At 32.2% G+C, this 288,358-nt stretch overlaps 16 protein-coding genes and 1 long non-coding RNA gene across 23 annotated transcripts in view; 8 read left to right on the top strand and 9 right to left on the bottom strand.

Moving 5' to 3' along the window:
- The first annotated feature begins 367 nt into the window (after nucleotides 1-367).
- Nucleotides 368-17,751, top strand: LOC148625178 (stress-induced-phosphoprotein 1-like). The gene is made up of 13 exons (XM_088568549.1): nucleotides 368-451; nucleotides 3,580-3,789; nucleotides 4,327-4,468; nucleotides 4,829-4,979; nucleotides 5,215-5,407; nucleotides 6,816-6,942; nucleotides 7,935-8,037; nucleotides 8,512-8,632; nucleotides 9,841-9,937; nucleotides 11,304-11,465; nucleotides 12,077-12,180; nucleotides 15,439-15,602; nucleotides 16,571-17,751. Exons 1-13 carry the CDS (start codon nucleotides 428-430, stop codon nucleotides 16,641-16,643), a joined length of 1,671 nt encoding a protein of 556 aa, XP_088424675.1. The 5' UTR covers nucleotides 368-427; the 3' UTR covers nucleotides 16,644-17,751.
- Nucleotides 17,752-27,043: 9,292 nt separating this feature from the next.
- Nucleotides 27,044-33,843, bottom strand: LOC148625179 (salivary alpha-glucosidase-like). Its single transcript, XM_088568550.1, has 10 exons — nucleotides 33,341-33,843; nucleotides 31,902-32,090; nucleotides 31,310-31,461; nucleotides 30,898-31,023; nucleotides 30,585-30,677; nucleotides 30,096-30,184; nucleotides 28,923-29,112; nucleotides 28,456-28,638; nucleotides 28,108-28,230; nucleotides 27,044-27,801 (listed from the first exon to the last, which is right to left on the bottom strand). Exons 1-10 carry the CDS (start codon nucleotides 33,768-33,770, stop codon nucleotides 27,454-27,456), a joined length of 1,923 nt encoding a protein of 640 aa, XP_088424676.1. The 5' UTR covers nucleotides 33,771-33,843; the 3' UTR covers nucleotides 27,044-27,453.
- Nucleotides 33,844-39,192: 5,349 nt separating this feature from the next.
- On the bottom strand, nucleotides 39,193-45,537 carry LOC148625180 (nucleic acid dioxygenase ALKBH1-like). The gene is made up of 6 exons (XM_088568552.1): nucleotides 45,359-45,537; nucleotides 44,685-44,781; nucleotides 43,452-43,614; nucleotides 41,905-41,986; nucleotides 41,234-41,427; nucleotides 39,193-40,328 (listed from the first exon to the last, which is right to left on the bottom strand). The coding sequence occupies exons 1-6, from the start codon at nucleotides 45,458-45,460 to the stop codon at nucleotides 39,719-39,721; spliced, it is 1,248 nt and encodes a 415-aa protein (XP_088424678.1). The 5' UTR covers nucleotides 45,461-45,537; the 3' UTR covers nucleotides 39,193-39,718.
- A 90-nt stretch (nucleotides 45,538-45,627) lies between these two features.
- LOC148625181 (SRA stem-loop-interacting RNA-binding protein, mitochondrial-like) lies at nucleotides 45,628-51,200 on the top strand. Of its 2 annotated transcripts, none has more exons than XM_088568554.1 (4): nucleotides 45,628-45,817; nucleotides 47,586-47,644; nucleotides 48,930-49,046; nucleotides 49,550-49,726. In XM_088568554.1, the coding sequence occupies exons 1-4, from the start codon at nucleotides 45,739-45,741 to the stop codon at nucleotides 49,598-49,600; spliced, it is 306 nt and encodes a 101-aa protein (XP_088424680.1). In that variant the 5' UTR covers nucleotides 45,628-45,738; the 3' UTR covers nucleotides 49,601-49,726. The 2 variants fall into 2 exon arrangements, with proteins under 2 accessions (XP_088424680.1, XP_088424681.1); XM_088568555.1 differs by lacking the exon at nucleotides 49,550-49,726 and adding an exon at nucleotides 51,025-51,200 and having other exon boundaries at nucleotides 45,639-45,817.
- Nucleotides 51,201-53,538: 2,338 nt separating this feature from the next.
- LOC148625182 (mediator of RNA polymerase II transcription subunit 29-like) lies at nucleotides 53,539-57,680 on the bottom strand. The gene is made up of 4 exons (XM_088568553.1): nucleotides 57,503-57,680; nucleotides 55,619-55,677; nucleotides 55,132-55,216; nucleotides 53,539-54,801 (listed from the first exon to the last, which is right to left on the bottom strand). Exons 1-4 carry the CDS (start codon nucleotides 57,638-57,640, stop codon nucleotides 54,592-54,594), a joined length of 492 nt encoding a protein of 163 aa, XP_088424679.1. The 5' UTR covers nucleotides 57,641-57,680; the 3' UTR covers nucleotides 53,539-54,591.
- A 326-nt stretch (nucleotides 57,681-58,006) lies between these two features.
- On the top strand, nucleotides 58,007-71,372 carry LOC148625183 (RNA polymerase II-associated factor 1 homolog). Its single transcript, XM_088568551.1, has 13 exons — nucleotides 58,007-58,160; nucleotides 60,783-60,875; nucleotides 61,491-61,612; nucleotides 62,061-62,127; nucleotides 62,896-62,997; nucleotides 63,701-63,806; nucleotides 65,632-65,700; nucleotides 66,328-66,431; nucleotides 67,264-67,380; nucleotides 68,703-68,828; nucleotides 69,276-69,378; nucleotides 69,758-69,812; nucleotides 70,671-71,372. Exons 1-13 carry the CDS (start codon nucleotides 58,096-58,098, stop codon nucleotides 70,910-70,912), a joined length of 1,371 nt encoding a protein of 456 aa, XP_088424677.1. The 5' UTR covers nucleotides 58,007-58,095; the 3' UTR covers nucleotides 70,913-71,372.
- A 3,458-nt stretch (nucleotides 71,373-74,830) lies between these two features.
- On the bottom strand, nucleotides 74,831-85,847 carry LOC148625184 (uncharacterized). Its single transcript, XM_088568565.1, has 3 exons — nucleotides 85,793-85,847; nucleotides 78,715-78,854; nucleotides 74,831-75,263 (listed from the first exon to the last, which is right to left on the bottom strand). Exons 2-3 carry the CDS (start codon nucleotides 78,718-78,720, stop codon nucleotides 74,991-74,993), a joined length of 279 nt encoding a protein of 92 aa, XP_088424691.1. The 5' UTR covers nucleotides 78,721-78,854; nucleotides 85,793-85,847; the 3' UTR covers nucleotides 74,831-74,990.
- LOC148625185 (phosphatidate cytidylyltransferase, mitochondrial-like) lies at nucleotides 76,929-85,014 on the top strand. Of its 2 annotated transcripts, none has more exons than XM_088568561.1 (2): nucleotides 76,929-77,031; nucleotides 83,606-85,014. In XM_088568561.1, exon 2 carries the CDS (start codon nucleotides 83,902-83,904, stop codon nucleotides 84,940-84,942), a length of 1,041 nt encoding a protein of 346 aa, XP_088424687.1. In that variant the 5' UTR covers nucleotides 76,929-77,031; nucleotides 83,606-83,901; the 3' UTR covers nucleotides 84,943-85,014. The 2 variants fall into 2 exon arrangements, with proteins under 2 accessions (XP_088424687.1, XP_088424686.1); XM_088568560.1 differs by lacking the exon at nucleotides 76,929-77,031 and adding an exon at nucleotides 81,240-81,315.
- A 1,314-nt stretch (nucleotides 85,848-87,161) lies between the features above and the next one.
- LOC148625186 (uncharacterized) lies at nucleotides 87,162-93,869 on the top strand. 3 transcript variants are annotated; one of them, XM_088568556.1, is made up of 6 exons: nucleotides 87,162-87,262; nucleotides 89,698-89,734; nucleotides 90,223-90,321; nucleotides 90,880-91,036; nucleotides 91,590-92,018; nucleotides 92,327-93,869. In XM_088568556.1, exons 2-6 carry the CDS (start codon nucleotides 89,718-89,720, stop codon nucleotides 92,798-92,800), a joined length of 1,176 nt encoding a protein of 391 aa, XP_088424682.1. In that variant the 5' UTR covers nucleotides 87,162-87,262; nucleotides 89,698-89,717; the 3' UTR covers nucleotides 92,801-93,869. The 3 variants fall into 3 exon arrangements, with proteins under 3 accessions (XP_088424682.1, XP_088424683.1, XP_088424684.1); XM_088568557.1 differs by lacking the exon at nucleotides 90,223-90,321; XM_088568558.1 differs by lacking the exons at nucleotides 89,698-89,734; nucleotides 90,223-90,321.
- Nucleotides 87,559-88,014, top strand: LOC148625187 (actin-binding Rho-activating protein-like). The gene has a single exon (XM_088571044.1). It carries the CDS (start codon nucleotides 87,559-87,561, stop codon nucleotides 88,012-88,014), a length of 456 nt encoding a protein of 151 aa, XP_088427170.1.
- A 4,908-nt stretch (nucleotides 93,870-98,777) lies between the features above and the next one.
- LOC148625188 (cytochrome c oxidase assembly protein COX16 homolog, mitochondrial-like) lies at nucleotides 98,778-106,520 on the bottom strand. 2 transcript variants are annotated; one of them, XM_088568564.1, is made up of 4 exons: nucleotides 106,362-106,520; nucleotides 102,150-102,224; nucleotides 101,364-101,429; nucleotides 98,778-99,196 (listed from the first exon to the last, which is right to left on the bottom strand). In XM_088568564.1, exons 1-4 carry the CDS (start codon nucleotides 106,413-106,415, stop codon nucleotides 99,035-99,037), a joined length of 357 nt encoding a protein of 118 aa, XP_088424690.1. In that variant the 5' UTR covers nucleotides 106,416-106,520; the 3' UTR covers nucleotides 98,778-99,034. The 2 variants fall into 2 exon arrangements, with proteins under 2 accessions (XP_088424690.1, XP_088424689.1); XM_088568563.1 differs by lacking the exon at nucleotides 106,362-106,520 and adding an exon at nucleotides 103,239-103,518.
- Nucleotides 106,130-125,559, top strand: LOC148625189 (galectin-4-like). The gene is made up of 8 exons (XM_088568562.1): nucleotides 106,130-106,284; nucleotides 112,467-112,558; nucleotides 113,199-113,409; nucleotides 115,308-115,430; nucleotides 117,199-117,300; nucleotides 117,539-117,624; nucleotides 120,024-120,240; nucleotides 121,753-125,559. The coding sequence occupies exons 1-8, from the start codon at nucleotides 106,255-106,257 to the stop codon at nucleotides 121,867-121,869; spliced, it is 978 nt and encodes a 325-aa protein (XP_088424688.1). The 5' UTR covers nucleotides 106,130-106,254; the 3' UTR covers nucleotides 121,870-125,559.
- Nucleotides 125,560-128,428: 2,869 nt separating this feature from the next.
- Nucleotides 128,429-137,704, bottom strand: LOC148625190 (ataxin-3-like). Its single transcript, XM_088568568.1, has 7 exons — nucleotides 137,634-137,704; nucleotides 136,024-136,188; nucleotides 135,413-135,549; nucleotides 132,972-133,126; nucleotides 132,315-132,476; nucleotides 131,393-131,587; nucleotides 128,429-130,480 (listed from the first exon to the last, which is right to left on the bottom strand). Exons 1-7 carry the CDS (start codon nucleotides 137,655-137,657, stop codon nucleotides 130,419-130,421), a joined length of 900 nt encoding a protein of 299 aa, XP_088424694.1. The 5' UTR covers nucleotides 137,658-137,704; the 3' UTR covers nucleotides 128,429-130,418.
- Nucleotides 137,705-139,231: 1,527 nt separating this feature from the next.
- LOC148625191 (uncharacterized) lies at nucleotides 139,232-157,213 on the bottom strand. The gene is made up of 19 exons (XM_088568566.1): nucleotides 156,881-157,213; nucleotides 156,390-156,472; nucleotides 155,916-156,036; nucleotides 154,761-154,889; nucleotides 154,204-154,326; nucleotides 153,547-153,665; nucleotides 152,743-152,844; nucleotides 150,442-150,568; nucleotides 149,264-149,465; nucleotides 148,859-149,003; nucleotides 147,791-147,955; nucleotides 147,127-147,191; nucleotides 146,269-146,350; nucleotides 144,649-144,718; nucleotides 144,112-144,337; nucleotides 142,610-142,700; nucleotides 142,089-142,205; nucleotides 141,412-141,578; nucleotides 139,232-140,658 (listed from the first exon to the last, which is right to left on the bottom strand). Exons 1-19 carry the CDS (start codon nucleotides 157,070-157,072, stop codon nucleotides 140,525-140,527), a joined length of 2,460 nt encoding a protein of 819 aa, XP_088424692.1. The 5' UTR covers nucleotides 157,073-157,213; the 3' UTR covers nucleotides 139,232-140,524.
- Nucleotides 157,214-157,471: 258 nt separating this feature from the next.
- On the top strand, nucleotides 157,472-219,905 carry LOC148625192 (gephyrin-like). Of its 2 annotated transcripts, XM_088568570.1 has the most exons (18): nucleotides 157,472-157,546; nucleotides 163,682-163,763; nucleotides 163,977-164,034; nucleotides 165,078-165,170; nucleotides 166,053-166,147; nucleotides 167,335-167,401; nucleotides 167,885-168,004; nucleotides 178,895-178,988; nucleotides 179,830-179,961; nucleotides 188,896-188,988; nucleotides 194,751-194,806; nucleotides 202,687-202,865; nucleotides 204,624-204,777; nucleotides 207,259-207,380; nucleotides 207,693-207,780; nucleotides 210,497-210,570; nucleotides 217,726-217,894; nucleotides 219,403-219,905. In XM_088568570.1, the coding sequence occupies exons 1-18, from the start codon at nucleotides 157,522-157,524 to the stop codon at nucleotides 219,631-219,633; spliced, it is 1,932 nt and encodes a 643-aa protein (XP_088424696.1). In that variant the 5' UTR covers nucleotides 157,472-157,521; the 3' UTR covers nucleotides 219,634-219,905. The 2 variants fall into 2 exon arrangements, with proteins under 2 accessions (XP_088424696.1, XP_088424695.1); XM_088568569.1 differs by lacking the exons at nucleotides 178,895-178,988; nucleotides 179,830-179,961; nucleotides 188,896-188,988; ... (6 more) ...; nucleotides 217,726-217,894; nucleotides 219,403-219,905 and adding exons at nucleotides 169,593-170,991; nucleotides 171,724-172,922.
- A 9,862-nt stretch (nucleotides 219,906-229,767) lies between these two features.
- Nucleotides 229,768-250,667, bottom strand: LOC148625193 (uncharacterized). Its single transcript, XM_088568571.1, has 3 exons — nucleotides 250,027-250,667; nucleotides 237,938-238,007; nucleotides 229,768-233,357 (listed from the first exon to the last, which is right to left on the bottom strand). Exons 1-3 carry the CDS (start codon nucleotides 250,518-250,520, stop codon nucleotides 233,352-233,354), a joined length of 570 nt encoding a protein of 189 aa, XP_088424697.1. The 5' UTR covers nucleotides 250,521-250,667; the 3' UTR covers nucleotides 229,768-233,351.
- A 37,446-nt stretch (nucleotides 250,668-288,113) lies between these two features.
- Nucleotides 288,114-288,358, bottom strand: part of LOC148625194 (uncharacterized) — an 8,776-nt gene continuing 8,531 nt past the window's right edge. Inside the window, exon 3 of the long non-coding RNA XR_015919874.1 lies at nucleotides 288,114-288,358. This exon is cut by the window's right edge and continues 3,503 nt beyond it. This is a non-coding gene — a long non-coding RNA (uncharacterized LOC148625194).

The following is a 288,358-nucleotide window of genomic DNA, read 5'->3' on the forward strand; positions in this document are numbered from 1 at the left end:
ACAAGCTTAGTGCTGCTGCAGGCCTATTCTTTTAACACCCGGACCTGCACGGGGCCGAGCTATACTATGATAAAATACTTGAGTCTAAACATAAATCATGAGCCACTCATGAAAAAAGGCAAAATATCACTTCCTATATATACCAATAAAGAATGCAAAAAGTGATACCGCAATTGCATTTTGCACCGGTCAAATTTTGACCGCGATCCTATTGTGAAATTGAAAATTTGAACGATGTAATGAAAAGGAACGAGCCAACTGTGGAGCGACTTGACGACTTGAGATGTAAACATCAAAGGGAAACCGAATAGCATTAGATCCTACGTAAACGTCCAAGTGATGGTTTTTCCGAACGACGTTTTAAGTTAGTCTAGAAATTTCCTGAATACATTTCTTTAATACAAAATATTTCCTCAAGTTCTTTATTATGGCGTCTGATAACAAAGCAAAGGTATGGTAATCACATTATTGTATTGATGTCTTGCTCAATGTGCACCTATTCCTGTCGAATTCTAGTTTCAAACTGTTGAAGTTGCACGTGGGAGCCGGCGATTGTTTCAAAATACACACTTCTTTCTGTCAATGGGGGCCTATTTTGGGGATTCACTCATGCAATGACGTGAACCCCCTTCAACATAATTTGACATATACTAGTCCTGGATGTTTCAGTTACATTACATAGTTTCATATTTCTATGCTTGCTATTAGTATTTATACAGCTAGTATTACAGGGATTGTACTGGTCAAGGAGTGGTTCTCGTTGGCAAGTAATTCTCAGCAACCAGTTGTCCTTTATCTCTTGTGAAACAGGTTTGTGTCCAAAATTGAAGAAAACATATCTAACAGATTAATGATATTTTGTTCTTAAAAATGAATTGCAACAATTTTTATTGCGGAATAAAATTTTGTTGAGCAGATTGGAGAGAATTGCTTCTGTATTGAAAACGGCCAGTTCTACTCTCTGACCAGAGTATTATTATGAAATGTGAAACCCAAAACGCTCCAGAAAACGTTATAATTTTTATTTCCTTTTATGTGACTTGTTCTGTTTAAATCTTTGTCTCAAATGTCTGGCATTAATTAGGAATTATTGGTTAGGCTCTGATAATGGAATTTTCATAAACTAATGACATATTGGATGTGTCTTCGAAAATAGGAGAGTTTTTCGTGATGCCATCACATACCTGTGATTTGGTTTTGGTTGGCTAAAAATCCAAGGTAAGTGATGGCATCACGAAAAACTCTCCTATTTTCGAAGACAGACACATCCAATATGTCATTAGTTTATGAAAATTCAAAATAGTTTTCTTTTTTCTGTGGCAACATCCTTTCAGCACCTGCATATGGAGTTTTCATATCACAGCTCATAGGTCATGCCTGAGCTTGCCATAAATATGCAGACTTTTTGTATCATGCTAGACTTCTTACAATTAGGCTTCTGGAACAGGGTTATGTTGCTTCAAGATTGAAGTCATCACTACAGAAGTTTTATGGTCGTCATAATGATCTCATGGATTGTTATGTTGTATCCATCTGCACCATGAAAACTGATTTGTTCTATGTATCAAAGTATTATATGGTCTATCCTGGACTTTTTATAAACAACTTGTTTCTAGAAGAGCAGAAGACACTTACCCTGCTGGTGCATCTGGTCCATGGTCCCAGTTTTTAGTGGAGTCCCAAGTTGCTCATTTACTTTTGTTGTTTTGGTTGATTCATGTTCTTTATTGTGTTTGTCTGTTTTCCATGTCTGGTCTTTGTCAATGGATTACATTCTTTTGATTTTTGCTAGAGTCTTGGTTCCCTTGATTACTCTTTTACCAATTGGGAGATCCCAAACATTTTTCTTAAACATGTTAAGATAAAATTTTAACTCTTACAAACCCAAATTACAGTTACACGTGCATATCTTGACCAACAAAGTCAAATAATAACTGTAGACCTCTTGAAACTAGTACTGGTAGTTAGTTTCATGACAGGCATTTCAGTTTTTTGTTTGTTTCCAGTTGAATGATGTAAATGCTATTATACCATAAACCGGTTACACATCATGCTTTCCAAGATAGATTTTTCATCATCACAATTTTGTATGACTTACTTCTATTGATTTATTTATGTCATTAAATTTTATTTACGAACATTTATAAAGAGAATACTTTGGAAAAAGGAACATTGGTGCTCTGGATTCTTTTTTAGTAGCAAGATATTTACAGACGTCATCCTAATTAAAGGAAACAACCTTAGAAATCAAATAATCATGAATTAAAAAAGATATACATGTATTGGTGACAGCTCAACCTGTGTTCCATTAACTACAGAACCTTTTGAAACTAATGTATGCCCCCTAGGCGTAACAATTGATATTCATTACCATATTTTCAGCTACATGTAAATGCATGAATTGCTAATAAATTTGGACTTTCGTAATCACTGTCTTGTGTATTGTATATGTACAATGAAAAAGTGCAGTGCTTTCAAAGTAGGCATAATGCAACTATTTTCACCTGCTACATCTAAACATTTGCCACTTACTTTACCAAATTTTTCAGTGTAATATATTCATATTGCATTGGAGCCCCCTACTTCTGAATTTGTGGCCGGCTACTCTTGGAATATTTGAAAACCCTGCATGTGCATGTTTGGTATTTATAAAAGTCTTCACTGTTTCCATTATTTGAATGTTATTGCTGACCTTGTTTTATACATAATTTTTTATATGAATCAAGAAAATACAATTCTTTACATACATAAACAACTTTTAGATTGCTTGATGGATCAAACAACCGAACAGAATTTGTTATTCATATTTTTTCAGCTAGAATGTAAATGTGATTTTGAATGTATTTCATAATACATGTTTTTGTTTAGTGCTTGTTACATATAGTTGAAGTAGTTTTTATATATGTATATTTTGATTAATTTTCCTTTTTTTTTTAACTTACTGTAAACCAAATTATTATGATATCAATGTTATTTTGCTGCTTTTAATTCTACTGGTAATTATATGTTATCTTAAATCTATTCCATAACAAAGGGACTTACTGGCAGTGGTTAGTGTTATATTCTCCTTTTTTTTCTTCCTTACAGAATAGGCATATTAATTTACAAAGTTAAAGATAGGGTATGGGCTTTTTTGGCCTTAACCATTTAGAAATAATGGATAAAAAATAAACCATTAAGAAGCATTTCCTCAAATTGTTTATTTCTAGACCAATTGTAATTCTATTTATTTAAAGACTTTAATTACTGTAGTTCTTTGATTTGTTTACTCTCATGGTGTTGTGAATTTTTTTTGTAATTGTATTGTTAAATAATTTTTAGGTCTAGCCTAATTTCATACCACAGTTACAAAATGATTGAAAGGTTTGTTATTAGTGTATGGAATTGCTGTACATAATTAATATTGGTAATGTCATACAGTTTTGCTCAATTCATCATTTTCCTTTTGGACTTAATTCAGTCCATTTAAGGAAATTTTTACAATTGATGCAACCAGTCCTGTTCAGTGAGAAATTAGAAAAAAGATGTGTCTTAAACCCCAATTCTTACATGAACAGATACAAAACATAAACATTTTAGGTGAATGATCTTAAATCTGAGGGAAACAAAGCTCTAGAATCTGGTAACTTTGAGGAAGCTATTCGAAAGTACACAGAGGCTATCGCCATTGACCCTGAGAATCATGTCCTATACAGCAATAGATCGGCAGCTCTAACTAAGGCTGAACGTTATATGGAAGCTCTTGGAGATGCTGACAAAGTTATAGAAATCAAGCCTGATTGGCCAAAGGTATTTAAGTTCATTGTTGTATTCTAGTCAAAACAGTTTGCACTTTGTCCTAGTTTTGATTTCGTCAAAATATGACCAAGTATATGATAACTTGAATTGGTGAAATCAAACTCGGTATAAATATCTTCTGTAGCTGTCAAACATTCAAATACCATGTAAGTTGGTACTAGAAGTATTGAACAAAAGTTGACGCTATAATAAAACATGTTCAGTTAAGTTCCATAAAATCATGTTAAAAGCTGAACTTATGTTTTACTGACAGAATTCAATTACTGAAGTTAGAAATATTGATTTTTTATTTAGACTATTTTTCAAATTTTTTTTTTTATCCTTTCAAGATTCATTATCTTTGGGGCCATAATTTTTTTCAAAAACATTTTACATTGAGTTAATAGGGAAACAATCTAGACTTTAATAGCGCTTGAGCCAAAATGTCCGTAAAATGTTTAGGGTAGGTAGGGTAGCAGGAAACAGACATTATTTTTTGGGGGGTCTGGTCTTACTGACAAGGTCTTATTCAGATTTGTGTATTATCAGGGATTCTCTAGGAAGGGGACAGCACTTTGCTACCTTAACAGATATGACGAAGCATCTTCTGTGTTTATGGAGGGCCTGAAGATAGATCCAGAAAACCCACAGTTAAAGAGTGGACTTGAGGAGGCAAAAAGTCATTTAACAGGTAATCTTTGTTAGTGCTGATTTTAGAATTGGAGCTCACTGGGGGAATGGGAGTGTATTCCATCATAGGATTTTTAGAAAATATTCAGCTTTTGTTGTTGCTAGATATCAAGTCATTGAAGGGCTAAGTTGAAGGAAATAATATTAAATATTTACACAGGTTGTCTCTCTCTAATAGAATAGTAAAAATCTTAATTCTCAATATTCCTTTGAATGCGGCACAATAATCACCAGTCCTTTTTTTTTTTTAAAATTCCAAGTTAACTCCTTTTATTATGTATCAATAAGGCAATAGCAGACATTCATTACCATCTTCTCATACAAATATTACTCACATTTATATATTCTGATATTATTTTAGGACCCGGTGATAGTCAACCTATAGGTAATCCTTTTGCTTCACCGGATATATGGCAAAAACTAGAGGCCAATCCAAAGACTAGGGAATATCTAAAGCAACCAGATTACAAAATGATGATACAACTGTTACAACAGAACCCAAATAGTTTACAGTAAGGCTTTAAACTCTTATGAAAGCATTTATTAAAGCATTTCGAAAACATATTGTTATCTTTTAATAGTTAACCAAATGAATGATTAGATTATAAGTAAATGTGGTACACTTTAACCTAAACTTAGTCAAAAATCTTATTTTATATGGTTTACTGAAAGCAACAACACGAAGGAATGTATTTCTTGTACAAAATTTGTGTAACAATCTTGTCTGTTTTATTTTTTATTTTGCAGAAATCTTCAAGATCCCAGAATAATGCAGACCCTTGGTGTTTTATTAGGATTTGATTTGGAAGCAAAAATGGATGATGCTTCAACAGAAGATAATAAGGAATCTGCCCCAAAACAAAATGAAAAGCCTCCTCAAAGTTCTGATTCTAAATCAAAAAACGAAAATTCTGAACCTGAAAAACCGACTAATAAAGAGGTAGAAAACATTATCCAATCTGTTTCACACTGCATCTATGTTTAAACTATAGAATGATATGCTGTGTGAAAAAGATCCTATTCATCAATGTGTGTGAATCACGTGGTGAGAATAAAATGGTTGCATCATTTCAAGTGACTGCTTCTTATGTCTTTTTGGACATTTGAAAACCAGGCTTTGAGTTTATTTGCAAATTTTCAAAGAGACATAAGGGCTCAGTATTGTGAACTTTCTTCAATTACTGGTACTTCATATTCATATAGATATTGTAAATGACAGCATTGCACTTAAAATCTTTCTCCTTAAATCTGTTGTAATAATGTTTAAGTATGATTGTTTTAGGGTTTCTAATATGGATTTGGGTTATAGCACAGTGTTTTCACTAAGTTTTTCATTGATGGGAAGATAACCAAGACAATTTTTTCCACCTTTTATTGAAACTCCACTTATTTATGTCCAGATTTTGCTGTTGTGTTTCTTTTTTATTGTATGTTTACTTTGATTTTTACCAATTTTTTTTTTTTTGGCTCTATAATATCATGTCTGAAAACAGTAGTACGACTGTTAGTTTCTTTTTTCATTTAAGCTAGACAACCTGACAATTTTATTGAAATAGGTTGCTTTAAGTTTTCAGCCTTCTTCATAATTCTAGTAATGAAAACACTGATACATGTACATAATAATAATAAAATTATAGATCAAATCATACCCTTCAATACAAAAGCCTGTGCCTGACATAATATTTGGAAGATATAGTATTAATAACACACCTTATAGTTATAAAGATACTCTTTCACATTACGGGTATGTTGTTTATACATCATAGTAGATGCATGGCATGCACTTAATGTATTAATTGTGTTTTTATTGACATTTAAGTGTTGTCTCCCTTTGTTAAGATACACAACTGAAACCTTCATTATTTTGTACATAGGCAATAAAAAAGAAATACTGTAAGCCAAGACTCATGTTGCATATTCATATTGTTTTTGTTTTGTGTGAAATTTATTTCACAGAATTTTCAAAGAAAAATGTCATTTGAATGTTTGATTCACTGGAATTTCACATAAAGAAAAAATACCTGCATTTCTGTTAACATGCTCTAAAAGCTAGGATCAGTTAGTAGGCAAAAATTTGTATTTTACAAAAGTTTTTGTCCCTCACATTCAGACTTAAATTGTACTTGTCACAAAATTTCCAAAACATTTCAGGGTAGGCACAAAAATTAGTGTCAGCAGAAACGTGTAATTTTTTATAGGCCTTGAAATAGCTTGACCAAGGTCAAGATCATCTGGAAGTCATGTTAAGTTCATGTGAGGGTATCTTCCCAGATCAGGTCAGTATTGTATGAGGCAAATCATGATTTAATAGTACATTTAGTGTACATATATGGTTTTCTTTTTATTAGGCTTTGGCAGAAAAGACTCTCGGAAATGAAGCCTATAAAAAGAAAGATTTTGCCACAGCACATCAACACTATGACAAAGCTATAGAACTAGACCCTTCTGACATCACATTTAGAAACAATAAAGCAGGTATAGTATAATGACAAGATAATAAATCGGTTGAATAACTAAAATAGGAACATAAGTGCTGAAGTATGCCAGATTTAATGAGTGTCGGAAACTTGTGATGGGGGAGAAAATAAATCCCAAGACATCAGCTTGAGCGATTTTATTTTGATTTTTTTAAGATAATCCATTGATATCCAATTTATTGTATTGAGTTTTCATTAAAAAAAGGGAACATTCAATTATTCACTGCCAACTTTAAGTAAAAGCTGTTCCTTTTTTAAAGTCACCTGGCTTGAAGGCTAGGTGAGCTATTACCATCACTATGTGTGCGTCGTCGTCCATTAACGTTTTCAAACATCATCTTCCCTGAAACTACTTGATAGAATGTAACCAAACTTTTCATGAATCTTCCTTATGGTATTTTTAACAATCCTTGTGTGGGGATTTTTTTATCTGGCAAAAAAATGACGGCCATCACTAAAAATAAACAATAGGGTCAAATTGCAGAATTTTGGAAATAACTCAAAAACAGTTGGTTTAGCTGAAATCTGGCAGTGGGCAAAATTGTTGAGGATGATGAGTTGGACCTACACCAAAATTTTCAAAAAGATCTGTTGATGAATGAGTTGTGGGTCCTGAAATGGATTTTTTCCTGAATTTTACATTTCCAACTTTGAAAATGTTCTTCTCTGAAACTGAGTCCAGCTTTAGAAAGCCAAAAAGACTTTTTGACCTGGTGAGCAATTAAGCTCTTTAGAACCTCTAGTTTTGTGCATTATTACATTTGAGATAGCTGGTTTGATGTATACAAATTGAAAATGGATTAATTGATTATTACAAAAAAAAATGCATGTGGTTTCTGCCATTGTGATATATTTCTTAACATTCGTTGTCATTTTAAATTTGAATTATAGTTGCAAACATCAAACTGTAAACCACTATAAATCTAAACAAAAAAAGGTAAATAATGATGACATGCTGGATGGTTTCTATTTCTGTTTGTGTTGTTTCAGCTGTATATTTTGAAGAAAAGAATTATGACCAGTGTATAAAAGCATCAGAAGAAGCAGTTGATATAGGAAGAGAAAGCAGAGCTGATTATACACTTATAGCTAAGTAGGTTTAAAATTTATATTTTGTTTTTTTCTATTTTTTGTTTTTTTGTTTTTTGTTTTTTTTTGTCCCCACCTTACATTGATGGAGACGTAGAAATACCAATGTTTGTCTGTCCAGTCCCGTTTGTGGATGCAAATTCTAGGAAACCATTTGTTCAAATTTTGAAGGGTTGTTATTCATCATTAATCACCATTTGTAGGTGATCATATTGGGCTGCCATTATGATCCAAGGAATTTTACAAGAGTTATCATATAGGACTGTTGCACTTCTACTTTTTTTGTGGGACATATGGTTATGTGTTGCTTGTTACTTTTAGTTAAAGAATAATTTTCGTATTCTTCCTATGACAGAGTTGTTTGATGTTATATCTGATAGTTTGACAACTTTCTTCACAAGGATTTATTTTTCAGATTTACAAAACTTGCTGTCTTTGACTTGAAATGAAAAGAAACAAATACATTAATTTTTTTTAGAGCCCTCGCAAGAACTGGAAAGGCATACATGAAGAAAGATGATTTATACAATGCTATCCGGTATTTCAACAAATCTTTATCAGAACACAGGTCACCAGATATACAAAAGCTAGCTCATGAGGTATGAAGTTAAACTAAAATATTGTGCAATATTGTAAGATGGACTTTTTTTCAGTTGACTGTTAACACTCACGAAAAGAAATTGCAAAATAACAGTTCTAATAATATTTAGATTTAAAAATAAATGAGTACGGATTTGATAATATATTTTTTTATTTTTTTCTTTGGGTTTTTTTTTTTTGTTTTTTTGTTTCTTTAGTTCACCGAACTGTTTGCTCATGGCTATTAAGTGTCAGTCTTAAGAAGTCAGAATTCCGTTCCTCCATACCCAAACCTCTTACTTTTGTGCGCCATGTTACATACTGCTCGTTCTGACGTTCTTTGGAAAATTACAGATTTTAAAATTTGCAAAATGTACATATTGATTTAACTAATGAATTGCCTTTACCAACTTAAAGTTCGTTATGTCAAGAATATATTATATTCGTAATATTAGTTACCTAATTCAAAATGGCTGGTCACTTTGAAAACTGACTCCATTATAAATGTTTTCTAGGTATTTAACAAAAATTACTGACTTTATCGCTTGATTTCTGGTAGGTTAAATAAAGAACAAAATATTTTAAAACTTGTATAGCTTATTCACATTTACAGTTGCTTTCAATATGTCAGATGCTAGAGGTTAGGATGGCACCAAGTCAGAAAATAGCTTGCCAGACAACCTCTAGCACTGCTGGAGTTGTGTCAGTCCCTTTAAGAATCAGGCAGAATCAAACTTGGTATGAAAAAAACCATCATTCTGATAATGTAATTTTACAATTTGCACCATTAGAATCAAGGAAAACAGACAAGATTATCCTTATCATGTTTAACTACTGAGTTACAATTTTATTGAAATGTACTGAAAATGAGCATTTCAAGGGCAATTAACCCTGTCAAAACCTCATTTTTCTAAGATTCTATTTCAAAAATTTCTGAGCACAGCCAGTGATTCACAAATTAAATAATGGTCTTATCAAATAGAGAAAGTATCCTTGGGTGATATTAGATTGTCAGATCAGTGGGTGTTTCGACATGAATGTCTCTGATTTTTCTCATTTTGCCTGATTTTTAGGAACACTTACACTTTATTCTGTAGTGAAGTATGAATACTGTAATAGTGATGGATACATTGTTTATGTTGTTTTATTTCATTTTTTTAAGGAATCATATCAAGTGTTAATATTAAGAGGTACATTTGTAACATATTATGATGAAAAATGTTTTCAGGTGGAAAAACAGATAAAAGAAAGGGAAATGAAGCAATACATTGATCCAGAAAAATCATTAGAGGCTAAAAATCTTGGAAATGAATGTTTCAAGAATGGTTAGTAATAAGATTTACAAGTTTAGACCAAACTTATACACAATTTAAGAGAATACAATTTCTATATGTCTGTATTGTTTTTACTATTATACATCCACATATACATGTATAATATAATGTGAATAACATGTATAATAAAGCATGAATAACATGTATAAAATAGCATGAATAACATGTATAATAAAATGTGAATAACTACATGTTGTTAAAGTACGACAAAACTTTTAGTTACTACGCTTTATTTAACTCCTTAAGGCCGAATTTAACAAAAACAATTCAGTCCTTGATAATTTGATTTTACAGCAGTTATAGTGTTATTCTTCGGCTTAAATTACCTCCAAAATAAGGCTTTTTCCCAGATGAAAATTTCCCAATCTGTAAAAAAAATGACTAAAAAAACAATCCCATTTGGTAGTCAAAATGTAGGATATGGTGTTTCTGTTTAAAATTACACTGATTAATTGTTTATAACTTGTCTTTTTCTTAACACCATTTATAAAATTACCCATTTTATTAATGGTATGTGTGTTTTTAGAAAAAAACAGAGCATGCTTACCCTACAGGTGCACTTGGTCCATGCTCCCAGTTTGTAGTGGAATCTGAGTTGCTTATTTACTTTTGTTACTTTGTATGTATTCTATTGGTTATTTTATGTTCTTTGTTGTGTGTGTCTGTTTTCCATGTCCAATCTTTGTCCCTGGATTACCTTTTTTTTTATTTTGGCTAGAATCTTGGTTTTGTATGGTTATTCCAAATTTCCCGTTTATAAATGACACGTATTTTCCCAATTTACATAGTTTTTGAAAAAGTGCAACATTATCACTAGCTTAAGCTGTATAAAGTGAACCATTAAATTTAAAAAAAAAAACTTGTATTAAGCTGACACTTTTTTAAATCCCTAGATAACATTTTAAATGTATATTAACCTGAGTAAAATGAACACCTGTCCAAACCAAATAGATTTACCTTCAACAGATTTCACTGTGTTTCTCAAACGCTTAAATCATTAAGTTGAAGAATACATTATTAAATTCCAATCCTGGTTCCCTTGATTTCCCTTTCAAGTGAGAGAGGTCATCTATTTGATTTATACTGTGTCATAGGGAAGAATTTATAATATGTAGCTCTGCTTCTCTGTTAAGCATGCATCATGAAGGGGGAAAAGTACTGACTTGCATACAGTGGGTCAGTCAGATAAATGTATTCAAGTGTAGTCTGTGTCTTCCTATTGGCTTTTTGTTCTTGCACCCAAAATAATCTAAGGAAATGTTGGTCCTGTAGAAAGCCAAACATCTTTGAATATTCTTGTCATGAAATGGAGAAGTTAGGCTAAAAATCAATTTATAAATCTTTTATACAATTATAGGTGATTATCCAACAGCTAAGAAGCATTATGATGAAGCTATCAAGCGTAATCCTGATGATGCTAAAATATACAGCAACAGAGCAGCATGCTATACAAAACTATTAGAATTTAATCTGGCTTTGAAAGATGCTGACAAATGTATAGAATTAGACCCCAAATTCTGTGAGTTGTTAGACACTTAACGAAAGTTTTTTTTACAAGTATATAGAATAAGACTTAAAATTTTGTGATTATTTTAGATATTTTTGAATGTTTCTATGATTTTCTAGTCTAAAATTTCATTCTGGGTTGTTGAAAAAATGACTTTTTGGTTTGACGCTGTTTAAGAATTTTGGGGGAAAGCATGGAAATACCTTTTTAAATCACATTATTGGTAATAAAAAAATTACAATGAAAATTAAATGAAAAAAGATTAGTTATAAATGTCCACAATTACTCATATATACCACAGAAGTTTGAAAACAGTTATTTAGTTTGTATTTTTTTATTGTTTCCTTAGATGAAATACTTTTACAGAAAGTATTGATGCACAATTTCTAAAAAAAGATCTGTTTAAAACTTTTTTTTACTGTGAAAGTACAATTGTCCGTGGGTACCAATTTTCGTGGTTTTCGTGGGTAAGCCAAACCATGAAAATTGGTACAATGAAAAGGAGATTTCCATTGATATTTCTACTGAAAATTTCAAGGGATCCATGAACTTGTGTTTCTTCCCTAGTCTACGAAAATTGGTATTTCGGAGTTAAAGTACTGATGTGGCTTGTTTGATTTCAGTGAAAGGATACTTAAGAAAAGGAGGAATTTATCTAGCAATGAAAGAACCAACGAAAGCAGCATCTATCTACATGAAAGCTTTAGAAATTGATCCTAACTGTGAGGTAAGGGGCAAGTAACAATACTAACATATAGAGATAGATTTTATAAGCATTGAATACCTTGACAGTATTTGTGAATATTTCTAGAGCATCTTTGTTTTAACAGATATTTTACATTTTATTAGAATTTTATTAATTTGATACCAATGCTATATGTTAATGCAGTTCAGTTAAACCACCCACTGATAAAGGTACTTTTTTGGTATTTATGAATTTTATACAGTCGACTCCACTTAATCGCATATCGCTTTATTGCATATTTCGGTTATTAGCATAATTTTCTCCTGCACAAAACCATTATCTATTATTCTATTAGGGAAAAAATCGCTTATCTGCATAGGCCTTGGAGGTGCATTTCGGTTTATTGCATAGAGAATTTTGCCTCATCCAGGTAAAGACAGGTTTTCCCAAATTCTGTTTAAAGCCTTTGGGTCATAAATATGTCAATCATATTTATTGTTGTAAAAACTAGATTATCATCAATCAGGAGGTGTTAATAATGGATTAAAAACATAATGGACATAAAAGACAATATGAATGATTTCTAATTTCATGAAAATAAACAAGCACCTAAGTGAACAATGACTTCTGACGACATGCCAAACATCACCTTATGATGCGACTTGGGGTTCAGCTTGGGGGTATTTTTTGTCCCTATTTAAATTCTTCCGACTACCAATGATTATCAATGTAAATTTAATTTTATTTAATGAGCTGAACAGTTTTGAGTGAGCTTGGGTTACTAGGCATAAATATCATACGAAAATTAAAAGTCATTCATTCAGTACAATGTCTAATGAAATTCAACTACCATAAGGTGCCCCATACTATCCACACTTCATAGGAATATATCGAGGTCAATGACTTGATAATACACAACTATCAGTGTACAATGGTGATTGAACAGAGGAATAAAAACACACAGACCATTTCAAAAACCCACAAACTGCAAACATTGATGAATATTACACTGAATCCTGGCTGAAATATGAAATAAGGGATTTTTTTTCATAGAAAGGTCAGGAAATTACTTGACTATTTATAGATGAGAAACACGTGGTTTTACTTATAAATACACACAACGTAAAGAAGGTCAATAAAGAAGACAAACACAATATATATTATTATTTATTGATAAAGAACAATACAATGAGAAGGTCTATAACAATTAAATACCAGATCAGAAATGTTGAACAGTGATATCCCTGGTTGATCCACAGTATCGTCGTCTTACCTGAACTCACACTTCCGGTAAAATCGTAATTTCAGTTATAAGAATAGCCCGGTTATTTGCATAATTTTTACTGGCAAATAGGCTATGCAATTAAGCGGAATCCACTGTACTAACAAAAATAGTTCAGTGAATATATAGCTATTCTGTCATATCAACGGAAACAATGAGAGTTATAGAAGTCAATGCTGCATTACATGCAAAAGACACAAATTCATAAATATCATACTTTAAATAAATTCAAGGAGTTTGAATTTTTATAAGTGGAATTTTTACCTGCATCACCAATGGTGAAAGCAGGTCTAGCAGTTGCTCAACTTAGTCCGTCTGCCTGTCATGCTAATGGGCTACCTACATTTTGTAATATGTAATGTAAACTAGAGGCTCAAAAGAGCATGAATCACCATTATGGATCAATGGTTATCCATTTGCTTATTTGAAAAACTTGAGGAATGAGACAGGCTAAGTTAAAATTAACTGAATTGTCAAATGCATGAAATGCTTTTAAAAGCAGTTTTATGACCTGAACCAGAATTATGCTAAAGGCAGCAGTTTTTTTTAGTTATTTTCAAAAAACTGTCTTCTGACCCCTATTTTCTGTTTTTAGTATAGGCAGCCATATCTATTCACGAAATAAAAATAACAAGTCATTTCAAGCACAATACACTAAAAAACCAATATGATTATTTTCATTAAATGACACTTTGATAGGAACAAATATCTTAACTTTCATTGAATTCTGTAAAATAGTTTTTGAGAAGAGTTGAACATGCAAAAAAAAACTGTTTCATTGCCCGTAACTCCTACATCAGTCGAGGAATTGTTTTGAAAATTTCAGCTTTGGTTGTCTCATGATGCTGAATAACATTATTCTGCCAGAATTTTTCTAAAGGCAACAAATTTTGAGTTATAAGCAAAAAAACTGACACCTATGTTCTATTTTTAGTAAAAGGGGCTTTTTTTCATGGATCAAAAATCCCAATGGTTTTTTTTGTGTGGGATACCTCAAGGAACAAATATGCCAATTTTCATTCAGTTCTGTAAAATGGTTTTTGAGAATATTTTCAAAATTCTGCATTCAAAAAATACCAAAAGACCTGTTTCAGGGACCGTAACTTCTACATCAGTTGACAAATTCTTTTGAAAATTTTGGCTAGGTCCGTCTCTTGATGTTGAACAATATTACCTCTGCCAGAATTTTGCTATAGGCAATGGTTTTTGAGTTACTTGCTAAAAAATGCCTTCAGATCCCTTATGTTCTATTTTTAGTAACAGCTCCATGTTTTTTTTTTCATGGATCATAAATCCCGATGGTCATTTTGTGCACAATACTCTAAAGAACAATCCTGCCAACTTTATATCCTGTTGGTGTAGTAGTTTCAGAGGAGAAGATTTTTTAAAATTATCCACGACAATGACGAACGTCAAGTGATGGCATAAGCTCACTTGGCCTTTGGCCAGGTTAGCTAAAAAGGAATTTAGTAATATTTTTCAAAATTTGCACATTGTTTAAACACATTTCTAAGATATGGACCTCCTATTTTGGAGAAATTTGAATACTGTGAAAGTACATTTGTTTATGGGATTCCAATTTTGTGGTTTATGTGGGGAAGCCAATCCACAAAATTTGGTTCCCATTGAAAAGGAGATTTTCATCAATGTGTATACTGAAAATCTCAAAACTACGATTTCAAGAATCTACGAACATGTGTTTCTTCCCTAATCCACGAATATTAGTATCCACAACTTAAATAACTTTCACATTAATTCTTCACTATTTTGATTATCCCCCACTATCATTAGAACATTGCTTTAGGACTTTGGGAAGTATGTAAACCACACTGTAGTAGTTTAACTTGCTTAGTGTTTATTTATATATTGAAATCCTTATTATGACATGGACACAGGTCTAGACATGTAAGGGTCTTGTTTTATCCTGCAGTAAACCTTTTGTAAATGGCTAACACTTAGATGCTTCCTTGTTGATCTTTAACGTTGACATTTATCCCACTATTACTATTCATTAATAGGAAGCTAACCAAGGTTACCGGGATGCCAGACTGGCAGAAGGTAATGATCCCGAGGCTGTACGTAAGCGTGCCATGGCTGATCCAGAAGTCACATCTATATTGAAAGACCCTGCCATGCAGTTGATACTACAACAGATGGAGAAAGATCCAAAAGCTGTTAGAGAGTAAGTAATTATATATTCTAGTAAGCCTGAAAAGGTTACCTGTCTATCCATCCTCAGTGGTTTCCAGATGATTACTTAAGAAGATATTGAAGGATCTTTTTTCAACTTTTTATAGGTATTTAGTATCTTAAAATACAGATTGGATTATTTACACAAAAGTTATGGCTATTTTAAGTTGTTCTTACCACATAAAGTATTTTGCAATGTGGTTGGGGTGTTCACTTAGTGCCCCATTAGAAGCCCAATTTTTTTCATCTGAACTCTTTAACTTTCATAACTGAAGTAAGCAATAATTTTGAAATCTTTAAAATTATGAGCAATAAGGAAAATATGTACTGCAAAACCAATTTTAAATTTTAGAGAATGCCTATTTTCTGTATGTGCAAGTTTTAATTGCTTGTCATTTAAAAAAAAAAAAGAAGAAGAAGAAAATTCTACCAAAATGTGTATGTCCATCCATCTCAGTCTGCCTATCCCCTCAGAGTTTCTAGATAACAGATCAATGTTTGTTTTTTTAACTTAGCACAGTTGTTTAGTACCATAAATTAAAGATTTAGTACTATAAATTAAAGATTTAGTACCATAAATTAAAGGATAAGTACAACTTATAGTACATCAAAATTCAAAATGTTGTTTGGAAGTTAGGCCATTTTGAATATTTGGCCATCCCCTTTTTTAACCATTTCCTGACAGGGTCACTTAATGCTACATTAAAGTCTTATTTTTTTCAAAAACAATCATCAACCTTTAAGATACATTTTATGCCACAATTCAGTCGTACCATAATTCATCTGTAATATCCTTTTTATGTTGCTACCCAGTTTCAGCTGTAGGAATATTCTGTTATTGCTCATCACACTTTGATTCACATTTTGCATACTATTTATATGTAAAATAAGATATAAAACTAATTTTCATTTTTAAATTATGACTATTTACTTCAAATGCTCTTTTTGTTTATTATACAGTCATTTACAGAACCCAGAAGTTGCTGCAAAAATAGAAAAGTTAATGGAATGTGGAATTATTGCCCTCCGTTGATAAAAAAAAAGTTACTCAAATAACTGATGGATGAATATTGTGTTAATGATCAAACTACACAGGACTTGAAACAATCAGGACTGTTTAAAATCAGGACACATTAGTGCTATATACAGGGATCAAACTATATTTACCAGTATGATTGAATCTGTCATGTTTACTCTCACATGTTATGTTAGAAAGTACTATCCATTTTGCAGTACAACTGAATCTTAAGCATTTCATGTATTTTATTATTTTCCATGGCAATTGATTGATTGAGTAAATTGTTAGAACAACATGTAAGTCTTTTTATTCTCTATCTTACACTCCTTGTAAGTAACAGTACTATTCATGTTTGTAATTAGTTTTCTCTACTTCTATTTAGAAAAAAAACAGCTGTTTTCCACAAGCATTATTTCTTTCACTACTAAAGCTCTTCTTATATACATATAGTGAAAAATTGATTAAGATCATTTTTATGTAATGTATATAGTATACATTTGTCAGTTGTATTATTAAATTTTGAATAAGTTATGAAAAAGTCAACTTTCAATTGAGTATTTTCAAAAACTTGTATTTATATACTTTGTATTGCATTGCTCAAATCTTTGGTTTTTACAGTATTATCATCTTGGTTTTTATAGGCATTGAATATATTCTCGAAAAATCAGAAAATTTTAATGAACATAAATTTACTTGATAGCTTTTTTTTTTCAGACTTAGAAGCTGAAAATTGTGAAGATAATATTTCTGTATAAATATTTTATTTTTCATAACTTAAACACAAATGGTATGATATTGGTTTTAATTATAATATAAACCCTTCACATACTATGAGCATTTGTTCTAAGAATATATTCCACAGAGTAGATTTTCCTGCCCATGAATGTTTTTGCTTTCTGATAGTAATATATATTTACCAGACATGATCATTACATTATTTCCTCTATCTCAAACCATGTCTTAATATGATTAAATCGTCTGGTTGATTAGATGTTTATTGTAAATGTTTTGGGAGATTTCTGTGTTCAAATATGCATTTTATGATGTGTTATATTAAGCTTTTCATCGGAAATTGACATGTGAACTTATTTAGTGAAGATTAAATTAAAACTATGTTTGTCTATACATGTTGTTTTCCATTTTCTCTTTTAGCTTTTGTTTTTTATTTTTTAGGTTCTACTTCTTCAGAATTTTAAGATTTATAAATTGCTAAAATGTCGCATTTAAGGGAATTAAGTTCATAAAAATAATATAGTTGAGGTCAACCTGTTTATTAATTAAACCAGCAATTTCTCGAAGTTTCTTTTCTTGAGTCAGAGTTGTCTTTCTTATCATTCATTATTAGTTAATTGTACCCCATAGCCAAAGTTTAAAATAGATTTATCAAGATTCTGTATGGGATGGTTGGGCATTATATGTAGATATTCATAAAAGAATATTGTTTGATGCCTCCAAAGGGGAAAATTCTGTCCTAAGGATTTTACATGTAATGTGTCCAAAATTATTCAAAAGATCAGTAGCCTCCTTTTGTTTGAAAATTGTATTCATTTGTGCAAATTTTTGACAAAAAGTATCAAATTATAGCATTGAACCCTCTGGATCTGCTCCTGCACTATTTGTAGCAGGAGGATTTTCTATGGTAAACAATAACAACCCAGTGATATCTTGGTTACAGATTCTGGGCTTATTTAACAACGTAAACAGATTTGAGCATTCCACAAATCAAAATAAGGAAAATTACTTTTGCTAAAATGATTACCAGTTTCTCAAACTGTACTTTTTTAACAAAAGTAAGATGTGATAAACTTGTGTTAAAAGACTTATAAGATATTCTGTTTTAGTATTAATACAAATGACTTGGACTCAGACTAGTTGACTCTTTACCTAAACAATATTGGGCTAACATTTTCACCCCCATGGGGTTATTGTCTCTTTGACATACTATACCTATTCTCATTATAAACATATAAATGAGGTTAGCTTTGAGTCCACCTGTCATCATTGTTTTGTAATGAAGAGGACAGAAAAGGGGAATTCTTTATAAGTTCAGCTGTATGAAAGTCGGAAACAAATTACATGAGAAAAAAATGGTGAATGAATACACAATTTAAACCTTCTTTGATAACAACTGGTCCAAGTTGTCAATCAGGTCGCTTACAATGGTTGGTTTGTATCTAACAAAAACGCTACTGTAGTCGTGATGCGGTCAATACCTCTAAACGTAAGCTGCTGAACTGTAGCTATGTGAAACGTTAGGTGACATTACCTTTTAAAATTTACCTCATTAATTTATAATTGTTTGAAGCAGGGAGTGTAATATAAAAGCCCTGGTTGAACATAACACTCAAAATGTTTCATGAAGTACTAGAATGAATGTACTAGAATTTACAAGAGAATGTAACTTAAAACATTGATGGTTCTCATTGATAATGAATTTTTAAAAGAATTCTATATTACTGTTTCTTTAAAACGTGTGTATACACCCTATTCTTTTCACTTTCACAAGTCTGGCCCATTACTGTTTGAAGTGACTAAGCTTGCTGGGGGAACTTACGATATTCAAATTGACTATGATGAACTCAACTAACTACTTTGAAAAGTGCATTCATACGTAACGACCAGATTTCCAGACATCCAGAAAGGGATGTTTTTAAGTCTTATTTTGAACGTCTGTACAATACTGAAATCTTTAGCGTCACTTTTTGCATCTACCTTCCCCCACAGCTCAAAATTTGGCGCAGCTGCAAAGTTGAATAATGTATTTCGCTTTCTGATTTTTTTCCTTTTGTTTTTCAATGAACATTAGTGTTGGGGGGGGGGTGTATTTTAGTGACAGCAATAACTCATAGCTCAGATGTTCATTTGTTTATGAGCAAGATGAAGACAGTGTTATGTTGGAAGACTAAGTAGAAAGTAATTTATAAATATAACCCCCTGTTTCAACCTTCGTATTTAATTTAGATGTTGATATAAACTTCTTATGCTCGGATGATATCAAAACACAACTAATATCAAATGCCACGAACAATTTCATTGTGTATCGAGTACAATGCTATTCACTTATTTTTAATATTATTCTATATTACTTTGTTATCCCAGTGAACTAAGTACACTTCTTAGTGTTTTGCTTCTTAAATTAAATGGTAAGTAAATTGTATTGCATTTAATTACACAAACAAGATTAAGCCCTGTTCAAAATTTCACAGTTAGTAAGGCATTTAGGCTGTGTTCACGTCGATGGAATTAAATCTATTATACTTAAAATCAAATTTTAAATGTGACATGAATATAGTTTTAATCAGATTATGCCTTTGCAAAGTCTTGTTTTAGATTATAATATTGGTTGTGATTACCACTTGTGGTCGAAAAATTCACTACAAGCATTGAAACTAACAATTTTGGAAGTATGGAAAACGGAATTATCTGAATTTTATTATGTCTGTAACTCAGACTTCCAATGCCGGACATATTGATTTGCCCAGAGTTCAACTGAGTTACGAACCTCTCGAAATGGCTCTTACAAGTCGAAATCGTTATGTGGAGTTTGCTGGGATGCGCTCGTATACCACTATCACGAAGTCGGATAGAAGAGCACCGGCAAACTTCTATCGCAGGAGCGTCAGCAATACCCATGCAATGAAGTGTAAGGAATTTTCGTTCGACGAGATGTCGTCAAAACCCAAAACTCTTGGATTTAGAAAAGGAAAAGTAGTTGAAAATAAACAATTGCTCAGACAAGACACCGAGGACTCTTTTTTCGAAGAAAGTCTTTCACGAATTGATCATTTAAATAAGAAAACTGAAGATTTTTCTATAGCTGGACATAAAGTGGATCTGAAAGCTACCGATAATGCAGGACCTAAAGTCATGCCACCGCGCGAGTGGATTATAGAAAAATCACGGACACTACCGAATATAAACGAATGCACAAATGGAAATCCAATCAAATTATACCGACCGCTGCAACCAAACTTAAAACCAGAAAAATTAAACGTAAGTCTTGAAAGTCTGACATCAGTGGGTAAAGACGAAAGCAAGGAGGCTGTACCGGATGAGACAGAACACAAATCTTTTGACGAGAAACCACTATTTGAGCTAGAGGCCAAAAACGAGAAAAATATAGCATTACCAAAAATAGACGACCCACACACAGATACACCAACTACGGTAGGTTCAAAGGGAGTTACAGTTTCTTTACAGACTGACGACTATCTATTTCACGGGGAAGACAACGAACGACCTACTACTCGTCACAATAGCAGAAAAGTTCGATATCGGCCTATAAAAATTATAACACCAAGCATGCCAAAAGAGCTGCCTGACGTACAAGAAGGCCACCAAGGTCGATCCGTAACGCCTAAACGTGATACGCCGCGATTAGCTAGGAGGGCATTCCCGACACTACGAATGCCTCGCCAACCTGTTAGTAGCAGTAGTGCAACCGCTGCCTCGGCCAATAAACTTGGACATTTATCCGCTAGTCTGCCGTTACTGCCACAGTCAAAGAAGAAATAGTAGTGTGGAATTTGCATGTATATACAAAATCTCCAGTTTCCTCGACAAAGCTACGAGAAAACAGCATGATTTCTGTAACAACTGTATAGAGCCCGATGCACTGAATGCTTCTGTATGTGGTTAGAAACAGGTCTCATATAGTTGCGTTTCATTACATTTTCAAATATACTCATATTTTCATTTCACCATAACCCCTGCTAGCATTTAAAACGATTTCATTTGTTATGACAAGTGCTTTACTGTATACATTTTAATAAAGCAGATGATTGTTCTAATGAACACTCATTAATAGTTAGTAAAATGTACACCATGATTTTTTTTTTCGTTTTGATTTGCACTAAAGTAACTTAGTTGACGACAAAAGTTGAAGGATAGCAATAACTACATGTATGATTTCAAGACATTCAGTTGATGATAAGGACATGCTTTGTCCACATCTTCATCGATAGTGAAAATGCACCCACGTTGACACATTAGGGATGAAAGAGTAATCAAAGGCACCAAGATTCTAGCGGAAATCAAAAGTCTGTAATCCAGGGACCAGGACCAGACATGGCGAAACAGACACACGCAACAAAGAACATGAAATAACCAAAATCATACATACAAAGTAAAAAAAGTAAATGAGCAACTAGGATTCCACAAAAAAACTGGGAACATAGACCAGGAACACAGGTAGGATAAACGTCATCTGCTTTTCTAGAAACACTCGCCGATCTGCTCATAAAAAATCAAGTCCAGGGTAGACGAAAGAGAAAAGAAAAAATATGAAGGAATGGATCAGCAAGTATATGAGCATAATTTGTTTCCGTTGGAATGTCGACCGTTTGTTGAATATGTTTTTTTTAAACGTCTTCTTTCGGTATATTTGGAAAGTGCATTGGAATTTTTTTTTACAAAGAATGAGGAATAACTACCAAGAACATAATATTTGTATCTATGGTGTGTACCGTCTTTTTTAGAGTAACAACGATGTATAATATTTTTGAGTTAGAAATTTAACTGAGTATGGGGAATATAAGTATAAAGAGTTGAAAAATCATAGCTTTTTATGTCATTGTATTCTGATAATGTATATTGTTTGTATGGATTCTTGTGAAGTTCAGGAATCCAAACCACAGACGGTAGATCACAATCATCGTCTGGCAGAGAGACCAATAGAGGATAGCACTGATTTATGGTATTAAGAACCAGTGATAGTTATGTTGGTGGTTTGGAAAATGGGAACAATTTCAATGTTATGTAAAAAAGGGGACGAGAGAATCCAAGTAAATTCATTTTGATTATATTTCATTACTATACAACCTAAGATAATACTTTTTAATTCTCGTGCATTGGACATTTTATGTAAGAATATTTGCATTGTTGTTTGGTTTCCTTTCGACTTATGCTTTTGAAGTATTTCCACGATTCGTGTCGGAGCATGCATTACTGTTGCTAGACTATTACCGTATTAATTATACTCAATTACAATATAACGGGTGTCGCTGGCGGAGCAGGACATGTGTGCTTACGCTTCCGTGGAGCACCTGATTTCACTCCCTGTTTTGTTGCTTTTTTTTCACTTCGTATTGCTAGTGCTATAGGTTTTTTGTGACGTCTTGTTTTCCTTATCTTTAATTTTATGTGTAATCTATTTTATTCGGTTCGCTACATTGTCTATGTAGATCTTTGTTTCCTGTGTTCACGTTTTAGGCCATGTTTATTTGAACTACATTTGTTTCCCCATTGCTGAAGCCTCGGTTTTTTTGTCGATATCCTTATATGAACCTTTACTCAAGTACTCATGTCATGAAAATTGTAGGGAAAATTTCCGGTAATTTTATTGAATCAGTAAGCCAAGCGTTCAGCCCCATGTGGTGCACATAACCACTTGTCTATGTCCTTTATTTGGTTATAATACCATTCTTTGATAGTTATTCGTACCATCTCTTTCGTTCTTTAAGTCACCTTTTCCATTGTTGATGTTTAATATATTTTTTCATCCGACCGAGAAATTCATAAACCTAGTTAATGGACAAACAACATAAGTACTACGCAGATGAAACTAAGATAGCCGATTTTTTTTTTCACAGAACAATGCATAAGTTGTTTACAAAACAAAACCTTCAGACACACTACATTACTTGAGTCTGAAAATATAAGACGGAATGCAAATTCGTTTCCGATCCACTTTAAGATCTGGCGTAGCTGCACAAGTATACAAGTTCTGTAACAATAGGCAAAAAGCTACCAGACTTGTACCTACAACAATAATGTATGCTTCTAAACACCTCTTTAAAAAAAACAAAAAACAACCCTTTTTCTATGAAGTGCTTCTTGAATGCATGGTTAGCAAATGCGATGTGACCATTATATCTTCACTCCGCCATTTTTTAGACAGCGCAACCTCTTTCCGGAAATGTAGTAAATACATTGAGCATATTATCATTTAAAAAATATTTCCTGAATTTGTGGGAGTTATGCATCTTTGAAGCATCTTGTCAGTACAAATCTCAAACTGCTGAACAGAATTTCAGGATAATTGGTATATAGTAAGGGCATAATATGTAGCTGCGTATATTTTCAGTAATTTAATGATCACTAGATATTTTCTGTAGGATGTGTGTAAAATGAAGATACACTCTTAGGAGTATTAACTTGCCCTTAAAACCATCCTTGTGCAAAACAAATTATTTAAGCTCACTTGGACTATAAGTATAATCCCGTTTTCTGTAAAACAACAACTTTTCTGGACAGATGTGAAATAAATCCGAGTGTAAAATTAGTTTTCTACAAAAGACAAAAAAAAAAAAGAACAGATATTTGATACCTTTAAATGACCTTAGTTAGAGTTCATTGTAACCTACACAAAGGCAGAAAATAGAAAATAAACAAAATGCATTGTAGTTGAAAGTAGATTGTTTTCCTCAGCGAACATCTCTGACGGACTTCGAGCAAGCGAGTATTGAAAGGAGAAAGAAAAAACATGTTTTTGTTAAGACTTAAACCTGAAACGTACGTACAGAAGCGTATTGGAGACATGGTTTTTTCTTTTTTTTTAAATTTTTTATATCAAATTATTTATTTCTTATATCAAATTATTTATTTGTTATATCAAATTAATTATTTGTTATATCAAATTACTAACTTGTTATATCAAATTATTAATTTGTTATGTAAAGTTATTAACTATAAATTAAAAGCTGGTTGTTATCCAACTCCATGTTCTGAAGTTCACAGCCATGGGTAGACGCTATTTAAGTGAGTACTATTTTAGAATGCATCTCACATTTTCACAAATAGAAGAGATATTTTTGAGAAAAAAAAAAACATGATATCAAAGTGTCAAAAAGACATATTAAACGAATAACTGCATCATTAAAGTTGTATAGAAGAAAATATAAGTCAAATTTCCTTGATGTGGCAGACTTAATGACTAAAGAAATACTACGATCCGGAAAATATCATGGGTACAGATGGATGCATACTAAATGTGTGGGCAGTGGGTTATTTGTAGACCAAGAGACAGTGTGTTTGATAATAAACTGTTTAGTCCAGACCCCCGAAGGCGTAGAATGTAGAAGTCGTCGAAAATTGAAACGTAGAAATTATTATAATCAAGGTCCAAACTACCCATGGCACATGGATGGTTATGATAAACTCAAGCCATACGGAATTTGTATTCATGGTTGCATTGACGTCTTTTCAAGAACTTTGCTTTAGCTAGAAGCTTATTCAACAAATAACGATCGCTTTGTAATTGCTCGATATTTTGTTGATACAGTTTGCGAACTAGGCGGTTGTTCTCTGAAAAGGAACAGAAAACGGAATCGTTCAACAAATGCCAATATTCATCACAGGCCCTCGGGAACAGGATTTCTTTTTGGATCTAACAAATATCATAAAATCATTTTGTTTCCAGATTTGAGTTAGTATGTGTGTTCTCTGACATGTCCGCCTGTTATTTAATGCTGTTTATACTATGTCCAGTTTTCACTATGGTCTATATATATGTGTGATTCATTAATAGAAAACTTCCAGAAAGAATTGGAGTTGAATAACAACCAGCTTTTAATTTACGGTTAATAATTTGATATAACAAGTTAATAATTTGATAAAACAAGTTAATAATTTGATATAACAAATTAACAACGTGATATAACCAATAAATAATTTGATATAACAAATAAGTAATTAGATATAACAAATTAAAAAAAAAAATAAATACCATGTCCCCAATACGCTTCCGTACATACGTGATCAATTTCATCAGTGTTAGATTGTATTATTCATTTCTTGCCTTATTTAACTATTCATGCTATAAAACAAACTTCTAATCTCCCTTAGACGTATTCCAAGACAGAATGGGGAAACGCTCCCAGACCCATGTGGGGTCTGGGAGTAGGCCAGAGCATCTACACAACAGCTCAGCCTCTAGTAGGACATACTCTGAAAGAGTTCTTCGGTCAGGTGTCCTGAAGGCCGTGCTCCGCTACCAACAAACACCAGTTGGTTCTACTTACATACTAACATAGACCGTGAGAGACCTGTATGGGTATTCAAGGTCGAAAAAAAAAACAATCAACATCAACTTCCGTAATACTCGAGCTGTGGCAGCTCGAGTACCTCATCATTCGTTTACTTCTATTATTCCACCAACAATACAGGAAAAGTATTCTTTGTGTACAAGTGTAAGGAGTATGGTTCTTTAAAAAGGTGTATTAACATGCCTAGTCTATGGGTAATTAGAATAGTAACCTTCATCATAATGTACAGGCAGTGACATCAAACAATGAAATGCTTCGATGGCACAGATCGATTCGACCGCTGAGGACGAATCCAGAACACTTTAGAATTATTGATACAGCATTCAGGATCCAATAGCTCTATGTGATTTGGTGATTAGAGCTTAAGTTTTGGAATAGAATGAAAGTGGTTAAAGTATTTATGAACATTAAATATGCAAGTTACATGTGTATACAAAGAAAATACTTATTTTTGGGACCTCTTAATAAATCAAAATCTTCCTTTTGTGGTTTGGAATCTTGTACACCTGGTAGTTTCAGAGAAATCCATTACACTTTCAGTCGTAATTGACTTGAAACCATGAATTGTTTTGTTGTTGTTGCCCTTTCGTGTCTTAATTCTACATGATAAAAGTGATAAACATCAAAATTTATCCATCAGGTCTTTGTAGTATGGAAGCTTGTACAGTTTCATTGATATCTCTAACTTGTACTTAAGTTCTATAGCAATTTTTTTTCAGAAGTGCTTGTTTCTCCGTCTTTATATTTTGGTACCTCATTTCCTAAACATTTGATAACTCAAAAAATTAATCCGGACTTTCCTTTATAAATACAAAATATTGTGCTTTGATCTAATGAGGTCCATACACTTAAGTCAGAATATCAGAAAATGCCTGTTTTTGACTCCTTATTTCTTTCAAGTGGTATTTTAACATATTTTGAAAAAAAATTTATACAGATCCTCAAGCTAATATTACATTTACTGCACAAAAAAAAAAACAAGTGTCTACAGACTACAAAGAAAAAACACCATACCAGTGAAAGACCACAAAATATTTGCAGGAAAATACCAATTAGATTGTCCTTCTGCAATACAACAATAGCTCACCTAACAAAAAACTGTGTTCACATTAGAATTTTCATACATAATTCCATTTACTCCCAGTTTCTCACACCAAGTTGTTATGTATTTTTTGTACAAGGTTTAAGTTAAGGAGCATTTATCTCGACTCCCTGTTGTTGTTTTTTTTTTGGTATTAGGTCTTGCTGTCTAAAATTTGTCAAGCTCTTGTGTTAAGTTACAACGGTCCCCATGAAGCAATACCTGATTATTCTTATCAGGATTTCAAAACCATTAAATATACTGTTGCAAAAATAATAAAAACAAAGAACTTATTCTGAATGAATTTATTTTTGAACTTTTCAGGGAGAATTTTGTTACTGTTTAGGAATTTACTCCATCATCGAGAATAATGTGTTTGGTACTAACAGAATTGATATGAAATATTCAACAAGTACAAACAGTCACATGCCATCAATGAGAAAACTATTTAAATTTACTTGTAGATAAAATGTCATTTCTTAATTTTGTCATGATGCAAAATATTTCAAAGCTACTTCACTTTTTTTTTGGTTTCTTCACATTAATAATTTTTCAATAAATATACCAAACACATCTGCAAATATAATAAATGAATAATCATATAACAGTCTTATTTTAAATGACAAAAGTTCGAACTGCCAAGTTAGGAAATAGAATATTTAAATACAGCCAAAAATTTGAAGGTGTACCAAAAGAGTTCTTATTCATACTTGTACACATGAACATTATTTGGATCAATGCTAACAGCTCTATCACTCAGGTCCATGGTGCCCTCAATGGAGCTACCATGAGAATGGAAGACTTGTGTCACTTTATCAGGAATTTCAGCCTCTTTGAAGTTGCTGGCAAATGATGAAGACCCAAGATTGATAATAATTATATATCCTGGGAATCCCTCAGCTTTTCGTGTCATCCATAAGATGTCATCGTTGTTGCTCAATACATTGACTTTGGTTTTGCCAAATTGAATTGACTCTTTGGTGCCTAGTTTAACCAGAGCTTTGTATGCATCCATTATACTGTTTTTGTTGTGATAAGCCTTGGCACGCTACAAAATAAAATGTTTATATTTAAACCTCTATCTAATAGGTCAAGATACTTTTAATTTATATACAGAGCTAAAACACATTTTATTTTTTAAATTACTCTTTCCATCTTAAATATTTACCTGTAGGAGTTAGACTATAATGTCTATAAAATTTTTCATTTTTATTTTACATTCTGATCTTTGTATACCCTTTACAAAGAACTTCATTATAAAAATCATTGTCATGAAGACTACATGTATTTATGTGAAGTTATTGCAGCTAAAGGGACTGTGAAAACTATCTTTAATGGTGCACGAAACACTAACCTGTACATTGTTGGTTTTGTAGTTCGAAGCAATTGGTATCCATGGGTTGAATTTATTGTCTGTAAATCCAGCATTTGGTGATGAGTCCCACTGCATTGGTGTTCTAAATGGATCTCTGTTAACCTAGAATCACAAATGGAGGGCATATTATCAATGCAAATATGATCAATTGTAATAATTAGGCATTTTTTCCTGATCATTAATGTTAAAAATTTATATCATTGTGGCATAAAATAATACCACTTAGTAAATCTTAAATTTTCAACATGAGCTCATTAAATCAAAGTGATTAAAGGAGAAAAATATAACATTTCTTCAATACAACTTAAAGAATAGGGACAGGCTTACCTGTCCAGAGATTTTAGACAATGGGTCATTGTTGGAGCTTGTTGGGTTACCATTAACCATCCCAATTTCATCACCATAGTAAGTAGATGTGGTACCAGGAAGCATTGTCTGGATGGCTAACATTGGTATGACATACTCTTGACCAAGCTGAGAAGCTATTCTACTCGTTTCTTCATTATTCAACTGAAAAAATAAACAAATACAAGATGCCATAACAATTTTTTTTACCTCATTCTCGCAAAATCTTTATGCATAAAAATCATAATTTTGTAATTATGACATTTCATAATTGTCAATTCTCTATGTTAGCTCTTGTCCAAAATATAATGTATAATCCAGGTTGGTATTGTACCTTCCAACTCAACCTATTGCTACAATAGTTTAATCTTACACCTGCCTATTTGATGGTACCATCAAATTTTAATTTCATACAAATGTATTATAAAAAGAAACTAAATGTAACCTACACTCCACACTTTTCTGTTTGCATCATCTATGGCTGCTTCCTGAACTCTGTCTCGTAAATGTAAAGCAAGGTTTGAGGTGGAATAGTCTTTGATTGGTGAAGTTTGTATGAAGTTAGCTCCCTTTTGGCCATTTACACCATAGTACTTCAATGTGGTATTCATGTCGGTATCTACAGTTACAATCAATGCCCTGAAAAGACATTTCAAGATCAATATTTTAACAGGTAGTAAAGGACTAAAATATTGCATACAACATAAATATCTACAGCAGTACAAGTCTTAAACACTTATGAACACAATACATGTACAAAACTAATGACTACAATTAAGTAAATTGAAGGGGTGCATTATTTAAACATAGCACTGTCTGAATATGACTGAATACAAAAATGTACTGAACACTGATACTATCAACTTTCTATAAGATAGTACCCAAAGGAACCAAGATTTTAATGGAAATCAAAAGAATATAATACCGGAACAAAGACCAGACTGGGAAAACAGACACACACAACAAAGAATATTAGACAACTAAAATAATACATACAAAGCAATAAAAGCAAATGAGCATTTCATCAACTGAATTATCACATACCATGCAATAATGAAGAATAGCAATATCTGTTTGTTTGTGAGAATGATGTCATAAACACCTTTAGGGTAAAGTATATTCCCAGATATTTTAAATGCAACCCCTCCATTTTCAAAATGTATGGAATGCTAACTATTTGTAATGTTAGACTTATTACAAATTTGTACTTCGAAGACTAGAAAAGCTTAAATTGTAGTTTTTGCTATTTCATATTACTTTTGTTACAGTTGTGCTTAATTCTGTTCATTATTTTCCACATTGTATATTTTACATGTTTCATATTCAGTCTTTATCATATAAATTTCCAGCAACAAGCCAAAGCTCAAAAATTTTAATGAACTTCTATAATAATGACTACTATTGGCCTGCAGCCACATTCTGCAAGTCAACCAGCATTTTTTGAAGACTACATATTTATTTTTCTTGTAGCACTGAAATGCGCTTGAGATCTGCAATGAACTGTTCTCTCCTGTTCATAGGGTTCCAGTGATTTTTATGGGGGTTCTTTTTTTGTTTTGGTTACTTTAGGTTTGTTTTGTAAATGCAAACAATACACTCCTTACCTAATAACTTCAACTTACTTTTCTCTTCCTGGTTTATTTGCTTTAGCATCTATCACACTTCTCCATTCTGCTAACAGTTCCATATTTTCTGGTTGATGTCTTGTTCCCTAAAATATATTAATGGTAAACTAAAAGAACTGCATTCCAATCAAATTTAAGCATTTATTTGAGAAATATACCTAAGCCATATTACTCATTTATTTCTACCACATTGAACATATGGAGTATTATGTTTGTAACAATATCAGTAATTGTCTAGTCTGATCTAATTCTAAAACTCAATGGTATTTTTTTAAAATAAAAAGGTGGTCCTGTCTCCAATTACTCTAGTTCATTCCTAGACCTTTGAACCACACTGACTGTAATATTTAAAGCTTGGCAAATAACCAATGGAGATACATATGACAACTATTTTAATGTTGACAGACATAAACACACAATGTATAAAGACTTCTGTTTTCTATATTTAGACCAAACATGCTCATTTCTATTTTACTCTACACTTACAGCATCACCAAGTGTGATATTGTCTACCAGTCTGTCTGCATTTCTGACGTGGAAACCATCAAATCCTAGGTCCAACCAGAAACTGAGTACATCCTGCAAAGTACATGAATAGCATTCATAAACTATTGGGTAATAAATTCAATGGTAAACAACAAAACATTAGGCCAAGTTTCCACGAGAGTGGCCTCATGTTTAATACACATTACCTGCTCAAATGCAATGAAGTTTTAATTCTAAAGCACAAAAGCATGTAAATTGAGAAATACAAAGTGTATACATTTTTTTCTCTAGTAAATTAATTAGGATAATTTACCTTCATCTCTTTCCTGACATCATCATTCATTAGGTTCAGATCAGGCTCCTCCATAAGATAGGAGTGGTAGTAACATTCCTGTCTGATTTGATCAAATGTCCAGGCAGACTCTCCATACTCATTTTTCTGAAACAGAAGTTCATCTTTTTAAACCATAAAAATCTTTCAAGTATATTCTAAATATTGATTGAAACAGACCATTTATTTAATGGAATGTTTGATAAATATGACAATTGTGGAGGTATTTCCTTTGTTGGTAATTTTTTCTAAGATTTTATTTTATTTTTCAGCTGAGCTTCAGACTATACAACTTCATCACCCTTGGTATCCCAAGATTTATTATAAATAATTTAATTTTAATGGCAATTTAATCAATCACATTCTGATATAAGTACATGTACATTGTACCTACCATGTCACCGCCTGTGCTTGGCTTAGGATCAGTTTCAGAACATGGGGCCCAGATATAATAATTGGTGTAGGGATCTTCTTTCTGTTGACTTTTCATGAACCAAGTATGGTTTCTACTGGTGTGGTTTGGAATGAAGTCAATGACCAATCTCACTGAAAGTAAAGGACTACGGTCAGTAAACATATTTTTTTTTTATTAACAATGACTAGACAGAGATTCATGAATCATACCATAATAATGTGAATCTTTAATTACAATAAAATTCAAATATTTAATTGATGCACACGTTTCAATTCAAAACAGTGAACATTAGTACTTATGACTGCAATAACTCTTGTGATAAAACAAAGATTACTTTGAAATAAAATTATATAGCCCACTGTAAGGATTACATGCTGTTATGTGGAGTGTTATTAATGAGTAAAACATGTTTCCAATCATCCCATCAACATCACCAGCTGACAATATTGATTTATTGATTATTGATAACTTGGTATGTGGCTTAGTAAATGTTAATTTTATCTACAGATCACACACGTCACAGCATGGAGGCCAAGATTTCCCCTGACATGTAAATCAACTTCATACTTACTTATGTCTTTAGTCTTTTTCCTCAAGTCTCTAATTTCAGCCAAGGTTCCTAATGATGGTTCAACATCTCTGTAGTCAACAACATCCATGCCATTGTCAACACCACCACTCTTGTAGAAAGAATTGATGTAAAGAGTTTCAACACCAAGATCTTTGAAGTGACCATCATCTCCCAATTCAGATATTATTCCTGTGAAAATTATCAATTTCAATAAACTTTATTATAAGGATGATCCAATAAATAGCTGCTTATTTCAACTTCATTTGATTCATTTTGGGAAAAATGGTAAATGTTAAACACAGAAAAATATTTGCTGTTATACATTTGCAGTGTGGAAACCATTTTTTTCCAAACTTGCCATTCTGGCTAGTGGAATAATGACCTTGCTAGCCAAATATAAATTCAACTAGCCAAATTATTTCCATTCATTCAAAAAATGTCTATGCTCTTCACATTTTTGGGTTTTTTTCTGTACTATCATCTGTTTTCTCTTGGATTTGACAATCTTCTGCCTTTCCTTTTCTTTCTTCAACTATCTTTTCATTTGCTTTTAAATTTATCAAAAACTTTCCCATTTTCGAATATTCCCTACCATTGAAGTTTTTCATGTACTTTACAGTAACTGAATAAGTACTCATTTCTGAACTTATATTTTAAAAATAAAATTATATTTCAACAGTTTATCATTATGAAACAAGAAAATGTTTATCATATGCTTCTTTTTCATTTTTATTTTGGCAATAAACAACTAATTTGCAAGGTAACTTATCTTAAATTACCAAGATAATTTCATTTGAATATATAAGATCGGAACTGTTGCGTAGGTTTTGGCACATCCCGTTTACCAGAAATAAAAATGGCAAATCATAAATAATGCTTTACAAGCCAATAAAATTGTGCATATCATGCAAAATTTCACTGAACATATTCAAGCTTAACTTCTTAAAATGTAGGGAACATATTTTTAATGTAATGATGTTAACGGATGTTTTACTAAATAACCGGTTGGCTGGTTAACTTTCGTTGGAACTCGCCAATCAAATGACGGTTGCTAGATTGGCGAGTGTAAGCTAATGAGAACTTGCCAAATTACACATCTACTCATATTTGGTGAGCGGTGGTTTCCCATACAGAATTTGTGTGATAAAATGCACCAAAGGCAATTATTTTACAGTTGCAGAGGAAAAAAATAGATAATGACCAAAGCTGGCCCAGATTATAGTCCTATAGCACAAGACTTTGCAGTTGGTGATGTTTATTTATTTGGATGTTTATAAGCATACTCGTCTTGTGCATATGATATACATGCACAATTAAATTTTTCATAAACATCCAAGTAAAAAATATCAGGCAACTACAAAGTCTTATGTTATAGGACTAACCGGGATTACATCATCTTGCAAGTATCACCTTGTATTAAGTTATTCAATTAATCATACCATTGATGTCTCCCACTCCCTCTCCTGGCGCAGCTTTTCCTGGTTCGTTGGTGTCTTTGAAGGATTTGGGATAAACCTGGTACGAAGCCTGTTTGTCGTACCATTTCAAATCTGGTCTGTGAGGACATCGTGGAGCAAGGACGATGATAATGATAGCAGCAGCAAACATGGCAACCCATCCTACCCAAAATAGGATGAACAATATCATCCTAACCTTCTTCCAAAACGGATCATTGGCATACTGTAGAAGTTCCTCCTTCCCTAGACCAGTGAAAGATACTTCACCAGAACTTGACGTCTCCACCTCGACCTTGTGATCACCTCCATTTGGAATGAATTTGGCTTTGGAATCATTAAAATCTTCGTTAGTGGCTGGTTCATCCATAGCATCCGGTAACGCTGTCTTTTCAACTGTACCGTCGTCAGCCATTTCTCCTGTGTTTCAGTTAATTGTTCGAAGATAATTAAATATATGTTTCCCTATGTCCCACCTTCGTGTAACTACACAACACACACTACTTTGTGATCGGACTGATGCAATAACTTCAACGTCACTAATCCGGATAGATCCAGTTTGGTAGAGTCTATTATCAAATATTAGGGGATGATTTTTCGCTAATTAATTTCATGAAAAAAGTTACCTTGATATCTAACCAAATTACATTTCTTTTCTCTATTAATTGAATAATGCTTTTTCAATGACAAAAATCCAGAGAGTTCTGAAGATATTTCCCAGGAAAAAAACGTACAAACAATTTTCTGAACAAACCATTCCACGCGCCTGCTAAAGTGAAAATACCGGGAAGTTCAAACGGATCCGGTTTCCAATAGCTTATTTATCAATGGTCAAAAAATTCATTCGCTGGGATCACTTTCCGCAAGCCTCGAAAGAGTAGTAAAAAACTCTGTTATTTTCATTAAGATGTTTAGGTGGACCGAAGTCAAAGGATTTTAGGTCGAAAGTATACAACTTTTACAAGAGGCATCAATTATTCCAAAGACGTCATCTAATATGAGTATGAAAAAAATATATGCCGTGGCTATTTTGCCGGATCTGGCAAAATAGCCTCTGAGACTATTTAACTGACATTATACATAAGCTACATTGAGTACATTTCAATAAAAATTTGAATGAAAAGTATAATATAAAATTAAAACATAAATTAAAGTAAAATAGGAATTCTAGTCATTAGAATTTTAGACTTTCTGTAATACAAAATGGGTAAATGCGTTAAAATTTTGAATATTTTTTTTTTATTTTACACATAAATTAAAGAAAAATATAAATTCTAATATTTAAAAATTGACACAGATTTCTTTACATAAAAATATAAATGTTAAATACGTTAAAATTAGGAATAAAAATGGATAAAATTTGACACGAAAATTTAAGTAAAATAACATAATCAATACAGATATCTTTATATAAAAATAGGGCTGCAGTTAAAAACGTTATGAATAGATTATCTGCATCTTCAACACAAGTTTAATTTACATATTTATATAGGATGGTACGATTTCTGCTTAAAACTGTTATACTTATTCTAAATTCATAAAACTAAATTGAAATGTACTCAATGTAGCTTATGTATAATGTCAGTAAGAAGCCTATATATATATATTTTTAATTTATGATAACAGCATATTATCTGTAATCATTATAATCATTAATCAATATTTTAATTAGGTCCGGCAAAATAGTCTACCAGGCTGTTTTACCGGACACTGCAAAATAGTCACTGCCAAAAATAAAAGCAATAAAACAAGTTGCAAACACATTTAACAATTTTTCTCATAAATGTAGCAAGAGACATCGGAAACAATGATTCCATCGATGAAAATCATCCATGCTTCATGAAAATTCATGAAAATAAAAATTCAAAAAAAGATTTTGTAAACAAGCAAAAAGACATAAACATAAGAGATATGATAGTATATCTGGCAAATTAAAACTAGCAAAAATCTGTGATTGCAAAATCGAAATATTTATCAATATATCAAGAGAATGAAAGAAAAAAGTTTTGTTTTATATTGAGGCGGCCCAAGAAGTCCAAGAAGACTTAAGTTTCGCCACAGAAGACAGGAAGATGACAAGTGGGTAGGTAGAGGAAAGGGGTTTGGGGACCGCTGAAGTTCCCCAGCGGATCCAAGGCGGTGCCTTGGAGGGGTCCTGGGGAGCAAAGCCCCTAAGAAGAAAAACGGATTTCAAGGGGAGCGAAATCTCTTTTTTCCTAGTTTTTGTTGGAGCTCTCTATCCTCACCTAGATGCCATGATGGACTCGCCATTCATTGAAGAACCATGGGTCGATCGGTTTGGACTGCACGTTTATTTGGTCCTGGCTGGGTATACCCACACACCAATTAGGAAACTTTTTAATGACAATCTTCTACTTTCACACAATTTGTTGAATACTAGCTATTTCTCACAAGTTAACAAATATAAAGAAACAAATTTTGCAATCTTTTTAAGAGAGCTTAACAAATGACACAAGAAAGTGCGGAGATATATGCATAGACGACTTAATTTCTTATTGGACATAGACCGTTTAATTTTTTCTTTTGTGAAAATTATGTGAAGAACCAGGCTTTTGTTCTGCCGTTGATGTTACACCCCTGCATGCAAAAGGTTGGTAAGCATATATAGGATACGTTTAAGTACTAATCCATACAAAATTCAGAAACTACCACTGGTATGGAGGTTTTCGCCATTTGTTATCTAACGATTGTCCCTTCTGCAGTCTTCTGTATATAGATCTGTATTATTTTTAGAAAACCATATTCACCTCCCACTAAAATCAACCAAATTAAACCAAATCAGGAACATCAACTCTTGAATACACAATCTATAAAAGTGCAACCACCGAATGACTATTTAAGACTGGTTAGGTGGTCTGTACTGGTTATATGGTCTGTACTGGTTATTTGGTCTGTACTGGTAATGTGGTCTGTACTGGTAATGTGGTCTGTACTGGTAATGTGGTCTTTACTGGTAATGTGGTCTGTACTGGTAATGTGGTCTGTACCGGTAATGTGGTCTATACTGGTAATGTGGTCTGTACTGGTAATGTGGTTTGTACTGGTTATGTGGTCTGTACTGGTAATGTGGTCTGTACCGGTAATGTGGTCTATACCGGTAATGTGGTCTGTACTGGTTATGTGGTTTGTACTGCTTATGTGGTCTGTATGGGTAATGTGGTCTGTACTGGTTATGTGGTCTGTACCGGTAATGTGGTCTATACTGGTTATGTGGTTTGTACTGGTTATGTGGTCTGTACTGGTAATGTGGTTTGTACTGGTTATGTGGTCAGTACTGGTAATGTGGTTTGCACTGGTAATGTGGTCTGTACTGGTTATGTGGTTTGTACTGGTTATGTGGTCTGTACTGGTTATGTAGTTTGTACTGGTTATGTGGTCTGTACTGGTTATGTGGTCTGTAAATGTTTTTGAATTCACACTTTGTAAAAATAATTGTTCTTGATTCTGTTAATTTTAGTGGGAGATATATGTATGGTTTTCTAAAATATACAGATCCAAATGCAGAAAGAATCTTTTTAAGTGAAAATATACACAGACTGAAAAAAAACGTTGTTTGGTGGTTTTCCTATGACATAAAGCAGCCCTGCCATAGGCAGTATCTGAATTTTATATGGACTGGTACTTACAATAAATTCAACTTCTCAAAGGTAAACAAGCAAATTATTTTGAGCAGGTATATATAATTTACTGGAAGCTAAAATTTATCATAGTAAAGAAAGTTTATAAAGAATGTTTCTATATCTTCATTGGTTATATAAAAAAACTACAGAACTATCTTATCTCAGATGCTTCCAGATGACTTAAATTATCAAGTTCTTAGATAATCAAATTCATTACATACATTTACAAAAGGGGCTAAATAAATTAAAGAAATGTGATGATATATTGCTTTAAAGGTAAAGTATGTCCTTCTACCAACATTGGCAATGCTTTCAGCATGAAATTTACCATGAATGAGGGAATCACCCCTTCTCTGGACTGGGATTTTGGTCATTTTCAGAGTGTACTTCAGACTTAAGCACACAAGTCCATGGACTTAACATTTCAAACCAGCCATACTTTGTACTTCAAATTTCATGGAATTTGGACTTTACCAAAAAGTAAAATTGCGCTTGGGACTTCACCCAAAATGTGGAATGTACTTTGGACTTGAAGGGGGAGGGGTGATACCCCCATGAGTGCAACAAAATAATGTTAATGCTAAAAAAAAGGACTTTTATATTTTTGCTACACTAACTTGTCCTGAATCTCATACTGTGAATCATGAGCTGAGAAACGACCTTCTTTTTTAAGATTATCAATTAAATTGAAATAATTACATCATAATTACATTTACTGTGCATATCATTAAGATATGCTCATCTCTTTGGTGTTTCCGCTTTATATACTCATTTCATGACCACGCCCACAATAAATTGGACTACTTTTTTTAGCATGATACATGTTTAACCAACCTGTAATTAAATTATAGCTCTGATTTTACTGTTACTTTGAATTTATTGGTAAAGGTTATTTTGTCCAAAAGATGTTTCTGCAAGCATATAACTTTTTTAAAATTTAAAAGAATCCTTAAACTTTAATTTTTAATGTCTATTCCAAATTAAGATTTTATCCATAATCAAATCTGTATCTAGTATTGTAGACTGCCTACCAATCGATGTGAATGATGTCACATTGCCAAATTTGTTCATACAAAACAAACTATGTTGCTCAAAGAGAACCAAACGTTCAGAAGGCTCATGACAAATCAAATTAAATAATTGTCAGATGACTTCTAATTTGTGGCGAGTATTGACAAACCATTCAAGCTTGAAAAAGCTCTGAATTTTGATTCCGATATATCTGACACAGAATCAAAGTGGTCCCTTTTTGGCCCCTTTCAAATTATTTGTAAATGTCTCCAGTTGCAACCCCCAAAATCAATCCAAGATGCATTCACTTATAGTCCAGACGTAATGAAAATGTTTTGTTTTTGGCCCCTAATTTCTAAATGGTTCAAGTCAGAACCCCCAAAATCTATCCCATCCTTCCTTTTGTGGCATGGTACCGTGTGGTATCATTTCATAAAGATCCAATTTATTGTATGGACATCATGAGAATGCTTGTTTCTGGCTCCTCAAACATAAATGATTCAAGTTGCAACCTTCTAAATCAGCCCCAGCCTTTCTTTTGTGGTATACTTTCACGAAGATCCATACATTTATACTCAAGTTAATGACTGGACACCAAATTGTCTACAGAGGCTAGAGATGCTGATGACAACAGCATAATACCAATATAAAACTTGTAAGCGCAACCCCCCCCCCCCCTCCAAAAAAAAAAAAAAAAAAAAAACACCCAATGGACTCTGGTGCAATATTATAGGAAGAACCATGGAATATCTTGTAGATTATTGTTATTCTTGAGTCCTTCTCTGGGGGCCACCCATAAGCATAGTAATAAAAATTAGAGATTTTTTTTCCTGGATGTGAAGAGTGTAACATCATTCATATATAGAAATTATCATTGCTTTAGTATTTATTTAGATAATTTGTTTTGAAGATAAGAATATACCCATTGGATGGTAATAATTTATATGATCAATGGTCCAAATATTTGTCTTTGACACTGAATAGAGTTCACTTCCATAAATTAGGAATGTGGAAGTTAATGAAGATGAGACAAGATTCCAAATAGGATATAAATTTTAAAGTTGTTCAAAGAATTTGGAGAACTGAAAAAATATTAAGACAAGTCACACCATATGCTTAAAGGTACATGTATATTGCATACAAGAAGAAATGTAGCAATCTTATAATTAACAGATAACTTAAAACTAATAAGCAGAGAATTTATTGTAGTTGTACAATTAACAAAATAAGTTACCACTAGTGTTCTAACTAAAAAAATACCTTGTATATGACACTTCTATACCAAGAAACAATTAGAAAAAATAACTAATCATTTTAGTTGTGTTTCTCAGTATTTTCTGAATTTAATAAGGGATCATAACTTACGAGTAACTTTAGAAAAAATGTTTTATTGTTACTTCTACATGCCTATATTCGGACAATTGGATCCGGGTGGAATATTAAAGGCCAGAAAGGAAGAGTGAATAACGTTTTGTTCTCATGCATCGTGAAGAAGAGAAGGACAAAAATAAATTGATGATAACAATAAAATGATAAAATGTGTATGAATATTTAAACGAACATTCTGAAATTCCACCTTTTTTCAGTCTATTTTAAACTACTGGAATAACTTATGTTATTTATCACTTTATAGTATATAGTGAAAGATGACATTGAGACTACCCTAATATACCAATCAAAACAAATAGAAAACCACTGAAAGTATAATGGATCATTCCTGATCAAGTTTAATTTTTTTACAATCATTTTTTAAATCTTCCTGCATAGGAAAGTTTTCATTTGGTTTTAGAACTTGTCTTACATTGATATTTATTCTCGTGCATTTTAAATATTCACATAAGAATTTTTCATCACTCATAGTGTCACTTATTGCTTCAACCATATAATAAGTATCACAATTTTGAGCATGTTCTCTAGATTCTAAAGAATTAACACTTTTACATTTGACACAAATATTATCACATGATTGACTGCTCTGATCATCTGAGACAAAACTTTGTTTACACAATTTACATTCCTGATCATATGAATTAATGTTTGAATGTTGGTGACATGACTTGATTTCAGTTTGTACATCACATGACTTTTGACTGAAGGCATTATTATATTTATCACATTTTGAGATATTATTTACTACTGTAGATGAAAAGACACATCTGTGTATACGATCTGGCCCTGCTGACAGTACTTTTGGTACAGCATGATATACAAGTCGGGATTGTCCACTCATTATACAGATGTCACCACTGTGCAGCATGAGGGCTTCTGGTTTTGTTTCTTTTGTCAGACCACCAATCAGGAAAATAGCATCTTGGCCAAAACTGAAAAGGAAATATTCAAATAAGTTGCTTTGAATCTGACAGTGTAAGTAGAATTTTTGTAGCACATTTTGGGTTTAATAGAACATGAAATTTTAAGCATTCGTGCCAAATCTTTATTCTAAAGGACTATTGTTATTTCAACACAAATCTGTCAGCACTTTAATTTGTATATACAATGTATCAAGATCATTCTGAAAAGACACTATAAAGTGTTCTTCTTAAAAAATCTGCAATCATAAAAGTTTTTACTGGAATAGAAAAGATTGGGTGTTAGACACTAACATTTAGAAAATAATGTCTCTGACTGCTTAGTTTAATATGTCACATCACTTCCATTACTTCCAAACATAATTAAAAAAAAATAACAGCAGCTTTTCTTTAATTTTACTTCAGTTTTGGTGCTTTACATACTGCTTTAAAAATCTAAATGTAACGGGGGATCAAAATAGTTCCTTTTTCTATATTGGTCTTTGAATTGCTATTTTCGGTAGTTTTCAAATGCATTTGGCATATAAATTTTGGTTGAATATGCTGCAAATCATTGTCATTTTTTAGTGAATCTCTTTTTTCTCTTTCTTTTTGATTGAAAGTAATTATATTTGTACATTACAGATCGTGTAATCAATAAAATAAAAATACACCATAAATTATATCCCTGCAATAAATTATAAACCATTCAATTACAGTAACTGTTTTATTTTTCATGGTTGCTTATTTTTGAGGAATCTGTCAAGTGAACACACTTGCAAGTCTCAATTTTTGTGATTAAAAAGATGTGATAAGCATCATGTAACGTTAAAAATCTATTTCATGAGTACTACATGTACTTTTTCTTGCTTTTCTGTCCACTGTGAAAATATTAAAAATTGGACTGCCATGAAACTAATATGTTTACAGTACTTCACCTAATTGATATTAATGGAGCATCATGATCAAGTTCTGAATGGTCAGTATGTCCAGCCAAAGTTGAGTCCATGTGGTAGTAGTTAACTATGGCAGCTTCAGGTGAGAACTCAGGATAACCAACAACTGATGCAATATATTTACACAATTTGAACAGGTCTGATGGGAAATCATTTTGTCTATCTGGGTAATATTTCTGAAATGACAGGAGAATAATTTATTTTTTATACAAATGGAAAACCAGGATGATTGATTACCGGTAGTATTGAATAGTGTTCTTCTATATTTCATTTTCCAAGGGAAATCTATCACTACTGAAAACGTGTTATTGTTCGTGGGGTATAAATGTTTGAGATTTTCATGGGTTTGTAAACCTTGAAATAAGGTTGCCAATGAAAAAGAAATTTCCCATTCATTTTCACTGCTGTGGTTTTAGAAAACAAAAACAGAAAGTAAAAATGTTTGGGGCATCAAATCAATATTCTGACCTGAAGAATGGGAGAAAATTGCTTATTGTACGAAAAATATTTATTCTAAAACAGAATACTAAAGTATCTCAAAGATGTTTGATGATAAGGTTACAAAATTAAGATTTGGACAGATTCCAAAATTTTGTCCCATAAATGCTTAAAACATATCAGATATAATCTTGTTTTCACATGTAAACACAAACCTTTTCATTCCAGTCATAGTGATATCCAAGGGTCACCCATCTTAACTTCATCATTAAACTATGCTTGCTTGTTAAGTCACTGCTGTAAACAAAGTGAAAAGCCAAGTTGTAAAAAAACCTAATAGAGAAGGAAATGACCTGTGGTGGATCCAGGGGGTTGTCCCATGGCACACTGGACCAACCCCGTATCGAACCTCATTTTTTTCAATGTCATTTTTTTTCAAAGTACAGTGGTAATTATTTAGGTAACCTTTCATAGTAATACTTGATTGGATTGCAATATCCTGCGGTGTCAAAATGGCAGTATAGTGATCAATATGGTTTACCTGGTAATTAACTGTAAAAACAACCTCTAGACAACTACTTTAGGTCATCATGGTTCCAAAAGCAAGTTAGCGCAGGATGTCGAGTTAGTATTTTATCCGAAAAAGTCACAATTTTCCAAATTTAGAAGAAGTCAAAGACGCTCATCTGTTCAAAGTGTCACTTTTAAAAAAAATATATCAAACCATCGTAACAACCACTGCCAATTCCTGCTAAATATGGTGTTAGTACTTTTGCTTGCAAACAACAACTCAGTGATGAACAGAAATACCAACTTTTACCAGGGATTTCTATAATAGACTTTAAAAATCCTTGCATCTACAGGACTATTTCATTCCGAACCATAAATAAAATAGTTCCCTAGAGAACATCTCAGTATTTTTGGTCAGAAGGATATGTTGTCTACATTCTTGAAATTTACATTTTCTTATTTTGATCAGACAATCAATTACAGGTGTTTTGACATCAAAACAAATTTGGAAGAAAGAAGTCAAGGTGCTCAGTTGTCCTAGTGTGATGGAAACTATTCAAAATGACATCAGTTATCCCTTAAGCAAACACGAAAAATGCAAAAATTGAAAGAAAAGTAGTTTAACCCTGCCATTTGTTGTCAAATGTGTCGTTATATATATATATTGAAATCAAAAATTGCTTTCACAAGATTACATTATAGATGACTCATTAATACACCGTAAGTAGGATCTCAACTTTTACAATGACTTAGGGATGAAAAAAATTAAGCCAATGAAAAAATATCTGAAGCAGAGAGCTCAGTATACAGAATAAATAACACTTAAATCCTTAATTCAACAAATAGTTCTTAGATTGGATAAAACTGACAAACAATAATGATTGCTGGTACTTTCTATGGACCCCACATAGCCAAAAATGCCTCATATGATAAGCATGTGTTGCTCGATTCATTTGATGATCATTTGGTGCTTGATTCATTTATAATCATATGGCAGTTATCAGTATGATAATTTACATATGATAGTCATATGGGTAACATATGATTCTCATATGTTAATTTTGACTTGGCAACATATGTTAATCATACAATCATCTAATGTTGCAAACTATATGAAACTCATGTGTGGCACTTTTGGCTGAGTACAGGAGGAATTTGGAGTTAATAGACAGACAGACAGATAATTCTGTATCCCACTTGAGTTAGTCAGTATGAGGACATCAGCCATCAGAGAACTAATTATCCTTATTACCTATGACTATTTGTTGAATACTTCCAGACATTCTCACAACCATTTTCCTTCAGTGTGTCATCTATATTAGTAATATTGGGGGGTTTTGGATAGGTCTTGATACATTGCTCTACCCAATATCGCTGTGCACCATCTATAAATGGATTTGGAATCACTATGAAACCTAAAACATAAACACTAGAGTATGTTAAGATAATGTTTCATATAAAGTGTCATTTACTATTTTTTTAAAACAGTATTCCATAATTTTATTTTTATAATGCTAGTTTTGGACATTGAAAATTTTTTTAGTATACATGTACTGATAAACTGAACCAATGAATGTGTTTTTAGGTACAAACTGATTTTCTTAGTAAGTGTTTTCAAGGCAAGCCATATCATGAAGCATGTATATCATTATAAAAATTTCTACTGTGGTATCAGTGATAAACATAGAATCTACAATGATGGCAAGTTGATTATTGAAATTTCTCACATATCGAGATATTCATAATAATTGGAGCTCTGTTTCTTTTAATTTTTCAAAATGAAAACTTAGGCTTTATTTGGCACCTGTGTCATGCAGAAATTCTAATTATTGTCTATCTATGACATCAAAAGTTGTTCAGCCAATCAGCTCTTGTGAACTCATATCACTCGAAAGACAAGAAATACTTTTCTCACACTGATCAAGAAGTGTGAAAATCATTTAAAAATTAGACCAATTCATTCCTTTGATGCAGAGTCATTGATGTGCATTATATAAATTTGTCATAGTTAAGTGTTTTCTAAAATTAAAACAAAATATTTGTGGTGCTTGTGGCTGCTGATATGTCCCAGCTACATTGTAGGTAAGGACAGCTATAATACCTGTTCTATGGAATATTTACACTAACAGAAGGATGATAATCAGGGATACATGTATAGGGTTTGAAGAAAATCAGATAACTGCCACTGACTACTTGTCTATCTATTTACAAATAATTTTATTTGATTTGTAATACACTTTCTGATTGGTTTGTTCTCTTTGAGCAAACCAGGTTATTTGGTATAACCTGGCTTGGTAGTGATATAGGTTGTCATTAATGTCGATTGGTCCACACTCCCAAACTTAAATAATCCCAAACAATATAACATTTACGAATCAATTATTAATGTTTGGACAATCACCCATTTATGGGTGTAAACGGCCACAAACCAGTGTTATTTTGTATAACATGTTCAAAATTATTTTTAGTAATTCATTAAATGTACCTGGACAACTTTGCAATGAAAATGCTTTCCATTCTCTGACTGGTTTCAAGCCTTTAAACAGAGGGAAATTTGACCCTTCAATGGTATAAGGATTCACCTGAAAATCAAATTAAATTGATTGATTGATTGTTGGGGTTTAACGTCCGAGCAGCAATATTTCAGCTATATTCAGACGATGAACATGAAATGGATAATAAAATGAACATGAAATGATGATGAAATAAAAAAAGGGATGGGACACAAGGACAATAGGGTCGACAAATTTAGACTGATACTGGAAATAGGGATAGGTGGGTAGGGTCGGGCAATTTAGCCTCTTGTGGCGGAGCCCAATGATTCCTACTCCAGGAGAATACCACAGTCGGGTTCTTTAACGTGTGAGGAATGTGGCATCTTTCCCAGCACGGTGCACCACTATGGTTTGCGGTCAGGTTTTCCGTATTATAGCCTGACGACCCCAGCATGTAACACGCCTGGGATACCCCATTCCACCACCTGGGGCACAAAACCCAGTTGCTCTGTGGGCCGCGGACTAGGGTTCTGAGCACTATTTAGTCGTCTTTTACGACAAGCTTTGCGCTGCTGCAAGCCTATTCTTTTGACACCCGGACCTGCACGGGTCACTTGAGGATAGATAAACAAAATTCACGAAAAATGGCTTAACCAGTACACACCCTGTTAGGTGACTTCTCCACATCTATTACATCAGACAAGTCGGGTAAGGGATCACGTTGTTTATATTTCTTAAATTCAGCCTTGAAGTTGTCTTGCATCATGTATAATCTCTACACTAGACTACAGAACTTGTACTTGTGTCGCAGTGAAATCTATTGTAAAGTGCTGATTTACATACACACTTAAGATCAGTGTGCTAATTTTCAATCATGTCGAATGGATAATCAATAATTTCAAGGCTTGACTTTGATATAAAAATCTTTCTTGTAATACAAAATGTTTTTTCATTCTTTATAATGGTAATCATCGGAAAACTGTCAGCATAAACAGTCCTCTCCTATTTTCGAAAACGAAAGTACAAAGTGAAAGTACAGTCGGTATGCGATCTATGAGAAAGTTCAAAGACGTTAAGCAGTTTGAGATTTTTGTTAAGAATTTGCCTTGGACGGTATGCAAAGGTAAAAATAAAACACATATTTGTTTAACTGAAGTTCGTACAAAAGTTGGGCACGTCCTAAATAGAGGAGAACACCAATAATTGTTATTTTTTATTGTCCAGATAAGCATGGCGTTTGATGAGGTATTTTTTTTTAATCTTTGTCATTTTTGCCTAGCTTGGAGGGTACCAAGAAAAATTACTTCTACAATGTAAGAGGTTGGAATTCCATTCATCCATACCCCAATGTACCTTTGTGCCCACTGTGGACTGACAATACTCAATGTCAAAATCATTTAACTACCTATGTTTACTTTTTCTGTTGTTTTATATTATAAGTGAATGAGTCTTTTGGTCGACATAGAACCTGAAGAGGAATGCAATGATTCTAATGAATCATGTATATCCTTGAGCACCGCCCCGTGGTGTCCATTGTGAACCCTACAGATACAGAAACAAAATTTTTGAATCTATAGAAAGCGCTTTATTTATCCATCTCTTTGTCTGTTTGTGTTATCTTTTGAAAGTCTTATTGCTAGTATTTAAATTATTTGACCGTATTCATTCTTAGAAAACTATATTCTGTGTCATAGATGAAAATGAAAATTCAGAATTGTATTAAGCTTGAATTTTGTGTCCATATTTGCTCCATCTATTCAGGGTTCAACCCCTGCAGGCATATCTAGTTGTGTTCAATGAATCATTTTTTTTAGCAATTATCTTGAAAACTAAAATAGATTGCGAGAGACTTTCAGTTGATGAAATGATCCTTATGATAAGGCCCATAAATGTCTCCATTGTTTGAAGTTGTAGGATGAATCCATCTTGAGTATTGACATTGACAGGCAAAATATAAACCAGGGGAGGGATTCAGGCACCTCAGGGCGTCTGTTTGAATTAATGTTAAAAGTTAACTTTCTTCATCTACACGGTGTATAATGTCTAATTTTCCTATAAAGTGTTATTTGGGTTAAGAAGGAACTCTGCTCAATTTTTAATTATCTTGACCACTGTGAGAACTTCATTTCTACAGACTGGGTTAATTTTCTTTTTCTTTTTTTTTTTAAATCAGTAGTGAGCCTCATTCTATAAGTTTGAATATTTCATTTCCTCAAGTGTAGGAATGTTTTTATTGACACTGGATGTTTTGTAAGAATCTATATTGTTTATCAGATCTCAACATGAGGAAAAAACCCAAAGTAGGATAATTGGCCCATGCATTTTTTCGTGCTCTTCTAAACATGGATTCTGACCTCATTACGAAACTTCATCAAAGTTCATTTCACTATTTAGATGATGGTTCATCAACAGATTGAGATTAACTTCAGATAGATTGTTGGTCTAAAAGACAGGATGATTTCCTTGTACTTTGTTTGTTGAGGTTCTATGTATGATTGATTGATTGATTTTTGGGGTTTAATACCCAAGAGCAATATTTCAGTTATATTCATGCAAGACAGTTGCATGGATGAATCAGCTTGAAATAACATAATTATCCAAATTTTGAAAATTTTTGGGATAAAAAATGTGGACATTCAATTAAGCGAAAGTGAACTAATGTATATTTGATACTGTGAAAGCACTTTAATTCATGGATAACAATTTTCATGGATTAGGGAAGATACACAAGTTGGTGGATTCTTGAATTTGTGGTTTTGAGGTTTTCAGTGCACATAGTAATTGGAGTTTCCATTTCGTTGGGCACCAAATTGAGTGGTCTGGCTAACCCACGAAAATTGGTACCAGACAAATAATAGTACTTTCACAGTAATATTAATTATATTTTTCAGAAACCCTTGAACAACATTTTTCTAAGTATGGAAAAGTTAAAAATATAAGATATAAATTGGTAAGTAACCTATCCATCTTTATTTGCTAGATCCATTGATAAGGCAAAACAAAGATTCACCAGACCTAATCTCTGCCTCTCTTTAAGATGTACTGGAGTAATTCAACTTATTGTGTCACTGTTCAATGCCAAGTGTTTTGTTTTATTCAGTGATTATCTCCCTTGTTTGATCAGTGCAGGCTAGTATTGTAATCATTGTAATTGGTTTCCAGTCCCTTGTTAATATCTTCAATTTAACATGTGAGAGGAACTTGTTACCCACACAAATTAATGCATTTTTGGCACAAGTAATTGATCATTCTATTTATGATATAGATTCTCTCCATTATTGGTTGCTTTTTTCAACATTAATTTTTAATTATTGATATCTGCGTTGTGACGTTTTTGGCAAGAGAAAGCTGTAGAGTGGAATTACCAAATTTATTTCAGTGTGAATTACCAAAAATTTTATTCAAATGGAAAATTCAGTATATCACTAATACCTACAATGTATTTAAGGAATGAAGAATGAAGAATTTCCCTCATTCATGTGGTGTGCACTGAATAACCTGTGGAGAAGTTTATTTTCAAGTGTGCACTACGGGCATTGAGGTTATTTCGAATAGACCGAAAAAATATAACAGTCATTTCTTAGAATTCAATTTTAGTATCCAAATTGAACTAGAAAGTCATTCTTCAAGGTTAATAATGATGACGTCACAGTCACATTATAAAATTTGGTCACTTAAATGATGGACAAAATTGTTTATCCAATCAGAAAGCATGTTACTTCGGAAATTAAATTATACATTAACAGCCATATATATAAATTCTTATATTGCACAAATTAAAAAGCTTTGTTAGAGAAACTCTCAACTCATGCAAATACCAGGAAGTGGGTGGCAAATGACAAATTTTGTTTACAAAAATTTTTGATCTATTTCATATCACAAATGCATCCTTTCCCAAAGTTGAATGTTAGTTTATGATTAACTGCAATGTTTACGGAAAAATAAATAACATAGAAAGCATTGAAATTCTTTGGAAAGAGATATAATTTTTGTGCAAAATTTTGTTGCTTCCTTGGGGACCTTCAAAATCATTTTCTGAGTCATTCATTATCCATTTAAAAAAATCTTTGTACTATTGGACATACAAATGATATGAACATTACACTGAAACAAAAAATTGTTTGGGATAAAATTCGCCATGTGCCATCCAAATCATAGGAACTGCCAGGTTCTAAATGGAGTCTCTTAAATGTTAATATCAGTTACAGTTTTGATAATGGTATTTGCATTTTCAGGACCATAGAACTGGATTTTACAAGCAATATGCCTTTATAGACATGGAAGATAGAGAGGGATTCAACAAAGCTTTGGAAAGTGATGCTCATATCATTGATAATGCAAAATGCCCAGTAGTAAGTTATATACTGTATAGTGTCATTATTTTCCCTGAAATGCTATTTTCATCATTTAAATACGACCCCAAAACTTTTGCTGTCATATAATGGTATGATGCTGTCGTCATCGTCCATAGATGATTTGGTTTTCGTGTGATAATTTGAGTATTAATTGGTTGATCTTTTTAAAATTTAATAACAATGTTCTAAAACACCAAAAGAAGGATGGTATTGGTTTTGGCAGTTATGACCCAAACCGTTTTAGAATTAGGTGCCAAAAAAGGAGCCGTAAACAATCAATTCATAGAATTTAACTATATAACTCCATTAAAAGAATACAAATGTCTATAATATTGATCCACAATAATCTACATCACAATAGTCAGACTGGCATTGATTTTAGGGGTTAAGATTTGAACATTGCAGAAATTAGTGACCAAAACGGGGCTAGAAACAAGCATTTTCCAGATGTCAAGACAATAAATTGACTATTAATGAACTCCTTCACATTGTATTACAAGGTGCTATACAACCAAAGAAGACTAGGATTGATATTAGAGGTTGAGACTTAAACCTTTATGCAAATAGTGGTCAAAAATGGGCGGAAACAAGCATTTTCCATGTGTCCGGACAATGGACAAGGTATCAGAACCATATCCCCACCAAATGAAGTTTGGGATTGATGTGATGTTTTGACTGGAACCAATTAGGTATAAAGGTTGAAAAGTCTGGTCAAATTCCTATCCCATTTCAAACATCTTATCGTAAACAAAATTCAAAGCTGTACCAAGTTTAAATGGTGTGTCTATATTCGTCCCTACTGTTCAGGGTTTGATCTCTGCTGTTGTATTAAGCTGACCCTGCGAAGCATTGTATTCACTGTTTAATCTTCAATTCTGAACTAAATGTTCAATACTTCTAAAATCTAAGAAAGAACTAATTGAATTCACAAATTATCCAATAAAAGACACCTTTATGACATGTTTCAGTTATTGTTAACAATGAAAATTGACTTGATAAATGAGTTATGTCAGAGTAGTAAAAGAGAATTAAGGTCTATAGATGTGATTGGTAGAATCTAGCATGTTGTTTTAACATTAACATACAAATACATACCTTTCTTTTCTGTGGTACATTTCAAGATTGTATTTAACACTGATTTAATGGTCATTTAGATTTTAAAATGAGTCAAAGGCAAAGCTAGTATAAGGTTAGTTTCAAAAACATGTTCACCTCATTTTCTAAAATCAAAACAAAAGTTTCTATTTATACTTTTGTTTGTACTATCCTGTTACCAATTAAATGTAAGTGTTTGTAAGAATCAGGCAAAATGGGGAAAAAATCAGAAACATGCATGTCAAAAACCCACTGATCTGACAATAATAATTTCACTCAAGGATTCTTCCTCTCTTTGAAAAGACTATTATTTGATCTCTGCATCGCTGTATTAGCTTAGAATTTTGCAACAGAATGTTAGAAAAATGAAGTTTTTGACAGAATTATCTGCCCTTGAAATGTTCATTTTCAGTGCATATCAGTGAAATTAACTCAATTTACCTACATGATACGGAAAAATCTTGTCTTTTTTCCTTGATTCTGATGGTGCAATAGTCAAATTAAACTTTCAAAATGGTGGATTTTGTTATACCATGTTTCATCCACTGTCTGATTCTTATAGAGACTGACACTTAATTAGTTATCCAATTAAGGACCCTCTATGGGCTTGAACATGCATATATAAACAAGAAATGGTATTATTGATAATAATGATACTTAAGATTAACAGTGTCCCATCAAAACCATTAGCTACATGTAGTATATATTTTTTAAGGCTCTGTATTATTGTATTCACAAGTTGAAGAACTGGTATTCTGTTTCATGATATAAAATACAAGTCCACAGAGAGGACTTCCTCAACTCATACATAACTCCTGTAAATTATATATACACAGGTTTTACTGATTTGTAATATAAGATATATTATCTTTTTATACAGAAATCTAATAACAGATCAGATGATTGGTGGGAAATGTACGATAGTTGAAAAGAAAAGGATATCGATCATAGCAACATTCTGTGAACATCTGTATACTTGTATATATTTCATGATTATACAAGTATTGTATTTTCTACTGTACATGTCTCTGTAAATAAATCATGTGGTTCATTTAATTACTATATGTTAGAAATTTATGGATAATGAACAATTAAACTAATGAATGCATTTACTTTCCCCCAAAATGCCATCTTTTTCCTTTACTCATATGATGCCTTATCTTCCTGTTTAATAACATTAAAATCCATTGAGTTTTTTATTGGAATTGAGCTTAGTGTAACTTACATCTTTCACAGTTATCTTCTTTCATACACATCAAAATGTGATGACAAGTTAGACTATATCATCTTTTGAAGACATTTGCCAATAAATATCTGCATATGATGTCTAATTTAATACCTACAAATTTGCATTAAAATCCATAAAGTTATTAAGGAAAAGTTATAATTTATATGAAAAAAGGAACAGATGGACAGACAGACATTGATTCCACGTACCCATAGACTTTGTTTACAGAGGGGATGATTCAACATAGTTGAAGATACTACCGGTATTATCATTGATAAAACAGTTATACTTTATGAAATAATAGTACATGTACTATATTTTTCAAAGGGAGATAATTTGTGTTAGAATGAATTGTAAAAATTGTCATTTTGGCTATACATTTGACCTATTTAAAGGACTACCAGTAGTTTTTACCTGTCTTACCAGGTCTAGTACTTGCTCAACTCCTTCATGCCCAGAAGGTACCTGTTGTGTATAGTTATCTATAACTACAAAAGGTATAGAATCAATACATTCAATCTTTACACAGCATTTATATACATACTGAGGATGTGCACCACCTATTATGGAGAAATTTGATCATTTTTTTCTTGTATGTTTAGTGGAAATACAGGTCTCCTACCCCACAAAAAAAAAATCTCAACTATAACAAGAGTGGATATGGTGAATATGTCAAAGAGACAACCCCACGGTGATGAAAAATGTTGGCTCAAGGCCACCCATTGGTCTTCATTGAATGACGAGGAACTCTTACACTATGTCAGGCTGCAGTATGGCCTTGACCTTTTACCTACTAACTCCAAAAATCAACAAGATGTTGCACTCTATATCATGCTAAAAATATCACCACTAAAGCATCTATGGTAAATAGGAAAGCGACAAACCAGTAAAAGGGAAGGCATGGTACAAGTTATCATGCAGAAGAATACATTTTTTATACCAAATATCTAAGATTCTCAATAGAAGCAGAGAAATCTGTTACAATAATTTCAATTATGCATCACCTAAATAATTACGACGTCCTAATTTAAACTGAAGTTGATAAGCTATGAACTGGAAAAGAAGAGGCATGGTACAAGTCATTCCTTCCAATAGAATATGAGAAATTGGTTATGAAAATTTCCATAAAGCATCATCTGAATAATAAACAAGTCTAAACAATAAGTAGATAAGTAACAAACCTGGAAAGGGAAGACATGTTACAAAGCATAATGCAAAAGCAATATACCAAATGAACTTAAAAGGAGGAGGCAAGGTACCAGACATCATTCAAATGCAATATACCTAATATCTAAGCATTCCCTCCAACAGAAGCCGAGAAGTCTGTTACAGAAATGTATAACGGAAGGACAGACAAGGTGATTGCAATATAGCACCCACTCTGCTGAATACAATTAATGTCTCCCTAATTCTTTCACCTGTTTGAAGTTATATTGATATCCATGAATGCTTACTAAAGTTATGCAACAAAGTTATTTTCAACTGAGGAGTCTGACTTTCAATGAAAGCTTCTAATGTATAATTTTAATTGATATCCTGGAAGGCTAATAAACAGAAGTTATGCATCAGTAAGAAATGTTAAACTGAAAATGTGTGTGTGACCTTTACCTTGGATTGATTGATTGATTATGGATTAATATCAGACATTTCATCCATTTAAAGAAGGGAACCGTTGACTAAATAAACAGACCCTGCTTTGTTCTACTCTGACATCAGAAACAACAGCCTGCAGGTTGGCCCCATTCAGACACATTATTCTGACTCCCAGTGAAACAGTTGTCACGTAACACTTCAATACTGTATGCTTAGGAAAGAGGTATTTTAAAGTCTTTGGTGCAATTCAGCTGGGAATACAACCTATGACCTCTTAATCCTTGACTTAATGACCCAAAAATCAATAAATGTCTTCTGTTATGACCAGAGTTATTTATTCTAACATGAATTGGTGCCTGTTTGGAAAAATATTAAATAAGTAGAAGTATCCCAGTGAAATCTATTGGAAGAGACTTCAGATGATATGTGGTTTACACATGTTTATGATTAATTTAGGGATTTCACTGTTACACATTACTGCATACTTGCTTTTTTAAGAATTCTGAAACAGTTGAGAGGAGACTAAAAGGATAGAATGTTTGGCACATTTATGTAATAATACAACTGACCAAATTTAAATTTCGTGTCAAGATCTTTAATGGGTGCAAACATAACATCAAAACAAGACATGACACATGATTTATAGTTAACTCCATTTACATCTAACAATTTGTTTTTATTTTTCAAGACTGCTTTATAAAAGTAGTCTACAATATGTGACTTGCCATTTAGATGAACAGCATTACTTGAATGGTATGAGAAAAATATCTATTACAAACATATTTATATCCCACACCACCACATGAAGTGGTAATGTATTATGTAAAAAGTTTTGTGTCCATCCCACAACAGTTTCCAGGTGATAACTTGAGAAGATATCAAAGTACATATATCAAACTTTCTTAAGTTATTGCGTATCATAAATTACAGATTAAGTTCAAATTTAAGTTTGATCAGATAATTTACACTAAAGTTACAGCCATTTATATTGTATTCATCCCCACATTTTATTTATGAAATGGAGTTATGTTTAATTAAATATAAAAGAATTGTGATAGTAAGTTTTTTGGTATTATGGAGTCTACATACAGTTTTAATGTCATTTTCAGATCTCTTTTTCCTGTCAATTTTTTCTCTTCATGAATGAAGTTATCTTTCTTTGAATATGATTTTTTTTTCTCCATTAATCTCGGAATGCTGAAAATGGTGAAAATTACCTCTTTTGAGAAAACATTTGAATTTTAGTTTGGTCTTTGTTTCTGTGGTGATTTGTAATTCAGCATGAATATTAAATACAACCTAACATGGCAGGGTATCAATTAATGTCCCATTAGATCTAAGATGCCATATTTCTTCTTCACCAAGTTCTAGTACATGTAGTAAAATATAGAAAAGTTTAATCTGATAAAACAAATCCTGTAAAATAGAATACTAAATGTTTGTGAGATTTTCTCAGCTTAGTTCATAGAGTAGGACAAACTGTATTGTTACTATCGTGTGATTTCAAACAACAGTTAGTTTGAGTACTTTCATCAAAAACAATATTACTGGTATATGAATTGGCGAGAGATATTTCTAAAGAATCAATTACATTCATTTTCCATTGGTTATAATACAACGCTTCATTCATCTATCTGTGACTTTCTTGGAGAACTTAAGCAGTAAGTCGTGAACTTCTTTAGCACAATTGATTTGCTGTTTAGTTATTTGTAGAAACTGTGAATACTGTAAAGCTTGTCCTTCTGAAGGTTGGCTATTGTCTTTTGGAACATTTACTGATAATGGTAAAAATTTTGAGCTATCTGCATTCTGTTGAACACTTTCTAAATTCAGCCTCTGAAAAGTATAATGGAATTTATTACCAAAACAGTTTTTATTCTTGGCAATAGTCATGGATAATTGTCTTATTCAAGATTCTTTACAATTAGTTGGTTCTTTTTCATAATAAATCATAAATTTAATTTAGACGCAGCTATCATCATGCACATAGGGATAAGCATAAATATTGCCTATTTTTTAATGGATTTTAATTTGAAACAATTAAACTATGCAGTATTATAAGTATGACTTTTACATTCTTCATTCAGAAAGTAATGTGATTTCATAAAATACATAACCACAATTAACTTATTGTAGCAGCAGTCTTTATACACTAAGATACCTCACCAGATTAACCTCTAGTTGATCACATATGGAATAAAATTCCTCCAGACTTCTCTCTAATCGCTGTTGTTGACCCTCTATAGATTTCCTAAAAATGAACAAACAATTCATTGAAATATAACAGTAACCAAATAACAAAAAATTGTCATACAACAAAATACTTGTAAACATATGCTAAAATATTTTCAATACATGTAATATGCTAGTATCAGTAAATGCAAAAAATGTTTATAGTAATTATATAGACAATTAATGTAATATGCCAGTATCTCTGAATTCCTGCTGTAAGAACCTATTAAATTTTTTTTTTTAAATAAAATTATTTTATAGGAACAAAATGCAAAAAGTGTTGTTTATAGTAATTATATAGACAATCAAGATGACTTACTTCCTAGCATACAAGCAGCTGCATTCTAGTCAACAAGTTTTACTTATTTTAACAAATTTATGTAAATTAAAATACATGTAGCCGTCAAAATTAATAACTTACAAAGTATCATCTGATGTGGCATTTTGATGAAGTGACTGTCCAGCTATCTTCATTAAGTTCTAAATAAATGATAAATGCATACATGTACATGCATTAAGCAAATATTCTGTACAATTCATTAGTAACATCAGACTCATTAGACAGACTTTTTTAAATGGAAAGGCATAAAAAGTTAAATATGTTGCATTTTTTTGTTTCTGTTTGTCCTCTTGCATTATACTGTCCCTGCATGATAATTATGCAATCCTGGCAAGCTAATTTTTATTTTGCTCAACTGCATCTAGATGCTTGATTAAAAATGCCAAACAAACAGTTGCAAATTAAAAACTGAATAAACAATGGACAATTTCATGTTAATAATCCCAATTTTCAAAACTTTATAACTTTGTTATTTTATATCAAATTTTTGTTCTTTTAAAGATATTTTGTCTGTGAATTCATACACTGAATTCAATACCTGCTTACTTTTCAAATCCCCATGGATTTTTTTCAGTTAGGACAACACAGAACCGACAATTTCGTGACATACATGTCTTTGGGAAAGTATGTGTTTTAATGTATTCATGACATTACAGAGAAATTTTGTTGGGTATAACACCCCTCCTACATTCCCTTATTTAGTTTACCAAGTATTTTTATTATGGCCCATGCCACTTTAAGGGTTTTTTTTCCCACAAGTACCAAATTACAGGAAAATCATGACTACATGAAGAACTCTCTTATAGGAGAGTTCACAATCTCATTAGTGAAGTCATATTCAATAATTTGCATATCATTAAGTGTCAAATTGGTTGGCAAACAAACAACTAAATAAAAAATTAATAAATTTCATGATAACTATCCCATTTTCAAAACTTCATTACTTAGTTATTTATAATCCAATTTTGAGTCTGAAAATTTTTTCATATAGATAAAATGGTTCATGCATTTATATTGTAAATGAATTCATAACTCTTTTAATTGAAAAATGAATTTGTAGTGATTTTTATAAGCAAGCAAGCTCATTCTTAAATATATAGAAATTCGTCTATTTTTTTTCATATCAACTACTTGAGAAACTTTCGTCAAAGCAAGACAGTACATCTCTGCCTATTGAAGCTTTGAAATGTTGTCAAAACAACCGTTTAACAAGACCCACATGTTATTTGATCGGAATTCCTCAGGCATTATTAAAAAAAGAAACATACTTCAAGTTGTGGTAAAATGAGTCATTCTTCCCCGAAACCGTTTTAGTGATTTCAAATGTTTGGAATGTCTTTTGCCAGCTTATCTTTCACTAAATTTTGCACATATGGTAAATGACATGAATCCATAATTTTCGTCATCATGGACTCATGGATTGTTACGGTGTATCCATCTGCGCCATGAAAACTGATTTGCTCAATGTGTCCTAGTTTTCCTTTCCTCTTTTGTCTACCACAGACTTGACTTTTTGTATGAGCAACTCGGCAGGTGTTTTTAGAAAAGCAGAGGATGCTTACCCTACGGGTGCACCTGGTCCATGCTCCCAGTTTTTAGTGGAGTCTGAGTCGCTCATTTGCTTTTGTTACTTTGTATGTATGATTTTAATTACTTTATGTTTTTTGTTGTGTATATATCTGTGATCCATGTCTGGTCTTCGTCCCTGGATTACATTCTTTTGATTACTGCTATAACCTTGGTTCCCTTGATTACTCTTTTAAAAGGGAGCCTACTCTGTGCTTTGCTCGCACTTAAAGCCAAATACCTTCCACCATATTATGGAAACCTCTATTTTCATATAAACCTGTAAGTAATAACTCTGAAGTGAAATGGTCATACACTGATACAAAGTGATAGTGATACAGTCACAGATGTAAAACCAGTTGAAGTTGAGATTTAACGTTTATACTCGTGGTTACATACTGCTAATGATTCTTTTAACTGTGGAATAAGTTGTTTCGTATGAATCGTCTCAATATCAGTTGCCGGTGGTGGCTGTTGTTGCTGGTGTTGACTTATTTGTTGAGATTGTTGAAGTTGTTGTGGAACATTGGCAGCCATCTTCGAAATCAAAATATTTATCTGATAACCAAATAAGATCAATCGTCTACCAAAAAATTCCTTTCAAGAAATATAAGTATTAAGGATAAACCAGACAATGTTTTGAATATAAAGCAAAGTATTTTTTTACTTTAGATAATAGGTACGGAATATAGGAGTTTTTATCACTGGTCCTTCGTCTTTTATATATTGTGTATATTTCATTGGTTACTATTCAAACCTTTAAATTGATATTCAACAATCGAATTGTGCTTCTATTTAATTGGTAAACACTGATATGCAATAATTTGGCCGTACAATTAAATTCATCATAAAAATATTACGTGTAATTTCAAAAGAATAGTATTTAAAATTTCTGTTTAGAAAAATTTATCGCTGCACATCATTTTTTTCCCGGTTTCCGGCTGTTGAAGAAAACAAGCTCTCCAATGTGATCACCGTTTTGTTCGTTGAAAATGCCTCCTACGGTTCAATCAGGTGGGAGAGAGGATCGGGATCGAAAGAGAGGAGGAGAAAAAAGGTACGCATAACAGATCATGGTTGTGAAGCATAACATATTCGATCTGTGTATTAACCACAACCTGTCTCTATACTAGTATACTATATTTTAGTTCACAAGCATTTAGCCATTTTCTATCCGACTACTGACAACTGCGACAAGCCTGTGTATTTGAGGTAGTACAATACAGTTAGGTCATTTCTGAAAATTTGGTCTCATTTTGTTGAAATAAAGCTGTTTTGAGACAGTCCACACAGAAATTTCTAGTGTTTTGTCATAAAAAAGTGCATATTTTTGAAATCCTTGGTGTGTGGAGGTTCAAGTCATGAATAAATAATTTAGTGATTATTGTTATAAAATCCAGTAGCCATGATAATATACTGAAAAAAATATTACTGAGTTTTAGTACAACTCGGGGGTATCTTTCCAAAACGAACAGCCAATTACTATGTTTTATAAAATATCAGGCTCTTAGACACTACCACAGGATGAAAGCATGCATGGAATAGGTGGAACAAGGGTACAAATGATAAGACCCTTTCGATTCATTCTCTGACAATTTTAGTTCCAAAAGTTCCTGTGAAATAAGGTATTTTGAAAATCAGCCATCTGATACTTAGGGGAGAAGCTAATACGGTAGGGGACTGGAACGTTTCGGATACCATTCTTTGTTTAAATTACACCTGTTTACCTTTACATATATTACATCTGTCTATGTATAAATGCTTAACTACATTTAAACAATATATCCACCAAATTTCAACATTTAATTTTAAGCTTTACAAAATTTGACGGGGGTAACTTGGTGTGCGAAACAGTGCACCTTAATGTAACTGTATAGTGCACCCTGAGACAAAATGTAAAACATGACTGAATGGACATAATCAAAATAGAAAAAGCTAATTTGATGAAGGTGAAAGCTTTTAACACTCCCAAAGAAACATTAATTAAACACAACTTTGATAATTTTTGTCAGCTCTGATTTGATGTATTATACTTATAACCTTCAAATATGGTAAATTTTATAATATTATATGGTTTAATAAGCATAATGTCCATAAGCATTATACTAATTGTCATAGTCCTATATGTCTATTATCCATGTTCCCAGTTTTTAGTTGAGTCAAAGTTTCTCATTTACTTTTGTTATTTTGTACATGTACACATCATTTTGGTTATTTTATGTTCTTTGTTGTTTGTGTCTGGTCTTTGCCCCTGGATTATATTCTTTTGATTTCCAGTAAAATCTTGGTTCCCTTGATTTCTCTTACATGTACTTGCATGACATAATGAGTACTGATCACTTCTGTTTTGTCTTGAATTGTTAATTTGAGAGAAGGTGAAAATGGAAATGCTTTGGAAGAAACAGAAATGCATGCCACCTTTCATTTTGTAAGCCCAGTAATATTATTCTTATAATCTTCAATTATGGTTTAAATTGGGTTTATTTGTCCTTAAGAATACATGCTCTTTATTGTAATGGTTCAAAATGGCTTTGGTTTGTGTTGTCTAACATTCATAAAGCTAATGTAAATCATTTTCATTAACATTTCGATTGGTATTTAATCATCTTAGCTAACAAATGTTTTCTTAGACTGGGTTGGTTCTCAATGTATTTATAACAGTATATGAAAATGGAGCTGCCATGATGCTATTTTTATTCTCTTGAATGAAGGTGCAAACCGTTTTCTGGACATGTTCAATTTATAGTGGACCAAGTTGATAATACGACTGTTTAGCTCCCAAGTTTAGTATTTCTCTCATTAGGCCCAATAAAATTATACCTCTGATTCCTGTTACATGTCAGAAAAAATGATGGGTCAGTTGGTCAGGATTTTATTTTATTTCATTTACATATTTTTTCCTAAATTTCATAGGAAACTAGTTCTTAAACACCTTTATATTGTTAACCACCCAGACTTTGTGGAAACAGGAAATTGACTACATGTAATTTCTGTAAAGTGTTAAGTCATTTTGTGGTTCTTTTTGTTGTTTGTTAACTTTAAAATAAGTCAGTCTTGGGGTCAAGGCATGAGTCAGTCAGGTAACTGGAAACAGAAGTATAATTTTATTTTGCTGTAGGGATTCAAATTGCTTGATCAAGAAGTTGCTCTAGTGAAGCTAATTTATTAATGCTACCTGAAGTAGCTTAAATTTGCTCTGTCATTTTGCTTCTGAGCATCTTCAAATATTTAAGTAAGTGGTCAATATCCCCAAAAAATCATAAGGGTAAAATTAGTCGTACAATGTATGTGATGACGTCACAGTCTTGTGATTTATTATGATGTCATATCTTACGGCTAATTTTACACTACAGATTTTTTTGTGAAAAAGGACTGCAGCTTTTTAAACTAATAACTCCAGATATAATACAGAATGATATTTCTTACATGTAATTCCAACTTGTGTCGATTTATGGTCAATGGGTTATACTTGGTGATGAATGGAGAGATGATGTCATGATGCATGTTCTTCTTATAGAATAGACCTCTTGATCAACTTATATCCTGAGACAGAATATCTGATTGCCTTAGAAACTAAGACAGAGATTGAGAGGTTACCGTCTTTTCATATTTCAGAATAAATAGTACATCTCTAATAATTTTTCAAATGTCTTTTTTTACATTTTTTTTTATATTTCAGGTCTGATTTGGTTGCCAGAGTAAAATACAACAACACATTACCAGATATTCCATTTGACCCCAAGTTCATCACTTATCCATTTGAATCAAACAGGTATATTTATATGTATGCCAGAGTACGGTTGATTAATTGTGTGTCTAGTATAATAAAGATCAAGAAAATATTTATTTATTAACATTGAACATGTACATAATGTGCAGGTTACAATCCTATGAAAGAGTTACCTCAGTGTCAGATATTGTTTGCCTTAAAAAATGTCTGTAATAAGGCCGTTTCCCCAAATAAAAGTTTCCAAATTTGTGCAAAATGGTTAAAAATTATCCTAGATAAGAATTTTTTCTCAATTGGTAGTTAAAGTGCTGGGTATGGAGTATCTGTTTAAAATTACACTGATTACTTGTCTTCTTCTTGTAATCCTCCGTAAGATTAATGATTTTAAATGCTAATTTGAGGTTTTGTACTGTATATTAAAATATCCCAATTAAAAGAGCATTGAAGAAAAAAAAAACACAGTATCACTGGCCTTATGATATTGAGAATGTTTGTAAGTGCTAACTAGTGTATATTTAGATTTGCTTGCAGTGTAACAAATATGATCATTGGTTTTGAAAAACTTGACAAAAGTGACTTTAAGTCTAAAACCATCTAAAGGTTTTATGTACAAGTGCTTCATGCCTTTATTAGCAGTTAATTCTTCTCTTTTTATAGGTTTATTGACTACAAAGCCACATCATTAGAGAGAGCATACAAATATGAACTGCTTACAGAACATGACCTGGGTGTAAACATTGATTTAATCAATCCAGACACTTACCAGATTGATCCGAATGGTACGGTAATTTATTATTGCTTAGTTGCAATAAATAAATGGTGGTGAAACAAACTGACAGACAGCACATATTATTCTGCATAGTTTAAATTACATGTATTTGCAGAGCAAATCATATGCATCATATTTCAATGCATTGTTACAATATGCAGAAAAATAACAATAAAATGTCAGCTTCTATTTTATACAGAAATGGATTTAGAAAGTGTCTTTTTTAAAACAGAAAGGTTTCAAGTTTTTCTCTCGAATAACCTGGCTGGTGAAATTTTTTTTTTTTTAATCCAAAAATTGTTTTCACTTGTTTTCTAATGGTTATGCTTAAGAGATCCATCATCATATAATTTTAATGCCATCTATTTCATATCAGGTCCAATATAGAATTTGATTAGATCTTCAAATCATATGCAAATTTAACTCATTTCTATCTCTCCTTGTTATTTTTTTTTCAGCTTATCAAGAGCCAGAAGATGAAAGGTTATTGGAAGAAGATCACACTTCACATGCAGACTCCAAAAGGTTTTCAGACTAGTGATTTTATATCCGCTTTTAATGTTTATAATATTGGTCAAAGATGCTACAAGCAGTACATTATATGAGTTAGGCACAGCCTACATCCGAGCATCACAATAATATATATCTCCTACATTTGTAACATCATTGAAAAATGGGGCGATATTGGGTAGGTAAACAGTTGTTCGTTTTTTTTTACAAAATAATTCAGTGTACCACATCTAGATATTGTAAATTATTCTTTCTTTTTTGTTTTTGAATTGCACATTTTAATATATTAATATAATCTAAATGTTACTTTCACTTTAAATTGACTTCACTGACCCATTTCTGTGGGACTGTCTGATACCAATACCGGATTGACTGAACATCTATCTTTAGCTTTGCATGTGATGCTTGGTATAATTTCTGTGCAACAAACTGCACTTACAATTTATATGCTATTTCAGGTCAGTTGATATTTGAAAGTTGGAAATTAGTATTTTTTACTTTAAGTAATTAAGAAAAAGAAAGAAGGTTTACACGTTAATTTAACACACAATTGAATTATTTATTAATCATACATTGTATATCTGATGAAAAATAGTTGGAGTAAACAGTCTAAATAAAAAGAAACAGTAAAATCAGTTAATTTTACCAAATGTAACCATGGAAAAAAGCATCATTATTTACACTTTTATTAGATTTTTCCTATTAATCAAATTTGAAGATTTAATTGATTTTCATGGTCATATTGGAATGGTGTTTTCAAACTGGTATTGTGTCTTGTTTTAGGTCCAGACATCATAATATGAATGTGTCATGGCTGAGAAAAACAGAATATATTTCTACAGAGTATAATAGATTTACACAGAAAACTGGTGATTCTGAAAGAAGGTATAACAGCTGGCTCCACAATAAGATTTTGATTAACTAATTTCAGTGAAAACAAGATATAAGGGAGATAATTTATTTAAGGAATGACTGAATGCATAGCAGGTTACTTTCAAGTATGCACTATGGGCATTGAGGTTATTTCATATAGACCCCAAAAAAATAACAGCCATTCCTTATAATTCAATTTTTGATATCAAAATTCAAGGAGTAAATCATTAAAAAAAAGGTTAATGGTATCATAGTCATATTATAAAATTTGGTCTATTAGATGATGGACAAAATTTTCTACCCAATCAGAAACCTTGTTATATTATGAAGGGATCTAGTAACTATGTGCCTGTCTATATCACCCTTGTACACTCTAGAATCAACATTAAACTACAGATTTTAAATTAATTTGGCATTTTTGTATTAATTTTGAATATCTTTAACCTATTGATTTTCAAAAGTCACAAAGTTTAATTTGAACACCTGTGGTCTATTCTAAGGTACCTAAACCTAAAACTTAATTTGCTGATAAAGTGTTTGAAGTATTGTGAAACTTCTATTGAACTGAAGCTTTTGTTTGGTTTACTGAGGTTAAAAGTCCATTGAAACTGACATAAAGGAAAATCTGGTTCAGACAAAACTCAAGTTAATTCATGGTTCAATTTACACTGTTGCCACTGTAAATATGTAAAGCAATGGGTTTTGTCTCTTATAGAGTTGGATTTAAGATTAAGCAGATTATGAAAGATGAAGATGTCTACAAAGACAGAGAAAGTCAAATGGCAGCTATTGAAAAGACATTTGAAGGAGCTACTGAGCCAGTTAGTTAATTTCAACTTAGCATTGTTTACTCATTGGTGAATCAGTTGTTACGGCCATGTGAGCTATTGCCATCATTATGTGTCCGTCATCTGTTGTCGTCGTCTGTCGTTTTTGTCTGTTAACTTTTTCAAACATCTTCTCCTCTAAAGCTACTTAATAGAATGTAACAAGACTTTGTATGAATATTCTTTAGGGTAGTTTTAACAACCGTTATGTGGTGATTTTTTCATCTAGCAAAAATCATGTCCGCCTTTACTAAAAATAGACTATAGACTAATAGACTCAAATTGCAGAATTTTGGAAATAACTGAATACGATGATTTTAGCTAAAATCTGGCAGAGGGATAAAATTGTTCAGCATGATGGGATGGACCTACGCCAAGATTTTCAGGTATATCCATTGATGAATGAATGAGTTATGGGTCCTGAAATATATTTTTTTCCCAAACTTGGAAAATCTTCTCCGTCTGAACTACTTGATGGATTGAAAAAACTTAGCATGAATGTTTAGAACATTTTTAACAATCTTGGGATTTTTCATCTTGCAAAAAACATGGCTGCCATTACTAAAAAAAGACCATGGGGTCAAATTACAGAATTTTGCACATAACTCAAAAGGAGTAAGGTTTTCTAAAATCTGTCAGGAATGAAACTGTTCAGCATGATGAGATGAACCCATGCTGAAATTTTCAGAAAGTCTCATTGACAGATGAATGAGTTATGAGTCCTGAAATGGATTTTTTTACCAAATTTTACATTTCCAACTTTGAAAATCTTCTACTCTGAAACCACTGGACCAATTGAAACAAAACTTATATCAATGTTTTGTAGAACATCTTTAACAGTCTATGGCCTGGAGATTTTTTATCATTCGACAAACACAGCCACTCTTACTCCAAATTTACCGAAGTGGTCAAATAGCAGAGTTTTGCACATTACTCAAAAACAGTTGGGTTTAGCTAAAATTTGGCAGGATGTAAAATTGTTTGACATCAGTTGGACCTATTCCAAAATTTTCAGAAAGATCCATTGATGGATCAATTAATTATGGGTCCTGAAATGGATTTTTTTCCAGAATTTCTGTATTTCCAACTTAGAAAATCTTCTCCTAAACTGCTTGATGGAGTGTAACTAAACTTGTCATGAATGTTCCATATAATATCCATTACAATCTATGTGTTGGGATTTTTGATCTGGCAAAAACTTTGGCCAATGTTACTAAAAATAGACCATAAGGATGATTTTTGGAAATAACTCTTAAACAAATTCTGACAGGGTAAAATTGATCAGTATTGTGAGATCCACCTTCGCCAAAATTTTCATAAAGATCTGTTGACCTTGAAGAGTTTAAAAATGACAATAAGAGATTTATTTTATAATATGAAAACCGGGTAGATAAATAAGATGCTGTATTGATTAAGTGCTTCTTGTGACAATAGTACAGTAAAGTCAAGAGTCCAGCTTTAGAAAGCTAAAAAGACTATTTTTGACCAGGTGAGTGATCCAGTCTCTTTAGAGCCTCTACTTGAATTCCATACACCTGTGACTAAAACATTGTTAAATAATTTTATTCTATAGAAGATATTAACATTAAATCCTGGGTGAGTTTGTTAAGTAAAACAGGTAGATATTTGGCTATATTCAACTTTCTGAAGTTATAAAATCTTTTCTCTATGATTTCTTTTGAATGTTTGACTAATTGATATTCGGCATCTGTCATGGTGGAAATCTAGCGATCACCTGTCTATGATGTCATTTATTTGTAATTTAACAATTATGTTATGAATGACTATTTTTTCATGTTCTATATTTTTTATAATTTAGATTACAAAACACTACAGCAAACCAGGTGTGACACCATTAGAAGTACTTCCTATATTTCCTGATTTTGAGGTAAGTAAAAAAAACCTTCAACAACTAACAACCTCAGTGTTGTGTAATTGTAAGGTTATGGCATGGATTTACCAAGAGATATTATAAAGTCTACTATGTATTACTTTATAACTGGAATGAAATTCAAAGTTTCATACTTACTAAAAGCAGATGCTTGTAGCTTACATTTTTCATTTTGTCTAACAATTTTTATGCATATTAAATATTTTTGTCATTTTTGAAAGGAAAAATCACAGAATAGGAGAGTCAGACTTCATACTTGCTTAATCTCCAAAACTATGCTTAGTTGTAATCTAATTTGTTTTAAGGTAGTTAATTACTACAGGTATATGAAATTGTTCATTAAAACCCCATGTTCAAATAGATTAATTGGTCTTTGAACATGTTATACGTCAGTTTAGCATCCTGTTAGTATTATTTGATATTTACATATTGGTCGTTTTAAAAATTAGGCATTTCCTACCTTTAGTGTTGGTTTATAAGTAAACTTCAATTGCAGTTCAGCAGGACCAGATTCAGTCTACTTAGTTAATGTAATATTTGCTTTTGATAGATTAAATGATTTTGCATTGAATCAGATTGTCTCTGTTTTTTTGTATATCTTTTTTTATATTTTTCTTTTAACAGCTATGGAAACATCCATTTGCTCAAGTTATCTTTGATTCTGATCCTGCACCTAAGAGTAAAACAGGTTCAAGTGCCATGGAAGACATGAGCCAGGCAATGATCAGGTAATTATTGTATTCTGTCCGTCCAGCAGGAAAGAAAATAGTAGAGGTTTCAGTAATGACCATGACCAAATAATGAATTGTGATTATAACTACCTAGAGGGTACTTTACAGACTAAATCATACTGTATTAACAGTCTTTATTGATGCCATGTTATAGTACTGCAATTGAAAAATAATGCATTCAAAGAAGTATGCAATTCCTGAAATAATTAGATCAATAAAAAAGACTTGATAAAGTCAGTTTAATTCACCATGTTCTTGGTGAGAACATTGTAATGTATCTTATATCAGTTGCATGCATAGTATCCTAACACAGTGAGCTGGAGTGACACAATAAATATGGGGTTATTAGGGAAGACACAATAAACACAGTACTGTATAGGAAATGTTTATCTGAAAACAACAGACTGTTGAGTATGATATGCTTGTAGTCTGTTGTGTCTAGTTAAGAATAACTCTATAACTGTATGGAAGCTATGGGTTACTCGATGGCAATACTATATGAAGAGGTGGTTTCTATCAATGTTGCTGGAAGCTGTACAGTATATTTCCTGGACAATCTCAACAATAATACTGTGTTCATTTTTCTTCCTAAATACCTCTGTGTTTGTTGTGTAAGGATACCTGGCATGAATTGGTTCTTACACTAGTTTGAAAGCCACTGTTAGTAAGGAAAAAATAATAATACATTTTTAAAGGTGACTTGATATCTACTTTTGATATCCATGCTACAAGTATCTAAAACAAATACCTTTCAATTTGTAAATAAATTATAAATTGTGGATATGCTATTTCTAATCATATACTTTAATATTTTGTTCACATTTAACAGAGGAGCTGTAGATGAGAGTGGAGAACAATTTGTAGCCTACTTCCTACCTACAGATGAAACCTTACAGAAGAGAAAGAGAGATGCTGATGATGGAGTTGACTATGTTCCTGATGATGAGTAAGTTTACTTTCCTATGGAAAATGTAGCTGTAAATTAATGAATAAAAAATCAAGGAAACATATTAACAAAATTAATGACTTGAAATTTAATTTAAAGATATATGTATAACCGTTTTTAGCTCACCTGGCTGAAAGCCAAGTGAGCTGTTGCCATCACTTGGCGTCCGTCGTCGTCGTTAACAACTTTTCAAAACTCCTCTTTTCTGACACTACTTGACCAGTTTGAACTAAACTTGATATGATTGTTCCTTGGGATATCCTGCATAGAACTGATGTGGGTATTTTTGATCTGACGAAAAACATGGCCGCCATTACTAAAAATAGAACATAGGGGTCAGACAGTAGTTTTTTGCATATATCTCCAAAACCGTTAGGTTAAGCTAAATTCTGACTGGGTTAAAGTGTTCAGCATGATGAGATCTATCTGTGGTCGAATTTTCATTTTAATCCGTTTAGCCACGTTGGAGTTATTGCCCTTTTTCAACATTTTTTGCTTTTTTTAATGTCATTTCTTTCAAAAATCTACTCCTCTGACACTACACGACCAATTTGAACCAAACTTGGTATGAATGTTCCTTGGGGTATCCTGCATAGAATTGTTGTGGGGATTTTTGATCTGTTGAAAAACATGGCTGCCGTTACTAAAAATAGAACATAGGGGTCAGACAGTAGTTTTTCGGATATATATCTAAAACCGTTAGGTTTAGCCAAATTCTTTCAATAGCTGAAATGATCCATTTTAGTAGGACTTCAAAAGTCTTCTGGGATAAAAGTTGTCAGACGATTCCTTGTAAGAGTTATTGCCCTTGAAAAAGGAAAAATGACAGAGTTTTTTTTACAGTTTTCAGCTAATATCTTGAAAACTATGATAGAAATTCTTCTTAAATTTACTGCCCTTGAAAGACAAAATTCAACCAGGTGAGCAATTTAGGCTCCTGGGAGCCTCTTGTTTGACATTTTACTAAAAAACTGGTATAAACGTACCAAATGTTATGTTTCTGTTACCTGTAAACACCTAGCTCATTTATCATTAAGAGATTTATTTTCAGAAAAAAAAATTGTTCCTCAATAAGCATAATTTTTATTTTCTATGTTGCACCTTAGCATAACATGTAGTCCTTTAAAAACAAATCTTCTAAGGATGAATAAAATATAGGAAGTATTGAATGGTAGTTTTTAAAAAAAAAGTGAATAAAATAAGGTTATTGAATTAGACAAGAGTGCTTAAAAGAATTGGGATTTAATCCATTTTTCACATTACATTACACGGCACTAGATAACTTTAAGCTTAATATTCAAAATATTATCTTTCTTTTACAGATATCAGTATATGTTGGCTAGAGAATATAACTGGAACGTAAAGAATAAATTGTCCAGGGGTTATGAGGAAACTTACTTCTTTGTATTTAGAGAGGATGGTGTATACTACAATGAACTGGAAACAAGGTTTCATTTTCACAAAGCAATTATTTAGCTAACCATCAATAACATTGGCTGTGCATCATTTCTAAGTTATGACACAAACTAGTTTGGGAATACATTGTCTTGTTACAGTTAGTACTAATTACATAGCAAGACACTTGAAATCTTGTTAACAATAATTTGTAAATTTACCTTTGTATTTCTGATGAATCATAACCATTGATTCTAAGAGAAACGATGACCTATTCTGTTAAGTCTATTATAACAGAAATAGAAGGCTTATTGTTTTCATGTACCAGTTTTGTTATTTTCCTGTCGTGATCATACCACAAGTTCAAATGAAATTTTAAATTTCCATTGGAAACATGGATTGAATAAAATCTGAAAAATTCAAAATGTCATAACAAAAAATATTACAATCCTAGAAAATTTATATGAATGAATGAAAATAAAATTGCTGTAATCTTTCAGAGTACGATTGAGTAAGAGAAGAAAATTAGGAGGAACAGAAGTTCCAAAGAGTAGACTGGTTGTAAAACACAGAGACCTTAATACTAATGAAATACAGGCTCAGGTAAAATGCCACCTCAAGTACTCTAATCATTTTCACAAATTTCATTGGAAGGATGAATTCAAGGAACTATTTGAAAAATCATTTACATTGTGAATTATTTACTTCAAAATTAAATAAAAATTTAATGAAGTCATTGTTATTATGCATAAATTACTGGTGAAAAAAAATCAATGAGGATAATAACAATAAATACTCTCTACTTGTGATAACATGTAAAAAACGTCACTATTCTGTCCTCTTACCTAAATTTATTTTGAATTTATGTTAAGTTTACACACATTTCTTGCATAATGTGGTATAGTCTATAAAAATCCTAGTAGATATGGTTTTTAATTACTATGTGATAGGCCAATTACCTGAAACTTAATGTAATTTGTAGGATTCAAGACTGATGCAGCTGGAGCCTCCACAAGAGGAGGAAGAAGAAGAGCAATGTAAGAATAGTACCTATTTTCATTTTTTTTGTTGGTTGGTCAAAATATTAAATCAGATCAGAAATGATTGCTGTTTTGGTATCCAGTCATCGATTAAATAAAAACATATAGGGCACTGGTAACTTCCTGTTAATTTTGATATACAAAACCTAGGCACCAAGAATATCACCAACTGGTTATTTTTGTCGTCAGATCTATTAAAAAATCGCAAATTGCGACATTGGCGAAGACCAGCACGATCCCTGGAATTGCTGGACAAGTTCCTTGCATAGGAAAATTATGGAGTTACAGGTGACCTTTCACATTGATTTACTGACACCTGTCAAACTCAATCATGAAGGGGATGAAACAGAATTCAACCAAAACTCCCATATAGAGAATACACACAACATTCTAGTATTTTAAATAAGTAAATTACTGTCATACATTTTTTTGATTTTTCACTCCATGAATGTCAATTTTTTACCATATTCATAACCTTGATACACACAGACTATCATCACTATCTATCCTGTTTTCCTTCCATCAGTTTGTCAAAAACACCCTTATCAATAAAGTAGTAAAGTAATGAAATTAGATGTTTACTAATAAATGAAGTGCATTAACTGTCTTTGCCATATAAATTTCTGATAACAAACCTAAGCTAAAAAAATTTAATGAATTCATATAGAAAACATTGGCTTGTTAGCCACATTCTTGAAGCCCACCAGCATTTTTACCGGCCACGGCTGTGGGGCTGGGGGCAGATTTCAAAGACTGCATTTACATTTATTATGTAGAGATAAAAGTCCAATGTCAGGTATAAGGGATGTGTCATATTTTGAATAATGTTTGTTTATAATATATTTTTCTTTTCAGATGCAAGCGAAGCAGAAGGAAGTGTCAGGTCTGAGGGTAGTAGACGCAGTAGATCTCGTAGTCGTAGTCATAGTAGAAGTGGGTCATCAAGCAGGAGCAGAAGTAGATCTGGCAGTCGTAGCCCAAGTCGATCACCTTCTAGAAGTGGTAGCGAGAAGGGTAGTGAAAGTGAAGCTGAAAGTGAACACGCTAAGAAGGATGAGGAAGAAATTTTTGGTTCTGCCAGTTCAGACGAAGATTAGACTGTTATTTTATTTTGTTATTGACAGATATTGTCTAAATTTTTATGGGGAAGATAAATCAGTCTTTTTTTGCTGAATATGTTCATATAGGATTTGTTGAGGCATTTGATCTAGTTACCAAAATAATTTGTAACTAACTATCTATGATAACAGAAACTAACTGTTAAGAAAAAAAGTTCCTTAGTGTGTACACATCAGGTCACAAAAGAAAGAAAATAATATGGTGTTTCCAAAGCATGACAAAAATGGAATTTCTTCTGACAAAAAAAAAACCATAAGTAAGCAAAGAAAATTTGTACAAATGCATTATATAACAAGGCATTTGTACTAAATGTACAAGTCATTCATCTTCTTTTAATGCTACGATATTTTCATGTACATTCATAATTCATCATTATGACATTGGTCGTAGATTTGTCATTTTTCTTCATAAAACATTCAATAAAGATGGTAAAAATGATATATTTTTTGTTCTACATTCCAACTGTAGTGTACGCCATGCAAAATTATAAAAAGAAATTCAGAAAATCCTATGTGTAGAATTGTGAGACCTAGGTGCTGATCACAGACTCGTCTGTTGCCTTGGACATATTAACTCAATAATTAGTTAATACTTTTCTGTATAATTATATTTTTAAATGACTAGTGAAATACAACTGTTGTACATGTGATTGTAGGAAATATTTGAGCAGTTTTTAGAGCCCTGTGTTATGGTTTCCCATGCATACTGTTGGCTCTAGGTCTAAGTGCTCTTTGGTATCATTTTATTTATCATACTCATTTTAACTCTTCATTCTCTATTAATTCACCACATCTGATCTTATACTTGATGTCATGCTTGAAGGTGCTTTGTTGTAAATTTAAATGAAACGTGACAACTTTCTTGAATTTTGTTTTAAAAACAAGCAATAGTTTTAACTCAACTAGACCAATGCTCGTATGACTTAAAATGTCATCAGTGGACTTGTTTTTCAACAGGCCGTTTGCATCCTAATAGGGGTGTTGTCCTCGTCACAGTTGTCATCATCGGTGGACATTTAATTTTTGTGTGATAATTTGAGTATTAGTTTTATCTTATAAAATTTAATAACAAGGTTCCAAGCTACAAAAGGAGGGTTGGTATTAATTTTAGTTTGGGGGTTATGACCCCAACCTTTTCAGAATTAGGGGCAAAAAATATGCCTTAAACAAGCATTTCCTAGAATTTAACTATATAAATCCAGTATTCAGTACAACAATGATCAGACTTGGGATTTAGGAGTAAAAGACATGAACTTTACAGAAATTATGGACCAGAAACGTGTATTTTCCTGATGTCCAGACAATAACTTGAGTTTTAGTGAATAAATCTCTTTGAAGATGTATTACAAGGTGCCATGCACCAAAGGAAAACTAGGATTGACTTTGTGGGTTAAGACTTGAGCCTTGTAGGAATTATGGGCTTAAAGGGGATTGAAGCAAGCATTTTCCTTATGTCCATATAATAACTTGAGTAAAAGTGAATGGATCTCATGTAATTTTACTACAAGGTCCATACCACAAAGGATGAAAGTGATTGATTTTTGGGTTTGTGACTTGAGCCGAGTAAGAACAAGGAGTTGCACAGGGGTTTTCTAATTTCTTGATGGTAACTTGAGTGAATCGGAATGGATCGCTTTGAAATTGTACCATAAGGCGCCATATCCCCACAGTAGGTTTTGGATTAATTTGCAGGTTTTGAAGGGAACCATTAAGGAATAAAGATCAAAAAGTGACCACTCTCTCGTAGTCAAATTTGTATCCTGTGTCAAACGTCGTAATCGAAATTCAAACCTATAATATCGTGTTTGAATAGTGTGTCGATACTAACCCAATTGTTCAGGGTTCGAATTCTGCTGTCATATCAAGCTGCACCCTCCGAAGCATTTTGTTGTGCCATGCTAGACCTTGTGGAAAGTGTCATGTTGCTACAAGATTAAAGTCAACACTGCAAAAGTTTTACACTCGCCATCATGGATCGTTACTGTGTATACATCTGCACCATAAGAACCTTACTTGTTCGTCAGATCAATTCTCTTTTTCTCTTTCGTCTACCCCGGACATTTTATGAACAACTCGACGGGTGTTTCTGGAAAATCAGAGGACGCTTACCCTACTGGTGTACCTGGTCGGTGCTCCCAATTTGTAGTGTAGTCCGATTTGCTCATTTATTTTATTTTTTTTTTGTTTCTTTGTACGTGTAATTTTTATTATTTCATTTTGTTGTGTGTGTTTATTTTCCCTGTCTATCATTTGATTATTTTTTTTTATTACCGCTCGAATCATGGTCTCCTTGATTTCCCTTCATTTTTCTGTAGAAATTTTCTCCTCTAATATAGCTCAATGGATTGTTACGAAATTTGGTCACCAACATTCTTTTTTGTATCTTTTTCTATTAAAAAAATGTGTCCTTTTATGCTTTAATGTCAATTCCAAAGCACCACTGCTTATTTCAGACCCACAGAATAAAGTTGCATCCTGAGAGATCGGGAAAATAAATATAACCGTTTTTTAGCTCTAACAGACGGCACCTTAGGAACATTTGCCTCTGAATGTTGAAAACGATATTTAAGCAGTTCGTAACCTTTGATAGAGGGGTATGTTCGTTATAATAAGGCTTTTCTCCTTGTTAGTTTTATTGTCCTTCAAAGGCAAAAAATAATGTTCTTGTTTTTTACAAGACCGCAATCATTATTGCATTCATATAATAGTATCGGGCGTCGTCTGCAGACATACTTTTTTTCAGACAATAATTTGAGTTAAAGTGCATAAATTTTACCACAATAGACAAAAGAACAGAACAAATTGCCAACGTATAACCTACATACAAAGTAATAAATACTTTCAGAGATGCCTAAACGGTCAACAAAAAGTGTAAACACATCTTTAAATAAGCTCTGAAAACAACAACAAAGGTAATAAGAACGATGACACTTCTTCAACATACCGGTAAATTATTCAGTAAAATAACGATAAAAAGACACATTAATGACTAATATCTCCTGACTGTGTACAAGCCCATGTCTGCATTGTCAGGTCACAAAAAAGGTTGGGATTGTGCCTCGGAGCGTTAAGAAGTGAGGACCCAGAAACATTCATTTCTGTAGAGACCGGGTGAATTGAGTTAAAAGTTTTGGATAACTTCGAAATTTTCCCACGAGGTGCCATATCCCCAAAGAAAAGCTGGGATTGATTTTGGAGGTCGTGACTGGAAACGTTCAGTAATTAGGGACAAGAAATTAGCTTAGTACTGATATTCCGGATAAAAGTGTGCAGATCTCTTTGAAATTGTATCCCAATGTATCATACCCCAAAGGGAAGGCTTGGAATGGATATAAGAATGTTTTGTTTGGAACCACTTAGGAATTAGGAACCAAAATATGACAACTTTGATTATGCATGATCAAATTCGTGCCCTGTGTGAAATGTTTAATCGCAATAAAAAAAAACTCAAGAGCTGTATCAAGCTTCAATGGTATGCCCATACGTGCATTAACTGTACCGGGTTCTATCTCTGTGATCATTTCAAGCTGCGCCCTGTGAAGCATTTTGTCAACTTTTAAATAAAAGCATAATACACATTGACTTCCTGTATATATCAAATGAAATCGAAACCAGTATCATTACATGTACTAGTAAATACACTGTACATGTCACACTTATTTATAAAAAAAAATTCTTTATGTTCTTGAATCTTTACCGTGAAGACGTGTCACAATTTAATGGAATTTCGTGTACCTGTACGTCGTGTAAAGTGAATTATTTTACTCTTACCAATAGTTGTATTATTGAATTTTTGTAGCTTGCAAACAAACTCTGAGTTATATTTCAGCATTTTTTTAGAGTTTGGAGACACACTGACGTCATGGTCTAAACTAAAACCTATACTATATATATATTTATTCCGTTACATGATTTAGGGGAATAAGAATACATCCGAAAAGGAGAAGCGGACATGGAAATGTTTGTAAGTATCTGCAAGTGTTTTGATCAGGAATATTTTAATCATAAAAAGGGAATAAAACCAAATTGCAAACTCTGTATACATTTGCTCGAAATTTTATTTTCCATATCTGGACATCCATGTTTGCTTAATGTATTTGCTGGAACACTCTGCCGGTCCATTGTCAATTAAAATAGCATCAGTAATTTTACAGTCATAACAGCAGGCAGCGAGATTGTAAGCGTGTCCCCCGAAAGCCTCGAAACATCCCAGACATCCCATTAAACAGGACTTCCGTACATCTCTTGGGTCACATGCTAGACCATAGGGCGACATTCCATACCCAAACATAACACACTGTGTAAGCAGGTAAATGGTTAACCATACTGCCTACAATTATTATAACGACATGCTTAATATATATCATATATTTTGATTAAAATACAACTTTTTTTGTATATGCATTATACATCATGTAAGTGTTTGTTTAAACCTTATATTGTCTACCCTATATCGCACCTCTAGACCTATATCGCATACCCTATATCACATCCCTAGACCTATATCGCATATCTTATATCGCACCTCTTGACAGATCATACTAGAAGTATGGTTAAAATAAGATAAAATGAACATGACATGTTAAAATCTGCATCATATGCTGGTGGCCCTTAGGATGATGTAGGAGTCTCGGGTACCCGGAATTCAAAAAGTCGTCACTTCATTGTTTTGTTTCCGTATCTTTGATTCAATATGGACAGGGAACACTGTTTTATAGTTGTTTATTTTCCAAATAATGGTAAAATAATTTATCGTTAACTTTAACACAAAATAACTACCCCGAGAAACTATTAAAAAACTAGAGGGAACTTCCATTCGTGAAGAGAGCAATCCACAGCACTGTAGGACTGTCCTATTGTGGTCTTGTTATCTGAGATGCCTTGTCAAATTTACCACATAAAATTGTCAAACAAATATTTTCAGTAAAATTTCAACAAATATTGAACATCAAAAACACTTATTAATTTAAGTAGCACTCTAGCTAATAATCATGCAAATTCTGTAATATGTGATACACTTAAGAAAAAGGCTACATATTTTTATTTTTGTTCTTAAGTAGTTTCGTGGGTCTATATGATGATGTGTATCAACATCCACTCCAATTGGTGTCTGCTCTTAGGAGATAATCCACATGCATTGAAAATCCAACAGTTTCTATTGTATTTTAGTGTCATTTACAGAGTTATCTCCCTTAATTTTGAATTCTACTGTACATTCTGTATAATTCTTATCTCCTAAGAGCACGGGTTATATGAAAAGCTACATGTTAATTTCCGTTCACTATAACATTTTAAACAAAATATAAAAAATAAAAAAATATATGCATAGGCTTTCCAACCATGAATCACATATTGCATGATTCTTGGCTGGAGTGAGTACTACATAATAATTATACATGCTCATTTCTGACAAGGTTCGGGGCAAGTACACACAACTTAGTTGTTGGAACAGACCGGTATTGCAAACCTATGATACCAGCTAATATAACGAAGGATACTGTAAATTCTGTAAAAAACATACAGCGGGAGATAGGCATAATGTTTTACTAAACTGCTCCAAAAACACCCCAATACAAGATAAATTTTGAAGTCAATCGTATTCTCAATTCCTGAGTAACAAGTGCTTGTCTGTCATTAACTCGGGCGTTTCAGTCTTAAAATTATTTAATTTCAATTATTCTTGTAATGAAATTCATATTTTCGTATACTGAAAAATACAAGTGGGTAATGCATTGAATATTTACTTAACATTGTGACATAATGATAATGACCTGTATCAAGTGTCTTGTAGAAATACGTATGTCATTAATGCACTGAATAACGTTAATTTGTAGTATCGTATTTGACTATGTTAAAGAGAGTTGATCAGATGGCCTGACATTATTGAACTGGAATATCAGTTTGGTTAAGTGAACTCATTTTATTGAATTAGTAACAATGGAGCTTAATTTCAGTGGCCATTTTAATTTAATTCTTATTTTGATTTTCAAGATTCGATTTGATGAATCTGTACTTCCATAAATAGCTGAGGCAAAGGCCTATACACAATACAGTAAAACAACTTTCTGAAGAAAAAAAATACACCTTCAAGAAAAATGGTAAGTACAAAAAGTTAGTGAAATCAGGGTTGAAATTATAAAGGTTCCAGCAAAATATCTTAATGATTTATTACATATCCAGAAACTGCAAAATTGTCTTCCTTGTAAAACCCTTACTTCATATGGGCATCGCGCGTTCACTTTTTCATGGAAGTCAAATTGTCATTGAAAAAAAAAAAACTTTTGCATGTCCTCTTTTTCATATTTTGTAAATACAACTGTATGTTTAATATTACGATCATAAGCCAGTCAGTATATTATGGAAGCGAGTTATTTATTTTTTTTTCAGGGTTTTTAATACGTTGAAAATTTAAGATTTTTTTTTACTAAAATTGAAAACAGGGAAATAAACTATTTTATGAATTCCGAAATGTAAAATCATACCACGATTCCTAAAAAAATATTGAAGGAAAGCATCTGCCTTCAATATAAACAATTCTTCAATATATCATTACAAGTTCTAGGTTCTTTGAAATGGGGGGGGGGCAGCTAAGGTTCCTCAGAAAAAGGGGGATGTTAGGACTTTATTAGTCTTTCTTGGTCTATTCTACACTTGAAAATGACAATTTTTCCAATAAAAAGGCGAGCGGCAACCCCCCTGGACTCCCTCTCGATCCGCCACTGATAATTACCCGGCGCATTCTTAACTCTTTATCTTTTACATGACTGAATCAGATTATTTTTCAGTTTTCACGGAAAACTGCCTAGTATCGCGTGACAAGATTCTTTAAACTTAATATATAGGCATTGTATTAAGCTTACGTTTGTTACTGTGAGTCTGCATGCAAGCCCTAATATTTATAAATTATTGTAAAATTAACGAAAAACACCGAATGGTTTAAGAGTCTAACGTGATTGTACTCTCTTTTTATTTTCGAATAATAAAACGGATAACCCTAAGAAACTATTGAATTTTCTAAAAAAAATATATTTTAAATTTCAAGTAACTATCTCGGATTTTCACGAGAAAAGAAAACACTGTGGCCGTTATCCACGTCCGTACTATATACTAGGCTAATAATTACACGACCATGAAATGAACTTCATTAACAAAAACAACAAACAAACAGAAAAAAAAACATAAAAAAACATAAAGAAGCAGAACACAATGAAAAAATGCATGCATTACTAGTCATTCAGCAAAATTTATAGCTACATAGCATGTATTGAATTATAATTCGAGAAAATCTGTTTTTACATGACATTTGATCAACCTGAAATAACTGTTTTTCCAGATAGAACAGAAAATATCGCGAAATTTGAAATGTACCAATAAACGCATGTTTCAAAAATGAGTTAATCTCAATAAACATGTCGATTGAGCTGTGTATGATACTTTAAAAATATTTTCCATTACAAACTTCATATCGTATGAATGCCTATTTGTGTGAAGAACGTAAATTAACTTTTATTTAATTTAGATTTTGTGAACATGTAGTTAGAAAGAAACTACATTATATATTTATTTTTTTTTAATCTTTGATAGAGAACAGTATTTTTCTATTTATCAGTAAGAGCTATTACAAACCCTCTCCCCCATCAATATGAAAAGAAAAAAAAAGATTTGAATTTTATGATACATAAAACCGAACTAACGCTGTCAGATACCGCTTTCTAATTTTGATAATGTCCGCGACTTAACAAATTCAGAAATACAAAGAATACCCAAGTTCGATATCCTACCTTCATTGCTCCGGTGTTTACCCTGGTGTTTTTCCTCTTCTCAGCTCAATTGTACCTACCATTATGGGTTGGGAACTTTTATTCTTTGCACCACGTTAATTACACACCAATTGTTTCCGTAAGGGAAAGACATGCTGCCCCTTTTTGATACAATAAAAATCAAATCAATGAATGAATGGGAAAGACAATAAAAGGCTCATCGGAAGCTGTTATCTCTCCATGAAATAAAAATTCCTAATTAAATAATGAAAATTTCGATATTAATGTCGTCTTATTTTGTGATAATTATAAAGAGCATTTAATGGCAATTTTGGTCGAAAATAGTCGTTAAGTCGATGCTCCCATTCACTGTTTCAAGTGCTTCCATGTTTAGTTGAACAAGACGTCAGTCGGAATCTATTTGCCATAACTATCTTGAACTAGGGATAGTCTAAAGGAAATAGAAGCAAGAATATCTGAATGAAAACCACGTCAATACATATTCTGCTATTGTATGTTTGATATGGACAAAAGTTTGAGTAGTTCAATCAATTAGAAAATCTTGTAGATTCTGATACATGTAGGCAGGTGAAAAGACGTGCGTTGGGATGATTAAGATTGAAAGACCTTTATTGTTTTATTGTTCCATCTCGAAAGAAGAATATGTATCAATCTTTCATTTCAATACGAACAATTTATAAGAAAAATTGAAATGAGACTTGTTAGCATTTATAAGATCTCTATGCGATTTTTTTTAAAAACTGAGTCTGATTTGCAAACTCCTGTAATTTCAGGTTTTATCAAAACACATGTATGGTACTAGCTGGCCTACAAAGATCTAAGTCATTCAATGTTTTAACAAACGCTTGCACTTTTATATTATTTCTCATTCACGATAGGTGGGAAATAATGATAAAAGGACTTCAAGACCTAGCAAATGTCATTTATTGGATTTTAACCATCCATATAATTTTTCAGTAGTATTTTATGAAATGTAATTGCGTTTCTTATTTTCTAGGTTATGGCGAAATAATGAAAATTGTTATCCATAATGATTTTGCACCAGACGTTTGTGAAACCAAGAGGGATGTTTAAAGACAACTCGTATTATTGAGGGGGTGGACTAAAAGTATGCAGTTTATAGGATGATTTGTGCTTTTTTTAAATACATTTTTTCTTGTTGATCAAAATTTCTCCTTATGCAGTCTTCACTTGTGTGAGAAAGTTCATTTTCCATCATAAAACGATATCAACATCAATGCCTAATAGGCCAGACAGACATATATTGCTTATTTACACATATTACGCAAGAGATTGTGGAAAAGGTGTCCTGGCTGGTATTGGCATTTTTTTCTAAAATTGCATGAATTAACAAAATTTTCGAAAAAAAGCTAGGGGTTTCAACCGCCGATCTCCCCTCCGCTACCCCAGCATTGCTGTGTCTAGAGGTTTTATGGCCAGCTATTTTCTGACTTGGTGCCATCCTGTATGGAGGAACAGAATTGCAACCTCATATATACGTAATAGGAGTATCAACTAAAGTCGCCCTGCACAACACAGTTGGGCCAGATTCAACTCCGACAGCAAAGGAATCTTTTACCGAATTAGCAGTATAGCTTCCATGATTTTTTTTCAATCCATGTTAAACAAGACCGCCTCTATCGTCCAGTACTCTTTATATCTCTCGTACACTGCAATCAACTGATGTTAAGTTAATTCCTGAATCATAGATGACACAAAAAAGTTTTTTTGTAGCATTTTTTTCTTTGCAAGCAAATCATCGGAATTAATTGCTATCTCTGCCACTAGACAGGCCCTTTGGACCAGGATGGGGTTGGTCCTTAAAATATAATGTTTAACCAATTCGTTTCTTTGAACAGTTCTCTGACATGTTCGATGCTATGCCCAGGTATCACGTAGTGAATTTGAAGGAGCTAGACAAACAATCTGGAAAGAGCATCAAAAGCCTTAAGTACCATTCTGTCTACGAAATCAGGCAGTGAGTGACACATCATTTTTTCAATTAAACCATTTTTGCTTCAGATATATTTAGTATACATCTAGAAGATAACCCCGGCGGAAAAGATATTAAATTTTATCTTGAAGCATCTAGCTGCGACGTAGATATTTTTACTGCTTATATAAAGAAAAAATGCTGAGGAAAATTTCCCGCCATTTTATCATAGTGCATTTCAACGAAATTATATTGTTATTTCTGGGGTTTACGGGGTAAAAATACTTTGATAATGTAATCAAATCTCAGTGTTTTTTTCTTCATATGCCACACTTTATACACATTTTCCCTGATTTTTAGACAAGAAAAGTACTCAAAATAACAGGCGTACATGGCGGAGAGCCAATGACATACTAGTTCAAACGTAGTTCAATTGCGAACATGATTTACACCCTAAAAAATTCATGATGGTTTTAAACCAATCTAGTTACACAAGAGTGTAGCGGAAATGGCCAAGTAGAACCGATTGTGTTTTAAACGAAGTAATTTTTTCAATATTTTTACCGGATAAAAAACAGGTCATGCCCGTTATCGACTCTGTAATTTTATTGTCTCGCTTTAATTTTGACCTTTCCCTGTGGAAAAATGTTACATACGCGAACCCGCAGGTATTACTTTGCCATTTTAATGTCTTTGTAGTAATTTATTCTTGCATATTTTCCTTGCATATACGAGTTGTGTACGAGGTGCTGTAAACTCTTTGACCCACACCTCATTCTAGCCTAGGTCACTGACACAGTCACAGGCATTTATTTCTATCCATGCCCATGGCCATGGCCAGGTCGTGTGACACACGACACATGACCTGATTATGGATAGAAACAAATGCCTGTGCACTGACATCATGATAGATACCCGTTTCAGACAGCCTTACCTACTAAGTACTACTTTCAGTGTGTTAGGAAGTTGTTAGTACTTAAGTGTTAAGAGGCAAAGCTCTGTTAGAAATGGGTGTCTATGGTCACAGACACTTGTTTCATATCAAAACTATTACCCCTTCGAATATCCTTCCCTAGGATAATATTTTTGATATTAACCAAGTGCCTGTGGTTCACCTCCTCTCTTATGTAGTAGTCTCATTCTGTAATAAGTTCTTCATCGGTCCAAGGAGTGTAGTATAAAGCCCCTGATCAGTGCATATGTTGTAAACCAAGCAGCTGCCTTAACCAAACCAGTTTTAATGACCAAAAAGGGTTTGGTTAAGACAGGTACATTGTGTATACATGTAGTTTATAGAAAATTATGAAAGTAATCAATACTGAGGCGTGTAGCTGCTGTTAGGCAAAAGAGCTTTTGCCTGCATTTAATTTTGCCATTTTTTATTTTTTTTTTTTTTGAGATAAAATACATCCAGGAGAGGCATAAATGATGCTCTAAAATGCTATCTCCGCGGAGCTTCAGGAGGGGGCTTTGCCCTCTGGACCCCTACCAGGGCCCTGCCGTAATTTTGCCTACACTTCAGTTTGGCCTCAGCTATGCGCCTGCAAAATGTGAATAAAATTACTAGGGCATTTTTTGTTTTCAGCACTCAGTTCTCTCAAATAACACATAATTGACATGCATCTGATTACATGTACATGGTAAATCCATGGACTTTATATTACAGGGACTGGTCACTCCTAACAAAGTCTATATGTGTAAAAATGAATGTGCCTTCCCAATCTTTAAATCTTTAAACCTGAAATTTTTCAGGATTTTAGTAATACAAGTTGTAAAATTGACAAATTGATAATGTCAAGGTTATGATGAAAATACTGAGAAACAGTTTGTTCTCAAAACACTAAAATATAATAAAATGTCAATTTTTACAGTAAAAATCAGTAATTACTTATTATTTATCAGTAATTGCCACATGGAAAATTAATGAAATTGGTCAACTTTTAACTGTTAATTAAGTTTTCAATCTCATTACTATGTACATGTAATAAAAATTATGTCATTTTAAAGCAGTTTCTTTAATCTTTTTCTTGGTAGTAAATTCATATGTTTAAACAAACAGAAAGACACAATCATGAACAGCTTATTGGGGTATAGTTCAGGAAAATGAAAGTTTTGATATTACTTTCTCAAGACATAGATACTTTCATTTGGTCATCATTTTATTGTTTTTCAAAGCACTCTTATTAAAAATAGCCATTGCCACTCAGCATGATTTTCTTTCATTTGATATTAATTTCATTTCAATAAATGCAATATATTTTACAAACATTCAATGACAATCATACTTTATGAACCTTTAAAAAAGTTAATTTTTTGCTTATTTGTCTAAAAAGACATAATTTTGAAACAGTAAATATTGATATTCCATTCATTTTAAATAAATAAGAAATATATGTTGCCATTCTCTTATCTTTTATCATTAATTTGGAACATCACTCATCAAAATCCATCGAGTGGTTTTTAAAAACACCCTTAGCAAACTTACACTATTTTTAATAGAGAAATTTGAGAAAATTTTCTGTTCTATATAGATTATTACAAGTGACTTCTCCCTCTAATATACACTCCCAGGTAAATCCTAGAACTTCTATTGGAAATTCAAAGTTAAGATATCAGAAATTAGTCTGAGAAAGAAGTTGTTCAGAGGATATTACTCATTAACAGAAAATGTAAAATACACTGTACCAGTAATCAAACTTGACCTAAGTTTCGTGGTTAGAAGCATTGTGTTAAAAAACTTGAAAAGAAAAATATTGACTGATTTTTTTCATTCTTTAAATAACACTTGGATGCCATATATGTAATTGATTGACAGCTGAATAGACATGAGGATCAGTTTACATGGTATATATATCCCTAACTGATTGATCAAATGAAAAACAAAAAATTAAGCAATTGTTTGCATTTTTGAGTCAACTCTTTAATTTGAATATAGATAATGTTTATTTTCTTTTTCAGATGAGGAATATAAAGTATGGTCCGTCATAGTAAAATTCAGAAAGAAGTACTGTTTTTATACAAAGAATTTATAAAACTTGGTAAACAAAAACCTGGTATCAAAAGTTATGTTCGAGAAGAATTTAGAAAGAATGCAAGCATTCCAAGGACTGAAATATTGAGAGTAGAATATCTCATAAGACTTGGTAGAAAACAATTAGATACACTAAAAATGGATGATGTTCAGAGCATGGGAGTTTTTGTTGAAGATGGTGATAAGAAGAAGTAAATGTTAAAGGACACATACATATGAGAAAATGATGAGAATTACATTTTTTAACTTTGTTCGTCGGACATCAACTTTAGTAAAGAGACAAGATGTTCATGAAAAAATAATTTCAAGCTTTCCTCAAGATGGGATGCAGATGGCTTTTGCCTATGGGTCAGGCGTTTTTAAGCAAATAGGTCATGCTGATATGACAAAAAATATGCTCGATTATGTGTTTGTTGTTGATGATCCTCAGAGCTGGCATCAACAAAATATCAAAATATATCCAAAGCATTATTCATTTCTGCGCCATTTTGGTGCAAAATGTATTGCTAAATTACAGGACTCGTATGGAGCTGGCATTTACTTCAATACTCTAGTTCCTCATGAGGGGAGATTGATAAAATATGGTGTTATAAGTACAGATCGTCTTATAACTGACTTACTAGACTGGGACACTTTGTATGTGAGTGGCAGATTACACAAGCCTGTGAAACTTCTTGTCATTCCGACTAACAAACATTTATTATCAGCTATGCATATAAATTTACTAAGTGCTTTACATGCTGCATTACTTTTACTCCCAGAATCTTTTACAGAGGAGCAATTGTACACAAGAATAACAAGTCTTTCATATGCTGGGGATTTTAGAATGCAGTTTGGAGAAGACAGAAATAAAGTTTCTAACATAGTGACACCCAATTTGCCATACTTTAGACAACTCTATGAGAAAATAATAGATGCAGAACATCATGTGGTATGGCATAAAGGGGAAGGTTACTTAGAACAGTTTCCAACTCATTTGTCTCAGTCACATCACCTCAATCTTTTACCCAAAAATGTACAGGTCAATTTAGTTGGCCTACGTAAACGACATGGCCATCTCCCAGACTTAGAAGAAATCCTTCGTAATTTAGCCCACGAGAGTCACTGTGGTGATTATGTTACAAAAAGCATTGAAAAGATAGTGACTGGATCAAGCTGGAGTCAGAGTATCAAAACTATACTGACTGCTGGTTTTACTAAATCAGTCCGTTATAGCTGGAAAAAAGTACAAAAAATGATTAAAGGGAAGAACAAGGGCAGTTGATGAATAGTCATAATTAGATCATCTTTAATGCGTGAAGCTGTAATTTTTGCAATAAAAAATTCTTATACTTGATTAATTTTTGTACTGATTGATCGATCAAAAGGATGGAAGATCTATTGTTGATAAATTAACACAACTTAGGTTTGTGGCTTTTTGCCCCTACATTTCATGTTAGTAATTTAGAAACAAAAAGGAGGTCTCCTGCACAAATTTGTTAGTCTTTATCCTGATAGCAATTTTCGAGAAAATACTAAACATACAAGTTTGGTTGTTGTCCTTTGAGTTCAAAGGCATCCCAATGGGAACAGATGTCCCTTATATGCTGACCGTTGACACTGATAAGGTCAACATTAGATCTGGTTAAAAATAGAGAGGTCCTTTAATCCCCTTTTAACAATATTGATGGACAATCTACCCTTCATTAGTTATCCACAAGGGGTCTGTTGGCAATTGAGTATTTCATGAACTTATTAATAGATTAGTCTGTTCAATATCCATACATGTAATGTATTAAAATAAGCCAATAGTGTGAGAATACGTCATTAAAATCATCGAAAAGGGAAACTAAAAATTGAAGACTGGACTTAGACAAACGCGAGAACTGTTGGTCTCCGGTCATAATATATTTTCCTGCATCAACAACAGTGAAATCAAGTCTGGTAGCCGCACGACTCCGTCCGTCCGTCCGCCACGTTTGGTGCCTACTTAATGTTAAGTATTTAATATTATTCAAGCTTTGCACATCATTTATGTACATATTAAAATATGCACTTCGCATTTTCGAGGACTTTGACCAGTTGTTTCCTACATTTTTTACAATGTTGAACGTTACTTGTTAGACGGTACTTACATTAGATTGAGGACACTACATGTGAAGTCAGTCCCATATCTTGACCTACTCGTAGATGGGAAGGGAAACTATATATAATACGACAAACGCGACTTCTCAGTATGCAGTATGCAGCGTCAAATTTCCTTTCATCTGTGGCAACATGTCTTCTATTCCAAAACCCGGTAAAGAGAGAAGCAATCCGTGTATAGATGGTTTGTCAAGACGTCAAATTAAGGGAACTACCATATGATTTCTTGCGGACACCCTTGGATGTAAATATGAAGTCAGGATTGAATTTTTCCTGAAATGAAAGGACACGACAGACATCAAGAAGGAAAAAAAACTATCAAATCTCCATGATAAGAAGGGGGTAACGCTAGAAATACAGCTTACATGAATGTAAGAACGGTGGAGAACAACATTAGGGAAGCCCCCCCCCAAAAAAAAACAAAAAACAAAAAACAAAAAACAAAAACACAAACATTTAACAAAATGATTAAACAGAGGATCCGTTACTCCATAAGTCTCCCATAATTAATAATTTTGTATTGTTAGAGCTCCGTACGGGTATGGGTGTCAAAAATAGGCCCGCAACAGCACAAAGCTTGTCGAAAAGGGCGATTAAAGTGTTCAGAACCCTGTCCGGGGCTAGGGTGCTCTGCACACAGAGCAACAGGGTTGAGTGCCCCAGGTGGTGGAATGGGATACCTCTGGCATGTTACATGCTGGGGTCGACAGGCCATAATACGGAAAACCTGACTGCAAACCATAGTGGTGCAACGTGTTGGGAAAAATGCCACGTTCCTCGCACATCAAATACCCTTCTGTAGTTTTCTGTCGGAGAATTCGAAGGAACCATTGGGCTCTGCCACAGGAGGCTAAATTGTGCGACTCTACCCACATCTCCCTATTTCCAGTGGCAATCAAAATTTGTCGACGCCATTGTCTTTGTGTCCCATTCCTTTTTCATTTCATCGTCATTTCATGTTCATTTTATCATCCATTTCATGTTCATCTTCTGGATATAGTTGAAATATTGCTCCTCGGGCGTTAAACCCCAACAATTAATCAATCATGTATTGTTACTTAACCGTTAAAACGAATTCATACGTAAACTACTTGTTGCACTAAAATGAGCTAATGTACAATTGTAAATGGGACTTGCACCCTAATTTTAGGAGGAGGGGATAATTCGTTTTCTCGACATCTTTATTATAAATGCATGTAATGAAAATTTTAGTTTTTTTTTCCAGAAAGAATAACATAAGATGTTACGTTTTCGTTGTAAAAGAGTCTAAATAGCTTAAGTTTTTCTGTAATTATCTCATGGAAATCATCATTACTGCGTTGTATTACTACTACTGCACGGCAGATGCGCGTGCTATTTACAGAGAAGCATGCATCAACAAGTGGGCGGTCGATTCCTGTTATATCTTGTCTACAGCTTTCGGATGAATCTAGGTCTTGGATTGTTTTAATGATTTAATTGTAAGTATTTCACTGAAAACCGTTTAATCATTTTTAAATTATTGTTTAAACACGATTCAAAATGCTATATTTGTCACAACATGTGTTGGTATGATCAATAAGTTATTATTAAGGTAGACACCTAATGTTCAATCACTACACATGCACACAATAATATTATTCATACAGAAAAACGACTGATAGCTCACAAACATGAAGCTAAAAGGATTATTCTGACTTGTGTATAATTTTGACAAGAAGACTTGCACAGAATGGAGTGTTGAAAAACTTTTTTAGGGTATCTCCTGTGTTAAGCAATGGCCGAAGAGTCAGACGCTGCATTGACGGACCGCGTAAAACAATGGCAACAGTTTGCAGACGACCACCAGCAGAATCAACTAATAAATCCGTTCTCAAATTGGGAGGGTGCTTGTCACCGTCAAAAACTCTCAAAGGATGACGAAAATTACGGAAAGCCTGTCTCCGGATCAAAAACCGAATTTAGAGGAAAACAGGCTGACGAACATATTAGTCGAGAAGTCACCGAACTATGTTACGTGATCAGCGATCTTGGCAAACATGAAGATGAAGGAACTGTTGTTATAACTTTTGGGGAACTTTTCGAGGCCTACCTGACAATATCTAATAAACTTGTTGGAACCCTAATTCGTGCCAGAAAGAATAAGTTTGTTTACTTTCAAGGAGAAATGCTGTACCAAGGAAGGGATGAAAATGTTCCTATAACTTTACTACATCTACCTGAAAGAACCTGAAGTGCCTTTATCCATGTTTTCTCGATTTATTGTGTCTGGGATATTTAAGGTTCATGGAAGTACATTGTAGTGAATTTCATAATACATCGCGTAAAACCGATTTGATGTGGATAAGCTAATGATTTTATGTAAATCGACTTTTAGAATAATATCGAACTAGTTATGATTAGCAAAATAGTGTCATTTGTGGATTTCTTGTATTATCGGGAATCATGACAACTACCAACACCAATCATGAGCGGATCCGAGGAAACCCCCTTAAACGGAGATTTTTTATGCAATCTTGATAATTATTTTACTCTAATTTAATCCCTTAGATTTTCTTGACTTTGATGTCACATGTAATCCTGTATTCGTCCCTGACAACGTTAGACTAAGTGGAATGAAGTTGTGATAGTTACAATTTGTTTTGGAATTAGTAAGATCGAGTACAGCCACAAATAGTGCATTATCTGAAAATAAAGAAAAATGTTTGTTTCTTTTCGTTTCCCTCTTTTAATTGAAACATTTTTTACAAGTATATAATCAGTGTTATTGTTATAACACCTTCACGTTTTAATTGGCCTCAGTCTCGTGTTGCCAAAATTATGTGATTTTATCACATTTGTTCCTCTGATGTTATTAAGTACGAAGTGTGATTTGCTACAGATACAAGAAAAAAGCAGTAACTACTGGAAAAGTGACACCCGACTCTTCTGTATTCAGAAAAATTTGATCGAACTGAAGTCTGTTATACATTTCTTATAAAAGCGGAAAAAAACCCAAACAAACAAAGGCGTTTTACACGACTTTTCTGTGTGGCAAGTTGTTATGTCGTAATGGATCAAGGGAAGCAAGATTCTAGCGGAAATTGAAAGAATGTAATCCAGGGACAAAGACCAGTCATGGAAAAAAAACACACAAACACAACAAAGAACATAAAGTTACTAAAATGATACATACAAAGTAACAAAAGTAAATGAGCAACTCGGACTCCACTAAAAACTGGGAGCATGGACCAGGTACACCGGTAAGGTAAGCGTCCTCTGCTTTTCTAGAAACACCTGCCGAGTTGCTTATAAATAGTCAAGTTGACACGTTGAACATATCATGGTGCAGATGGTACACCGTTCATGATGACGACCATAAAACTTCTGTAGTGATCTTGTAGCAATATAACCCTGTAACCCTGTTCCAGAAACCTAAACAAGGAAATCCTTCTTTTCTTTAAAAAAAATAATGACAATCATTCAGTTAATCAATCAATCTTATGATTGTCATCACCGCACTTGCGTAGATTAGAATTCTCTTTGGTTGTCAGTCCTGTAATGTATAAGTGTTAAGCGATTATTGCATGTAACATAGTTACGCGTGTTGTTAAGAACGTGGAAAGATTCCAACTCCTAACACATTGTTTACAAAGGAAGGTAATGCTTTGACTAATTATAATATTATCTTCTCAGGAAATAATTTTACATATTGTATTAATAACCAAGATCATATTACAGTATCAAGTCTTGAAGGAAAACATATTTGCTGTCGATAGACAGAAATTATTGAGCTCAACAATCTAATTAACGATCACTCCCCATTTTCCGTTTCCCTTTTGTAGTTCCAAGCGCAAAGCAAAGAAGATGTTATAAAAGAGATATTCCTGAATTGTGAATTTATTTTTTGTAACCTCTTCCTCATGACAATTTTCAGGTTGATAGGACTTGCCCACCATGAAGACCGGTAAAAGGTAAGATTCATCTGATCTTCATAACAAACTATGGAAACGTAGAGACGGCGTATACATTGGTAAATTAATTACTCGTAGATAGGATAGTAAGATTCAAAACAGCGCACGAATAAAGCGTTCTAGAATAGCATTAGAATCGAAGAAATTTTGGAGTTGTTTTCGTTTTTCCCCTTCTTGTGAGCATTTCTCTTGAAATATCTAATCTGTTGATGTATCTCACAAATCATGGCCTGACTACAGAGTATGGGCATTTACCGATTTTTGTGCATTTAATTTTCCTTTGTTCTCCATGTTACTTTATAAACTTGTATCAACATTTTCTAGCTTCTTCAGAATTTTAATTCATCATGTCCGTATATGATCATATATTTTAAGAGCAAACAGAAAATGAATGGGTTTCTTGTGTTTGTCTTTTTTTTGCTTAAGAAGGACAACTATTTGCGTTGTCATGTTTACTGAGAATAACAATTTAAACACAACTTCCGTAGATTCCTTAAGAGACTCCGCCAAGGATGGGGCTCTCAGTCAGACAGCCAGAAGAACCAATTACTCCAAGCAGAAAACGAACAGGCCCAACAGCTAAATGCGTAAGATCGTGCCCGGATTGCCTGCTTTTTGGCATGTTCGCATGGACTGGTTTTGGGCAAAAATAAAATCGCATAAGCAGTGATTTCAACGTGAATTTCAAGCAGCTGCTTCAGTTTTTAATTTTTTGACAATTGTGCCTTTACAATTTCTGCTTTTTCTGATCCTTATTACACATACTATCAGCTATGCTGTGTGCACCGGGTCAATTCTTGATCTTTCTATCCTACTTTCTACTTTACATATGCTTTGTAAACACTGCGCAAGCTTCTGCAAGATTTTATCAGCTTGTTCAAGATACGAGTAATTGAAGGTTCAAAATGAAAATACTGAATAATGTCTTGTCCCGAAATTTGGCATTAATGATTTTACCAAACCAATTTTTTATATAAAATCATCAGATATCGGACGATTCTTTAACATTAAAGCCAGTATGGTCATAAATATCTGTAACAACGCATGGTATGCCAGAAGTTTGGGATTACTAAACATGGTCGGTACTATGGTTTCTGCACTTTATCACCTTTAACTATAAATGCTGTTCATACATTTGCTTTCAGTCAGGTAGACGCTATCCAAGAAAACCTAGAAAAAGATAAATCAAATAAACCAACATGGCTATTGAGAAGAAGAAACAAAAGTTCCATGCCAAGACCCAAAAGTACCGGTTACATGGGAGACTTTAACATTCTGTCCGCGGAAGATGACGTGGAGGATGTAAGTACATGTGTATCGACGAACCGTCTCCCTCTCTTATTTACCTTTTGATTGCAGAGGCGATACCAGGCCAAAACTAACCGTTATTAAAAAAAACATACTAGGTTATTGGAGTTATCAATAATCACTCTAAAAAGTCTGGTGAACTTAAATTTTTAGATCATTATTCATCACTACAAAACATTCTTTGCTCGCCTCGTTTACAAGTCGGTTGTAAGCTATTGGAGTCCTTTCCTTTTTCCATCAAATTTTTCAACCATCGGAGGCATAGCACGAATAATGCAATCGGCTGATGATTCTAGAAAAACAGCGATGCTTATACTATGCTAAAACAATCACTTATCAATGGAATATTTTGTTAATGTCGCGACAAGCACCAAATCACCCTAAATCTTCGTTTTTCAGTTGAGCTTCGTGTATAATTATGTTCTATTTGTCATTTTCTGTTGTGTATTACATTACCCGTCTAGCTGCTATCTCCTATATGAAATGTCCATGGAGTTCCTTTCATTTCCCACTTCGGTTTCCCAACATTTTATTTCAAATATTTCAGACGAAAGACGCGGCATACGACGACTATGAGGTATCACGACATGGAGCAGTGACAATGGACGCTGCTAAGAACCTACGAGGAAAAAACGGCTACGTCATTAATCTGGGCATGAGCAATGGACATCTGCAAACCAACGATGAAGATTTACAGACTGATATCAATTTTAGTCGTGTCCAATTAAATGATGACGAGCAGACGAAAGAGTTCCGAAGGAGACCATGTGGAAAGTTTGATCCGAGTGATGCTGTTTCTAAAAGGAATGGTTCCATAAGAGACGGCTTCGTCCTAACCAGAGACGTCAGTGGACGGGCAGCATATTGGCAGAAACGGGAGGACGACAGCAACAAACCAGAAGTATTTACCAATACATCATCTGGCGTTCTTAAAGACTGGAAAACTCCTAGTCAAATAAGACAGATGAAGGACAAAGTATGCTTTCTTATGCAATGTTGGTTCAGCGTGTTGGTAAAACAAAACAGTTGAATCAATGATTATATTGGTAGTAACGAAATTGGTTTGTCAACCATAAAAATGCGGTAATTGAGTTCCATGAATGTTTTTTTAAATATTCAATTAAAGTCAGTTTCTGTTTTGATCTGGGTTAAATAAAATGAGTAATAAAATATTCTGCTGGTAAAGAAAGAATATATATTTATTATATTTTCTCCTTTATAAAGAAATAATAAAATCATATTTTCTGCATGATTCTATACAAAATAAGCAATTTCTTTTTTCAGATAGAAGCCGATAAAATGAACCAATTCATTTACGATTCGGCAGTTTCTCAACGTGCTGCATTGTGGCAAAAACGAGAGGACGACCATTTTGCTCAAATGATAATTAATCCAGACAAAGAGTGGAAAGGACCGTCTGTCAGACAAGTACTAGATAAAAATCACCCCGAATATGGTCGCCCGCCAAAAGGATCAAAGACAGAAAAACGCGGGATCAAAGCTCATAAACATGTTGTCAAGGAGATTGGAGAACTGTGCCGTATCATTGCTGAAAGTGGTGATTTACAAGAGGACGGAACTGTCACGATTACTTTCAGGAAGCTGTTTCACACCTATATACCAATATCTAATAAAGTAGTGGGGATTTTGATCAGGGCACGAAAACGTGGTCTGTTGCATTTTAATGGCGAGATGTTGTACCAGAGACAAGACGAAGATGAAGTCATACGCTTGTTTTCGGTACCAGATGATGAATAAATTCATCACAACTATAAACAACTGCTTGAATTTGATGAATCTTTTTTGATATATGTCAAACGTAATTGAAGTTACAAAATATTACCGTATACCGTTGCAAAATATTTAGACATGCTGAAAAACATCATTTATTACTGATAACTCTTATTATTCAATACCCAGTGGCCCTTTTCACAATAAAAAAAGTCGTAAGAGTAAAATTAGTCGTATGTTGTGACGTCATAATACTTAACTCTATAATGACATCAGAACTTACGACTAATTTTAAACTTACGATTTTTTGTGAAAAGGACCGCTGTTTTGTTACTAGGTTGTATGGTTCCCCGTTTCTACACTTTTTTTTGTGTGTTAAAGTATGCTTTTTTATGATTTAGAGCCTGACCGTGTAGAATACTATATATATTGCAGTCTTTCATAGTAGAATAGATGACTTCCTCACATTCATGTAACACCTTTCATTCCATATACCTTCTCCCTTCCAAAGCATGTTAGTCCTTTCCCATTTTACATTCCTCAGTTTCAGTCAATCAAGAAACAGTATTTTGACGTTATAACTCGTAAAATTTTCTGTCTGCAATATTTTACAAGAAAACATTCATTCTACAAAATATCATGAAGATAAGTATTTAGTCAAGATTTCTTTTTTCAGCCTTTTTCCAACTATGACATAAAAGTACTTAAAACTTCAATCAAAAAGTATATTCATCCAAAACTAACTTTCGTAAAAAAAAGTCGTTTGAATTTTCTTACCTTTTTATAATAAAAGTTGAGTTTTTTCAAGATTCTGAACCATCCACCTTGAAAATATTTACCGTAGAAATAGTACCGGTATCTTGTACATTTATTTTCATAGAGGAATTCATTATATTCAAAGTATTTAAGCATCGATACTTATATTATGAAAAAAAGTTCAGGATATTTTTGTGGGCTTATCACAATATTTCTACCGAGTGATTATTTTTGTTAACTATTGATGGAGAAATATATTTTTCATAAAATATTTTGTTGTTGAATCTTCTGTCTCATTTGCTGTGTTCGTTCTTTGTTTAATAAATATTTTTCTACTTTAGATTGTTACTCCTTACCCTACCGGTGCACCTGGTCCATGCTCCCAGTTTTTAGTGGAGTCCGAGTTGCTCATTTACTTTTGTTACTTTGTATGTATGATTTTAGTTACTTTATGTTCTTTGTTGTGTATGTCTGTTTTCCATGTCTGGTCTTTGTCCCTGGATTACATTCTTTTGATTACCGCTATAACCTTGGTTCCCTTGATTACTCTTTGAACTGTATGTATACACTAACTATAGATTTTCAAAATGGAGAACACATCACCAAGCGAGTTATCGTATGATTCTCGACAACAGAAACAATGCTTCCTCCGCAGACCTAATAACCGCTTCTTGATATATACATATATATGTACTAGGTATCACTCCACTTTCTTTAAAGCTTAAAGCATGGAAATGAGGGTCTCTGGGCAGGGCATTTCATGTACCCTTCTAACACACAGGCAGTTAGGAATAGATTTTAAAATACCCTTTTTATTTGTTGTTAAATTTTATTCATTATTTCTCTGTTATATTTCATTGTTCACTGTCACAGACAACATGCATTGTATGATAATTTCGACCACAAAACATCACTTTTTAATATAATAATTCTTGTCTAAAGCGCTTTTTTTATCATGCGATTGGGAACAGTTTGAGCGCTTATTTGTGACCTTAAAACTGAAAAATTAAGCACCATGAATTTTGAGTTGATATGTTAGATACATTGATATCTATAAGAGTAGTGCCCGTAGTGTCTTTTTTACGGTGTTTATATGCAATAAATAAGCAATTTGGTTCATATTGAGGTGATTTTTTTCAGTTGTAGGGGGTGCAATTTTGTCCCAAAATGAAGTTTAAATATTTCAAATATTTATACCTTGGCTCATTTGAAAGGTAAGACGCCATATATAAAGTACTGTATCATATAAAAGCTTGTTTAAACTTCGTTGTTTCAATAAGTTGACAAAAACGGATGAAATAGTAGAAAATACTGAGTGCCTGAAACTGAGCCGATACGTAAGATACATATTTATCCTAAATATAAATGCCAAACATGACATTGTTAGTTTTACGGTGTTGTACCTAGTGAATGAGCATTTTATTTCATAATGAAAACCAGCTTTCTGGGGGTAAAGTAATACTTTTAATTCTTTCATGAAAATAAGCTTTTCTTGTTTTCATGGTGTAGAAAATTAAATTAGCTATCGAATGATATCACATTTGAGACGTTTTCGTCGTGCAATAACTTGTAGGGTCGAATTCATAGGACTTTTTATGGAAAAATAGAAAATCCCATTGTTAGCTATTTTTTTAAAAAATTCTGATTATGAAAATCGTCACAAGTCATCAAAAGTATAAACAGAAAATACCAAATAATCAGTTTTTACTGAAGCATCAATACTCTAGGAGTTTTGACTCATGTGGGAAATATTAAATTATAAATTCATTTTCTGTCCATAGTATAGCCGAGTTGACACATTTTTTATTTTTTTTTTGGGGGGGAGGGGGGGGGGGCTCAAATGTGCAATATTTTTTTTGCAAGATAATTGACTGGGAATTCTATATAAAATGTCTGGACGAACAGAGAATCAGCCTTGCCTATCTAAATAACCGACTCATATTTTAGGAGACAATAACACAAGAACAATAAAAATGTAGGTTAGTGAACTTGAAAAAAAATCATCGGTTGTAGCTTGTATATTAGTGAATTATTGTCATTAGTGAAATGCTTAGTAGGGTGCAGCTTCGTACAATCACAATTCAAGAATATGCAAAGGGTGTCTTCTAGCTATTTCAACATTTTAAAAATATATATTCTGGATATTCTAATTTTGTTGTTTTAGTAATTATTGCCTAATTAATTTTACAGGTAAATTTGGGATTCAACAATGGATTTAAACATTTTATTAGCAAAATTATAATGTGTTTTAGAGAAATGTGGAGCTATTTTTGCCAAATTTATAACTTTTTTATGGTAATAAACATATAACATATAGACTTAAAATATTGAAATATTTTAAAGAAGATAGAGACTGAAAATTAAATTCAGTTAATTAATAAACAAATGAAGAAGCCGTCCATGCCTGCACCTTGCTCCAGTACCAAGCCGATGGTAAACGTGTCCCAAGAAAACGCAAATACCGAGAGATCGACTCCAGACTGACAACACTAAAGATTCGTCTACAGAACCAGGAACTCACATCAGTCGTTTGCTTACGCTGCTTCTCATCTTTTGCATCTAGAGCTGACTTGTGAACTTTTGATTAGTGCTTGAGCTATTGTGCTTTGTATGTTTTATTTATGCTTTTATTGTATGATTCTTTTAAACAAATCATGTGTACTTTAACTTTATTTACTGCTTTTTCATTTATTTACAATGTTATCAGTGCTTGAATATTATGTACTTATAAAGTGTGTATTATCAATGACTTATTGTCATCATGAATATTGAATATTTAATAAAATGTGAAAAAAAAATCTTATTTTTTTATTTGTTAAAAAAGAAAACTTTAAATGACACCTAAACACTTGCAAGTCTAAAATTCATAAGAATTTTCACATGAAACCTTTAAAGATCCCAAATAAAATTTCATAAATACAGCAAAAATGTGACAGGTAACTCCAACACATTTAGAATTCCAATTAAAGTTTTGTTTTACAGTATACACAAACTTAATCCCTTGTTTATACAACCGTTCTGGCTATTCCTACATGGATTTTTACCTATAAATTTTAGAATGTTGGAATAGCCAGAATAAACTATGCAAAGAGCCATTTCCCTAATAGAAAACAATGGAAACTTTAACAATCCAAATGTCTTAAAATTTATTCTTTGTTAAATATCTATATGATCGTTTTAGGATTCATTTGACCAACAAATCACCTTATAAAGCAATCCCAGCCTTTTTTTTTTGTGCTTTGGCACCTTGTAGTACGATTTCATACAAGATTCCTATACTTTCACTAACAACACTCCAAAAAACACTCCCAGTCCTTCTTTTTGGTTTTGTCCCTTATGGTACAATATCATAGATATCACTGTATTCCTCTTTATATACTAGTCTGGCTGCATATTGGATAGTGGGAGCAAGCCCCTATGATGTACTTTTATTCAAGTTGTCTGGACATCAGATTAGTGTTTCTGGCCCCTTTTTCCTAAATGGTTCCAAGTCACAACCCCAGAATTAATCCTATTGTGTCTTTTTTTCTTCAATGGCACCTTGTGATGCTATTTCAAAGAAACCCATAGTTTTAGTCAAGTGATTGTAAGAACATCAGGAAAATTCATGTTTCTTATCCCTAATTTCTGAACGAAGTATAACACATTGTTCTTCAATATCAGAGAGATCTGATAAAACATACCATTGTCTAGACATCAGGAAAATACATGTTTCTGGCCCCTAATTCTAAAAATTTTCATAGTACAACCCCTGACAACTGACAACAATCCAAGCCTCTCCTTTGTGGTATGGCTAATTGTGGAATAATTCAAAGATTCATACACTTTTATTCAAATCACTAATCCAGACATCAAGAAAATGCTTGTTTCTGGCCCCTTTTAGCCTATGATTCAAGTCACCACACCTAAAATCTGGGATCTTAACTTTAACTGGTCACTGTTCATACATCAAGTAAAGCTTAGTTTTCAACAACAAGCTCTTAACACATCAGTATATATACAGATATATAAACAAAAAGATTAAGAATATTTTGAGAAATACTAATATTATTCACGAGATGATCTTTTCAAAATCTTTCCAAATATCACATAGTCATTGCATCACATGACCATAACCAAAAAGACAAACTGAATCACAAGATGGAGACTCACTCCAAGACAATAATATGGATATTGCATATTAAATAAACTACATATATTTCAGACAAAAAATATTCAAAGTAAAGAAATAATTTTCATTTTTTTTTAACCAACCAAAATTTGTAATTGTCAATAAAGAAAATAAACTTAAATATTATTAAAAGCAGCCATAATTTCAAATGCAAATGTATTTAAAAAAAGTAGAAAAATACTACAAAATAACCCCAAAACACGCCATGTTTTTTTTCCAGTTTTGAATCATGAAAGTATTAACAAAAGGTGAGCTTTACAATAATATGACCATTGCAAGTACATAGAGACATTAACAGTGCACTGACTTCACAAAAATCTGAATTATGGATGAGGCTTAGAACTGCAGGAAAACAGAGGCCAAACTCGTATATCAATTTTTGTTAAGTCAGAGCATTGTTATTGTCTTTATTCTGCAACAAAATTTAGAAGAAAAATAAAGTTTCAAGGATGAAGACAATGTTTTTAATTTGAAGCAGGTGGCATCCTGGCAACTTCAAAACAATGTATCGTTCATGATGTCACAACAGAAAGTTATATTCCGTCACTAGTTAATATATAGTCAATGCATTTTAACTGCTCAAATAAGATGGTTGCAGTATAAAAACATTTAAAATTTTTTTATGGCTTCTTTAAATGGATACAGTTTAATTGAAAAATTAAGTGTGAGTCTGTTTAAATAAGCAGGCAGGGGGTAATTCATTATATCTCAAGATGATCCAAGAAACTGTTCAAATACATTTGTTACATCCTTAAATAACTCTTGCTGTGTTAATTTCCTTTGAGCTGCTATATAGTGTAAAGTATTTTTGACTTGTTATTGTGTAAAAATTCTGACAGGAGATCTTGCAGTACTTTTCTGTTGTGGAGCACAACCAAATTTAAAGTGCTAATACTTGCATTTGCACTCTTATTGTCGAATACAGTTTCTAAGAGGAATTGTGAAGGATTTCCCATCAAGACAATTTTGGGATTGAGAAATGCATGAAACATGTATCATAAGCTTCTGCCTGGTTTTAAGACAGAGCTGTACTTAAATACAATGTACCAGAAATCTGATTGCATGTAACATGTCATATGCCGGGGATAATCAATTTATTTTATGACAAACAATAAACTTAGTTCAACAGAACAACATCAAAGGAAGATATAGTAATATATGCAACACATTCTGTAAAAGCTACATGTATATACATCTCCGTAAAATAAAAATTTATATTGTGAAGTAGGAGACAGCCAGCCTCCTACCAGTATTGGTATAAAATCATTTTAACAAAAAAACATTTTAATATACACTATCAAAGTAGGTACAACAAAAAGTTATCTTCCTTCATGTCAATTTTTCTGCTTCTCTTTTAAACTATCTGATAGTGTTTGCTGGTTTTTCATAGCATTTATTTTTTCTCTTTGAATTCTCTGTATTTCTCTTGAGTCTTCTCCAGGTCTGGGACCTCGAATATTATGCCAATCATTTAAGTCCATCTTCTGAACTGTCTTCTAAAATTAGCAAAAAAGCTGTGTTGTCCATTCAGTAAAAGAGTAATTTTATCAAGATAAAAAGTAATAAAACACAGCTTAATATGGAAAAGTATTAACTAAAAATGGAAATCATTCTCTAAAGGGAGGAAAAAAACATACAGTATTTTGTATCATTTGTATCATTAAAAATAGTACAGGCTGTTTGGTTACCATGGAAGTACTTTTTCTTGGTAATCAATTTTCCTGTTCTTTTTAATGTGTTGTTTTAAAATAAAGAGCAACAGAAGATTTGGTTTGGAATTTGATATTGTTATGGACACACAAAAAACAAAGACACAAGGACAAGGGTAAAATGCTATACCTCCTCTCCTTTACGGCAGGAATAAAAAGATTTATTTCAAATCTCATGACCCCATACAGTTTTTCCTGTAAAGAAGTGCAGGAAGGTGTTCCATAAATGTACCCCCCCCCCTTTTTCAATTCTCTTACAATTCAGCATTTCCAGGAAACATCCAAAATTATAGCCTGGAACACCCCCCTCTCCATTTAAATTCTGGATCCAAACCTGAACACTATATCACAGTACCAATAACTCATTTGTAGTTTTTACCATAGGTATGTCTTTTAAAATTTTAAATAAGTCATAGAAAGAAGTGAAAGGTTGTTTACTCATATATTCTACTTTTTTCTCCAATATTGTACATAAATTTTCATTGTCTACTGCTATGAATTATATTTTTGTTGTCTTACAGCATATGCACTGATGACATTCAGGGGATAGGGTTGATCACCTGATGAACTGAACAAATAAGGAGATTTATCCTGCAATGAGGTTATTTGTTAAACGAATAAAGGTATATGGTTATTTTTTTGCTGTATCCGTACATTAGCAGGATATCGACTTTCTGGCTCCTCCCACTCACGTAATTGGTGGAACTACTTTTTTCTGGTATGTGTAAATTAATCATGGCCGCCACCATAGATATGATATAAACAAATTGCGATTTCATATCCAGTTAATCTTTTTTTTGCTGTTTGGGTTCGTTTTTACCTGAATGAAATAAAAGATTTTATGTAAACCAAATAATGATTTTGTATGTATTTTTTTCACGGTCATATATATGGCAAATCCCAAATCTCGTTCAGATTTGATTCATTATCAGTTTGCAGACGACTTCCCCTGTCATTTCAGTCATGTCGGACTCGGAGCCTGAGTGTCCGTCACAAATTAACATAAACTGGTCCCCACTTAAAGAAATTGAAGCATTACAATATGATAAAACTCTTGAAGAGACAAACGACCAGGAAACTCTTATGGTCTTGGATTTATTACTGCCTTAACCCCAAGATAATGAATCAGAGGAACACTACATTATAGATCTGCCCATACAACTGCCTCCTCTTCTTCAAAAACAAATATTTCAAATTCCAAAGAAACTGGTGCACAAATTTCACCCCTGAACTCTACTGCCATATACCAAACAGAAACAAGTCAGCTTCCACCTTCCTCGCGAAATTCAAAAATTTAATGTTCTTAAAATCGACTTTACAACATTCAAAATATTTGTATTTATTGTTCATTTTACTTATTTGTCTCTTGGAATTAAATAAATTGATACATTGCTTATTTTCTTCAAACAGCTTTGACGGATTATATTGTGTGGATTGAATTTCAATGTTTACTGAGTCATGCGCCATGCGTATTAAATTTTTTCTTCGGGTTTAACGATCAGGGCTCATCAGGGGATATGCATTTTAAAATTTTATTTTAAAAATGTACACACGCACAAAACTATTAATATAACAGGATAAAAACAATATAGGTACATTGTCGAAAATTACTGAAGATATGTGTATTTGGCTTGGAATGGGGGAAATAGCTCGGCGGAGTCTCTCATTTCCTACCCGTTCCGTTGCCTCATCACATATCTTCAATAATTTTCGACAATGTACCTATATTGTATATTTACTCGTAAAATATTTTTCAGACATAGATCTACATATCTAAGGAACCAATCAACAGGTGAATTATCTAACAAAACATTAAACCTCTTCTCGATAGTCCAGTTAACTACCCAAGGAAGTTGATCAGGTGATTGCCATATTATCAAGAGAAGACTAACTCTATCCCTTGAACATTATCATTGTATGGGCTGTAAATGTTTTCATTTATATAATTACTTACTTTATACATATCTTCCATGTTATCTCTGATAACTCCTTGCTGCAATTCTACTTCTCTTTCTGTAAGCTGAACAAATATTGGGATAAAATGTATCATTTCCATCCAATTCACAAATTTCTATCTTGAATATATTTTTATTTTTATGAGTATTGCAAACAAGTGAATATACAATTATGAAGCTGACAAGTTGGAACTTAATAATAATTATATTGAGTTTATATGAATACCTGGTATACTAATGACTAAAATCTTTTTTATAACAAGAAAATGGAGAATCAAAACAAGTTCATTCTTCCAGTCCATTAGTTAGAGAAATAGAATTGTTTGTCATAAATTATGAGCTTGTTAGGTAACCTATGATTTTTTTGGTCATGTGACAAACATGTACAGTGTTTATGATTAGAATTTTAATTACAGTTATTTCTCATTGACACTCAAAAACCAAACACCATTCTTTAATATTCTTTATACCAAATATTTCTGCATTTTCAACGTGAATTTAATATATAGAGGTTGTGGCCATCTCTAATCCCAGTCACCACCAAGTGTACTTCAGTGTACATGTAAAACTAGCATAACTAGTATTTAAAGTAAGGTGTGCTTGAATGTTTTGTCCACACCTTATAGAATGTGATTGGTATGTTTGCACTGTCATGTTCCCTTTCATCTATTTCCTCATTCACTTATGTATATATGTAACATGTTTGCCTCTCATTACAATGTGACTGTCTGAGAGTAAATCAAATCTGGAAATTTGGTTAGTAGTATATACATATCCACACTTACTGGTCTCGTAGTAGTAACTTCATATCTCAATTTTGTGAATTCTCTTAACCATAAAGATCCACCAAATATAAAAACCTGAAAGAAGAGAAAAGCCATGTCACAAAATATTTTTGCAGAACATAACTTTTACAGCAATAGTCTGGAGACATTGGAATATACACAGATTATTACACAGATTTAATTTGGATGGTTTACAGTGTTGAGAGACAGCAAAGTAATTTTTATGTCCTCTAAACTGCTTGAAAATATAAGCTTTTAATTTACCAAAGCTTGTCATAGACAAACACATTTGACTGAAATGTATTAATATAAAGAAGTTTTCATAACAAAATTTGCAAATATTTCAATGTATGTCTAAATGAGAGTTATATGTATGTTCCCAGGACTCCCAAGCAAGGGTCTGGAAATTTTGTCAGTAATTTTCAGTTATTTTGTCGGTCTTCACATTTTTAAATCTGTGAAAATGGGCTGTCACCATGTTTTAAAACGATGACTTTTCACTTGACCAAAACCAAGTTGATTGTATAGAGGTGATCAATTGGTCACATACACTCTGTTTAAATCAGAAAAAAATCACTTCACTTGTAAATTTAAACAGGGAAAATTATAACAATTTCATTTTAAGGTCAGTTTGAAGATTTTTTTTGCAGGTTAAAATGTTTTTAGACTGAGACTGCTTGACTTCCACCAGCAGCTTGTCTGAAAAAATGCTTTTGGAAGTCAGAGCAATCTGTAAAATGTTTTATGTTTGCTTCTTTTTGAACTCTATGATTCTGTGGAAGTACAATGTAGTCTGCTTTCATATTTGGTAAAAAGATATACAGAGTTTATATTATTGTATAATAGTTTCCATATCCAGATCCTTCAATTGCAAGCTTCATTACACTATATTAAAGGTTACATATTAAACAACCTTTCTAAAGGTTTTAACTGCAAGAGTCTTTTATAAACTGGTACTTAATTTCGACAATGTCCAAAACCTTCAAAAACCTGCTTGAAACAGTTACAGACAGAGAATCAGAGAATATCATGTTGTGCTTTTTATTGTTAGTTAAGGTCGAAGAGGTTAAATGGAAATTATCATCTTACTAGTAATGGCACTCCTGACGTCCAATGCTTTGATTTAAAATACTTATGACTCGTAAAAGCACTAATTTTCTCAAGAGGTAGAACACTTCTAAGAAATGAATTCAGTCTTTCCATAACAAAACAGTCAGTCAAGTCATCCCGTTTTGATTGCTCGTGCGTTAAAGGGTAAATAGTGGACTGGGGTAGGAAACGATAATCGGACCAAACAAGTATTGCAAGGGCATATTATGTATGACGTGGAACGAAATGCATTGATACGAAATAACGCATATGGGGATAGGGGTCCTACTAAACAAAGAGTGGTAAAGAGCACAAAAGTCTGGTAAAGACTGATCCCGAAATATTGAATTATTTTATTGAATGAAAGTTTATTTGTATCTATATGGTGATATTCTTTTATTTTTAGCTAAAATAAATGTTTTTGGTGCATTTCTGTAGACATTTATTTACATACGGTCACGACTTCAACATTTTCGTTTCTCCAACATGGCGGCCGTTAAGTCTGGAGGTACACAATTCGTGACAATTTCAGTGTGTAAAATTGTTTTTATGCAAGTTGTAGTTTAATCATATTATTTTGTCATTTTCATATGTTTTTCAAACTTTTTCAGTCTTTAATGTTTTATTTTTTCATTCATTTGTAACTCCCAGATGTCACGACAGATTCGTTGTAAACAAATGATAGAGTAAGTATAATGGATTCGGAATGGAGATGAAAAAAAAACCGTAATGTTCAAATAGATTTATTAATTAGTGGTGTTTTAAGCCCGATCAGCACAGAAAGGCTATATCCAGACAATGTTCATATTAGACAACCGTTACATACAGTAATTATGTAAATAATGGAGGAGCCCCCATGCCACGTCAAGCCTATGAAACGTGTGGGGGTGGGCCCCCAAAATTTTTAGCCAAAGTTTGGGTGATCAACCATACCCCCTACCTTCATTTCCTTTTATGTCGGATAATTTTGGTTTCATATAGAAAATTTATTCTGGAATATTCAATCAAAAAATAATTTATAAAATTTAAAATCCACAAAGAGAAATTTAAGGGGAAAGTGGAACTTAATGAATACTCAATCAACCAATCATTGAAAATTCATTTTTTTTCTGTTATTTATCTAAAAAATTATTTTATATCATTTCTATTTAAAAAAAAAAAAACGTATGTCAGGTATTTTACTCTCCTATCTTGCAGGCGAATAAAGGTTGTCCGTAGACAGTAATGTAAAAAAAATCTAAGTAATTTGAACTATATATAAGTTTTTGAAATGCAAGTAGGAGAATTGAACTTCATGGACCATCAATCAATCAATATATGGAGATCATCATTACTCCCTCCCTTTATTTTAAAATATTTTTGGAGGTCCTGATATAATCAATCTTTTTATCACTATAAATTAGAATTTCATATTTCGGATATTTTTCTCATACAATTGCTGACCAGAGTGACATACTATTTAATTTACTTTCTCTTTTTCTGTTAATAAATCCGTATTGTAAGTCTCCATCGTCCGTAAGGTAAGTTATATCCAAGAAAAAATGTAAGTATTGCTGTATGTAATGTCTTTTATCCTCCTGTCTTACAGGCGAATAAATGTCCGTTACGTAAATCAAAATTTCCTTCTTTCAGTTTTATTTTAATGAATCATTTATTTAGATTTATTTCATTTCAGTCTATGTTATTTCATTTCATTTCATCTCATTTCATCCTCCTGTCTTGCAGGCGAATAAATGTCCGTTACGTAAGTCAAAATTATATATTGTTTTTTATTTTCAAACTTAAGTAATCTTAAGTTTTTTGTTAGTAGCAGTGTGAGTCTTGCATGACTTCACGCGCTTTCGCATACCCGGCTTTTGCGCAACTCTGTTCACAGAGGGTATGGTCAAGTGACCTCCGGTCGAGGTCAAAGTGTCCACGGGCCTGATCTTGAAATTAACTAATTTCAACAGGCGTCGTGACCTCTGCTCGTGTGAGACTTCTGTGACAGAGTTTTGTCAATAAATCTGGTAGCCTTTGTACAACCCAGTTAGTGCTACGCTTAATGACATTATTGTATGACTCATTACAGTTGTTATACCAGAGTCGGGGTAGCCAGGGGTGCTTTGAACGGGGCTTGAAGGCAAACTCTTTCAAGTTGGTCAGTAACCTGTTACACAGGTAAGGGATGTCATACGAGTCTATCAGTTCGTCGCGTATTTCGTCAAAAGTAATGAAGTCGTCGGAGGTAAGTATACCGTCAGGGCCAAACAACTTGGCAATAATCTTAGTAACCTCAGGTTGAGGTAAAGACTTACCAAGATTATGTACCGCGTTGTCCTTAAGATGCTTCGCACAAAGGACACGCGAAGCATTGGGAAAGGACTTCATAAAGGCAAGTTTCTCATCTGACCCAAATATCATGTGGGACTGGTCAGTATCAAGCAACTTGCCCTGAAGGTGGGAGGTGAACTTATGATAGGGGTCAAATTGACCATCCCAATGTAATAGCATGGGACCTATCATAACTGGATGCACAATGGAACAGTAAACGAGTGGAAATACATACTCCAAAAATCATGTTTAAATTTAAAAAGACACATTAAATTAATAAAATAACTTTGAATCATAACATGTTATATACCATACATCATTGTTTTTGTTTATTTAAATGCAAATAAATAGCTATTTAACTCCTTCACATCACCAGACTTTGCGAACTGATCGCGCGACGATGTCAAGATGCCGATTTATGAATAAATATCCAGAATAGTAGTTGATATATTATTCAATGGTCACATAGAAAAATAAACACTATATAGATACAAAGTAGAAAACTTTTATTCAATAAAATAAATCAGTATTTCGGTGCCAGTCTTTACCAGACTTTTGTGCTCCTTACCACTCATTGTTTAGTAGGACCGGGGGATAGGGAGTGAAACGTGGAATTAACGTGTGGATATTTTTAGATTTGTCGTATTTCCAAGAAGTCATTTCGTTTACAAAGACAGTGCGTGTAATTTGTGCTGCCTTCAATATGTCACTTCTTGGAACAGTTGTTAGACCAGTAAGTACAAAACTGAATAGTGAATAGCAATCGCGAAACGCTGTATTACGTGCCCGTGTGTGAGTATTTTACTTTACTTTCATTTTCCACAAGTTTGCAATCTCATGTAATTGCATATTTTCTTTTTCCATTCTTAATTGTATTTCCCAATCCTCAATCCTTAATTGGATTTATATATAGCAATTTTTAAAAACTTCTGGGATTATCCACGACAGCTTATCAGGAGTCGGTATTGCGGGTATCCTGAGCCTGAGCCCAAGCCCAAGCTCAACTTCCCCCGAGCTGAGAATGATTAGTGCCGATAATATTCTTTAAATCAGTTGAATTTCTTAGATTTAAAAAAAAAAATGTTGATGAGTACTTTATAAATGTATTGAATTATTCAATATAATGAAATAAAAAGTATCCAAGAAAATGTGTTTCAAAATGGATATTTTAGGTATCCAATCTCGGGGAGGGGAGATTACTCGATCTAAAATCTACCTAAATTAAAGAATACAATTTCTCATGATACACACCTGTCATAATTTCTTGACCATTTTTCCCAATAAAACTTTTTTTTTCAGGTAAAATTTATCCCAAAACACGATTCTGTCAAAATAACCTATTAAACTCAAAATTCAAACCCCTACTATCATGTTTCAATCTCATTTCTTTGATAAGAATAGCCATAAATCTGAGAAAAGGTATTAATTGCTGTCTAAACAGATGAGGGTATGTTTTATGATGCATTAATAACATCCGATGAGCAATCAGCTGATCAGGGTTATCGATGATGATTGACAATAAGAAAATGAATCCTGATTATATCTACACTATTTTATGAACAGCCGATAATTTTTTAACGATTATTTTCTACTCCAAAAAATAATATGACAAATACTGTCAATTTAACAGGTCTAACATTTGTAGAACTACGTATGTAAACAAATTTTAAAATTACCATTGTTTATACATAATGAGTTACCTCTCCTACAATCTTCAATTTTTTTTTTTTACATTTCCTGTAATTTCAACAGTGCAGTATATTCCCCCAAATTTGTGTTTGCAATAGTTAAAAGAAATACTATTCCTTTTAAATAGTGATGATTTTGGAAATTTGGTAGCAACAGTCTTGAATATTTTTTACATTTTTTCATATACTGAATCTCATGGTATTCTTTTAATGAAAAGAAAGAGTTGGTCAAATTTCCATCATAGTATTTAGTATCTTTCTCACACAAGGGTCTATAGGCAAGAGGGTCTGTTTGGATTAAACTTTTTTAGTTATTAACTGAACGCTGACTCCCTTTCAATTGACTCAGTTGACATTAATGGAATGAAAGAAATATGTACTTAATGAATTTTAAATGTAAATAAAGTTTTCTCATTTGTTTTCTGAATTAAAACTTAAGAATTTCAATTAGGTTTTGAGGAATCCACCCCAAAATATGGGCTTACAAACTTCAATCTATTACAGTGCATGCACATGTTGATCATCTGAAAAAGGCTCTGAAATACTATGGTGTTTGTCTCATTCATACATTACTACAGTAAAACCCGTTGCAGTTTGCAAAATATGTCCTGAAAAATGTCTGTTCACATGTCGTCCTGCCTAATAAACCCATGGGGGTTTTCAAAAGTTGGCAGGTATGATATATATTTTTAATACAGCACTGTTAATAATGTTTTCGCTATTATATGAATTGATGGATTTTTCATTGTGTCATATCAAAATTATTATATCTATTATTATTTATCATATATATATAAGTTTAATTATCAGTATGTAGTAAAACCCATATATGTACAATTACAACATTTAAGTTTACACCAATTGAAAATATGATACATGGAAGAATAGTCACAATGAAGAGTCACTGAAACCAATTAAAAAACAGATGTGGCCTTCCCCCTTTTAATACATGTTATAAGTAAGTAAATTATGAAAGTGAAAGGCTTCCTTTTGCCAATTGAAAAAAAATGTTTATTTCTAAAATGTTTGGTTTTCAAATATCATATTTCATGAAATAAGTTTTTTTTTTCATTTCATTGTTTGTTAAAAAATTAAATTTTCAACTCTTTAGTCAGCAACATACATGTGTGCCAGTATATTATAAAGTTATTATACATGTATTTCAGCATCAAGTAGTATTAGGTATATGATAAAATATAAATTTTTATCATTTACAGCCAATGTTTTCTGTAAAAACTTAACACATGTATGAACTGTGACTTTATTTTCTGTGTTTTTTTTCCGGAGACAATTTTTCTAGTACCGGTACTTTTTACCCGTAAGTTTCTCCGTGACTTTTTTCCTGTGACTATTTCCGTTCAAAATACAGGGGCTTAAGTATGTGAGTTTAAGGTTAGGTCTATAAAATTGGCAAAAATTCAACTAAAATGCTGTTTGAACGGTGTGATTTTAGTGCATGGCTATGGATAGTGAAACTAAAACACTGGTTTTTTGTAGAATTTTTTTTGCATATGGATCTCATAAACTCAAGTCCATTGTGCTCGTAACCTGAAATCCTGAATCCTCCTGCATATTGGGAGGATGCAAATTGATATATAAATGCTTTAGTCCAATAATGGTCACACAAGGGATGGAACAATGTCCTAATAATTACTTTAATTTCATAAATATTCACATGTAAAACTCACATTTGACTACTTCTTACTTTTTTGACATAAACATTCACATGACGCCTTTTCTAACTTCTTTAATTATGACATTGGTTACTCCTACAACATAAGAGGTTGGAATTCCGTTTCTCCATACCCTAATTGATGGCACCAAGTCAGACTACCCCTAGCATTGCTACTTCCCTTAATGATTGAGAAAAAACATATTTTCTTGTTGCTGATGTTAATGGTATAGAGGATGTCAAAAATGTGTTAGAAGATGAGATTCAGTGCTATATGTCATTTTTTGTTGTTGTTATATGCAGATGACACAGTATTATTGCTGAAAGCCATGCAAGAAAAAATACAAGCACTGTTGACACAATTTGAAAACTACTGTATATTTTGGAGCTAAAGAACATAATCCCAATTTTGTATTGTTTGGTAGCATTTTAAAAATAATTGATAAATGCTTTTTTCTTGGTTTGACCTTAAAGGTATCCTTTACATATATACAAATAAAAATTATGATGATTGGCTACTTGAAGAGATTACTAGAAAATCAAAACAAATTATCAAGCATTGGTAATGGAATATCATTTTTTTAGATTGTAGTAATGCTCAAGTTGCTGCCCTAAGGAGTAAATATGTACTCGAGTATTACACGAGATACCCTACAATCTATAAATTATAAATTATATGGTTTGCTCTCTTTATGTAATGTAAAAGTATTTAAAAATATCGCTATTTTCTTACACTGTTTTCTTACAAAAACACGACAATTTTTTGTAATTGTGTTATACTGACTTATTTATCAACACTATTGTTATCTAATATTTTTGTTGTCTTCCATTTCTGTTCATGTGTTTGCATTACACTTTAATGTGTCTGAGCGTTTGAAATAAAATTCTTTTCTGTTCTGTTCTCTTTTTTATATTTTCTTTCTATCGTAGATGGCTGGGTTATAGGATTTTTTACATTATTTGATTGACTGATTGTGGGTATATAGAGTAGAAAATATATGCCTAAAATATTCAGAGAACTTGTGAATGAAGAGAAAGACTTCATATAATTCAACCATCAAATTAAAATACTTATCAGTATTATCAAAAACAGATGAAAAAACAGTGATAGTGCCTATAAACATATGGTGTTAAAATGAGATTCTTAGACTCATTAACATTATATAACATATAGCTAAAAGGAGGATAGAGCAGTTTGTTACCCCCAGAAAGTCATTGTCACCCCAAGACGTATACTGAATGTTGCATTGTCATTCTTTCCAAAGTACGCCCTAACAATCAGTTTGTATGCTTGTCTATTGTCTTCAATAGACCTTTTTCATATTCACATAATGCAGGCCATTTTAGAAAGTTTTTCAAAGGGACATAACCCATGTCAACTGCGGTCTCACTAACTGTTTCCAGGTCAAATGGCCACCCTTCTATGTAGTACCAAAACACACTGAACCTAGAACTGTGCATTGTAAGTGCATTATTTGTGTGTATTCTGATTAAAAGTAGTCAAAATAAAGCTGAGAATGTGTTCTTTAAAATCATATATGTAATTTACTACAAAAGTGTATAAATATTGTTTACATGAGTGAATAATTTGCCTCCACACTGTCAGTTAGCAGAAAAGGTCAAAATGTTGATTTTCAGTATTTTTTATTCAAGTAAATTTTGTGAAGATTTTCTACAGACATCGTACCATTAGAGTAATGATTTTGAAAGCCTTATTTTCCAAGCTTTGCAATGGTATGCAACTTTAAGGTGTCATTTGTCCTGGGATATCACAGTGAAACATTGAAAATTACTTGTTTAACATGTGAAGTAATGGAAACATTAGAATTGGTTAGTGAGACCTGTGGTCACACCCCTTTTATGTGACCTTAATTCAATGGATTGGTGATGGACTTTTTCCCTGCTCACAAACAGAAATGTCAATAAGATGGTTTTGTTTGTTTGTTTTATTTGTTTTTTTTATCTGTTATACAGTTATTTAATCAAACTGTTACCTTAAGTCTTTACGAGGCAGAATTAACAACAAAAACAACAACAACAAAAACAAAAAAGGTCAAGAATGCAGTGTATGGAAATTTATCAATAATGACATAAATTCTCAGTTTAACACTTTTTTTTCCAGTTCCAAACTCAGTCACTTTTTAATTTGACAATACAATTACGGTATTTATGTACAGACTTCTAGTAGATTTGGCATTATAATTAAACAAAAATATATTTAAACATCAGCTGGATTTTGTTTATTAAATGATGTTACAACAATTATTGATATGAACGTTGAGCATATTGAACTGGAACCTGCAATAAACATTTTCAGCTAGGGGAAGTTGAACTCAGGCTTGGACAGAATCCACTGATTATCATGCCCCATCTTACCACTATAGTGTCTTCCAGTGTAACTTTAATCCAGTGCAATCACTAATTTTGATTTTTTAAAAAACAATAATCAAGGGCCTGCACATGTGGATCATATGTTATCAAGGTCAGGGCAAGGGTTGATTACTAACATATTTATTTATATTAATTTTTTTATTTGCATGAACACATGATTAAAGCTCAATATTCCATAAATGGTATAATATTAACTCATGTAAGTTTGCCATTGTGATTTACTGTACGCCCTAATCCCTTTTGGTATTCAGTGTCCAGGACTGTTCAGTGGGTGGCCAAATCAGAAAACAAATCCAGATAAAGTAACCCAAAAGGGATTACTGTACGCCCTTGAAATCTTTTTATGCATTTAAAATTAAATTAATATTTTTACATTTATCATCAACCTACAATGAAATAAAACTAATTAATGGCCTGGGGTCCTTTTCGCAAAAAAATCGTAAGTTTAAAATTAGTCGTAAGTTATGACGTCATAGTAAATCAAAGTATTGTGACATCATAACTTACGACTAATTTTACTTCTACGATTTTTTTGTGAAAAGGGCCACTACAATGTAGGATGCATTCTTCACCAAAATCAGGTGATAATTAAACGTACGAATAACCTAGAATTTCACCATTGCATCAGGACATGGTTAAACAAGAACTTAAATGGTGACCAATGACTCTTGTAATTCATTCATTCCTTAAGTAGGTCAGCATTTACAATACAACATTTAACAGAAGATATCCAGGCTATACGTATAGAAACAAACATGTTCATTGATTGTTGTTTTTAATTTTTTTTTTTACTGCTAAATTATTTGACAACTGGTGTCATATGATATTTTGACCCCCAGGAAATATTGAATTCAGGTTAAAATATCATATGATATTTTAACCCAGCGGTTAATATTTTGGAATGGGGTTAACCCACTATAAATATGATGAAAAGAAAATTTCGAGACAAATCATAGTTATTGGTGTTAATTTGTTATTTCCCGAAAAAAATAATTATTTCAGTGTCTGACTATGGTGAATGACCAAAATATTCCAGTGCTGGTCCTCTTTTGCATATAAAGACAAATCAACAGTTTGAAATTGTTGAATATTCTCACATGTTTTAATTAGATAAAAAAAAAATAGTTTTCTTTAATATATTGATGTTTATCTTTCCTATTGTAGCCATTACCCTACATTGGTGGTATTCCAGGGGGCAGTTTGACAAATGGATTTCAGATCATCATACAGGGTTCAGTGCCTTACAATGCAGATCAGTGAGTGAATTAATGATATCATTGACTGTACACATTTCAGTTACATACATCTTACATCAATTTTTAATTAATTATTGATAAAATATGTTCATATTGATTGACAATAAATTTTAAAACATAAACTACAAAGATTTTCCATGCATATTTTTATTGAAAGCCAAGTATTGTACAACTCTGACCTTTGGAAGATTTTGAGTTGAATTAAAAAAAATCCTCTCCTATACATGTATTTACATGGCCCAGATCAGGGAGTAAATTTATCAAATTTCTTTACAGCAGTTCTTTCATCAATATCCAACCTGTGTAATATCAGGTATTTTTTTTTTCTTAATCATACTTTTGATTTGAAACCAAGTAATTTTGAAAATTGGTGTTCAAATATTCCAAATTATTTGTAAGTGCAAGTATGCACATGTTATAGGTATTGTCTTTGACAACAATGTTTAATTGATTTTTTTACTTTTTTACATGGTTTTCAATCAAAGATATCCAAATGTCTTTTATTTCTTACTGAAAAGCTCATATAAACCAAAATAATCCGCTGAAATGTGAAAATTATTTCCGTGTATAAAAGTCTCGCACAACAGCTTTGCTATTTGACATTTTAATAATACATGTAATGATTTTTTGTTTATTTTAGATTTGCATTTAATCTTGCCTCAGGGTCGGCAATAGGCAGTGCCAGATCAGACACAGCCTTGCATTTCAATCCTAGATTAATGCAAAACTGTGTTGTTAGAAATTCTTATAAAAATAATGCATGGGGTTGTGAGGAGAGAAACAACGGAATGCCATTTTACAGAAATAGCAAGTTTGAAGTTGTTATATATGCAGATCTTAATTGCTACAAAGTAAGTTAATATCATCAACCAGAAAAAAATGCTTTATACTATTGGTGGTTTTCTCCAGGTGTAGTCATTCATTGCTATTGTCTTTTTATCATTTTTTGATTTTCTGTTTCCTGTTGTTTTGTTTTAATTGTTGCCGTAGGTCTTTGCTGCATTTTTTCCATGGACACCAATCTCTACAATTTTTATGAAGAAAAATTGCAATAGTCATGCTCCTAATCTTCAGGTTTTACCTCCAAAAACAAGTTAGAAAAACAATAGTTTTGCATTCGTGTTAAAACATTTCTTTTGGTGCTTTTGCTAAGGCCAACAAAAAATATATATCTGTTTAAGGTTACATTGGATGAAAAAATATGGTAGGTAGGTAAGGTCATTTTACATAGACACTTATGGGAGGATTTCTTGACTTTGATATTGCTCAAGAAAAAAAATGAAAGTATAGCAGCATTTCATAAAAAAATCCAACAAGATGTGCCAAGGGAGGCAGATAAAATAGGGTATGTAGGGTAACCTTAAACAGACAAGTTTTTTCTCTGACCTAAATATTTTCCATTTCCAAACTGGTTTTAATACATCAAAGCCTTGACATGCTTTACTTACTAACTGCTATGAAAAGTTACCTAGATATGTATGTACTTGTAAGCATCAGATAGGGTTTTGACTGGTTTTACAGTCTATAGGTTTCCTATGTCTGTAACATATTTACCTGCTCATGCTGTACGTAGAAACTCGACTTAATATTTCTGAATGACCATGAATTGTAATAATCTTTATTATTTATTGGTTATCTTCAGGTTAGTTTGATCATTTGGACAACATAACTTGGAAATGGGACATCATTTACAATGATTAATCCAAGCATTAAGATGAAAGAAAATATAAGAGCCGTATATTTTGACTGAAAGGGTGCCTTGTGCTGTGGATCAAAGGTTTCTTGAACTTGAATCAAATGAAAGATAGTTGGAGTCAGTGGGCAACCAGAGATTTCAAAAGGAAGTCCTTTAGGGAATTAAAGGGCCTCTGGCTCCACAGTCCCCTCTTACTCATATCCCTAGGTCCACAGTCTGCAATTTTATTGTTCCCAAACTAAATACTGTTTTGATTTTTTAATTTAAGTTTCATTTTTACTTAGGACTGGAAAATAGGAGTTAACTTAAATTGTACTGTTTTAGTAGCTGTTTAACTGACTACATCAGAAGGGGGCTTAAGTTTTAGGTTCTGATTGTTACATTGATTGTTTAGACTTGGAGTTATCTCCCCTGGATATTTTATATGTAGCTGTATCTAGATGAGTAACAAATTAAGTTTTAATTTTGTTTTAGTTGACCAAGTTTGACTATGTTTTGGATATTTAACTTGTATATTTTGATCAAATTTTGAGTTTTCATGGTTTTTTTTGCAACATCCTTTCAGATACTGACATGATATGTGGTACATAGCTATATGTATACTTTTGGTCAAATGGGTTTAGATGAGTTTGTTGAACTTGTTTTCAGTTGTCCTTTTTTTAACATCTTAAGATATTTACTAGATATTTGGCATTTAAAAATATATCTAGATGAGTTACAGTTTAAGTTTGAATTTGTGCTGATTTATAGATTTTTGAGAGTTATGGCACTTGAACTTTTCCTACTGTTAAAGGTTCTTTTACTTCCTGTTTATGGCTGGTAGGATATTGTGTATTGCTATTTGAGAATTAAGTTACGCTTTCTGCATGTTACCTGATAGATAAATGTGAATCTTTTGAAATCATTCTTTTTCATGAACCATTTCATATGGGTTGCTTGCATTTTAAGCCTACATAACCTATTATTTGCTAAAATAAAGCAAATTTTCAGTTCCAAATTTAGTACACTTGCAATTTATTTATTTATGACTTTTTTTCACATTACTTATTGTAGATTACAGTGAACAATAAACATTTCTGTGATTATCAACATAGACAGCCAATGAGTCATGTCAATACCCTTACTGTCGAGGGAAATGTTACTGTTGAGGTCATCAAGTATGTTGGATTGCAGTCTGTAAGTAATCTTGTTTGATACTCTGATGTAGTTTTTGGATATCAGAGAATCACCTTGTCTTCCTGTCTGTCTGTCTGTCCTTGCATTTACTGTTACATTATATATATTTTAATAAAAGATTAATTGTTCTTGGTTTACCAGTTACATGTACTGTACATTGCTATTCTACATACATGTATATCATTATATATGTATATGATTCATTATATTTAACTGTTTATTGACAAAGCTACTACTTACTAGTAGATGCACTTCTAACTCAGTATCTAAGTGTCATTTTGTAATCAACCCATTCCCACCAAATACTTGAGTAAGAGTAAACTTGAGCTTAATGAGGTACTTAACTGAATTGATGATTACAACTTGTTCAAATAATTATGTCATCGTTGGAGGCTAATTTTTTATTGCTTGGATGCCTCCAGAGGCATATTTAGCATCAAATTAAAAAAAATGCCTCAGCAAATGTTAATGATGAGATATATTGTTTTTGCTCTGTCTGTAAGTCATATTTTTGAATGCATAACTTCTCGGAAAATACTACACCAAATTTCAAGAAACTTTCAATTTGTAGGTGGTTAGGACATGATATGTACCATGATCAACCAAATTTTGTGTGAGTTATACTCCTTTGAACTGTTGAAATGAAGGAGCATACATTTTTAAGGCAAAAAAAAACCCTTAATGTTATGATCTATTACATGCTGCCCTTATTTTTTATACCCCCACACAAAAAGTTGGGGGTGGGGGGTACTTTGGAATCGTTACATCTATCTGTTTGTCCTTAAAATGTTAAAACCTAGTAAATGGAACTCGTCCTAAACCACTCAAGGGATTTCGATGGAATTTTATAGGTAGGTAGGGTTTCATTTGTACTGGCAACTTTCCCCAAAGGGGACTTTAGGTTTGCACTCAATCAGTCAGTTTGTAAATCAGTTTTCCACATTTGTTTTTTGGTCATACTTGCTGATATTTATTTGTTATTTGATACATTGCTTTACCGTGGCAATTTACAGATTAAGTTTGAATAATATTCCAGTACAGTCCATTGATGTTTTGCTGAGTTATGGCCCTGGAACTTAAAAAATTAATGCAATAACTCAGTTTTCTGCTTTTTTTTGTCATGCTTGAAGATATTCATTTGATATTTGGCAGACTGTTTAACCGTGGCAAGTGACAGATTAAGTTTGAAAATTGTACCTGTCTGTTGATTTTTTGCTTATTTATGGCCCTTGAACTTAGAAAATCAATGCAGATTTGTGCCTTTTTTTGTGAAGAAATTTTGCATGAAGTTTGCTTTCTGTTTTTTTAACAGAAATTTCTTCTGGTAGGGGACTTTGTATTACCATGCAATACTGTTAGATTGCTTGTTCATTTTTAAATGCTCTATAAAGGGCTTTTCTTTTATCATGTAATTATAAAAATCCCGAAATAACTTATATATTTCTCTGGAATGTGATTACATATGTCTATATGTCTAATGCTTTCACTATTTTTCACATGTACTAGTCCCATTAATTTCTGTTGACTGGAATTTAAGAAAAAATGTTTAGCCTTCATTGAAAGGATTTGAAATTTGGTATGGTGTTGACTTTTTTTCTGTTGCACATCTGCTTCTTGTCAGGGTACTCCATATACATGCATTTTGTGCAATTTTTCATGCTTATACTAACTATTTCAGGCTAAATGTATAAAGAAAATCACACACTCATATAATTTGATATATTGGTATTTTTACTTCCTAATGATAAAAATTTGTTTTTATTTATAGCAGCCAGGGTTTGCTGGAGGTTTTGCACCTCTCCCTCAATCTGCCATACCAGCAGGTATGAAATATCCTCCATCAATGCCTATGGGACCAATCATAAATCCTGTAAGTATTGTAACCAGTAATTAAGTAAGGAGTAAGGTTGATACGACATGAGAAGAATATTTTGAAGAACATTGAAGGATCAGATATATATACATGTTATAAAGTGGCTTATTTTAGTTATGTAATTTTACTCAGTATGACCTTTACTTGGTATGACCTTTATTTTCTTGGCGTTAATTTGATTTCTGAATGATTTTAAACAAATTCATTTCATCTCTCATAATCTTATTTGTTTCAGATGATTCCACTAACTACACCAATACCTAATGGTTTACATCATGGTAAAATGATATCTATATCTGGTACTCCTAGAGGTACAAACAGGTAATTTGTGATAGCTATTACTGTATGGACAAGATTAACAAAGTTTGCACTCCATTTGTTCATCTGTTAGTCTTGCATATAAGTTTTCCACACGTTTTTCATCATGTTCCAAGATACACATTTGATATTTGGTATATTGCTTAACCATGAAAGTTACAGAACGGCGTTGTCTGTAGGCACTGCATTTCATAAAATTTAACAATATAACTCCGGTAAAAGCATAGGAATGGCTATAATATTGTTCCACAATATTCTGTACCACAATGGTCAGGCTTGGATTTGATTTCCAAGTTAAAGACTTGAACTATTCAGAAATAAGGTGCAAAAACAGTTAGGGTCAGATATAAGGGTAACAACATAGTTACTTAACACTAATCCCATCCATAATTAAGTCAAGTCCAAAATAAATCTGACAAAATAGATTTTACATCCCCTAAGCAGCTGGTACTGCTGTGGTCCTGACTTGATGCAGGCATTTCAAACAAAATGGTGGGTTCAGTTAAGGTTTTAAAGCATGCTAAACCTCCCTCTTCCATTGTGGTGTGAATATACCGGTGATGATTAAATAGCATTTGCATGCTATTATGTTGTAATCGGTAAATCATTGGTCAGATTAGCACGAAGAACAAATATGAAGGTATATTGCCGCACAGGTATGGAAAATTTATGATATTAAAACTAAAGTCATCTCTTTGATCATAAATCTTAGCACACAGATGACCACTGTTGTCAAATTTGAGATGTAGGTCCAAAACAGATGCAGAACAAGCTGTTTCTGTAGTCTCCTTTATCTCAAGCTCTGGTGGATGTGTTGAAGGTAACCATATACCAAAAGAAGGGTTGTTGATGGACGATATATCTTCAATATATCTGTATGAAAAGTTAAAGGATTTAGCATCTTTCATATTTTTATTCTTTATGAAATTCTGAATAAATTCTGTCTCATATGAATACAAAAACAAATTGGCTGGGAGAGGAGCACAGTTAGTGCCCATTGAAATGCCAATTTGTTGAAAAGAAAAAGCTCCTCCACATGAGACGAATATGTTATCAATGAGGAAATCAAGCATATAGCAAAAACATGCCTTTTCCTGATATACAGACAAAAACTTTACTATAAGTGGATGAAATTGCATTAAGAGGTGCCATACTACCAAAGGAAGACTGGGATTAATTTCGTGGGTTAAGAGTTGAACCTTGTAGAAATTAGATACCAAAAAGGGGCTCAAAACCAGCATTTTCCTTTTGTCTGTATAATAACTTGAGTAATGGTAAATTGAGGTAATATAAATTTTACTACAAAGTGCCATACCACAAAAGGAAGACAGGATTGATTTTTTAGGTCGTGACCTTAGCCAAGTAAGAATAAGGGACCGTATTCTGCATATTCTGGTGGTCATTACTAAAAATAAAACATAGGGGGTCATTTGGAAGATTTTCACATTTATCTCAAAAGCATTAGATTTGGGTATAAGTGTTCAACATGAATGAGATTTATTTGGATCAAAATCTGAAAGGCCATGTTGGAGTTATTGCCCTTTTTTGACATTTTTCAGCTAATTTTATTTTTGATATTACTCTCAAAAGCCTTTGTTTCTGAGATTACTAAACCAATTAGAATCAAATTTGATATGAATGATAGTTAGGATATTCTGCATAGAACTGATGTGGGGATTTTTTTGAAATATTGAAAAACATGGCTGCCATAACTAAAATAGCACATGGGGGTCAGACAAAAGTTTTTTTGCATATATCTCAAAAACTGTTAGGCTTAGCAACATTCTGACATGATGTAAAATTGTTCAACATGATGAAATCTATCTGTTGTCAATGTTAAGCCATGTTTGAGTTATTGCCCTCCTTTGACATCTTTTTACTATTTTAAATGTTATTACTTTACAAAATTTTCTCCTAAGAAACTACTGGACAGAATTTAACAAAAATTGATATAATCTTTTCGTAGGTTTGAGTGTTAGAAATTTTTATCCATGGAAAAACATGGCTACTTTTACAAAAAAAAAACATTATTGCTTATCAAGCCAAGTGAAGGATTCAGGCTCATCAAGGCCTCCAGTTCCGATTTCTTGACAATAACTTGAGTGAAAGGGAATGGATCACTTTGAACCGTGAGGTGCCATATCCCCACATGAAGTTTGGGATTGATTTTGCATGTTTTGACTGGAAGCATTTAGAAATAAGGGCCAAATAATGACCACTTCAGTTTTAGTGAAATTTTTATCCCAAGTCATATATCTAATCCTAATCAAAATTCTGAGCTGTATCATGTTTAATGGTGTGTACCAGTTATTGATTCTCTTTTTGTAGTTCTCATGTACAATATATCCTCCACAAGCATTACATGCAAAATATCAGCAAAACTCCCTGTTTTCTTTTTCAAGATTTACTATCAACCTACAAGAAGGTACTTACCCAGATTGTAATGTTGGGCTGCATCTTGATGTCAGATTTCACTTTGGTTCGGATACAAATGTTGTTGTCAGGAACCACAGATCTGGTGGAAACTGGGGACCAGAAGAGCGAGATGTCCCCTACTTTCCTTTTGCTCCAAATGCTTCTTTTGAGATGCTGATCTTATGTGATGCAAATTGTTTTAAGGTAAAAAAGCAATATCAGTGGTGTTTTTTGGATGAAATAATGTTTGTTCTGCATCAACATCTGGCAAAATTGTTAATGAAGAAAATTATTATTTAGCTTTAGGACAGTGAGAAAAAGTCTTTCTATGGTTCCTTCATGTAAAGCATTGGGAAAAAATATTTAACAATATAGTATCACAAAGAGACAGGACACTACAAAGTACTAATTATATCCCATGCAAACAAAATTATGGGTTTATAGGTTAGTCTGTCTGTCTCACAGTTTGTCTGTCCATTATAACGGTTTATAGGTCAGTCTGTCTGTTTCATAGTTTGTCTGTCCATTATAACATTGTCTACTACTCCTATATTGTCATATACTTGATTGTTAAGTAGCTGTCTTTGTAAGAATCATGCAAAATCTGAAAAAAAGTGATACACCCCAAAAAAGGCTACATATTTTTATTTTTGTAATCAAGTTGTTTTATGGGTCTATATTATGAAATGTGTAATTATTCATTCAAGTCTGCCTGCTCTTAGGAGATAATCAACATCGAAAATCCAATAGATTCTATTGTATTTGAGTGTCATTCACAGAGTTATATCCCTTAATTTTGAATTATACAGTGCATTCTATACATTTTTATCTCCTATGAACACAGGTTATATGAAAAACCAAATGTTAATTTTTGTTTACTAAAGCATTTTAACCAAAATATCAAAAATAAAAATATGTAGGCTTTCCAACCATGTATCACATTTTGCATGATACTTAGCTGGAGTGCTACTTAAAAACTTTCATGCAGTGAAAGATTGTTGTATGGAAATGAGCATGTCTGCAGGAATTTCTGCTTCAACAAAAAAAGGCTTTTTGTATATGACATAATTCAGTCTAAGAAGATTGAAATATAACAAGAATGGAAATGGTGTACATGTCAAAGAGACAACAACCAGGAAGAAAAATGTCAAAGGCCATCCATGGGTCTTCAATGAAGTCTGTTTAAAATGCTATGGGACTGAATAAAATTTTGATAGAAATTAATCTTAAGAAATAAAAATGAAACTTCTAAATTTTATACAGTCACGATACAAGACTTTTTTTATGGTTTTCGAACAAATGAATGGATCTCTATGAAGTATCTTTTGAATCCATACCACAAAAGGAAGAATAGGATTAATTATTTAGTGGTTGGCCTATCTGTTTAGATATAAAGAGAAAAAAAGGGACGAGAACCCAATTATTTCGAAGTTTCTGAACAGTATCATAAGTATTGGTGTATGCTGCCAGAGTATTATGTTACTCTTATTATGTTTGTTTTGAATTAAGCTGAAAAAATAGGAAACTTACTCCATGTACATATTTGTTGTAAATTTCACAAAAAGTCCATCGTTACTGTAAAGAAAGGTAGATCTTAAGTGAAGAGTCACGAGATATTTTCCATTATGACCTCACAGTTGTAGTTAATGTTACACTTCTATCACTGGTACCATCAGTAAATGTGTTACATATTTCATATGATTGTATTTTAAACAGATTGCAGCAAATAATCAGCATCTTTTGGAATTTCGCCACAGGATGACACCTATCTCTAGATTTGACATGCTGAATATAAATGGGGATGTCACAATTCATCAAGTGAGATTCCAGTAATCGCTTGACTGAATCAGAAGAGACTACCAAAAAGCATAAACTTAACACTTTGATTAACAAAATTATTTTTGTGCCTTGTCTACAAAGAAGGAGCTAACAGATTTGTCTATACGTCTGTTTTTGTCTGTCTGTCATGTCTCATACTGTAAATGTATTAATTTTCATGGTGTACTTATTATGCTATTTTTGCAAGAAAAGTAGAACCTGCGAGATTGATTTTCAACATTGTATCGCGGTAATATAATTTTTCATAACTGCAAAAATTGATACCCTGGATTATGTCTACATGAAAAAATCTGTGAAAATTAGCAAATGCGAAAATTAATATGTTTACAGTATTTAGGCATGCAGTTTGTATATAAGTGTTTTTGAAATGATTATAAGGTTGGGTATACATGTACAAACAGAAATAATTATTTTCTTACAAATTTTGTCTTTCATAATTCAGACAAGAAAGCTGGTTTGTTCAGAGATGAAGGACTATAGGTTTACATGTATACATTTTCTATTTCAAAAGCAAACCAGTACTTCAGTGAACTAAAGAATTATAAGAGGAAATTTGAAATAAAAATGAAACCATTTCCAGTATGTAACCTTTATGGAGATGTTTATGAATAAGTATTCCCAGTATGTGATCTTTAGGGATTTCTTGGAAGCATTTCAAGTTTGTGTCCCTTAGGGATTTCTTGGAAGCATTCCCAGTTTGAACTTGTGAGTTTTAAGGATTTAATGATCATGTATTTAATCTTTTATATTTTCCATACATGTTGATTTAAAAGGCCTATTTTGTTTCCGTAGCTTCAGAGGAATGTGAAGAATATTAGTTGGATATAGATGAAAGAAATTGTGTTGTTTGACTTTTTAGTTATTTTGAGTAGAAAAGCTACTGTTATGCAGTTTATTTTTAATATATATTTCATTGGTGCTTAACTGATTATTAGTAACTATAATAGAGGAATATCCTTGGTTTTTACAATTTTCTTTATAAGAGATTTGAATAAAATACATTTTTAAATCATCTATATGCATACCTGTTTACCTTTGAAACAGCACATGTTAGAGATTCTCATCCATCGACACTGCCTCTTTTGGGAGATTTCTTTTTCAGTAAAAGCAATATTTTTTCATATAAAAATACAAATGTATATTAATTTTCAGAGAAAATGTAGTAATATTAATCAAATATGACAGTAATATGTGGGAGATTCCATATTTTTTATTGATTCTGATGGGTCCTCCCTAAAATGTTTGCAGAAGCAAATGTTATTATTTGTACAACAAATTGTAATAATACTTTTAGTGAGTGTTATTATGTCATCATATTGTAATAATACTTTTAGTGTGTGTTATTATGTCTAAAATATGTAAGCTAGTCATAAGTCTTATATTGATACTGATTGTGAAATTTAGAGATATAGTATAAAGATATGTTTCATCTTTGTTGTTAAGATCTACCTTACATTCAACATTGAGTTTATAAATAATTTACTACGTTAATTATTTAATACTATGTTTTCTCATGTCATTGGAAGCGTCTTTAAAGTATCAGTTTTGAAGATGCAATATTAAATTTCATTTTATTGAACAAATAGTAAAATTGTGTGTTCATTTACCAACTAATGATTAAGGTTTTTAACTGCTTATTTTATATTAAATCATCTTAACCTAGATCTGTTTTTATGCTATGTTATTATATAGATAGTAGTAATCTATTGAATGTTCCCAGTGTAATAAATTTCGATAATTTACACTGTGAAATAAATTCGGTAATTTCACATGAATTTTAAATTCTGTCACTGGCAGATTGATATCAAAGTTGTGACGTTTCTCCGGTGAAAACGTTCAAACTTTAATATCAATCAGCCAATCACAGAATTTAAAATTCATGTTGAAAATATTGATAAATTATGAAGAAAATCTATATAATAAATAGGATAATAGGATAATTAATTGGAAAGAGTGAATAACCAAAATATGATCACTCATGCCAAGAACGCTTGAGGATTTAACTCGTGTTCGGAACAAGTTTGGCTTACTCGTTAAATATAGGCGTTCTTTGGAACTTGTGGTAATATTTTGGTTACTCACTCTTATTTTTCATGATTCATATTTTTATTTTTGATATTTGCTTGAATTGCCATAGTAAATAGAAATTAACATTCAGTTTTTCATATAACCTGTGTTCTTATGAAGTAAAAATTATATAGAATGCACTGCAGATTTCAAAAGTAAGGGAGATAACTCTGTAAATGACACCCAAATACAATAGAATGTATTGGATTGTCAATGTTGATTATCTCCTAAGAGCAGGCAGATTTGAATGAATAATTACACATTTCATAATATAGAACCATAAAACAACTTAATTACAAAAATGAAAATATGTAACATTTTTTCAAATTTTGCATGATTCTTACAAAGACAGCTACTTTACTCTTTGCCAAAGTGCTTAGTGGAGCACTGAACATCAGTCAAAATTAGATCTATTCAAATTTGTCATTGTTCATTTTGTTACAATTAGTCACATATTACTCCTGCCATGATAAATCACCATATGGTAGGTACCACTACATGAATGGTTTATGCCAATGGAAGCATTCCAACATGTTGCTATTTTTTTTTCATTTAAAAAATTAGCAACCACAAAATTTGATATGTTTACAGTAATCCTAAATAGCATAGTTTTGCTTCTTTACATTTAGGCACAAACCATTTTCTTCTTAAGAAGGGCCTTGGAATTTATGTTGTGTTGGAAAATTTAAAATAATAATTTTTGTTCAGCAGCAACCAGAGTTAAACAATTTATTTGAAAATCTACATTGTTAAGTAATGGGGAAAGTATTGAATCACATTTGTTTTTCTGTCCGTGGCTGAGTAAAAAATTTTTTTTTGCTCAAATTTGGAATAATTTTATTTTTATCAAAATAATCTCAGGCTCCCCTCAGTATGAAAATGGTAGGTGCCTTAGGTAACCTTAATATCTAGGCTGATTTAAACCTTGTTGAAATGTTTTCTTGATTGATATGGACATATAATATATTTTTCATCATTTCTGATGTAGTTATAAATTTATTCAAAGTTTCTTGCCAAAAATTTACAATGAAGATTGCAAATTACAGCGTCTTAATTTCATGTCTTGCCTTCATATGTGTCTTTATGATGCAAACTAATTGTATCTCCAACTTACAATTGAGATAAAACTTGTATCATGGAGGTACTTTTTATAAATATTAACTCATTGTTATTTTCAGCATGACATTAAAGGGAAATAATTTGTATAGAATGGACATAAAAAAAACCATCTATAATGAAACTATCCATAATTCATTTTAAAAGAATTTCTTATGTTTTTTTTTAAGAAGGTTCTATTAATAAACATGTTGTTCATTTAATGAATTTAAACTTAAATATTTTATTTTTCTTAGGTATGTAATACTGCCTTATTTTAATTTGGTGATCAAGTGTTTACTACTATTTGCTTTTTCTTGGTACAAAACTAATATCATCTTCAATTTTTTACACCCACAGTATCTTAATTGCAAAATCTGTGCTGCTAGAATAGATTTTACAATTTTTAAAATTTGACTAAACTTGCCAATCAGTAATCAACATGAATATAATCGATTGATTTTGTTATCCTGATGGAAATGTATATCGTTATATCGTTTATTATTAAAAATTTACAATAGTTATGAGCTGATCAATGTTCTTTAATCAAGTAGAGCACCTGCTTTCCTTGGGTTGAAGGGTTTATGGCCAATTCCAGGTCTTTAAGTAGACACTTGCTTTGAATTTGAAAAGTTTTGAGTGAATCCCAGGATTTTCAGCAGCACATTTGACTTGATTTCAACAGGTTCAGGGTAAGTCACAAGTCTCTTAGTAGCACACTTGACTGAAGTTTGAAAAGCTAAGAGAAAATTTCAGGTCTAATAGTGGCACACTGACTTGACTTGAGTGAAAGGTTCATGGAAAATTCCTATTCTTTAAGTAGCACACTTGACTAGAGTTCAAAAGGTTAAGGGTGAATCACAGGTCTTTCAGTAACACACTTTACTGTTATAACCTTGGTTCCCTTGATTACTCTTTGAAAAGTTCATGGCAAATACCTAGTCTTAGTAGTATAATTGCCTCAAGTGTGAAGGTTGTGGGGTTAATCTCTAGTGAGAGAGGGTTAAAGGTAAATTCTTGGTGTTTTAGGTTTAGAGGTAAATTTAAGTATCATACTTGTCTGAAGTGTGGTAGGTTGTGAGGTTTAATCTGGGCCATTTATTAGTTGTATGATTACCTCTCTAGTGGGAGGTGGTTGAGTTTATCCTTTTCTATTACATGTAGTAGCATATATGTCTTAAGTGGGAGATAGTGGAGTTGATCCTTGTTTTTTTTTAGTAAATTTCAGGTTTAGTAATATGTAAAACAAACTGGTGCTGTTTCTTTGTGAGAGTTATAGCTAAACAGTAAAATCCATCCCTAACACTATGAGCAAACCTATTGACTTTAATACAACTGCAAAAGATTTGTTGTTGTATATGGGTATGGGGCTGGCATCCATATACACTCGGTTTTCTTGTAATAACTTAAAAGTTAGTTGGTTTATCTTTATAAAATTTTATAACCAGGTTTCAAACCACAAAAGAGAGCTTGGTATTGATTTTTGGGGATGTGGCCTCATAACTATATAACTCAAGTAAAAGCTTAGGAATATCTATGATATTGTTCCACGATATTCTATACACAGTGGTCAAACTTAGATTGATTTTGGGTGTATAGATGAACTTTTAAGAAATTAAGGACCAAAAAGTGCATATTCTTGTTAATAACTAGACTATTAGTGAATGAATTTCTTTGAAATTGTATTACAAGGTGCTGTACCAATTGATGGAAGACTTTGATTGATTTTTGTGTTAAGGCTTGAACCTTGTAGGAATATGAACCCAAAAAAGGGCCTGAAACAAGCATTTTCACAAGGTGTCATACCACAAATGGAAGATGGATTGATTTTTGGGGTGGTGACTTACACCAAGTAGAGTAAGGGTTACAAAGAGGTCAGAAATAAGTATTTTTCTTCTGATTTTGGGACAGTAACTTGAGTGAAAGGGAAGAGATTGCCATATCCCCACAGGAAGTTTGGAATGGACTTTGCAGGTTTTTACTGGAACAGTTCAGGAATAAGGGACAGAAAGTGACCACTTTGGTTTTGGTCAAATTTTTATCCTGTGTCAAATGTCTAATTGTAATAAAAATTCAAAGCAGTATCAAGTTTGAATCGTGTATACATACTTGCTCAACTGTTCAGGGTTCCACAGGGAGTCCTATCAAGCTGTCTGTTTCTTCATTGAATAAAGTTCCTTTTTTATGTTGCTAAAATAGTTATTGACTTCTTGCACTCATAATTTAAATACTTTACATTCACATATGATTAGCATAATCATATATTACTACCCCACATTAAGCTGCTGCTTCATACCAGATTGAAATATACCTCTTAAATATCATACACAGGTGTTCTACATGTGTATAAGAACAGGAACTTTACATTAAAAGATGAAATAATTAGTTAGCAATGAACATTACCCAGTTTCCGATTCAGACACAGGGGCCAGGGGCGTGTCCAGGATATTTGAAAGGGGGGCGTAGAATAAAAAAATTTTTGGACCTTTTTTGGCTTAAAAACATAAAATAATAGAGAATTGCACTAATGTAACGGTTCCTGACTTGGAGCATGTATATTTTATAGTTAAAGTGTCAGGGTGTGACATTTTTTATGCCGAGTTTTCTCCATTAATTGTCTATGGTATATTAAAATGATTGGATGGATCTTAACAGCAGTAGACCAATAACGAGAAATGATTTACTTACCGTTTTGGTTGTTTAAAAAAGGTGTCCAAGACACCTTGATACGATTTTAAGGTCTTTTGACGTTTTGTTTTTGACATCGACATCTTTGCGAATTCTTTATCACATCAACAACAATGGATACTAATCGCAGAGTCGAACACGCCGGACTCCGAGAAACGACATTTTACGGTTGATGATGACCCATCAAATTGGGGAATCAGTATAAAAAGAAATCAGAGTATGTGTTTAATTAATGAATATGATAAATTGCCATCATTCAATACAATACTAGCAGATTATAACGATAGTTTTTTTTTTTTTTTTTTTTAAAGGGGGGGCGTACGCCCATTACGCCCTTACCTGGACCCGCCCCTGGGGGCTCATTACAATTGACTATATATATAAAATACATTACCAGGGCCCTGATATAGATATACCAAAGATTCTAGCTGAAGTCGTCTGATTTTAAAGCATATCGCATTTGTGCCATTTTGAATGTTGAAAGCAAGCCAACATCAGTGGCATAGATTATCGAATTAGTGACTTTTAAGACTTCGGTCTTGATTTGTATTTGCTTCTGAGATTTGTGGCATAAAACACTGAAAAAAATGACAGTGGCAGTCTTTAACTGTTAGTCACAGTTTATAACAGGTGGCTGAAGTGGCAGGATCAGTAACATTTTTTCATAGATCATAACTGCATATCAAATGAACAAAGTCACAAAAATAAATTAGTTCATTTATTGTCATAACAGCATATGAAAATACAAAATGCAAAAGATTAAGATTAACAAAAAATTGCCATGCATGTACAGATATTCAACTTATTGAACTTCTAGTCAATACGAAAAAAAGTAGCAAGTACAAATGATATTTTCTATGCATAATTTTGCCAAATTTATCTCTATGACTAAAGGATTATAACAGCTATTATCATCAACAAACTAGAATATCAAACAAATTCAGGGAACCATGCCTTTTCATTAAATTTAAAAAGATGCTACTTATACCATGGGTCAGTCATGTGTGTCTATTACAAAGGTATGACAGTCACAATGGCCCATCAATAAACTTAGTCCATTGTGTGGGTCAAATCTTGTGCAAAATTAAGAATGCATGATTTAACCCACCTATATGGAAGAGTTTTATCCAAAAAAAACAACAAAAAAACTGCACTAGGATTTCTAGTTAGTTCTATTTGCATTTGGCCACTATAAAAAAATCCTTTATCAATATTTTTCAAAATTAAGGGTGACGGGTGAATTTTATCTTTCATATTTGAACAATTTAAGTAAAAAATGCTGTCAATTTGAAAGAAATTGGCCTAAATTTGGATGAAATCAAAGTAATTTTTTTTTCAGGGAGGGTGGGAAAACTGGGTCGGGAGGGGATGAGAATTATGAGGATATTTTTTTATTTCGGCCTTATAACAATTTGTTTTATTCCAGTATAGGAAAACACAAACATTGAGCCTATAATTATAGAACTGACATTATATTTCACTTAAATGAATTGTGTGGTTCTTGGCTCAGTATTTGAAAAATAATCCTGATACATACAGTTCTCATTACACATGTATAAATAGTCTCTGAATGAATGGATTTCAAAATACGGGAGCAGGTGAAACTCCATGGGAAATTGACTTGACAGATAAATTTATCAGACAATTATTCCCAATAATATAGAAACAAATAAACCTGGTATTTCCCGATAAATCTAAATACATGTACATGTACCTGACAAAATAATTTCAATTTATATATACTTATTACATATCAAAAATAACAAAAAATCAATGCAAAGATTATTTTGTGTCACACATAACATTAGTAAAAAAAATATCTGCACTATAAAAAAAAAAGAAAGGGGAAAAAGAAATGAAGGCACCAAAACCATACCAAATTTAAGGTTCTCAAAGTTTAGAATAATGCATTTGAAATGAAGAAAGTACAGGAAATTTTAAATTCTTGTGCTCAATATTATAGTAACTGAGCACTATGATGGATTATTTATGGAACTTGAAAACAAGAGTTTAATGATATCTACACTCTGAACTACAACTTTCTAAGTTGTTATCAACCCTTTGAGACAAAAAACATTAATAGTAATGGCAAACATAATATATGTACCATAACCTAAAGGTAATGCATTGTTGTGCTGGGTATACCCCCACTCATTCCATTCAGGGAAAGTACCACAAAACAGGAAGTTGATATGAGAAAGCAACCATAATTGCTTGCAACCTACACCCAATCTATATAAGGCCACATTTCAAATTTGAAATGAACACATCCTTTGGATTAGAATAAATTGTGACAAAATTCAGATAGACAGAATGACGTACAGATTGATGGATGGACAAGGTAATTCCAATACATCAACTATTTCTTCTTGGGTTTTATAAAATGTCAACAATACAATATCAGTCTGCAAAGAACAAATAGGAAAATAAATACATTTTACTGAAAAATTGAGTTTATTGAAAATAAAATGTTACTGCTTTATTTCATTCATAACAGACCTAATCCAAATATAGTTTAACCTTTCACCTCTTGAACTCCATATTGCCATATCTCTCCACAATACAAAACATAACAAATTTCCACCATAAACCATTCAGTGTGTATTATTAACAGATGAAATGTTACAAAAGCATGCTAGTTGGCAATATCTAAGTAAATACAAGGTAGATATGGTTTCTATGGCAATGTACCATCAAGTATTCTCCATTGACATGGCTATTGCCTTCTGTAACATATCATCTTCATTTTCTAGATCTACAAATATAAAGCAGTTATAAACAATACCATCATAAAAATGCATAAAAATTACAATACAAGTAAGATCGAACTTTAAATTCACCTTGTTGTGAATTTGTATTTTGGTCCATTTTACGTTTTATTTATATTTTATTTCCTGTATTTTGCTAGTGATGTTGTGTGTTTGTTACATTGACGTTGAGAGAGAATTGAAACGACATGTTTGCTGTGGAAGTGTTTTGTCTGTGTGTGATATTTTTGACTGATTTATGTCCAAATTAACTGTTTATGTATACGATAGTGATGTTGATTATGTGCAGATACAACAAAATAAACATTTATGTTTTTTTCTATATTGGACTTATTCAACTTTCAACCGTTTGTCCCAGATGATAATTGTTACAATGCAACAACACATGATTCTGCAACACACCTTGACCACTGTGTATAAAGTCAAGAAACTATAAATATGACTTTCCTGTGAAAGATAGCCAACAATAATATGTGAGACTTCCTTAAACACACAATATGCGTCTGCATTAAAAGTTAAAAATCACTTCCTAACTGCATATGTCTATTCCAAATTAAGTCACTTCTAACAGAAGGTGTTTGAGCTATTCTTGTTTCAAACATATGACGTCTCTGATGTTCACGTCTTATAAACTGTTGTGCTTAAGCACAGATGTCTGAATTTTTTTTTATGGTAAAACCCTATAACTTTGAAATGAATTTTTTTTTAAAACAATGAATTTGAATATGCCTTCCCTGGGTACCCTATATGTTTTGATGGAACAGCCCTAAGTCAAAACATATCTGTTCAATTAAAAAAAAAATTATAATTCCCAACCTCCTTCACTAATTTTGTTCATTCATATTTATGTTAATGAAATAGTCGACATATCACCCTATCCATGATTCTTAAATCCTTACCTATTTGTTCTTCAGTTCCAGAGGCATCAGTAACAGTTTCAACAGCAGGTTTATCATCACAGCCAGTGCTTTGTGAATTGTTAGAGTTGTCTAACTTTGATAAGAATGCAAGTCTCTTTGTTCGCACTTCTTCTTGTGATGGTTGTACAGCTTCTTTCTCATCTTGAGGTTGACTTTTTTCTGAAGTAAGGTCACCTGAAAAAGTAAGACATTATCAGTTGAATAATAACTTTGTAAGACATATTGTAAGAAGTTTCATTTTCTTACCATTAAAAAGAAATATAAAAAATATTGAACATTAATGACCTGCCATGATATCTTCATTGAATCCTGACTACAACTTGAAGTAACTGTCAGGGGATGGACAAATAGACAGACACAAAACTTTTTGCAGGGTATCACATGATTACTGGCCACTTTGTGTTGCGGGGTATAAAAAGTAAACACAAGGGTAACTTCATATACACTGGACACAGTCTTAATAACATCTAAATAAGGGTAACAACAAAATTATCAAACACAAATCCGTTTCATAATCAAGTAAAGTCCAAAATAAATCTGGCAAAAAAGATATTACACTACCAGCGCAGCTGGTACAACAATAATCCTGACTTGGTACAGGCACTTCAAACGAAAAGGTGGGTTAAATCAAGGTTTAAAGCACGCTAAACCTCCCTCTTCCACTGCAGCGTGACTATACCCGTGGCGATTAAAAAGAATTCGCATGCTAATGTTATAATCGGTAAATCAGCAATCACATCAGCACAAAGAACAATTTACATAAAACAATCATAACTCATCAAAACAGAGGTCTTTTCTCAATCATTGAGTTTTCTTATTTTTAACTAATTTGTCTGACAAAAGTTAATTTCAATGATGAAATAATTAAGGAGTCCTACAAAATTTGACTCTAGACACCTACTTTTCCCGGCATCAGTGGTACTTTTAGGAGTTTTTCTAATTTCTGAGGGAGAATCTTCTCTAAGTAGTTTAGGTTTGACTGGCTGCGTCACAGGCATTACTTTTAACAACATATCAGCTTCACATTCTGGCATACTACCCATTACAACAAAAACAGAGTAACCTAAAACAGAAAATAAAGCACATAAACCTTAAACTGATACATGTAAATTCAATATCTTAAATTTCCAACTGCTGTCAAGAATAAATGCTTTTTTAAAAATCTAAACATTTAACAAGTTAGCTCTTGAACAGATCCTTTCTCATTGTAGTAATGTCTTCTTAATATTGTTTTATTTGGTAGAAGTTCTGAACTGTTTAAATGTATTCCCTTCATGTACCTGCAATAAATGATCGTAGCAACTAAATTTACATGTATTATAAAACAAGAAATCAATGCCATGCTGTCTATTGTGAAATGAGTGACTAAGTTATTCTTTTAATACATAAACTCAAAATTGTGTTATTTATAATTGATATATTTTAATTTCGCCAGAGTAAGAATTAAAATCACTCTTGGCTCTAAAATAACAATTTTACGATAATAAATTAAACTAATAATCATTTGTTCAAATACAGTACTAAAGTGCAGCTATAAATTTTGTAATGAATTGATCACCTTCTTGCTGTAGTTGTGCTAGAAACATGGACAAGAATGTATCAGAAATAAGTTCTGGGCCAGTCAATAGGGAGTTCAAGTTAAACCATTGGAAACCCAACTTTCTAATGGCAAGCCAGTGGTCTCTGAAGTTACATATATAAGCACACATCTCTCTGAAAAAAAAAAATACACACATGTAAGAGTAATCAAGGGAACCAAGGTTATAGCAGTAATCAAAAGAATACAATCCAGGGACAAAGACCAGACATGGAAAACAGACATACACAACAAAGAACATAAAGTAACTAAAATCATACATACAAAGTAACAAAAGCAAATGAGAAACTCGGACTCCACTAAAAACTGGGAGCATGGACCAGGTGCACTGGTAGGGTTAGTGTCCTCTGCTTTTCTAGAAACACCCACCGAGTTGCTCATAAAAAGTCAAGTCCAGGGTAGACAAACAAGGAAAGGAAAACTATGACCCGTTGAATATATCAGTTTTCATGGTGCTGATGGATACACCATAAAGATCCACGAGTTCATGATGACGACCATAAAAATTTTGTAGTGATGACTTCAATCTTGTAGTAACATAACCCTGTTCCAGAAGCCTATTTGTTAGAGTTCTAGCGTGATACAAAAAGTCTGCGTAGTTTTGGCAAGCTCTGGCATAACGTATGAGTTGTGATATGAACACTCCATACGCAGGAGCTGAAGGGATGTTGCCACAGATGAAAGGAAAGTTGACAATTCTGAATGAAAAGTCATCATATTCGTCGTAAAGTTTTGTCAACAGTTTTCCTTTACCATCGATTTCTAAGTATAGGTCAAGATATGAGGCTGACTTCACAGTGTCTGTAGTATCCTATATCTCAAGTTCTTTTGGGTAGATGCGATGTATCAAATCCCCGAAATTAGGATTGTTTAAAGATAATACGTCATCTATATAGCGGAAACTGAGATTGAAGGATCTAGCCAAACGATATTCTTTCTCTCTGATCAGATCAGCTGTAACATAATTTTTCATCATTTGATCTTTGTCTTATATAAAAACAAAATGAAAAATCTTCTGTTACTTCTAACTAAAATATGAATCCCTGTTAAAGGTTGCATTGGTCTTTTATTTCATTTAGTGTAATCTCTTATACCCCTTCACATACACAAATCTTTATTACGAATAACCAAAATTTACAAGTTTCGTAAACTGATATGAATCCTTGCAAATTAAGCCACTTTTATGAGTGGAGTGCTTTATGAATGGTAACGAGTATGAAATGTAATCAGAACAATCACTTTACGATTGACTAAGAATGAATTTGACGCGTTTATGATAACAATTCACGATTCATTGTGATTAAATCCCAGCAATTTTCAAATGCATACAATATAGTAAAGAATGATTGCAAGTGCAATTTGGTCCAATCTTTTACAGATTATTAATGAATGGTTTACTTTGTACTTTTGTTACTTTGTATGTATTACAGTATGTTGGTTATTTTATGTTCTTTGTTGCATTTGTCTGTTTTCAATGTCTGGTCTTTGACCCTGGATTACATTCTTTTGATTTCCACTAGAATCTTGGTTCCCTTGATTACTCTTTTACGAAAACACAAGGAGTTTTAACAAATTTCTGAGGTTTGGTTAAGAGTGTTTTACGAACAGTAATGAATTTTCAATGGAGTTGCATTTCGTCATATAACTTCAAGCTGTGCAGCCTCATGCAGTCTTCATTTGAACATCTGACATGTTTTATGAGTAAAATAAGTCAATATCATATACCAAAAATCATTTTGATTTCTTCCCTTATTGGCATGACAACCTAACCCTCCTCGTCCTGGGCAAAGTATTCACATATATTTGCGAAGTGCTCATTTCAGTTCATATTTATCTGCTAATCCATACAAAAACTATTACAAACTACTTACAATCATTCATAAATGAATCGTAAAACAATCATATTAAATAGCAAACAAAACAGTTCTTGTTAATGCTGAATTAGTTCTTGCAACAAGTTAAGGATGCCTTACAATTGGTTAAGAGTGGTTTGTGAGCTCTTTACAAAGCAAATATTAAAAAAAAGATTTGTGGACATTTGTGAAAAAAATTATGTTATGTCAAAATAATTTCATCTCCTTTTGCAAACTGATACTATTGCCTTTGGATGTCAACAAGTTGTTAAGAGTTATTTACAAATGCAGACAAGTTAGATATGAATACTTGAGAATGACTAAGGATTGACAGTTCAAAATGATTTGTAGGAAAGATTTCAATTAATCTTATGCTGCAAACCTGATCACAAATCATTCCCACCAAGGATAATTTACAAAACAATAGCATGATTTTAATTTTTATTTTCTGGATATTTGGTCAGTAGCTAAAAAATGTTTGCTGCACTGTCTACAAAGTTGCCTGTCACGACCTTCAGTATAGCACATTCAGTGGTGTTATATACTTACACAGGATTTTGTCTGGCCCTTTGGGCTAACTCATTCTGCGAGTTATAGGGAACTAGATGTAACCCCCAAACAGATAATCCTTTCTCTATCACTTGTATGGAAAAGAACCCACTGTCATCAAAATTACTGGACGGTTGCTGAAGAAAAATAAAAGTATTATGATATGCTTCTTCAAACATCAAACTGATACTGATCTATAGTTTAAAATATGAAAAGACATACATACACATGAGCATGAATTATTATCTAAAAGCTGAACTACATTTATAGTAATAATTTCTGGGGTATTAAAATTTGTACATGTACAAATGTAAATCACATGAAACAAATCTTTCATTTATACTGTACACATACATGTATCATGAAATTAACAGGTACTGTGAAACCTATCTAAACCAAACCCTGAATAAACAAGAAACCTGTCAAAATTAATACAAATTTCTTCTGAAGCCCCTCCATATCATTTACAATATAATTTGAACCAGTGTAAACTGAACCCCTATCTAAACTAAACATACCCTTCAGTCCAAAAGTTCAGTTTTAACAGGCATCATGGTATAATTTGTTTGAAATGGTTTGTGTATTATGAACAAAGTACATTTTATACCAACCTGCATAAATTTTCTGTATTCTTCAGTCTGTAAACCATTTACAGCCATTTGTTCTCTTTCTGATTCATCTAACTGCTGAGCTATTTCTGCTAAATCTACTGCACTGAAGTATTCCCCTTGCAATAAGGCATTCAAACAATGCTGTGCACATAATGAACCCTCTTGCTAAAAATCATGATTAAATAATTGATATATCTTCCCTGGTTAAATCAATATGTAAGTTTGCAAAACACAAAATATACATTTGATCATTTTGATGTTCAAAACAAACTGTATTTCTGATAAATAAAAGTAACACACATGCAAGTAGGAATGCAAAGTGGAAGTTTGAATGAACATAAAAAAAACAACCTAAAAACTAAGTACATGTACTTCATATGAATTAGTTTAAGATTTAATGGTTTCATTCAAAATAAGTTTTATTGCTTTATCGGTACATTTATGAAGTGTTGCATGGATAATGATGACATAAAATTCAGCTTAATTACTAAAGCCAAACAAAAAATATGTGTGGTTCCCATCACTTCTTAGAATAAAATAGGATTGGCACATGTATAATGTATGCCAGAAAATTATTTTATTTATTTTCATGTTTTTTAACAACTCACAAGATGAGCTTGAAATGTTGCTAATTCCTGCAATTTGAATGTTTAAATGATCGATGAAAACATTAATTACAACAACTAATCACTACACAATCATCTCAAAAACAGGAATGAAACATCAGCAGGCTGTAAATTTACAGTGTTCATTTGTTTGCGACTGCAGCTGCAGGCAAATGCATAGCCATTGTTGTTTACCATGGTAAATACCAAGTCAGTTGAGTAAAAAAAATCTGGATTAACCAAAGTGGGTAGGGTAACTAGGGTTGTTTGGTTTTATATTTAATTTTGTCAAAAGAAGTCTTGAGTCAGTTGGGTACCTAGAACCACACATAATTTTTAACTTGGCCTAAGTTTTAACAGTTTATTTCATATAACATCTGGATGTATCAAACCCTTTAACATGTACATGTATTTTTATGAAAAAGCCTTTCATATCTGATAACCCCTGTGAAATCAGCTTGTGCTATACTTGCTAGAATAACAAGCCTAAACTACTCATTTTCATACAAATTCTTCACAAACTGCATGTCAATATCTGCCTTTAAAAATGTGGCAACATTCATGTACATGTATCTAATAGTCGAACATTCTATTTCATGCAAAATGGGCACCCCTAAATGAAAGTTGCGAGACAAACTACAAAAGGTCTAAAAACAATGTTAGTGAATCTACCCCTTGATAAAGATATTCTATTATTTACTTAAAGAAAATTGATTGACTGATTAATTGTGGTTTAATGTCCTAAGGCATATATTTCATGCAATTCAGGTCTAGATGTCAAAATACAAGTAATCCTGGTGGTGATGCCACAAAATAAGGTTTATCACTGTGTTACATGCACATTTTGTACACAATTGTTTTGAATGAAAAGATAAATATAGCCTAAAATGCTCAATCAACGAACAAATCTTAACAATTATCAATATTAACAAACATATAAGATTTTTTGTAGTAAGTTGAAAACCACTGGAAACGGTCTTTAATGAAGCTTTCCACAAAACTTACTTGCTCGTGGAAAATAACATCCATGAAGATAAAGGGAATACTGTCGAAGGGGAAGAAACGAACAATTATGTGGCAGAAATAGCGTGTGAGTCGTCCCAATAATATTTCGCCCCTTACAAATTACAACAAGAAACTTGATTACATATAAGATTTACATCACATAATATAATATAATATAATATAATATAATATAATATAATATAATATAAGGGTCTGAAAACTTCCTGAACAATATTAGAACGGTTAAATCTGTGCAACTCAAACTTATACAACAGTGAAATCTATGACAACACGGGCTGGTCAAATTGTCACAGCAGTATGAGCTTGAGTACCGCAGATCTAGAGGGTACAACCCAAAATTTGCTTTGCAAATTTGATAGTTCTAACATTGTTAGAAAGCTTTCAAATCCTTATATGCTCATTGTACATTGTTATTCTAGCAAGTATAACACAAACCATTTTTATATGGGGGGAGGGGGTGCTGGGATTTAAAAAAAATAAAGTTATTCCAAATTGGAACATTTTTTTTTTAATTCAGCCATGGACAGAAAAAATATTTGATTCATTATCACCCCCTTCCCCCATTACTTCGCAATGTAGGTTTTAAAATAAAAATTTTTAACCCAGGCTGCTGCTGAAAATTTTTTATTATTTTTGTGCATGCACGAAAAGATTATCTAACTCAAAATAAAATCCCAGGCCCCAACCTCTAGAAGAAAATGAACTGTGCTGGATTTGTCTTCCTATTTTGACATTTTTTGTTTTGTATTACTTGTACACAATTTATTTTTGGATTAAGATCCTGCTATGTATTGGATTCTAATGTTGCTGATGAAAGATTACTTCTTGAAACACATGACTGCATATCAAAATTTAAAATGATAGGTATTTTGTATTTTAGATATATGTTTTAATATAGATAAAAGTGACATATTGATACCATTCAAAACTATCTCTGAAGTGAATGACGATTAGTGGGGACATGTTTGAATATCCTTTTGCACTTACAAATAGTTTGTTGCTCTGTATGTTTAATACCTTTATACTTTTTTTTATTTTTCAAAGTTGTCTCCGTAGATCACTCAAGATGTAACATCAGTAGCTCAGTGAGAGAATTTCAAGAAAAGCAGAGGACACTTATCTTACCAGTGCAACATGATTTGGAGAATAGATTTTATTATGTCTATTTTATTATATGTTACCCTAAAAAAGGGAGTGCCCAAAAACCAAAACATCATTTTTAGTTGACCTAATGTAGATAAGGCAGCATGCAACCATTTGATTTCGGGCTATGGAATTTTTTAAGAAAAAAAGTTGGTCTCCAAACTTTCAAGCAAAAAATTATTTTTTTGCAAGCAATAAAAAAAAGTGTGTTTTACTCTATGCTTTCACTAGCTATAACTGTTTATCTGAAGAAAAAAAAGTTGTTTTCAACTTGTCCAAAAGGTGAAAAAAGTCAGTCTTTGGAAAAAATTCCATAGCCCCTCCAAGAAAATCAAATGGTTGCAGCCTAATTATGTCTGTGAAAAAAGTACACAGTTCATGGAAGGTAAAACTAGTATACTTATAGTGACAAAAAATTGACAGAAATAAAGAAATGAGAAAGAATCGTATTTTATTGCACTATGTTGTAAATATACATAACTTATGTGATATTTTTTTTTCAAATCAGAAAAAAAAAAACAAAACTAAGAAGCACTCATTGCAAAACTAAAATTTGATCTCAATACTTATCACAATACATGGAGTAAAAATAACTTTTTCTTCTCAATGCACAAATAATATAAATAAATAAGTTTAATGCACAAGACTAGATTACCACATACTAGCATTTAATTTAATCCATATAGACATTTTTCAGTCATTTTTGTACTTTCTACCTGTGGCAAATCCAGAAATTCTGAAAAGGGTAGGGTGCTGATAACTAGTCAAAGGGCGAGCTAACTACAGAGAATTTTAGTTTTTACTGTATAACTAACCAAACTTTTCGGGCATAATTAGGGATCTGCCTATATCTATCCAACACAAAAAAGTTTAAAAAAGATAAATCTATTAATTTTATGACTTTTAAATGAAAGAGTTAAGAAGTAAATGCTTAGAGTACAAAAATAGACCAAAACTGTGAGTGATTACCCTATCCCCTGCTAACAAAACTTATAGCATGTAAAACAATTAAGTTAAATTATCTCCCTTTGTAAGGCACATCCACATAAGAATGCCAACCCTCATTTGAATAGTACTGGGTAATCAAAGTCCATCAAACAGGTCTTGTTAGCAGAGGACTTAATTAAAACAAGAAATACCAAAAAAAAATCAGAATCTTATATAAAAAAATCTGATTATAACAATTACCAAATGCATGAAAACAACAGTACGTACACAGTTTGTTGGGTTACAATACACAATAGTAACCCAAGATAGCATGTACACAAATACAAATTGCACATACCTATACAAGGTTTGAACATTCTATGTGGAAATTACACATAAACAGAAAATAAAAAATAAATACAGCACCTATAGCTGTCATTAAAAAAAATATTTACAAGCAAATATATATAAAATTCAATAAGTATTGTAATCTTAATAATTTCTGAATTTATAATAGAGCCTGGTATAGCAACACTTCAAAATCAAACATTTTTCTTTCTGAAATTTATTTGGATAAGAATGTACTAAGAGGACTGTCCCATACTTCCTGAAAAAGTAAGAAATATATTCTATCTGCATCAGAGTCATTTTCCCCAAAAAGACTCTTTTTTTCAGTAGGATGTCAATTTTCCCCTTGTTGAGTTCAAGTTTCAATAGAATCTTTATAACCACAGAAAAATTTCATTCCAAGAAACTTATGGAACAGGAATAACTTTGTTTACAAATGTTCAGGTTCTTGTTCAACCAATGGTATCTAGGGTCAATCTCCTTGGTAACACCTCAATCTCCTCCTCATCAAATGCCCCTCCATCATCCTCTGGGTCTATTTCTCCCTCAAACATCTGCTGTAAGAGCACTTCTACCTTCTTCCTACCTTTAAACAACACACAAATAGATTTAAGTTAGATATAGGGTGAAATAATTAAAATTTATGCAAAGAATTGAAGGAAAATGACAACTCAAGCAATGCAAGAGGGTTGCTAGCAACTTTTTTTTCAACTATGTGTCATATTGAGAAACAACACAGATAACTGATTACTGTGAAAGTCCTATTGTTTGTGGGGTACCAATTTTTGTGGTTTTCAAGGTTAGGCTGTACCACAAATTTTGGTTCCCGACAAAAAGGAGATGTGTATACTGAAAACCTCAAAACCATGAATTCATGAATCCACGAACTTGTGTTTCTTCCCTAGCCCACGAAAAATTGGTATCCACGAATTAAAGTACTTTCACAGTATTCATATTTCTTTGAAATAAAATAAAAACATTTTTGAAATATATCAATCTTTGCACCCTGTGTTGAGATTAGAAAATTTCTTGACAGTTTTTTCAAGGGTGGAGAAAATGTCTACATTGATTGGCTACCCAGTCATAAACAAAAAGTCAGCATGGCCCTGAAATTAAGTAAAAGTTACTTTGATGCTTATATGAGATTGATGTAAAATGGTAAATACAAACGTTTCAATGATTTGTAAGAGTTGTGTCCCTTACCCTAGGTCTACCTTCTTCAGCCAAAAATGAAAAAAAATATACATATTTCTTTGAGGGCAAAATATGGTGTTTAAGGTTTAAGAAACACTTTACCAACATTCAGAAACTAACTTTATACCAACATTCAGAAACTAACTTTTCTTTTTCAAGTGAAACTTTAATCCTGTTTCAGCTGACAGATCAGGTATGCTATCAGTATCTGAATCATTATCATCACCCATTGTAGATTCTGGAAGTTGTTCATTGGCTACAAGATCTGTGTCATCCATCTGTATATCACGGGTGTTTGTTCTTCTCCTTCCCCTAAAAACCAATGTCAATGAGATAAATCTTAAACGTGTATCTGTAAATTTGTTTGATGTGGACTTTAAAAAGTGAATTGTTTTAAGACCACTCAAGAATGAAACTCTTTTTTAATAATAGGACTATTAATTGGAAAGAGATAATAACCAAAAGATTGCTCAAGAATGCCCAGATTTAACAAGTGTTCTGCATACCAGTTAAAACTTCAAGCTTCATGGCACAAATGATCATATTTTGGTTATTCACAATAACCAGTTGATTATCCTATTTATCGTAAAGAATAAATAGAATTTTTCAAATATTTATTGCTATTTTCAATAAATTTAAATTTTTTTGATTGACATAATGACATCCGTATGTGACATTTTGGCAAGAGAAAGTCTGAGAGTGAAATTAGCATATTTATTTTACAATGTGAATTAACGAGTCTATTAACTCACTGCTATATGAATAGTTATCATAGTAATTTAACATCTCTATCATAATAAGAAAAGTTATAACAATACTTACTGTCCAACACCTAATCCAAGTTCTTTTATTTTACTCTCGACACAGGATTCCAGTTGTCCAGCTTTGTCCAGTGTATACTCAAGGATAAAAGCCTCCAAAATAAAAGCTATAAAAATGCTGTAAAATATCGAAAACAAAATTAAGAACAAATCTGTACATATGTTATTAAACATACTTTACTACTAATTTTGAAACATAGTCTCTATTAAAAACAAACTAACTCTATTATTAAATTTTTGAATATTTATTAGTTTAAATTTATTGAGACATAAAAATGTGCTTGAAGAAGTTCATACAAAATCTGATGCTGTTGAATTAAAATTCATTAAGCCTTAAGTGTTTTAAAATCTGTGAAAAAGCATCACAGCATCTTATTTTAATATCATATCTCATAGATTTTTAGATATCTCCGATCTCTATTGATTAGTTTCCAATTTAATCCAATTGAAACATTAACATAAGAAACTAAGTGTATACTGGTAATTCTTTTTTCTTTTTAAATCTGATATATGTTAACTTACTTGAGGACTATGACTACACAGGTCAAATGGAAAAGGAAGAAATAAATCCGGGCAGCTTTATTGGTCACAGCCACAAATCCTGATGCAATCAGTATAATTTGTTAAGGATTCTAATCTAACAAGATGTTGCACACTATGTGGTGCTGAAAGTTATCCACTCAACCAGCTAGGGAAGTAGACAAACCTAGAAAGAGAGGCACTATTCAACTCATCATGCAAAAGCACATACCAAATATCTGAGTATTCCCCTCAATAAAAGCTGAGAAATCTGTTATATAAATTACCTAATAAATACCAAGTCTTGTGGTAAACAGGAAGTATTTAAGCGACAAACCTGGAAAGGAGAAGAATGGAATAAGTCATCATGCAAAAACAATAAACCAATATCTAAGCATTTTCTCTAATATAAGCTGAGAAATCTGTTACGAAAATATCCATTTTGCAATTACCTACAAAATTAATAATTTGACTGTAAACAGGAAATAGATGAGATTACAGTCTGAAAAGGGGAGACATTGTACAAGTCATCATACAAAAGCAACAATCCAAATATGTAAGCATTCTCTCCAACAGAAGCTGAGATATCTGATACAGAATGTGTACAGGGCAAATGGATGAAGCGACAAGGTGATAGCAATATGATATACATGGTATAAAAAAATATATAAATAATATTTCTATGTGAATGATTGATACTTGAAATACTGCTAATCCAATATTGTATCATACTCAGTCATTTTAAAGTGTGAACTCTAATATTGATTCTTACTGACCTTTTGTTCAATAATTAAAAAATTAGCAATCGATTTAATTATGAAGCTTTTGAAAGATGTACATTTTTAGTAATACTAGCTGAACTAAGGACATTTAAAAAGGCATATATGACAATCTATGACACGAAATATAATATTGATTACTTTTGGAATTACCATAATTAAAACATGTAACAAGAACTCATCATTTTATTCCTATATCATGAGATCGCTACTCAAACTCAATTTATATACCATGTCTAGCAAAGTGAGACTTGGGTATGTAAAAGAAAGGAGACCATGATTATAATGGGGAATGGAATAATAATGTTCCCAAGATAAAGTCAGACTAAGAAATCAGACTAAACAACATATATTATAATAGGATAATTATTTGGAAAGAGTGAATTACTAATTACATCATCGTGAGTGCTGAAGTACACCTAGATTTAATTTGTGCATGGAACAAGGCAGATTGATATTCGTGTTGTGACGTTTTGTGACCTTTTATCTGGAGAAAGTCTGTGATTGAAATTACAGAATTTATTACACGGTGTAAATTACTGAAAATTTTTACACAGGGAAAATTTGGTAAATCATCGCTATTTATGTAAATAAACTAAAAGAATACACAAAAACAAAAGAATAAATTAGCAACCAAGACTCCACTATAAACTGGTGAAATGAACCAAGTGCAGTGGTTGGGTAATCTTTCTTAAATTTTTAATTTCTATTCTTTAAAAAGGATATCATGCCATTGATTGACAACTGTCAATTCAAACAAAAGGACCAGAGCTTTCAGGAAATCATTGAAGTTGTTGTTACAGTAGTGAAACTTGAAGAAAAATGTTCCATTTAGAGCTGGATTGCCACAGAAATGTTTCTCCTCTGTAGCTTCATTCTCCTCATAACCATAGAAATCAAACTTTCCACTGAAGATCTCCATTCCAATTATTGCAAATATGTAGTAAAATACCTGCAAAAAAGATCAAATTAAAGGTACAAAATTTGATTCTATAAAAAGCAAGATGTGGCTTATAAGGAAATACATATTATACTTGTGAAAAACAACAGATGCCAAATCCAGAACAAGAACATATTTAAGTGACTCTGACCAAGTTTCATGATGATTAGATCAATTTTCTATTACATTCAGTGGGAATAACACAAACCATAAATCAAGGCATGATTGTGAACAGAACAAAAATATTTAAAAATATTTATTGAAAACTCTTTCATGTAGGCTAACACTTTATAAGCACAGGATAAATCAGCACATATACTTACAAATATAACTCCACCATATGTAAATATAGAAGGACCAATGTTAATGATGGTCTGTAAAACGACTTTGAATCTGGAACAAAACACATGCCTATTTAGAAGGTTGAAATCATACTATAGATAAAATGATTGCAAATCAGTCAATTTCATGAAACAATTTACTTGATTATATCATATATTTAGATTAAATTTACTATACCATTATATACTATACATAATGCATTATTTAATACGCTTTATACGTGATTGTTTAAGTAGCACTCTAGCTAAGGATCATGCAAAATGTGATTCATGGGTAAAAAGCCTACATATTTTTATTTTTGATATTTTATTTGTAATGTCATAGTAAACAGAAATTACCATGTGGTTTTTCATATAATCTGTGCTCTCAGGAGATAAAAATTATATAGAATGCACTGTATATTTCAAAATTAAGGGAGATAACTCTGTAAATGGCGCTCAAATACAATTAATCTACTGGATTTTCAATGTGGATTATCTCCTAAGAGCAGGCAGATTTGAATGAATAATTACACATTTCATAGTATAGATCCATAAAACAACTTAATTACAAAAATAAAAATATGTAGCCTTTTTTGATTTTGCATGATTCTTACAAAGACAGCTACTTAAATCCTAAATTGTTTACACCACATCACATACTCTATATTACATGATATAATAAACATGACATGTCAAAACCTGCATCATATGAGGTATCAACTCTCAACCCCGCAGGACATAGCCAGGTTATATAGTCTTGGGTTGATATAGCATGTGATAAGGTTTCAGCATGTAATATTCAGTATAATTTTCTGATCATTAATTCACATCTTGATTTACTGGTTACAAGAACATTGTTTTTTTTCAAAGGGCCCTTTTTCTTGAGAAGATTATCCACACACACACTGTTCATTATATTTCAGTCTGATTTTGAATTATGTGAAACTTTTAAGAAATTACATTCCTCCCTCATTCCAGATAAAAGTCATATTAGTTGAAAATTTTCAAAATCAAGCATTAAGAGGGAGTCATAAATGTATGTTTCCTTAACTTACTACCCATACCAAAATTTACCTTATGTGTTGTAATTTTAATCCATTAGTTTGAACGTTATATATTTAAAAAAATAGTACAAAAGCAACACAATAGTTTGTTCTTATTAAAAAACTCGGTGAAGCAAAAGTACTATGTATCAAATATTTAGATAAATATATCTTTTTTGGTGTATGCATTATCATTGATTGTTAAAACCCTACTTAATTCATCCTGTATGGCATACCTTATATAACACCACTGAGCCTATATCGCACCCCTACTCAGAACATATTTGTAATAGACAACACAGTGAACATGACATCAAAATATGCATCACATACCATATCAACCTGAAACCTCTATATGATCCAAGGGCTACTGGCATGTGATAAAAATTTTGGTATGTATCTGTAACATTCAGTATACATCAAAATAAGAAGTAATACATGTATTATTTTACAAGAGTATCTTCAGTATGAACTTCATTCATACATGTACTGAATACATATTTATAGCAATTTTTCCTGAAAATTAATAGATTCAGTGAACAATTCAAGTTTCTAACAATGACATTTTTGTACTTACCTTTGAATGCTTCCAAATATTTTGACAAGACGAAGAACCCTAAGAACAAGCAGTAAGTCCAATGTCCTAAACTCCTCTCTTGCTACAAATTAAAAAAAAAATATTTAAGGCCAAAAAGTTAAGGTGAGAAATATACAAATACCTTACTGTAAATACACATATGATAAAAGTTTATATGAAACAAACATTTTTGGGATCAAAAAAGAAATGTCCTTGGGACAAAGTTGAAAGACCCTTTTCAGGACAAATGTCAGTAAGGTTTGCAGTTAATTCTTATTTAGTAAAGATAGACCTAACTTAACATACTCTAAATGATGTGTAAAAGTTTCAATCTATTTTATATTACTAAGAAATTTTTAATCACATCTTGTTTCACTCAAATTAAACTTGTAATGGAAATCAGTATACTGGTAGGTTAAAACAACATAATAAAAGGGAAAAAAATTAAATAACAAACAACATTTAAAAGGTAAGTATGAATGAGACCCCATACATGTCTAAACATCATCATATATTTGTCAGCACAGTGTTTTTTTTTTTTTTTTTTTTTAAATGTAGTTTCAACAATATTGGTATCACACTTTTTAGTTACACAAAGCAAGTAATCCCTAAGCATGATGGACAGATGGATGGACAGAGTAGAATGGCTACTAGAACTGCTTTCACCATAAGTGACTCAGGTAAAAAGAAAGCGTAAAGTATCCAAAAAGTCTTAAATACATTTGATACCAGATAACCCAACCAAAGCCTCAGTATTCAGATTTTATTTACCTACCAGATAACCCATCCAAAGCTTTAGTTGCCAAAGTACCATAAATCTTATAATTTTACTCAAATTTAAAGTAGTAAGGAACTTACATGCCCCCTCAGCAGCCTCTATAGCTGAAGCAAACAATGCAGAAAACACTACCAGAAAATCAAACCTGTAAGAACAAACTGACAACTTTATTGTGAAAAAAAAACATAATGATTGTGATACCAGTGACAAAAGTTTTACATTTCTGAAATAGATCTTTAAGAATTAGCTATGATAAAAATTTTGTCTATTGAAAACTAACATAAATTTTCCATATGCATATTGTTTATTGCCCAAAGTGCAATAAACAAAATATGCACATGGAAAATTTATCTTATTTTTCAATAGACAAATTTTTTATCATAGCCAATTCTTATAAATTAATTTTAAAACATATTTTTATCTTTAAACATGAGAAAACTAGCTCTGAATTAATTGAATAAAGGCATGTCAATATTTTTTTTAGCCATTGAGATGTAACAAAATTATTTTAACCAATCAGATTACAGTATTGATCTCAAATTAATTTATTTTTCAATATCACAAGAAAAAATCTAAGTAATGGTTTCTGAATTCACACCAATGCATTAGAAGACCTACCAGTACTTTCTATATTTTCATTACATTGTGAGTTTTGATTATTGCAGCCATAGTATTAAATATAACAGATGTACAGTAATGCAACATTTGATTAATGTACTGTACTTAGAATTGACTATTACTTACGTATTCCAGAATCTCATGAAAAATTCTTTAGGTCCAAATGTATACAGTTTTAGAAGAATTTCCAATGTAAATATTGACAGGAAAAACCAGTCTGCTTTGTCAAGATCAAATCCAATGAACCAAGCATTGATAAATATCATCAAATCAAAAAAATATCTGAATGCTCTGAAATGAATTTGAATATGTTATAACTAATTTGATAGTCAAAATACAAACATAAGAGGTAAGTTTTATCTAAAGTTTGTGAATATTTGTACTTGTATTCATCAACATTACAGCAACAATTACATAGGCTTTATAATCTTAAACCATCAATGAGATTTAGGACCATTTGGCTAATATAAGCCTGGTCGCCAAAAGTATGGGGAAGAAAACCTAATAATCCAAACTGGAAATCTGTGAAACCCTGGAAACCCTGATATATATGTGGAATTTAGGACAATATTGACTGAGATCTCAGTTTTTTTATTAACAACAGGTATTGTTGTGATTTTAATCAGTTCAACATGACTACAGTGACAGAAAAAACTAAAAATTCAACTTTTTGCTTGTGAAGACAAATCTTTTAAGTGCCAGTCTTTTTGCTCCTCTATTGTAACAACTTGTGAAGATAAATCTTTTTTAAGTGCTAGTCTTTGTAAGAATCAAGCAAACTGGGAAAGTCTGAAAAATGCATGGCAAACACTCACCAAGCTTACAATATAATTTCATTCAAAGAAGAGTTCTCTATTTGAAATGACCACTGCTTGATCCATGCATCACAGGATATGTTTGAAAATATTTTATTAGAAAGGTAAAAAACTGAGATCTTTGACAGAGTTATCTGCCCTTGAAATATTCATTTGCAGTGCTTTTTACTGTAATTATAACTCTTTTTACAAACTGACATAAAAAGTCTTGTTTTTTTTCCTTGATTCTGATGGTACAAATAGTCAAATACACCATCAAAGCATTGAGATAACTCAATACCATGAATTACCTACTGCCTGATCCTTACAGAGACTACTGGTATTTATTTATTTAATTATTTTCTGATTATCAGTTTTAAAATGTATGTGATATTCTTACTTAAGCCTTGTTATTTTTTTAACGTAATAGCTAGGTGTTGAGTTGTAAAAATAAGGAATGTGTCTTTCCAGGAATGTCATTCTCTCTGTAACCTCAGTTAGTTCTAGATGGAGAAGGTCAGCTAATTTGAGGAATTCTTTTTTTACTGAAAAATTATTTAGAGAATGTGAAAACATCATTTTCTAAAGGGAACAACTAAACAAAACTAAATAACAACATATCTGACTACATCTATGATTCACATAGAAAGATAAATTTAAAGCAATTCACAGTATCTGGTACAATTTCAAACTTAGTATATAAGAGAAAAGGTTAATCAAAGTTAATTAGTAAAAAGTGTGATAAGACTCACAGGGTAGTTAAAATGCAAAATAAAACCTGTATAACATAGAAATCTTTTTTTACCTATAAAATTATTAACATCAGGGTCTAAAACTTTCATTAGTAGATCTTTATGTGATTGGCTCTTGTTTGGTATGACTTGGTGTAACAGTTGACACCAGATACGATGGGTGACAACATATTTCCCATTCTTCTTCACTTTAAGGATGTCAAATGCTTGGCTTAGCTTCTTCCTCTTACCATAAACTGCAGCTTTAATTTCATTCTAATAAATGAATAAAATAGTCCATTTACGTTCAACCTTATACAAAGGTCAAATGTTTTTTTTTTAAAAACACAATTGAAATGATTTTTTTTTTTCTGCAATGCCCTCGAAATAAAGATAACATTTAAGTAGCACTCCAGCTAACGATCATGCAAAATGTAATTCATGGGTAAAAAGCCTACATATTTTTATTTTTGATATTTTGTTTGAAATGTCATAGTAAACAGAAATTAACATGTGGTTTTTTCATATAACCCCTGCTCTTAGGAGATAAAAATTATATATAGTTGCACTGTAGATTTCAAAATTAAGGGAGATAACTCTGTAAATGGCGCTCAAATACAATAGAATCTACTGGATTTTCAATGTGGATTATCTCCTAAGAGCAGGCAGATTTGAACGAATAATTACACATTTCATAGTATAGACCCATAAAACTACTTAATTACAAAAATAAAAATATGTAGGGTTTTTTGGGGTGTATCGCATTTTTCAGATTTTGCATGATTCTTACAAAGACAGCTACTTAAGTATAACAGTATATAGTAATGTCTGTGCTTTAGCATATGATATACATCCATTCTCCTTTTTGTGCTAAAGTCCCCTAACTGTGAAACCAAAAACTAAACAAAATAGAAAAATCAAAAGAAGCTTTCATAAATGAAACAAATATAGTTCTATAAAACCATTTAAATCTTCAATCAGGCATCTATGAATAATTGCACATCTGTGGACAGTCATACATATAGATAGTAGTATACCATACTGTGTCCATAAAAAGATTACAATCAATATCTTATTCTATAAAGGAACAGAACTTAAAAGCCTAGTGAGCAGATTCTAAGATTGAACTCTATAGAAAAATATGAGCAAACTTTTCTTCAAACTTTGAACTATGACTATTTCTTTTAACATTTATGCAAGCAACTGATTATATGGAACTGTTAGACTGCTTTTATATAGACAGAAATGTTACCTTTAGATTTTTTCGGAAGTTGTAGTAAATAGCAGCTAAAATAATGCTCATGAATATGTATAAGCACACTATTAAGTAGATGATGAAAAAGATTGCAAACCAATTAGACTCATCATAGGCAGGCATCCTATGAGAGAAAAACAAAGTGTTAAGCAAAAACAGTGAAAAGAAAAGACTGTATAGCAGGTGAAATTTCACAATATCATACAGAAGAACAATCCCCTCTAAAGATATATTTATATCTGGTTATGAAAAAAAAACCAAAAAAAAACCGATAGCATAGAATTTTCAAAATTTTTTACTGGGGCTTATATTGTAAACACCAATTGTCAATAAGTGCAAAAGACTGATAATTCAGAAATACCGTTAATTTTAGGCTTAAATTACTATTTTGAGATTTTGGATAAAAATGTAATTCAAATTTATGTGATATTTAGAAAGATGCTGCTTATCTGTAACCCAAAATATTCAATCCACTTGCAATTTTCACAGTAAATGTGAATTACTGATATAAAAACATTGCAAAAATTTCTAAATTCACTATATCAAACTTTAACACCTGCTATACAGTTATAAAACAGTGAGAAACCATAAACAAGTAGGCTAACATAGTGGTAAGAAAACACTGAAAATTCAGACACTCACATTTGTTCAAATCAAATACTGTGAAAGTACACTAGTTCCTGGATACCAATTTTTGTGGATTAGGGAAAATACACAAGTTTGTGGATTCTTCAAATTAGGGTTCTGAGGTTTTCAGCACACACATCAATGGGAATCTGCTTTTCGTCTGGAACCAAATTGCAAGGTCTGGCTCACCCACCAAAATTGGAATCCTATGAACAATAGTACTTTCACAGTACAGTTTTAACAAAAAGGGTTTTGGCACCAATTTAAACTGTATGATCATTTCCTGTACACTTGTAATGATTACTGGAATGCTAAGTGCACTGTAGTTTATAAAATTGAAGTTGTATGTAATCCACAAAATTGACTTGAATTAAGTTTCTTAAAATAAAGCAAATTGACACTGTTGATCTACAAGAAAATAATTACTGAAGTCTTCTGAATTTACAGTTAGTACTAAAGAATTTGTAAATTCTTAGACAAAGAACTAAACTAAACTAAATATTCAGTCTTGAATATTAATATGAAAATTAATAATCAAACAAAACATACCGGTAGTTAGAAAAACCAGTTTGTGATAAGATAGAAACACATACTGTTACATCTAAAGCAGTCTGTTGTGTTGTTACAATGCAATACATGTTATATGGCATTTTACAAAAGGAGAGTGGTCTATTTACTTTATATACTTTATAAACTGAGACATTTTAAAACTAAAGCCTGGATAAACCAGAAACCTGCCTGTATATGTCAGTTTCAATGCACTTTGAACCTGTGTAAACTGATAACTGAACAAAACATTCAATCAGAAAGATGTTCTGTTTAGACAGGTTTCACTGTATATAAAATATTGGCATCAAAAAGTCATTCTTACACAGGCAAATATTTTTCACGTGAAATTCATGTTAATCGAGCTTCACATGAAATTCACATAAAATTAACATGATTTTCATGTGAAATTCACTAAAAATGAATTTCATGTGAACATTTCTTGTGAATTTCATGTGAAGGCTACATTCACCTGAATTTCATGTGAACTCTGTCACTTAGTTTATTTGCTCAATTCAGGTGAAAATCATGTGAAATAATTTTGCCTGTGTATAAAATCCACTACTCCTTTTTATGTAAAACTTATTGTTCATAAGGTATTGATTTGCATTATATATGTTCAAATTTAAAAAGCCATTCATATTCCCTATGTACAAATCATTAGGAAATACTGGTAATTCCATTTTTTAACTTAGAATTTAATAACTTACAAATAAAAATTAAAATTTTTCAACTGACATTCTTTTCTTTTTGATGGAATATAACTCCTGGTATGATTGACCTAATGATAGGGCAAAAATAAATAGTATCCTAGATTTTAATACCCCCCGACCTAATTTTTTCACTCCCCCCCCCCAAATTATTTTATTATTTTTTTCCCAATTTAAGTCAATTTCTTTCAAATTGACAGCATTTTCACTTAAACTGATAAAAAAAATCAAATATAAAATTTGCCCAACCACCCCTAGTTTTGAAAAATGTTGGATGAGAATAAAGGATTTTTTTATGATAGCCTTATAATACCTTACAAGCAATAATGCTTTCACATTACAATGTCATAAAAAACACTACAATATTACTCTAGCATAATGCATCTTATTCCTGAAACTTGAATTATTATCTTACATGATATCAGGGTTATTGGCAGTTGTGACCAATACATATAAACTCCATATACTCTCCAAAAAGTCTTTGAAATAATCATCACCATTTGGAAAATTGAGATTTCTAAATGCAAACAAAAAGTTAAAAAGTTTTGATGATGTACTTTGTTCATAAAAAATATGATAACTGCAAAATACTCAGTATTTACTATTAAGCAGGTAATTTTTGTGTGGTGCAAATTTTATGTATTTTTAATAGCGGTAACACCAAAATAAATTCTCTGTAATATTTGTTACGAGCTAAAGTACTTAGTGCACCACTTCACATCCCCCAAAATTTGAATTGGCAAATATTTTGCCTCAAATCATCAAATTGTACACCCACCAAAAAAAAACGCCATGTGGTATGATATATTACAGGTACAAGTAAATAAATTTTTTAAAAGTTTATTGTGCTTAGATTCTATAATTTAAGAAAATTAACTTTGTAAGAGGGTGAACAATGAGTATTGAAGATTTCTTCAGATCAAATTTTTTTTTTCTTCACCATATTAAGTGTTAATATACATGTATTTCTTTTTCATATAAATTGAATCTTAGTATTTATATTCATATAACGTTAAAGTATAATATTCATGGTTTTTTTTTCTCCCATTTCGAATTTTTTTTTAAAAAGTTTTGAGTCTAAATATTTTTCATAAATTTCTTCCAAGCCCCCTCAAAATCAAATGGCTGTCTCCTAATACAAATACTTGATCAAGCTTTCTACATTTAGAGATTACACTTAATTGAAGTCTTGCCAATTAAATCTTGAGTTAAAACCCACCTTTTATTGAACAACTTTAAGGCAAGCAAAGCAAATAAAGCAAGACTGAGGAAAAATAGAACCAGGATATTGAGTATCTCTGGAACAGTTCTTCTTATATTCCTGAATGCTCTTCTTATCTGTGAAAATAAACAGAACACTGAATAATCAGAATCATTCAAGTACATTACCAAAAGATAATGAATTCTAAATTAAGTATGAGTTGTGATAGAGTGCTACAAATTACATTTCGTATAACAAATTGAACACCTGAAAATGTTTTGATAAATAATAATAGACTTATATTAATATCAAAGTAATTCATAACAAAAAGTGTAAAGGTTAGTTGTCTTACTCTTGTAGTCTGGGCCTTTCAAAGCTTACCTAAAGGTATGTTTACATTTGTTGTAAACATTTGGTGATTTCTGAAAGTATTTACTTTATATGCTGGTCACATTTCACCATATCGGTTTTTTTTTCTATTACTGTTTATTGTTTACTATATATTTGAAGTTACCACCCTTATTTCCAATAATAACCCATTTTTATTCAGTAATAGATATTTATTCTGAATAAAAATGATACAGACATCACCTATAAATTTTACACCTTCTAACTTGACAGAAAGTCCTTAGGCCATCAAAAGAGTTGACAGTATACATGTAATACATGTAATACCTGTTTGCCATCAGAAAAGTTAATTATGATTAGAGGACGAAGTGGTCTTGACCACCGAACAGGATTTGTTTCTGGAGCTACATCAACCCATATCAAGTAGCATATTATGTCTAGAACTGTCAGCTGAAATAAAATAATAAAGAAATCAAAATTCATTGCATTTTAAATGGATTTGATTAAAATTCTAAGAAAATTGAAATTTGATTTTTTTCTGAAGAATTTCAATTACACATGTCATCTTTGTTTTCTGTATATGCTTGCAAAATACATTGTTACCTATCATATATTTATGTCCCCTTTTTCAATGTCCTATAACTCGGAATAAATTTAAATCGGAAAACAAACGGAAAACCTCAAAATGTAACAGATGTGGTATACCTCAGTACATCAGTGAAAAGTTTGGTGTATATAATAGCTCATATATTTCTAGATTTACATTAAAAAATTCTATCAAACAAAATCATGGGAAAGGACTAAACCTGAGTCACCGGTTGTTGTGATACACTATTGGGACCACAGCTATTACTCAATATCCAAACATCAATTTAAGTACCTACCACAACTATAGCCAAAATCATGATGTTTTTAGTGTCCCTCCAAAATATCCTTGATATGCTAAAATGTGCGGAATGACAAATTCTGAACACAAAAAAAAGAAGGCATACAGCTTCCACTGCTAAGGTAGCCTAAGAACAACAGAGAATAAATATTAAGCATATAGCAGCATAGAAACATATATGGGTATATTCAAGGCTGGCTTTAAAGTACATTTTAATATTAGGCCACACTTAAAATAATATTTGTTTCCCTTACCTGACCCTACCTCCTGACTTTGGGTGGGTAGGTAAGAAAAATATTCACATCCCAAAGTTCATATGATTCTGATAAAAACCATCATCAAAGAAGTGATTTTATTTTTAATCTCATCCAAGAATGGCAATAATATTATTTGGATAAGGCCAATTTTCAATTTTCATGAGCAACTCAGCAGGTGTTTCTAGAAAAGCAGAGGACGCTTACCCTACCGGTGCACCTGGTCCATGCTCCCAGTTTTTAGTGGAGTCAGAGTTACTCATTTACTTTTGTTACTTTGTATGTATGATTTTAGTTACTTTATGTTCTTTGTTGTGTATGTCTGTTTTCCATGTCTGGTCTTTGTCCCTGGATTATATTCTTTTGATTACCGCTATAACCTTGGTTCCCTTGATTACTCTTTCATGGGTAGATAGAGTAAGAGGAAACAAGCATCTCCTATGTTTATATTAATTTTAACTTTAGTCTTATGGCTGGTAAGTTAGAAACATCAATAAAACACTTATGGAAACTTCCTTGAAGAGGTACTTATACTACTGTGAAAGTACTATTGTTCATGGGGTACAGATTTTCATGGATTTCATGGGTAAGGTAAACCACGAAATTTGATTCTCAAGGAGAAGAATATTTACTTGAAATTGTATTACAGGATTGTCAAAGCTGTCAATTCAAGAATCTGAGAACTTGTGCTTTCCCCCTAAACCACAAATATAAGTACTTTCACAGTAAATAGCTATAGACCAGTTTTTTTGTTTTTGTTTTTTTTTTGTTTTTATTACCAAAATAGCTATAACAACATCTTTTGGTCTTAAACCAGTCTCTTTTATAGTTTAAGTATGTTATACCAACAACAGAACAAACATGTAGACATTTTATGATATATTTTTTTCACTACTTACCCCAAGAGGCAAGGCAAGGTCATGTTTGGCAGGTTTTTCAAACACAGCCAGACCAAGATCTACTGCAATAAAAAAGTACAGCATCCATCTCATGAACCTGGTATGGTACAAATTATATGACCTGTAAAACAGAATGATAAAATGAAGAGTTTTGCTTTAAAAAGAACCTGGTAATGCAAAATAGAGTCCAGGCATTCACATATTCAAGAAAAAGAAGGTGAAACATCAAGCATTAGGTGCCTCTCATTGGGGTAGGATGGGGTTAGAATGAAGTTTGAAATAAAAAGGCAGGATTGAAATTTAAGACATGAAAAGGCAGGACAGGCCATAAGAAAAAATGAAAAGGCAGGATCTATCATTGTCCTAATATTTTCTGTTTACATTAAAAAAAATAATTGGACAATGTACTTTTTACTAAGAAACCACACAAAAGGCAAAAAAAAATATATATGGAATATAAAGCTACTCTCTTACCTAACATATTTTGCCTCTGTCTTGTACTCAAAGTTTCTTCCTGATTTTGCATCATTTACCAAAGCTGTAGCAAGAGCAAGATCCTAAAATAAATTCTGATCACATTTTAATGCAACATTAATGGGTGTCAAAATGATAAAATTTCAACAAATATATAACAATTGAGAAACCTTACACAATAACATAACAAAACATATCTGAATCTGGAGCTCACAAGGAGAAAGAAAAGCTTTAAATCGAAGAAGAAAAGAACATGACTGATAGATAATGACACTATAAAAGAACACTACAATTATTCTAGATATGTACAAACAAAATGCTTCATGAATCAAACACAAAGTTGTGAGAAGTATGCGGACTTGACAAATCACTTTGATTCATAGAGAAATTTCTATATATATTACATGCAAGGTTGTTTGCCAACCATACAGTGATACATGTATGAAAGCTACCGAATATGTAAATGAATATATCCAGAAAGAAAACTGTACCTCCTCTTTCAGAATTTGTTCTGAATTTTGTTCTGAACTGTGATTGTTCGGTGATGCTTGTTCTAGTGAAGTATGTGTGTGATTGTTTTCTTCTTTGAGTGTAGGCAAACTTTGTGGCAATTCAACAATTGTCTGTGTTCCTTGGACGGGCACATTGTCAGTTTTCCCCTTTTCAGAGACAGTTTCATCCATTACTGTGTCAAGGGTTGAACGTCAAGGCAAAGAATTCAGATTTGTCAACTGTTAAAGTAGTTGCAAACATTATAATAACGAGAATCCTTGGCTAGTCTGGTAAATACATGTTTCGTGCCTTCAGCTGATCAAAGGGGCGTGTCAAAGTTCACGAAATAGTATCATTTCGTTCTTTTTTGCATCGTACCATACCGACCGCATATTAAAATTTTAGAAAAAAATATATGTATAATTAATTAATTAGGCTAATGATGTGATTCTAACATAGAAACCAATCACTGTGTCTTATGAGTGCAAACGCAACTAAAGTGATGCTGGAAATTTTAAACCATCAATAGGTGATCAGTACGATAGTATGAAAGGACGAAGTGTCCTATGATATAAACAAAACATATTACACTTCCCTCCCCCTGAGTAGCCCCAACGCAAAAAAAAAAGCAATAAGGAACATGTTTAATGTTGGCATATTAACAGGTATTAACGTACTTTTATGGCTTAATATTTCTCCATGAACACAACAGGTGCCACTTCGTACATAAATGCTTAGGATCAACCTCAAGTTATGGGGCTTAACGGCTTCAATTTAAGCAAGCCATGGCCGGCATGGGGATATAAATAATAATTAAAAAAATATAATATGATGAAGGTGAAACCTTTTAAGGCTCCCGAAGAAACGTTAATAAAAACAAATTTTTGTCAGCTCTTATTTGATATGTTACACCTTCAGGTATGGTAAATTTTGTAATGATATATATTTGCCCTAAAGCATTATACTAATTGTCATGGTCTGATATGTCTATTGGCCGAAATGTCCGGCATTCATAAAGAATTATTGGTTTTCGTGGTCTGAAATTTCTATGGGAAGAATTGTCCGGCATTGGTTAACAATATGATTCTTAAAATTTGTGAAACGTCTTAAAAGATTTCTTTTATTGTATTTAGTTTCGCTGCATTCTGTTTCATTTAGTATAGTTTAATTATGTTTTGATTACGATTTGATTCATTTTATCAAAATGTTTTGTTTCAATTCTTTCTTTTATCGATTATTTTTGTTTCGTTTTGGTTTGTTTCCGTTTTGCAATTTTTATGACCTGAGAATTATGGGTAATATTGATGACATAATTTTTGTAAACATCTGGTACCCATACTGCAGACTATAAAGCCAACCTTACCTCGGAAAAACTATGATTCGATTTGTATTTAATTATCGAAACTAGCAAATATTTTCCGAGACTGGTTTGGCGCTCAATCGCACACACACAAGTATACGTAAATGAAGCTGCCATTATGCTGTTTTTCAGCTCCTGAAAATGCAGGTACAAACCGGATATTGATGCTTTTTCTTGCCATAAGTATACACAACCTAGTTGATAATACAACCATAAACGCTCCCTTTGGGAGCGTATTATTTCAAATACACGTAGAGTTCTCAAAGGAGAATGAACTCAATATGAGGCAGTCTCTTTGAAACTAATTAGTTTAATAGTAAATTTAGAACCGTTTTCAGGAATGGCTGAGCATTTCGGTTTGAGTATTTCTCCTCTTTTGCCCAATATCTGGTAGCTTAAAAGACCGAAACAGGTGTCATTGACCAATACACATTAACCCAAAAAATTAAATTTTTTTTCATGTTATTGACAAAAAAATGACTCAATCATTTTAAATAATATAAATGTTACTTCCATACTGTACTGTAAACAACAATTTAAGTACAAGTTCAACTATTTAAGTACAAGTCCGGAAATAGTTGACAAAATAATTAACAGGAGCTGGGCATTCCACTACTTCAAATATTTAATCCACTGTTCTAAATGTATCATTTATTAAGCTGTTACAGAGATGGTACGATAATTCACAATTAACATAAGTATATGTAACGCTCAACGTTACAAGAGTGGAGCTTGATGGTAAGCTACATGTTGTGAACATACAAAATGTACAAAGAATATAATTCACCAAAACTTCCTCCCACAAATTTTAAATAAAACATTAAAAATTCTAATTCTGACCAATGGCTAACTTTCAAAAGTTTAATCAAGCCAAAATATTTACTTAATTAAACCAGTGAAATGTACAACAGGGGATAATGTCATAAAATTTAATCAAAATAAAACTACAGATCTTTATCCTGTGATGCTGGGATCAGTCAACAGATGGTCCTGAGAAAGTCTGTGCATACAACATTAATCTTAATCCTGATAGATCTAGCTAATTACCATTTATTATTTACTGACCCATAATTAATACAATGCATAACATTACAAGATTGTTTTGTTTTTCTAAGGATGTACTTATTCAAGATTTCACGGTCCAACATGACAACTATGACACCAAGAGGGGGGACCTAAAAGTAAGAATAGATATCTCCTTTTAATTATTATGAAGTTTTTTAAATTTTTTTTTAGAAAAGGTCTTTAATTAAAGAAATGAAAGCTTTAAATATAAACATAATTTGTAAGTAGGATTTAACATATCAAAGCACTTATAAATGTATTTCGTTTATGACCAACCTTGTTTTCTTAAGTATTTACTCAAAATATTTATACCAATCATCTACATATATATTTTGACTTATTAGTTAAAAATAATAGAAAAGTAATTGTAACTTACTTTACTGTAAACAAAGTGTGGAGATGACTGGATGTGTGTTTTATTAATATCTTCTATATCTTCTAAAATTTAAATTACAAGTTTCATTGATAAATATGATTTTGTTTTTTTTTAATTAACTTCAAACAGATCATACTTTTTTGTGCTGGCTACCTTTATTAAGTAGGTGACATGATTATATGACACATGCTGAACAAGTAATATGTTTATTACTGTAGAAGTCCGTTGTACATTTCTGATTAGATTATCAGATTAAATTTCTGTTATTTATAGGTAATAAAATAGTAATATGACACATGTGTGCCCATCATTATTAAAATGATAACTTCAAAAGCAGAGGACGCTTACCCTACCAGTGCACGTGGTTCATGCTCCCAGTTTTTAGTGGAGTCCAAGTTGCTCATTTGCTTTTGTTACTACGTTCTTTGTTGTGTATGTCTGTTTTCCGTGTCTGGTCTTTGTCCCTGGATTACATTCTTTTGATTACCGCTATAACCTTAGTTCCCTTGATTATTTTGTCAAGTTATTGAAGATGTATTTAATTTACAGATAATATTGTAAATTAAAACAGAATTTTGGGAGATAATTCTGCCTCTTTTATTAGAGTAAAAGTTATATTCTGTGTATAGAATATAAGTTACAAACTTAAGTACAATAAAATTTAAATAACAAAGTTTATTTTGCAGACTACAAAGGATATGTCTGTGTCTTGTGCTTGATATCTTAGTAGTTCTAATCATTTCAAATAAATTAAAAATTTAAATAAACTTGAAAATTCAAATAAAGTTAAAAGTTTACTGGGTTTAAATAGCGTGGTATTTCCTCTCCTGGGGTTCCTATATTAATATCTGGGGATATTTGATATACATTTTAATTCAAAATAAAATAATAATAAATGACCTTTAGAATTATGTATACATAATAATTATTTTTTATGTCTTGGTTCCCCTGATTACTGTTTTAAAGGGGAAATGTAAAATTTACATCCCAGTACTAATGGGGAGATGTCCACCATCACAAGGTACATTGCCATGACGTGTGAGGGCTTCATTTCTATGGTTGAAGAACGAACACATAGGGGGATTATAGATGATAATTATATTTTGTATGTTATCAAATTAAGTAATATAAGAACTTGTGTGTAATCCCTCTTTTAGGTTTGTCAAATCAGTGTAACATTCCACCACGTTTAGTTCATCATGCATAATTTTTGTACTTACTTCAAAATGCTGTTTTTTGTGTTTTTTTTTATAAAATATTAAAAGAATTTGACTTTGAATATAATATAATGTAAAAATATTGTTTAAAAGAGAATTAATTTGTATATAATTAAAATTTTTAGGTGTCTTCCAGTCATTCCACTTGTATTTTGATCATTGACACATATTTCAGTCTTTCAACTCCCCATTTTCCACTTTCATTTGTATGCAGAAAAATTCGGAGACGTTCTGAATACGTTTTTTAAATTTATTGCACTGTTGTCGTCTGCTTAAAGAAAGGCTGAACGGGATATTGACAGGTTGTTACAAAATGCAGAATTTGAAGAAATACCACAAAACGAGGCAAATAATGCTGTATTAAATGTTGACAGACAAGGAGTCAAAGACTTTATAGACAAGCAGAAAAAGAAATCTGTATGTGAAGGTCAGCGTCAACGCCTGGCGAACTTTGAATTTTTAATCGACAACATATTTGTCCAGTGTGGTGGACATGTTTTTCAACAAAAGGTCGACATTCCAATGGGAACAAATTGTGCTCCTTTACTTGCTGACCTATTTCTTCATTCTTATGAGGCTGACTTTATAGCTGATTTGATCAGAAAGAAAGAATATTGTTTGGCTAGATCCTTCAATCTCAGTTTCCGCTATATAGATGACGTATTATCTTTAAACAATCCTAATTTCGGGGATTTGATACATCGCATCTACCCAAAAGAACTTGAGATAAAGGATACTACAGACACTGTGAAGTCAGCCTCATATCTTGATCTACACATAGAGATCGATGGTAAGGGAAAACTATTGACCAAACTTTACAACAAACGTGATGACTTTTCATTCAAAATTGTCAACTTTCCTTTCATCTGTGGCAACATCCCTTCGGCTCCTGCGTATGGAGTGTTCATATCACAACTCATATGTTATGCCAGAGCTTGCCGAAACTACGCAGACTTTTTGTATCGCGCTAGAACTCTAACAAAGTCATCACTACAGAAGTTTTATGGTCGTCATCATGAACTCGTGGATCGTTATGATGTATCCATCAGCATCTTGAAAACTGATTTATTCATCGGGTCATAGTTTTCCTTTCCTCGTTTGTCTACCCCGGACTTTTTATGAGCAACTTGGCGGGTGTTTCTAGAAAAGCAGAGGATGCTTACCCTACCGGTGCACCTGGTCCATGCTCCCAGTTTTTAGTGGAGTTCGAGTTGCTCATTTACTTTTGTTACTTTGTATGTATGATTTTAGTTCCTTTATGTTCTTTTTTGTGTGTGTCTGTTTTCCATATCTGGTCTTTGTCCCTGGATTACATTCTTTTGATTACCGCTATAACCTTATAACCTTGGTTCCCTTGATTACTCTTTGAATCATTACCACCACCTGTAAACAAGTTCAAGCGAATACTTCTACTGGATTTATGACAGTTCCCAGGAATAAAACTCAATTAAAATGTGTTTTGAACTGTTCAACATATTTCCATGTTTGGTGACTGTTATTGTGATTCCATTTTTCTTTCAAATAATACAAACAAAAAATGTATTCCTTTCAATTTTACTACAATTTATCAAACATTCATAAATTCATATTGCACTAGTTCATATATTTATTATGCATCATATTTGAACTAGTGCAATAAAACATATATAACGTTGTAAAGTGCATTATATCCAACAAATTAGTATAATGTTAACTGAAATATTCATTACTATATAATAAAAGTGTGATTGTATGAATGCTGATGAATATTGTCGCTCACAGAATATTATATTGCACTCGCAAGATCGTGCAATATATTATTCTGCTCGGGACAATATTCACCAGTATTCATGCAATAACCCTATATTATAAGACAATAAGTAAATAATTTATGCATGGATGTTGTTTCTGAAAACTGTCTTTAAAAGTATACTTCCAATACATTTTTTAAAAAGTGGCCTTGGACCTATCATTGGCACCTAAATCTGGGCTTTTTATCAGTAAAAACCACTATTTACGATCTTTAAACGCAAAACAACCCCATGTATGGCCTAACATTTAAACAATAGCATAGCAAGAATATCACGTAAAATAAACATATGTTTATCATTTTCAATTGTCATTAAAATAGAAAAATCAAAGTACTCATGTACTGAATCAATTTACATTGACTCTTTTAGTTGCCTTAAAATAGCAAGAACAGAGACCAACTTCTTGGTTATCAAAATATTTAAACAGTTATTGTACAGTAATTTTTTCAAGTGACTTTGTTCCGACATTGTTGTTTCAACTTACACAATGGAGGCACATTATTCACCCTTATACACAATACAATTTAGAGTTTACAATCAGAGTATTATTTTGACTACATTTGTTCAATACACACTCAAATAGTACCTTTACAATGCAAAATTCAATGAACATGATTGTTGTCCGGAGAGAATTGGTGGGAAAGACCTTTCAATTGTTCTGGAACAATTGACCTTTTAATTCTGAATTATTTCTGTATTTATGATCAAGTACACTGGCTCTGACCTAGGAGATTATTACATTTCTGCATTGATCTTTACTGCCAATGACAGGGATAATCCTTTTTTTTTTGAAGTTCAAACAATATTTTATGGCTGCAGAAAGGGAATACACATTGATGCTAATGTCATTTAATGTTTTGCTCTTACTGTGTTATAAATGACTAGATTTATGACTGTTGTTTTAAACTTTAAACATGTGACATTTCTTCATTATTTCAATTTATTAAATTAATACATGAATATGTACAATCTGTATGCATTTTTTGTTTTAGTAAGTGATACTTGTTCAAAGAAAACTGCTGAAGACAAGAGTGGGGCCAATCTTTACAACCTCATTCAGAATGAGAAACTGCTGTAAGTATTATAGCAATTTGAAAGGGACTTGTACCACTTTCAATATAAATCTACTTTGTCCTGTATCATACCAATATGTTCTATTTTACTAAAAGTGATTGCAAGACATCTTCACAAATCATTAGGGTTGAACATTTGTCTGTTCATGTGATAATTCTTTTATCACACTACACAGATTTATTTGTCTATATATATGTACTTTGAATGTTTTAGAACAAAGGGGGAAGTGGTTGTAAAGGATATTGTTCCTGATGATGCTGACGTAATTAAGGTGAGACATTTAATTGCTCTTTTAGGTAGAAGTTTATTGAATTATTTTTTCATACCAGATAGTAAAATTGGATTTATAGTATGTTAGCTCAAGAGTAGTATACATGTATATGTAATGATATAAATATGACTTTTTCACAATGTTAATTTTAATGCAAAAATGTGACAGCTTGACAAAGACATCAAGAAAAACTCCCTTCTGGACCTTTTCTTTTCGTGCTTTTAAATTATATCTCTTCTAGGTTATTTAAGTCAAGTGATAATTTTAATCGAACTATTTGTAAATAGTCTATTTTACTTGTATAACTGTGAAAGTACTTTTATTCGTGGGTACCAGTTTTCATGGTTTAGGGGAAAATGATCAGTTCGTGGATTCTGGAATTCATGGATTTGACAACTCTGTCATACAAATGAATGGAAAATTAGTTAAGTTTAGTTTAAACAATATTTTATTCAGTATAAAGCTGAAATGGATTGGGCAGCAGGCTAAGCCTATGGAAAATTGATTGGAGAAGTACATGTATATCTCCTATTTTTATATTGTTTTCATTATCAAGTTTTTTTTGTGTATAATACATGTTCTATATTTTTTATTGGCTTGTGAAAATACATCTTTATGATTTTAAAGTGTGTCTATTTATCTTTGGTAGGAGCTACTACAGTAGTATTTACTTAACTTTCCACTCATTTAAGTTTACGACCAATTGTTTAGTTTGAAGATCCTATTAACAGCATTACCATTTCATATCATTTTGTTTGTGATAAAGTCCTCCTTAAAAGTCAAAGTAATAATGGATTTGAAATGTACATTGCATGAAAATACATGTTTTTAATGTTTTTAAGGCTAAGTTCTAAGCACTAATTTACTTAACTAAGTGATTTCAATGAATACTTGAAATCTCTTGCTATACATGTATAACCCAGTATGTAATATAAATACATGGCTTTGTAACACTCCAAAATTAAAAGGAAAATGTCGTCTAAACAAGACCATAGATTCAATTTTGTACCAATATGAAGAATACTATTTTAACATTGTTTTAGAACAAACTTGTTGAATGGAGTGACAGTCAAAAATTGAACCTGATACTAACAACAGGAGGGACAGGATTCTCACCAAGGGATGTCACACCAGAGGTAAGGCATGTAACTATTTCTACTGCTGAGATTTAATCAGTGCGATTTTGTTATTACCCTTACCCATTATCACTCAGTGATGTCACGGCAGAGGTAAGGCATATAATCATTAATCAAAAGGGTTAGGATTCCCACTCAAAGTTGTCACACTAGAAATACATGTAAGGCATATATCCATGTAACAACAGAGACAGGATTCTCATTCATTGATGCTACACCAGAGGTAAGGCATATAACCATGTAACAGCAGAGACAGGATTCTCACTCAATAATTTCACAGCAGAGGTACGACATATAACCATGTTACATGAGGTTAAAAACTCTTACTGAGGGTAGGGGAAGTGCAATAATAAAACTTTTTAAGTTGTTGAATTTTCACTGCTTAATCTATAAGGTATACAGTTCTTGAGTGAAAGACCTAAAAATATTGATATTTTTCATAGAGCAAATATTAAAAAAAATGTATTTTGGACATACTTTAACATCTACCAACAATTGAATACTTTTTAAATCTTTTTTCCCAGGCATTTATCAATATTCACATTCAGGGAAGAAACTTAGTTAATTTTAGAACATTTCTAATGGGCGCAGTAATGGAAATGTTAGAAAAATAAAATGTAACCTAAGTGAATGACTTGTAGAATTTTTATGACACAAAAAGGGGGACTGTCGTAAACATTCATAATTGGGTTTTCAATACATTTTCCCAATGAAACGAAACCTGTTTTATGCCTGAAATCACTGACTATTTTTATTACCAGTAGTATCTCTGAAAAAAAAAAAACATTTGCAGCAAATGAAATGCTTTTACATTATTCAGATAGCAGTAAACAATGACGAAGAAAAAGTACATGTTTGATCACTTGCCTTTTTCTGTTACAGGCAACTAAAGCAGTATTAGAAAAGGAAGCCATTGGGTTAACTATAGCAATGATATCCCAATCATTACAGGTCACAAAACTGGCAATGCTTTCACGGTTTGTATTAATCTCCTGTTAATACTCCATTTCACACTAAACATTTGATTGCCTTTTGACATACATGTAGGGGAAACATTGTAATTTGGAATTGTGCCATTATCAGTCTTCCAGTTGAAGAATAATTCAGTATGTTAATAGTAAGAAATGTATTATTGGTAGAAGTAAGGGAAGTTTTTGGGGTTGGATCACAACTTTTGTTTTAATGTTTTGTTAATCTTGTGAAAAATTTGGGCAAAAATGAGCAAATACTTGGAGCTCCATTTTTTAAAATCTCTGGATCAGACCTTCCCATCTATAAAATTCTTTATCCCCAATATTTTATTGGTATTTTCTATAATGTCTAACTCAAAGGTGAATATAAAATTTAGGTACTTTTAGACTTCTTAACATCACATCCTCAGTTTCAAGTTTAAGGGTTTGCATTTTGATATGACTGCTTAGTTTAAAATTGTTTATGTCTTATAATTGTATGACCCCGTCATTGTTTTGTAGACTCTTAGTTTTTATCTGAATTATTAAATTTTAGCCATTGAATCTGTATAAATTATAATTCAAACTTCATAAATGTTTGTTTTTAGTAGCAGTCTTTATAAAAATCAAACAGGAGGTGATACGAGCATGTCAAAAACCCACCAATTTCAGTTTTATTTCTTATTCAGAAATGACAGTTGTTAAGAAAAGAATAGCCAATGTAGATTGAAAAAATATTGTTCATTTGTTGGGATTTTCTTCCCCATGAATCACTTTAATATGGATAATGTCTAAATTTTATATTGACTGCTATTTAATTTTGGAAGTTATTGCCCAAGCAGATAAGAATGGGACACAACATCAGTCTGTTAATAAAATTATAAAATGAGGTATGAATACATAATTGTTTTTACAAATTTAAATGAGCTTTTTTGAAAAAATCTTTGATATAAACTTTGCAGACCCATATATATATATATATATATATATATACGTTTGTATTATATTGATTTGTTGTGACATGCATCATTAATTTGATCCTCTCTCCTACATAATAACATCTAAAATGAACTGTCCCGTACTACCATACATCGTGTACTAAGTTACAGCCCTAGATTAATCCTACAAGGAGGAATGACCCAGCCAGCGAAAGCTATATATATATATATATATATATATGATTTAACTATATATTATTTAATCATTCATTTCAGACTTGTTTGTGGTAGCAGAGGAAAAACATTAATAGTTAACTTACCAGGAAGTGTTAAAGGCTCAGAGGTAAGAATGTCTGTGTGTCTTTTTGTTTTTTTTTTGTGTGCTACTTCTGTCATGATTTCCCTTATTTCTATAATTATACTTTTAGAAAATGTAAATTCATTATAGTGAAAACTAAATGTAACTGGTTGTAGAGTAAAACAGGATAAACATTTACTTTACATTTATATGAATAAAATGAACAACTCACTTAAGGTACTGATGGAATTATTTTTGTTTCTGACAAAGGATCTCCATTAGTTCTTCTCCAAGTAACATCAGAGATATCAAAGTAATTGCTGCTTCTAATTAGATTACCATCAAGGATCTGTATAGGAGATCTAATTAGATTACCATCAAGGATCTGTATAGGAGATCTAGTTAGATTACCATCAAGGATCTGTATAGGAGATCTAGTTAGATTACCATCAAGGATCTGTATAGGAGGCTGTTTTGGGGTCTTTGATAGAATATCATTTATTTATTCAATGATAAATGACTTTACAGGAGTGTTTTCGCTATGCATTGCCTGGTATACCACATGCGGTAGATCTTCTGAGAGGTGATTCATCTGAGATCCAGAAAACCCATACAGAGCTACAGGGTACAGGAGTTCAACATGATAAGGTTAGTCCTGTCATTAGCTAGTGTTTGACATGGTGTTGTAGAATGCTCACTGTCTGGGAAAACTTTATTGTGACTTACATCCTGGAAATTATAAAGCATGTATGTAATGTAGCAGGTAAGCCAGAGATAATTGCTTTTCAGAGTGTTATTTTTTTTTGGGTTTAAAACAGGTGTAATAAAGCATTTTGTGTATTTGTGCATGCAGGGGTCTATCAAAGAAAGAAACATCACTATATTGTGTTCCTGAGTTTTAAATATAATCCCAAACTCAGAGAAAAGATCCAGGAAGTATAATGCTATTTTACCCCTTTAAAGTACACATGAGTTTTAAATTCTTCTAATAGTAAAGGGGTAGAAAATAAACTAATGGGTAATTTATTATTTTGTTATATACTCTTCCTTTGTTATTACCAACTAGGTCCCTCCTTGTAAGAGATCTAAAATTGCCAGTAGGTTTATATCTATCTTGAGATTTTAATTGTAAGTAAGACTTGTTAGCAATAGCTGTCAGAAATCAGTCCAACTGATCAGCAGGTCAAGGTTAGGTTCCAGAAATTTTGGACTGAGAATGGGGTTGGACTTTTAAGTGAATCAACTCATATTTGAGTATAAAGGATATTTCATATAATTAGATAAAATATTATATTTGGAATGTGCACTTGTATACCCTATATTGCCCCATACTCAGAACACACTAAGTATACTTGAAATATATGATATATTATGAATATGACATGTTAATATCTGTATCTCATGCCATATCAACACCAGACCTACAAATGTGTTTATTACAATGAGGGCCACTATATTTAGTACAGATTTTGACATATATTAACCTACTCTTAAATTGAGAAGCACCAAACTTCCAAATTTGAAACCTAAGGTTTCTCATAATACTGGATTAATACCAGTTAAGGACTATATTAGCAATCAAAGGTGTTAAATGATCGCACACTCAGTCAACCCTTGGTTAGGTTTTATCTCAACTCACAATGACTGATGATGTTATTTTGACTCTCAATTGATTAAAAAATAGTCTTTGTAACCAATGAAGGAATGTTATACATGTAAGTGTAAAGTTTATTAACTTTGTGTAAATGAAAATATTTAGAAATAACCTGGCTAATTATTGGCTATAGCTTCATAGAAAAGAAATAAAAATAAATGCAGTATTGGTTTTATATGCACAATTAATGACATATGTTGCACATGCTAGAGATACTTTTGACAAATGATGGGTCTGAAACACTGTAGGAAAACTTGTGATATAGATATAATGAACAGCTAGGTCTGAAATCAACTAGAAATATAGTTTAAGGAGGTAGACCTAGGGTAAGAGCATAACTCTTAAAATCAGTGATATGTTTGTATCATATTCAATTTCATCTAAGTCTTTCAAGCTTTCACTTGAAACAGAATGAATCAATCCAAGTTACTTTGATGCTTAGGTGAGATTGATATAAAGAGCCTGAATACAAATATTCCAATGATTCTAAAGAGTTGTGGCCCTTACCCTAGGTCTACCTCCTTAAATTGATGCTAGTTCCGTGTTTTATTTACAACTGTTCATTTTTATTGATTTAATCAGGAAAATCGTCACCTGGACATTGCTAGTGGTGTTTTAAGGAAATACTCCAAACGCTTCCTCAAAACAAAAAGGAAAAAAAAAGATCAGCCAAGACAATTTGTTGGTGTAATGGTGAGACAAAGAATAACAGAAGATGAAAAATTAACCTTAAAATGTAATGATGCAGGAGATGTTGGAGAAAATAATTTGGGAAATTTGCAGGATGGTCCAGCATTATATGAAGCTGTGAAGATAGCCTCACCAAAGGCAGATATTATTGACGATACTCAAATAGAGGTTGATATGCAAACCCTGTCCCCTCTGAAAAGTGGAGATCTCTTTGGACTAAGTAAAGGTGATTGTTACAATCCAAGTAGTGTTATGTTGAATTCTTCAGATGAATCATCCAGTATAAACCATATTTTAGACCATCTCTTGGATAATCCAGAAAATTTGGATAATGTTGCTGGGGAAGCATCAAATAAGTTGAATGCAAGTTTCATGATTCTTAGTTGTGAATCTATAGATAATCCTATTACTCCAGAGGCTCCTAGAACACCTTTTAGAAGAACCCATTTTACTCCATTGAAAGATACTCATGGTGCTAATCAAAGTCAAGCAGGTTACTTTGCAAATTCCGAATTTGAAAATGTAAGTCATGTACAGGACAATCACAAGTCACTTTCGTACCACAGTACTATGGTGGAGAAGCAGATCGCTAAAAAATCTCACTATTTGAATGAAGAGGATCCAGAAGGAGAGGATATGAACAAAGTAGAAGACCAACATTGTGTTATTGATGAGGGAATTAGCAGTCCTGAAAATAGTTATGTCCCTTATGTTGAATCTGATGATGATAATCCAGTTAAAAAGGACATAAGTATATATGATATTGAAAATGAAACTATGAATGAAAATATGTTTCTACCCAAATCTTATAGAGGCTTGAATAGTTTCCCCATACCTGCTGTTCCCAAGATGAAAAAGGGACAAGGGTTGATGGTTCCAGGCAATATTCCTAAGCCTGATAAGCCTAAGAAAACAAAAACAGGCAAAAATAAGGGTTATATTGAAACTCTCAAGTGTGAAGTGGGCAAAAATGTATATAAATTTCTTGGTGCACATCCTAAGATTAGAGGAATCTACCTTAATAAAGGCAAGAGACATGTAAAAAAGAATCTTGTTGAGTTAAAAAGGAATGATACGGCCATTGATCAGGGAAGTTGGAAAAGAGGAAATGCCATTAATGATAGGAATAGGTTGGACGATTACTTTGAATACACAGATGAAGGGAAGAGGAAGAAGAAAATGCTGGATAAAAAGATGGCACGTGATGAATATGTTGTGAACTGGTACCTTTTCTGCCCAGGAAGAGGAAACTGTCTGAGAACATGCGGTGGCTATGGAAAGTGCATCAATGGTGAGTTAAAAACAGTGATAATTTAACCTGATTACTTGAGCATTAAAATGTGTATTACTTCCACGTATTCTCCCCTTTTAATTGTATACATGTTATAATACCTTCTGGTAAATGAATACCACCAAGTTTTTGAGACACATTAAAAATAAAAATATTTGATACCTATTTCAATAAACTCTTAATTCAATCCATACAATGTACTGCATGTAGTTTGCCAATTCCAGTTAATGTTCTGTTAAAGAAAGAAAATCTTACTATGCAAGGAATACAAAGATTCCTAAAATTCTTTTGAAATACTGGTACTTACTCACTCAAAAAAGTATTTGCTAATAAAGCTTTCATACACCAGATTCAATTAATAGATTATGAAATTACTTAATCCTTGTTAGGTACAAGCATGAGTATGTTTTTTTGTATTACATTACTGTGATACATGTATGTTTTCATATTTGATTCTTGCTTACTCTCTTCTGCATTACTGTAAAAAAAATTTACTTGTATTGTGGAAATCAGTTTTCGTGGTTTATCACATTTTGTTATTCAAGATTTTATTAAACATTATAGTTTCCAGTTAAAATATGAAACTTATTTGGAATTTACCTGGGGAATTTAGTTCATGGTTTTACTGAACCATGAAAACCACAAAATTTGGTCCCCTACAAACAATAGTTACAGTGTTCTGATTGACTATCCTGCTTTCCTGTTTTGCTTCATTGCCATCATTCTTTTTAGGTTGTACAGGAATGGCACATAAACAAGATAGACACAACTGCAGTGTAATGGTACACATGAAACTACTCCTCAGTGACCTCACACACTGGAGAATACAAGTCAAAGGTGAACATGTGGAAGACGGTAAAATTTGGTCGCTTCCCAATGAGTCTCGTAGAATGAATGCATTAAAGAGGGACCAGATCATTGCAACTTACGCAGTACCTCCACAACTTGGTGAAGTAATAACCATCCAGCCATTGTCAAAAGACCAAAAGAGAATTTCGAAGTATGTTGCCAATTTAAAAAGAAGACGAAGTTTGAAAAATTACAATGCTAGACTCGATACTGTTTCTACTTCTAGTAATGACAAGGTGGAAACAATAGCTGATGGTGGGAAAAAGTCTGCTGATCAAGGTAATAAATCTGTGTATACATATACCACTCATCAAATATTGGACAATCATAATGGAGGAAGTGATGACATTATTTTAGCTAGTCCAAGATGCCTTAGCCAAGAAACTATAATATATGCAGAATCGCCACTGTGATATTCCTTTTATAGTAACCTGGATCATTGTCCAACTGTGATAGAAGGAATTACTTTTAACAAGGAGCTTTAGCTAACTTTCTCAATGATCTTTCTATGTACTGTCAAACATGTATGGTGAACTTTTAATTTTATTTAATGTATATGTATGCAGAATTTTAATATAATGGTTCAGTGTTCTCCCTAAGGCCGTTACAATGTTGTGCTTTACAGTACTATAATGGTAGAAGTGTGCCCTCTGAAATTAACTGAATTAAGAATGAATCATGAGCATGGTGGTATGATTTAGAGGGAGTGTCTAAAGAACTGTGACATTCCAAATCAAGGGGTGATTCATTTAAAGCTAAAAGCATCTTCTTGAAATAATTGTTGAACCGTGTTTCCATCGTATTGTCTAGTTAAAAAAAAACATTGTTTTAGCTAGCCAAGAAAGGACCACATTTTATGAAGTTTCTCTCCTTAACACTGTAAGAGTACTAAGCATATGTCAGGTGCGTAGCTGAGGCCAAATTGAAGTGTAGGCAAAATTACAGCAGGGGGTCTGTGGCAGAGCCCTGGTAGGGGGTCCAGGGGGGCAAAACCCCCCCAAAGCTCAGCGGAGATAGCGTTTTAGAGCATCATTTATGCCTTTCCAGGATGTATTTTATCTCCAAAAAAAAAAAAAAAAAAATTGGCAAAATTAAGTGCAGGCAAAAGCTTTTTTGCCTAACGGCAGCTACGTGCCTGTATGTCAAAGAATGATAACTTCCCTATAGTATGTAATAGATTGTTTCTTGACAAAGATGTATTTGATTGACAGTTCCAATAGTGTTTGGCTATTGATATATTTTATTGTTTTTGAGCTTCGGGATCAAAATATCTTATGTCACTGGTCCATACTTGGAATTTCCCTACTATTTCTGAACTCTACTTGAAAATATAGTCCAAATGTAATTCTTTTTATATCATTCAATACCTTTTTTATAACCAGTGAGTATGTTTCTGGCAATTATTTAGCTCAACAATATTCTTTTATTTCTGCAAAATAAAATCAAGATTTAGTCTTGAAGTCAACTCAAGATTTGTGGGGCTCCTTTTTAGCCTTGAAAAACATTTAGTTTTTTAACCAAGTAAAATTTTGGGGGAATTTAAATTGACAAAAAGTGTATAGTTTTGGTTAATCTTCTGTTCATCAAGAAAATTTTTTTTCTGAAGGTAAAATTTTAGTTGAGTATAATTACAGTGTAAGATAAATACTCAGTTGAAAAAGGTGAAATGGAACAAACTTTGTAAATGTTTGTGACATTGGACACTATTTTACTTTTGATTAGAGTTTATGCTTCAGAAATCAGTAGTAAAGATTGACATTCAGTTTATACATATTAGGACAAAAACAGATCTAAATAATATGGGAAACACAAATGTATGATTACAGTTTTATTTTACATCATGTAATCTTTTAATAATAGTTTGTTCATGCTATGATTTTTACTAGAAACAAAATCCTGCAGTGCTAATAGCACTTTAATTAAATGATATTACAGTGATATCACTGTTAAGTCATTGTAGTTGGTATATATATGCTTATATTAACAAAATATTGAATAATTTGTAGCAAAGTTTCAACAACTTACTGAATTATCTCATTTTTAGACATTTTTAATGTACTTCAGCATTAAATTGGAAGTTATCATCTAAACTCTGATAGACTGGGGAGATTAATTAGCCTATTTCATTCATTGGTTTGTCCCATCATAGATAGACTGGGGAGATTAATTAGCCTATTTCATTCATTGGTTTGTCCCATCATAGATCCCTGTTGTGATCTCAAAGCATTTATAGGATGTCATGTTAGAATTCCATTCTTGCCAATCAATATACCGATGAAGGGGGTCAATTATTGTAGGGGTAAAAATATCATACAGGGGGAGGTTAAATTATAAAGAGGGGGATAAAAATTTGGCTATGATATTTTAACCCTGGGTTCAATATTTCATGGGGGTCGAAATATCATGACAGACACATAAATATCATATGATACATGTACACCAGCTTTAAAATGATATTTAAGTATTTTGAATTTTTTTTTTGCCATAGTATATTATTCAGGATAGAACCTGTTAGAAAATGTACTATTATTTTTGTTAATGTTGTTGATATTTGTTTTATATATGAATTTACTATTTATAGTCCCCAATACTAGACAATCAATGACTATTACTTTGCTTCCTAATAATTATTTTTTAACCTTTAAGAGGATAATTTTAATAGGATAATTAATTGCAGGGAGTGTATAACCAAAATAAGATCATGAGTGCCAAAGAACGCCTAGATTTAACGAGTGTGCGAATCTTGTTCTGCACACAAGTTTAATCTTACTGCGAAAGTGTGAGAGTGAAATTACCGAATTTATTTCACAGTCAGAATTATAGAAATTTATTTCACTGGGAACATTCGATAAAACACTGCTATCTATATAATGATGTTTTGAAAATCATTTTAACTCGTGATCCTATTAAAAAATATTTTTTTTATACTTTTTAGAAACAACATGCAATTTCTTTGTGCCATATTAACCATATTTTGCAATTGATTGTATTATTTATGATTACGTAGAGAGAATTTTGTCATTTATCTTTTACATGTGATGTTTTGTGCCATATAATGTTCCTTTGCAATTGACATTGTCTATATCTTTGGCCATATTCATTTTGTATCATAAGCCTATGCTGTGTCAAATATTTAATCTTATAAAAATTTACAGCTATAAGCTTGTATGAATTGTCAATACTTGCCTTAACTGTTCAAGGTTCAACCTGTGCACTTTTACTAAGCTGTGCCCTTCTGAATTTTTTTTTCAGGTTTAATTGAACTTATATTATTTAAAGCTTTATGTATGATAAAACTGAAAAAATGGGTACCGGTGATAATGGTGTATTACTCTTTAAATATAAACACATTTTTCTGTCTTCATTTTATATTTGTTCAGTCTCATGGGACTAATTTTACAAGAAAGTGTTCTTGGTCCTTTAAGAAAATAGTACAAATGATGTCAATGTCATACCAATTTGAAACAAATGATTGCAATTTAAATATGCAAAAGAGTTCGATTTATTCCCCTTGTTCCACATTTTCAATTATACTTATGTTTTTATTGTTCAATTTTTTTTCTTCCTGCAATACAATTTAATAAAAAAACTGATTTCCACTTTTTTTCTTTTTCCTTTTTAGTCAAATCTGATTTTAGTGATATTTTTTAAGCATATTTCATCTGTTCTAAACCATACTCCTGTAACACTTACAGGTTTAGTATTCAGTATGTTCAGATTAAATTATTCAGAAAATGTTTATGAGAAGACTTGATAAGTTGCAAGTTTCAGTCATGAAAAATATAGATGTAAGGATCTGGCAAATTTGAAAAAGGCTTTGCATTACATGTAATTTCATATGGTCTTCTCTTAAAGATGGTCTCTATAGAACAGTGCAAAGTTACAGAAAAAAATGTTTGAAAGTTGTGCATTTTGACAGTTTTCATCTCAGAAATGATATTTACTTGTATTGTTGTATAGTGATGTTAACCTACATAAATCTCACTCTACTGGGACAGAGAAAACTTCTGTTTACACTATTCCTTTATGCAATTAAATTATTTGGAAAACTTGATGTATGAAATCATGGGATGTTTTTGTTATTCTAAGGTTTAGTTTTACTGTTACTGTTTTTAATTAGGATTGACGTCCATTTTACATTGTTATGTTGTTTTACATAAGTTTACCTAGTGCCATAGTAATAAAAAAGAATTATTCCAAATATACTATTGTGTTTATTTAAATTACTGTGTTTTATTTTGTTGATATTAAAACATGGCTTACATGTTGTAATTGTTGACATTAATCAGACTAAAATAGCTTCATTAAATATCACATTCTTTGGTTGTTATTTGTACAGTGTTATTTTTAAGGTATGAAACCAGTGCAAGGCTATTTAGTGCACTCAAAATACCCTCAATTAAAAAAGTAAACATTTTACTGTGATTTTTTTTTCATGTAGACAATCAAATCATTAGGTACAAATCAGGACTTTACATATTCATTGGCCTCAATCATGTCATTTTTTTCTGAAATTATGGTAAGTTGTTTTTCTTAAATTCTTCTCATTAAAATGAACACGTTTTAAGATGTTTATTATCAGTGTACATGTGAACGAAGTAATCATGATACTTATTCATGTAGCTCAACTCTTGCTCTGAAATTGTATAGAAACCTTTTTGACCAAAAAGGTATAAATGATTTGATTTCTTCGATTTGTGGTTTTAACGGTCTGGGCTATCCTTACGGTTCTCCCACGACCATCCCTTACTGGGATTGTGTTAGTAGATTTCTGTTAGTAGTTGGGGGTAGCGGAGCAGACAACGCATTTAGCGCCCTGTAAAAGAAATCACGCTTTAATAAATTTGTTTTTAAGTTTTGTTTTAGCCTCTGCCTATGTCTTGGTAATCTGTTTTTAAACAAATGTCATATTAATTCCGAACATAGTGTTGGCCATCCAGAATGGTTTTGAATGATGACAGACGATGGCGTTATACTATCAACTTGTTAAATTTCCTTTCAATGATAATAAGGATAATAACTGTGTATTTCCCATAGCTGCATCACAGTTGTAGAAATGATTGATTGATCCATTGCAAGCATTGACACAGAGATGGCACAGAAACCCCCCAAAGTCTTAACTTCACTTGAAATAGAAGTTACTGTCAGTAAGGTGTGGGTGTGAGATGTGGGTCTGTTTATTGAATTATTCTTGCTACTGCCTGAATTTAAGAGAACAGTACTTTTAAAATGTTTACAGTGCATACGGCTTCGAAATTAATACACACTAATAAATGTTTATACATCCAGCACTGGTTTAATTTTTGTATTAATTTAAATGTATTTTAAATCCAACATTGGTTTAATATTCGTTTTGGCAGTTAGGTTTTAATAAAAGAGCAGGCGAGCAATTTTATTGGTCCTCTCTGAATGTACGTTCGTCGGAACACATCGTTCAGATTTGCCTTCGAACACATACATCACGCCAAAATATTTAAACCCCGCCGTAACTTTTGCGCCTGTCACAAGTCAGGACTTTCTGGTCTCTATATGTCTTCGTTTTCACTTGAAAATCAGTTTACTTTACGTTGCTGGAGTATATAGAAGCAACTATTTAGCTGCACCTGTGTATAATGTTGTTTTGGTGTGAGGGTTTTCTCGTCGTTCTTTGAAAACCCATGGGTGACCTTCAGCTGACATTTTTCATCCTAGCTGGGTCGTGTTTGACATATTCACCATATATATATACACCAATTTATTGTTCAAACATGTGAGTACCGAGCTTGGCAGAAGTGTGCTGTCGACACTTTAAAAAAATCTGCTTGCATTTTCACACAACACGTACTATATACAATAACCTATACTATATTTAAACAATGCAGCTTAAGTCAATTCAAATAACATACTATCATCCACGCATCCTCTCGTCAGTTGACGGTTTAGTACTATGTATGCATACGTATTGTAAGAAGTCGTGTGAGCCTTTGTCTTTCTTTTAGGCTTAATACTTATATTGGTACAATAAGACAGTTATATCTAAAATTGCCAAAAAAAAAAACAAAACAAAACAAAAAAAAAAAAAACGTTGCGGTGTGTCAGTTTTTCTGCTTTTCTTCGGAAAGTATTGAGTAATGTGGTATAGGAATTGCTTTATCTAAGAAAACCGTGCTTATAGGTCTTTTAAAAACAAACGTTGCACTAACAAATACTACATAATTATGATGATTATTAGCCATTGATTAAGATGTAATTGTAGGGGATAATTTAAGCATTTTATAGCCCCAGTAGATAATTTATTTCTTTTTCTGAAATTATGCCAGAATGGTGCAGATTTTGTGAGTTGTACATTCTTGTGAATTTCTTATCAATTAAAAGATATATTGTTGTTCGATCAAGATTTTGTCATGATCCTCTAATTTCACTACAATTATTTTCGGCAAAAGCATCAAAATTAATCTTGTTATTTGAAGTTGCATCCAAAAGATTTGGTTGAAATAATATTGTGACTGCATTCTATCAGCTTCTGGTTAGATCAAATCATAGGACTTCCTTAATTCAAATTAACAAGTGCCAATACTTGATATCCACAAATGCAAACGATCATAGCTTTGAAGACAGTTTTACTTAAGCTTCATTAAAGAAAAAGTGCCGCAATTGCTTTATTTCCTTTCCATTTTTGTTAAAAGGGTCAAAGCAGAATAAATACATTCCACGCAGTCGCGTCTTATCATGAAACATAACTGCATATTTATTTATTTATTTTAATCATTGTATGTTATTCATATGCTCTTGTTGGGTCCTGCTTTGGAAAATGAAATATGTTTTCTATTCCATTCTGTACTAATAATAAAACAGCCATTGTGCTACCAGGTCTTTTTAATTTTGTCAGTTTATTTCTGATCTGCAACTATACTTTTAATTTTAGAAGTTGTTCGGGAGACTTTAAATTGACAAGAATAATAATTTGAAGGGTCTTTTCAAATAGTTCGTGTCGTATGAAGGACACATCACCAGAAAAAGGTATATTTTTTAAACTCAAGAAACCTTGCCTTACTAGATGATCTTCTATTTACAGAAGTCATGTCACCGTGACAATGAACACCGACATCACCATAACCACCAAGGTCACCAACATCATCACCATGAACATGGACACCACCATGTACACAGTAAGTAGTTACCTTGTCACCATGAACATGTACACAGTACGTAGTGACCTCGAAACCTCACCATGGACATGGACACCACCATGTACACAGTAAGTAGTCACCTCACCATGAACATGGACACCACCATGTACCCAGTACGTTTATACAGAATCACCATAAACATGGACCGCCATGTACACAGTAAGTAGTTACCTCGTCGCCTCACCATGAACATGGACACTACCATGCACACAGTAAGTAGTTACCTTGTCACCATGAACATGGACACCACTATGTACACAGTAAGTAGTTACCAAGTCACCATGCACATGGACACCACCATGTACGCAGTAAGTAGTTACCTTATCACTATAAACATTGACACCACCATGTACACAGTAAGTAGTTACCTCGTTACCATGGACATGGACACCACCATGTAAACAATAAATAGTTACTTCGATACCATGAACATTGACACTGCCATGCACACAGTACGTAGTAACCAAATCACCATGCACATCAACCACCATGTACACAGTAAGTAGTTACCAAGTTGCCATATACACAGTAGTTTCATTGTCACAACGAAGTTGCGGGATTTAGTATCATTAACTCCGGAGCCTAGATTTAGAATTAGAATAATTCCAGGTGTATGCCTCGAGCTTCATTTTATCTAATGGTCGTTTTAACGTTATCTGGTTGTCATTATAACGATGCTCACTCCAGTGCCATCATGATTAAAGACTAGACAAAAAGTTACCTATGAGCTAAACATGTGTAACAGGAAATATAAGACTGCTCTGTAAATGTGGCAAAGTAGTCTCTACATAATGTTGATTTATATTGGTAATGTTTGTAGGTGAGGTAGATTTAGGAAAGATAGCATACAGACCAAGGGAATCACCATATCCATTAGTATCAGTAGATGAAGCTGTCAACATGGTCATCCAACGAGCTGATGTTTTGGGGACAGAAGAAGTATTTTTCAGAAGTAAGTAATATGTTAGTTTTGTTAATCCTGTTTGATGTTGTCAATTAACTCTCAGCACATCAAAAGAACAGAACATAGATCTTTTTTAGGAAGTTTATGAAATGTAGACTTTTTTTGGCTCTGTTTTTGTGCAAAACGTTATAGAATTTTATCTTTTTTATTGGTTTTTGTACAGTTCTATAGAAAGTCGTTAATATCATTAGCATGATCACAAAATGCACATCACTGCTTCAATGAAATTTTGTTGATCTCTTATAGATTTCTTACTTTCCCTTCCCTTAGGGTGACACACAATTATCTTCATTTGTTCAATTGTGGTGCCTAACTTCCTATAAAATTTGATGAAAGTTCATTAAGCGGTTTATTAGGAATCGTGCTTACCCTGTTTTAACATGCGATACCCTTCAGTTGGATTAAAAATTATTATGATTATTCATGCTTATCTACAAATGATGCCAACAGAACCATTCAATAAATAATATTCAAAATCTATTGAGTGTAACACTGATTTTGGAGGATTTTGATGCGTAAAAACTCTTAAGATTGATTATCTCCCTTTATTTGATCCAGTTACTTTTATAAATATGAAAATGTCCAAGCGTAGAACTATCATCAATAAAAAAACAAATACGACTACTATTGCATTATGCACATATAGCAAAATCTTTATTCTACACATAATCTAGGGGTGTAAAGTGATTACACAAGTTTTTTTTTCTTGGTAATAATTTTGAATTTATATATTGCATCACTACATGGTTTAAATAACATTATATATTTTATTGTTCTATATCGCTTTACAAATCAATTTCAATTTTATAAGTTTACATTATCTTTCCTTATCAATTTGATCCGATGGGGCAGTGTAGCATATGGAGTCGTCACATTCTGAGACGTTTGTGTTTATATATATATATATATATATATATATATATATATATATATATATATATATATATATATATAAAGTCTCAGAATGTGACGACTCTATTCGCTACACTGCTCCATCGGATCAAATTGATACAGAGAAGATAACGTAAACTAATAGAAGGGTCTGAGTACTGAGTATAGGGGCAACTCTTTCGCTGTACCTGTGTATAATGATGTTTTGGATCAGCTGCATCCGTCCTGTAGTATAAGGGTTTTCTAGTCGTGCATTGAAGACTAATTGGTGACCTTTTCATCCCGGTGTGGTTGTTGTCTCTTTGACATACACACTACACCTATTCTCGTATATCTTTAGAGCATCTGTTTTATTTTTGGTCTGATTTTGAATTTTTTTCATCGAGTTTCTTCTGAAAGTCCAAACTTCAATCATTATTTGAATATTTCTCACTTTTCTAAAATAACAAGCGGTCAAAGGGGCCAAAACATAATGTTATTTTAAAGTAAATTAATTTATTTTAATTATTTTTGCTAATTGTTCCTATTTTGAAGGGTTTAAGAATAACTATATCATTAACTTTTTTGAGATGATCGGATACAAAGTGATCAATGAAAGCAATCTGAAAGTAGAATATTTCAATTAAATTGAATTTTAAAATATTGTGGAATATTGTATCTCAACCAGATATGCTCATAATGAACTGTAAGTCCCAATGTTCAAGTGTGTCAAAAACTAGTAGTGTGTCCACACTTTCTCCAAGTTCACAGTGTTTAAATGGCTTCGGTCGTATCATGCAGCGCTCAGCGAAGTATCTCAAAAACCGTTAGGTTTTGCAACACAATTCTGACATTTTGAAGTTACTGCCCTTTTACGATGTATTCTAAATGTTATGAGCTATGAAAAAAATTCTACAGAAACCACTGGATAGAATTAAATGAAAGTTGATATGATTGTTCCTTAGGTCATTAGGAATTTTTATCCAAGAAAAGATATTGCCGCTTTTACAAAAAGTGGAATGTTTCTTATCAAGCCAGGTGAGCGATTCAGGCACTTTACGGCTTTTAGTTTTATATAAATTTCAACTATGAATACTTTGATACTGTTTTGTAATGATTAATGATTGCAGACCCTGGGTGGAGAGGTGTTCCAGGCGTTGCAATCCCTCTTTTGGTGGGAAAATTTGATAGTTTTGTGCAAACTTTCGCAAAAAAGTGAGCTTATGCTTGCCTGGAATACTCCTTTAATTTCAGGATCCGCCCTTGATTATGCAAGGTGAACTATAGCTTTTAAAATTTTGTTTTATGAGACAATCAGTTATTAAGGCCATAGAAATGCCCTCTGGATACTCCTATTTAAGTTTTCTATTTATTATTTGTGAAAGAGTAATCAAGGGAACCAAGGTTATAGCGGTAATCAAAAGAATGTAATCCAGGGACAAAGACCAGACATGGAAAACAGACATACACAACAAAGAACATAAAGTAACTAAAATCATACATACAAAGTAACAAAAGTAAATGAGCAACTCGAACTCCACCAAAAACTGGGAGCATGGACCAGGTGCACCGGTAGGGTAAGCGTCCTCTGCTTTTCTAGACACACCCGCCGAGTTGCTCATAAAAAGTCAAGTCCGCGGTAGACAAACGAGGGAAGGAAAACTATGACCCGTTGAATAAATCAGTTTTCATGGTGCTGATGGATACACCATAACGATCCACGAGTTCATGATAACGGCCATAAAACTTCTGTAGTGATGACTTCAATCTTGTAGCAACATAACTCTGTTCCAGAAGCCTATTTGTTAAATTTCTAGTGCGATACAAAAAGTCTGCATAGTTTCGGCAAGCTCTGGCATAACGTATGAGTTGCGATATGAACACTCCATATGCAGGAGCCGAAGGGATGTTGCCACAGATGAAAGGAAAGTTGACAATTCTGAATGAAAAGTCATCACGTTTGTCGTAAAATTTGGTCAATAGTTTTCCTTTACCATCGATTTCTAAGTGTAGGTCAAGATATGAGGCCGACTTCACAGTGTCTGTAGTATCCTTTATCTCACGTTCTTTTGGGTAGATGCGATGTATCAAATCCCCGAAATTAGGATTGTTTAAAGATAATACGTCATCTATATAGCGGAAACTGAGATTGAAGGATCTAGCCAAACAATATTCTTTCTTTCTGATCAGATCAGCTATAAAGTCAGCCTCATAAGAGTGAAGGAATAGGTCAGCAAGGAAAGGAGCACAATTTGTTCCCATTGGAATGCCGACCGTTTGTTGAAAAACACGTCCACCACACTAGACAAATATGTTGTCAATTAAAAATTCCAGCATGAAAGTAGTGAAAAGTGAGTTTTTTTTTACACAAAAATCGAAACACTATTCCCCAAATTATTTATTGGGTTGCCTGGCTATTAAACCGTTATAATGACCGCACTATTTATTTCACCGAAAGTCATTATTGGATTTAGAAAAAAATATCCTTTTAAGATACATGTATGTGGACCAACAAACGGCCAGATGCACGGAGAGACAGGCTGACCAAAAAGGTGATTCATATACATGCCATATTTTAATTTATTGGGTTATATTAAATTGGGAAAATATATGGCCTATTGAGATATTACTCGAACATGATTTTTTTTGCTATAACATTTTTTGTGCTATCTTATTAAAGATTTTTGTTCCCGCTGCAACGCGAAAGGGGTTATGGGACTTTGTTGAATTTGTACTTGCAACACTAATGGAAAACTTTGTGGATGCAACTAATCGTAGACCACTGTACGGATTTTGTTCAAGTTTGCATGTTTGTTAGTCTAAGTATGTAATAGGTCATATTGCACTGCGATATTGATTCTAAAAAAAATATAAGAATTAATGTGCGACTTCTTCATTTCATCTTTTCTTTTGCGACAGCCATGCATAGCAGTTTTGTTTAAGATAAACACAATGAATGACCCTTGTCATAAATTGGCTGTTTATTACGCTATTAAATATCCTGAAAATGAACAACAGTTCAATTTAGTGTCTACTATTTCACCATCAGTATTATTATCATGGCGGACATATACTTTGTCTCCCTTCTTCAATTCCTATATCAATCAATGTTGAAAAATATTTTCTTGTAATATTTTATGAGTCGTTTGTGTGGAGTTAGATATTTTATTTTTTTAAATATTAATATAAGTTGATGGTGCATATACGACACATGAACATATAGCTTCACTATATAGAGTTGGTTGCATTTATACGGCCACGACCTCTGGGAAAAAGTTGTAATGATTGATCGATGAAAAAATATATATTCCTTGCAGTACATTTATTTTGAATTTGGGGGAAATTAATTGAACCATGTGTGTATAAAGTCTAATTAAAATTAGACCTACTAGCTATTTTTTTCAGTCACTGTGTGTATGATTTAAAGCACTCCATTCTACTTTCTGTTCATTTGACCTTTTTAATCAGCCAATCAGATTTCAACTTTCATAATTTCAGCCTCTAATGAAGTATTCAAATTGTACAATACCTTTCTAATCTTATTGGATCAGCTTGTGTGATCATCTCTAGGTCTCAGTATCGTATTAATTTTCCCATAGACTTCTATAGTGAAGTGCATATTTTTAGGAATTTTTAAAAAATATGTAAATTGATTCAATAAAACTTTCACATATGTAGCATTTCTAAAGACATGTGAAAAAATAATTTCCCGCAAAGAAAATAGGGTGAGTCCACGAAGATCGGACAGAAAAGTAGTCTCGAACTATAAATAGCCATTTTCCCTACTTTCACTTTCGTTTTGCACTCACCAAACCAACCTTTTCAGTGGAACATTTTTATGATATCATGTTAGATTTTCTTTTAAAAAAGTTCTTCATCTTACAGTGTGATGTTTGCTCTATTTTATAAGTCATTGTTCATATCTTTTGACAAAATATTAGTTTGTAGAGAGGCAAAAAGAAAATACACTATATTTTTATAGCATCCATGTTTTGACGTACACCTGCTCAGGGATATGCAATACGATACTGGTACCTCTACAAGATGCTTCATGCATTAAAATGACAAATTTTATTTTGTAAGCAAGGCTTTAGTAGTCCATCTTGGATATACTTTCGGTTTCTATGTACCCTGTAAACATGCGGCTGGTGTCCTGATAATAAATGTTTTTGGTAATAATTTTGAATTTAGCATTTTTCTTTTGACTTGAAAATATCTAGCATGTTTCTTAAACTTCTCAAAAGTTTAATCTCAGTGATATTTTTTTACAATTGTGTCACCGCCATCGATCTAGTAATTTTTTAAACTGCTAAATCTTAAATATTTTGTACATATTTATCAAAGGTGTAACAACATGTGTTGCATACCTATTGTCATCTCTTTGTATTTGGACCTTTTTAGCAGAACTTGTGTACAGACAGGAAGGGTGTAATATTTTTTTAGATCAAGTTTAGAGCTGGGTCTAGTAGATTACACATACACAGCGAATTCCATAGACACCCTTCCTATCTGTTGTTTTTTTAAGAATTGGAATTTCTTTCAACTGATTATATATGATCAATGTCAATTTTGAATATTTCATTATTTAAACGCTGATCTCATGGAAACATTCTATTTTGATATCACAAGATTTTTCAGAATAGATACATAAGTAGTGTAATTTGAAACTGTTAATAGTGTTATATTATTAGATACTCCGAAAATGAACACCAATGGCCGTTGGGGTCATCTTTTATTGGGCCATCTTTATATCGAACATGACGGATATTCACTTCGTCACCCTTCTTTAGTTCCAATATAATGACTGAAGTTCCAGTAGCATTCCCCGGTCCAGGGTGTATACCGATAATTTTGTTGTTGTTTTCCATGTATGAGCATGAAAGTACTTTGAATAACTGGAGAAGACGGTGGCTGCAAACTGGTAGTGACCATCGACTGGAGCCGTAAACGTTCCTGTTTTGACGTTAAACCTATTCCCGGTGTTGGTCCAAACCTTTTTAAACTTGATTTTTTTTTTATGCCTTCAGTTTTTTTAGGTTCTGTGTTATAAGCAGTAAATGCAACAACATTTTCTTTTTTGCATTTTTCATCTAGACTGCCATCTTCGAAAAAAAAAATATGAAAGTTTAGTGTTCGTACATTTCTGATACTTCTTTGTATGATTAAGAGCAACTTTAATTAAATGTTCTGATTAATTATGTACATAGTATATGGAATATTACTTTAAAGGGATGGAATTGGACAATAGCTGCAAAATTACTCCACCCTCTACAGAGGTATAATATAAAATAAACTTTCCAGTTGTTGTTTGTATGACTTTTCTCATAACCTTGCTCTCTCAGTCCCAAAATACAGAAAAACTTGATTTATTTCGACAATTTGTTTTTCGGTCGTATAATAGTATCCTCCTGTCATCGTTGTTGTTGACATCCGTTAACTGTAGTTTATTCTCGACAACTTGAGTTATTTTTTTTTCTAATTTTAAATTTGAAATTTAAACACACCATTCCTAGGAGCATGGCAGAGAGTCCTATAGGTTATGGAGTTTTTTTTTACCCCACCCCTATTGAAATAAGGGACTAAAAGGAGGAGAATGGGTGTTATCATTATACTTGATAGGAAAGTTTGTTGTTTGATACGGATTTTTATAATTCAGATGTCAATGGCTCCTTTTAAAATAATGTTTTACAAGTTTACAGAGTAGGCATATCTTTAACCGTTTTGAAGTTAAAGTGGTAGAGAATTGGGCCACACCCTAATAAATCAACATTTTTTATTTAAGGTTCGATTTCGACTGTTGTTTGGTTATTTGATTCCTTATTAAATACCTGCCTGCGTTTTTAAATCAGATTTCAGATATCTCTGACGGTTCTCGAGTTATAGAGGTCAAAGGGGCCACACCCTAAAAATCGACTTTTTAATTTTTGGTCCGATTTTGATTTTTTTATATTGAATTCCTTACGAAATCCCCGCCACTATTCTTTAATCAGATTCAGATATCTCTTACAGTTTGTGAGGTAAAACGGGTCAAAGGGGCCGCGCCCGAAGAAATCTGCTTTTTAATTCTGGTCCGATTTTGAATTTTATTATTTGTTTCAAAGAAGCCAAATCCCATAAAACATTTGTTATGGTCCGATTCCGATAGTGCCTTTTATTGGATTTTTTTATATGCATATAAAGAAAACTTAAAAGTTAAAAGGAGTCAAAGGGGCTACATTAAGTAAACGACTTTTTAAATTTTTTGGTCCAATATAAAATGTATATTATATAATGGTTGAACTTCATATTTGTGCAATATTGTGTTACTCTTTCTTGATAGTTGTTTTAAAAAAATAAATAATTAATTAAACTTTTTACTTATAAAGAAGTAAATCTTTGAATTTGAAGGGTGGCTATAAGTGAAAGACACAATGACGATAAGAAGAATATAAATAAATGTATTCAGTATCTGTTGATAATTACACGACAGACTAAAATGTACTAACAACTTTGATATTTGTAGTACAGAATTATAGGAGATATGTCAAAAATGTACAAACAAATTCAGGAGGTCATCTGTCAAGTCTCGATCTGCAGTAGAAGTACCTTTATCTGAAATATTAAATTTGGAAAGAGAAACGATTATTTACAAACCAGGACAAATGTCAGAACCATTGTGGTTGTTTCCAAGGTTTTTACATACGTGTTTTCTTTTTGATTTTTACATTTTGCTTTACGAGTTGAGCAGTTCGGTAATTTTTTTTTATTACTGTTCATTTGCAAGTAGCAGTGTTTTTTTTTGTGTTGTACGTTTTGTATATATATTTGTGATTTTCATGTATGAGAATTTATCGCTATTATGTAAATGGTAATTTTACTGAGATATCAGAGTATGACATATTTACCAAGCTTTCCTGAACATGATTTTCGCCTGTCAACAACGACACTTATTGTGAATAAAGCTGCGACCGTCAGTGCTACCGACAACATTGCTTTTGACTATTTTCAGCCTTCTGAATTACTTGTTTAAATAATTTATATTTTCAAAGTTATTATAATCAATATTTTGCTGTCATTAAACTAATATCTGAAACATTTTTTTTTCATATCACGCAATAATTTTGTACCATCTTGCAATGTGTGATACTATTTCCATTTAAAGATCAAGCTTTTTCTATTTTGATGTAAAATGATTATTTTTAAGAATAGGATTTTTAAATATGCACATTTTTTTAGTACAATGTCCTAATAAAACATCTTATATATTCAGGGAATTTGCACAATATACAAGTATGCAAGGGTTCTATCTGGCATTTACGTTTTATTAGTATATTGTGGTTATCAAAAGCAATTTTGATAACTAAAATATAATAAAAAAAACCTCCGGGTGCCAATTAATTGGTAAAATATCGGTAATTTAAAAACCAAATGACTGAATGCAATCAACTGATCCATTTCTACTTGGCATGTATTACGATGGCTGACGTCTTACTACTTTCTGGCCTGACTCTGTGCATTTAGAGTAAAATCAAATTAAACTACCGGTCGAATAATAACTACAAATCAGTTATCAAGAATTAAGAACAACAGTCAATGTTACAATTTAATACTGAGAGAAAACACGTCAGGTACGTTTGAAGGAAAAGTGTTTGCTTCTGAGAGATATTGTCTTCATGCCGAAGATTGCAAAGAAGTTGATCGGCAACCAAGCAAGGCTTGAACGATTGAATGTCGAATTTTGTCTTCAAATAAATTAGTTACATAGCTAAAAGAAAATGACCATGTTGCTCCGTCAAGTTTCTGAAAGATCTACAAGTAAAGATACAATGTATAAGTTGTCGATACGTAAAGAGGTTCGGAATAGAAAGTTACTCCTTTGTCAAAGAAATACTCAGATTCTTTGGTATTTTTGTTGAAGATAATTGGCTATTGTGAGGTTTTGTTCTTACGCATTTATTTACTGTCGTGTAGACTCACTAGCCTTTTTCTTCCACCGAGAGGGCGGCTTGAAAATTGGCTTTAAATGGCCGTTCTAGTGCATTTTCATGTACTTTAATTTATTTTTCATTTCAGAGTCCCTAGGTCGATATTTAGCTCAGGATGTGATTGCACACGACCCTCTGCCTCCGTTTCCAGCATCTATAAAGGACGGTTATGCAGTTATAGGTAATCGATATTTTATAGCAGAGGTGTGAGTGTTACTCGCCAAGCAAATAAAAATGGCGAATGCTAAAATATTTAATATCATTTTGTCTCGTTTCCATACTACATTTATCGTTCTTATAACATGACTCAAATAAGCAAGTAAGCCACGATACCCAACCTCTGGACTATAGAAATCAGTTTGTTGTTCACACTGTGATATTGAATTTAAAGGTGAAAAAAAGTATTTATTTCTATACGTAAGGAAGATGACGAAAAATAATATTAAAAGAAATGTATTTAAAAACTATAACCTAGTTCTTAGCTGGAAATGATAATCAGATGATTTTTTTTTAATTCAAAATTTGATATGCTTATCTTTACATTTTGACCATAAGGTTACTGGAATGGGAGCGGAAGTTTGTTCACTGTTATTTCTGTTTTGTTTGGTGTATTTTATCACCGATCAATATGTGTTAAACCTAGCATATGTAGGAATTTTCAAGGAAAGGCTTTTATTACTGAGTAAATGCTATTCTCTTTTTTTTTTTTTTTTCATTTTTTGCATTTGAGATTTTAACTACTCTCTCGTATGACCCAAGTTTATTATTGAGTTAATGCTATTCTCCTTTTTTTCATAGTTTGCATTTGTGTTTTTAACTACCTTCTCGTATGACCTTTGTTAAAAAAATATGTAATACTCTCCTCCCCAGTCCGTTAAGTTCATGCGGAAATTTCATGCCAAACAACATGTATCAAATGTTCTTTCCTGATTGATGTGAACATAAAAGACATAAGAAAAGTATATTTTTCGTTTATTGATTCCTTAGTTCTGTAATTTACCTCCCAAAACTACCATTTTAATATGCAGGTAGGCTGTACAAATACTCTCATTATGCCCTATTTATGAGGTAACCAGCTTGAAAAGTATGTAGAATATGCCAGAGGCAAGCAAATAATTTCTCCTTTGAGACTCAAAGGTGAATCGTTTAGTTATTTTTAAGAAGATACAAAGCTTTATTGGCAGTTTAATATTTTGTTGATTAAGCCAAGTAGAGTAATAAACGACGAGTCTATTGATGTTTTAAGGGAAGAGCAAAAACTTTGTACGGTTATAAGAAAGAAAGTGTAATTAATTGACTTTATCAATATATGTATTAGACGACGGATTGATTCATCGACTTTGAAATCTCAATAGGTAGCATATTATCATCCGTATATCTTCTACAAAGATGAAAGATTCAATAACAAACAAAGTCCTTCCAAAAACAACAAACAAAAACATCAAGGATTTTGACTGGTTTAACATTCCTTTCAATAAACCTTTACATTTGTTTTTATAATTAGAGAGAACTGTTGATTAAGCTATACACAGAGACAATGTGGCAATACCTGAGAATTGAGGGGCTTTCATTGACGTCGGCTGTTTAACGAACAAACTGAAGGGATTTTTGTTCATTACATGATTTTTTATCTATTATTAGTACAAGCAACATGACAGCAAATCGTTGATAACCTTCGTGTCATCAAAACCAGAGGACACTTTAACTGTTGTCTAGTGTTATAAGTATACTGTGTATACATTCTTATAGACACGTCGTTGATTTCGAATCACGATTGTTCTCCTCTCATGTTACCTTAAGTTGTTCATGTTAAGGCTGTAGCTTACAACAAAGGTTTCTGTTTTTTTTCTCGAATTGTATTTGAAAATAGAGCGAGAATTTAAGCACCTTATGAAAAAAAAAAAAAAAAAAAAACTGGGACTTGCTTAACACTCATTTTGTTCGGTGTATGATATTATTAGTACTTTTGTAAACCTTACAGCAAAATTTATATAGAAGAAAAATCTATGTTGGTGTTAATTACGGCCGGTATTGTTTATACTCTTTTCCATCACGTTCTGTCACCTTTCAAGGATTGACTGTGACAAAATTGTGACATTGAAGCTTACCTACGCATACTTAACTTGATTACATGTCGTTACTTTTCATACTCCCACAGTCCTGATTATAGAGTATCATTCGATAGATTAAATTAGTCTTTAATATGACGATTGTTACAATCAGAACTGATTCTGATTTATACTTGTCTAACATTTTTTTGTATTTACGGCTCATTTAATATTTTTATTTCGAAATAATGACTATATAATTGTCTAAATATGCAAAGGAAAAAAACTTCAATCTTTGTTATAATACTCTACGTATAATTGTGGTTATAGGAAATGGCTAAGAAGGAAATTAATTTCATTTTTGATCCCTGATGATTTCATATTTTCAAAATTAATTTACATTTTCATTGTAAATGTCAGTTTGTTAATTGAAGTTTTGTTCTACAAGCCATTATAGTTTATTTTAAGTTTTTAAATGAGTTGCATAATACTCTCATTTTAAAAAGTAAAATTATGGGTACACACAAATGATATAAGTCATAATATAGATGCTGAGGAGGAAGTATGACAAGTCACTAAGCCAATTAATACTTTGAAGGTTACTAAAAATGTCAAATAAAATTTTAGTACAAAACCATTATATCTTGCTTTCTGGTAGGTTCAAAATAAGGCTTCAAAGGCTTCTGTCCGTTCATTTTGTTATACTGACTTTCACTTTGACTATTGCCTAGGTTTTATCAGTTCGGTAATTTTGTTATTACCCTTCATTTTTACTTCTGTCCACAAAATATTATTTCTGTACAAGACAGCACAGGGAATACAGTTTTTGAAATACCTTATTGAAAATATAAATGATGAATTTATTTTTTTGTTTAGAAAATTAATGCAGTTAGATATGTATTGCTTTTAATTTGCGCCATCCCAAGTCAGGAATAATTTCTGGCCTCTGTATGTACTGTTTCGTTTTCACTTTCAGTTTACTTTTATGCTGTTAGAGTATACGGGACAAGTATTACGATGCACCTATGTTTGATGTTGTTTTGAGCAAGTTGCAATTTTTGTTTTTTTTTATCCTTCATAATAAAAATACGTCATGTCGCCGGTCTATCACTAGAACTTCTGTAATATTTCTGAACACTACACAAAAACATAGTCCTAATGTAATTTCTTTTATGTCATTCAATACCTCTTTTGTAACCAGTAAATATGTTTCTTGTAATTGTTCAGCTCAATAACATTCTTTTATTTCTGCAAATAGAATTAAGATCTAGTCTTCATATCAACTGAAGATTTGAGGGACTCCATTTTGGCCTTCAAAAGATATTTAGTAGTATATTTGCATTTGGGAAATTTAGTTCTTTCAGTATTGTTTCAAGAAGTATAAAATGCGTTAAGGATGTCCCATTTGACACACTTGTCAGTCAAATTCTCCAGCCTTTCATTAATAGTTTACCATTAATAAACAGGAAGTGAAGAGCAGTGATTTTAACCAAGTAAAATTGGCGGGAAAATTCAAATTGATAAAGGTGTCAAGTTTTTGGAAATCTTATATTCATCAAGGAAAATATTTACTTAAGCTGAAATATTGGTGTTATTTGAGTATGATAAATAATCTGCTACTATAGTTTTTTGATGTTAAAGCAAATTAACTTTTGGACAGTTTAATAAAATTAGGAAAAAGGTGAAATGGAATAAAATTTGTATTTGTGTGAGAAGTTGTATCAGAAGTATGGATTGACATTCAGTTTATACATATTAGGGAAAAAAAGTTCTTGATATTAAATATGAAAGTTTTATTTTACATCATGTAATCTTCGAAATTTTATTCATGCTACAATTTGCAAAAACCTCCAGTGCTGACAGCACTTTGATTTATCCCGGTAGTTTTTTTTTTTACATATTCACCATATCCATTCTCGTTATATTTTAGAAGGTAAATTTAAACGTCAACTTTAATTTGATTTGTCATACAAAATTAACCTATTTTAATTGTATGTTCGATTTCATATTGAAGTTTCTTTATATTCTTCCTCATCGGAATTTTGACCAGTCAGATCGCTAGACACATTTGAGGAAGAAGTCAAGGAGTTTGAAAAATCTCAATTATGAATCCCAGACCAGGATCAGAATATTCTTTTTCTTGTAGTGTTGTTAAAGATATTTAGTTAAAACAAATTTTTAGCTAAGTAGCAAAAGTGATCCGTCATAAAATATACCACCTTACTTGATTTTTTTCCGTTTCCATGCTAAATGAAGTTGTTATCATGTAGAAACTTGTGATTTTTATTTGTATTTACTCCATTTTATTGGCAGTTTTTGACATACACTTTATAAAATACGCTTTTCCTTTGTCCATACGAAGCATGAAAAGCTAGAAACGCTCAAGTTATCATGTTTATCTTGATGATACCGTAAAATCTTAGGCGATATGATATGGTATGTTACGCAACGCTTTGCCTGAAACTGAATTAGGATTTTCCTCAAAAACCCGTGTCTTTCCTTTAATCTTTGATTTCAATGGCTCTGGTTGGTTAAATTTTGATACACTGTCATTTTTGGTTGAGTTATTATTTGACTATCATAATCGTGCCTTGTAAAAAATTTAAATGGAGATCTAGGGAACCAGGATTCGAACAGAAATCATAAGAATATAATACGGAGACAAAAGACAAGACAGGGGAAATAGACAAACACAACTAAAACACGAAATAACAAAAATTATACGTACAAAAAAAGAAAGCAAATGAGCAACCCTTTTAACTTTAGGGTAGGTAATAGGCGTCCCGAGCCTTTCGAGAAAAAAAAACCGCCATGTCACGTCCAGGGTAGATGCATAGGTCTGCAAAATTCCCTATAGTTGTGGAGTATTTAGTTATCTGGTCCTTGGACTAAGACGAAAGGAGACGAAGTCATGAACAAGGATTATAATAGTGGTAACTATTGGCACAGTGCATAGAAGTCAATATGTTGTAAGAAATCAAAACGAAAGACAAATGATAAATAACTAGTGTTGTATACCCTATAGCTTTAATTTTTCTCAAATAACCAGTCGAAAGATATATAAGGTAATTGTAAGACAAACACTACAATTTAAGTTGACTGTGTCATTATTTCAATACTTAACAAGTATGCCACCTTACGCTTAAGGAAATAACAAGAAAGTTAAAACGTCTATGTAAGACATAGTTACGTTAGACAACCAATCAATCATATGATGTACTAAACCAAGTAAGGTTTTCTTATTCTCAAAAAATGGAACCGTCAAAAGAACTTAGAACACACAAGCAAAGTTTCAAGGTTAAGTGAAGTTGTAATCTTTCAGTCTAACAGCTGCTGTAATGTGGCGTTCTGTGTTGTTTCAAAAGTTTTAATTATGATGCAATATGTTTTGAATAAATATTAGTTATGACTATTGGGTTTAATATGATCTAGAAATAAGGAAATGTCACTAGAAATATATTCAACATTTCGAACAAAACGTTTATTTAAAGGTTTACAGAAATTCATTGTGTTGAGATCGTGAATTAAGTACATCTTTGTGACGCCGATAGATTTTTTTATATTTTACATTGTCTCCGCAACCAATGTAAATTTCCTTTCACGCCTACATGTGCAATATTGTCTTTTAACCAAAATTATAGGTTTGGAGACATCGAAAGCTTTTTCCTTTTCAGAAAAATATTGTCATACACACCTACTTACACAAATGTTAACAGATCTTTCAATGTTTACCCGTTACTTTTCACTATATATACAAACTCGATGTAGATAACTCGATGAAGATATCCAGTCTTATTAGAATGGTGGAAAAAACTTTCTCAATAGAAAGTTTCAGTACAAATTCCAACTCCCTGTAAACGCTTGAAATTAACAAATGTGGTTTTGATTTTCACAGCATCTGATGGTGATGGGAAAAGATTAGTTATAGGCGATTCTACAGCTGGATCTGTGGTAAGTGTTCCCTTCCTTTACACAGCCAGGTGCAAACCATCGTTAAAATATCATTGAAAACACTTACTGTGCCAATGCAATAATATTAAACTCTGTTGTTGTAATTGCTATTCAAAACAAACAAATCTAGGGGTAATTTTTTGCACATCAGATGTACCGATTTTGATTTTTTGATAATTAGATACCAGTAGGCATTCCTCTTAAGTTTTCATGAGGGTTATTTAAAGTAATACATATGCACTGTTTGTCTGTATGCATGTCGTTCTAAACGTTAATTTTCTCTGAAACGTTAATGAGAGTAGTTGATGAAAGTCAAGCTATTTCTGTTTTTGTGGTATTAAAAGGTAAACCTGCGCCTTTCATTTTTGATTTAGCACTATTAATACGACATGCAAACTTAAAATGTTTAAACCAGTTTTTTTTTTTGCGATAAAAGTGTTTCATAAATTGCTTATTATATCCAAGGGAAGATATAAGAACGTTTATTATAAAAACAAAAACGAAGAACTAGATTTTCAGTATAACCAAGGTGTTTTTTTTCACTCAAGTTGAAAAGTTTATATGTAAGGTGCGGTTCATTCGCTAATTCTGGTATCCATTGCTTTGCTTTCCGTTAAACATGTTATGCATGACACTTTATGGGAACATCTACAATTTTGTTAACAAATTTAGGATAGATACCGTCAATTCCATATTCCATTTATTTCAATATATACTGATATTTTTGTTATTCAAAACCATTTGTTAAGCAAGTGTGTACCGAAGTTGTTTGCGCTATACAAGGACTATTGTGGTTAGATGACATTTTTGTATAAGCGGTCGTATATTTGTATGGCACTGTCGTTGTCATCCGTAATCACTTGGCTTTCGTGCGATAACTTTAGTTGTATTAGACCAATTCTTATGAAATTTTGAAATGATCTTACTAACTACCAAAGGACGGTTCTGGAAAACAAATATATCAGCAGATTTGGCGGCCTTTTGATCGTTTTAAAGTTATAAGGATGTCAAATGGGTTTCATCGAAGAAAAATCAACTTTTATATTTTTGCGTCCGATTTTAAAATTATTTTTATTGGATTACTTATGAAAATTCCTGCCTGCATTTTTCAATTATATTTCAGATATCTCTTAGGCTTTTGAGTTATAAGGGGTCAAAGGGACCACACCCCGAAAAGTCGAATTTTTAGCTAACCTGGCCGAAGGCCATGTGAGCTATTGCCATTACTTGGTGTCCGTCGTCGTCCGTCGTTATCGTCGTCGTTAACAATTTTTCAAAACTCTTTTCCTCTGCCACTACTTGACCATTTGGAACAAAATTTAGTAAGAATATTCCTTAGGGTGTTCTGCATAGAACTAGTGTGTGTGGATTTTCGATCCGGCAAAAACATGACCGCCGTTACTAAAAATAAAACATAGGGGTCAGACAGAAGTGTTTTTGCATATATCTCCAATACCTTTTGGTTTATCCAAATTGTGATAGGGTAAGTGTTAAACACAATGAGATCTGTCTCTGGTCAAATTTTCGTTTGTTTTAATCCTTGAAGCCATGTTGGAGTTATTGCCCCTTTACGACGTTTATTTCCTTATTTTCTAATGTTATTTCTTAACAAATCTTCTCCTTTGAAACTACAAGACCAATCAGAACCAACTTGGTATGGATGTTCCTATGTGTGTTCTGAACAGCGCTGATGTGGGGTTGTTTATTCGTCGAAAAACATGACCACTGTTGCTACAATAGAATATAGGGGTCAGACAGATGTTTTTCGCATATATCTCCATAACCGTTCGGTTCAGCCGAATTCTTTCAGTTGCCGAAATGATCCTCATCATAAGGCCTACAAAAGTCTGCTTGAGTCAAAGTTGACAGACAACTCCTTGTTAGAGTTCTTGCTCTTGAAAGGTGAAAAATGTATTAGTGTTTACTTTTTTCAGCCAATATCTTGAAAAATATGACAGATATAAAGGAACATCTATTGCAGAACTAATCGTTATGATAAGGCCTACAAAAGTGTGCGGAAATCAAAGTTGTTGGACGATTCCTTGTTAGAGTTAATGCCCTTGAAAGGCGAAAAATTATGTTTTTTTGCAGTTTTCAGCCAATATCTGGAAAACTATGATAGAATGAATGAAGCTCTCAATTGATGAAATGATCCTTATGATAATTCCTACGTAAGTCTCTGAGTCAAAATTGTCGGACAACTCCTTGTAAGAGCTTTATTTGCCCTTGAAAGACAAAAACTTAACCAATTGAGCGATTTAGGCTCATGGGAGCCTCTTGTTAATTTTTGGTCAGATTTCGATTTTTTATTGGATTCCTAATCAGATTTAATATATAACTTATGTTTTTGAGTATAAGGGGTCAAAGGGGCCACCCCCCCCCAAAAAAAAGACTTTTTTATTTTTTGGTCTGATTTTGTAAATGTTTATTTGAACTTTAAATTTTTGAGCAACATAGTGTCTAAACCAGTTGCTGTGTCCATAATAAATTGTAAGTCCCTATGCTCAAGTGTGTCAAAAACTAATATTGTGTCAAAACTTGTTCAGGGTTTGACCACTGCGGTCGTATCATGCTGTGCCCCGCGAAGCTTTTTTTTTTTTATCTATTTGGATAATGGTCATTCTTTCAATGGTAGGCCAACTTTACCCCCGGAAATTTGTACTGACTGTTTGTGTTTCCTTTCATCGAAGCAGAAGATTTTATTTATAGTTTACTTAATATTTCGTGTAGTCATGTTGTGCTCTTATTTGTTACAGCATGATATACAAAGCGTAAAGAAAGATCAATGCGATTGATTTACACAACGAAATACGATTATTTTTTCCCCCGTTTCTTACTAAGATTGGTCATCTTTTCCTATAAGGTTTTTTTTTCAGGAATAATTGAAAGTACAGTCTCATCTTTGACCAAATATACGAGTCAATGAAGTTTAAAAATATTTTTTTTATATTTATTGGTGATTTGTTTGGATTTTAAAACATATTTCTCCTTTAAGAATTTTAGTGTTTCCTATCGGCAATACTTTTCTAATAAGATTTAAATACGTGGGATTAAGATTTTTATTTTGAGCAAGTATTAGTAACAGTCGAGACAAATTAAATACTTTTCGGAAAACTGTCAAAAATAAACATTTCGAATCTAGACTTTGAAAGGAGTATTTTCGTAAAGCACTATAACACAATTTGAACAGAATTGAACAACAAATTGCAACCAGACAGTTCAAGTGATATTATAGATTGTTTGTTTAGTTGTAGTTAAATGAAGACAACGAGAACAATATTTACAATTTTATTTCAAGAGAAAGAGGCAGTTTTAAGGAAATAGGCATATGCCTCAGCAACAACAGTCTAATAAAAATATTTAAAGTGTTAAGTGATAAAACGAGACTGCCCACATAGAAAAACGAACATGAGCTACATACAATTAAAAAAATATATATTTATTGCATAAAGGACTTTTGGTGCTGCAGAAAAAAAAATGGAAGATTTAAATGAATTCGGTACAACTCACTTTGTTTATGTAATTTGCTATTTGCTCGAAATCATATGATTTTTTATTTAACTTTTTCTCTTGGTATAGATGACTTTCACATTCACTTCCATACTGGAAAGTTCTTACCGGGGTCAACTGGGTCAACATGCGTAATATCGGGTGATATTGCAATGGAAACCAAGGGAACAGAAACTTGATTCGAGTACTGTCAGGAATTTTTAAACGATACATATATGATAGAAACATTTCCGGTTTTTTTTAAGTTCGGAGACGTATTTCCACATAACTATGACTGTTCTTGTAATCTTCGAATCAGATATCCTCTCTTTGTCTAGTTGAAAACCGTAAACCAGATTCGGCGTAAATGGCGAATCGGAATGTGAAAGTTGTCTGTTGCAATTACTGTCTTGATTTCCTTTATAACAAATATTTTGATTTGTAGAGCTCACCTGAAGGAAAAAGTTCATCGGAGCTGGTGCTTTAACTTTGCATTTACTTTTTGTGTCGTCATTAACATGTATGAAAATCAATTTTGGTTTGAATAAAAGTTGATGCACGCATAAGCAAATTGTAATAATAATTTTGATATATTTATAAAGCAACACCGATATATTCTCTATCAAATGCTTGAGATGAGATATCATTTGTTTCTTATTTCATTTTTATCAGATTTTTACCATTAAAAAAATCATAATATGCTTTAAAAAATAGTAGTTAACATAATCGTAAAGATCTCAAATGAATCAAAACAACATCAAAAGTCATGGCCAGCACTTTTCTATGGCCGCATAATGGCCAGCACTTTTTTATGGCTGCATAATGGCCAACTGAAGTGTTATTATAAACGGTTTTTATTCTGTTGTATAAAGTAGAAAATTGAAGGGCATCATTTGTTGAAATGAAAATCAATTTTATACCGTACTTTCATTTAATGAAGAGAAGAACAACTCTATCAAATGAACATCACGATTTTATGCGCTATAAATGGGTCCTAGACTCGTGCTTGAATTTAAGACAAAAATCAGTAGATTGCTGTTTTTTTTCGTGTTTTTTTTTCTGCTTTTAAACATATTTAAGACGTTTGAGCACCACACAATTATTACTCTGTATTGTATAGCTCACTTGGCCGTAGGCCGTGTGTGCTATTGCCATCACTTGGCGTCCGTCGTCCTTGTTCTTCTCTGAAACTACAGAATGGATTTGGATGACACTTGGCATGATTGTTCTTCAGGGTATCTTGCACTAAGTTTATTCTTCGATTTTCGATCCGTCGAAAAACCTGACCGCCGTTACTGAAAAAAGGGGTCATACAGCAGTTTATCGCATATATCTTCAAAACCGTTACGTTTAGCCAAATTCTGACTGAGTAGAAATGTTCAGCATGATAAGAGCTACATGTGTTCTGATTTTTATGAAAATCTTTCAACTGCTGTTTGAGATGTTGCCCCTTTTAGACGTTTTTGACTATTTTCATGTAATTATTTCAAAAATCTTCTCTAAAACTACTTTCCAGAATCAAATGAAACCTAGTAAGTTTGTTTTTATGGAGTTTTGCACAAACGGATCGTTTAATTTTTTTTGAAACGTTGAAAAACATGACCGTTGTTACGAAAAATAGAACATAGGGGTCAAAATATTTTTTTTTTCAAATAATTAAAAGACCGTTGATTTTAGCAGAATTCTGATGAAGTTTATTGTTTGCCAGAAGACGGATATAATCCGAAATTTTCAAAATGATGTAGGAGTTATTGCCCCTGAAACATACTTTTTTTGTCGTTTTTCACCTGTACAACATTGAAAAACCTTCTCTAAAACCATGCGACAAAATTTAATGAAAGTTGGCATAATTATTTTTACTGCAGAAACTAATCGTTTATAAGTTTTCATCGGTCGAAAACGTGGCCATCGTTACTAAAAATAGAATAAAGGGGTCAAAATGCTTTTTTGACATTTTGTCCTCAACTATATATACATAATGAAGATGAAAGCCACTCATGAGATAAACATGATATTCTGAATTGAATGGCAGTATTGTAATATTTTTAGGTTGCCCTTTTTGTGATTATTTTCACTAGTTGCTTGGATTCTAATGATTTTTGGTTTCATTATGAAACATGTTATTCTAAGTTGGTAATGACAAAAGTTTGTAGCACATAGGAGCACACATGCCCAAGTTTTTCCAGAAGTTCTTAAACACTTTGAAGGCATTTCCAAAATTTTACAGTGCCATATATACTCAGTTGAACTTATATCATACATCAATATATGCTTCTTATCATCATTTTTTTTTTTGGTCAAACATGGTAACAAAGCATGATACTTTATTTACTTAGTTAATAGGGCATGGTTTGACAGGTTTACATTAAAGATAGAGGTTTTCAACCGAACTGCATTTTCTTTATGCTAGCCTTTAATTTTTGTATGACGGGCTATGTGAGAAATATCAAACTGATCGTTTCCGCAGTTCGATAATTGTATGGAATAATCTATTAGTTTATGAAATGATTCTTTTGAAACATTTTCTGTATACAACCCTTGACGATTAAAAATGATTCCGAGTTTAGGTCTCCAGGTGAGTGCTTTAGCCTTTTTTGAGCCTCTAGTTTCATTAATAACTTGAGATGAAACAGGTTTCAACTTGACACTTGATATACATTTTTGAATATCCATAAATTTGTTAATAGCTTATCACACCAACGGTTAACTGCATGATATAATGAAATTAATTTAGAATTTTTGACAATGATGGATAGAGATATATGATGCTGATAGAGACAATAAATCGCACTCTATTCTCTCTGTTTAATGTTATTTTATTAAATATTTTATAATTTATAAAAAATGAGATGAAGGCTTGTGCTTTAATTACTCCATTGATATAATGTAAATGTATTCATCCGTCACTATTGAAAAAAAAATTCAATATTACATGATGCCTTGGGTGATGAGTTCACAAAGGGAAATTAGATTTGCATGATATAAACTTTCAATGCTGCATTGTTGGTAAATGATGCTTATTTAGCTGCCGTTTTTATCGACCTGAAAATTCTGCAATTATGCAAATATATCGTCCCGCTCCTACATTTGATGGTGATTTTCATGGAACTTTTTAGAATCAAATTTATACATGTTTAATTTCTTCAATCCCACATATGGGTTATTCAATTTGTTTCATAGTACCATAATGTCCTTAGCAGGATTATAAGTAGTAAGAATTATTCAGAATGCAAATAAGGTAATAGAAACAGAAATTAAGACACTTGATAATTTCCCGTTATAGCCATGACCAAGGATACATTAGCCTACTTTTCAAATTAAGAGCAATCGTATACTGGCGCTGTTACAAAACAGTGCATATTTTTGATATTTTGTGTGGGTATGGATTTCTTCTTTTTTCAATAAATAGAAAGCTGTTGCCCGTTAGATAATAATGTGAAATTCAAAATATATGTAATACCGATACGTAATTCATATCAATAAGTTTTTGGTTTTTTATTTGTATTTCTCTTTAAAATCTCTTTTTACTAAATATAAAAAGAAATTGTTCCTTTTCAGAAGAGAACGAAATGAATCAAATAATATGTGTTCTAACCGTAATTTATATCTGTACGATGTCAACCGATTGGTTTCTGGGTGTAATGTCTTCTTTCAGTTATTTTAGGTATTATATTAATTGTCTTGAACGATTGGTGGTTTTGTACAATTTTGTTACCACGTGGGTAGAGACTATTAACACCATTTTGCTTTTACTTCTGTGTTGGCTTGTTCGCTTGTATTTTGATCTGAAAATGAGGCAAGATATGTTGACACGTGAACATTCTAACAACAAATCTGCGTTCCCATTTCTACTACCTGTATTTAACTATGTAATTAAAACTTGTGATGATCAAAGGTCCATATGAACTGTTGCTGTTTTTGGTTTCCTGTATCTAGCCCAACCTTCTATTCCTATTATGACACCGACCTGTTTTAAGATTTGCTGATTTTGGCTGATGTCTGAAAATCATACAAGAAAAACAAATACCAAAAGCATTGATATTTACAAACCTCTTCCAAGGGTGGAAGTCTTGTTATTGCTGTCTATGAAGTAATTGTCCTTGAATAGCTTAATTTGGTTTATGAATAATGATTTTTGGTGTTTCTTGGAAATCACACAAAATATAAAAAAAAAATAATCATCCGACTTTTATTTACAAAAGATTATGGATTTCTCTATTTGCCATTATCTTGTCTGTAACTTTATCTTAAGAATTAAACCTTTTGTACAATCGAATATATTCAGGTGAGCGTTTTGGGTCTCCTAGAATCTATAGTTATTTAATTGTTCTCGTGTATAATAATGATTATTTGTATGGAAAGTTGAAACATCCATTCTTTTTTAATTTCAGCCAGATGACACTGTGCAGTCTGGATATTGTATAAGGATCAACACAGGCGCTCCACTTCCCATTGGTGCTGATGCTGTTATACAGGTGGAAGACACCCGTCTTTTACGGGATGCGGACGATGGAAGGACGGAAGTAGAGATAGAGCTGATGACGGTACCGAAAGCCGGCCAGGATATTAGGTATGGCGTTGGTTAACATGAGGCAATTCTAAGGTGTTTTTGATGTTATAGATTACATCACCTTTATGGTTGAAATTTTGTAGAGACTATAAAGGTCATGTATTAGCCATCTCAAATGACAACACCTACAGACATGGATCACGTGTAACATGAGTAAACTGTAGACACCCGTGCGTATCATATCGAATATGTTCTCCAAAGTTTTGTTTTTGGTGAGACACGAAATGCCTAGCTATCTTATACTGGAGAGAAATTTTATATTATAGTATAGTAATAATGCACACTATTTAGAGTAATATTAGAAAGTGATAAGAATACTTAACAGTAGACGAACACCTGTACTGAAAAACTTAATATCGAATTCAGTAATATTTCAACATACGGGCTTGTTTTATAACCTGAAAATCAAAATTAAATATTTAAAAATATGACGAGACAATTAGATTATGGTTAGTCGCATATAAAGACCTGGACATTAGTTTCACTCTGTTTATGTGACCTCTCTGCATGATGCTATCTTTTTGAGCATTTGATGAGTCGTATCAAAAAGTGCGATATGGCGTATGTTTAGAAGACGAACTCAATATAATGATATCATACGGTACGAACACCAAAATACAACACAAAGAATAAAATGTACAACACTCAAGAACAAAACAATATAAGACAGAAAAACGAACAGCTCAGAAATCGGTGGTGAACTAAAGGTAAAGGAAATATATACCAATGCTCCTTTACCTGCATTAAAATATAAAACTTTAAACAATTAATCTTTCATTTTTTACACGGAACAGGGTTATGTTGTTACAAGATTGAAGTAATCAATACAGAAGTTTTATGGTCGTCATCTTGGACTCGTAGATAGTTACGGTGTATCCATTTTCACCACGAAAAACTGAATTGTTCTACGTGTCTTAGTTTTCCTTTTCTGTTTTGTCTTCCCTGGACTTGACTTTTTATGATCAACTCGGCGGATGTTTCGCATACCCTACCGGTGCACCTGGTCCATGCGCCCAGTTTTTTGCGGAGTAAATTGCTCATTTACTTTTGTTTCTTTGTATGTATTATATTGGTTATTTTACGTTCTTTATTTTAGGTTTCTGTTTTCCAGATCTGGTCTTTGCCGTTGGAATACATTCTTTTGATTTTTGTTAGAATCTTGGTTCCCTTTATTACTATTTCATTAAAGTCTATGTCTAATCCTATCGTTGATAACTAGAAACTAGCGGGAAGTAGAGGGTTATATAATATTACCACTTTTAAAATTTTGTAATTTTTAATTAAATGTAATCTGTCGAACACTGATAATTTTTTTTGGTTTCTTGTATCATGAACAGTTACCTGAGACTCTCGTCTGAATGAATATAAACTGACTGTGTGTTATAACTTACTTTCATCGTTTAAAATTCACATTAAAAAGTGTTGAAAAGTTACGTGAAGTATGAACATTTCAAGTTCTTTTAATTACGTTTTTTGTCAGTCATTTCAGGGTCTTCCTTTTTTAAACTGCTCAAGCTCCATACAGCGTCAAATGTTTGTTTTCCCTCTTTCTAACCACCGCAAATAGGTATTTCAAAATTCTCTATCATTATACAAAATATTAACGCGAGTGTCAGATAACAGGACGAAAAGTTATTCACTTTTCCCGATTTTGATTTTTTTTCCTTTTTCTGAGGGCTTTCTGCTGCGTCTCAAGTCAGGTTGCCGATCTTGCCTTTCTCCATGATTTACTGCATGACCACCTTTTTTCTCCACTAGGCCTGTTGGTTCAGATATCCAAAAGGGGGAGATGGTATTGAGGAAAGGAATACGTTTAGGGCCATCAGAACTAGGAACACTGGCAACAGTTGGTGTCACTAGGATAATGTGCTATAAATTACCCACTGTTGGAGTAATGTCTACGGGTAATGAGGTAATAATTATCATGTTTATCTCGAATTCCTGTCATTTTATATCAAAGGGGTATTCATCTACAAAGTCATGGTGGCATATATATGCAACCAAATATCTGGTATGAAGAAACGATAAGTTGGCATTTCACCATTATTGAAAAATAGTAGTCTCATTACCGATGAGACGGCCGAAGCTGACGAATTTAACGAATTTTTTGTTCTTCAAACCGAACTGAATGACTCTAACGCTCATTTCCCGAATCCTATCATATGCGATAACGAGCTTACCGAAATCGTTATTCTTGAATCCGAGTTAGAAGAGGTACTGAAAAACCTTAATACTTTTAAGGCATCTGGCCCTGACCTTGTCAGTCCGAGACTTTTAAAGACCGCGTTTTCCGAATTGAAAGGTCCATTATGTAGACTTTTCAAGTTATCGCTCTCGAAGTCGTCCTTTCCCACTATGTGGAAGAGAGCTAACGTAACGCCAGTTTTCAAAAACGGGAACGTGCGAGAGGTTAGAAATTATCGGCCTATTTCTTTACTCAGTATCATATCCAAATGTATGGAACGTTGCGTATACAAGCATGTAAATTTTTACCTGAGAGAAAATCGGGTCATCTCTCAGCAGCAATCTTGCATGGCAATTCGGCTCTGAATCAGTTAATTGACATTTCTAATTCGTTTGAGCAAGCCTTGGATCACGGTAAGGAAGTTCATGTCGTCTTTTGTGACATATCTAAGGTATTTGATCGTGTTTGGCATAACGCATTATTATTTAAGCTACAACAGTATGAACTAAACGGACGCCTGTTACTATGGTTTCGTAGTTACTTATCGAATCGACTACAACGCGTTGTTTTAAAGGGCGATTTTCTGTTTGGAAACCAGTGAGAGCCGGGGTTCCGCAAGGATCTATACTTGGTCCTTTATTATTTCTCATTTTCAAAAACGATATCGTTGATGACATTGATGCTTATATCAAATTATTTTCTGATGACACTAGTCTTTACGCTATAGTGGAGATTCCTGACGACGCGGCACTAGCATTGAATAGAGATATTGAAAAAATCCACCAGTGGGCTTCACGATGGCTTGTACGGTTTAATCTCAAAATACGGAAGCGATGTTAATTTTCACGTAAACATGTCAGACAGGTACATCCTGATTTACAGATGAATAATTTCGATCTTGAAGAGGTCTTCAATCACAAGCATTTAGAGGTTTACTTTTCGGACGATGGTTCATGGCATGATTATATTGATTATATTGTTAAAAAAGGCGTATTCGAGGATCAGTGTACTTCGGCGTGTACGTTTGGTTCTCGACCGTTTTACTTTGGAAAAAATGTACATGTCATTTATCAGACCTATTCTAGAATACGGAGATGTAGTTTGGGACAACGGGTTACAGATTTTGATTAACATCGTTAGACAGCTTATATCGAGAAACCGGATGGGAAAAGCTCGGGGATAGAAAGCGAAAGCACAAGCTTGTGATGTGTTATAAGATGATAAATGATGACACACCCGAATATTTGAGTATCCTTGTACCAGATGATCTGGTTAACATCCATAACCATTTTACCCGTCAATCTAATGACATATCAGAGATATGAACAAGGGCATCCTTGTATTCGAACTATTTCCTGTCGTCCACAATTCAATTGTGGAATAACCTCCCGATCGAAACGCGCAATTCCAGATCATTACATACATTCAAAGCCCGTTTATATGTTTCGAACGAACGCCGACGGCCATTATATTATAATATTGGAAGCAGGCTAAGTCATGTATTGCACACCAGGTTGCGAATGAACAGTAGTTCACTCAACGAACGCCTGTTCAGGCATAACCTCGTGGGTTGCCCAAACTGTGTTTGCGGACAAATTGAGTCAAACTGCTACTTACTTGAATGTAATATTTATTCTGATTTACGACGTACCACTATTCACTTTGAATTTTCAGTTTGACATTGATATTCTCCTAAATGGGTCTGATGTTCTATCAACAGATCAAAATACTGAACTTTTTCTGAAGGTGCAATCCTATATTATAAAGTGTAAACGATTTGTAAACGCTTAAAAATATAATTTGTATACATGCTATTTTTTGAGTGCATTTTATCTACTTTATATTTTTTATTTTTTTAAATATATTTTTTTTTCTTCTTTATAATCAATTTTCTTTCTTCTTATATTTTTTTCTGTAATTAATATTTCCCCAATAAGTTAACCCTTTCCAACTTCATTACACATATAGTGCATATATTTGTAAAAATTTCAGATCAAGCTTCTGAATGTATTGAGATGTATTTTGTCCTTTATTTGGAGACGGATTAGCATAAACCATATGGCTTGTTTCCGAATCCTTGTGTTTATTTACTACACTGTGATATCATGTATAATATTGACGTATTCTTTGAAATAAAATATGTTTAAACTAACTGATTTATGTTAAATCTATTTCAATATAAATGTTTCATTAATATTTGCCCTTTAGCTTCTTGAACCTGATGAACCGTTACGAGAGGGAAAAATTCGCGATGCAAACAAAACAACACTTACAATGCAGTTGCAAGACCTCGGATATCCTGTCGTGGATCTGAAGGTTGCTAAGGACTCGTAAGTATACACTTCAAATTTTGTTAAGAAATGCTGTTTTCGAATGAAGAAAAAAAGATCTTAACTTATTACTTAAATGTTTTCTATGACCAGGTGTGGCTGTTGATTATTTTAAGATTGATTTTTATTGGATTTAAGATAAAAAGAAAAGTATTACACATTGTTAACTATTGTTTAGTCAATTCTTACCAATTACAAAACCAAACAAATAATCAATTTAATTGAACCAAAATTGGCTGTATTTATTCTTGGCTAAGCTGAACTAATCTTAATTCACATCAACATTTTTTGCTATGTTTTCTTATGTTTTAGGCCTTCTTCTTTGTTGTCTGTGTTGAAGCATGGTCTCGAGAAAGCAGATGTCATCATTTCTACTGGCGGTGTATCCATGGGAGAAAAGGTATATATTGCAGCTAGCCTGCATCTTTTATTCACTACTTGTTGTCAATTGAGTTTGCGATCAGTAATTTAACCCATCTTTCATTTTGAAAAGCCTGTACCAAATCAGGACCATTGCGTTGGTTTTCCTGATTTTGCTCTGATTTTGCTATTTGTTGTACGGACTTTCCTTCTAGACTATACCTTTAGAGATTCCTCATACTTTGTAAAAATAATTCCAAATCATCTTCCATATTTACAGAAGATGTTTTCAAAACGCTGGAAATTTTCATCGACAGCATATTTGTCCAGTGTGATGGACGCGTTTTTCAACAAACGGTCGAGATTCCAATGGGAACAGATTGTGGTCCTATTCCTTCACTCTTATGAGGTTTTAAAGCTGATCTGATCCGAAAGAAAGAATATTGTTTAGCTAGATCCTTTAATCTCAGTTTCCGCTTTATAGATGACGTATTGTCTTTAAACAATCCTAGTTTTAGGGATTTGATGCATCGCATCTACCCCAAAAAACTTGAGATAAAGGATACTACAGACGCTGTGAAGTCACCCTCATATCTTCACCTATACTTAGAGATCGATGGTAATGGAAAACTATTGACCAAACTTTACGACAAACGCGATGGCTTTTCATTCAGAATGGTCAACTTTCCTTTCATCTGTGGCAACATTCCCTCAGCACCTGCGTATGGAGTTTTCATTTCACAACTCATACGTTATGCCAGAGCTTGTCGTAACTACGCAAACTTTTTGTATCAAGCTAGACTTCTTACAGTTAGGTTTCTGAAACATCTATCTTTAGAAATCTGAATAATTTACCAAATTGAAACATATCTGGTATTTTAGGGTCATTTTTACAAATTATTTGAATAAACACCTTAATATTAAGTCAAATTAATTTCAATAGGATTAGTATGTTATATTTATTATGAAATTTTTGTTCTATTTAAGTTGTATAAGAGCTACTGGGCTTTTCTTTTAACCAAACTAACACAAAAAGGGGTAATTTTTAGCTATTTGCCTATATAAAAATCTCCATAATTCATTCTTCGTACAAAACTAATATTATGCGGACTATACATATACAATTATATAAACAAAGTTTCAGAAAATTTCACCGTGTAGTTTTTTTTTATGTTCAAATGATCTTGAGGTAAGGCATTGAATTTTATTTTAAATTTATGGCTTAGATCATGTAAATTTTCAAAAACGTTACCAAAAGTCAAATTATGATGACTTATATTGAAGAAAGATCAATGCTGGGCACATCATGATGCAACTAATTTTGCAAAATAATGTCACAAAATTAATATACATTTTCTGCATGAAGGGATAAATTTATATATGATAAACACAGTTATATGCTGGATAGAGTCATATGCTGGACAGATGTTTTACAGCTACAAGATGAAAACAAAAGGCTTTAAATCTTATCAGGAATTATAAACAAGGTTTCTTTCTCAATTCTAAAAGGTGAAGGAATTATAAATCAGGCCAGGTTATTGGTTAGCTGTACTGTCTCATGACAGAAAATATTTCATAATTCAATTTCAATATCTCATATAAAGGAATCTTACTTTGCACAAGAAGGGTTCATTTCAAACATTTTTCCACCTAATGCAAGATACATGTTACTATTTGAAACATTTAATCAATACTTCAATTTCCTAGTTTACATAGAGCAGAGTTGCTGGAGACAGACATATTTGTTTCAGAAGTTGAACCCTTGCTTGGAGTAATTTCCCTTTCACATCAGTATCACTTTGATCTTGCATATAAGGAATCATTCAAACGTTCTAGTTACTAAACCCCTTTCAATTTGGATTACCTCTACTACCTTAAGCACCAATATATTTTTATAGTTTAATTGTAATATAACTAACTTCATTTTTAACATGGTACTGTAAATGAATTATTTAATTCGCGGTGTACTAATTTTCGCTGTATTTGCCGTAGACTGGAAAGCGCAAAAATAATACCCCGAAATTGATTTCTAATACTAATCATTATTTTAAACCACGAAAATTGATACTTGAAATTGTGTCCACTTTATTGAATACAATAAAATTAGTAACCGCGAAATCAATATGTTTACAGTATTTGACAAATTGAGCAAAATGTTTTTTTTTGCGTTGCAAAAACCAATACGCATGTTAAATGAAGCCATTCTATTCAAATGAACTCAGAACTTTGATATCAAATTGATGGAAGGTATCGTAGAATAATTTGATTTTAAATACAAATTGCAGTACTAGTATTTGATATTAAAAGTACAGTGAAAATATTGAATTAGCCCTGTCATAACAACGCTATTGAGAGATGGAGCTTTACTGATCTGAGTTGACATTAGACACTTTATTCTGACATCAATGAAACAAATAGTTATTCCTTTTCAGCACTGAAGGAAGAGCAAAACAGATAAATCATAACTAATTTCATAGCAAATATAAAAAAAAAACAGCATTGTTGGAACAAAATTGAAACAACTAAATATAACGAGAAACTTGTGCATTCATTACACTTTTGAGATATTATTCCTTTTATTTCTACCATTATTAAGTGTAGTAACCTTGGTAAGTTCTCTGTTGTTCATGTTATTCGTTCCTGAAATATTTTCTAATTTCCAAAACGTTTTCATTGATGTTAATTAAGAATTTATCTAACCGTTAATCCAGCTGTATTTAATGGCTTCATTAGTATGTGATTTTTATTTTGACAAGGATCTTCTGAAGGATGTTTTGCAAACAGATCTCAAAGCTACCATTCACTTTGGACGAGTTTTCATGAAGCCTGGGTAAGTCTTTGATTCGATTCGTAATGTCGGATATCACTTTAATGTAAAGTGTTTTAGTTAGTTGGTTTTTGTTGAAACATCTTCAACATCTGATATTATCAAAAACATTCGTACGTTTAATCCTGATGAATAAATCGAAAGAATTGCGCGAGGAAAAATAATTAAGGCTCATACTCTTGGAAAGGTTCTAGAACTCTCAAATTTGCATTTTTGACAGTGCTTTTACACTATATTGAAAACTATTTTCCTTTGCCGGTCTCGTTTATCGAAAAATAATTGAAGAACCACACTTTAACGAAAAACATTTTGAAATAAGAATGAGATAAACATAATTCCAACTTCAGTTTATACAGATATGAACTAAGTTGGGCTGATATATTCTTCCCGGTTGATTTGTTGTCTCTTGGACAAACACCATACCTATTCTCGTTATAGAGTTGCACCGAACAACTAGTCAACACTCTAAAAATCAGACTACAAATAAAATGAAACAACACAAAACACACTGAAATCAAACTAAAGTGGCGTACAGAGAACTTTTTAGGATTAGTTATGGTAAATGACAAATGAGATATTAAGTCGATGAACTTTTGAGCATTGAGAGTATATAAGAAATAGAATTATTCCTTCTAATCCTGTTAGTCGAACACTTTTCCTGTTGGACTCATTTTTTCTGCTAGACCCACACTTATTCCTACTAGATCCACACTAAGTTTTATTCCTGTTAGACACACACATATTCCTGTTAGACCATCACTTATTCTCGTTATACTCACACTTTTTACTGATAAGCGAGCGAAGCTTGCTCTAAAATGTATAGAAATTCGTCTTAAAATTTCATATATTGATCACATTTGAAATTTTCGTCAAAGCAAAACACTACATCGCATCGCTACCTATTGAAGCCTCGAAAGTCGAATCCGAAACTGTTTGACCGGTAAAAAAAATATAAAAAAATATATTTTCGACTTATGCCAGCACTTAGAGATGGAAATATTCTAAATCAAATTAAACAAATGTGGAAAATGACATAAATCCACTTTATTTAAGAGAGAACCCATCAAATGCTTCGCTCGCACTTACGGCTAATGCCTTCCCCATATTGAGGTCATGCTTATTAATGTCAGTTACCTCTTTGTCGATTTATGTCAAAATGTTTTATTCCGACGTAGTCGGTAAAGTTTCGCTTTCTACCCTTTACGCTCTTCTATGGAAACGCAAGTCACCTGATCGCAATTCTGTTTCTGGATTAGCCAAATACTGATAACTTAGTGGCGTTCGAAAAAACTGGATCGAAAATTGAAATTGCGTGCCATTTGTTATTTTCTTGAATGAAATGTAGAAACTTATAAGTAAAAGAACAAAATTTTACTGCGTCGATTATATATGTTTTCGAATCTTACATGGTTGTAATCTAATTTGAATTATTAATTTCTCTGAAATATCTCCGATTTGAATGTATTTTTTTCTCGTTAATTGCAAGTTACAATCGATTATAAAATAATAGAAGGGTTATTTTTCTTCCTATCAAGTTACCACAAATCTTGGTTTGACATATTCTGTATTACTTCATTAAATGTAATACTAGAAATCTGTTTCCAAAAATATTTATACTGAAAGATTTCAATCAAAATATCTTTTCTGATACTGAACTAATGAAAAACTTTAGTACGTACATAATTTCACAACTAACAACAATTGTGGGCAGATCATTACTGTATTAAAAAAAAACTGAAAAAGACCAGAAAATAAGCATGATATAGTTTGGTATCGTTATTGCACTCCGCCTTTTATAAAATTTCATATAGTATAAAAGAGATATTAGAAAGCAAGTTATTATTAAAGAAGACTATTTTTTTTGTTCACTGAACGCTTTGGTTGTCCACTAACATAAAACATTATATTTAAAGTTTCGCTGTCAGTGTGATTTTGTTTTTAATTGTAGCGAAATTACTTTTATATTTTAATATGACAATTTGTATTAAAATTAACATTTAAACAACAAAATTTTCTTACAATTTCTTGAAATTTATAAAATGTGAAATAAGAGTTTACATTGTACAATTTTTGATTACGTATCCCGTGTCTAGTGAGTGGCTTGTCATATACAATACAAAAAAATACATGTAGTTCACTTGAATTTTAGAAGAGAAAAAAAAACTGAAGTAACGATTTTACACAAAAAAAATCATTTACCGTTATGTAATGAATTTGGACTTAAAACATATATATCAGTTTCAAGTACATGCCCCTTATTTGTGTTTGATTATGATAAACCCTTGCTAGTGTTCCTTGTATTTCTGCTTCGGTTTTCTGGACTTTGCCCTTGTTTTTCCAGTTTTTAATATTACAGTTGCTATTGTTTTCCTTGATACGTTTAGACATCATACGAGAAGACAACATATGTTCAAGATAGGCTTCAACGAAATTTCGATTCCCTTAAAGATTGAGACCACTGTTAAAATTTAACCTTCAATAAAATATCATATTGTTTGACATACTGTAAGCGTAGGAAGTTTATTTTACATTGTTTTTTTTTATACTTTCATCATTGGGCATCAATGTAGACTTTCTGATTTTTTTAGACTTGACCTTACAAAGGTTAACGCATGGTAATCATCCTCGGTTGAAACATTGCATTTAGAAGTGCAGAGGGATTACCAACAGTTCCTTATTGTATTATTTAAATATTTAAAAGAGAACTGGCTGAAGCTTTATGCTTGATATTCACGAGTAAAACAAAAAATTGAAAATTATTCCTTTTTATATAAATCTTCCATGATAATCATACTCCCACTTAACGAGTGGGCGGTATATTTGAATCATCTTGTCCGTCCGTCTGAATTTCGCTGCAATTACATCGGCTCCCAATGGATTGATTGGTTTTCAATTTGGTGTGTGGCTTCATCTACACGCGGCATACGTTTCAAGTAATTTTGGTTGCTCTTTGATATCAGCTTCATGTACGAGATGGGATTTCCGTTGTTGTTGTTGTTTACTTTCAAATTTACAGAAAATAAATCAAACTTCATTTGCAAATCCAAATGAAGCATTCCGTTGAAAAAGTTTTGATATAATGGTCTTGATAAAGCATTATTATCATTCTGTTCATTTTTGAAATTTTGACTGTATCACTATTTGAAATTTTAGTTCGATACACTAAGAACACTGCTATAATTTGGAGTCAAAGTCTTCAGGCAAAAGTGTTGTGCTATTTTGAGTACTTTTTAAAATTTATTGGAGAACAGCGATGTCATGTTGTTAATTTGGGGTTTGAACCATATGCTTAGTTCGCAAATCATGTTTACCTTCTGTGCGAGTCATAGGCGTATGCTATTCAAGGTACTTGCATGTTTCTGGTATACACTGTGACTTTGTCTGTGGTGTGCCGTGTTGATCGCTGCAATCGTATTTTGCAGCATTTACAACTTTTTATTTCAAGCGATACTATTCTTCCTTTCGAAGTATTTTATTGCTCTAATATCAAATTTCCATTTACGGCAGGTGATTATGCATCGTGTTGAATTGTCATGATAAGTAATCACGCGAGTTATGATCGATCATTGAAGACGCGGATAGTCGTGTGCACCGTATTATACTAATCTGTGTCACCTGAATAAGCTTAAGAACCTCATTAAGGTTACTAGAACAAATTATGTATCATACTGGAGATGACAATTTTGTTCTCTTAGATAAGTTAAACGCATAAATATTCATTTCACTTTTCAGTTATGATTAAAATAAAACGACATGTTAAATTGTTGAGTTATAACGATTCTTGCGCAAGATGAAAACTGGCATCAACGAAATTGGCACTGTCGTCAAACAGTTGACAAACTAATATTTGTTTACATCTTGAAAAAAAAAATTAAAGATGTTGTAGAATACACTATATTCTATTAGTAGTCTGTTAAAGTATCTGCGAGATACTTATCAATTTTCATCAGATAAATTACTTGGAATGAAATATATATAATCCATCTATATAAACAGACCAGTCTGGGAACATATTTTATTCCCAAATTACCATTATTTCGAATGATATATATATATAATCAATTGTATATTAACAGACCAGCCCTGCAACACATTAAATTCCCAGATAGTTATTTATCTTTCAAGTTCTCATTCAATAACACGGCGTCAACCTATAAATTTGAATAATGTGTCATTCAGCTATCTGTCATATTTGGTCACTCGATTGGTTCTAAGAATGTCTCAAGAGTGTGTCTTATTTTATATAATTCCATCTCGAAGACTCTACACTCCTAATTTGTATTCCAATTGGAGGTACTTTTGTGTGAAAACGACAGTGGTCAGGTGGTGTATAGGATGAAAGTACTACAAAAATTATTATAGCTAAGCAAATTGGTCATTTCTTTCATTTCTTGAGAAGGATATATTGTTTTTTTTTTCACAAATTGTCGTTAATATGCAAGAGCAGAAAAAATGACGATCTTTTATAACTGAATATCGGCAAAAAAATACTGAAGCATTAAGAAAGGTACATCTAAATCCAAGTACCTGGTTTTAAGCCTGAACAGGAAACAAAGATGATCTACATACACAATGCAGAAAATAAGAAGATAAGGAGAACAACACACACACACACACACACACACACACACAAACACACACACACACACACACACACACACACACACAAAGGACTCGACAAAAAACCCGAATTGAAAGATGTGTTAAGTGGTAAAGTTAAAATAACGGAGAAACAAGGAAGGGTAAATCTTTTTGGGAATATTAAATGGAGAATAAACGAAAAACCAAAAACTTTACAAATAGAAAATCAAGTGGATGCAAGAAGCCGGGATGTTCTGGAAGGATGAACAGTTCATGCCTCTAGCTAGACACCTGTCGTGTTACTTGTTGAAAGTTATGTTATGAGGAAGAGAAATGAACTCTTAGACAGATGGAGATTATGGGTCAATGGGTTATCTAAGACGTCGCGTTAGTCATGCAGTTAAGCTTTCCTCTTTTGTCAATTTCGAGGTAAAGGTTGAGATTAGATTCATACTTAATGTATCTGTAGTGTATTTAATGTCAACCCTTTTTTGGAAAATAATATTGTCATCAAATAAGGAATACTTACAAATTAATGACAGCTTAATCGAGAGAAAGTCAATAAAAGGATCAATTCAAATTAAAATATTACTTCGAAGCTTTTGATAAGCTTTTGTTATATATTAATTTCATCTATTATTCATTTTTTTTCCGTGATGCATTATGATAATAATATTAATCTAAATCACAAAGCGATAAAAAATGAAAAAAAAAGATTTAATTGCTAAACAATGTTGAGTGCTTGTGATGCATGTGCACTTTGCAGGTGTATATGAAATTTCATATGAACTTTTGCAATGATCTGTGAGACATGTTTATTGGGTTTTTAAATTAGATAAATTCCTGAACTTATAAGATCGCACACGTTGGTAAATAAATGCAGTATATATTATATATTTGATTTCACGATGCTTCAAAACAAGTCCAAGGACACACTGTGTTGCGTTAAAAAGTTGAAATTTTAGTCCTGTTTAAAAGGATTCTGGTGTTGAAATGGGGCATTCTATAGATAGTGGTAAAATGCTTAAACCTTCCTTGGGAACTAAAAAAAACAATTCCGGATACAAAATTATCATCTCTGAAAATGTAATGTATTCAACGGTCATTTATGTTTTGCATTGAATCCAATTGATAAGCCTTACAATCGAAACCTTTAAAAAATATTTAGTCAACGATCATTAATTGTATATATATGTATAGTTCAGTTTAATTGGACGATATATTAATTAATAATAATTCTTATTAATAATAGTGTAGTTTTACATTTAAAAAAAATTCAGTAATTTCTTTGGATACAGTAACTTTCAATCCAAGTCATTGGTCATTTCTATTTTGGTGTTTGATCGATAAGTGTTTGATCGATGAGCGTTTGATGGTGATTGAAGATCAACTGGATCCATAAGTAATACAAAAGAACTTAATATGGTTTCTTTGTAAAGGTTGAAATAATAAAGAATAGAATTAAATTGTCAAATCTAAATTTTAATGGAAGCCTTACATCCGTAATCCTTTGACATAAAACGTAATGAAATGGGTGTATACAGTGGTGTCTTCTCACCTTTTTGTGTGCAAAAATTAAGATAAATGGACAAAAAAGCCAATAAAACACTGTATCTTATCACAAGGTGCCGTTAAATATCTGAAGTTACAAATAACTAACATTCTATCGTGTTGCTGGTGTTTAACATGTCACATATTTTGCTACATGTTGCACGTTTCTGATGATAAGAAAATTAATTTATCTCGTAAATTTTCTCGATGATATTTGAACCTAGGTATACTTTGGATGCACAAAATACTTGTGGTTTTGTGGATGGTACACACTATATTCTGAGGTTGTAAGTGAAAGGCAACATTAAGGTGTTATTGTCGTTTTAGTATTTGATCATTTGCATGTATTTTAGATTATAGTATATGACACTACATTAAAAAGAATGCCAAAAATATTTTACTGGCTATAATTTTTAAGCATTAACCCGTATTAATTTTGACCCTAGCTAATAAGATCCTAATACTCTAGTCGTTAAACCATAAACCAACTAGATTGGAAGCTAAAAAAATTATCATTCATAACAAAATAGCTTTTATCCTATTCTGTTAATTTACCACTTGGTTTGAAGTATGAATACATGCTGGGCACTAATGCCTTGGTAAATGGTACATGACATTAGGAATTAAGATTTATTTGTAATTGTTCTAAATGGGTAACTAGAACGTCAAGAAAAGGTTTTGAACTGCCAAAGATTTGTTTTGTCTGTTAATGAGGTCATTTTACCCATACAGTGCACCCGGTTCATACTTCCTTTTTTGTTTTCTTTTTATTTTGTGGAGTCACGGTTACTTATTCAATTATAATTTCCGCCTGATTCACTGCATAAGGTATTACAATATTATGATATAATTCTTTATATTCTAAGCCGTTTGAAACAGAGTTACTTTTTCAGCTATAAGGATGTTGTAATAAAATTTGTTACTCATACAAATAAAACTTTCAATGGCAGATGACATATTATGATTGAATGAGTATTTTTCTTTGATAAATGAATTAAATATGTTTCATATGCTTTGCATATTTAGAAAACCGACAACATTTGCAACAGCCTATGGTCCAAGAGGGAATACGTTGTTCTTTGGTCTACCTGGAAATCCAGTGTCTGCTGCTGTAACATGTAATCTCTATGTTGTTCCAGCTTTGTCAAAAATGTCTGGTTGTCCAAACTTCCATCGGACGGTTATGAGCGTAAAGGTAATATACACATGCTGTTTAGTGATTTTCAACGTAAAAAAACCCTTAAAATATGAAATTTCAAGTATTGAAAAGTGTTTGATCATATTTGTATTTATTCTTTACAAATTCTTAGGTTTAGAAAACTGAGTTTCCTTTAAAGATATACATTGTATGCTAATTTATATGTAGTGGAAATAAAGAATCTAACACCGTTTAGATTGTAAGACAGGAAAACCTCAGACACCCAAGTCTTAAAATTTCAAGTTCTTTCACGAAGCTCTCCTGAAGAAGTCGAAAATTTCCCTAAGGATGTCTGGGATTTCCTAGACTTGTATATTTTTGCGGTCTTTGATTATTTTCTTACTTTTTACATCAGTTCAGATCGCCATGTGTGTATTAACAATACATTATAAAGCTTTTTGTGACGTCACAAGCATGGAATGTTTTATCTGGACCATTGGTGAGATAAGTAAGGAAACGATAGGAATATCTTCTCAAAGTGAGAAATGTCTTGCCCTACATGTAAGCTTTTGATACAATCCTGTACTCTACTTTTACTGAAATTAGGCAGGATTTTGTCAATAAAGAATGCTTTTGTCAAAATAAATGAATGATAAACGGTTTCTTTGTTATAATGTTGGTATCTGATGTAAACGGTTGGTTATATGTCTTATCATGATACATTCGTAGACATTGACAGATAATCACCATGGCTATCATTTTAGGGTAATAGAATTATAACGTTTCTTTTCGAGACCAAAAAGTAATCAAGGGAACTGTGGTTATAGCGGTAATCAAAAGAATGTAATGCAGAGACAGAGACCAGACATTGAAAACAGACATACACAACAAAGAACATAAAGTAACTAAAATCATACATACAAAGTAACAAAAGCAAATGAGCAACCCGGACTCCACTAAAAACTGAGAGCATGGACCGGGTGCACCAGTAGGGTAAGCGTCCTCTGCTTTTCTAGAAACACTCGCCGAATTGCTCATAAAAAGTCAAGTCCGGGATAGACAAACGAGGAAAGGAAACTATGACCCGTTGAATAAATTAGTTTTCATGGTGCAGATGGATACACCATAACGAGTTCATGATGACGACAATAAAACGGTGTAATATTTTAGCATAGCTTATAGTTTTTTTTTTCAGCAAGCCATTAGATCTGTTTTCTTCTTTATGTGTATCCATTACATGGCACCCAAAATGTTTAAAAGTGTAGAAAGTTTAAAAGATGTGGTTGAAGTTAATTTATGAGGAATGCTGAAAAAATTATAACCGTAGATATTTTTTATCAAATCATTGATGTAATCATTAATAATCAAATGTCCATTTTTAGCTTTGTTTGCGACACATCATGTGTTTATATCAAATGAGATTTTTAATTTACTGTCTATTTCAAAAGACGTTTTAAAAATTAGTTTTAATTTTTATATCATTAAATTTTCAAATCTTTCTTCACAGAGTCCATAGTGCTACACGTTTTTACTTTTTTATATTTAAATTTTGTATATTTTTTCAGCTTGGTCACAACATTAAATTGGATCCAAGACCGGAGTATCACCGGGCAGCTTTGGACTGGTACCCTGACGAACAGTTACCAATAGCAACCAGTACAGGCAACCAAATTAGTAGTAGGTTAACAAGTATGACTACAGCAAATGTTTTGCTGGTACTTCCACCAAAAAGTGAAGAGAAACACGAGGTGAAGAAAGGCGACGTTGTCAAAGCAATGGTCATTGGACGTATATAGAAAGGACGAAAGCTCGAAGCAACCTCAAAACACATGTGTTTTTAGGGAACATTTATTTAGTTTTCTTTATTGGTCAATTAGAAACACTTTAAGGATTGTTTTAGATTTTCGGTTTATTTTGTTGTTGTCCTGATGGGCATTATTAAATCATTGAAAGGTAATCAACTGTTGCATTAATCACTTTGAATATTTATCTATACTCAGAAACATAATAATAATGGGAAAATTGTTAATGAGAATTTATGACATTCAATAAAACGTCCCATAAGAAAGTTCATTTTTCTTTTTAATTAAAGTCGCAAAGGAATCGTAAATTTAACAGCAAATCAAATTAATATACTGGTTGAATTAATTTTGATTTTGCTGTAAAAGGTGTAAAAATCACTGAAGTAACTGAGCAAAGAATAACAAATCAATATAGACAGCTCACATTGTAGACCAAACATCTATGCATAAAAACACGCGTGTTTATAATGATATGTAAAGCATCGAAATATGAAAGTAAACATTTATTAAGAATTTGATTTTTGATGTTTTTGGTTAGTTGGACTGTTAGTGTATCATTTTGTTTACTGTTTTTCTTCGAATTTGTAGTTAAAATGAATAACTACAGCAAAGACGACGTGCTTACCCTCGATATGAAAATCGAGGTTTTCTTTTAGCACTCAAAAGTCATGCAAAATGTGATTATTGGTTGGAAAGCCTTCATATTTTTATGTTTGATATTTTTGTTTAAAATGTTGTAGTAAGCAAAAAATTAACATGTGGTGTTTCTTAAAAATATTGTTTCTAGGATATAAAAAGTATATAGAATGTTCTGTAAAATTCAAAATTAAGTGAGGTTAATCTGTAAATGACAAAAAAAGAAACGGTTGGATTTTCAATGTGGATTATCTTCTAAGAGGAAACAGATTGGAATGAATTATTATACATTTCATCATATAAAGCAACTTAATAACAAAAATAAAAATATGTAGAGTTCTTTAGGGTAAATCACATATTACAGAATTTGCATGATTCTTACAAAGACTTCTACTTTATTATTTATCCCATAATAAAACATAATTGTTAATATAATTTTTGACGATTTCAAGAAGGTTTTGTAAAAGTTTATATTTTCAAAAGGTATATATGTAAATATCAAACTTATCAAAATTGTAAATTAACGTATTTTTTCAGTTTTTTGAAGATGCAAGCAATAATTCGACAGTATGAGGATACGGAATGAATATTTCGAATAATGCAATCAAAATTATCTCTACTGGTCTAAATGATGTAATGTCCTCGATTTTAAACACTTAACTTTCATTTTCCTCTATTGTTTTGTATTATCAAATGATTACTAACAAGACACTCTCGATATTGATTTTATTTATAAACGATTGTGAGGTTGTTTTGACAAGTTGAAAGGAGAGGGAGAAATCTTCATGATTGTCCTGTTGTCTAGAAACTTTAAGTAGTGATTGAATTTATAATAAAAACATGGAACACAATTTACGTATCTTGTAAGAACGGGGCAAAGCAAACAAAGCAAAGAAAATGAATGAAAAAAAATGACCTTCTGAATAGATGAATCATGGTGGTATGTATGCCTATGTTTTTCCCCCATCAGCATAGTCCAGCGATATGGCTCATTAACTAAACTAAAGCAAGCATCAGATAAACGATTAAACCCCCCTTAATAGAATGGTGCGAGCTTAAAAAAATAACACCCTTTCTGCTATATTTCATATAAACGGACATACAAATCTGCTGTAAGTTGATACATCTTTTTAAATATATCCAAACACGTGTAGCACTTATACACTTTAATTGCACTTAAAGAGTTGATGGAATCGGTGAACTATGTTTCGTGTTTTAATCTGTAAGTTACTTCTTTGTAATGGGAAACAAAATTTGATTGAATCTGTATTTACAGACCTCGAACGATCAGAAATACAATGAAATTTCATCATGCAAGGGATGAAGGGATTGGTATCATTATCATTAAGCCACAAAATATAGTCCCTGAAGCTATAGAATACTTATGGTAGCAACTTCATAAAACAATCTACGATAATTTATCATAGCTGAGGAGAAAAAAATGTTTCTTGGACTAAATATTGAAGATTAATTATCACGATAAACATTGTACAATTCTATAAACACCCTGAATGATAAAAAATAATTATTTGTATTCCTTGGAGTAGTAATCATGTAACAATAAAATGTCTGGTAGGAGCGTTTGAGATTATTGATTGAGGCGCAGAACTTTTATGGTTAATAAGGGAGGCAATGACAAATGGATGCAACGATAATTTAAATCTTTTATTTACTGTTGCTATTGGAAAGGACAGTATGACTTTATAATTAACTGCAAAAAACTCGTTAAAATTCAGGAAGATGTAGTAGATTTATGTAAACATACATGAATATGATGTATAGATGAAAGTAGAAAGCAAGACTGATTAAAGTAAATAACAGTTAACATAAAGAAATTGTACGATTGAAACTTTAAAGGTGTAGTGAAAAATGTTCTTTGCATTCCTGCCTGATTATTACACATGATATTCGAGTAATACTTAACACTGCGAATGATTGTTTTCAATTCCCCTATCTGAATTGTCGATCAGTTTGTCGTTGGCGTATAGTTTTGATTTATTAGCGTTTTATATGCCTTTTCTCAATATGCTTTAATTGAGATTTGTTTCATTGACATTGTCATGTGTTGACATTTATCTGTCATACTATTCCCAAAATGAATATAAAGAGTACATCATTCATCCAATCATTTTTACATTTCCATAATTTTCAGACCACTATTGAAAAGGCTGAAAAAAAAACTGACACGCAGTTCATATAAATGTCTTGAACTTCTGGCATTTTTCAATGTAGTGACATGAACTGCATAAAATAATTATTGAAATTTATTGCAAGATTATGAAGGCAGAAATATTCTTTTGATTTTTGTTGGATTTAAGGGGCGGGATAGAGGAAATCGTTTACTTCTTCCCAGAGGCAATGGATATAAAAACAAAAAAAAAACAACAAAGAAAGAAAGATACTTAAACATAAGACTTAAATGGACTTCTTTGGCTTCGGCTCTTCCGAAACTTGGAACCACGGAAAACATGCACCAGTTTTAATGATCATTCCTTTGATACACCTCTCTACTTACGAGTTTGTCAAGGCTATAGAATTCTACTTTTGTATTATTTTAGTTATTCATTACCATTTTAGTAACATACATGCAAAATCACTTTATTTCATTATATTGACTTTAATAAATCATCTAACCTCATTGATTCAACAGAAATGACGTAATTAGATTGCCAGGTATTGCAAAGGAAGAACAGTTGGTTACCTCTAAAGATCCCGCTAAAAGTCGTAATGTGTTGTTTTTTCTAAAACTTGATTCCTTTTCCCTCTTGCTTCAGAACTGTACTTGTTCTTTGTAATGATTATTAATTTTGTATAAATTTCCCTTTGAGAAATATTATTTTATTTGGACAAAATGGATTTCTTCTTAAATATTGTAGTATATAAATTAGAACTTTTTTAATGATTTACTCTAAATAACCCACTTTTTGTTCCACAATGTGAAGGACAAAAGTACCTGTGCAAATTAAATTAATATCAAGTTCAAATGAAATAAGAAGGCGGAAATTATTACACCTCCGTGCAATTTAATTCAGATAAGACGACAACAAAAAGTTGAAATATTTTAAATCACGTGTTATTCCATTAGATAATTGTTAGTTTACTGTATGAAGTTAGCAAAAATAAGTAAGTTCGACTAAATTAATTCAAATTTTCACACGGCACGTGTATTCACTTGAAATGCTAGTTTTTGATTCGGAATTCGTTCTTTATAGTCTAATACAATACAGAGAAAAATATGATAACAATATACAAACACATGTAATGATTTCTTGCTGTCACAATGTGCATTTTTGGTCAGTTAGTTTTTAGAATTCTAATTCTTAACCAAATATACAAGGAAAATTACAAAACAAACAATCTATGAAAATGTTACTTCTAGTATGGTACCATTCATACACATTTTAACACTATCGTTTAATCACAGACTTATTCATGATTCGAATCACAACATACTAAATGAATGAGAACAATACGGATTTCTATGCTGCATATTTGTATTTTGCAACATTTGTGATTTGCAACATTTGTTATTATTCCATTGCTTAGAGGATATATATATATGTATAAACTCATGGGAATGGTTTGAAATAAATTAATATTCTTTTTCCAGGGTGTCACTTATGAGCTTGCATTTTAAGTATACCTAACACTAATCTAATCGGGGCGTCATCATTTAGTCTTCAAAGATCCCTTACTAAACCTGAGCACTAATTGAATGTAGAGGTCACCATTTAATCTCCAAATATCCCTTTTTAAACCAAGACACTAATTGAAACCGGGAGTCACCATTTAGTCCCCAAATATCCTTTACTAAAACCAAGCTTTTTTTTTAATTCGGAGGTCACCGTTCAGTCTCAAAATACCCTCCAATTTGCTGTATCTCCCAACAAACACCCATTTTCCACACTTTACACCCATCAACGAACTCTTTACACCTAAAACATGTGGTATCTACTCAAAAAGAATCTTTTAACACTCATTCTGCGGTAATTCCCACGAAAGATCCCCTATACCCACCTACACTTTTTATGTATCTATTAATTTCTGTTGTCATGGGAGTAAAGAATAATTTTTTTGTTCAAGAAATCTAGACAATTTTAAAAAATACTTTGTCATATGTAAGACTAGAAAATGTGGAGTAACTCCAAACCGAATCTTTGGTGGTTTTCCCATGCCCCTTGTATCAATCGATTACTCTGGTTATAAAGAACAATAATATAGGTAAATATTTGATATTTAATCGGTTTTCGAGGTTCACAGTCAATTGTTAATTTTCTCGATGACTTTATGCATTAATTAATTCTTCATATAGTCAAAATCAATGATGTAATTAGCTATAGGTTTGGGACCTTGAAGATTTCTCAAGTTATCAAGTGAAACTATGTTATCGGAAAGTCTCAAAATCTCCCCCTTGAACTTTCATATATATTAAATCTTATGCAGGACTACATCAAATCAGGATGAGATTTTATGTTCAAAATTGCCTTTGTATGGAGTAAACATAGCCAACATTTCAAAACTGCTTGAGAGTCTAAACAAAGTCACCAATATGAATATTTTTTTATATTTTTTTATATTTCAAACCAAAGGGTTTATTTCTCCTCATGCCACACCTGCATGTTTTTGTTTCTATAGTTAATTTGAAGATATTGTTCATGCTCAAGATAAATACTGTAGTCTCATATCTAACCGTTGTAAAATAGAAGCAAATGTGTATCTATATTCCACTAAAAATTGTAACAATGGACCAGATATGCAGATGGTAGCAAAAGCATCAAAAGTCCTCTAGGTTATTTATTATATTTGATAAACCGAAGAATATTTTGTCAAAAGAGACAACTATTTTTTCATGTTAGATAAAGACATAATATATAAGTCGATTGTAAAAGTTTTTGAAAGGAAATCTGTACTGTCGAAGTAACAACCATAACCATGAAAAGTAATTTTGAAAAAACCAGATCTGCTGTAAAATGAGGGCTTGTGGAACTTGGATGCAAGTTGAGAGACAGTGGTCCTTTTCACAACAAATTGTAAGTGTAAAATTAGTAGTAAATTATGACGTCATAGTAAATATAAGTATTGTGACGTCATAACTTACAACTAATTTTACTCTTACGATTTTTTTCGTGAAAAGGGCCACAGTAGAATATATTGAGAGGTATGTGTATTGTATATTCTTTATATAACTACACAATTTATTACAGTACAAGGACGGGGCAGGGTTTAATTATTTTAGTGAAACCTTGGATATGAGTGTTTCCCTGTGACCTTGAATATTGCAAACGAAATATAAAAGCTTCATCGCTTCATCTACTTTAAATGAAATAAGGTAAATTAAAAAGATGCTTGGGCAACTAAGCATTGGCATCATGCTGTTTTGGAAGAAAGTGTGAGACTTTTACAAATCCGTTTTACGACATACGGTATGGGCATAGTTGTGGCTGTATCATTCTAGCTGTTTGTGAACTGCATCGTCTGTCATTGGGATTAAATTAGCTCTGATTTTTTAATCTTATATTTTTTGTATATTATGCAGATGTCATAAATTAATTTACTTTTAAGAAGGTTATATATAGCTAAGATATATAAATTTTCTCGTCTGTAATTGAAACAATGAGATTATTGCATGTGGTTTTCGGCAGCAATGACGCAAATATGTTTGATACTCAAACGTTTATTTCAATACATTGCGAATATATGAAGGAATAACGTTTAATTTGATATCACAAAAACCTATGGCGGTAAACACAAATCTCAGCTTTAACCTTTTCAAATGTAGAAGCTTATCATATTGAATTCTAACATTTTTTATAAATTGGTGACAACCTAGTAAATAAATTTCATTGATTTTTGTACGCTATCGTACCGGCGATAAAATTGATTTGTTTTTTTAGAAAATCAATAGCGGTAACTCTTTCAAATCTCGTACGTTACTCGTACGCAAACATGTTAAATTGTCTCGAGCTTTTTTTTCTATCGTTGATAACTTATTTTTCGAAAGTTTGATAGTCACCTTGTCGTTAAATGTGACATGATCAGGGACACAATGAAATCATTCTGGTATTTAATTGATCTGTTAATAGGTAAATGTTGCATCATACTTGACGGGAGGTAATATACAGTAGAAGCACCTTCCTGTTATAAAACTATACCTACACAAATTTATTTGTTCAGGTATTTTTCCTTATATTATAATATTTTATACCAAAAATTGAATTTCCTTAATGTTATTCAAACAAAAAGGAAAACAACCCGTTTTTTTCGCAGACTTTTTGTATCGCGCTAGAACTCTTACAAATAGGCTTCTGGAACAGTCGGCATTACAGAAGGTTTATGATCGTCATCATGAACTCGTGGATCGTTACGGTGCATCCATCTGCGCCATGAAAACTGATTTATTCAACGGGTCGTAGTTTGTCTACCCCGGACTTGACATTTTATGAGCAACTCGGCGGGTGTTTCTAGAAAAGCAGAGGACGCTTACCCTACCGGTGCACCTGGTCCATGCTCCCAGTTTTAGTGGAGTCCGAGTTGCTCATTTGGTTTTGTTACTTTGTATGTATGATTTTAGTTACTTTATGTTCTTTGTTGTGTATGCCTGTTTTCCATGTCTGGTCTTTGTCCCTGGATTACATTCTTTTGATTCCCGCTATAACATTGGTTCCCTTGATTACGCTTTCGATAACATGGGAATTTAACAAGGCATAATACCAATGGAAATTTTTAATGCAAATTATATTTTTGATTAAAGCGATTTATTTAATCTAAAGTTTGTCGCTTGGTACACTTTGTAAATAATTTTGTGCATTACCGTGACTGTGAATAGTAGTATTTTGGTGATTAGGGAGTTATGGTTGCATACAAAATATTATATTAGTATATATTCACCAGTTTCATACATTTTAAGTAGGTGGCAAGAAATAAAAAATTCGTGCTTTAGTGGTAATAAAATCAGTGCAATGTTATTTGTGTTTAGTTTTCTTCTTCACCTTGTGTCTTAACATTTTGTATTTTAGTCCTATGCGTTATGTATAATTAAAGTCCATTTTACACGCAATATTTGACAATAACCTTATTTTATGCTAGATGTTTTAATAGTTATACTAACGTCGCATTTGTTTTGATATTTGAATAGAAACGAAGTTTGGACGTCATATCTAAACCATTCATTTACATTTGTTCCAGACCTATCTTCAAATTACCTGGAAAACAAGTTTTAGTAAAGTTTCAGTTTACTACTTCATTCCGTCCTCACGTCTGTAAGCTTATTATTGACTTTGAATGTACCACAGGCCGTATGTTTTGCCTCTAATACTATTCTTGTCGAAAACATGATTCATGGTCGTATAAAAGATGTACAACGCTAACTCAAAAATCTTCGAATCAGAATGCGATTGTATAACAAAATGCCTGTCAAATTTCAGTCATACCACAGCGTCCGTTTTCATTCCTCTGCATCATAATACTAACACAACTATTGATACGATTCTATTCTAGCTGTTTAACGCCTTCTTCTAGCTTGGGTTTCACAATTCTAAATATCTCATCTTCGGGGTCTTAGGCCAACAGTTTATTCAAGTTAAGAGTTAATTTTAAATATCAAATAGATCAAGATCATATATTGAACATTCAGTTGATGAATCAAAATTAACAAAAAGTTCAAAGTTCAATGGGATCAGAATTGTAAGTCTTCTTAAACAAGTAAACTGTTATTTTAATCGTTTACTCCTACATCAGTACATTATACCATGTTATTAGAAACAAGAACTGTAGTGTTTACTAATATTCTTAATAATGCCCTTTTGAATGTCAGCGTGGTCTTTTAACATTTCTTAGTCCCTGTATCTAATGGCCAGCCCATCATGTGTCAGTCATTGAACTACCTTTGAAATATATCTAGGTTAAGGTTATGGCATAGTTTATCGTACCAATTATACTGAAGGGCTAGTTTAATTATATCTGTAAAATGTTTGGCATCTTCTTTTAAACATGTTATTAGCTATTGAATTAGAAGGGCAACTTTGAGTATCAAAGTTTTGCCTACACACGATTACTTTTCGTTGTTGAGATTTAAATTGTACTTAAAACAACTAATGTCTAACTTTGTGCACTTTTCATTTATTTTTTTGTATCTCAACTATAACCACGTTTTGAGAACTCGAATAGACTGACGCTTTGGGGGAAATAGTAAGCATTATTGTGACCAACATTTGTTTCAAATCTGAACATTTTACAGAATTTGAACGGTAATAAAAATGAACACTAACCAGTAATAACGACTAGACAAAGGAAATAACAATACACAAAAAAATGAAGTAACTAAAATAACGCGCAAATAGAACCATAAGTAAATGAACAAACTGAAACTCCACTAAAACTTAAGACCATGGAATAGGTGCACCGGTAGGAGAAGAGTCCGGGATAGAAGAAAGAAGAAACCAACTATACAGATCGAGTTCACGATGACGACCATAAAATTCTGAAGTGATAACTTAAGGTAAGCATCCGCTATTCTGACTTCTTAATTCATAATCGTAGACCGAAAGACAGAGTTTTGACCGAGGTTATTAAAAAAAAACATCTCTTACGCTGCTTGAAAAAGTTTGAACCCCGGTATCCAAATTTTATTGACAAGTTTTGTTTCTGACAAAAAGATTCTTGGCGATTTATTTTCATGAGTGTCCATTTTCAATATCTTCAATGGTTTTGTGTGTAAAACAACACACACAAGCTCACTTGTGTTTCTATGTATGTTTGTATGGCTGAATGGAATGAGAAGGAAGTTGTTGATTGTATTATAGAGAAATTACAACCGTAAATAATAAACCAAACTCATGAAGCATTTTGCTGACGTTACGGTTCCATCAATAACGTTTATGAGATTTTACAAAAAAAAAAACAAAAAAAAACTATATATTTTTGAATTTATATATAGCGTACAATATAAAAGAGTAATTAAGGGAACCAAGATTCTAGAAGAAATCAAAAGAATGTAATCCAGAGACAAAGACCAGACATAGAAAACAGACACACACAACCAAGTACATAAAATGACCAAAATAATACAAAGTAACAAACGTAAATGAGCAACTCCACCAAAAACTAGGAGCATGGACCAGATGCACCGGTAGAGTAAGCGTCCTCTGCTTTTCTAGAAACACCCGCCGAGTTGCTCATAAAAAAGGCAAGTCCAGGGTAGACGAAAGAGGGAAGGAAAACTATGACACATTGAATAAATCAATTTTCATGGTGCAGTTGGATACACCGTAACGATCCACAAGTTCATGATGACGACCATATAGTGATGACTTCAATATTGTAGTAACATTACCCTGTTCTAGAAAATAGGGGATGTGGTATGATTGCCAATCATACAGTCATCCACCAAAAGCCAATCAACAAACAAGTAAACTTCTAGTCATCACAACGTCTTCAATGAATTTTCTTTGTTTGCTTGTTCTTTGTCGGCTAAAAATTCAGAGATAGTCAAAATTGAATTTCATGAAATATTTATTTCCAATTTGAAAACGAACTATAGTTGTTTGCCGTCATCTTTCATTTTTCAAAACTACAACTTGAGGTCAGAAGTCTACACAACCAGAATGTTATATTGTATATACGTATGTTTGATACAAATAGTTGTATTAGGGATTAAAAAATTGAACCCCTTCAATCAAATGAAAGTGTATGTATAGAGATTGAAAATTCATATATAAACGTAACTTTCTGGCTACATTGTAGCGAACAAATAATTTGTATAATGATATCAACGATAATGAAACCCTTAACCTTCATTGATTAAAAAGTGTTGTTTAAAATATATATACATAGAAAATCATTTTAAATATTTTGACAAACAGAAAATACAGAATATTGAAGAAAAATCATTATTTTTCAGAGGATGGTGAAAACAAATGATTAGAAAATAATATCAGTATATTCTAAAATGCAAAAGTGGTCAAATTAAATATCAAATCCTAGCACATCTCTATAAAGGAAAATTATAATGAAAAATGTATCGAAAGCTGTGTACGATGAGCCAATTTTCTGAAAAGTGTTCAGACGTTCACATTGTAAGCTATTCTTGGAACATGAAAAACGATTTGATATAATGCACTCAAAAATAAAAGTTAATGGAGCAAAAACTTCTGATATGCAAAAATATGTGTCTGTTCCTACAATTCAAAGCTTTCAAAAGTCTTCAAATTTTAAATAACTGAGTCTGAGTCTTAGAATAGATTTGAAAAATCACAAATAACTATATATTCAACATTAGAACCTCCGATTGAATTTGTCTAATGTTAATAACAATGAAAAGATAAAATATCAGCCGATATAAATATGAATTAGTAGTGTTCAAAACGAGCAAGCACATATAGTAATTTAAAGATTTAAAAAAAAATGTCTTCCGTAGAAAGAACAGACAGGTGAATATCGTTCAAGTATAGACAAAATTGATGAGTAACAAACAGACATATATTCTCTACACTATAAAATGACGCAAGTAATATTAATAACAAGTCACTATCCTATATAAAGATATAGTAAAAGATGGTAGAAACAAAATAATAGTAATAATAAAACGCCTCAGCGTACACACATTTGATATTTACGCCACATCCACAAATCATATTTTATAAAATGGCACTGGCATGATAATTACAAACAAATAAAGTTATGGAAAAATCGCATCGAGAAATTTTCACTTGAACCTTCTGTTTTTTTTTTTTATCTAATTACACACTTAAGATATAGGTATTGTACCTAAGTACTGTGAAACTTGCCTAAATCGAACCCCTTTTGGACTGTTAAATGTGTTTCGTTTACATGACAGGTGTTCAGATTATAGAGGTTCAAACCGCATTTAAATTTACTTATAAGGACATTCAAAAGTGTCTGATTGAAACAATTTTTCATATTATTCGGACCTCGGTTAAGACAGTTTCACTACATAATTTTACTTAAGTGCCACAATCTGACTGACTCTTCCCATTGATAGATTTATATATTAGTTAACTCTTTGAAACAAACGTTTAATGACATTTTTTCTTTCAAATATAGAATATTATTTATATGTATCTCAAGATACCTGTAAATTTGTTTTGTGACCATGTGTTTTTTTTCTTCATGGTACGATCTAAAATGAAACTGACATCAAATACATGTACACAACAATTACCTCTATCATAATAAAAAACGGATATCTTTTGCAGATATGGCTTGCATCGAACGATACTCCAATTCAAAGAAAGTTAACCAAAAGTAAAGACTTATTAATTTGTGGCCAAAAATGTAGGTGTAAAGACGGGTATTGACGCTTCAATATTTACAGCAGCAGTTCTTTGGCGAAGCAAGTCTCTTAATTTTTACAATACGTAAAAACCAAATCGAAACAATTTCCTCCAAATTAATAAGATGGACTTTCATTTTTGCAATTTTAAGTGAAAGAGTAATCAAGGGAACCAATGTTATAGCGGGAATCAAAAGAATGTAATCCAGGGACAAAGACCAGACATGGAAAACAGACATACACAACAAAGAACATAAAGTAACTAAAATCATACATACAAAGTAACAAAAGCAAATCGGACTCCACTAAAAACTGGGAGCATGGACCAGGTGCACCTGTAGGGTAAGCGTCCTCTGCTTTTCTAGAAAAACCCGCCGAGTTGCTCATAAAAAGTCATGTCCGGGGTAGACAAACGAGGAAAGGAGAACTATGACCCGTAGAATAAATCAGTTTTCATGGTGCAGATGGATACACCATAACGATCCACGAGTTCATGATGACGACCATAAAACTTATGTAGTGATGACTTAAATCTTGTAGCAACATAACCCTGTTCCAGAAACCTATTTGTTAAAGTTCTAGCGTGATACAAAAAGTCTGCGTATTTTCGGCAAGCTCTGGCATAAAGTATGAGTATATGAAAATATAGTTATTATTTCAGGAAAATATTAAAGAAACATTAAAATTGAAAGTTTTTAACCATTATATCCAGGGATATGACTGTCAAGCAGACGCTTTCATACAACATATACTTTACAAATATAACCTAAATAAAAAAAATGGTTTTGAGACGAGTAAACGATCAATTAGCACATTGATTTCCATTGCCCTACTTGCCTAGAAATTAACATAGTGTCTATGTCAACAGAAACAGTATTTTGGTAGGAAACTTTAACATTAGAAGTCTGTTTTATTCATTAGTGTAAACTGCACTTGTTACCACGCATTAACACTTAACCTGAAACCGGTTTTAAAGCGTAAACCTGAAACATTACTACAAGCACGAAATATATTTAGTGAGAGAAGTAATATGCATCTACAATAACTTTAACAATGACATATCACAGTATTTTCTTAAACAAGAGCCAGTTCATTGGATAATAAAAAAAAATCAGCCTCTCCAAGTATATTTAATATATTAAATTTTCCCTTCAACCTTTCAAGAGAAAATACTTTTGCTCTATCTGTATGCAGGGCTATTGCTAAGCCTCTTTATTTTGGGATTTTAACTATAACTTTTAAGTAAATATTAACAGTCAAAGAGTAAATTGTTCATATTTTTCGTCATGTATAAATTATCAGCTTGGTCTGGGTTTTAAAGCACTTGGAGTTTGTAATTAACGAACTTGCAGACAGTTTATAAGTAAGTTCCACCCTAAACTCATATACACTGACTCTGATGATGATAATAAAAAATATATATACCTACTATGAGTACATAATAAAACATTAACAAAATAAATCTATCAAAATTATAAATAATGACTACAATAGACATAACAAATGCCAAGAGACAGTCCTTTATGGAGTAGTTGTAAGATTACTTAGGCGTATTGACGTTGTTTGCTGTAGGTAAATTTGGTCCGCACGACTTTTATCCTGCATAAAATGTTCAGGATCATTTAGTGTATGCAGAATATCTGTCCATTTCTCTTTGATTAATGGTTAAGGTATCAGCATGATGGCAAACTCTCTGTGGTGCTCCATGCTGAGGAGTCGACATTCTTGGAAGGAGATGATATATGAATCTCATTACCCGGTTTTCAGTCTTCGTTTGTTCTCGTATCTAGAACTATAAGAAATTATCTGATTATAATCAACTCACGTAATTTCACCAAGAGGTATTGAGTGCAGCTTTAGATCGGCGATTCATCACTTAATTGTCGAGGAAGAAAGTCTTCAGCAAAGTTGCCAAAATATTAGAAGTTGCTATCTTTTAAATCATAAGTCTATTGCTTAATTCCATGTATCAATTTTAACCTCAGCACAGTTCTACTGTCTTTATTTTTTGATGACCATAAGATACACATAAACAGATGAATAATTTTATCAGAACATAACAACCTTTGATGACGCTTTGTTTTAAAGAAAATGCAGCTGTCCGGTAATGAATACCGTATGTCATAAAATACAATGAATTCTAAAATATTGTCAAACAGTGATCGGAAAACGTATGTAATGTAACATTGTAATTATTTCTTTAAAAAATAAATAGCTGTCTTTTATTTGTTTGAGTTACAAATAGAATTATTGACATATGAAAAAAGTTTGTTATCTAGAAATTCGCTGAAAACAGAAACATTTTAACAGGAAACGACGTATCTTTTCTCCAAAATAAATTCTTAGTTACAATTAACACACACAATAGTTTAGTAAGGTAGTACTATATCACTTTTCTATTGTTATCTTACCGATATTCTAGAAAGATTACAAGAACAAGCGTTTGGTATCCTTACTTCACGGAAAATAATGAGTTGATAGAACTTCCGAAAAGACTTATTTTTATCGGAACCTATTTAAGTATGAAAAAAATTATGAAAGAGTAATCATGGGAACCAAGGTTCTAGTGGAAATCAAAAGAACGCAACCCAAGGACAGAAACGAGACATGGAAAACAGACATTCACAACAAAGAATACAAAACAATTAAAATAATACGCACATGGTCACAAAAGCCAATGAGCAACTCGGACTCCGCTAGAAACTGGGAGCATGGATCAGGTGTACTGATAGGTTAAGCGTCCTCTGCTTTTCTAGAAACACCCGCCAAGTTTCTTAAAATAAAAATCCAAGTAGACGAAAGAGGAAAGGAAAAATCCAAGTAGACGAAAGAGGAAAGGAAAAACATCATAAGCTAGGTTTTTACGATTAAAAAAGACTTTTAGAAGTATAATGCACCTAACTGCACTGCACTACTGGTTTAGTAATGAAAGAGTTTTATCAAACACCTCTTTGTGTGTTAACTGTATTTTATAAATTTTAGAAAATTGATACAGAAAAAAATACATCTAAATTAAAGTTTTAATTTCACTTTAATTTCACCTCATGAATTCATAATTGTATTATGCAACCGATATAGGTTGAAATAAAGTGTACACAGTAACCGCTGTTGATGTAAAAACCTTCACGATCAATAAGAAAACCACCTTTGATAATAGGGTATGTCTTTTACTATTGATATTGAACATACGCCTATTAACATGATCATTAGAATTTTACCGACATTTAATCTTAAATTTTAGTATATATATGAACTGTTAAAGAGCGTTTAAACATTTCATTTGCATTTATGAAAGACATTTATAATCTTCATTATTTTATGTCACTATTAGCACAGTGTGGTAAGTTAAGAGTTAAAGTTGAATAGTCATACTATTCGTTACTGTCTGATTCTAAATGGAATTCAAATAACTTAAAAACTCAGGTCTATATATTAGATTAATTAAGGGAACCAAGAAATACAAATAAAATGTTTTACACAACTGTAGTACGCTGACTAAAGATTGGTTGTAAATACTGGACTACGGATGTAATAATGAACTCAAAGGCTAGTACGTCGCAATGATATTTGGCAGGTGCCCTTTTTCCTTAACTATATATAAGTTGTAAAAATACTTCATTATACGTAATCCTGTACAACAAGATTTAAGTAGACAAAAATTGGTTGCACTGAACGTTAATATCATACACGATTGTTAGTTAAGATTTAAAAAGAGTTACTTGATTTTATAAAAAAAAATATGTCATGATGTGCCAAACAGAAGTTTGTTCATTATCTTTTTCAATTTTGATGATAACACAAATAGCATTAGAAACGAGCATCTGACGAGTTTTAAAGCCATCGAGATACAAATGGCATTATGGGTAAGCAATAAAAAGAAGTTTGACATCACAGATGAAAAAAAAATCAGAAAACCAGAATAACAAAAGGAAAACACACTATCTTACAATCAATCAATCGAATTTATATAGACTCAGCCCAAAATATGAAAACCCCAGAACAAAGTTGTAAGGGTGTAACTATAATATCATTGTCTTTTTCCCTTATCATATATTCAGTGTCATATATATATAGACGCCCACTCTGTATAAAAAAAATAACACGCTAAATATCATCAAAAAGCTTTTCATAATATATCATAAGTATTACTTGTATTAATATAATCCCAGACATGATATCAAATATTTTGAAATGTTAATTGGGAAACATGACGAAGCATATCAAAGTGGGCTTTCCTTAATATAATTAATGTCTGGTGTGATGTATTTTTTTCGAATTTGACCGATATTTGAGATTTAACAATTAAACCTGTTCCACTCAGTATTGCTAAAGGGTCGAATTCAACATAACAGTTGATTAAATAACACTTGCGATAACTTGAAATTGATTAAGATTTCCACCCTTTATAAGAGTATACACCTCAGTGGACACGTCGAAAGCGAATTTGTTTTCAGTCACCTCACTGAATCTTCATAAGAAAAAAAACCTTCTGTAAAAGCCTGGAAAGATCTTTTTTACAAAAATTAAAGTAAGTGATCGTGATATATAAGAAAGAGTAATCATGGGAACCAAGATTCTAGCGGAAATCAAAAGAGTGTAATCCAGGGACAAAGACCATACATGGAAAACAGACAAATACAACGAAGAACATAAAGTATCTTAAATAATACATACAAAGAAACAAAAGTAAATGAGTAACTCGGGCTCCACTAAAAAGTGGGTGCATGACCAGATGCACCGGTAGGGTAAACGTCCTCTTGCTTTTCTAGAAACACCCGCCGAGTTGCTCAAATTATGAAAAAAAATGTTTCATGTCTTTGTAAATTGAAATTGTTCTTGTTTTTTTTTAGCACAAAAAGTATTTTCTAATGCTGTTGAAGTGGAAAATAAAATTTAAGAGAACAGTCTAAACCAAAGAAGTTACAATTAAAACAGGTTATCATAAGACTCGAATGTTAATTTTATTACAAAACGTGTCTTCTTTCTAATCGACATTAATACCGGTAATATGCACATTGTTTGAAATTTAAATGTAGGATAAAAATATTGGTATGTTCTAATGAAGACCACCCTTAATCTTCGTGATGGTCATAATTGAGAAAAGTCGTGTGCTCATTTATTTATAAATGCCTAGTTAGTAGTGATGAATTGTGTTGGGTGGGCAAACTAAATTAAGCAGAACACATGCTATATCCCAGTTTGTTAACTTGTTAAAGCCATGAATATGAAAAAAATATATAACGAGCACAAAGTATTTTATTCAATTCAATGTTATCAGGAATTGGCAAATAGTAAGCTTAAGTAATATTCTCTGATTTTCAATATTACAACATGTTTTGTATAAAAGAATAATATAGTTCTAATTCCTTCGAATATATTTTGTTATATTCCAGAGTTTGGATGTAGTTAAGACTTGTTTATATATATATATATATATATATATATATATATACAAACGTCTTAGAATGCGACGACTCTATTCGCTACACAGCTCCATCGGATCAAATTGATACAGGGAAGATATGTAAACGTATAGAAAGGTCTGAAAAATTCCCAACGATGTTAGAACTGTCAAATTTGCGATGCAAATTTTTGGTCGTTCCCTCCGTGGGACTCAAACTCGTACCGCTGTGACGTCTATGGCAACACCGCCTGCACAAAGTCCAGCGCCCTAGACCACTCGGCCAGCTAGGCTATATAAAAATATAGCTTTCGCTGGTCGGGTTATTCCTCCTCGTAGGATTAATCTAGGGCTGTAACTTAGTACACGATGTATGGTAGTACGGGACAGTTCATTTAGATGTTATTATGTAGGATGGAGGATCAAATTAATGATGCATATCACAACAAATCAATATTAAATATTATGAAATAAATTTATTACTGTGGATATTTTTCTCGAGAGGAGTTGTTCGTTGAAGGAAGACATTTTACTGTCAATAGTAGAACATTGATACACTATCATATTCGTGTTAAATAGAGATCGTGAGTGTCTTCTGATAATTAATATTTATTGGCTTATACACAGAAAAGGTCACTGCCCAATAACATAATAACATATCTATTAAGACTCATAGAAGAAAGAAACATGTTAGAGACAAAAAGAATAATCAAAGGGTCGAGCATAAGTAAAGCAAAATATATTCCAAGGAAAAAGACTAGACAAGGACAATAGACACTGGCAACAATGAACAAAAAAATATATAATGAACTAAGAAACTAGGAGTATGAAAGAGATTAGGATTAGCGTTCTCTGTTTTTCTAGTAACATCAGCGGAGTTGCTCATAAAATATCAGGTCCGAGGTCTACCAAAGAGAAAAGGACAACAATGACACGCTTAAGGTTATTAACACATCTCTGTTCATACTTACACCAAATAATGAAAGGAAAAAATCACCATCTATTAATTCACATCGTTTACCCGTGTACTGAACTGGACACCTGAAATAAAATAAAAACATTGTAAACCTTGTGAAAAAAAATATTTGTATAACTTCTTTTTGAACGAAATGACATAAAAAAAACCCCCCCCCCCCCCCCCACAAAAAAAAAAAAAAAAAAACAAAAAAAAAACTCTTTAATCTATGTATAGGAAACAAACACAAGACCTATCTTAATAAGTACTTTCGTTCGTACACTGATGTTTGTAAGCACAAAATAATTAGTTTTTTAAACATAGACTAATATATATTTTTATTAAAACTTATTTACTATTCGAAAAAAAAAGTTCATATCAACAATCATGTACGATAAGCGGTATCTATTTTTCATGTTTGCATACATCTTACTTATTCCATATCATTTATCATTATTTCTTATGATATATACTATTTAGTTTTCCCGTCTTCTATCGGTGTTTTTTTTTCCTTCTCACTCATTTTCATGTCAGTTCATGAAGGTCTGACTTGATAAAAGTACGACTTTGTCGTGATATGGATATAATATACTTGAAAATTGTTTGTTTGATCCATGTGGTGTAAATGCATGCAAAACAGTCAATCAACTGCCTCAAAACATGTTTGCTCTTTCAAATATATCATCATACAGCAAACTGTGCCAGTGATTCCATTATCAGGCAGCCAAAAGTTGTTTAACTAGATCAAGGTCAGTGAAAAATATCAAATGTACTCGTAAGTGCAAGGGTAGTTTTAATACCTTAGTAACAAAATTGTTTATTCTGTAATTCATTGCTATCTCCGTGTAAAGCTTTAAAATAATACTCGGCGGGTGCTTCTAGAAAAGCAGAGGATACTTACCCTACCGGTGCACCCGGATTATGCTCCAAGTTTTCAGTGGAGTTAAAGTTAATCATTTACTTTTGTTCCTTTGTACGTTTTGTTTTGGTTGTTTACTTTTCTTTGTTGTGTGTGACTGTTTTCCCTCTCTGGTCTTTGTCCTTAGATGACATTCTTTGGATTCTTGGTTCCCTTGTATTAATTTAATAATTAAACGCACACAGAATTGTAGTACGTAGAAGTTACACTGTGGATAGAAATGAACCATAAAACTCTTGTTCAGTTTAACAGCATTTTATTATCATGTTGAAAATTTATTAATATTAAAAATCATTGTAAAACTTGATTTATCTGGTTGCCTTTTCATAATCAAAACAAGTTTTGATAAGATGTAAAGAACAAGCCAGGACTAACTGTTTTATTAACAACAGAATTTGCTATCTGACGTAATGTTTATTTAATATAAATGTTCATGATGTTGTTAATCTTATCAGTCATAATTAGGTTCATTGGTAAGGTGTGTATTTACCTTAACCTTGTTCTAGCAGTTACTGACAAGAAACAATTTGAAAATTGTTTAAGTTACATCAGCCGTCATCGCTTAAAATACGTTGATAACACTACGTTGCAAAGGAGAATGGGCTCATTAAACTACCGCAAGGAAATCCCCCCCAAAATTGAAATGGAGTAAACAAAGAAAATTGCGAACGGTTATTCGGTGAACCATTTTTTAGATAAATTTGGGATAAATGACCGAATATTTCTGGACGGGAAAAGTGAACGACGTCATTGCCAATACAATTTTTTATATTGTTTAGATCGAAAAATTTGTTTTATGATTGTCTGCCGACTTTTAAACCTAGACGAGATACCATCAGGTTGTTTTGGTATACAACTTTTGCAAGACAGCTTTCTTTTGTGGATGAAAGTTATCCAGAATAAAGAAATTAAAACTTTGTTATCAAAGATTTTTTGGAATTTTAGTGGTTTTTATCCAAAGACAGTCGATTTATGTGCTAGAAGCAACGATGTCCTAGCTTTATAATGCTCGAAATGAAGGGTGTAACGGATATACGGAAAGAGCTATTTTTTAACTTTATTGTTATAGTGTTATTTAAACATACAAACAGTACCTAGTATATTATCTTATTTTGTTGAAACAAGAGGTAGATTGAAAATTAAAGCGTACGAAACAATAAATAATTAAATATCTTTTTGTTACGCGTCTTTGTTTTTTTTTTTATCAGAATCAATAGTTACATGAGACCCGTTTACCGTCAATTGTGCTTTTTTACCCGCATAGTAAAGCAGTCATAGCACATAAATAGTTTATTGTGTTCGAACACCCCCCTACATAAGATTTAAAACACTAGACGGGGTTATCATAAGTCATCAAGCAATCATGCGTTTCATATCTTGACCTACACTTAGAGATCGATTATAAAGAATTACTATTGACCAAACTATACGACAAACACGATGACTTTTCATTCCGTATTGTCAACTTTCCTTTCATCTGTGGCAACATTCTTTCATGCGTATGGAGTTTTCTTATCACAACTCATGGGTTATGCCAGAGCTTGGCGTAACTATGTAGACTTTTTTATATCGCGCTATACTTCTTACAGTTGGGCTCCCGGAAAAGGGTTATGTTGGTACAAGATTGAAGTCATCACTAAGAAGTTATATGTTCGTCATCATGAACTCGTGATTCATTACGGTGTACCTATCTGCACAATGAAAACTGATTTGTTCAACGAATCATAGTTTTTCTTTTTCTCTTTCGTCTACTCTGGACTTGACTTTTTATGATCAACTCGGTGGGTGTTTCTAGAAAAGCAAAGGACGCTTATTCTAACAGTGCACCTGGTCTATCCTCCCAGTTTTTAGTTGAGCCCGAGTTGCTCTTTCACTTTTGTTTACTTTGTATGTATATTTTTATTATTTTATGTTTTTTTGTTGTATTTGTCTGTTTTCATGTCCGATACTTGTCACTGGATTAGATTCTTTTGATTTCCGCTAAAATCTTGGTTCTCTTGATTACTCTTTCACACCAGATGGCGTCATCATACGTCTTGCAAGCGTCAAGCAATGTAGGGAACATTATTCCAAATCGTGCAGGTCGGGTGTCAAAAGAATAGACCTGCAGCAGCGCTAAGCTTGTCGTAAAAGGCGACAAAATAGTGCTCAGAACCATAGCCGGGGGCTAGGGCGCTCTGCCCACAGAGCAGCTGGGATGTGTGCCCCATGTGGTGGAATGGGGTACCCCTGGCGTGTTACATGCTGGGGTTGTCAGGCTATAATACGGAAAACCTGACCGCAAACCATAGTGGTGCACCGTGTTGGGAAAGATGCCATGTTCCTCGCACGTTAAAGAACCCTACTGTGGTATTCTCCCGGAGTAGGAACCATAGGGCTCCGCCACAGTAGGCTAAATTGCCCGACCCTACCCACCTCTCCCTATTTCCAGTGGCAATCAAAATTTATCGACCCCATTGTCCTTGTGTCCCATCCCTTTTTCATTTCATCATTTCATGTTCATTTTATCATCAATTTCATGTTCATCGTTTGAATAAAGCTGAAATATTGCTGCTCGGACGTTAAACCCCAACAAACAAACAAACAAACAAACAAACATCCAAATCTGTCCTATTTAATTGATTTTATTGTCATTTTCAACCCAAAACAGTCATGATATAATTGCAAGCAATTATACACCCACTGTAATATTTGTTACATTGTTTAGTTTAAACATGACAATATATCTCCAGGTATGACCTTTTATGTTAAAAAAAATTGTCAAATTACTATTATATAACAATGTTATCTGTGGTAATTATTGCAAAGACAAGGAGAAAATTAAAACAGTCGTCTCGATCGGTTTAAGCTTAAGGAGAAAGTTGAAATGAATTGTATGCTTTGGGTTAATCTTGTCAAAAATAATGAACCAAGTTATATTTCTAAACGATTTACGTTTATCACTTGCTTCATTTCGGGTCTGATGGAAGTCAGATGGCTTGGAAATATTTAGAAAATGCTTATTACTCTATAATTAGAGATTATCATTTTATGCCATAGGCCATAAAATATTTCCTATTTGATAAAGTATGAGAAATATGGACCACTTAAAAGATAAATAATTTGCTTAATAATCGAAATTTTATTCACTATTTGAAACAATAACGCTAAATGAGCATATTTGTTCCGTTTCATTAATTTTGGATCGAAGTCAACGTTCGTTAGGTGGTCTATACGGTACAAGCGTAGTTGATTGTTGATTGATTATAGTTGAATAATTTCTTTTTCACCTTTTAGAATTTTTGAAAACAAATAAGGATGGCAGTCCTCTTTGAATTTTGCACAAAAATGTAACTTCATTGAAACAAATACATTTGCTTATGAAAAATTTGAAATCAATATCAGTACCAGACTACATATCAAAAGGGAAATCATCAACATTTCATGCGTCAACTACACAGGCAACAGTTGCGCTTTGTGCACATTTTATTTTTTTGTAGAGGTGGTATGATTTTTGTTTAAACCATGGAAAATATTTGTTTTCAAAAATGCGTCGTCGTCTTCATTTTCATTTATGGATCCAAGGGTAGTGGCAGAGGGCTGATGCCCTTTAGAACGGAAAACCTAAATGGATTATATAAGAAATCACTGAGCCATGACAGAGTCGGGCCCTCTATTAGGTCAGTAAGGGGACGCCCTGTTCTGAGAATCTCTGACTCCGCCTCGGAGTTTTGTACCATATTACTGCTCAGTACCATAAAATGTATTTTGGCCACTATTGCATTTGTAACACTGCAACTGTTATATTAGAATAAATATATAATATACAAAGTTGAAACATTTCCTATTGACTCTTATTATTACGCATCATACATAATTTAATGGAACACGAAAACACTCTCAATTTATCAATTATACTATTTGATAATGCCACCGAATATTGAATGCATACGTTAATAAAGGACAAAGTCCTCATGACGGTAATCTTTTCGATTTTAGCCTATGACTTTAGAACTACTGTTTGTCAAATTTCATTCTGACAGGAAGTGATCGGCTGCATATCACGTGGTGGAGATACGGAGGTTTAACAAATTAGACAACTCGACCCGCAGGCAAGTCGCCTCGAGTATGACGTCACCCAACTTACATTTATAAGTGATATATCTATAGATAAGGCATCTCTAGCTCATAACTTCGTCCTCTTAAAAAGGTATTTTCTCCATTATAGCTTTTAATCGCAATACCATTAGGTGAGGGCGTTGAAATTCACAGAGGTACATTTCACTTCTAAAATTCTTGACGCTGTCATTCTGTGTTAGTTAATATTTGCATAATTTATTGCTACAAATGTATATGATATTATATTCGAATTTCAAGTTCATATACTCTAGCGTGCATACAAATTTAGTTTTTATTGTGATTTGTTTTTCTCATTTTCATCTGGTTTTCGTTGCTTGTTATTGTAGGAAAAAATTATACTTTTTAGCATAACATTGAAAGCCATGGTTTCGTCGCAATGGTAAGTGCATGTTGATATAAAAACTAAATGTTCCTATTACGATTCAATAATTGCCTGGTGATAAAACATAACAGGTTTGAGCGACACATACTAAAAATATTCGAAATTTCTCTGTCTCGGTGCCGTTTGGTTTTAGATAATATACTGATAGCACTAGGTTTTGTTAAGTAAGTATAAGTCCCTTTGAGCGACATAACCCAAAGAAAATTGTACTTTATCTAATTTATTTCATATGCTTGATCGAATATATTAAGAACAGGTGTAATAATTATATTTTCTCGTTGAACTGTAATACATGTACTAGGAAGTAAGAATGTGTAACGTGTTGCATATTGTCGTTTTGTGTAATTACCGGAAATAACACGGTACAACTGCGTTGGCGGTTGTTAATTTGACTTTTACATATTTGTTCTTCCAAAATTACTTTAAGATGCAAAGGTTCAGCTAGTAAAGCGTCTGTTCGGTTACAGCATAATTTTACCAGACAAACGATTAAGTCGTTTTGCCAAGTGAATAGAATGTGTTCTTGTGGAATACTTTTCTGACACGAAAATGATTTAATTAAACATTAATCAAAAACATGCAAAAGTCTTTTTCACTTAAAATTTTATTCCCGGGAACAAAGCATTCTTAAGATGAAATGCTGTCATCACTTGGTAAAATATAGGCTGGTTAAGATTAAAATATAATTTATTTTCTTCATTACTTTTAATGCGTCTATCTTAAATCATAAAATTAATTTATCAATTATTTTTTGGGATCAGAAAACATGGAAATATAATGTGTATTTAAATTTATTTTCATAACATTTAAATACTGCAATAACATAAATATTATACTTTTTTTTATTATTATTCCTTTGACTTTTGAGTTACGCAAAGAAATTCTTTTTCATTGCATACTTCTGCGTTTACCAAATTCAGATCACAGTTTGAAGATGTCCAATTAAACATCAAAAGGATGTTTTTCAAGGGGAGAAATTCTTAATGTTTGATTTTCTTGCAGTATTCTCTTTTTAATTTTTTCAGGGTCATTTAAAATTTCCTGCGCGACTCGGCACCCTACAGACCCAAAGCCTCACACTGAACTCAAAATTCATACATTTCTTGCGTGAGTTTATGTTGTCTCCCTTCTAAACATCCGGTTTATTGTACATCAAACGCGAAACATGAAAGATATTAAAGCTCCTCTCAAACAGTGTGCTAATGTGCGATACCACAAAGGTCTATATATCAATAATATTGAGCAACTTTCATCCTTATGATTTGTTTTATTCGCAAATGAGTGAACGTTTCAGAGGGAAAACAATATATGCGGATTCTTATTTACTTTTTGTGTTTCTCTCTGTTTCTGTCTTACATTTACAAAAGATATGTAGACTCAGTATTTTGTTTATTGATATTTGTTTTCAAACCATGTTTTTATTTAATTTCGGGTTCACAATTTCTGAAACTGAATCACTAACATGCCAGCACAAAGTGAAAATAATGTTTTCTCATATAAACATAAAAAGTAACATACAAACGTTCCACAACTTCAAATTAACGATTAAAAAAGAAAACAAATTATAAAAAGAAAAAAAATAAAACCAAAATCAAAATAACACCGAGTTTAAGTGATTTTTTTACACATGGGGTGTATCATTTTACACATGGGGTGTATCATTTTAAAGACCCCATTCATGGATAGAAATAAGCATACACTTTAGTTTGTATAAAGATTTAACCGAGATCAAGTACATTGGATATTCGATCGAATATCGAACATCGAATATCCAACGTACTTGATCTCGGTGAAGATTTACTTAAAACCATAACTTAAAAGAAGATGTGTTAAAATACTATGTTATTATACAGATAAGTTTGTGAAATATCAAAGTGGTGAAAACAACTAATTATGTCATGGCCTATGCAAATATATGAATTCTTCTGTATTACCTTTTCATATATGTTTAATAAAACATTATATCTTAAATACTAAACATTTCGATGAACATCAAGATGAAAAAGTGAAAATGAATGGAACACACTTAATTTCTCTTCGCATTAACCATTCTGGGATGCTAAAAATCCGAAGTATTTCAAAGACGAACAGACGGACAAGTGAATGGAATATGTCCCAATCAAGTAAAGAAGAAGGCACTTTCGTCATATTCAAACATACAAGGTTGATAAAAATATGCCTTTAAAACTTTTTTAAATAGGAAGGAAAACATCATCGACAAACCAACTAGTCGACATAATGTGGTTTTACCAAGTAACCTGAAGTATAATTGTTTTCCTACTAAACCACACACACTTAATGACAAATCCTGATCACTAGAAATTATGAATGATATGTTATTTTTATGTAATGTACAAGACGTCGACAGAATTGTAGGGGGCAAAAGAGAATGAAAGAGACAAAGTCGTTAACCAAATGTCTTTGAACTTATCAACCGTTAATTTGCTAATTAAGTTTCTCTCATTTGTGTGTAATATGACTCATTACAGTTTGAAGACAATATGGGTGTCTTTACCTCAGATGAGGTACTTAGTAGAAAAAAAAAAACATTTTGTAGAAGATGTTTGGCGCAGACCCCCTATCTGGAAGTCTATTGTTGTTTAGTGTCAGTTTTTGTAAGAATCAGGCAAATTGGGAAAAATTAGAAACATGCATGTCAAAACCCCACCGATATGATAATATGATTTCACGCAAGGATGTTTTCTCTAATTCAAAAAAAACATTATTTGACCTCTGCGTCACTGGATTTTCTCAAATTTCTCAATAATTGCAATAGAATGTCAAAAAATGAGGTGTTTGACAGAGTTATTCTTGTCTTTTTTCCTTAATTCTGATGGTGCAAATATGCAAATTAAACTTTCAAAATGGTGGGTTTTTTCATACCATGTTTCACCCACTGCCTGTTTCTTACAGAGACTGACAGTTAATGTTACAATGTGGTAAAATATACTTGCATTAACACAAATGGTACTATTCCGATCGTTCAATTCTGCCATGTATCAAACAGTACATACATGTTGCTTTTCTTGTACAATTACGTATTTGATAGTAAATTATATGTACTTATTTATGTTAAATCGTAACGCGTTTGCCGAACTAGCTCACTATCAAGGTAAAGTCATTGAAAGAATAGACTACTGTTGATTTTATCGTAGGCTTGTATTAGTACAGCGAGTAAGACGGCTTGCTAAAAAGGTGTGTCAGTATACATGTTCTGCAATGACAATTTTTATATTTCTTAAGTATCTACGCTATGATTCCTCTTATTCGTTTTTCATTGTGACAAATTGTTTATTTGAATAAAATGTTTACGAACTATTGATGTCTAAACACTTGTTTTATTCTTTTGTCGGGTTCATTCATATGGGGGGAACGCCAAATGAATTATCTTATGCACTGCTGTTTTTCCTTCTTTGATATTTAACTTGACATATGTGTCTTAAAAAGAATAATATTTTCATCAAAAACTAAATGGTGAATGTGGGAAGTTTATGGCGCAGAGACAAAACGTCATGGTGAATAGATTAGATGGAATTGCAAAGAGATGCTATAGGTCTTCCGAGTACAAGGCTGATATCGCTTAGCCATTTCATTACAACGCCACACGCCGTACAGCTGATGTTTACCCTACATTGATGGTGTACATCAAACTACAACAACCTTTTGATGTTTAGTATCTCAAAACATATGTACTATTGTAAAGAGATCATAAACGCACTTCGGGGAAATTAGCAGTGCCCCGTCTTGAAAGGAGCTACAAACATAATGATAATTTACAACGACGCAGTATTATCAACGGAAAATCAACATTATCGTCATAACTTGTTGACATGCGCTACTTTTAATGCACGTTTTCCCACTTAAAATTATTGACATTAAAAACATATCTCTTAAATGTTACTTGTCGAATTTCGATGTCAAGCGGTTTAATGAGTTAACCACGCGAAACCTCGTTGTTTATTCAGGTTTTTCATATCTAATCATTTTAAAATGTCAGTCCAAGGATGCATGCAAGGAGATACCATTCATGCTTATAACAAAAATTTCTGAAATTATGAAGATGTAAAAATGTTTGGATGTAAATGCCATGACAGCTTCAATCGCAAACCTTCAAAAGATTTTCGGAATATAAATAAAACATGATAAAAATCAGCAATGAGAAAAGGGAACATTTACATTAAAAGTATATAAAACTGTGAGTCATTTGCACGATCTTATTATTTTAAGAATTGATTTAAAAGGCATCAAACAGTGTACATTATTAAGATCGGTTACATTTATTTCTTAACCAACTCATAAACTATAGCAAATGTATTAAGTGTAAAACGAAAATATACCTTCGTTGGATATGTTAAGAAACAGTATATTTATATTATAATTTGTATGAGAACTATTTTGATCCAAACTGTAATTCAGCATTGATTCATTAGGTTCAATCTGCCAAAGTTACGCAACACCAGAAGCCAGAAATGTTTTAATAACCAACAATAAAATCCTGCAAACCGCCATATGTTTTTGATAAAGTGCTCTACGAACTTATTCATGATATATAACGTATAGTTTCTAAAATACATTGAGTCAATTAAAAATCTTGTTAAATTCTTATAATTGTTTCTTTATCTTTATCAAAGCAGAACACCTTCTGTTCCTACCAGAGTATTGTTTATGACACTTATTTACCTTCGTAGTCGAAGAGCGAAGAAGAAATGAAATGGAGGTTAATTGGTATTGATGTTGACGGCGCGCAAAATGACAGATCTAACAGAAGTTACTATGAATACGATTTTTCTACTATATATTATATTTTGCTTGATATGTTGTTTTATTGAAAGGCTATGTATTAATGAGAATACGTTATAAAGAACAACAAATAAAATGATCAAGACAAAATTGGAAAATGATGACTTTGTCAAGGAAATGGAGCAAGTAATCACTCACTTGAATCAACAGTCTACATTATAGAATATATAAAAAAACAATACAATAATCCACTGAACATTCCTTTTTATGATACTGAGACAAGAAAAACCAATCAATTCAATTCATGATTTAAAAAATGCCAAAATAGCTAAATTTGATGACAATGCTGACGTTATCTTCGGGTATATACCATTCAAATGTTTCAAGGACATGGGGATATAAAAATGTTAATGACTGTTAAAATATACTGAAAGACAGAAATTAGCGTGTCTATATTTGTAGTTAAAGAAATTGCGTCATAACATTAGTACATGTAGTATTGGGTTTGATAAAAGTTAAAAATCATGAAAGTATTGAATTATTATAGATTATAACACACATCTTGCTGACTTTTACAAACAATATTGTTCTCCGAACACTAACAGTTATCCTTGTTCAATTTACGTGTTTGGTATCAGCACCCTGAGTTTGAAAGGTGAATGCTACTGTCAAGTCGTCAATAACATTCCCTAACCGAGTTCTTTGGTCATGTAATCTGAAGAATTCCGAAGGTTTGACGACTACTAATAACAAAATATTGGATCAGAAATATATCACTGGAAGGAGTATGAACTTGTTTTAAAAGTCTTCGTTACATTTTTAGTAACTGATGTGTAATGAAAACTATCAAGTACGAAAGACTGAAACAAAACTATTTTCTAAAATATAAATTTTAGCTTTGTTGTCCACCTTGCTTGTACCCATAAATAGAAAGCATAAAATGTGTTCTTCACGCTGTTAGTCTATATTGAAAAAAATCAGAAAAAAACGTAACCTAACCTAATCTAAGACTCGTACACGATTTCATACATTGAGTGGTACGAGTTAACCAGTAAAGATCTTAATTGAGATAATATGACATGTCTAATCAGCATTGTATGTAATTTTCAAACCCCATGTCCACTTCCAAGGTAAATAATTCGGACAGATGAAGCAACTGTTACATCAGAATCATAATTTAAAGTCAACGGTTTCGATAAAAAAAACCTCAAAATTTGGATTTCTTTCTGTCGCAATTATATTAACAAAACTGGTTATGAAAACCTAAAATCGACTGTACTGTATTGTACAAAACTCGAATAAAGGGCGTGAGAACATTGGTCCAACATCAATACCCCTTTTCCTGCTTTCCGAAAGCGGCGTTATCGAGTCTTCACACTAAATTTTATTTATATTGGATAATTGCAAATAGAAATGTAATTTGTTTGGTACAGATTGACATTACATAGCCCCAACCCATCCCCTTATATTTTTCAAGTCCACATTTTTCTTATATGTGCACATGCAATGTGCAAAATGTCATGCAATGAGGAGACATTTATACAATTGTACAAAATTGCCAGTGCACATTAATCGTATAGTATTAGTTTACAAAATGTAATTTATGCGGTTTCAGACTAGAAATAAGTATTGCCGTACAAGGATTTGATTTTGATCTTTTGATCGCTACGTGAAATTTTATAATAGCACCTTAAATATTGTACAAAGTAACAGATTCATATGTCAATAGGAATAAAAAAAAAACACACACACACATAATTTTAAGAAGCGAATGCTTGACATTCTTTTGAAAATTTTATACACTTATTACATAATTTCACTGTTAAGTTGAATGAAAAATCTAAAACAGCAAGGCTAGAACAATTCTATGGGAAGCATTTCACTTGCTTTTTCGTCATTTATAGTACCTTCCTAAAAGGAAAATGCGTCAAGTTAATATACATACCTGCATGTTATGATGTCTAGAGCTCGGACAACTGCACACACACCATTATTTAAACAATAGTTCCGCAGGTCGTAGCTGCAAGGCATTACGTGAGCATTGTAGAAGGGGTCAAAATTTGGGTCTAAATATGGCGTCAATTTACTATGCACTGATGAAAAACTCATAGAATATTGTCTCTTATGTCTAACTAAAGCGTGAGATTTATTTGATTCGCCATTATATGTATCTAGTATGTTGACAGTAAGTTTTTCTGTACTATCTTGATCCCTCCTCATATTGTTTGAATTTTTTCCCGCGCTTTCTAATTTCCGGAGTATCCGGTCACCATCTAGTATCTGTCGCCCAAAACTACCCATGTCGAGATCTGTATCGTGTGTTTTCCCGCGAAAAAAGTTTGGCCAATGTCGGTCTTTTTCAGGCAGAGGAAAACACGCCACAAATGATAAACACAAAACCACTATTAAAAATAACATCGGTATGGGTAAGCATCCCATGGTAAAGAAACGAACATTTTGCCTTCAATTAATTTTGTCACGGTTGTAAAAATACATGAAGCACTTTTTATATCCTAAGATTACAAAAAACTAATATGATCAACATAAAATTGCTAACATAATCCTTTAAAATATATTCGACCACTCACAATTGTTACAACTTTGACAATGAACTTAAATTCATACAATGAATATTTGAATTAATTTTCCTAATATCCGTTTCACCATTTGTCGCATTGACGCCTCAACCTTTTCTCTGATTCGACAAGATTATAGAAAAAATTAGTTTCACCTCCCCTACACATAGCAAACTCTAATGTTTTACGTTTCCGCCAGCGTCACTTTATTGGTATTTTCTTTCACAATTAAGTTAACCGATTGGTTACTATCTCGCGCTTCATTAATAGGTTGTATTTTATCTATATAAATGAAGCAGTCTCTTCTCGTATGTGAGGTTTGTAGGTACTGATGAGTTATGCAGATGTTAACTATTATAGCATCTCACGGTATATTACCGAATAGTTGGAGAAGTTTAAAAAAGATGAATGTGTTGTAAACGCTTTCCCACACAATAAATCCTAATAAAAGTAATAAGTTAAAAATCACTAACAGTTGGGTTACATAAAACGAATCGATAAAGTGTAAATACCAATAGAAAACTCATCCATTTTCTTATGTTCTCAATTTGTTCGTCCATTCATCTAAACATTAACATATTGAACATATAAACAGCTTTAACACCCTTTATCGTTTGTTCTTTGTATTTATAATTCAAGTTTTTCTCTTCTTCGAAGCTTACAAAATATGTACTCTTATAAATCATGATGTGTTTTAAGCTTGTAAGAAACACAGAGGAAATACGAGAATGGATTCAGAAATAAGGTCAACTACACACATTAATTGCATGATATAAACTAAAACTGAAAGTTATTTTCAACCAGAGTGAGGGACACGGTTTTCGTCAAAGAGAACCATAAGTTTGTATAACAATTTTTTTTAGTTAATTATCTATCACTTTAAACGCTTGTTTTTTCCTTTCTAAGTATCCCGTGGAAAAGTGTTTCCTGTTTTTTTTTATCAAAACTAAACAGTAAATTATGTTTGTTGGCCATCTTCCGTTTCTATCTGAGACTTCCGTGTAAAACAGTTTATTGGTAGTGATTTCATGAGGTGGGCATGGTGCCTCAAGTGGATCATACCGGTTAGAGACCCAAAATAACAAAATCATAAAAGAAAGTTAAAATAAAAACAAAACAAAACGAAGCAAAGATAACAAAGAAAAAACACAACATAACAGATTAAATACACAAGAAACAACAACAAAACAATAGTAACTTAGTGAATTATTATTTATTCTGACAAATGAGGACACGAGGAGCATTGTTTTAACTGTAGTTCTCCTGTATTTCACAATTAATGAAATGGTGAAACACATTTTCCTCCGTTACTCTATCTGATAAAACACACTTTAAACTGGTCAATTTATTTCAAACATTTCAATTTATATTCATGCCTTATAGTTTTAATCAAAAAAGTTTTAAACAACTCCTCATCTGTTTACTGTCATATTGAATGATTCTTGTAGTAGTTTTAAACTCTTGTCCAATATTTAAACCAGAGAGTTACACGACACGATTTCTTTTGTAAGAACTTTACCTTACAATCAAAATATCAACAATTTCATTTTTACCTTAGTTCCAGTCTACGTAAGAATGAGTGAAACATGGTCAAAAATCCCAGTCAATAAAAACATATCACAAAACACATAACGAATAATAATAGAATAATCAAAATGAAAATAAAAAGAAAGATCATTAAATACATTCCATACCTTTTTGGGGAAATGGGCTATCTCAACTGCAATAAAAATAAGTTAGAAAATACAGTGTAAGGATATGTATAATGTCCTGTTATTTTAATGCAGAATTATTTACTACCCCTTGTATAATAAATAGGAGGGTTTGGTATTACTTTATATTTCAAATGTTTTTCTGATTCGCACAAATTCTATATCTTAAACATCTTATTACAACAAGGATTTTTTTTAACCACAATAGCGTCCGGCTGACTGAATTGAACCATCTATGATTGAATAGTAGAAGGAATGCTACAAAAATGTACATCATGTATTTTTAATATATTTACAAAGTTAAAAATTCATGAATTACAAACGTGACAAGTTATTCTTTCATCTAAATATATGAGGAACTTTTATTTCAAACCAAATATAAAATTTAGTATCGAGAAAAGGGGTTACAAAAACTACAAAAACAAATAAATACAAATACACAAAAAGCAACACAAAAACAAAATAAAACAAAAACAAACCAAAAACAAAAACAAAACAAAAACAAAAACAAAACAAAAGAAAAATCAACCTAATAATAATACCCACTCATCAGATCCATTTTTAAAACTAATTGTAAAGGCTGGGATATTGGGTTCCATTATTTTTACAAAACATATTCTTATTAAATCTGTACTTAAGTATGATATTTTCAATTAAGACCAAACATTCCATTGAGCGATTCCATAAGCTAGTGGCTTCAAAAAATAAGTTGGAAAAATGGCAAACGAGTACATTGCGCCAAATTGTAACAAGATACGTAGAGTATATTCATTTCACTTCCAACAATGAAACAGGTAGTATCAAATAGCAAAATAATACGTAATTATAGGAGTTTCGATAATGATGAATCATGTCATATTATTTGTCTCTAGTTACGTAATAAATATGAAATAAATGAAGCAACACTGAAAACACAAGGGTCGTGTTTTCGAAAATACCTTGAAATATGCTCTAAGACACGTCCGAAGACCAATTTTAGGATGGACTTAGGACTTTTTTTGGGCAGTCTTAAGTTGAGTTTTGAAACCTCTAACATATCCGAGCTGAAAATAAAACGTAAACCGTAGAAGTATTTCTTGTTAAACATCGAAACAAATTAAAATGCATTATTTAAAATGTAATACTAAAATCACATCGAATGGTTTTGTAGTTTTAAATTGAAGAAAATTAGTTTTGAAATGAGAATTAATTTTGAAATATAATATAGCTTCCAGAACACCATCCCTGGATATCTATAAATGAAGCTTTGTTGAAATATTGTTCTGTTTAACAATGACTTTCCTACAACCATGACACTCTTTTGTTATAAATCTGCTGAACAATACAAAGGATTGACTAAGCTATAAGGGCATTTAAACTGACCAGTTACTATTGTAAAGTTTGATGAATAGGTAGCCACTCATCCATGAAAACATGGTCATAAGTTGATAAACACTTAATTCTAAGAAATAGTGTATTTTTTATTTTATTAATTTGAAGTCATTCATCACCCTAAGCTTGAATATTATTCTTTAAAAAAAAATCTTGACAACTCTCAGAAAATAGAAACGTAAAAACAATAGTTTTCGACTATTTTAACAGGTAGATTAAGGTGTAAAGCTGAACGGAATAAAGTAAAAAAAGAGAGAAATCAAAAAAAGTGTATTACAATCATGCTTCCGGTTCAGCTGCCTGTATATCTTGATAAAGCATGAAAACTGCTTAGAAAATTCCTTCCATATAAGAATGTTTAATGTATGACTATCGTTGTCCTCAAACGACTCTGCTTATAAGAACATAAAAATGACTTACTTCCAAGACAAATGTGCTACATATGATAATCATTTGTTGCAAACCGTATGATTCTCATGTTTTCATGTGTGAGTCTTTTAGCTATGTAGTATACACTTAAAGAAAGAAAGGAAGGATCTCAACAAATATTTCATTGGTTAATCAAAGAAAAAAAGAGGTGAGTAGACATTAAGCGAGCCCTAAGGCAGAGCTTCAAAGTATAGGATAAATTATATACATGTAGTTCGAGAGTAAACGTGGTTACCAAAAATAAATGTCTTTTCTTTAATTGTCATCTTGGATTTCGACTTTTTTTGTAGTGGTTTTTGTCTTAAAAAAGATAACTAGTAAATAACTTAAATACTTTTATAGTCTCGGTTAATTGATCAAAGTAATTTTGTCACACACTAGGGTGTACATAGAGTTCAGGTTTAAGCAAGTACTTGTACAAAACAGGAGTGTATTATTCAAAGATAGCCTAGTATGTTTAAGTACCTCAGAACCATTCCTATAAAATATGACAATTCCATATAAAATTTGACAATGAAAATGATCGTTTATAAGAATTTTTGCAAAGGAGTGCTTTATGATTAATATCATGAAGGATACGGTTATCCGTGTCTAATAAATGAAGTATTGGATCAGGGAAATGTGTATGAATAATCCAAAACATACTGTTCACTTTTTATATTTATTCGATAGATGCGATATGTTTTTTTTTCAGAATTGTTAACTTTCCCTGCATTACTGTAAAGCGACGTATGAAACATGATGAATGTTATAAATTGCAATGGAAATCCAAAATAAGTAATGACAATGTATGTTGCCACCGTTCTAGATCTTTGTTGTTTTACAACAATATATTCGTGAATGAAATGATAACGAAGCAACATTGTGTATAAAAATCTTTAAATTTCTAGTTATAAAAATGATGATGACGGATGTTATGATAATAGGCATAACAAATTAAAAAAAACAGTGATAATTAGAATATTGCAATTGGCACCATTGCATTATACAGAACAGTGTAAATATTGAACTTTGCAACTCATCGCCCAATGAATCACGCATCACACATTTTATAGGTACTTTACAATTTATAATATGCAGAGAGCTTAGAGTATTAAAGCAACGTTTTGTTACAATGTTATAACGACAAATTTGATTGCAAAATGTCTAATAAATATTGTAAGCACGCTACATGACTATCATAATATCAAACTGAATGGGTTTTAATGCCGTGTCTGTCTAGAAGGCATCATTTACTTTATGCAAAGGTGAGTTCAAACGTAAATTGCTCAAACTAGTTTTCTGTCAGCCAAGCGCATAAAATGGATTATCTTCCCTTGTAAACTCCAGAAAATACTTATCCTCAATCTGATGTCCAATTTTATGTAAGGCCCACAAAAAAAATCAATTGAGAGTATTCAATAGAACTAGCCAGACTTGTCTTACTTCAATTTTATCATATTAATATCAATATTAATCGATATAAAGAGTTTCACAAAATATAAAAAAAATATCGAAGTATCAAAATAGAAGGATAATCCAAAAACATCAAAAACTAAGTATCCTTTGACTAAGACAACTTACATACACAACGTAGATATTGGAATACAATACAATTATATGTACATAACTTAAGAAAATAAAGAAAATATACAGAACACGCACGCACGCACGCATTTTCAGTAGGTACACCAACAAATATCTGGAATGACATCAGGTGTTCCTAAAGGGTAGGCATTTCCTGCTCTTCCAAGGCATCATTGCAAATGAGTAAAATCCGGAAGGCGTCAAGTTCGGTGGGTTGTCAATTCAGTAAGACGTGATTTTTAACTGCAGATATCTTGTCTCATCTGTAATATAGAAAATAAAATTGTGATGACAATAAAACTTTTGTAGTAATGAAATCGACAAAGGCTAAACATACCCTTGAAAAAGAAGCTTATTTGAAAATAATCTCGCACTACTCAAACAAATGTATAAATGTATACATAATATGCAAGAATAATCAAGGGAACCAAGGTTACAGCTATAATCAAAAGAATGTAATCTAGGGACAAAGTCCAGACATGAAAATCAGACACACGCAACAAAGAACATAAAGTAACTAAAATCATACATATGAAGTAACAAAAACGAATGACCAAATCGGACTCCAGAAAAAAATGGGAGCATGGACCAGGTGCACCGGTAGGGTAAGCGTCCTCTGCTTTTTCAGAAACACCCGCCGAGTTGTTCATAAAAAGTCAAGTCCGTAACGTCAAGCAAAGCAGTAACGAATTAATTGTAAAAAGCGCTTGCAGACTTAAGATATTGGTACATTACCATTAAGAATGGGAAAGTTACAATCGGATATAAAAGTCACTAATTATGTCATTAAGTTTCGCATTTCAAATGTCCTGTATCATCTATATAAATTTAAAGGTCTATAAATGAAATAGAAGTATTTCAAATTCACTTGGGTGGATCAAATTTAAATAATCCATTCAGAGGCAAAAATATCGTCCATATAGCAGAAACTGAAATTGAAGGAATGTGCTCGTTGGTGCTTTTTCTCTTCAGCAGCCCGTGTAAATACTAGATTCATACGAAAATCAAACAGATCGACTAAGCGTATCGCACTATTTTAATATCATAGGCATACCAATAGTCCTCTACACCTGTCATTCAAATGTGTAAAATATTGTCGACATTCCAATAACATTAGTATAAGAGTACTTCTTGATAGAACTTGAATGTTACTCTTTGGAACACGTGACAACAGCATACCGAAATTTTACAATATTCATATTTAATACGTATTTTCGTATACTGAACGCTTGCATGGTATTGAACAGAAAGACATACAAATAGACAGACATACAAGATGATTCCTATATGACCCAAACTTTGTTTCTAATCAAGAAAATCATTTAGACATGCTTTTTCTTCAAAAAGAATTAAGGTTTCGCAAACATCACGATTAAAGAAATATGCATTCTGTTTAAAGACATAATAGTTGCTTTTTTAGTTTATGAGTAACAATGTCTAGCGGTCAAACATGATTTATAAAAAAATCGAAAATAATTAATTCATTATTTCATAACCTCTCCAGAAATAAACACTTTCTTATAGTTTGTCGATACGTTGCAACAATTTATTGCTACACAGTGGGTGTATTATAGATTTTCATTTTTTTTTCAACTTAAACAGCAGTTGCAGTCTTTTGAAAGACACGAATAAAATAAACCATAAACCACAGTATTACTTTTTATACTGAATTTGAAAGTCTATTTTAATTATGAAATAGCCAAAGAGAAATTCAGTGATAAAACCAGATTTTAGTAGAATTTCTCTGCTAATTTCATTTTCAAAAGAATACTAGTAACTGTGAAATGCAAATTTATTCTATTTATTTTTATAATGAATTCTTGACCTGTTTTTTAACTCATAATTCTAGTATTTATGAAACAATTCTGTTTAATTTTGCTTTTTCTTGTCTTATTTTTATATTGAAAAGTATTCTCAAACAGTATCTGACTTTGTTTTAGTTTGAACAGTTCGCTTAAATAAATTCGAACAAAATACACAGCATGTAATATATTCACTTAATGCGTTTGTCTCCTAGTTTTTGTGTGTATTTTCTATCCAATTAATTTAGAGGCGGAAGCGCTATGCTTTTCACAAAAATATCAAGTATGTCGGCTTGAAATTATTTACAGAAAGAACACCACATGTAGTCTCTTTATGAATCATGCATGAAACCTCAAAGTAAAACATCAACCACAAGCATTTTATTTTTAGATATTCAAGCAAGCCTATTTTTCATGTTAATTCAATAATTTTAGTTGCACTTATTACTTTCATCTTAATAATATCAAAAACATACATGCGAAATATTTATAAAATTCAAAGTGCACTAGATTTCTTTTCTTTTATTTCCATTGGGGAATATTATAAGTAACTCAGTGTTCTTTGTTTAATGTGTGGTAACATGGTATGGATTGGCCATTGACAGGTTTTCTTGGTATTTTCATGCCGCCTGAGTTTTAATAAAGGGATAATAGAATCTCTTAATACTTCACTACACCTAAAATAACTTAAAGTACATTTTCATTGGAATACTGTAATATTCATGGATATGTTTGCCAAGTAGTTTCAACAATCATTCAGATATGTAAAATGATGGAAGAACCAGAAAGTGTTTTTAATAACAATACAAAACTCAATCTATCCGGTTAATGTATTTTCAAACATAAAATGTCTTTGAATGAGAGATAATAATGTCATGTATCATTTTAGTAAAATGAGGTAAAGATATTTTATCTTTGAAAGATTTTTTTTTGTTTTATTATAAAGAAATGTCAGACAAACAAACTGAAAACAGTAAATCAATGTTTGTTGGGGTTTAACGTCCGAGCAGCAATATTTCAGCTATATTCAGACGATGAACATGAAATTGAGGATAAAATGAACATGAAAATGTGATGAAATGAAAAAGGGATGGGACACAAGGACAATGGGGTCGACAAATTTTGATTGCCACTGGAAATAGGGAGAGGTGGGTAGGGTCGGGCAATTTAGCCTCCTGTGGCGGAGCCCTAAGGTTCCTACTCCGGGAGAATACCACAGTAGGGTTCTTTAACGTGCGAGGAACATGGCATCATTCCCAACACGGTGCACCACTATGGTTTGCGGTCAGGTTTTCCGTATTATAGCCTGACAACCCCAGCATGTAACAAGCCAGGGGTACCCCATTCAACCACCTGGGGCACACATCCCAGTTACTCTGTGGGCAGAGCGCCCTAGCCCACGGCTAATGTTCTGAGCACTATTTAGTCGCCTTTTACGACAAGCTTAGCGCTGCTGCAGGCCTATTCTTTTAACACCTGGACCTGCACGGGTGGTAAATCAATGAAAACAAAGACAGAGAATATTCGATTCTCGCAATTCAATTGACAAAAAACGGACCAACGAAAATGGAGACAGCAGCATTTCACGTTTTCTGAACCACACAAAGAACTGTAAGCAATGAGGCATGCAACATCAGTAACTTTAATCCTTTACCATGTATCAAATAAGCATGCTATCGGGGCTTCACCAGACACTTGAATCATTTACTTATGTATTGGTAGGGTAGGGTAATTTTGAGGAAGAAGACATCAGTATTACTTAAACTATTTAATTTTTCATTTTTATTTCAAATTAATTTGAAATATATTAGTTGCATTAACCTTTGTGTTTTTAACCAGAATTCCTTTGTTTTTTTTTCACTACATGTAAAACAACTTTTCTGAACCAGCTCTAGGACGTCTGTGTGACGCATGAAAATGGGCAACCACTCAGTTCATTTATTAGAAAAAAACACAAAATTTGAAATCAATAATATCAAGAAGGGTTGCATAAGATGTTATTTATTTCATTTTTATTATGAAGAGAGAACATATGTCTTCGTTAAATACAAATTATGGTGTAATTAGGATAAAGAACAAATATTAAGTGGCTCTTATCTTATGGTAAATTAATTGAGTACAGATTCATCAGTACCAGTTGAAATAATTTTTCAGAAATTTGAAGCTGCATTTACTTAAAGATGCCAGTGGCAACGTTCCTACGCATCAGTCAACGGAGGCGTCGTAACGAGTAACACACCCTAAATATTGATCCTATTTTGTCTCGTCTTTTGTTTGTCGGTCGCATTAATTAAGGTTATGGACATCTGCGATGTTTGAACGTAAATCAAACAAAATCAAAGACAAGGTTTATTTGATACTCGAAATTCAACGAATAAAGACAAACCAATGAAAACCTGCATTGTTCATATAAAGAGTAATAAAGAGAACCAAGATTCCAGCGGAATGCAATCCAGCATAAATACCAGAAAATTCCTTACTTCCATAGTAAAATCCGCATTCTTATAGAATCTCCATTGCATTTTACTGTACTTGCTTTATAGCATTACAAACTTTAATTCTTCAGCATTTAGACAATATTTTTTAATTTGATTAGATATAAGGGTTTTCTTGTTCTCCCCATTGAAAATTTCTAACCCCATACGAAATTCCCAATGCACCATGCCCAATATAATAGAATAGGACGTTTTCTGTATTGTTTCAACTGTAACGTTTTAATCAGTTAAGGACAGGGTTACATGACATAAGATACATTACTCATTGCTCCGCAACATGAGTTATTTTTTTTTCTTTTTGATTTTAATAAAATACTGCAGTTTAAAACAAATACATATTCCATAAACTATTCTCCATTCAGAACATTTCTCACTTCCCTTTTTCTTAAGAAGTTATGCAGCGTTAGTTCATCAACACTCAAAGAAATATCGCCATCGTAAGAAACATTTTAAACTGCACTTGCATAATGTATAATTAAAATTTTCAACTAAATCACGCAATCGCCCTCGATTCTTTATTATGTAATGATGTATTAAACTCTCTTGAACACTTGTAAATTTACATTGCAAGTTATAAAAGATACTGTAGTTGATCCTTTATCTGTGAAAACTTCCATTTCTATGTGAACCATAAAGAATTGTGCACGATGTAGTCTATTAAAGCGTTGATTTTGTAGTCTTCTAATTGTCATATCAGCCAAACACGCCCGACTTTTTAACATTTTTACATGTTCAAAAACTCAACAAGAAAAGCCCTTGATCCCCCCTGGATACTTTTATACAGTAAACGCAGATTGTTTTCGTTGTTTACCGATTGTCTCTCCTTTCTTCATAGATAAAAAAGCATAGAAACATTTTAAAAACCTATGAAAAACTTTTTTCTTTAAAAATCTTTTTTTTTATAGCTATGGATTACTGCAAAAACTAATACGAAACAAATCAAATCAAATTTAGGAACTTTTTCCCTAATTCAACTAGTAAAAGCACATCCGATATCACATCATATTGTTAAACGGTTCGATTACTCGATTACAGTAATATTCCACAGACTCCAACGTCTACTATATAATTGGACACCGAGAAGGTTGTCGATATTATTTGGCGAGAAGGATAACTTCACAAGTATCTTCTGTTGTTTTGTTGTCTCTTTGTAATCCGACGTTGTGTTATCCTTTCTTTTGTAGCTCCGACATTGCTACATCCTTTTACGTTTAAGGTAGTACAATACAGTTAGGTCATTTCTGAAAATTTGGTCTCATTTTGTTGAAATAAAAATGTTTTGAGGCAGTCCGCACAGAAATTTCTAGTGTTTTGTCATAAAAAAGTGCATATTTTTTTTAAATCCTTGGTGTGTGTAGGTTCAAGTCATTAATAAATGATTTAGTGATTATTGTTATAAAATCCAGTAGCCATGGTAACATACTGAAAAAATGTTACTCAGTTTTGGTACAAATCAGGGGTGCCTTTCCAAAACTAACAGCCAAATACTATGTTTTATAAAGTATCAGGCACTTAGACACTACCACAGGATGAAAGCATGCATGAACTAGGTGGGAAAATGATAAAAAATAATAAGACCATTACGATTCATTCTCTCACAATTTTAGTTCCAAAAGTTCGTGCGAAATAAGGTATTTTGAAAATCAGCCATCTGATGCTGAGGAGAGAACTTAATACGGCAGGGTACTGAAACGTTGCGGATACCATTCCTCATTTAAATTACACCTGATTACCATTATATATATTACATCTGTCTATTTATAAATGCTTAACTACATTTAAACAATATATCCACCAAATTGCAACTTTTAATTTTAAGTTTTACAAAATTTGACGGGGGTAACTTGGTGTGCGAAACAGTGCGCCTTAATGTAACTGTATATTGCACCCTAAGTCCTTGTTCAAAACAGGTGGACAATTCAACTCTGCACTACTTTTGATTAATGAAGTTAAATTCTTCTTTCAATGAAAGTTGTTTTGGGCACCAGTCAAGACGCAAACGCTTTCCTTCTTTTCTGAAACGTTTTTTTAAGTAACCGACATACCAGGAACAAATTGACCAATAGTAGTTCAAGTCGTTAACAATATCGATGAAAACAATAGACAATCGCCCATTCTACGAGCTGAGCCAATATCTCAACATTGACTTGTTTAACAGACCATCGATTTGTAATACCAAAGTACGAAAAAGCTTCTACTATTTACATTTCTAGGTTCATGTGCAAGCAACGAAGGTCAGTGTACCCAATCCGCTGGATTTGCCGCAGCTTTCGTGGATTATCGTATTTTACATTACATTGTGTAAAACATTTAAATAAAAGAAACTGTTTTATGCATATGTTGACTTCTTCCAATACATGACTCCATTTCTTTATCGACCAAAATAAAAATAACCTTCTTTGCAATCTTATGATATTTTTTCATGTTTGCTGTGTTCGTATTGAATTGTGTTAACACCAAAATGTGTGCGCACTATGAGGTTTTATTTAGTTTCCTTTTACTCTTTTACTTTATTTTTTTCGTTGAATATTCTTCCTTTCGTTCTCTCTGTTTAGTCTTTTAAATTCAGGTATGGATACGATTCTGATTCTTGTTTATCTCCACTCTATCCACGGATTATAATCAAATGGAACGCCTCATAGCTGACCTTAATTAACATGTGATAACCTTGGTGGTTACAATTAAGTATTTCTGACGTCATTGATAGGAGTCAATTGGTTTGTTGTTTTACATTATACCTAATAAACCAAAAATTCATTGAAGAGTTAACGAACAATTAAGTTCAATGTGTTACCTTTGTACACTAATTATTGTAATAAACGTTTATACTTAGGTTGGCCACTATACGCTAGATAATTCCACATTGACTTAACTGGGTACGTAAAACGGAAACAGCGTTTTATTGGTCATGGTCTTGAGTAATGTCCTTTCAATTCTTTTCATTGAATTAGCATTTGATTTTTTTACATTGCTTTTTATCTTTCCAAAATGAGTTAATCGACTTTGAAGCATCCAGGGACAAAGACCAGACGTGGAAAACAGCCATACACAACAAAGAACATTAAGTAACTAAAATCATACATACAAAGTAACAAAAGCAAATGAGCAACTCGGACTCCACTAAAAACTGGAAGCATGGACCAGGTGCACCGGTAGGATAACCGTCCTCTATTTTTCTAGAAACACCCGCCGAGTTGCTCATAAAAAGTCAAGTCCGGGGTAGACAAACTAGGAAAGGAAAGCTTTGCCCCGTTGAATAAATCAGTTTTTATGTTGCAGATGGATACACCATAACAATCCTCGAGTTCATAATGATGACCGTAAAACTTCTGTAGTCATGACTTCAATCTTGCAGCAACATAATCCTGTTCCTGTTTAAGCCTATTTGTTGGATTTCTAGCGCGATACAAAAAGTATGCGTAGTTACGGCAAGCTCTGGCATAACGTATGAGTTATGATATGAACACTCCATACGTAGGTGCTGAAGGGATGTTGCCACAGATGAAAGAAAATTTGAATGAAAAGTCATCACGTTTGTCGTAAAGTTTTTGGTCAATAATTTTCCTTTACCATCTATTTCATAGTGTAGGTCAAGATATTAGGCTGACCTCACAGTGTCTGTAGTATTCTTTATCTCAAGGTCTTTGGGGTAGATGCGATGTATCAAATCCCCGAAATTAGGATTGTTTAAAGATAATACTTCATTTATATAGCGGAAACTGAGATTAAAGGATCTAGCCAAACGATATTCTTTCTTTCGAAATTATGAAAATACATACCAATTCTGTTTGTTCAACGAAAATACATGTTACAGTTACTTATTAAAACACACACCAGAAGCGATTATTGTATTTACGAATATTTTAGACTAATTTAGACTTTTTTATTAATACCAAATATATTCCATCATACAATTCAACGTTTGTGCTAGCATTTTAGATTACTACAGGTTGATAACAACAACTTTAACAACTTTGTAAATGGGGTTTTTACTCGTTATAGGTTTCAGTTGGGTCGGCCGAAATTTCTGATAAAGCTGCAGAATGTTTAAATTTTCATATGATTCTATACTAAAAGTATGTACTTTAAATTACACCAAAATTTTTATTTCCCTCCATATTATTATTTTTCTCTTGTACTTTCTACCTGATTTTTAAAAAAAAATAACATCAAATCGACGGTGACGTCAGTAGCATTCAGCAGAATAATATCATATTTGAAGTTCCTTATCTCAACAAATCGGGATCACTGTCATATTTTATTTTACTTATCGGCTTTAACAGACATAGTTTCATCAACACATCGACGTTCTGATATATAATCAGATTATTAGGGAACAGTAAAACTAAGACAGGTTGTGTCAAGTCGTATACAGTCTTCATTTCGATCACCGATCTATATTTATAACGTCATTTTTTTTTCTTTCTTGTACGATTGGAGATGAAATGAAGAAAGGTTCAAATATTATATACATATTATTACTAGTTTTTCGTGTATTTCTCTTCGTAGGTGGAAAAGTGTAAGTAGTTAATGTATGCATCAGCTTCTACAATAAGATCGAAAGGTCGTGGTTTCAGGTTGTGATATGTCGTTAAGCGCTACAACGACTTTTGTACCTCTTCTTGGAATTGCATACATGCATTCTAGGATATACATTTATCATCTGAAAAAAAAATGTTAGAATATTGAAGTGTTCAAATATCTTTCTATTTCATTGCATTTTTTTTTAAAGAAATTGTTCGTTTTTATTTTATTTAAATATCACAATTAACTGAAAATGCTCTTTGTATGCAACATGCATAAGAAAATCTAGCATCATTTTAAATTATACCAAGACATTTTATTGCATCATGTTTAAAAACACCTTATTTCCATGACTTGATTAGCAAAATTGGATCTTGTCGTAATAAAATTTTAACGCCAAAACGGTCGTGGGAGTGTGTTACAAAATAAAATTTGTTGTCACTTAATTGAATTTGAAAGTCAATAGTCTGCATCGAATCGTTTATTCTAGCTTTTTATTGCCAGATTGACAAACTCAAAGTAATTTTTTACAGAGTGAAAGACAAGAATGCTTGTATTAGCACTAATACAATGTGCCACTCAGGCGATTTCTAACATAAATTTAAGGAAGAAATTAACAATGAATGTATTTATGACATCAGCAATGATTAAAGTGCTTGAAATAGTAAACTTTTAATTCAAGTAAAACAGGCAATGCTACGAAGTAAGTCAAACGTTTAAAATATTCAGTTTTTCTTAAAATGTGCAACCATTATTTTTTAAGCCTTGCTGTGTATCAAAGAATCGTTTTATTTATTAATACTAAGAGAATTTGCGTAAGAGCAGACACGAAGAAAAGGGTCATCCTAACCTTAAAAATCAAAAAAAGGTTCCGCTGTTATGTAGCATAGGGCCCTTTTGGTTTGCGAAAATCTATCTCTTCAAACTCTCCCATAAAAGATAAAACAAATGGAAGACGACTGCTTAATATGACTCATTCACTTATCTTTATCGCGACTGGTGGTGGCCCATAAGATCTCCAAGTGCCTCAGTCTTTGGCGATTTTTAACATATGATGATCATGAAAAACCCTTTTATTATATTGAAAGAGTTGAAATCAAAAGAATATAATTGAGGGATAAAGACCTGAAAGGAAAAAAAAACCAAACATACACAACAAAGAACATAAAACCATCAAAATAACACAAAAGCAAAAGTAATTTGATCAACCCGTAGTCTACTAAAAACTGGGAACGAACCAGGTCAATCGGTAGGATGAGCGTCCTCTGCTTTTCTTGGCCGGTACATTAATGAATGAGCGTCCTCTTCATATCTTGGCCTGTACACCAATGAATGAGTGTCCTCTTCTTATCTTGGCAAGTACATTAATGAACAATACCCACATTTCCTTTTTAGCTCACCTGTACAAGTGAGCTTATGCCATCACTTGGCGTCCGTCGTCGTCGTCGTTGTCGTGGACAAATTTTCAAAAATCTTCTTCTCTGAAACCACCAGACCGACAGGTTTTAAACTTGGCATGATTGTTTCTTAGGGTGTTCTGCACAAAATGAAAATTGGAATTTTTGATCCATGACAAAACATGGCCGCCGTTACTAAAAATAGAACATAGGGGATCAGATGGCAGTTTTTTTGCAATAAACTAAAAAAAACCGTTGCTTCTTCTGGCAAAGGATAATATTGTTCTCAGCATCATGAGTCGGTCCTATGCCGAAATTTGCAAAACGATTCGTCAACTGATGTAGGAGTTACAACCCCTAAGACAGTTCTTTTTTCTTGCATTTTCGCACGTGCAACTTTGTAAATCTTCTCCTAAAAATCCATTGCACAGAAATCAATGAAAGTTGACATGTATGTTCCTTATAGGGTATCCCACACAAAATGACCGTTGGGATCTTTGATTCATGAAAAAAAAACATGGCCGCTGTTAATAAAAATAGAACATAGGAGTCAGATGGCAGTTTTTTGCAAATAACTCAAAAACCCTTGCCTTTAGCAAATTTCTGGCATAGGGTAAAATTGTAAAGCATCATGAGAAGGATCTATGAAGAAATTTCCATTGACTGTTGTAGGAATTATGGCCCCTGAAACAGTGTATAACTTTGAAAATCTTCTTCTCTAAAACCATTTAAAATCATTGAATGAAAATAAGAATAATAGTTCTAGTTCTTGCTAAAAATGACTGTTGTGATTTTTAATCCGCGGAAAGATATGACTGCCTATACTTAAAATGGAACTTAGGGGTCAGAAAACAGGTTTTTGAAAATAATTCAAAAATTGTTGCCTTTAGCAAAATTATGGTTCAGGTTATGAAAATGCTATTAAAAACATTTCCTGCATTTGACAATATAGTTGATTTTAACTTAGCCTGTCTCATTTTTCATTTTTAACCAAATGGTTAACCAGGTGAGCGATTTCGGCTCTCTTGAGCCTCTAGTTAGTTAAAGTAATAGAAACAATTCGTTGACAATGAAGATATGAATTCAAAATTTAATTGATTTTTTTTAAATGTGTGAAAATGAAAGGACCAAAAATATGTATATTGTAGAAATATAGTTTGATTATAGAGTATATCATACTATCAAGTGCATCACTCAAGCTGTGGAACAATTAAATAAAAATGGCCAACAAGAGTTCCGACTATGCTTTTATTCATTTCAATTCGTACAGCTGTTGTCTTTTTCTTAAAGTGTAAATTGAGACTTATTAAATTTAACAAATTCTTAGTATCTTTTTGATTCAAAATTCAAATATTTTTGAAGTGATGCATAAGCTATAATTATATTGCAGATATTTTACCCCCTCCGATACTGTTATCATTGAGTGGGTTGGAGTTATCAGAGATAGTTAAAGAAACGTTGTAATTTTGATAAAAATTGCATCTTCAAGGCTAAATTAATGAACGCGTCAACTGATAGTGGAAAGACCCATTTAAAAATAATAATATCTATAACGAAAATGAAATGGTGAATAAGTCAAAGAGACAAAACCCCAGCCGGATGAAAAATGTCAGCTCAAAGCCACGCATGGGTCTTCAATAAACGACGGGAGTTCCTTGTTGAAACAGAAATAAAAAAACTAATTATATGTTACACAAATGAACAAACAAAAACTACCTGCAGTTGACTGACATAGCGGCTCCAGACCAGTTTAAAGCTACAAAAGTTATGTCCTCATCGTATGTAATTTCAATCCCAATTCTTCCCATACAGGGTTGAGAACCACGCTTTATCATGTTATGCAATAAACCGTTTTAAGTTATTTTTAAAGATAGTGTGTTAGTTTCTATGTAAAGACCATATGTATCCCCAAAAATGTTATCTTTAACGATTTGACCACAATAACATGTCTATATCCTTTCCAAATTATGTATGTTACATCGACTTTGATATACAGGCGACAAAGGTGTATAAGAAATCAATTCTATCTTTGTATAATGTAAAATTTGTTTCAGATGAAACCACAGAAAAGTAAAAATTGATATGCTATGCAGCTTAGTGTGAGGATTTCGTTTTGCAAGGTTATCCTCTTTTTAACACCAAAAATCAATACCATTATAAAAAGGTTGACTGATTTATTGCCATGGAAAGTTCAATTATCCAATACAGAAATACTCAAAACATTATCATATTCTCTGGCAAATTTTGGGCGTTTAATGTCCAGATTGACTACATGTAACCATTGCTATTTGCTAAAGAAAGCGTTGCATTCATCTGCTTTGAACTTAAAGATAAATCTTGTACTCTTTGTATTTCAGAGAAACTTGGATTGTATAGTCCATTGCATAACAAATTAATTGAAACAGTAAAATTCCGTCTTTTTTTGTTATCGGTATTACCTGTCGCGGTGTAATTCGTTAAGCCAGGAATATCATAATAATGGCTCTTGATGAATTGAAAAATCGTCATGTAACTGATATAAAATTTCCTTAAAGGAAGCTTTCGATTCCTATCTTATTTCCCAAACAAATACTTGTCTGGCTTTATCGAGAACATACTTCATAAAGCTATACCAAGATGACGTATTTATACCATTGGTCTAAAGAGGCGGATATTATACGGGTTAATTTGAAAAGTACAATAGCAGAATATAAAAGTACTATAGCAAATTATAAAAGTTTTTTTAAAGATAATATCTGAACTTGCACAAACGATGTCTTATTCTGAAATAATTCAAATATATAAGTAAGAAAAATAAAAAATAAATTATTAAACGATTCAGATAGTACTTTTGAAATCAATTCCATAGAACAAACCAAAAAGACGCTATATAATTTACCGAAATGTATAACAAAAAACTGCCACATTAAAGCTAAAAAAGACGAAATAAAAACGGCATGTAAAGAAAGAAAATACAGAAAAAAATACTTATAACAATAAAAAAAAGAGAAATAAATAAAAAGTGGCAGCATTGACTTTTTGCAACCGAAAGATTGGTATATGGACCGTTTTCGGCATCGCTCAAATAATATCTCCATTCACTTATTCAAAGTCAGTAAATTTGAATAATTATACTTTTAAGAAATACTTTACGTGTCTGAATAAAAGATGTCAGTCAATTCTCTATAATTTCTATTTTAGTTTTACACGTACATGGTTTATGCTGTTACACCGTAAAACTGTAATCTTATAGATCCGTTTATAAGGTTTTATTAGAGAAAATACATGCTACATGTGGTGTTCTGATATAAAGAGTAATTTATTGACAAGGGATAACCCAAAACTACAATTTATTATCTACTTGTGTTCAGACTTATAATATCGTCATGCATTTTGCTGAGTGATTTTTTGAATTTTTTAATGCAGACTTATGAAACTAGGTGTCAGTCAACTCTGTTGTCCACCAGTCATTCACCAGTAATTTCGAGTTTAAACATTTTGCAGCGGAAGATTTTGCTTCTAAAGAAAAATAACATTTGTAATGTCATTGATTGTATTTTAAATGAAAGCATCTTTACTGTTAAAAGTTTCTTGAATATTTACAATATCTGTCAACTCATGAATGAATTATATAGAGCAAGCCTGAGTAAAACTTATTGCATGTACCAAGCTGATAGATTCAAAGGAAAATGTTCCGTTTTGAAACAAGGCAACATACAGCCAAATGTGCCACACATAAAAATAATATGTTTGCAACATATGATTTTCATATGAATCGAGCATCATGTGGTTATCATTTATTTAGTTTACATAGGATTATTGCACGATCATCATAAGTTTTCCACAAACATATGATTATTATATGTTTCCAAACCAAAATTAATATCTGAGATTCATATGACTATCACATAAAAAAATCGATTAATTATCGTATGATTAATAAATGAGTATTTAAGTACCAGTCAACATAAAATTCAGACACTACAATGGTTAAGTGATTCACAGTGTTGAAAAAAAGCACCAAATAAACGATGCTTTTTCAGTCTACATATGATATACTTTCACATAACGATAATCATTTGTGCATTCAGATCTACACTTTTAAGAAAATCATACATCCATCTCCAACTACAATTTATCAAGAACGATAACTCTTGCAAAGTGCCAATTTCATGTACAATCTATACATATAGCCCAAAAGCGCAACAATCATAAGAAAAACTCAGACTGGTTATGTGATCAGTATCTGTTTCTGAACAAGAAATAAAACTTAATTCGGTGGGTTTTCGACATGAATGAGTCACCTTCTGTCTGATTTTCAGAAAGACTGCTACTTAAATGAATCGAGCATCATATGATTTGTCATATGTGGCACATTTAGATGTAAACGTAACCTCAAGATTAAAAATAGGTCTTGTCAAAATTTCTACGGCCGCTATCACGTCGACCAATTTGAGGACAATCTTTCCAATTTGCCAGTATTCCCTTTTTTACATAGGCCTCTAGGTGTTGTTTCTATAAAACCAGGGGACTTTTCCTTACCGATTGATCTAGTGCATGGTTCCAGTGTTTTGAGAAGGTCCTAACTTTTAGCTTTATATGTGTGTTTATGTTTTTTTTCTGTTTTCTGATTTTCTTTGCTGCGTCTTTGTTCCTTGTGTGATATTGGTTAGATCTTAGCCCCTAGACCACTCGGCGAACTAAGTTGTATAAAAATATGTCTTTCGGTGGCCAGGTGATTCCTCCTCGTAGGTTGATTGATTATTGTAACTTACAAACCAAGAAGAGATGTTTGATATATTAACATTTTTTTCATTTATTTATTGTATTTATTTAGATATTTCCTCCAGACCTGAAATACTGAGGAATAATTCCATGAATTGCACATGTTTGAACCTCTCAGTGATGTATTTGCCTTCCTATTCCTTAATTGTGTCTTTGAGTACTTCTTGTATACAATTTTTTTTTGGATTGAGATATTCCTAAATTTGCTGATTAGAAGTTACTCACTGAGATACTTGTACAGCATATGGAAATTTCCAATATATTTGACTGTTTTTTGTGTTTTTGTATGTTTGTTTTTTGTTTTGTTTTGTTTTTTTTTGTTTTTGTTTTTGTTTTTGTTTTGGTATTTCCTTGTTTAGTTGGTTCTTAGATAGAACAGAAAAAAAGTAAAATGAATTGAAAGCGCACCTATAATCAAAGATTCTGTTTTGTTATTTTTCTTTTGCCGAACCATAATGTTTCATTACAAATAAGAGAAGCATATTGTACATAAACAAGAAAGTACTGGATACTGGAAAGTGATTAATTACCTACTATTACGAGTTTAATAAATAATATCTTACACTTAAAAAAATCGAACAGAATGTTTTAATCAGAGAGGAATGATATTAATTATAATCGAAGTACGTGTAGTCATCGAGACAATCAATAAATCAAAAGTATATCGTACAAATAAATATAACAAAAAATCTGGCACTAAACACGTAGGAATGTAAACATCTTCATGTTGTTCGTGGTTTTGTTCAAGTTTTTTATCTTCTAAGTTCAACATCAACGCATGATTAACCTCCTAAAGTACATAATTATCAAATAATACAAAAACGAAACAAAACAAAACAAACAAACAAACAAAATCCAAATACATATTTTCTCTACTGAGTTATATACTGAAACAAAACAAAAAGATATTTTTAAAGTTCATTTATCACATGTTCATGAAAATATTATTTTACAGATTATTTGAGACTTTTTATATGAATCAAAATTTTATAGGAGGTAACAGATTATAGTGATCCAGTTACTAGTATTAGCGTAAGATGTTTAAAAATATTGTTTCACAGAAGTTAAAAAGTATTTGAAAGGGAAATATATTTTGATGATATGCAAATATCTAGTTTCAAACAATCAATTTAAATGAACAATTTAAAATAGAAAACATACTAGAGGTAATTGATTTGTTCATGTAATTACCTAGACAAATCAAGAAAAAAAAGAAAAGTATAAGTATGTTAATAGAAATGAAATAAATATAACCAAAACAAACTCGAGAGAAAGGAAGAAGTATATCAAACACACAAAAAGAAAACTATGGACAACACACAAAAAACATCAAAGAAACAAAAGCATACAAAAGCAAACAAACAAAAGAAAACAGAAAAGAGAAGGAACAAAACATTAAATTACTGATAGAAGATAGGAAACCCGGACATCACCCAATATATACATAGAACATAGACTAAATGAGAGGGTTAATTCTAAAAACACAAATATAATCGCTCATTGATATGCGGTAGTTTATAGAAGGTGCAACATCTATGATGAAATTTAGTCCCAAAACAAAGGTGGATTTGCAAAAATATCGATTGACAAATTTTCGACGACTTTTGATAACCTATCCATTCTCGAAGTGCCAAAATCCTGCCAATAAGCCTTTAAGAAGTTTAAAAAGCCATAAAAAGTCCGCGTAACTTGCAATTTGATTGAGAGTTGATAGTTTATACACCATGAATCATGATTCTTAAGTACTCCTCTGTCCAACAACCAGGCAAAATGTGTACAAGATGTGGCATATGAAGAAAAAGAAACGCAGAAAATTTATTGCATCTTCAGCTTTTTGGTTGTTTTCTAGAACAGAGAATGTATTGCATTATCGAAGTATTTATGCCACAAAACCTCTAGAAATATCCATCAAAGTGTTAGTAATGCTTGCCTCTTTAAGATATTGATATGTCAAATTTAGTTGGTATGCATTATGGAAAAAATGGCAGGAAAATTTCCCCACACTTTATCCCTATATAAGCAGTCAAAACATGTTTACGTCACAGATGCTTCAGAATAAATTTAATCAGCTTTTTGGTTGTTTTCTAGACGTATCGAATATATTTTAGGCAAAAAAGTCCAAATTGAGAAAAATGATTTTGCCGCCCATTACCTGATTCTTACGCAGAATGGTACTTAAAAAATCAAGCACAGTTTATGGCTTAACCGACAAAGTATAAGATATTTAAGTGAAGACATTATTGAGTTCAAATAAATTATATACCAACTGTCTTGCTTGTGCAGTGTAATGACGTCACAGGTTGAAAATCTTATAGAAGATATCAGTGCCAGATGCCATAGTAAAGTTGCATGTTGTAAGTTATCAGGATTGCACGAGTTCGGAATGTGATACTAGAGATTTGGTTCTAAAAAAAAAGACTTGACAATAGGAAAATGAATGTATTTCTTAAAGATTACCGTCTTTAACAAGTAAGACCAAAACAATGCGCGTATAATTTTTCTAAATCTCGTTTTTATGACAACGAAGTATTTATATGTAAAAAGCAATATAACCATTATTTTGTAAATCATTGTACAAAGTTGCTAATTGATTGATGTTGATTTGTTTGTTTTCGTCGTTTATTGCTGGAATTATTTTATTTGGAATTAGTTTTATTTGGAATTTGTACATATCTTTAACAATAATGTACACTTCCGAGTTGGGTGAATCGCTGACTTAAAATATGATTTAAAACCCACAATAATCAAGATCACGTGTTTATGTTTTCTGTAGGATTCAACTAGTCAAAGACGGTAAAATAATATCAAAATAATGTAGCGAATAATCTTATTCCACGTTTATGTAAAATTCGTATGAAAACTAATTTGGAGACATCGCTTGTGTTAATAAAAACCTTTCTTTCAGACTTCTACGTGATTGGAAGCTAAGATAATTATTGTTTCTGTATCTGTATTAGTCTATACATCGGACCAAATGCATGAAATATCAGAAAGGCATCTTAAATTACTTAATCATATCCAAGACGTGTTTGTAGACTCGTCGTTATTTGTTTTTATCATATTTACTACTTTAAATTACAGTTGTAAATTAATTACTTTTTATCAAAAGCTACGAGACATGCTTTTGGTAAAATTTCTTCTAAGAGTACAAGTAAAAGGGATCGGTGAAAGGCCTGATAAATGAGTATATTATGGGTCATATTATCCCCGAGTCAATAACTAGACTCCTATTCTAGCAAATTTGTCGGTTACTTTGTTGATACATGTAAATAATCACGTTGCATTCTTCCCAGCGGAAATACAAAATTTCTGAAGTAACAAAATTTGTGATGGAAACACGTGCCATATCATATTTGTTATTAAGCTCTATATTCCTGGTCAGATTAAGCAAAAATAAACTAGGAAGTGACACCCTTAATTAGTAATTCTGTGAGCCAAAATTTTGTTTTTGCTATAAATAATATTTGTATGAAAGGTTTGAATGGAGAATTAGATATTTCCAGAGAAAAAAAAATTAATTGTTTTTAGTTTTGCAACTCATGCACATACCTGCTTTTTTAACTCTCTAGGAAATAAACACAAGGCGCATTTACTTTCTGATTCTTTTTTATTGCTTTTTTTATCAGAAAAACCTGAACTTTGATATTAAAATGATTTTACAAGAATGAATTACATGGGTATTATCCACTGCCTCCTATTACATTATGTTAGCAATATTTATTACATTTTGATTTTCTTTAATTTTCTTTGATTTTTTTTTAAAAAATTTATTCAATTTAATCACACACTTTAGAAAAAACACAGTTCTCAATTTCAATAGATACCACCAAGCACATGATGGGACACTTTATTATAGATTTGTAGGATTTCAATTAACCAAGTGTCCCTTATCTAGCTAAAGAAAAACATTGAAGACTTAGTTCATAATTTTACTAATGGGTAATTTAACGCTTATGTAAAAACACTCATCAAGTATTTTAAATTCCTGAGGAAAAATATAGGTTAGATTGAATTTTATTCACATATCGGAATACCGTAATTTCAAATGTATGAAGAGAAAAAAAAACAAGTTTATTTTCATGAAGCAGACCGATGGACATTTTACAAAATAAGTATGCAAATTTTGTATTTTGTGAATATTCTTATCACGTTGTATATGAAACACCAAAGACCAGGAATACACATTAGGTTGATTCGGGTAGTACTGATTGACATATATATTCCCCGTACGCCAGTACGTTTCGATGAAAAAAAATATTGCGCATTCTCTTTTTATTCCCGTTGGAGATGAGATTCAATATTGAAAAAGTGTCACTTGAATCCTTCATGGATGGATCTAAATTTATACAATAGATTTGCTTCAGTCGAAGGAGCGTCATGTAATATTGTTTCTACGTTTTTATTCTGTGTGTAGGTATTCTCATTATTGTCGGTAAACGAAACTTATTCAATATCGTTTTTGATAAATGTTTGATAATAGAAGGATTTATATTATTTATTGTAATAATATGAAGACGTTTCATACTCAGAGAGTCTGATTTTTATTATGCATTGGTTCGATAGACGTATTTTCGTGTAGTGGTGACATGATAAAAGTTAATAATCTATATTCAAACGAGTTTCCACTTGAAGAGCAGGAGAGTTTATTTAACAATTTGGCGTTTCAACGAGCTCTAACTACACAAGTTTATTAACCTGTGTTTTACAAACTTTGTGTCAAACCAATATTTTCAATATCAAATATTTGAAATATTATTTAAATTCAAGGTAGTCTATTATTAAAACTATATTGTAACTGGTTTGCACACCAAAATATTTGAATAGATGATAATATTCTGCAACGTTTAGCAGACGTTACATTTATTTGTAAACTTTCCTTTGTCCTTATTATTAAAATTACCTTTCTGTAAAAAAATTCTTTCCCTAACGATGCACCAGTTAAAGCACAAAATCAGAATAGCTAATTTGACTTCAGTTTTTACAGTTTTCCCGCGCTCTTTACGTAATATATCATATAGTTTGTTGTTCTTTTTATATTTCTGAATCATTTTGTATTGTTGATGAAGCAGCAGGTTTCAAATTCAAATATGTGATTTTATTAGACCTGCAATAAGTACTTTGACACCTTAAAATGATATATTTCAAACAATTTAGCTACTTATCGAAGTGAAAATAGTTCAAGTTTCAAAACAACATGTTCACTATTCTTCCTTTCCTTTCCCCAATGAGACCACCAAAATCTGGTAGTTGTATGCTGGTGGATTGCGTCCCTATGGAAAACTTGCTAAAATGGCTTGCTTTCCGTAAATATGAAAAACGACAATTCAACGTTTACTGCTAATACCTAGCAACTACACTAACTTTCAGTGCATCGTGTAGTTGACACCATGAGAACACGTGCATGATCATTTGAAATAATTGCGTGTTACAAAAGTACGCATTCAAACCTGTTTTTCCTTGAGGCACCAGCATTACATCTATAATCAATGCTAAGGTTCCAGTGTATAGATATCCCAATGCAGATAATTTAATGACATTTTTTTTTCATTAGAGCTATATTGAGACACTGAAACAAGCAAATACCACAATATTTTACTTTAAAAAGTTATATATTTTTCAAATTCTTACATTATGGAGATCCATGAAAATAATTGATACTCTCTTATATTTGTCATAAAAAGCTGTAGCAACAGTAACATAATGGGAAAAAAATATAAATTTTTATGACAGATTTTGGATGTCTTCTTAAAAAATAACTGTCAAAAGACAGGTTTTCTACAATATCAGACACTTTATAACTACAAGGAAATGAAAACAGGAATTGTTTTCTTGTAAAAAAAACCCAAAATATGTGTACCTCTTTCTGCCCATTTGTTCATGATTTTAATTCTTAAAGTTCATGAGAAATTTCGCATTTTTTTTAAAACAACCAGCTGATACAGAGGAGAGAACCCACTACGACAAGGACCTGAATATTTCCGTAAAGCTTAAAACATGCATTTTACCCCTCTTTATCTTCACAAGTATTGTATCTATCATTGTACGAATGCTCTAATATTCACAATCAACATTTCCACCAAGTTTTACAAAATTAGACTGGGTCATTTTTGTGTACGAAACAGAGCACCTCAATCCCATCTGTAAAGTGCAACCTAAAGGCGAAGGATTAGTTTTAACATGTAAGTATTTTGTACTTTTTGGAAAGCTCTGTATATGAGAATTACAAAATATACCAAATTTATTGAAATTTCTAGAAACAACCGTCGAGTTGCTCATAAACAGTCAAGTCCGGGATAGACGAAAGAGGAAAGGAAAACTATGACACATTGAACAAATCAGTTTTCATGGTGCAGATGGATACACAGTAACGAGCCACGGGTTCATGATGACGACCATAAAATTTCTGCAGCAATGACTTCAATCTTGTAGCAACATAACTCTGTTCCAGAAGCCTAATTGAAAGAAGTCTAGAGCGATACAAAAAGTCTGCGTAGTTACTGCAGGCTCTGGCATAACGTATATGAAAACTCCATACGCAGGTGCTGAAGGGGTGTAAAAAAGGCATTGGTTTCTATGGTAAAAATAATATTATGCTCTAAATGTACCATGCATCGAAACTGCCATAATGTTCCACTAAATAGATAGGTCAATGCAGATAACTTAATTAGTGGAAATAAAGCTATATTGAAACGCTTAAACAAGCAAATCGAACCATTTTTTTTCGATAAAAAGTATATATTTTTCAAAACCTTACATTATGGAGATAAATGAAAAAATAATAGATATTCTTTTTTCATTTTGTAATAAAAAACTGTAGCCATGGTAACATAATAAAATATACATCAGTTTTCATAACAAATTTTGGGTGCCTTCTAAAAATTGTCAAAAAAAAAAAAACAAAAAAAAAACAGGTTTTCTAAAATATAAGATACTTTAAAACTGCCAGAAAAAGTAAGCGGACATGGTATTATTGTAAAAAAAAAAACAAAGAAAAAGTATACCTTTTTCTGCTCATTTGCTCATGAATTTAATTCTTAAAGTTCGTGCGAATTTTGCATTTTTGAAAAACAGCCAGTTGGTGTAGAGAAGAGAACTCAATCCAAAAGAATTCCAAATCTTTCCGCATAGCTTAAAGCATATATTTTACACATTTTTACCTTCACAAGTATTGCATCTTTTTATGTACAAATGCTCTACTATCCTCAATAAATATTTCCACCAAGTTTCACCTTTTATTTTTAAGTTGAACTGAGTAAGACCGGAATTACTTTGTGTACGAAACAGTGCAACTCAATCGCAACTGTATAGTGTAGCCTAAACGAAACCCCATAGAACCAGAGCCAGCAGACATATTTTCGAAAAACGTCTGAATTTAGCCTAGAGAAAGGAATTTAAACTTTACTCCGATGAAACTTTGTTTTTAAATGCTTACTGTGTTTAGAGTATAAATATTGCAAGAATGTAGTTCATGGCAAGTACACATATGCCAAGAGGCTGTTATAATCTATTGTTCCGTCGGCAACGTGAAAAACAAATGATTCCGATTAAGATATGCATGTTTTCTATAGAATGTGATATTGTATCGCTATATCGTTTAAATATCAGTGACAGAGAACAAAAGGTGACCTTCTAGTTCTCTTAAAAGTAAATGTGGAATTATCAATTATAGAATATCAAACGGTACACAGAAGCTTTCCCTATCATCTGTCTGTGACAAATTGGGCTAATTACAATTTAATATCCTCCCTCTCATAGAAATCTGAAAACGTAAATTACAAGACAGAAATTAAAATGATGCGCTGGTAGTTCAGTATAATCGCTGTTATCAAAGTCTGTAATTTCTCTTTGTCATCTACTATTACATTTACAATGTAAAATCGTTTTGTCGAACAAAGGCTCAATTTTATTTTCTTTAAGTAATGCACTATGATCAAGAACGTTTCGATGATATCATCAATTATGTTATAGATAATATCATTATTGCCTCTTGTGTACATTAAAAAGGAAATGCAGATCATTTCTGTTGAAAGTTTCTCTAGGTTGCTTTCACAATAAAAGGAACAAATTTGAACAAACTATCTAACTATCGTTTCAAATTGAAAGTCTAGAATCTGGACAAGCACCCAAACATGTTAAAGCAAAAACAAATTGGAGTCTATGAAAAAAAGTTGAAATAGAAACAAAAGGGCAAGAATTTGATAACTACTTTTACTATTCTTTATTGATAGGAATAAACAATACACCAAAACACTCAATTGCTTTCTTTGATTTATTTTAATTTGTAATTAACATCAGTAAGTGAGAAAGAGTAGATCTAATCAAGGGAACCACGATTCTGGCGGAATTCAAAAGAATGTAATCCAGGGACAAAGACCAAGCATGGAAAACAAACGTACACAACAAAGAACACAAAACAACAAAAAATACATACAAAGTAACAAATGTAAATGAGCAACTTGGACTCCACTGAAAACTGGGAGCATGGACCAGGTGTACCGGTGGGATAAGTTAATAATCGGTTTCAACTGGCTTCCTGTCGTGCTAGTAAATTATTGGATCAGTTGCAACGCTTATATTTCCAAACTGAGATTCTCTAATATTTTTAGGCTTATCTTAAAATTTTTCACTTAGATATAAATGTAATTAACATTTAACATTAACATCTAGTTGTCAACTGCACTATCCATCCCTGGCCAGTAGAATCTGTCTTTGAGTAAAGATAGGGTCCTATGTCATTATGAAGTGACTGGAGAACAGTGTCTACATGTGCGGACGGCAAAACCAGCTGTGTCTTGGTAAATACGAAATCCATTTGTAAAGATAATACTCAATTATTTGACGTTAAATAATAGAACAAGTGAATATATAATGATAAGAATTGTTTTGAATACGAAATACACAATACTATACTTTTCTTGTCATTGAATGCAAAATTACTGTGGATAAGCGACAGGAATAGAATTGAATTAAAAGATGTAATACTGATTTATTTTGTTGGCAAACTTGTGTAGTGTTTTTTTTTTTTTTTTTTGTTTTACTGCAACAACAGGCGCTTTATACAGTTGAAGTGGTTGTATCGCTGTCCTTTTGTCTAACAATACGCAATTTGTTAACACATTTTAACTGTTACTAGGAAAGAATAGAAGATGATATGTAATTTTTTGGAACGCAGCAAACTGTATGCAAGAAAAAGTTATATGTTTTACTTATTGGGTATCAGCAAAAGAATGAGACGCTGAAACCAGACACACCATAGTGCAGACACCAAGCAAACAATTTACCGGTATACTCCAATTATAAATATTGTATTGAAACTGTAACAATGAAAACTGATTCTATCTTAGTTCTTTGTATGGCGTTAATATTTTACTGCAGTACCTGTTTATCGTTCATCTGTCCTTGTTCCTAATTATATTTGGAGATTCTTATTTTGTAAATCGCGAATAAATGACAAACTTTTGAACTTTCATCTTTGTAGCATTTTTCAAAGTTCTTCTCTGAAACAGCTCGATAGACGTTTTGTTTGGATATAAGATTCGTCAAAAATGGCCGCCGTTAGTAAAAGAATAATCAAAGGAACCAAACTTCGAGCTAAAATCATTTTTCCAAAGACAAAGACCCGCCAGGGAAAATTAACACACAGATATTTGAATTTTTTATCGGTTGACAAACATGGCCATTGTTATAAAAAAAAAATAGACCGCAAACAAATTTGGACAAAGGTAAAAGTGTTTAGCAAGATGAAATGTATATTGTGAAATTTTCGTGAAATAAGGTTTATTCATGTTTTAGGTAATGCCTATTTTTTTACGTTTTTGATGCCTTTGTGTTTTTATTTCTAAACATAATATTTAGTAGTATATAAAACTTTAAAACAGATTCATACATGTAACAAACTTTTTAAATATGTTCTTGCGGTAATCTTCGCAAAATTGCTGAGGGGATTTCATTGCACCGTGGACAAAAATGGATGGAATTACTTAAAAGACTATAGGGATAAACAGCATTTTTGCAAATTTCTCAAAAACATTTTTGTGTAGACAAATTCTGACTAGGTATAATGCTCAGCATGACGTAATCTAACCATGGAGATAGTTTTTGTAAAACTATGTCGACTGATGTTGGAGTTTTTGTCCATTTTATATATTCGCTATGCTATTTTTGTGTCGGATAAAGCCAATAAGAAGTTACTACATAGTTTGATTCTTGATACACTGTTTTGAAGTTTTACAATTGCTTGGAACTGACTTAATTGTTAATAAATTTTGATTTTGATCTGTAGGTTGAAAGACGACGGAAAATAATTATCCATAGAATTCAACTAAACTGTTTCGACTAATTTCGTTACTTAGATGAACACATAGTCATTTTTGTCAAGAATGTTAATGTTCTGAACATGCTGAAGTATTGAGTTATTTAATTTAGAATGTTGATACAACAAATTGACTAAAATATTGTATTTATTTTTCTTAATTTCCTGAATCTTGGCTGGATCTGTAGTTAATATCTTAAGATAAGATTACTTGGAAGGTAAACTAAAACTGATTTATGACATGCTGCATTTATAGTCTATTTTAAAAGCCGTGTAACCAAGTTTCTGTGTAATCTAAAAAAGAAACTCCGCACAAATTGCTGTCATAAGTAAGGGGAGCAAGAAAACTCTCTCCCCCACCCATACTCTCTCTCTCTCTCTCTCTCTCTCTCTCTCTCTCTCTCACACACACACACACACACACACACCTTGTCTTCTGTCTTCATGCATTTAGAAGTGCCTTTGAGTCACTTTATCATGTTGCCAACTTATAACAGTATTTATTTTTACTTCTAATTTCCAATACAGGATATTCTCTTAAAGGAAATTCGTATTGTGGTAATAAGTTTCTCTGAATGGTCAAATTACATTTACGTAAACTAAATAGAAGATCTAAAACCGGTTCCAAATAAAAATTTTATTTATCCCGTTGTCTCATGGTAACATGTGTTGGATTAAATAAAACAAGAATGCAAATAGAAACAGTTATTAAATTTTCACTGAAGCCACGTATTCGCATTCGAGTTAATAATCCCGTTGAGGACAGATAACAGAGTTATCAATCAAGCCCAAAGAACAATGTTTTCCCACAAAAACGAATTCAATTCAAGAAAAACATAAAGTTCTATTTACTCGTAAAATCCATAGATTACATATCAAAGGGGACAATTTAATACCTCTATTTGTTTATGGCAGATTAAGGGAGAACGCAAAAAGCAGCTCAGTCAATTTTAATTGCCTCCTCCCACAATTCCTTGACAATAATGGATGTAGATTAATCTAGATTATTTCCGGTACATTAAGCTTGTATCAGAAATCTTAATTCGGTCACATGATTATTTGTTTGATCAGTGCTTGTTAGATATCGTGAACACAATTGCAAAATTATTCATCCTAATTTAGATCCTATTCTGCCTTTAAATAGATGGGAATTCAGTATATTAAATGAAAAACAGCTGAGAATCCTGAAGGGACTGTAGTTGACTGAACGCTTTTATAAATAGCAAGTTGTCTGGCGTTCTAAATGGTTTTTAAATGTAAAAATAAAATTTCATTGTCCAATGTAAAGAAAATAAATTGACACTAATCAGCTTTGCAAGAATGAATGAAGATTGGAAAATCTCGTGGTTTATGATGCCTGTTTCTACAAATATATCGAAATGATTTGAATGTTCTGTTAAGTCTTGCAACTTGTTATATGATCTTGTCTCCTTATGGAAATTTTTTTAAAAATAATGAAAGTGCTAAAGCACTGAGGCTAAGGAAGGCCTCCAATGTGTGAAAAAATAAGAAAACCATGGACTAGTTTCAGTTTAACGGGTTCATCAAAAATATAGTTCTTGCGTATAAAACTCAAAAATATTGCTAAGTCATTTTTGTGTTTTGTTCCTTAATTTTGTGTGTTGTTTGTTCTTTGGAACTATGTATTCCCGTGCAGGTTTTCCATTAGGATCTTGAAGCATCGCCTTGTACTGATAGTGTACAGTTGGGGAAAAAAACCCACTTTTTTACCCCTTCCAGTTGTACATGTATACTTTTAATGAACGCTGTAAAAGGAGCAGTGAAGACGGAATTATCAACTGCAGCTTGATCTCTGAATTTACCGAGGGTCGGAGATAGTTTGACGTGTTACGTCGTATTGTTTGAGCTTTCTATAAACGTTAATGGGTGTCAATAACCAAACTACAGTACATCCTAAATTTATCGAATTCGTCATTTGTTTCCCTACTGTAATAACTTATACGCCGTTTTAAAAAAGTTCCCATTCTATGCCATTGATTAAAAAAGTACGTGACTTTCTTTTTTTTTTAATCTGCGGGAAGTTTCCCGCCAGTGTATTTTATTACATATATGTCTTCTACTGATTTCATAGAAGAAAAAGATATTTCCATCAGCTTATTCTTCATTTCAAAAATTTAAATCATTTTTTAATTCTCTATTTTGAAAATTTTAACATGTTCCAGCGCGAGTCCTGGAATATTTAAACAACCCATTACGAGAATTTATATTTAAATACTTAAAAACAGAATCCATTAATAACTAAGGATATATGAGTTTATTTCAGCTTCTTTATTAGTTGGTAAGTAAAACTTGAAATAAGAGGAATTCTTAATTAGAATACCGACTGACCACGAGAATTTGTGGTATTAAGTGTGGTAATGAGTAGGGACACTTAATATTGTATCATATTAAGTACTAGTCCATATAAAATTCAGACACTGCCTGTGGTAAAGGGGATTCATGGTGTTGAAAAAAGCACCAAATAAACGATGCTTTTTCTATCTACCTATGCTATACTTTTATATAGCAATTGTCCTTTCTGTGTTTAGATCTGTATTTTTGAGAAAACCCTGTTTTTTTTACCCAATATAATCAACCAAAAACAAACCAAATCAAGACAGATAACTCTTTCAAAGTGCCAATTTTATACATAATCTATATATATTTTTTATATCGAAAGTGCAACAACTGAAAGAAAAACTAAGACTTTGACTGTCTTTGAATAGGAAATAAAAGAAATTTGGTGAGTTTTTTTACATGCATGAACCACCTCCTGTCTGACATTTATAAAGACTGCTAAGTAAGTTTTCCTTTTCAATAACTGAATTTAACACAGGACAAAGACAGAATTGACACAGGGATGTGTCAAAAGTTTTCGGTCACTAAAAACCAAAATGGAGAAAAAAAAATGAAGCTGTTTTTACAAGTAAATATATAAATCTTGTGATAGCAGTTTTTTAGCAGTTTTTCCACCGGTTTTATAATTTTCAGTATTAAAGGGAAAAAAATATCTAGATGTATGTCGTTCCCCCGAGACGCATGATCCGAACCATGCACGCATGACCCATTCACGATAATTTGGGTTCTGGAAACTTTTGTACATATAAATAGAATCTGCAGTCTTTTAAACATGTTGAAGTAGACTACATATTGTTAAAAGATATAGATATTTGAAATTTCGGTAGGCTGTATACGTGTTGTTTTTCTATGTTGCTTCCCTACTTGCCTGAAGGCATAAAGGACTGTAAGTAAATAAGTACACGTGTTTTAAGGACTTATCTCTCATCAGTAGTATTAAAACCAAAAAACCTAGAAAGTTCAAGATCCAAAAATAATTTGAATACAAGAAATAGTGATAATCAAAATATCGAAATATGAAGCCAAATCCAGCACATAGAAATTCTACCGTTTGTAATACAAGGAATGAAGCATCAGTGTATTAAGGGTTCAACTTTCGTTTCTTTTGCCACTGCGAAAATCGGTAAATAGGCTTAGATTTAATTTGGGTTAGACATACCTGACTACTTGGATGCAGATGAATACCTTCGGGGACATTTGACCTACCAGCAGTTGTATCGGCCAAATGCTTCGACAAATATTTGTCAAAAGTTGATGAATGTCTTGATACAAGAGGCTTTGGTAGTTGGAATATTTAAGTGTCGCTCCATATGGCAATTATCTCTACCAAATGAAGTTGATGGAATCAAGTGTTTTTCGCCAATATGAAAGAATTTACATTTTACATTTTGTGGCAGCATTTCATGTTATGCATGGATGAACCGCAAACAAAAAAAGTTTTTTTTGTCGGCGAGGTATACTCACATTTATTTATATATTATGCTATATTCATGCATATCCATTTGACTAAGTTTATTTTCAAGGCCAAATTTGATATAAATCGATAAAAACCCTTTCGGTATGCTTTTTAAGGAGTTATCTTCCTTTAAAACGATGCATTTTCGGTATTATAAAATTATCTCTTGATTGTATTCAGGTGAGGATTTTTTGTTTAAATTCAGTGTTGAACCATTGTAGTTGCCAAGAATCAAAGAAGAAACAGAGCAGAATAATGCATACTTTTCTTATACTTTGGGAATCATAGAAACATCACTAAGTTTAGAGTGAATAATTTTTCATGTCCGTCATTGTAAAACCAAATTAAAATAAACGACGACTAAAATGAATTTATATTACTATCCAGTTTCAATATGATTAATAAAATGGAATCTGTTGAAAAAAAATCATTCAGTTTTAAAATTATTTGGTTAATTTACAGTGAAGCTGCTTCTGATAAGTCACCAAAGGGCGTCCCGATCTTCTCTTTTTCTAGATCCTGTTTTTAACCCAATGATCCTTGACATAAACATATTGTATGTCTGTGTATCACAGGTAGTCCGCGATGCACGACAATACACTTGTATGACAGCCACGACGTCACTGAAGCACCAAGGAATCATGCCTTCCATAGTAACGTCGCCACTATTTAGTGCGGCGAAGAGCCGTCATGTCACGAATGTATGATATAAACTGCGTGACGGCTCGGCATATTGAAGCCTTTGCTGGAGTGCCACCAGAATTAGCTGAAAAAATCACTTTATACAGGAAAAAGCGGAAGCGAATCCGCCATATCGATGAATTATGGAGAATCCGTGGAATGAAAAGAAGGTATTTCGATAAACTTTTTCAGGTTTTTTACGTTCCTGGGCAAGCCGTGCCAAAAATAGGCGAGAGGCTTCCTTATGTGAATACTATTTCAACAGTAACCGTACCTTCAAAACATAACAAGCGTCATGTCAAAAGAAAGAAAAAGAAACGAGTTGGAAATGGAAGAAAGACAGCTACAAATAAGGATCGGAGATATTTGAACGGTAAATACTTGAGCCGAAAAACATGCATTGCCAGTACAAAGCACCAACGAATAAAAGAATACAAAAACATTGCCAAGGCGATAGGTAAACACGGAGAAAAAAAAATGGTCGAATACCCAGCTAGTGACTTCTCTGCAACTAATTCGACAGCATCCAGTGAGAGTTACACACCTATGAACTGCGAAGAAATTTCTTGCAACAGAAAATCTAGCAGAATTACCAGATGGTTGTCGAATTTGCCAAATTTTCATGATAAAGTTCAAGGTGTGTCTAGAAGTCCTTCTATAAAAAGTGGGTGGTATTCTTATTACTACAAAAAGTCTGAGAAAGAAGCATCTGGAAAGTCAAAAAAGAAGAGATCAAAAGTAGTCTTTGGAGAAAGGATACCAGACGACAAAAAAACCAATCCGTTATACACTTGTACTATACTATAGACTGTTTTGTTTTGTAGATTAAATAGTTTCATTCATACTATGCATGAATTAAATGTTTACTCACTTGTTTTACACTCTTTTTGATTTCTTCTTGGTTTTTTGTTTCGTTTGTTTTTATTCGCTTTTCGTTTTTGCTTTGGTTTGTTTTGTTTTTGTTTTGTTTTTGTTTTACAGAGATCTCCATCTCTTCCAGTGGCCAGTGCAAGACTTATCAACTCCCACAAACATGTGTAAAACTACTTTGAATAACTAAAATTGTAAGTTTCAGTTTAGTTCAGTTTTCTTCTGAGAATTGTCAGTTCTAATTCGAATTCTAGAATTGGACTAAGTAGCAAAAGTGTTATCTGTGTAACAAAACTTTGTTTCACGATCGTTAGAGTAATCAAGGGAACCAAGGATATAGCGGTAATCAATAGAATGTAATCCAGGGACAAAGACCAGACATAGAAAACAGACATACACAACAAAGAACATAAAGTAACCAAAATTATACATACAAAGTAACAAAAGTAAATGAGCAACTCGGACTCCACTAAAAACTGGGAGCATGGACCAGGTGCACCGGTAGGGTAAGCGTCCTCTGCTTTTCTAGAAACACCCGCCGAGTTGCTCATAAAAAGTCAAGTCCGGGGTAGACAAACGAGGAAAGGAAAACTAGGACCCGTAGTCAATGAATGGCATTGGCAACAGACTTTATTCTTTATAAAGACAAATGAACATAAACACCCCTCCATGTACACTCTGATTGTGAAGATAAACTTCTATTCGTGAAACAACATCTTTTAAAAATGTCAATGCAGGAGGACTAGCACTTGATCCACATTTGCCTCTTATGATAGCAGTAGTGGAAAGGGAACCATCGGTCTTTCATTGGCAATGGATGGCATTGGAAATGAATGACATTGGCAATTGATGTCATTGGCAATAAATAACATTGGCATTGAATGGCATTGGCAACAAATGGTCATGAAGCTGTTCAATCTCCCGTCGACTTCGAGTCCATGAGTATTCGACTTATCTTTGCTTTTCACTCATCAATTTGATGTGCTATGTCTAAACATATATATATTCAACATTATATTCTCCTTGATTTCGTGGTTTTTCAAACTTAGAGCAGGCGGTGAAAAGCACTGACTGACTTTAATTCAATCCTACCACCGCGTATAAAATTAAATACCCCCATTGATTTGTAAAACCAAGCATCGCTGGACATTCAATAAAATAAATGAGGCGCTTGATCAATTTACGTTTTAACTCTTAATATGTCAAGTAAATTACAATAACAAATTTTAAAATCTAATTTTCCACGTTTTCGAAAATTTGCTGAATTGTCAACGGAATACAACTGTGAAATTAAAACACAAAATCAAATTGTCCATGTTTTCGAAAGCTTGCTGAATCGTCAATGGTTTAGAACTGAAATTAGAACATAAAATCAAATTGTGCTTGTTTTTTGCAGAATCCAGTCAACAGTATGAAACAGAGAGAAATCAGTCAAAGAAAACTAGGACTCTCATAAACAATTGTAATTGTTTTCAAAATCATCAAGTGTTTTCATTTTAGTCTTTTAAGTCCAACTGTCATTAAGTATTAATTACTAGTTTAACGGTTCTTAGTTTCACACGTTCCTCTAAAGTTAATTCATATAGTTCCGGTTGCATTTTATATGGACATTACTTTTAAAAACATCTAACTTTAATTCTCACTCGTAATATTTATTTTCATAAAAATCAAGATAACTTACAATATAATGAATTAATGAATCGGAGGATTTTCGCCGAATTTTCCTATTTTTTATGCTACTGCTGATACATAAACTATGATACTGAAGGTTAAAGCTATTCATGGATTTGTAGACTAAAATATCGTTGTAAAGAAACAGTAGTAGAAATACCTAATTACCAACAATAAAGACAAAATTCAACATACCCAAATGAACTTAAACACACAGAAAACGTGTAACTCGAACTCCATTGAAACTAGGGTGGAACTTAGTTACTTCAGAAGGGTGACTTGTTCCTACTTCT

The sequence above is a fragment of the Perna viridis genome, chromosome 2 (genome assembly GCF_037379345.1).
Source record: "Perna viridis isolate PV_CMFRI_1.1 ecotype Kerala chromosome 2, ASM3737934v1, whole genome shotgun sequence".
Lineage (NCBI taxonomy): Eukaryota > Metazoa > Mollusca > Bivalvia > Mytilida > Mytilidae > Perna > Perna viridis.

What these genes read in the sequence shown, in the direction of transcription:
- LOC148625178 (XM_088568549.1), top strand. Translation starts at nt 428, where the DNA reads ATGGCGTCTGATAACAAAGCAAAG. An exon ending in ATTTAGAAACAATAAAGCAG is followed by an intron (nt 6,943 to 7,934) that starts GTATAGTATAAT and finishes GTGTTGTTTCAG; the next exon opens with CTGTATATTTTGAAGAAAAG. An exon ending in GATTATACACTTATAGCTAA is followed by an intron (nt 8,038 to 8,511) that starts GTAGGTTTAAAA and finishes AATTTTTTTTAG; the next exon opens with AGCCCTCGCAAGAACTGGAA.
- LOC148625179 (XM_088568550.1), bottom strand. Translation starts at nt 33,770, where the DNA reads ATGGCTGACGACGGTACAGTTGAAAAGACAGCGTTACCGGATGCTATG. An exon ending in GAAAAAGACTAAAGACATAA is followed by an intron (nt 31,462 to 31,901) that starts GTAAGTATGAAG and finishes CTTTACTTTCAG; the next exon opens with TGAGATTGGTCATTGACTTC. An exon ending in ATGTCAGGAAAGAGATGAAG is followed by an intron (nt 30,678 to 30,897) that starts GTAAATTATCCT and finishes TGTACTTTGCAG; the next exon opens with GATGTACTCAGTTTCTGGTT.
- LOC148625180 (XM_088568552.1), bottom strand. Translation starts at nt 45,460, where the DNA reads ATGATGCAAGACAACTTCAAGGCTGAATTTAAGAAATATAAACAACGT. An exon ending in TTCATTGCAAAGTTGTCCAG is followed by an intron (nt 43,615 to 44,684) that starts GTACATTTAATG and finishes TTTATGTTTTAG; the next exon opens with GTTTCATAGTGATTCCAAAT. An exon ending in GCTCCATTAATATCAATTAG is followed by an intron (nt 40,329 to 41,233) that starts GTGAAGTACTGT and finishes TTTCCTTTTCAG; the next exon opens with TTTTGGCCAAGATGCTATTT.
- LOC148625181 (XM_088568554.1), top strand. Translation starts at nt 45,739, where the DNA reads ATGCGATCTATGAGAAAGTTCAAAGACGTTAAGCAGTTTGAGATTTTT. An exon ending in GCCTTGGACGGTATGCAAAG is followed by an intron (nt 45,818 to 47,585) that starts GTAAAAATAAAA and finishes TATATTTTTCAG; the next exon opens with AAACCCTTGAACAACATTTT. An exon ending in ATAATGCAAAATGCCCAGTA is followed by an intron (nt 49,047 to 49,549) that starts GTAAGTTATATA and finishes TTGTATTACAAG; the next exon opens with GTGCTATACAACCAAAGAAG.
- LOC148625182 (XM_088568553.1), bottom strand. Translation starts at nt 57,640, where the DNA reads ATGGCTGCCAATGTTCCACAACAACTTCAACAATCTCAACAAATAAGT. An exon ending in AGTTAAAAGAATCATTAGCA is followed by an intron (nt 55,678 to 57,502) that starts GTATGTAACCAC and finishes TCATTTATTTAG; the next exon opens with AACTTAATGAAGATAGCTGG. An exon ending in ATCAACTAGAGGTTAATCTG is followed by an intron (nt 54,802 to 55,131) that starts GTGAGGTATCTT and finishes TATACTTTTCAG; the next exon opens with AGGCTGAATTTAGAAAGTGT.
- LOC148625183 (XM_088568551.1), top strand. Translation starts at nt 58,096, where the DNA reads ATGCCTCCTACGGTTCAATCAGGTGGGAGAGAGGATCGGGATCGAAAG. An exon ending in CTAATGAAATACAGGCTCAG is followed by an intron (nt 69,379 to 69,757) that starts GTAAAATGCCAC and finishes TGTAATTTGTAG; the next exon opens with GATTCAAGACTGATGCAGCT. An exon ending in GGAGGAAGAAGAAGAGCAAT is followed by an intron (nt 69,813 to 70,670) that starts GTAAGAATAGTA and finishes TTTTCTTTTCAG; the next exon opens with ATGCAAGCGAAGCAGAAGGA.
- LOC148625185 (XM_088568561.1), top strand. Translation starts at nt 83,902, where the DNA reads ATGATGAGAATTACATTTTTTAACTTTGTTCGTCGGACATCAACTTTA.
- LOC148625187 (XM_088571044.1), top strand. Translation starts at nt 87,559, where the DNA reads ATGGCCGAAGAGTCAGACGCTGCATTGACGGACCGCGTAAAACAATGG.
- LOC148625186 (XM_088568556.1), top strand. An exon ending in CAGGCCCAACAGCTAAATGC is followed by an intron (nt 90,322 to 90,879) that starts GTAAGATCGTGC and finishes ATTTGCTTTCAG; the next exon opens with TCAGGTAGACGCTATCCAAG. An exon ending in CGGAAGATGACGTGGAGGAT is followed by an intron (nt 91,037 to 91,589) that starts GTAAGTACATGT and finishes CAAATATTTCAG; the next exon opens with ACGAAAGACGCGGCATACGA.
- LOC148625188 (XM_088568563.1), bottom strand. Translation starts at nt 103,352, where the DNA reads ATGGAAAGACTGAATTCATTTCTTAGAAGTGTTCTACCTCTTGAGAAA. An exon ending in AAGTTACTACTACGAGACCA is followed by an intron (nt 101,430 to 102,149) that starts GTAAGTGTGGAT and finishes ATATTTGTTCAG; the next exon opens with CTTACAGAAAGAGAAGTAGA. An exon ending in ACATGGAAGATATGTATAAA is followed by an intron (nt 99,197 to 101,363) that starts GTAAGTAATTAT and finishes TGCTAATTTTAG; the next exon opens with AAGACAGTTCAGAAGATGGA.
- LOC148625189 (XM_088568562.1), top strand. Translation starts at nt 106,255, where the DNA reads ATGTCACTTCTTGGAACAGTTGTTAGACCA. An exon ending in ACTCCTAGAGGTACAAACAG is followed by an intron (nt 117,625 to 120,023) that starts GTAATTTGTGAT and finishes TTCTTTTTCAAG; the next exon opens with ATTTACTATCAACCTACAAG. An exon ending in GTGATGCAAATTGTTTTAAG is followed by an intron (nt 120,241 to 121,752) that starts GTAAAAAAGCAA and finishes TATTTTAAACAG; the next exon opens with ATTGCAGCAAATAATCAGCA.
- LOC148625190 (XM_088568568.1), bottom strand. Translation starts at nt 137,657, where the DNA reads ATGGATGTTATTTTCCACGAGCAA. An exon ending in ATGTTATTTTCCACGAGCAA is followed by an intron (nt 136,189 to 137,633) that starts GTAAGTTTTGTG and finishes CATGATTTTTAG; the next exon opens with CAAGAGGGTTCATTATGTGC. An exon ending in AGGGCCAGACAAAATCCTGT is followed by an intron (nt 133,127 to 135,412) that starts GTAAGTATATAA and finishes TTTTTTTTTCAG; the next exon opens with AGAGATGTGTGCTTATATAT.
- LOC148625191 (XM_088568566.1), bottom strand. Translation starts at nt 157,072, where the DNA reads ATGGATGAAACTGTCTCTGAAAAGGGGAAAACTGACAATGTGCCCGTC. An exon ending in TGATTTTGGCTATAGTTGTG is followed by an intron (nt 154,327 to 154,760) that starts GTAGGTACTTAA and finishes ATTTTATTTCAG; the next exon opens with CTGACAGTTCTAGACATAAT. An exon ending in TGTGTAGTCATAGTCCTCAA is followed by an intron (nt 142,206 to 142,609) that starts GTAAGTTAACAT and finishes GATATTTTACAG; the next exon opens with CATTTTTATAGCTTTTATTT.
- LOC148625192 (XM_088568569.1), top strand. Translation starts at nt 157,522, where the DNA reads ATGTTTAATGTTGGCATATTAACAG. An exon ending in ATGATGCTGACGTAATTAAG is followed by an intron (nt 164,035 to 165,077) that starts GTGAGACATTTA and finishes ACATTGTTTTAG; the next exon opens with AACAAACTTGTTGAATGGAG. An exon ending in CAAGGGATGTCACACCAGAG is followed by an intron (nt 165,171 to 166,052) that starts GTAAGGCATGTA and finishes TTTCTGTTACAG; the next exon opens with GCAACTAAAGCAGTATTAGA.
- LOC148625193 (XM_088568571.1), bottom strand. Translation starts at nt 250,520, where the DNA reads ATGGGATGCTTACCCATACCGATGTTATTTTTAATAGTGGTTTTGTGT. An exon ending in CTAGACATCATAACATGCAG is followed by an intron (nt 238,008 to 250,026) that starts GTATGTATATTA and finishes ATTTTATTTCAG; the next exon opens with GTGTCCAGTTCAGTACACGG.